General features: G+C 46.6%; 2 protein-coding genes and 1 pseudogene across 5 annotated transcripts; 1 reads left to right on the top strand and 2 right to left on the bottom strand.

Annotated features, from left to right (window-relative positions):
* Positions 1–17804: 17804 nt before the first annotated feature.
* On the bottom strand, positions 17805–172216 carry LOC135920476 (maternal embryonic leucine zipper kinase-like). 2 transcript variants are annotated; one of them, XM_065454733.2, is made up of 15 exons: positions 171869–172214; positions 171688–171773; positions 171498–171614; positions 169717–169860; positions 165169–165237; positions 158164–158256; positions 141009–141107; positions 130649–130816; positions 124410–124496; positions 118980–119084; positions 115635–115938; positions 99343–99400; positions 66527–66788; positions 61402–61508; positions 17805–19824 (listed from the first exon to the last, which is right to left on the bottom strand). In XM_065454733.2, the coding sequence occupies exons 1-15, from the start codon at positions 171933–171935 to the stop codon at positions 19647–19649; spliced, it is 1944 nt and encodes a 647-aa protein (XP_065310805.1). In that variant the 5' UTR covers positions 171936–172214; the 3' UTR covers positions 17805–19646. The 2 variants fall into 2 exon arrangements, with proteins under 2 accessions (XP_065310805.1, XP_065310808.1); XM_065454736.1 differs by lacking the exon at positions 158164–158256 and having other exon boundaries at positions 171869–172216.
* Positions 172217–172399: 183 nt separating this feature from the next.
* LOC135920477 (uncharacterized) lies at positions 172400–206044 on the top strand. 3 transcript variants are annotated; one of them, XM_065454738.2, is made up of 7 exons: positions 172400–172517; positions 172916–173047; positions 173125–173220; positions 173976–174189; positions 191733–192788; positions 202037–202338; positions 203199–206044. In XM_065454738.2, the coding sequence occupies exons 1-6, from the start codon at positions 172500–172502 to the stop codon at positions 202309–202311; spliced, it is 1791 nt and encodes a 596-aa protein (XP_065310810.1). In that variant the 5' UTR covers positions 172400–172499; the 3' UTR covers positions 202312–202338; positions 203199–206044. The 3 variants fall into 3 exon arrangements, with proteins under 3 accessions (XP_065310810.1, XP_065310809.1, XP_065310811.1); XM_065454737.2 differs by having other exon boundaries at positions 203196–206044; XM_065454739.1 differs by lacking the exon at positions 172400–172517 and adding an exon at positions 172651–172729 and having other exon boundaries at positions 203196–206044.
* On the bottom strand, positions 174200–184025 carry LOC139054799 (uncharacterized; annotated as a pseudogene).
* Positions 206045–248525: the final 42481 nt, after the last annotated feature.

Genomic DNA, 248525 nt, shown 5'->3' with positions numbered 1-248525 from the left:
AGTAAATGGGATATCATAGGGCTCAGGGAAGTTAGGAGGACAAAAGAAGCATATACAGTGCTAAAAAGCGGGCACGTCCTGTGCTACCGGGGCTTAGCGGAGAGAAGAGAACTAGGCGTCGGATTCCTGATTAATAAGAATATAGCTGGTAACACACAGAAATTCTATAGCATTAACGAGAGGGTGGCAGGTCTTGTTGTGAAACTTAATAAGAGGTACAAAATGAAGATTGTACAGGCCTACGCCCCTACATCCAGTCATGATGACCAGGAAGTCGAAAGCTTCTATGAAGACGTGGAATCGGCGATGGGTAGAGTGAAAACTAAATACACAATACTAATGGGCGACTTTAATGCCAAGGTAGGCAAGAAGCAGGCTGGAGACAAGGCCGTGGGGGAATATGGCATAGGCAGTAGGAATATCAGGGGAGAGTTATTAGTAGAGTTTGCGGAACAGAATAATATGAGGATAATGAATACCTTCTTCCGCAAGCGGGATAGCCGAAAGTGGACGTGGAGGAGCCCGAACGGCGAGACTAGAAATGAAATAGACTTCATACTCTGCGCAAACCCTGGCATCATACGAGATGTGGACGTGCTCGGCAAGGTGCGCTGCAATGACCACAGGATGGTAAGAACTCGAATTAGCCTAGACCTGAGAAGGGAACGGAAGAAACTGGTACATAAGAAGCCGATCAATGAGTTAGCGGTAAGAGGGAAAATAGAGGAATTCCAGATCAAGCTACAGAACAGGTATTCGGCTTTAACTCAAGAAGAGGACCGTAGTGTTGAAGCAATGAACGACTATCTTGTGGGCATCATTAAGGAGTGTGCAATGGAAGTCGGTGGTAACTCCGTTAGGCAGGATACCAGTAAACTATCGCAGGAGACGAAAGATCTGATCAACAAACGCCAATGTATGAAAGCCTCTAACCCTACAGCTAGAATAGAACTGGCAGAACTTTCGAAGTTAATCAACAAGCGTAAGACAGCTGACATAAGGAAGTATAATATGGATAGAATTGAACATGCTCTCAGTAACGGAGGAAGCCTAAAAACAGTGAAGAAGAAACTGGGAATTGGCAAGAATCAGATGTATGCGTTAAGAGACAAAGCCGGCAATATCATTACTAATATGGATGAGATAGTTCAAGTGGCTGAGGAGTTCTATAGAGGTTTATACAGTACCAGTGGCACGCACTACGATAATGGAAGAGAAAATAGTCTAGACGAATTCGAAATCCCACAGGTAACACCGGAAGAAGTAAAGAAAGCATTGGGGGATATGCAAAGGGGGAAGGCAGCTGGGGAGGATCAGGTAACAGCAGATTTGTTGAAGGATGGTGGGCAGATTGTTCTACAGAAACTGGCCACCCTGTATACGCAATGCCTCATAACGTCGAGCGTACCGGAATCTTGGAAAAACGCTAACATAATCCTAGTCCATAAGAAAGGGGACGCCAAAGACTTGAAAAATTATAGACCGATAAGCTTGCTGTCTGTTGCCTACAAAGTATTTACTAAGGTAATCGCAAATAGAATCAGGAACACCTTAGACTTCTGTCAACCAAAGGACCAGGCAGGATTCCGTAAAGGCTACTCAACAATAGACCATATTCACACTATCAATCAGGTTATAGAGAAATGTGCGGAATATAACCAACCCTTATATATAGCTTTCATTGATTACGAGAAAGCGTTTGATTCAGTCGAGACCTCAGCAGTCATGGAGGCATTACGGAATCAGGGTGTAGATGAGCCATATGTAAAAATACTGGAAGATATCTATAGCGCCTCGACAGCCACCGTAGTCTTCCACAAAGAAAGCAACAAAATCCCAATAAAGAAAGGCGTCAGACAGGGAGATACGATCTCTCCAATGCTATTCACCGCATGTTTACAGGAGGTATTCAGAGACCTGGAGTGGGAAGAATGGGGGATAAAAGTTGATGGAGAATACCTTAAGCAACTTGCGATTCGCTGATGATATTGCCTTGCTTAGTAACTCAGGGGACCAACTGCAATGCATGCTCACTGACCTCGAGAGGCAAAGCAGAAGAGTGGGTCTAAAATTAATCTGCAGAAAACTAAAGTAATGTTTAACAGTCTCGGTAGATAACAGCAATTTACAATAGGCAGCGAGGCACTGGAAGTCGTAAGGGAATACATCTACTTATTGCAGGTAGTGACTGCGGATCCTCATCATGAGACGGAAATAATCAGAAGAATAAGAGTGGGCTGGCGTGCGTTTGGCAGGCATTCTCAGATCATGAACAGCAGGTTGCCATTATCCCTCAAGAGAAAAGTGTATAATAGCTGTGTCTTACCAGTACTCACCTATGGGGCAGAAACCTGGGGGCTTACGAAAAGGGTTCTGCTCAAATTGAGGACGACGCGACAAGCTATGGAAAGAAGAATGATAGGTGTAACGTTAAGGGATAAGAAAGGAGCAGATTGGGTGAGGGAACAAACGCGAGTTAATGACATCTTAGTTGAAATCAAGAAAAAGAAATGGGCATGGGCAGGACATGTAATGAGGAGGGAAGATAACCGATGGTCATTAAGGGTTACGGACTGGATTCCAAGGGAAAGGAAGCGTAGCAGGGGGCGGCAGAAAGTTAGGTGGGCGGATGAGATTAAGAAGTTTGCAGGGACGGCATGGCCACAATTAGTACATGACCGGGGTTGTTGGAGAAATATGGGAGAGGCCTTTGCCCTGCAGTGGGCGTGACCAGGCTGATGATGATGATGATGACTTCAGTGTCGGTACAGCCCCGTCACGGCTGCCTAAAGCGCAGAAGAAGCATTACAGCCTCCGAGACTCTTGCGCAGGGATGGCCGATTAATTTCTTTATTCGATTAAAGATTACCCTTCATCATTTTAGCCTTTAATCGATTAATCGCTTTCGATGCAGGGTTTTTGATCGATTAATTGATTAATCAAAATTTTTGTCGGGCACTTTCAAAAAGCTTGAAACACGGTGATCAACATTTAGAGGCCCCTAATTTACTGTTGGAAAGATGGAACTAAGTTTAAAACAAAAGTATATAAACGTTTGATAAAGGATAATCTTTAACTTGTTAAAGTCTAAATGTAGGTGACACTAGTCGCTATTGAAAAGGTAAACAATATATGTTATAAAATGGCATTTAGTGACGAATTAAATAAGACACATTACGTTAGCAAGTCCCTGTACAGTACAGTCAAACAAGAAATAAGAAAAATGGCAAAAGTGAAAGGTGAAGTGAAACTGAGATATGCGAGAAATTACAATATGCACAGGGGAAAAGAAAATTACTGGTTCAGGAGTTTAAGCCACATGCTCTTTTCTACAGAGCGAAGGAATGTCAATTGGCTGGGATGTTTGGGTGAAACCGACACTTTCTTTCAATGGCCACACAACCAGCATGGGAAAATCAGACGCTCGGAGGCTATATAGATTTGCTGGAATCGACATGAACTCCATCCCTATGTCAACGACATGCTCCAAACCGGCGCGCATGCTCTGCCACGTCTTTAGTGGACTGCGAGGGGCACGACGATCAACGACTGGGTTTGCTATAGTTTGCCTTGAATTGCGAGGATATTTCAAGCCTCCTGCTTCGGGCGGCGTCTGGCGGAAGAGAGGGGAAGCCCTCAGCTCGGCATCACTAGAAAAAAATACAGCCGCACAGTCACTGCTCGTGTGCCGCCATTCCAGTACAACTTCAAAATTTTCGCGCCACTCCTATCAAACTCTCGAAAACGATTAATCGAACAGGCCTAATCGTTTAAGTCGACTAAACTAAAGATGGACATCGCTGAAGATTAAGCGTGTTGCGGGATACATTTAATCCATTAATCGTTCGTCGATATTACCAACCCTATGGCGGCGCAAGCTGAAATGATGCAGTTAGTTCTGGGCATCCACTACCAGGCGGACAGGGGATGCCCCATAAGGTTTCATACAATTACTAGAGGGAACTGTGGCACTAGTGCGTAGAGGAGCTGTATACGTTCAGCCACCATGGGAGCAATGGGCAGTACATGGATTTGTCTAAACTTCGCGCTTCTGGCTATAAATGGCTTCGTGACTTTGCAAAGTGAACGATTCGTGCTTCTGGCTTTAAATGGCTTCATGACTTTCCAAAGTGAACGATTTTTAAGAAAGTACTACATTATACATAATGGAATAAACATTAAAATTGTCCGACGGCAGGATTCGAGCTCAGGACCTGTAGCACCGAGGCCCGATATAGAAACCATTACGTCACGGACGCATGGACAAGCAGAACCACTGCAATTAGCAATAATCATGCGTGCTTGCAGTCTTATTGTCGCTTTGTTACGTCTCAACACCGCAAAGGCGTTAATTAGACGTTTGCAACGTGGCGAACACCCACCCATCCATCAGCGCCTATCCAGACGTCAACGCAGCGTGGACACCGACTGTTCATGGGTCCATAAAAGGCCCCACCCCCACCATTACCGGACAGCCTGAACTAAAGATAAGGGGGGGGGGGGAGGGGCGGGCAACATCAAATGCTACCGAACGACGGCGATCTTAAATTCGCAGGTTGCCATCCTGCCGCATATTCCATACCATCGGGCTTCGAAGGCGGGGTTACTGCGGAACGTTGCGATAGCAGGGGCGTGGTATCGCAACGGATTCAACGATTGTGATTTGCTGCTAGGTGGTCTTCAGATTCCATAGTCGACTCGGCTAGGGAAGACGACGGTATTAAAAGCGGAGACTTTCCGTGCAGAGGACAGAGGGCCCTGATGTGAACTCGGACGTTTAACTTGCCCCTGCATGGAGTGGGCTTCCGTAGCTGGAGCCGTGTAGCTATAAAGCCAATAAACGCCTTTTCCTTCATTCCTACTACCTGATGTACTCGTCGATGGGCTTGGTGGATTCCTTGCCCTAACGCCACCCTAAGCCACAATACGCTGAATTAAAACAAGTAGAATATGCTTTGAAATTAAGGCCAACTTAGCGCCAGATAAAGCGTAATAAACGAAGCCACAATAACGTCTGGGGCTCAAAGCACGAAGATCAGACAAATTCATACCCATCGTTCCCATGGTGGCTAAACGATCTCAGCGCCACAGTTCCCTCTCGTACACTCAGTGGGATTCGCCACCAACGGTCGTATCCATATCCCTTGAGCAGCTTCCCATTTCTGACGATTTTGCCCGAAGACATGATTCACATGAAACATGAGCGCGCGAATCGGGTCGCGTGATTAGCTGTTACTTTATCGTGTCACTACGGGCGCTAATAAAGAAACGTTTCTACCTCTTGGCGAACCTCTCGGCTCCCACTCTGATCAGGCAAAATCATTAGAAAGGGGGAGCTGCACAAGGTACATGTATACAGAGAGTTTCCTACAATTACTAGGGGGGGCTCTGACGCTGTGATCGCTCAGCCACCATGGAAATGATGGGTACTACCTGGATTTGTTTAATCTTCGTGCTTGTAGTTTCAGACGTTATTGTAGCTTCGTTTATTACGCTTTATCTGGTCTTAAATTGGTCTAGATTTCAAAGCAATCTATACGATTTTTTTAAATGCAGAATGTGAAAAGTATCTGCAAACACGAATAATCGCTGCTGATTGGAGTGGTTCCGCTTGGACATGTGTCCCTGCGTACAATAAAAAATGAAAAAAAAATTGTTGGCTCTCCCGTAATCGAGCGTAGATGTAAGCATCAAATGGCTACCGTCAAAGCAGATTGGTTGGATATTATACTTACCCCAACCTCAAAATCGGTGTGGTGCATGTTCGCAACAACACACCCCACCATATACTGTGGTGACCACGCCATACTGCAGTGGTCCATTTGGACGCACCACGCCACGCCACGCCATGAGCACCACGCCATACTGTGCAGTGGTCCATATGAACGCAATAGTTTCCTGTCAAATACAGAACCTCATTGCAATATTTTCTCGGTCAAACGGCCCTTTGCGGCACGCCGGACGCGCCACGGAACTCGCGGACCGCTGGCGTTGAAAAGAGCACTCAGCGCCAAAAGATGACAATCAAGGGCACAGTGCCCTGTATGTGCCTCCTCAACGTCGCCTATTGGAAATGACAAATAAAACTTCAGCGTACTAGAAGTTACAGCGTGAGTGATATTGTGAACAAACATTAAGAAGAGCTCGGAAGCAATATTTTTTGTAAGTTATTTGGGAAGTAACTAGCGTTTGTAATGCGCTCTTGGATGGTTGCCCAGATCTCGTTTCGTTCCCGCAACTTGCCCGGATGTTCTCGTTAGCGTGCCCGGATAACGGCTCTGGCTTTTGCTTCAAGGTCACTTGAAGATCGCCTACAACGGGAGCTGAAAGCAGTTCATGCTTAGAAACGACGACAACAACAACAACAAAAAAAAACCCGTGTCCGTGGGGCGTATGGGTTTCAGTATCAGGCTTCTGTGCTAGAATTCCTGTGTTCGAATCCTGCCGACGCACAATTTTAATATTTATTTAATCATTTATAACGCAGTACGTTTTTAAATATGATTACTTTGCAATGTAACCAAGCCGTTCAAAGCCACAAGAACTAAGTTTAGGCAAAATATACGCATTGCCCATAATTCCCATGCTGGCTGAGCCACACTGCTTGTAGCTCCCAGACAGTAAGCACCTCGGTTCCCTCTAGTAATTGCATGAAACTCTGTGCATGGATATGACAGTGCGCGGCAAAGCCCTGTCCGCCTGGCAGCGCATGCTCAGAAGCAACTATCCCTTTATAATTTCCTCCCGTAGACGGCACTGAGGGTCGCCGAAGTTTACGGAAATTTAAGGCACCCAAGTGCACCACTCTCGCGCTCTACACAGCCGTGAAGGGGGATGTACGTCACTGAGACGCCATAAATCTTAAGAACGTTTTTGCTTGTTCTGGCTAAATTTGTGCAGAAAAAGTTCTGAAAATTCCCAGGGCACATTATTTGGTTCCTTGAGAATGCTATCCCTCGTTCATTTATAACCTGCTATCGCCTGGAGCAGTGAATCTATGACGTCACGCGGACCCTTACGGGAACTTAGAGGACGCGCCACCACATATATATATATATATATATATATATATATATATATATATATATATATATATATATATATATATATATATATATATATGAGAATTGTTCACTGATGTCACGGCCTTACGTGATAATTTACAAGACCTCATAGTAGGACACAGTTCAATTTCACAGCCTGAGTCCTCTCCACCACCAAGAATCTAGCGTCCCTCGGTGGTGTAATTTTCCTTCGTATAATTGTCGTATACTTCGCTACCACTAATACTGCTTCGCCTTTCCGGCGAAACTGCAGCCTCTCTCTGCCTTTTTTTTTTTAGTCCTTGTCGGTATTTTTTAGTGGCTTCTTCTGTGAGTCCGAGTATAAGCACTCCTGCGCATGACTGCTGTTGATTCTGATTTCGAGTGAATCCGGCTTTACCTCATTTCGGTTACTGAGTGAATTATACAGGGTGCCCCAAGTATCATGCACGAAGACTTAAAGAGCCAGTTACTGCAGGGGAGTGGCCGCCAGTAATTCTTTCCCTCCTGAAATTTATTTCCACAATTGCAATTAATTATCTAATTCGAGAAGTACTGTCCTAATTATCAAAGTGTCAATTAGGCATTTGTAAGCACCCCCAGGCACCCCCAAATGACATCTAACTGCTGTGTTTCAGCGACATACTAATTGCGCGCGATCTTTTGAGACTGGCAAACACACCTCACGAAATATAAAAAATACCACGTGACTGCGCCCCCACCCGCATCCATAAAGCAACGCCCTTAAATAAGCTGATTGAAAGCAACTGCATTGCCTGTCGCAAACCCGAAGAGACAGCGCATCACCTTGATAATGGAACGGAAGGAGCACCAGCAGCAGGTTTCGCGGCTTTGCAGCTATTCCTTCCTCTCCACGTGACACTTATTATCCGTCTCTCAAGGCCGTCTGATCACATTGATAACAAAAGCCCCTTGATAATGCGGCCCAAGCGCCGCTCTGACCACACACGAAACGCGAAAAGCAATGTAATAGGCATAGCGTGTTTCAAAATCCGGGCTTTGCTCGCACTGCATCGACAGAATGCGCGCGCAGTTATTTTTCGTGCCAGAAACTTGCTTCGGACCAAAGCCAAATAAAAGTGACGGTTTTAGTTTTCATGAGTGTGTATACGTGCTGCAATAACAGGTTAATGGCATAAAATAAAAGCGAAATAAATCGATCGGAAAGCGACCAACGCGTAGAGAAAAGGGAAAACCGATGCATTCAATAATGTCAGTCATCATCATCAGCCTAGTTACGCCCCCTGCAGGGCAAAGGCCTCTCACATACTTCTCCAACTACCCCGGTCATGTACTAATTGTGGCCATGTTGTCCCTGCAAACGTCTTAATGTCATCCGCCCACCTAACTTTCTGCCGCCCCCTGCTACGCTTCCCTTCCCTTGGAATCCAGTTCGTAACCCTTAATGACCATCGGTTATCTTCCCTCCTCATTACATGTCCGGCCCATGCTCATTTCTTTTTCTTGATTTCAACTAAGATGTCATTTACCCGCGTTTGTTGCCTCACCCAATCTGCTCTTTTCTTATCCCTCAACGTTACACCGATCATTCTTCTTTCCATAGCTCGTTGCGTCGTCCTCAATTTCAGCAGAACCCTTTTCGTAAGCCTCCAGGTTTCTGCCCCATATGTGAGTACTGGTAACACACAGCTGTTATACACTTTCCTTTTGAGGGATAGTGGCAACCTGCTGTTCATGATTTGAGAATGCCTGCCAAACGCACCCCAGCCCATTCTTATTCTTCTGGTTATTTCAGTCTCATGATCCGGATCCGTGGTCACTATCTGCCCTAAGTAGATGTATTCCCTTACCACTTCCAGTGCCTCGCTACCTATCGTAAACTGCTGTTCTCTTCCGAGACTGTTAAACATTACTTTAGTTTTCTGCAGATTAATTTTCAGGCCCACCCTTCTGCTTTGCCTCTCCAGGTCAGTGAGCATGCATTGCAATTGGTCTCCTGAGTTACAAAGCAAGGCATCAGCGAATCGCAAGTTGCTAAGGTATTCTCCATCAACTTTTATCCCCCATTCTTCCCACTCCAGGTCTCTGAATACCTCCTGTAAACATGCGGTGAATAGCATTGGAGAGATCGTATCTCCCTGTCTGACGCCTTTCTTTATTGGGATTTTGTTGCTTTCTTTGTGGAGGACTACGGTGGCTGTCGAGCCGCTATAGATATCTTCCAGTATTTTTACATATGGCTCATCTACACCCTGATTCCGTAATGCCTCCATGACTGCTGAGGTCTCGACTGAATCAAACGCTTTCTCGTAATCAATGAAAGCTATATATAAGGGTTGGTTATATTCTGCGCATTTTTCTATCACCTGATTGATAGTGTGAATATGGTCTATTGTTGAGTAGCCTTTACGGAATCCTGCCTGGTCCTTTGGTTGACAGAAGTCTAAGGTGTTCCTGATTCTATTTGCGATTACCTTAGTAAATACTTTGTAGGCAACGGACAGTAAGCTGATCGGTCCATAATTTTTCAAGTCTTTGGCGTCCCCTTTCTTATGGATTAGGATTATGTTGGCGTTCTTCCAAGATTCCGGTACGCTCGAGGTTATGAGGCATTGCGTATACAGGGGGGCCAGTTTCTCTAGAACAATCTGACCACCATCCTTCAACAAATCTGCTGTTACCTGATCCTCCCCAGCTGCCTTCCCCCTTTGCATAGCTCCTAAGTCTTTCTTTACTTCTTTTGGCGTTACCTGCGGGATTTCGAATTCCTCTAGGCTATTCTCCCTACCACGATCGTCATGGGTGCCACTGGTACTATATAAATCTCTGTAGAACTCCTCAGCCACTTGAACTATCTCATCCATATTAGTAACGATATTGCCGGCTTTGTCTCTCAACGCACACATCTGATTCTTGCCTATTCCTAGTTTCTTCTTCACTGTTTTTAGGCTTCCTCCGTTCCTGAGAGCCTGTTCAATTCTATCCATATTATAGTTCCTGATGTCCGCTGTCTTACGCTTGTTGATTAACTTAGAAAGTTCTGCCAGTTCTATTCTAGCTGTAGGGTTAGAGGCTTTCACACATTGGCGTTTCTTGATCAGATCTTTTGTCTCCTGCGATAGCTTACTGGTTTCCTGTCTAACGGCGTTACCACCGACTTCTATTGCGCACTCCTTAATGATGCCCATGAGATTGTCGTTCATTGCTTCAACACTAAGGTCCTCTTCCTGAGTTAAAGACGAATACCTGTTCTGTAGCTTGATCCGGAATTCCTCTAATTTCCCTCTTACCGCCAACTCATAGATTGGCTTCTTGTGTACCAGTTTCTTCCGTTCCCTCCTCAAGTCTAGGCTAATTCGAGTTCTTACCATCCTATGGTCACTGCAGCGTACCTTGCCGAGCACGTCTACATCTTGTATGATGCCAGGGTTCGCGCAGAGTATGAAGTCGATTTCATTTCTAGTCTCACCATTCGGGCGCCTCCACGTCCACTTTCGGCTAACCCGCTTGCGGAAAAAGGTATTCATTATCCGCATATTATTCTGTTCTGCAAACTCTACTAATAACTCTCCTCTGCTACTCCTAGAGCCTATGCCATATTCCCCCACTGACTTGTCTCCAGCCTGCTTCTTGCCTACCCTGGCATTGAAGTCGCCCATCAGTATAGTGTATTTTGTTTTGACTTTACCCATCGCCGATTCCACGTCTTCATAAAAGCTTTCGACTTCCTGGTCATCATGACTGCATGTAGGGGCATAGACTTGTACCACCTTCAATTTGTACCTCTTATTAAGTTTCACAACAAGACCTGCCACCCTCTCGTTAATGCTATAGAATTCCTGTATGTTACCAGCTATTTCCTTATTAATCAGGAATCCGACTCCTAGTTCTCGTCTCTCCGCTAAGCCCCGGTAGCACAGTACGTGCCCGCTTTTTAGCACTGTATATGCTTCTTTTGTCCTCCTAACCTCACTGAGCCCTATTATATCCCATTTACTACCCTCTAATTCCTCCAATAACACTGCTAGACTCGCCTCACTAGATAACGTTCTAACGCTAAACGTTGCCAGGTTCAGATTCCAATGGCGGCCTGTCCGGAGCCACGTATTCTTAGCACCCTCTGCAGCATCACAGTTCTGATCGCCGCCGTGGTCAGTTGCTTCGCGGCTGCTGGGGACTGAGGGCCGGGGTTTGATTGTTGTATTCATATGGGAGGTTGTGGCCAAGTACTGCACCAGGGTGGCCAATCCTGCTCTGGTGAGAGAGTGCGTTACCGGTTCTGGTCGCCGGGATCAGGCCGCACTCCAGGCCTGTTTGTGCAATTTTCTCAACACACGGTTTTTTTTTTGTATTTTCCGGTGGGGAATTGCGCGGCACCGGGATTTGAACCACGGTCCTCTTGCACGGGAGACGGATACTCTACCGTCCCCGCAGTAGTTAAATAAAAAAATAATAAATTATGGGGTTTTACGTGACAAAACCACTTTCTGATTATGAGGCATGCCGTAGTGGGGGACTCCGGAAATTTCGACCACCTGGGATTCTTTAACGTGCACCTAATTCTAAGTACACGGGTGTTTTCGCATTTCGCCCCCATCGAAATGCGGCCGCCATGGTCGGGATCCGATCCCGCAGCCCTCGTGCTCAGCAGTCTAACACCATAGCCACTGAGCAACCACGGCGGGTCCCGCAATAACCACTTCTAAATGAGCCGAATTGGCAGTCGGGCGCCTGCAAAAAAAAGAAAAAAAAAGAAAAGAAGAACCTCCACATTTCAGTGTGCCCTTCTCTATGAATTCGTAAGCGCAAATGAACACCAGCTGCTACCTAGAGGACGAGTTCGAAAAGGTCTCCTTCTGCAGCTACGCGGTACTGAGTCCGCTTTATCACACCTTCAGTGGCTTTCTTGATGGCCCGCGCTCGAGCTCTACGGCAGGCATTCGTTATCCTTGTCTTGAGCTAGTCAGACGTCCGTCTCTATCATGTAAGCACGATCTTTCACATAACCCCAAAGAAAGCAATCGAGTGGCCAGCTAGGTCCCGTTACCTAGCTGGCCAATTTACAGGTCCATGCCTTCCAATCTCTTGTGCACGAAAAGTCGCATCCAGCTAGTTTCGCGCTCGGCTGCTGCTGTGTGCTGGTGCTCCACTTTGTTGATACCACAGAAGTGGAAGACGTGACAGCGGGACTTCGCTGAGAAACTCAACAACCACTCCTTCAAGGATTTAGACCATGTAACGCTGTGCAGTCAGTGTGCGATCGAAGATGGGACTCATTATAGCACCGGCGTAAATTCCGCACAGTACATTGAACGACCCTATAGTACTGGTGCCGATTGCGCTTTACCCAGCGTGCATTGTAGTCACTCCAATAATGTGCATTATGTATAGACGATTTTATATTCGATTCATGTCATGGGCGCCGCCATCTTGAGCTTTAACACAAACAATTTCTATACTTTATTAGAAATAAAGTGACATAACATGGTCATGAAAGGCCAAACGCATTTATACAACTATTTTCATGCCAGTGAATCGACTGTAGTAACGTGCAGTTCGTCCTTAAAGACACAAAACAGCAGCGTTAACAGCCCAAGATGGTGGCACCTAAACCCTTTCGTAACATCGTCGATAATTCACCTGGGCGTTTCTGTGAAAATTGGTTTATCTGCACGCATGATGTTGCTCAACAAGTACGGTGACTCATCGGCTTTTGTGAGGACCCAATTCGAAAAATCTAGACGATTCCGCAGGTCCATGTCTTTCTTCTAAGCGGTGGTGCAGGCTAAGCTGGTACGGCTGAAAGGCCGAGTCATTTAGAATCCTTCAAAGTGATGATTACGCTAGCATGGTGGTTTGAGGTCATAAATGTTAGAACATCCGTGCGTAGGCTAGGACTCACAAAGGTGGAGTCCCACGCCACTGTTTCTTGAAGCTACCGGTTTTTCTCTGGTTTTCATCAATTCTGATGATAGTCGACGCATTTGGACTACCACCACACTTCCATGACCAATATATATTTGCGGCCTTCCTCTTGTTGCCATTTGCAGCCCCCAAGGCAAGGATCATTTTTACATTCTACCCATTAGAGAAACATACGGTGACTAGGACGAAACAAAATGCACCTTTAAACATTTGCACTGTCATCGTCAATTCGCTTTTCTGGTGGTAGGTGTTTTGGCAAAAAAAAAAGAACCATCCGTGCTTTTTATCTACGCTTAGCGTACAGCTATCACAGCTTGTTTCCAACTAACAGCAAACGCGACGTGTTACTTCAGCCGAGGCGCAGCAGATAAGGCACTAGCCTTATAGCGGAGCTGTATGTGGCTAGCCGATTCGTCCGTCCGTCCGTCTGTCGCCTGGACACCGAAAACTCCTCCGGCGCAACCTCATGCGAATGCGCGAAAAAAAAAAGCGAAAGAGGCGCGCGATTGACTGCGCCAGTAGTGACGTCGTTGCTCTCTGTTGCAGCCGAGCGGTCACGCAGCAGTTTGACCCCGGCTCCGAAATGGGTAGGTCACGCGTCATACGTACTCCTGAGGAGCAGGCAGCCTTCGATTAGCAACACCGCGAGTAGAACCGGGAACGAACTCGTCTACGCCGTCCCGATGCTGCAGCTGGGGCACAAAAACGGGCTCGTGCAGCCGAGCGCAAGCAGCAACTATCCGGCAGCCTACCAAGCCATCGTTTAATGAACCGTCGGGATAGACACACTGATAAAGGCCGGGGCAGCACGTTTCAGCTTCGCTGGTTAACCATCTGTACGGAGTGCTTGGGCGGTTATTTTTTCTTAATTTCCTTCATTTCCTTTTGGCTAACTTAGAAGGAGCCTGTTCGAGGGCGCTGCCTTATGATGCGGGTGGGAGCGCAGTCACGTGATATTCGCCATATTTCGCAGGGTTTATTTATCAATCAGAAAAAGAATGAGTGCGCAATTAATACGTCGCTGAAAATACCGCATTTAGATGTTCCTTGGCTGTGCCTACAAATGCCTCACTAACACTTCGATTATGATAGTACGTCTCGAGTCAGATAATTAATTACAGTTAGGTAATTAAATCTCAGTAACAAAAAAGTTACTGACAGCTACTCCACTGTACTGGAAACAATATGCACTAGGCTTTCTTCGAGTAACGCATTGCTTTTTTTAATATTGGTGCATGATAGTTAATTGGGATACCCTTATATATTATGACCTCTGCATGCAAGTGACGATGTTTCCAACCCTAATAAATCGTGTAAATTCTCAGAAGTGTTTCCTTTTTAGTGAGTCGTTAGCTTTGCTTACTGGAAAGAGAAGCGATACTGAGACCCATATCATTCGTGTTCATTTCACACGCCTCTGCCGAAGGGGTCATTAAAGTCTACATGTATTTTTCAGGGTCTAAAAATCACGATAAGCATTTTGAAGCGAGGTGAACATACAGCAACATATTCGTTCTCTAGGCACAAGCTATCCATACCTTTAATAGTAATAATCAATTGGCTACCTCCTCCTCTTTAAATATATAATAAACTTTGTCCTGTGTGCATATTTAGATAGTATATGTGCATGGTGTTAACAGGGGGAATTTAAAACAATGTTGAAGGGAGAAAATACGGATGAGGCAGCCACCGCTGGTACTTCTAATACGCTTGTTCTCCTATTGTCAGGATTTGCAGAAATAAAGCAAAGTACAAATTAAAATTCGTGTACTTCTGCGCCAACACTGATGCAGTAAGCTAGTAGTCACAACAAAAATTTTAAGTCAAAAGGTAGAGGCAAGTAAAAAAGAACCTCAAATAATGTGGGTGACAAAATTCTGGCAATGAGACGTTAGGCGGGTGGGGGGGGGGGGGGGGGGGGTGCTGAGCCACACCCCCCTCCGGAAAACTACGGAGGGAGCTCGGGCCCCGGAGCCCCTCGCGTAGTTGGCGCCTCTGGACTGTAGCGTTGTTTTGCATTTCGAAACCTTTAATGCCGACATGATTTTGGCACATAAAACCTCACTTGTATACATCTAGATATTGTATACATACATAAATACTCAAGAGTGCATGGACGTGGCAACTGCCGTCGTCGCCATAGCACAATTTGTAGTGCAACGCGCGTGTAAATGCAGAGGTTATGGATTCGGCTCTCAGCCCCCCCCCCCCCCCCAAGTTGCATTTTCCTGCATTTCCCATTACCTTCTCATTTTTGCACTTCAACTATAAACTACAAATAATTTATCCTATGCTTTCCGTTTGTTAATTATCAGTTTTCATATGGTTCTGACTAACAAATACGCGAGAGCGTTTACAAAACCGGGCTCTTCGGTTCCCCTTCTTTTCGTCCAATACTTAATCGGCTATATTGTACTTATAGCCTATCAATCAGTCTTTCTCGCAGCCCAGTCATTCTATCTCTTACGTTACAACCAGCGATGTTTTTTTTTTTTTGTAAAAGGCTCTGTATTCTTTCTAGGGCACGCAAATACCTCTTCAGCGTTTTATTTTCCTTTTTTATAACTTCTGATATTTTCTCAACAACTATTTATTACGCGTTTTTGAAAAGTTGGTCAGTTTCACATGCCTGTCATTCTTGGAAGGCTTGTATGCCACCAGGCTTAAAGGTGTCAAGCGGCTATTCGTGTAGTTCTTTTCATGACTTGTGATCTTGTGTTTAAAACGGTCATAATTGTGCGTGATAGTTAACTGTCCATTCAGCGCAAGCGTGTTCCTAATTCTTAGCATGAAAATGCATTTAGTCTGCATATTATCCCGAATTTTTTTTTTTGCGCTTGTCGACATTTGTGGTAGCAAAACTAGATTTTGTGGAACACGCTTGGCCGCATGCTGTTAACATGGCAACGACAATTATCGGAGCTTTGTACAGGTTACATACCATATTTTTGCCCTTGATCTAGCTGAAAGCCGCCGTGAAGTAGATTCGTCCGAAAGGCGTGAGGAACGGAAGCGATTTGTTCAGTCGCGCGTGAAGGAGCTAAGCCGTTCCTATATTTACGTTTTTACGCAGTCGATATGTCTTATTCAGCTGCTGTGTTCCAATTCTGAACAGAAAAGTTATTCCACTTGGTCTTGGTAAATTAGTTCTCCGACACGCTTGCCAAGCGTCTACCAATCGAATGGATTTAGCGACATCGCTGAACCCGCAGCGTTTAAACGCTGCGGGTTCACATGGGTTTTGTAATATTCAATTATATGTACAATCGCAATCAAAAATACGCAGCCCACGGCTCCGGGCGCAGGAGCGTCTGCGCGACCACACCGCGGCGCTGCTATCTCCATCGGACGCCTGCTTTGAGGGTGCCATCGAGTGACGCCAATCTTCGCCCTCACTCTCGTGCGGCCAAGTCACGCGCTTGATAAATGTCAAGTGCCACGCTTGGACCACTTGGATGTGGCTTTTGAATATAAAAGCGCATTCTTGAAGGCCATTTTCTAAGCTATCTTTCTGACTTATAAGTCGATAAAATATCGCCAACTGTTCATTCGTCACTAATGAAGTCACTGGTTGCTAGAGAGCAAAGTTTGCCGCAAACAGACAAAAAAGTAACATAATTAGCGTCCATATCGCTAATACTGATAAAATACGCCGAAATTATAAACGCAAATCTGATTTGCGTTTTCATAGATGGTTAGGTTAAACGGCCCAAACAAACGCGGGATGGTGGATTAAACTTGTTTTGGGCAGCCTAGCGATATCTTTCTCAGCAATGCAGGGTTGCAAGGCACGTCCCGCAGACGTCTCGCACCGCAAAGTACGGTGTAACGCGTCATCTGCTACAGCACGTGGAAGCAAGGCCCTAAAGCATGGGGTACGTAATAAATAAATCGTGCCTATGTGAGCACACATTTGAGAGAAAACATGGCCTCAGTTGTTGTTTTGTTGTATGCGTGCAGCCGACAGTGCCCACCTTCACGTAAGTGTGTGCGCGTACTTTTCCTTTTCAATTCTGAATGCGGGGGAAGGGGCACACCTCCCCCCGAACCGGTAGGTACACCTATGACAAGCATGGTGTCACGCACGTACAGGCAAATGTAAACACATCTCACTCGATGACCAGGAGCACTCGCTGTCACAACGCTGACGTGAAGATCGCTGGCAGCGAGAAGCGAACGCTTCGTGCTGCCTCAGTTTCACCGCGAGAACACCTTTCACGACCAAATAAGTAAAAGCAGTCTTTGAAGTTCCGGAAACCTCAATTGCACTATTGAGGTTCAATTGCACTATTGACAGACCAAGTAGCCCAAAACAATGCCTAGATCAAGACTTGAAAGGCTACTGCAGACTTGCAAAGGTGGGGAAATTTACGAAGTATTACCGTGCAGACGCTGTGTGCTATATAAATACCAGTGATGAGTGCGCTGAAGAACCAATGTGGCCGTGACTCCGAGTGCAGCTGGTGGAGAGGCCAGATCTCTATTATCAGTGCTTCAAGCCGTTTTCTGTAGACCCGAGTGATCTTGGTTGGGACTCTAGGCGCATATATTCCCGGGTTTCAAAAGTGGCGGGTTAATGACCTACATTTCCCCCCCAGCCCTGAGAGTGGAGGGGCAAGGACCGCCCTTGGCCCCCCTCCCCAGTATATACGCCTATGCCCCAGTATATACGCCTATGTTGCCGTATGGAGAGCTGCTCCAGACTGCAACATCACCAGTCGTCGCAAATTTCAAAGCGTTTGCTTCATGGCTACCCATAAATACAAGACTGAGTACGCACTTGGGAAATCAAGAAAATTGATTTCTCCCAAGAAGTCGGACTTCATATCTTTCATGAAGAGGCATGAAACCGACGAGATTACACAAAAGGTTTATTCACACAAAAGATAAAACATAAGGTTCGTACGACAGGACTTTCGGGATTGAAGAAAGTGATAATGTGGCTGTAATCCTTTAAGACTAGGACTATTACTCGCTCAGTGGCGAAAAGGTTAAAACTTCAAAAAATAGATTGGAGTTTAGTGGTCCAAGGCGGCAGGAGGGGAGGCTCCCGAAAACCAGCTTCAATGTCCACCGCAACTTTTCTCAATGCCGTGGCACACAAGTAGATGGCAGTAGAGTTAACGATTAGGCAACGAGCGACATGGTTCGCCCTCATGAGCAACTATTTCGCCCTGTCCGCATACGCTGTAACGTAACCGCGGAACAAGGCACCATCACGACGCAAAGCGACAAAACAACTGTTTATATATTACACCAACGCGCTTCTTGCTTAGTAAACCTGCGTACATACACGCAAGCGCAGACATACGTACACACACTAACGCAAAACATAAATGATATAAAAGCCCGTGAAACGCCCGTCATCTGCAACTGCAGGCAGACAGCGCGGATTCACGTAAAAAGCATGAACACACTGGCGGGAGATTAATACTAGAAAAATCGACGCACACTCAGTTTGTACGAAAATACAAATGCCGTTTTTTAATTACAGGTAAAAGTGCAAACGGCTCTAAAAAATGGTATACATGAGAATTAATAAGGTCCTCCCAATTTTTTTTTTCACGCGAAATACAAATAATAAGAAAGAACAAAAACTTGCGTCATGTTAAAGGACATGCCATGTCGGAGGCACATTGTTAAAGCAATAGAAAAGCCCCAAAAAGTAAATTTCAGCTTGAAAGGACGCGCAAGTGCGAATAAAAATATGAGCTCTAATGCAGAGTGTTTAACGAACGCTTGAAATACCCAACACTACAATGCGGTATCTCAAATTTGCGCAAAAGTGTACGACGCTAAATAGGAAACTAGGCAGTTTTGTTAGCCGCACTAGCTGTATTATATATGGTGTAGCCCATTCGTTACGTGGTACCATTTCACCACCTTGAGCTGCAGGAGAAACTCGGTGCCAACGTTAACCTCACACCTGGCCGCCGATGAACGTAATCGTGCATGCACCAAAAGTGGCTACCTGTATGTGCAGTGGACAATCATTGAGCAGATGTTTCATAATATTACATCTGCGGCTAAAACCTGCCACTACAAAATGACATGGCATTGAAAAGAAACAGGCTGGACGCATATTACGCGTCCTTTAACTTTAACGAATTCGCAAGAAAGTTGCCATAGCAACCAACCCAAATGGAAGCTGAAAACGTCAGACGCGACCAATAGAGCAGGAATATTCTCATTATAGCGCGTTAAATAATGGGACGGTAGCTCTTTTTTACTAACTAGGAGCGGTCATAGCACGCCAGAGTTCAAAGCAACTACGCACGTGCATTCGTAGTGACTTTTGTTTTCAAGTTGTGCGATCACGTTTGAACCACTTTGTTTGTGTGTCGTTTGCCTACCATATAGAGCACTGGTCCCTTCAGGGAAGGAAGGCAACAATGGCGGCGAGTCTGTGTCCTGCCTGCACGACAAAGTTGCGGCCCGCCACGCCAGCTGTTGTACTATACAGAAAGCTCCCGCTGCGCAGAAACAGCGACGATGATGTGGCTCGGCACGCCCGTTTTCAGCTTTATTTACTCACAGGCCGCGCAGGTATGCCAGCTCGACATCTGCCCTGACATCCGAGTACGGACAACGTGCGAGCGGCAAAGCGCAACACGAGTTTGACTAAGGAAACGAGTGGACGACGCTGCGGCATGGCATCACCCGACGGTGGCCGGCAACACAGCAGACGGGGTTCGCTCAAGCCGCCCTGATCTTCAGCACTTCCTCGCAGACCCGCTTGTAGTGCCAAGCGTCACCGGTGAGGCGCTTTCGGCGAATTCCCAGCAGCTCGGGCTGCTGCACTTGGACCACCTCCAGCTCGAACGTCAGCTGCACCTTGCCCCACTCGTCGCGAACCTTGCCGCGGAGGGTGTACCTGTAACGGCGAGAAACAAAACACTGGTCAGCGTCAGCATTCTAACTATAGCGCACATTGGCCAAAACATGCTGCAACAGAGAAGCATGAATGCTACACTATGAACGGTTTAATAACGGGAGACCCGCCCGGCGACACACACGTACGCTGTTTCGGAAAATGCGTTGGAAATTCCTTAATGATAAGCAGTGAAGATGCGATAATTGAGCGATTTCCAACCTTTTACAGCGGAGGTATACATATTAAAATGACTCCAGTTAGTAATTAAATAATCATGCAAATTACACTCATTATGATTTTAATTGAGTGCACCAAACAGCTGATAATAACGAACGACTTGAAGCCCGTGATCTGACAAGTTCATTACGTTCTTAGACATCCAAAACGGCAAAGCTGCCAATTTTTGCAGAGAGAAAAATTCCAGCCCATTTCACTAGGGAAAACGAAACTGTGGCCATATTCACAAAGCTTCTTGTTCGTAAGTGCTCTCTGTCATTGTTTGTGCGCTTTCGCTAACATGTCTATATTCAAGATTAGCTAGAACTCTCTCTTACGATCAATTCTAGTGCAAGAGCTTTTATTTATTTATTTTGTAAAGGCGTTTAATAGTCACCGGCGTTTGGGACCAACCGTTAGAGCAGGGCACGCGGACTCCCAGCACGAGCAGCGTTTCCCGAGCAAGAGCGCTGGAGAGGACAACCCGCTATACCGTTCCAATCCTCCTCTACAATTTATTTACATTGTGAATAAGGGCCCTAAACTGCCGAAGGGCGCAGCTGTCACTTCAGCAGACGCTCATGAGTGATGTGCCTCACCGTCGGGCGATCATGAAGCGAGAGAAGTCAGGAATGAGGGCGCTTGCTATTTCATGCTCACCCGACGGTGTCTCCTCACTCACGACCGTCTGCTAAAAACATGACGGTTGCACATCCGAGGCAGGTAGCTAACGTCCACTCTGCATAAAGCTCAGGAATATTGTTTTACGATACCGAACCACTTTATGAATTTCAGTTTTATCTCTTTGCATGAGGGCATGATTTAGTGGATGTTTCTCATGTGTTAAAATGCGGTAAGAGCATCGACAGGTTTCAATGAATGGGAAAGGCGGATGACGTGCCTCAGTAACGGCCAGAGGACTCGCGGTTGCTCGGGACGACAAAAACATCGAGCCGTCTAAATGATAATAGCTGGAGTAGCCCCTTAAAAGTTTACGAATGGCTGTGAGGAAGGAATGTCGAATAAGCTTTTTTTTTCTTCTTTATTCATTTTTTTGCTTTATGAGTGCATTTTAAGTTTGTTGTAATGATGCGACTAATCCCCTGGGATAACGTTACACTCTAACGAAGAAGCGTTAGCGTTACAAAGAAAAAAAAAAGGAATGTCGAATGAATCCGTTCAGCAATCATGAGCAGTACACAAGGATTCTAAGAAACAGCCTTACACCGCACATGGAATTGACAGGGAAGAAAAATACAGAAACACTAAAATTATATTTCACGAAAACTAAACAATTCTCCGTTTCAGACCTTGCACTCTAACGTTTAGCTCATACCCGGCAAATTGTTACCCTTAACGGTGCAAGTAGCGCTAAAGTACGCTCAAAAAGCAGGTTGATGACCAGTGACGTTTAGAAATTTATCGCTCCCGGTGTTTGCAAAGAGCGTAACCGGAAGCCAGCAAGCAGTACAGACAACACACATCTTATTCAGTCCTACACACAAAACGAAAAAAAAAGAAAGAAACGGTGCGGGGGCAACATGAGAACGCGAGCGTAACGGCAAAACAAAAAAAAACAAATGACGCAAGGAGAGGAACTGCTGCTCACGCGAAGGAAAACAGGGGACCAAACCGCAAGCAGGTGCGCGCGGGCGCCAATCCCATTTTCCCGCTGGCCAGCCCCTAATCACAGCGACAGGCGGCAAGCCTCGGCAGCTCGCGCGAAATCGGGCAAGACAGGTTCGCTCCCTTCTACGAACAGGTAAAAAGAGAACCGGGGTCCGCATTTAACAAAAGGTCCGCGTAACAGGAGAATGTGCGGCCAGAAAAGCAGATTCCGTTGAGAGAGAGAGAGGAAGAAGAAAACGCGCTTCATCAAATTCCTCTCAAATTCAAGCACCAAGGGATGAAGGGGGCGCGCGGAGGAGGGTTGGGGAACGCGCATTAGCGAATCGACTTCATCCCGTGTGGCGGCAGATGGAGTCGCACGCAGAAGCCACGCGGCGGCCGTGCGCGCGCCATTATCAAGGCGACACGCTCCAAGAAATACGCCCGCGCCGAGCGCCCAAACCCCCCAGCATCCTTGCATCGCAGAAGGCCGCCAGCCATGCGGCGGCGAAGATTTGCTCCAAGAGGGAAACAAGGGCTCCACGTTATCAGCCGCTGCCGCGGGAGGTTTGTTTGGAGCCGCGGTATCTCGGCGCACTGCTGCTGGGCGGGCGTATATACGCGCGCTCTAAAGCGGGCCGGCCCAGTTCGTGCGCAGATTGGCCTTCGCACGGCTCCGTGGTTTCTGCCTCTCTGATGTTTGCCCTTCCGTTAGGGCCTCCCGAGCAGCGATGGTTCGTGTGTGTGCCGGAACAATCGGGCCACAATCGGGAGCCCAGCCATTCCTTCGCTGCTCCGCAGCGCGAAATTAGCTCTTCGGGATCTGGTGAATCGAGCAACTCTACAAGGCTTACTCCCCACCATTGTGTCCTTGTTCGCGCATTCCCTTCTCTCTCGCTCGCTAGGCCCCCAAGTCACAACTATATGACAAAGATGCTGCCACATTTTGGCGTACACCAATCGATTTTATGCGATTCAAACGCCGGGAGCTTGCCTCAATTCTTTGAACAAGCAGCAAACCGTGGATTTCCGAGGGCATGACGCAAGCTTCGCTTACGATCGAACTGAAGGTCCCAAATGCAGGGTATCCAGCTCCCTCCTCGACCGCGCCATTTTTCAAAGGGCCGCTCCGCAGTTCACGCAATAATGGGGGGGGGGGGGGGGGGGGCAGAGAGAAGAGCCACAACGTGCTGCAGGCAAAAGCCCGCGCGGCGATTGTCAACAGGCCACCAACTGGAGGTGGATGAAGTAGCCCCAACCATCGGGTGGTCGTCCCTAGATGGGGACGCCAAACAGCACGGCGCTACCGCAGAAAGATCCCGGGGTGTCCGACCCATAGACGCCATTTGCATTTGGACGCGCTCCGCTAGACAAGGCTGCGTACTGCCACTACCTCCCCATTCCCCCTCCGCGCGCACCAGTCACATCAGTCGCGCATCACGTGACGCCCCTGCCCACCGTTAGGTCTCAAAGAGCGCTCGTTCATCACTGGCACAAGGGCACAGCGACAATTATGACCCCTAAGGCGAGCACTTTGCAAACGCTTCCTCGACGCTGGATGATGACATCACTAGACGCAAATGCGAAAGTGTTGCGCATTTCGCAACATGTGGGCAAAGGTGAACGCTGTGAATGCACCTTTACGGCGTAGCCACGGCTCGCAGACATTTTTCTTTCCAGTTAATTTACTAGAATGAAAACGGCCCCGTAATCTAGCTGCGTTGAGGCTATGAGGGTAATACGTACGAAAATTACTGTCTATCCCATCTAGCCTGAAAAATACGTGTTAAGGGGGAAGTGCACCACACGAACAAAACGGCGGAAAAGAATAAGGCTAAAGCGTTTAAGGGCCCCTTGCCAGGCCCCATAGAAAATTTCGGTTATACACTGGAAGTTGTTCTGCCATAAATTTTTCAAACCGGCTCATTAATAGCCGAGATAGAAATATTTCAGTGCCGCGAACCTATGATTTCATGCGGCGAGCTCCACTGCAAAGCGAGACACTCTCTCCACTTGACCCGTCTAGCTTCCGCAAGCGAAATTCCTTCCCTGCGTTCTCCCATACCGGACCTCGAAGATCGCGTGACGCATGTCACGGGCCCCACCTTCATTTTTTTTTTCTCCTCACTTTTTTTCTTTTCTTTGCGGCGCTGCGCACTTTCGCTGAAAGGGGTTGGGACACCAAATTTTGGGGCTATAAAAAGTATGTTGTAGGCTGCTTCCGTATGCGAGGACACCCACAACGAGGTATTGGACGCTGCAAACATTTCAAAATAATTTTAATTCAGTTCCAAAAAGTCATTAAAAACTCCTTCTCGTGGTCGAGACCCATTGCTAGCGCGGCAGTTATGACGTCACAGTGGAGGAACGAAAATATTGACGTCATAGCACACTAGCACAAAAACGTGACGTATGACGAGTAGCGATGAAATGCCGATTACGGAGCCTGCTGAGGCCAGCGACCGAGCATAGCCTCCACTATGACCGAGCTACAGGCATATAGAAATCCCTTTTAATGCAAAGAAGGGGTAAGGCCTGCAGACACGGACACAGGAGGAGAGAAGTGGACAACACGAACGCCGCACGGCGGCCCGCGAACGGCAAACAGCGTGTAGCGAGTTGCCGTGCCGGTAACGTGGCGGGCCTTTACACGTTGAATGTAACACTAGCCGGCCGACTCCGAAAGGGACCAGGATATGCGGCGTTCGTGTTGTCCGCTTCTCTCCTCTTGTGTCCGTGTCTGAACGCAACTGCCCCTTCTTAGCATTATGAATCCTAACCAACTAGCTCAGCTTCCTGTCATTCTAAAAATCCTTTCTCTATGCTACAGGCTTCTAGAACACTGTAACCGAGCTAACCCTAGCCCCTGGCCAACCGAGAGAGAGAGAAAACATTTATTCGGACCATCGAGGTGGTTGCTCTTGAGGTCGAGTGGGTGGTGTCCTCATTCCAGGACTCCACTGGCCATGGCTGCTCGACGTACTTGCTGGACGAGAGCTTCTTGACCCGCCGAGACATGCACAGCGCTGTCGCGGAGAGCAGTTGACGTAGCATGTGCCAGTCGCATAGTTCGGCAGCTCGGAGCGGTCTCTCGTTCGCTTGGCGTTTCTCAATGTGTAAAGGCCCGTCCACGTTACCGGCACGGAAACTCGCCGCACGCCGTTTGCCGTGCGCGGGCCCCCGTACGACGGCGGTTTTGTTCGCGAACGGCCAGATTTCCTTGCCGTAGAGAGCACGGGCCCGGGACCCATTTGTGTGGCAGCCGTACGGCGAAGCGGCCAATCAGCGACCGAAGTGTGGTCACTCTGGCACCGACGGCAGCCTCACCGCCGCTGATCGTTCGGCGCCACTGATATCGTCGCTAGGCCTTTTCCGGTTCACTTTAAAGCTAAAGCTTACGGCGCTTCGGAATGAATCACCGACTCTCACAAGCCGCAATATTTCCTTACCGTTGTTGTCGCTCTTCGCAATAATTATAATAATCACGACATGCACTTTGAATCACCAGTTGTTTACCTCTGCTGGCAGAGCACGCGTATGCGCGAGCAGACGACGCAGCATAGTTTTACGTCACTACTTTTTGTGACCCACGTGACCAAGCCGTGTTGCGTTTCCTCTCCTACGACGTCATAGCATCACCTGGAGTCCAGAAACCGAAACCGCTTGGTATTAATAATGCTATTAAATTATTTATCGGGTATATATGAATCCCGCAGTGTGTATCGTGCTTCCTGAAGCAGTACGCAACGCTTGAATTGAAGAACGCATGAAAAAAAAATTTTTTTCATGTCTCCACGCCTTGAAGGCGTTGCGCGCGAGCTGTCGTGATTATCTCGTTTTGCAAAGCGCACGATTTTGCGCGCTGTGCACAAGGACACATGACTAGCGGTATAATTCAGTGTGACACGAATACTGAGGCAGAACAAATGGATCGCAGAGCATGATCACGCGCTGGAACACGGTACAAAATGGCATAGTTTCGGCAGCTGCACACGTGACTGCAGGACCATGGGAACAAGCAGACGAAGCGGAAGTACATCTCTCTTGCGTCGGTGGGAAGTAAAACAAAAAACAGGTAGACATTTCGTTTGTGTGTTTTATTATTTCTCTAAACTTCAATTCGTCAATTCAAGCCAGCAGATATTGCCTTGAATAATTATTGAAGCCACGTGTCACCACGAACGACGTCACACTGCGGACACGAGTACGTAGGCGCAGGGACACGAGTACGTCACGGTCCGGCTTGGAGCGCGGCTCCCGCGAGGGAAATGGAGAACGGCATTCGGATTGAAATTTCAAAACTTCCCGCGGTGCGTAGCGGTGTATTCTTTCCAAGCACGATCGTTAGCGCACATTGTAAGCTCTGCGCTTGTCAGCTCAATATAGCCAGACCTGGTGAGGGGCCCTTTAAGTGGCTCATACCTCCAATGGCCTTGAAAAAAAGCGTCGTACGGTCCAATGGCACAAGAACTATCATCATCAGTAATAACTCATATCCCCCTAAGCAAGCCTAAAATGCAATGATTCATCCCTCTCGTAATCCAGAGGCTACAAGCACTAAGCAAAATGAAGCGTAGAGTACATACATTCATTGGAATCACGCATACAGCGTACAAAAACGCTGCGTCTAGTCGAGTGGTACAAAAAAACCACGCGACCTTCTCAATGGCTCATACACCCGTAAGGCGGAGGCTACAAGCGCTAATCAAAGTGAAGCGAACAGTGCATACATTCATTGAAATCACCCATACAACACACAGAACAGCATACGTTTCAAGCCCCTGCTGAGAGGATACATCGTTAAGTCGAAGAGAAACGTCGTTGGCGCGAGTCTGACTCCGCTATACGAGCGAAGGCAGCCGCAGCTAAGCGTCGAAAATGAGCCGAGGAAGCCGAACTGCGAAAGCAGCAACGCGACGATGCGAGACGGCGCATCAGGAAGTGTGCAGCAGACTTTCGCCTTCACGTGTTACAGGAGTGTAACAAGCGGTCGAGCCTTTTCTGTGACAATAGCAGCGTTTCAAGGTGTGCTTGCGTTTTTGGGTGCGCTGGTTGCCTCAGTGCAAATTCATATTCGCGTTCATGACACTAGTTTTAGCTGATATCAACCACATTCGCCGTCCGCACAACGGTGCCGTCTATCACTTTTCCTTGGCGTCTGCATAGATCACATAGCACTGCAGGCCAGGACAAGAATGAGAGAGAGAGAGAGAGAGAGAGAGAGAGAGAGAGAGCGATGGCCAGTTCCAAATTGAATGCTATCCGTATTCCAGGGATGTATACGAAAGGATAACGCCGACTAAGGCCAAACCACTTACAAGCAATGACTATCTTCATCGATACTTTTTGGGCGAGTTGGTTCATCGTGAAACATGGGTAATAGCGCGAACAGACGACCACAAGAAGGGAGACACGTACACACAAGCGCTGTGTGTGTATGTGCTTGTGTGTACGTGCCTCCCTTCTTGTGGTCATCTGCGCTGTTACCCATATGTTTCAATGGCCACCTTGGCGGCGATACAGTATTTCGTCAGTCACGGAATAAGCCGCACGAGGAAGCTTTCCGGAAAAATGGCGCGCTGACGTCAAAAACATGCCGTAAGACTTCTGGTTAAAAGAGAAAAGGGGACCTACGTTACATCACTCGACTAGCCTACAAATGATACAAACTAGAATGACAACACGGAAATCAAGCAATACAATCGAAGACACCAGCCTCGACTATCTTCCAGACTAACGTAAAGAAAGCACTGCTCAGCTCCTTTCGCCTATCGGTACCAGAGACTCGTGCCGCTGAAAGTGACAGCGCAGCGTGTCACGGGTGAGTCGCCACCGAGAGCGAGCGACAGCCGAAGAGTGCGTGCTCCTCAAGGCGGCAGAGTGAATGTTGGTCGCGTGCCTATATACCCGAACACAACAAGCTCCCGTAGAAACGTGGTACATGCAGGCACGAGAACTTATCGCACACGTCCCGAGCACGCGCACGAAACGCCCCAGGAGCGGCGCGCGCACGCGCACACACATAGCTTGGCCTCTCGACATAAGGCCGTGCCGCGATTGCTGAGACAATGGGCGCGCGCAAGCGCGCCGGCGCTTTTTTTCTCACGCACGGCGCGCGCGGCGGCGCTCCCGAAAAGCCAGGGGGCGGAAATCATTTGCCTCGGAGCCCGGGTGTCGGGATCCAGGTAACGCTACATCCGTCAGGCGCGACTCTGATCGATGCAGCGTCGCGCTCAGAGACAGCTCCTCCGAAGCGGGACGCGGGCACCGCCGTCGTTACGGGGGAAGGGGGGTCGGCAGCTACTTTCCCCACCGTCTCCCTTCTTCTTTGACTCCCATTTGCGGAAAAAAAAAAGTTTCATTTAAAGCACCTGCGGCAAGGGTTCCTATACTTTTGTTCCTTCGCTCCGGCATCGTCGTCGTGAAAGGCTGCGCTCCCATCTTATGCAGCCACCGCTGCCGGGGGAGCTCGTATAGCGGGTGCGTGTCGCGCGACCTGTGGAAATCATTCCAGAGAAGAGGACTCGAGGAACGCAGGTAAACAGCAGGGGGGCGACGCTTCGGAGGCGACACGGGGCCAGAAACGGCGGATACTCCGAACTCCGCAGCTGTCCGGGGCCTTTGTTTCGCATTTTAGACTCGACTGAAACATTACTCGTCGTACCCATCTACTTACAGGGATGCGCGAGACTTTTCGAAAACACTGGAATAGTGTCATCCGTTGTAACGGAGGCAAATAAAACAAATGTGAAAAAATATAAATGAGGAAATTCAAATCCAGAGTGCGACGTATACACTGAAGTGCGGGCAAGAAACGCAACATAGACGCACAATAACAGGTAATAAAAGTACAACAGACTAATATAACAAAGATAAATGGTATTCGTCCGCGATGTCGTACTATGAAAAAAATAATATGGTATAGGCTGTTCCTGATACATATCAGGGACGCAGCCGCAGCGGGGTACGTACGCGAGTCGTCTTGTGCGTGTTGCAGAGGTTGTAATACAGGCGATATGGGGTACATAAATGACTTAACCAAACACACAAGTTCGCGCATTCACGCATTAGAAAGCTTACACGCTTAACTTATGATAATGCTAGTGGAGGTCTTACGGTATAATTTTACAATCGAACTCATGCCCTATTCGTATAGTGGGCCCGTTTGCTGTTTGCTTTGCAGAGGGTTGTTTGGGCGCTAAGGTACAGAAATGACCCGCCTATATACTGGTGGCACCCGAGACCGCGCCGCACCCGTAGATGGTTGGGGTTCCTGCATGCACTGGCCTCAATCTACTGCGCTTGCGCTCCCTGTGGAAACGGACATGTTCCGCCGTGGTCAAAGCGGGTACGGTATCCCCCTGTCTTGCTGCCCGAGTCTCTTCACGCCATTTCTGGATCGCATACGTGTCGAACGCGGAGGCGCCCTAGCCTTGCAAGCATGGAATTTCTGCAAAATACTGCACACTTGCAGGCCTTATGATTCCTGATGAGTGCAAGTTTAAGTTTCATGGATTATGCCTATACTAGTGCCGAATGAGCTCTCTCAAACGCGGCCACTCCCGCTCGGCTTAACAAACGTATACGGCCGAGCTATGCCTCTCTGTGAAAGCCGAGCGAAATTCTAAGTTTAGCTCCGATTGCGTCATGCGTGCACGCGACCCATGTATGATCGACTAATGTCTTATTTTCTCTCCACAACGATACCAAGGTACACAGCGCATGGGTAGTACGGTTGCAAAGGTGTAGGCGACAATAGTTCTAAATGTTTTCGTTACATGCGGTTTTAGCAAGCGACCCCATATGCCAACCGAACTAAAAGACGTTTCATGTCAGAAAAAAGGGCAAAGACAACGCTGCGCCGACGTCGATACCCCACCGTAGCACCTGACATAAATGTACCAGAGGAAATTTCGACGAGTTACATAATAAGGGTGTCGCGAATTTCAACGCCTTGACCTGCATATACATGCGATGTGTGCATTTGTGTGTATTTGTGCATTTTCCTCTTCATCAAATTGTGATCGCAGATACTTCGTGCAGTCACCTTCAGTGCACGCAATGCCACCCAATCCGTAATCTCTCGATAATTTTTTTTTTAGAACCGTAACCACGGTACTTTTCTTTTGGGAGCTAACCGAAATACGAACGCGACGTAATCCGCAGGACTGCGCCTCCTGGCTCAGAGGACAGTTCCGCAATATTCTCAGCGAACGGTAACCTTTCTTTCTTTTGTTGTAATACTAAGACCGATTTTCTTGCCGAGGCAGTCTGCCCAAAAAACAAAATTTTCTCATTAAAATTAAAAACGACCATGACATACGCTCGGTCTACTTTCTTAACACACCTGGCAAAATAGACGAAGAAACAACAGCAAAAAAGAATCAGCAGCAATAGGAGTAAAAAAAAAAAAGGGAACGAAAAACTGGGCCAGAACTTAGCCCCGGCAACTCTCTAAATAAGCGATGGCACACTTTTAATGTGGTGATTGTGACGCCTCGACAGCTGCGCGCGCGTGCATCACGGGCGACCATGCACACTCATTTATCAATGCGACGGTTATTTACGCAGTATATCTCACAAACTTGGGATTTCGTGAACAGTGCGACGCGCACCGAAGTGGGTGAACTGTCAAGATAATGCGAAAGCATAGAGAGAGAGAGAGAGAGAGAATCAGGAGAATAGAAGAAGAAATTAATTTATAGCAGAAGAACCGAGCTCGAGGTCGCGGGTTCGATCCTGGCCGCGGCAGTCGCGCATTTCGATGAGGGCGAAATAAAAAAATGCCATAGCATTATTCTCCTATCCGCTTTTTGCGACGCCGAACTGCGCATGCGCAGCGCCCTAGCGGCTGAGGAACGAATCGATTTGGCAGGCGTTCGGTTGGATTCGACTCTCTCCTCCGAGTGAGTCGAGGCCGGTCGTGGCGGGCGCTGTACTTGTCGCAAGCCGTTCCTCTTACACTTAGAGACCGGCACATATCCGTGTCTGGGCGTTCTACATGGAGTTTACTCTGACGAATATCGCGGCGACGCCTGCCCGTCCTGCGGGCAGACCTCCACCACTATAGCACACATGCTCTGGAAGGGGGGTCGAGGTACCCGAAGTTCACCAAGGAGGAGTGAGACTCGCTTCTGCGTAGCTCCTCTCTAGACAAGCAAATCATGGGTGTCCGGCCTGCCGCGACCGGGCCGGTGGGCTAGACCTGCCGGTTCCGACGTGGGACTAGCCGGGTGCGCGACGAGTTCGCGTCCTCACCGGACCTCCAATAAAGTTATTTCACCCACTTGTCAGCCTCGCCATTCTCGCTGCCGCGCGCACGCAACACCTTTCGAACATTATTGCCACCGAAATTTGGCACGATACCAATGTCGTGTGCCGCTTACGGCTGCACCTCCCGTGACCATCCCAACAGTGCGGTTTTTCCGATTTCCGTCGGTAAAACAAGATCGACAGCGCCGTGAAGCCTGGATTAGGGCTGTAAAGCGGCAGGATGCGCAAGGGCGTCCATATGGCAGCCGTCAGACAAATCTCGACTGTGCGGGAAGCACTTTGTAACAGGTATGTATTGGCATATGTAGTTTACCTCTCTGTTGTTGTCGTTACTGACTCATACCAATAACCTCGACAAAGATGAAAATGTATGTTTGAGATAGCGAAACAAACGATCTCTGAGCTCGCGCGAGCCGGCTGCGCGAAACGCGAAGTGTGCGTGTGTGTTCTGGGGGGGGGTCCCTATCATCTCTGTGCGGCCGCCGCTAGAACGCCGTCATTTCACAATTTTACACCGTGCATACTTAGAGCTTTGTAAACGCTCAGTGAACGCTCGTGGTGCCGGCGTAGTCATATGTCGGAGCCAAGCGCGCCTGCACTGCCGAGCTGACGTGCATGTGAAACAGTGTGCACTATGGAAGTAGCTGATGGTGCTAGTTAGCAATCATTTCTAGTTGCTGTTTCGTCAACCTTGCCGGCACTAATATTTACTTGCAGAAGTTTTATGTTCGTTTAGCGAATCGTGATGCCGGTATGTACAAGGCTCATTTTCCCGTGCGGCGTCTGTCGAGTGGCGAGTCTTATTGTGTAACTAACACATGTCTGGGGCACCTTCGCTGTCGCCCAGAGATTAGGATTTCATACCGACGCTATTTGTGCACACGGACCAGATAACAAAAAAAAAGGGGGGGGGGGGGAGAGACGCGGTCGACCGCTTTTTGATCGTAATGCCTGTTTCACATGCTGCGACTGGAACGACGAAAATCGGTGCTGTCGCACGCGTCGCAGAGCGATTTTTAGAGGGCCCATTTCACATGATTGCGATTTTAACAATGCGACTGGTGCGATTCCCAGGGTTGCTTACTGCCAGGTTTCATGGCACACGTTGCACAATTATTTTATTGTAATGAATAAAACGTTTAACTTATAATATTGTTGACTTTTCTTTATTAGGAGCAAATAATATGCTTGTTTTGTAATTTAAAAACGTGTTGAAGTTAACATTTGTTTCGGAGTGCGCGACGGCGGTTTCTGTAGTTCAGTGCGACATCGCGCACGTAAACAATGGTAAACAGCTGTTCGCAGGTGGTTCAGCGATTCTTTATTCTATGGTTCAGCGCTGTGTGTTATTTTATCTACCTTCTATGACCGTTTCGTTCTGCCTGCGCTACAACAATATACAAGATGACCTATCGACAAGTTCATATAGCTACCCTCACCGTATATGCAGTATTCGGAATTCGGCTGCCACGAAGTTGTCGTGTCAGCCCAACAAGATCCTCGCGCTACCCGTGCTCGGCGTCAGCTTCTGGAGAAATGATGCGTGTATATTGCCCGTCATTGCGCATATGTGGTGCCTGCTCCTAGCCATATTCTTACGCCAAACGCAACAAGAAGCACCAACCCGAACGCCCGCGTGTGCCCCTGAACGAAGCCTCAAACGATCTGTGTGATTACGACGTGGAATGAAAATTGTGTTGTGAAATTCAACCTTAGCGCTAGCCTGGTTCGTCCATCGCCGCGCTCGCGCTGCGAATGTATATATGGGAGCCCTCTCTAAATATTTCTAAAGGCGCAAAAGCCGACGCATCAAATGTTTCGAGCAGTTACCGTCACTTTTGTAAAAACCTGTACGTTGTAACATAGCATTCTAAAAGACACGCTTCTCGTCCACTTTGTTGTCCCGTGTCTCGCGCTGGTAGTATACTAGGAACTTCTAACAAGAAGACCATATCAATACGCGCTATTCATAACGCAGGATCGTAGGCCCACGGCAGGCGGACTTGCCGTAGAATTTTTCAGCTTTCTGCTCAGCCTCGCACGCCTCTCAAGGTTAGCCTGTTTTGTGGAAATAAATATTATTATTATATTATTAATGTTATTAGATATTATAGCTTCTTCACTGTAATTTATAGCAATCATCCGGATTTCTTAAGCTAGTCATGCATTTAACCTGTATTAGATCAACATTGTTACGACGTGTTTACGGGAGTCATTTAAAACTAGATTGCTCAGCCAGAGAAAGAACAAATGCAAGCCTCAGTGTTTATTCCAATTTGGTATTCCTAAACAGATTGTATTGGCAGAATTTTATGCCTGCTTGCATTTCCTGCAATTCAATGTTCAGAGCTGGAGAAACTTATTCCTTTTCTTGCTGTCGAAAGGCTGCTTCAATGTCGATAGCAAGCTATAATTATTCATTTCGAAAGTGTTAAGCAATGACTATATGTCTAAGCTTATCAATGCATTTTTGTTCTACGAACACAATTAAGTTTTCTCTCTCCCTCTCATTGACAGCCATGGAGTGAAACTGTTCACTTTCATAAGTATCCGGATGCAAACATTCTGGAGTTTGTCCTGAGCATTTATCTGCATCCTATAGTGTGCATGTATGTATCAAGTTTTTGTGTTACAATCGCAGTGATCTACACATATTGTTATATTGCAACAAACAAATTTATTTCACTTTGTTTTCAAATCTACAATGTGGCCATGCAGTAACGACTGCATTAATAAGCAAAGAAGAAAACTGCAGATTCAGTGTACGTGTTGGAATCTATGCGAAGTGAAGTTTTTGTCAAGTGGTCAATTAAATACTGTTAAAGTAACTGCGATATATACAATTTGTCTTATTTTCAACAATCCAACATGTCATCTTTTGCAAGGTTTGCTTATGCACCGCATAGGTCACAACCTTAATGTAATGTAATTTTTATGCATTACCATACCGAAACGCAAACCATACAAACCATACAAACCATACCGAAACGCAAATGGCAGTTAATGTAGATGCACGCTGCGAGACATCAATGCAGTGACGTTTGTTGAGCAAGAAATGATGCGAGGTATATGCAGATAAATGAATGACATGTGCTTATATACATATTTATTTATATACCTCGCAGGCTGCAAGGTTGGAGTATTATGCGAGGGGGAATAGAAAAGTAGCTACAGAAGGAAGAAGGGCACAACATAAAAAAAAAACATCAAAAAAAGCAGTGCCAATACATTGCACCAACTAGTCCGTGTTTTACTGGCACAACATTATACAATACTTAACAAACAATAACAGAAAAAGTTACTGCCCGTGCACCCTGTACAGACAGTAAACCAGCAAAGCTGAAATGTGCAGCCCCGGTGTTTATCACTGGGTTAATTTCAATGGTTTATTCAAGTCTTTCTATATTATTGGTTATGTCTGTGTTTCTTAATGAGGTTATGCACATGTTTGGCTTGGGTTTATCACATTGTTTATTTGGAATGCCACACATTGCACTTTGCAAGATCACTATCATGGAAAGTGCAATGAGTGGTTCATTGTGGTATTCCAGCGGGTCCATCAAAGTCTTTCTGAATTATGTTACACACTTGTGTTTTTTAATGCATTAATCATAATGTTTATGACTCAGTTATGCACTGCAGTTACGAAGTGACACACCGGGGCTGCACATTTCATTTAATTAAATACAGGGACACATTTTCGAACCTATTGGGAAGTCGGAGAGAGACTGCTGCACGCGTGCTCTGCTGCTAGAGAGAAACGACGTCACTATCGGTCTAGCCAATGGCCCACCACACCTTTGCTGTGAGATAATAATGACATCATGATCTTGTCTTAACCCCGTCCCCCTCTGTGTCCCTTCCCTGCAATAATACGCAGATAAATGTATGTTTGAAATGCATAAGCATTTCTGTCTACCCAAAAAGAAATGTCGCCGTCCATCATGCAAGACGAATGCAATGGCTCACACCCCCTTAAACAATGGCTCATACCCCTACACTAGGGTTTTTGGGATCGGACCATGAGTGTTTCGCCTAGGCATATACAGCTTCACTGTAAAAAGAATGAACACCTTTCTGCTAGAAACCAAGGCAATCATGAGGTGTATTAATATATGAAAGTTTATTGAACATGCCGAGTAAATGCTGTTCGACAAGCAATAAACCGAATTTACACAAAAAGCAGAAGCAAGATCCGATGTGTGTCCATACAGATTCCAACAGGAAACGCATCCATCTCTGAAAGTGTAACAGTGGCCATGCTGACACAAGATTCTCCCAGTGTGTTTGCATCTACAACATCCATAATTTCTCTAGGCAGCCGATCTCCACAGAATGCTAGCTTCTTCCTCTACAATGCACTCTCCACATCTGAGCGTGCATTGTAGAGGAAGAAGCTAGCATTCTGTGCAGATCAGCTGCCTGGAGAAATTACGCAAGCTGTAGATCTAAAAATGCTGGGTTAATCCTGTCAGCACGGCCTCCGTTAGAAATGGATGCATTTCCTCTCGGGAAACACACATGAATTTTTGATTCTCCTTTTTGTGCATGTTCAGTCTATTGCTTGTCAGCGAGCATTTACTCGGTGTGTACATTAAACTTTTGGTTGTTAGATCATCTCGGTTTTCTTGTTTGTCCTATGTGTTCTCTGGTGCCATCTGCAGCCAGGCTATTCGTTTTTTTTTTTTTTTAGACTGCAACAAGTCACTTTAATGGCCCTCATGATACCTTATAAAATCTTTTATTTGGCCAATGTAGCAAGAATGTACAGTGTGAAGCAGTAAGAACAGGGTATGCTAACTTCTGATTAAAAGGTTTATTGTGAAAATGCAGTGATCTATAAAGGTTACCACAAAGTAGTACAGCAATAAAACCTGATAAAGACTAGTGCTTGATGAAACCAAACATAAAAGCAGGAAAGGGAGATAATACATATAGATATACAAGTCCAGGGAAAAAAAAACATTGTGATCATCAAGTGTGCATGTGGCTACCTTCCAGGAAACTCATTTTTTTCCCAGTGGCATGGAACTGGAAGTATGTGCTTGCATAAACAAGCTGTCAGTCCGTCTATTGGAATAACAACAAAGTTTCTTGAAAGGTGCTGGCATGCAGGATTGGCAATTGTAATGATTTTTTTTTTCTTGCACTTGGAATTTTTCTATATTTTCTTTCTGTAGCATCTTTATTTATGTTTGCCTGTATCAAGCACCAATTTTTATCTATCCTTCAAAGATGTCTTTCTTTTTCTGGGGAAAACTCGGGGAAGGCAGGAGATGGAAATTCAAGACGATGAGCATCATGAGAACAAGGTGAAAGTAGGAGCCAACGTTTTCACACGTGGACCTTGAAGAAGACAAGTCCACTTGTCGAAACGTTGGCTCCTGCTTTCACCTTGTTCTCGTTTTGCTCATCGTCCTTTTTTTTTGTGCTAATTTATATAACTCGCCACATTTTTACAAATGAACCTCAGTTGAAAGTTCGTCCTCATCCATATCTAGTGTCATCCTGTTGATACTGCTTCATGCTATCCACTCTTGCAACATTTGTGCCCTTTGCTTTCTATTGGTGTTAGATTTTGCATAAGCATGCCCCCCTATGTAATAGTATTTTGAAGTGTAAGGGTTCAATAAAAGGTGATGAACTAAATCTAAGTGCAAGAGCCTTTTTTCTCACCTACAACTCCCATCGAAATGCGACTTCCATGGCTGGCAAATCAACCCCTCGCCTTGTGTTGGCAGCAGAATGCTATAGCCACAGTGGCAGGTGAACAAATTGAAGAACAATATTTCTGTCTATAATTTTTTTTCTTGCCTGTATGTAAGTAAAGTTTGGAATAAATTTGTCATGGCAAAAAAGCCCAGTTTATGGTCTTTTATTGAATAAGCCACATATTGTGTATAGTTGAAATGCAGAAATTTGTTCTGAAATCCTTGGGTGATATATGTTCTTGCAAGTAGCATGGTATTTCATTACTTATAAAAATAATAATCGCAGCGGATATCGTTATATGGATTTACACACTAATATATGTGATCACAAACTTATTAGAAACTTACTAGAAACATGGAAGGCATGTTTCTGCACACTTGATCCGCTGTGAATGTGCAAGAACTGCTTGTACTGGCTGACTTCACTGCACAGTTTTGATTTACTTTTCTTCAGCGTGTCGTTTTATACTGTTTTATCCCCACAAGAACAGGCCGTTTGCCTGCTTTTCGCATTGTTGCACGAGTTCTACATAATTGTGCTGGAGGGTACGTTGTCACTTTGCCTCTATAGCAAGCAATTTAATTAATCTGCTAGCTGTACAGTTGATTACCTTGCAGAGCAAGTGTTCATACAGATGCAGTAAGGATACAAAGTCCGCAACATAGCCTATGTTTATTGGTTTCTGTGCAAGAAAAAAAAAATCTCCAGAGAAGAGGTGCAACTTAGCGTGCATGTAATATTTTATTCAAGCCACGGATTTAATACTACCGTAGCAAATTCATTACGATAGCCTACACTTTTGCTCTGTCAAATTTAATAAGAGGCAAGATAAGCTTTCAAGATGAATCGGGAAATTCATGCTTGAAAGAAAATGCAACTGAACGAAACAAGAAAATGCAACTGAACGGTACCGCGTTCAGCGCAACGTAGAAACTTCGGGTACTTTGCTGTCTTGTCATTTGCCCTTGCCGAGGTTGAAATAATTCAAGCTGCTCCGTAAGCGCGATTTTTGCATTCTACTCAACAAAAGAAAATTGTGACGACCTCGTCGTCTGCTGGGGATCGAACACCTCCTAGGACTGACAACTCGCAAAGGCGCACGAAGCAAAGGTGAAAATGCACTTCATTTGCTGTGTAGCGTGTCAACAAACGCATAGCAATAGGAGAATGCAATCTGTACAAGTTTTTCATTCTCCCTTAATTCGCGCACGTACCTAATTCGACGATCCACGTCTCCGCGATTGCACTGCTCGTGCGAGACGCCATCAAAACAAACCGGCGAAATAGCTCCGTTGACAGCTCTCCGCGCAATTTCGACGGAAAATCGCAGCGATCGGTGCGACTGTGCGACCAACCGGTTGGTCGCAGCCGAAAATCGGGGGGTCGGCACTGCGACTGCGATTTTCATCGCAAACGACGGAAATCGCACTTCCGGTGCGACGAAAATCGCATCATGTGAAACAGGCTTAACGCGGCGCGTTCTAAGAGGAAGACAGGTGCTTGTGGGACACCTGTCTTCCACAGGAGGTATCACCGATTCTGGGCATTCTGATCATTTTTTGGCATTTTTGTAGATGTACACACACTTTATGTGGCTACATAACGTATGCCAATTGGCACTCTGTTGGCCTCCCCACTGCCTATGTATGTACGCCTAGTACTATGGCACACCATAAAGCAAGACATGCAGTGGTGAAACGTGCTATTTGTCCTAAGAAATCAAAAATTTAATTATGGAGTTTTACGCGCCAAAACCACTTTCTGACTATGGGGCATGCCTTAGTGGAGGACTCCGGAAATTTCGACCACCTGGGGTTCTTTAACGTGCACCTAAATCTAAGTACACGGGTGTTTTCGCATTTCACCCCCATCGAAATGCGGCCGCCGTGGCCGGGATTCGATGCCGAGACCTCGAGCTCAGCAGCCCAACACCATAGCCACTGAGAAACCTCGGCAGGTCCTTAAGAACTACACCTCATGCCCTTCGAGACATGCGTTTTTGTGCGTACTCATACTGTTTTATTACTTATTCATTTTAGGCCACATGTGCAACGGTTTCAGGTCAAGGAGGAGCTTGTAAAGCGTTGCCGAAGCTCTTCTTCCAGCCGTTCGTCACACTGAAGAAACCTCCGGTACAAAGCATTCACCAGCGGGCTCGATGGCTAGCTGACGATGACAAAATATGACCGCGCGTGCATGTTATTTCGGTCCTGTCTCACACGCTGCCTGTTAGGTCACGAGTCTCGCGTGGGGCGGCCGTCGCGGCGCGCAGAGGCACCTGCCAAATTGTTTTTCGTGGCCACCGCAATATGGCGCCACAATGCGGATTGAACGCCGCTGAGCGGCCCTTCGAGTTATGAACTCCTCGCGGGCAAGTGAGCGCGTCGAGACGCTTGGCGCGTTTTGATTTGGCCTTACCGAGGCGCAGTTAGAACGCAGGGTTGCCCGGGCAAGGAACGCGCGGATAACATAGGGCGAGGCTGACGTGCCGTCATGGCGATGCCCTCTCCCCTCACGCAACACCTGGCGCGCTAATGGTGCAGGAGGCGCACCCTTTCGCTCGCTCTGCTCTGGCGAGGCGCGCTCGTGACGTGGCGTCGCAGCCGATGGGAATTTAGGTGCCGTTTCGCTGCTACAGACGCCGGCTTTTTTTTCGCCCCATGAGGCATTTGACGCTTTCGCATCAAAATAAGAGATTGATGGATTGACAGACAGACAGACAGACAGACAGACAGACAGACAGACAGACAGACAGACAGACAGACAGACAGACAGACAGACAGACAGACAGACAGACAGATAGATAGATAGATAGATAGATAGATAGATAGATAGATAGATAGATAGATAGATAGATAGATAGATAGATAGATAGATAGCACGTGTAGTAGTATTTGGGGGCACGTTAAGAGAACCCCAAGGTCCCCATTACGGCGTGCCTCAATCAGATCGTGGTTTTGGCACCTGAAATCCCAGAATTTAATTTTAAATTTAACAGCAGAAGCAATACGAATAGCAGGTGAAAATGAAATAGGAGCCTAAAAAGTAGTGTAGCAGAAGGAAAAGAAGTAAAAATATAGTAGCGACAGTGGGGCTAGTAATTGTATAACAGCAGCAGCGGTATAGCGATAGTAGTAGAAGACGTAATAGTGATAGAAGAAAAGGGGGGACATAAAAATAAAAGCGAGAACGCTGAGTCGTCAAAGCTTGGGTTGCTTCTTTCTTGTTCTCCCTATCGTGGCCTAATACAATGACCAAGGCGTACACAACGTTTTTATTGTCGCCGCAATCGCGCAGGAGAAACAGGACAGACGGCGAACTGCAATACTGTCGCAACACTAAACTGAGTTGTAAGAGCTCAACGGTTCACGCAATCAATACGAGTAAAAGAACACTGCTGATTCCCGACATAAACCATCGTGTCTATAAACGTGGCACCGAGCGTAAATTTCGATTGGAAGCGTTATCAAGCCGAAATGAGAAGAAGAGAGAGACTGCAAGAAAATGAAACTCCAGAGTTATATATATACCTGCGATTTCGGGAGACTCGGCGGTGGAGAAACTTCAGCGCGTTGCCAAGTGGTTCCTTGCACACGGCCAGTGTGCGGCGTTTACGACCCAGTTGGCACGACGGCGTCAACGAAAATTTCGCGAGACCCCGCGCGAGAGGCGCAAAAAGGAAACGAGCAAAAAAAAAAAAAAGATTGACCGGAAACTCGATTCCCAATTGTTGCCATGTTCGACGCTTTTACGACCGAGCGAAGAGAACGGCGCAGGGGCAACCGTACAAACGAGCCCTCCAACTATTAAAAAAAGAAAAAAAAGAAAGGAAGAATAAAAAAAACAGAAGAAAGAAAGAAGAAAAAGAAAAGGGGGGGGGGGGGAGATATGGGAGTGCTGCGGCTACAATCCCATCGTCGCACATCCATGCACTGCTACACGTACACCGTCCGTGATTCCTCGCTCCGGTCACAGCCTCAAGAGTGGCGCGCCTTAAACTCCGGTGACAGAAGGCACTCCGCAAGCACGGCTCAATGTAACCTAGTACGAGCGTCCTGTATTGCGCGCTGGTATTTCACCGAACAAGTGCAAAGAAAGCTCCCAGAAAGATTGCCGCTACAAAACGGTAACCCAGACGAGCGCAGTAATAGTGAAGTTTCGCCGCACGCACGTCCTTATATCGCCGCCGGAATACCGGAGAAGTATACAAGGGAACAGGGGCTCTGGTGGGGGCAGCATTCTTCCCGCTGGCTTAAACCATGAAGAAAAAGAAAAGATGCGCGGCCATGCCACTGGCGTATGTTTTATGCCAGGCAGCTAAGTAAAATATAGTCGTTCGTTCCGGAGAATTTAGAGTATTTTGTTTGAACACGAGGTCACACGATGTCGCCCTCAACACTGGCGCTTCAATATACAAAGGTGTCGTATAGAATCGACCGCGCACATTGACAAAAGATGGGACGCAACATTTATTTAAGCGACCAAGCATGCGTAAAAGCCGGTCCAAGAAAAGTTCACGCCGACATTGTGGCCACTTCATTTCATCGAATCATGCGGCCAGCTTCGGGCATTCTCTACGTTTAGAGCTTTTAATTGGAAATTTTGGATATGCCTATTTCTTGGCCGGGGAGGGGGGGGGGAGCGGAGGTTGTTACTGATTTCTAAGATAACTACAGAACGAGAGAAAAAGAAAACAATGTAAGTGGTGTTCAACTAGAATTAGCAGCACATACGTTGTTACTGCAAATTCGAACCGGAAGGAATTACCATACGTATAAAGCGATATTCTGCAATAAGTGATTTCGTAATGACTACGGTGACCCGCCGTGGTTGCTCAGTGGCTATGGTGTTAGGCTGCTGAGCACGAGGTCGCGGGATCGAATCCCGGCCACGGCGGCCGCATTTCGATGGGGGCGAAATGCGAAAACACCCGTGTACTTAGATTTAGGTGCACGTTAAAGAACCCCAGGTGGTCAAAATTTCCGGAGTCCCCCACTACGGCGTGCCTCATAATCAGAAAGTGGTTTTGGCACGTAAAACCCCATATATCATCATCAATGACTACGGTCTGCTGCTGTTGCTCCCTAGCCGTCTGCAAAGCTCGTCCGAGTCCCTCGACATCCATGTGACATTCAACACATCTGATCTGATGGGTATTACCTTACGCAAGTCTGTCAAAAGAGCTCAATAAGAATTAAGCTGTTTCGAGACATGTTCCGTGGCACGACCGATTTACGGTTTTCAGACAATGCTTTCAATGCCACGCTACGTTATCGTGCTAAAATTCCGCGCTAGATGGGGATTTATAAATAACACGATGAGCTATTCCAAGTTAGAGAGATGTTGAATCGGAACTTGTTCTTCAACTAAACGATGACGACCCACACACACACATGTGCCTCGAGCGGCGATTTTGCATGAGTTTGCGGACTTCTTTCACGCTCGGAAAAACATTTATGTAGCACGTATCGAGCAACAGAAAGTTGTATCGGGAGTTTTTCATGTTGCTCTACAATTTTCTCATTGGCACTTTTCATCGGATTATAATATTTGAGCTGATTAATTAATTAAGACTAATTACGTAATTAGGCGGGATGCAAAAAATATCGCATCTCCGAGCGACGGCAAACAATATTACCTTATTTCTGTGCAGCTACGTGCATTTGCCTATTTTTTTAACTCTGGCTAAAGTTAGCTGGGACAGCCTGTAAATGTCTGATAAGTTGCAGGAACAGCAGTGTTTTACCGCTGACGCTGTGTCAGTATAGTCGCTCTCTCGACTATATGTAAAGAAGTCCCTCCCAGAGAGCAATATACACAATCGACACAAACACCCTTCAGTCTGTGTTATAAAACGGGGATGCTTGTCGCCTGGTTCCAATATGGAGACAACGTCGAAACTTGGTGCCTCAGACTTTCAACGTGCACGTTGGCTTATTCATGTTGATTGCGCGTCAAGACTGTATCATGTACTCCACCTAAAGAGAACGTACGTACATAGAACATGTAAAAAAAAAAAGGAAACGAGAAAGAAAATAAATTGCTGATGCAGGGGGTTGCAAACACGAAGCTTATCACCGAGCGAAAATAAAAGAATTGCCTGACCGAAGCGAATAGGACTACGCATTACTTTACGAAGCCATTTAAGCTTAAATATTAGTCTCCAGGTCTTGCACATCCCGACTTTGCAATGTACCGCTAATCAGGAATTTTATCTGAAAGCGACACGCCGCCGCACACATCGCGAAAATTAGCTGTGCGTGCATTTTACATTCGCAAGCGAAAGGCACGATACAGCGCATCGTTTTTTTTTTTTGTTAAGCGTCACCCTTTGCATGCAGCAACAAACTATGCCGCGGGCACGAAATAGCTTTCCTCGCAAAATCGAAAGACGCACAGAACGGAACATAGGCACTTGCACGTGGAATGTCGAATGGCGTGTCAATATATGACGAGCGCGCATATGTCTACTACAGGCTCGCATAGCGGGAACACCGCTGTTCTTTCTATACAGCTGCTTTCGCGCCACAGAAATAAAGACGTGTGGAGACATAAAGTGGAAAACGAAAGGAAAAGCGCCCTCTCAGCTCGTCAGATGAGCGCGCATATCTACCAATGGCGCGCGTCGGGACGGACGCGGTGGAGGAGGAGGCTAGGCCGCCGATTGGCTGCACGCGCACAGTTTCCTCAGGGCAGCTGCAACAAAGACTCGCAGAAGCTGCACGCGCCCCAGAAAAAAGAAAAAAAAAGGGGGGGGGGAGGGGAACAACGGGCTGATATTGATTGCGACCCGCCGCCAACGTGCGCATACCCCACGTTGCTTCCACACTCTTCACCCCTTTGCCCGCATTCGCGCCGGCCGCGCGCGAAGCCAGAATCCATAAATCACAACGTTTGCGGAGATGAGCGCCACCAAGCCGGTCCAGTGACGAGGGAGAAAGAAGGCGATTGCTGAAATTAAAGAGGGAGGAGGGGTTGGACTAGATGAACAACAAGAGCGCAGAACCTAAAAAGAAAGAAAGACACGCCCGGTCAGGTCAATCTACCTTACACACACACCTCTCACTTGTGTCCGTGTACGTATACGGCTTCCTGGCGGGGAACACAACCTTACAAGCACGTGTTTAATGACGGGATGAATCGGAGAAGTTGCTGCCACATATGGAGGCGACACGATACTTGCGCAGGCGCTTAACGACCGCACACGTATGATCAGCTATAATGATAATTAAGTAGCAGAGTTAATCGAGAGCCACTGCGTCGAGGCTACTAGTGGAGGCTGCAGCTTTTTGTATACATTTTTTCCCCACAGAGACTGACGAAATGAAGGCTACAAAATTACTGTGCGGTGGTTACACGGACACTGCGCAGTTATAGGAAGCATCAAGTCAGACGCCATTGCCAAGAACGCCCATTCTTTCCCAATATATAATGCCTCCTTTTCTCGCTGAATGCCTAACCACCCGAGTCATGCAGAAAGCTCAGTCATTAAGGCTTCCGCCATTACGCCCTCAGACAAGAGTTCAATCCAGTCTTGAATGAATGAAAGAATGTGTGATGTTTAGTGGCGCAAGGGTCGGGTATGACCAAAGAACGCCATGCCAGTGTTAGAGTTTGCAGTGGAGTTATGATTTCTATGAAGTTGATGTGGGGTGGCTGTAAAGGGGCCTTAAAAATAGCCGCTATAAAGAGCGTAAAATCTATGTGTAATAAGATTATGGCGATAACAAATGACGGGAACTATGAGCATTAAGATGCATTGCGAGAGAATGATACGATATATAAGATATGTCTGATGCTAAAATTGGCTAGAGCACTACTCTCTCATTAGAGCCCTTGATACACAAAGGCCTGGGGGCATGTGCTATACAAAACTATCACAGCAGCATCCTCTGGGAAGAGGATTCGCTACGAATTTAATGGGCTTATAACATGCAGGACAACATTATTCAAGAAATCGAGGACTGCTTTGGTGTTAAAAAGCAGTTCCTTACCAAGAAACATAGCCGGGTGAAGAGGGATGAAATAACAGTATGCAAGAGGAAAATGTTTCTTTCAGCTTCGGCTTCTCGACACTCCAGGAGGCCATGGAGGACGGTCAGCCTCTCAGCACATCTACCACAGGTTGGAGCTTCATGTCCAGAAAGAAGAAAATTATGGGTCCCAAATGTGTGTCCTATTCTGAGACGACAGAATAGGACATCTGTTCGCCGTGATTTTGTTGCGGAGGGCCAAAAACCCAACTGTGGCTTTATCACGTGCAGTTTATTATTTATTTCTGTGTCCCACATCCATTGCCAGTGGTCTCGGAGTTTCTTGCGTAAGAAAGGTTTCAGATCTGTGACAGGGACAGCAGGGGTAGGATTAGCAGCAAGCGATGCAATTGACGTGGCCATCTCGTCCGCCAGAACCTTACCCTCAATGCCGCTGTGGCCAGGCATCCAGCACATAATGATGTGCCGATTAGATAGATACGCTTTACACAGGTAGGAATAGAGTTCATCAAGTACTGAATTTTTGTGCTCACAGAGTGACATCACGGCTTTCAGGACGTTTAGGCAGTCTGTATATATAATTGCTTTTTGCAGTTGATTTCCTAATATGCTTCATATCCGACAATAGAGCATGGGCCTCAGACGTAAGGATACTTGTTTCCGGATGCAGTGCATCTGATTCCGAAAAAAAGATGGACCGACAGCTGCATAGGACACCCCGGCATTTTACTTCGAAGCGTCTGTGTAGAACTCTGTGCAGGAGTGCTTGTGCTGGAGTCCTAGGTCATGCATTCGGATTTCGACCTCTGGAGCGTGCTTTGTAACTTCTAGAAAGGATATGTCACATTCTACCACCTGCCGCTCCCATGGCGGTAACAGCTTGGTTGGATGCATTAAAGCGATGCTCGAGGAGTGGGACACGCATCCAGTCTTGCACGCATACATATGTACGCGTCTATACTCTGTCGTCACATTCAAACGAAAAGGCAGGCTGCGATACTCTTTGGGAGCTTGAGAAGCGCAGTAATGCCCGGGTGCGTTCCACATGGGAGAGATCATGGAAACGCAGCGTGGTCTAGAATCGCACTACTCCGTACACGAATACGGACAGTACCTGCAGCCAAATGATGTAATTCTGCGTAATTTTTACGCATGCTATGAGCGCTGCAATAAGCCACAGCCACACGGTCGTGCAAACTCGTGCGATTTAAATAATATTACTAAAAATTATAAATGCCGCTGCACGTGCGCATGTAAACACTAGCTATAATGACTTGCACGTTTCCTCAACCTCCAACTTGCACTTCTTCGCGTCAGTAAAGCCAGCGCAGACATATGTAGAACAATGAGAAAAGCCACGTACACCCAGTAGAGTATTTTTTACACGTGTACACCCCGGCCCAAGCACGAGCTCGCGTTCACTGCGCGGCACAGCGCACGGCGGAAAACGACGAGGCACAAGAGGGCAGCAGGCGCGAAGGCGAACCGCGGCTCTGAACATATGTCCAAATATTTCGATCCGGGCTGCTGGTCACTAGATTCCTTGATGCCACATTACCGCCTCCTTCATTCTACGAGGAAAGCGAGGAGGACAGAAAGTTCCAAGAAAGGATATGGAGCGCGCTGCATTCCGATATGAACGCATTTGAGAAGTAATTTTGCAGAAACGCGAACAGAGGGCAAGACGAGAATACCGAAGCAAGCACCGAGGTACCGAAAAGAATAGGGAGAAGGCACCGAAAAATATTCTTTAAAACAAGCAGAGAAGAGCACACGGGACAGGCGAACAGGAAGCGCCGAGGAATCTCGGCGACAACAACCAAACCGACAATTGTCTAGCTGGGAGTCCGCGGATCAAAAGCTTCCGACACGCGCATTCCGAAGCAGCTGGCACACGCTCCACGCGGGGACAAGCCTTAGTAAGGAGGAGGTGGGGAAAGCAGCCGTGATGGGGGGGGCGGAAAATGTCGCGCGCAGGCCCCCCGAAAGCTCGTCAACGAGACGGACGAAGGGAATACGCACAGACCGGGCCTCCAAAGCTCGTCGCCACCGCCTCTGGCGAGGCTATGCATTGCCGCTAAGACAACGGCACGCCATTGGCCGACGAACGAGGTGCCCAATAAAAACGGCGAACGAAAGGAAGCGACAGCCCAAGGGTGGTGGTATATAGCAGCGGCACAGTAGGCCCCGGCTCCCGAATAATAGGCATTCGCGCGGTCCAGACCGCCGAGTAGCGCCTGCCGCACCCCACACGCACGCACGCGGCAGGACTGGTAAGTACCTGGCTGAACGCAATGTCATGTGGGCCGCCGCCGTGCGCGCACGCGCTGGAGGAGCCGTGTTCGTGGGGCCGTGTTTCCGGTGGCTTCGTGGCTCGGGGCTTGCCGTCGGTGCAAAAACAAAAACAAAGCGGCGGGCAAAAGGAAGAGATGGGCCTTGTTTGCGTTGTCGGGGCGCCGCTCCTCAGTCCTCATTTTCGTTTTCCTCCCAGAGCGGCGCGAAGAGAGAACTCCGCCAAGGGAAGCCGGCGTTCTCGACGAAAAAGAAAAAAAAAAGGAAGAAAAAATGGAAGAAAAAGGAAGAAAAAGAAAAGGCGGGCGGCCCCGGGGTTTTCTTCTTCCAGGAGTGGGGGTGGCAAAAGAAGCCGAGGACGCGGGAACGAAATATAAAGAAACGCGCGCCCACCCGCGAGCGCGCGCGTGCGAGCGCGAGTTTGCGATCATTCGCCGTCGGCGCGCACGAGAAACGACGCGCCGCCGAGAGAAATGACAGTGGCGCGCCGACGGACGAGCGCTCGTTGTGGAGCAGGTCTCTTCCATACCCCCCTCCCCTCCCTCGCCAAACACCGGTGATGATTCTCTGCCCCCTCGACGCTTTATTGGGTTGCCCGTGCCAAGCAACGACAGGGAAAGTATGGAAAAACAAAAAGAAGTGCTCGCGGTTTTCGTCTCTTAATGTCAGCCTCACTCCGATATAGTAGTAAGTATCCCCTGTACGACAACAATATCAGCGAAGGGGAAAAACGTGGAGTCATTGTCAAGGCACTGATACATGTGAATGTCTCCGGATTATTTTCCATCGGTAAGGTCCTTTACGTGCACATATCAGTGCACGAGTGTTCCAGCCGTCCGCCGCCACCAGAGCGCAACCAGGACAAACGAAGCGGCGACCTTGCGCTGAGGTCGCCACAGACGCGGAACTGGCTGGCTAAGCCGGAAGTATTCTTTTGATAGTCCAGTCAAATCCAAATATAAGGAACCCGAGGAAAGCGAATTATGTTATAGATCGAGCACGTGCGTAAAACCTACTTGGCGATATTCGTGCAAAATAAACCTCTTAAAACAAACTGGGCATTGCATATATCGAGCGCCGAGCGCCTACAACGTCCGATAGAAAAACGCCTGCTGCGTATGTTTTCTCCACGATTTGTGTGCTTTTCTTTCAATTTATTTATTATAAACCGACATCGAGCTAGGCCATGTCCGGTTGCTGCGTTACTTAGACGTGCATGCTGCTGCAAGAGTCAGGTCACCATGAGGTGTTTCAGCACTGCCACACAGCTTCGTTCTACCAGCGCATAACGTACTCAGCATAAACGTTCGTTATACCCAAGTTTAAAAAAAGTAAATTATGGGGCTTTACGTGCCATAACCACTTTCTGATCATCAGGCACGCCGTAGTGGAGGACTCCGGAAATTTCGACCACCTGGGGTTCTTTAACGTGCACCTAAATCTAAGTACACGGGTGTTTTCGAATTTCGCCCCCAACGAAATGCGGCCGCCGTGGCCGGAATTCGATCCCGTGACCTTGTGCTCAGCAGCCCAACACCATAGCTTGGATACATATGAAAATGCTTCATATGGCAACCTATATTTAGCGCACGACTCAATTCGTTACAGCCGAGTTTGACTGTATACATTGACAGCTGCCTAAACAGGGCTTTTTCGATTAAGAGTGATGTTCGAGAAAGGAGTTTAACATTCCTGGCATTATGGGCCGTCGTTGCGTTGTGCGGCATATGAAACGGCGCAGGTTACCTCGTCCTCCAAATGTGCACCAGCAGACGACGCTGTATTATGCGCAACAGCGTCTGCGAACAAACACATTCCGACTCAGTGACGCCTGCCAAACGTTCCCGACCTAGCTCAGCGGCTGCACCTAGACAGGCTTGGTTCCGCGAGACGTCGATGCCCCAAATTTTCGATCCTCGACATACTTTGCCGCTAATAACGTGAGCTTCAGAATACTGATTAGCAAAACATTCATTAATTGACTTTTTTACTAGCGTCTTGGAGACAGTTATTTAAATTGCACATTCGAATGCCGTCACATTTTAATGCACCATCATGTTTTTTCTTTTATTCTTGAAAGTCGCACCTAATTCAACATACTTATCATCCAATTTCAACGGTAAATTCAGGCAATATCGAAACCTAGCGCGCGGGAAGCGCAGACAAGCCGGTCCCGCTATCATATCAGACTGAAACCTCCCATGACGACAAGCACGAGGAAGATTGAAACTGAAGGTCTCGGCCAGTCAAGGCAGCTAGCTACTGATATGGCACGCTTTGCCTGGCAAGCATGTGCGGCTGTCTGCCGGGTCAAGATTTGCCGAAATGTCCCCTAGGAAGTAATAAAAATTTAATGAATAAATTTCTGTTGATTTGTCTTCTCAAGCTCGTGATATTAGCTGCAAAGTATGTCCACCTGGCCTGATAACTCTCCTGCAAGAACGTCACGTTCGCTGTGCTCACTACTTTTTTTATACATAAAATAATCTGTAGGCTTTGCATAACGGTTTCGAAGGAGTGCAGAGAAAAAAAAAAGAAGAAAAGAAAAGCGGGAGCACCACTACCAGAAGACACGTAGAGAACAAAAAACAAATGCTTTCCTGCGCCATCTTTGCAGCGTACAGGTCATATTCTCCTTTACAAAATGACCGATTCTCCACATGGCAGAGGCTAAATTCCTACAGCCAGCAAAAACACTACCAGAAAACAGGTGGAACTGCTGAACAGCTTTTGGAGCGGTTCTGGAAAAAGAAAAAAAAAATCTTCGTTTTAGAGAAAAATTTTATGTGGAGCAGGCTAAGTCAATTTAGGAACAGCAACTCCTATATTTGAAGCAGCTTAGCATGAGGAAAAAAACTTGTCTTTATTGCTGAACACTCTGAAATCTAGAGCAGCTAAATGAAATAAGTGACGCAATTCCAATTCGATTGCACGCGGTAGCCTTCGGTTCCTTACAGCCGGTACACAAAACCACAGCGTGTATATGGTAGAGTTGGTTGCAGCGACCGCAACCGTAATCCACGAGCTTGACTAAAGCAGCAGGGCGTCTCTAATAATCCATGTTCCGTCACAGCAGGCTGTGACTGTCGGTTCTTGCTGGAGGTGGTTTACGGAGCTGCTTCGGGTACTCGAGTACGACGGATCAGAGAACAAGAACAATTCAAGCTCTCAGGTTCCAGATTTCAAGGAGAAACAATAAAGACGATCACATTACGGTGACATGTGCTACTCAGAAGCATCTTGATTAAAGATCTAACAAACAGTTAACCAAAACCATGCTTGTTTCGTTTTCTTAAGGGAGGCGCAGGTTTACAAAAAAGCTCGAACGTGCTACAATTGAACGAGAGAGGAGGAAGAGAGGGGCGGCAACGTGAACCGCGTAGACATTGGCTCACGGTGGTCAGATTCGTGAGCATCCCGTTTATAATGACAGAGCATGACTACGTCAAACAATACCCCCCAAGACAAGGCGGCCAAGGACGCCACAGAACGCCCCGTGCGACTAAGAGACCGCACTAGGTGATCCAGAATAACTCGTGCTTCCTGGCAATTGCTTCCTTCCAACGTGCACCGCGCGATGATCGGCAATTTGAGTACACGACTGCTGTTTCCATGTCGTTTCCCACCAAACCAGGGCCTCGCCCTCTCCCGCCGGGGAGTCGACGACAGAGGAGGAAAACGCCCGTCATCATCCGCACAAAGGGTCGCGCACGCTGCCAATCACAGCAGAAGCGGCTGCACTCGTCGCAGCGCGAACGATACTCAACACAAACGGGGGCGGGCGGTCAGGCGAGCAAGGTCGGTTGAGTGCAGTCCAGGGAATCGCTGGGGGACCCCGCAAGAGGCCCTGATTAGAGGCAGAAACAGCCCCCGCGGGGAGGCAGGACTAACGGCGACCCCTTTCCGGCCGGGAACGGTGCGAGCGCGCGCACACACAACGGCGCCCATCTGGCCCAGCCGGATAACGCTTACGACACTTCATCTCTCGGCCAGCAGTGGCGGCACAGTAGACAAGACTCGCCATCGCTCCACGCTCCCGCGGGGGCACTTGCGAGGGCCACCGCACGATGCGCGCGGAAGCCAATATCGGCAACAACCGAGGAAGAGCCCCGCGGCCGCCTTGGGATCTCGGCGCACCCGGCGAGAACGGTCCGCCGCCGTCAGACTCGCGGGAGGCCGCGGCAGCTGACAGGGTTGTGACCAGAGGCCGCGGGTCGACGCCAGCACAGTGGATTCAGTGACAAAACGAAAGGGCGCGCTTCGTAACGCGGCTCCTCAAGCGCCGCTCAAGCGGCTGCCCAAAGGCGTTGTATACTACAGAAAACAGGTACAAAACTGTGTAGGCCGGCTAGCGTGCTGAGCCAAACTCTGCAGTGGTGTTACTCTTACAGATATAGACGCACGGATATGCTAGCACTTCTGGCCCACTTTCCCTTGCATTACTACCGTGATACGTTTCTTCGCAAGCTCAATGGTTCCAGAGGAGGTTTACATACAACTTGGCCCATCTGAAGTGAAATAACTTTTAGGAGAGCAGGAGCAATAAAAAGACCTTTTCGCTAACTTTCTTGGATACTATACTCTACCAGAAGCGGCGGATTTCGAGAAGTATGTGTTTCGCAAAATTGGCGGGATATTTAGCAACACCTTACTTATTAACTTTTAAATCAAGAACACTAAGGCACGTAACTGCAATTGAGAAACTTAGGTTGGTGAGTGCTCAAGCCATGTCCGCTTACTACAAATCCTGATCTTTGCACTATAGTTTCGATATACTAATCTTTACATGGCACAAATTACAGGGGTGCACTACGCAATTTTATTCCGCAGTGCATAACGAAAATGACGACTTTAGCGAAAATTATACACCGGACTTCGATGATTTCCGCAGTACATTTTAGGCGGGTGGGGGGTACACATTTCTCGAAGCAAGATCTTAGTCTCCAGATTTACGGTAAGTGGAAGTGGCTTCAGCACTGTAATATACCGGCCTTAAGTCAGCTATAGCAATATGATTCGCAAACCGATTGATTGAACAGGTAATTGGCGAATTAACTAATTTGCTCGTATTACTCAAATTTTATTAGCCACGAATGATGGTTTCGAATACCTAATTAAATGATATTCTGAGATTTTCCGAGATAAATTACACAACAATCTGATTATGAGGCACGCCGCAGTGGGGGGGGGGGGGGGGGGCGATTCCGGATTAATTTTGACTACCTGGGGCTCCTTAAAGGCACACTAAACGTTACTATGAAGTCAAGTTGAAGTGATAAAGCAATGCTCTAGAACGTCTAAGGCGTCAATATAATCGCGAACAGAGCTTTAGTTACTGAGAAATTGAGGTAAATGCATGACACGATTTGAGCGACACCGACATTCCGGTACTAGCCCGATGACGAAGGCACTCCTCATTATAAATTATGTCACTAGTACTCAACAACTCGTACTAAAAAGATCATTTCATTAGGTTATAAGCCGGAATAAAATGCTACTTGTCTACTTCTCTTCATTTCTAAGAAAAAATAACATTTTGACGTTACCCTTGAGTAGTATGGGCAGTCGAAAGGTTTCGTTTTCGCTCGACTCTGCGCGCACGACTCTGCGCCGCGCGCGCTTTGGAGTTTCAGTTGTTTCGTTAACGCGTCGTGCTGCGCTGGTTCTGCTGGCTCGCGAAACTTGCATTTGGAACAAGCAACGAGAATGCCACGTCCATGTGATGTCGTGGGATGCGCGAACGGTCCGCGGAACTTGGCCAAGGGCTGTGTGCCAACGAGTGAACCTCTCCGTTCGAAGTGGTTAAGTGCCGTACCTTTGCCACAGCTCGTTGGCGAAGAGCCGAAAAATCGCATAGTGTGCTCGCTGCACTTTCGTCCAGAGGATGACGAGTTCAACACCGACTTACTGAAGTCGTGTGGAGTGCCTTTCAAAGCAATGCTTTCCCGTAGCGCTGTTCCGTCGGTCTTGCCTGCATTCTCCGAAGCGCAAGAACAACTGCAGGTCGAAGACGAGGCGGTGAGTGCGGCATTTGGTTTCCACGAAGGAAAAGCTACAAATGTACAGCCATGACATTCAGTTGCCGTCGTAGTAGTAGGCGACGCCGCCGGCAGCGCGAGCCCTCAGCAGCAGGTCACGTTTATCAGAGCTTAAATCACTGAAGTCGAGCCCAGCATCGCGAGCCAATGTGTCGCTGTCTGGGTCGTCCATTGCAACAAGCGTCAAAGTTGGAGTCATAAAATGAAGAACCTGCTTATCGTAGCGCGCTTTTTCTTCCGCTAGCCACCATAGTCCCGCTTTCGCGCTGCTGTCGGCTTTGTCTTGGCTCTGTTTCTGGCCGCGCGTTTGCGTTTTGCGCAGAAAAGCCGTAGCGCCGTCTGCGGGCGTCGTTTTACTCACCGACGGCGCAACGCCACTGTGAGACCATGACGTCAATACTCCTCGATCGGAGGGCGGGCGACTTGAACTGCGCTAGAGGTACGCGGCCGCTTCAGAGCGCATTTTCTCTTAAAATAAGTCTCTTCTTCGCATGAAACAAGCGTTTCGAGGTTTCTGTGATGGTATTCCAACAGTTCACGTTGACTTAATATTAACCTTTAGTGTCCCTTTAACGGGCACTCAATGCACGGGCGTTTTTGTATTCTGCCCCTGCCGGAATGCGGCCACCGTGACCGGGAATCCCACCCACAACCTCGAGCTTATAGCAGCACAAATCCATAACCGCTAAGCCACCGCGGCGAATGAAACAGACAACTGAAGGCAGTTAAAAAAAAAAAAGTGCGGTAAGTTAACTGCTACGTACAATCGAAATATAGAATAACGAAAAACGAAAGTGGACGAAAAGAACTTGTCGCAGGTGCGAGTCGCGATGCCCTACCAATGAGCTACAGCAGCCGGCTATATACATACCACTTTTTTGAGTATTCGTGTATGCGTAGAAAAAATCAGGTCCTGCGAGAAAGCCAGCGTCGCAGCCGCGGCCGCGGATGCGCAGCATCCTTTCAACCGCAGGTGCCTAGCAGTAAGTGAGCTTCGGAGCAGGCAACTGGCTAATAAGTTCTCGTATGCTACCTCGTGGCACCAAAGCTGCCAAATTCGAGGCCCTCGCTTATGGAACGAGCGGCAGAAATCCCTTACTCTTTTCGCTCACGAAGAGGCAAGCCGCAGGGCAGTGCGGCGATGCAATAGCAAATTAAGACGAGATACCCAGCACATCCGCCCTGCAGTCAGCTGCTATAGAGGATGCGCCACGTATACATTCCTTGCTTGAGCAGCGGCGGGCTTGCAATACTGCCGCGCCGACGATTTCGTGGTGTGGAGCAGCAGTCATTGCGCTCCAACACGACCAAGATGCCGAATGCCCATTCGCTTTCATAACGCGAGAACGGCTCTCGCACGGAGCGCTGATGAGCAGGCGCTTAATCGTGTGCACACGGTTGCGTGCTGTCCGTATACGACGACTCTGACTTTGGCTCTTGCGAGCATGCGCACGGATGCTATAGGAAAACAACGGAAAAAATGTAAGCGCGGAAACGTGACAAGACCGGAGGGACACACATGTGCGCTATCTTCATCAATTGTCCAGTTTTTCCTCCAAGCTCTAAATTTTATCGTATCATCACCGATAAGCATGCGCCTGGCTGTTGTAAACTCTCGTGCTCTGAGCTGGTCATGTACAATTCTTTTAATAGATTTTTTTAACACCTGAGCCATATAGCACGAATCGGCGTCTTCGGATGGATCACCCATGGAAGCAAAAGTTACTTCGCAACGAACCGCAATGTTCTGATAGCAAATAAACAACCTTACACTCATTATTTTTTTTAATTGTTTGCTTAAGAGCACACGCTAGCTGCAATTGCCGAAATGAAGCCCGGTAATAATGAAGTCGTATCCAATTGGCAGAAATGTCGTGACCAGCACCAATTTCGAGATACCAATCCCCAGAGTGTGCTAAGAATGTGCATTGGCGCTCCAGTTTCGTCACAAAGTGCACAGGGAGGGCTTTTGCACTAACATGAATAAGAACAATGGATCGCGTAGCACGTTCTTGGGGCCTGATATCTCGCAGCTGGCGGTGGTTTCAGGATTCCTGCTAAGCAGTGCCGCATGAACTACTTGACCAGCTTCAATTTTGCAATTACATCACATGCCCTAAAGTTCACAATTATAAAGTTAATTAGTGAAGCCTTCTTAATCAGCCACAAGACCATCTTTATTCGTCATGCAAGTAATGCTCGTCTCTTTCTTTCACACAAAGAGTCCAAATTCCACGATATGCCCCAATTTTTGAAAAAAATCTGAAAAAAAATAAATTTATATACATAGATATGCAAGTCACTTAAACACACGGTAATCGTTGCTAGAAGTTGCCAGAAACTTAAGAAATTAAGAAAACACACTCTAGCGTTAGTTTCTGGCCACTGAGGATCTCATGCTAGCACGATGTCACTAATAAGGGCGCAACTAAAGGAGGGGACATTTCGCAGTCAAATATGAGCAAAACTAAGATGTTTTCAGGGAGAATACGTCAAGCTAAAAAGGCAATGCCCGTCGCCCTTGACGCCACCTTATAATTCCTGAGGCATTTCGATCGATAACCGGAAGCGCGACGTACGTTCTGTATCCCACGCTGCATATACACCACGCGCTACAATATACAACATAACTGTGTTTAAATCGTACAGCCTATCTATATCTGCAATCATGTACGAGGAAAGGAAAAGAAAGCACACGCCGTAAACATGCGCATGGGCGGTCCGGTTCAGTTCCCCTCATTGTCCTCAAGATACGTTTCATCATGGCTGAAGGGATGTGAATGTTCGCGCCACGAATGCGCTCCCGAACCGCTTCCCACAGTCATGCACGATTAGAGGCGACAGATCTGAGCTTAATAACGTGTAATTGATAACTGGTGAATGCACCGCTGTAACTCCGCTCGCTTAGCACATGCGGAGGAAAAAAAAATCGAGGCAGACAATAAAAGACCAGACATAACATACGGTTTCGTTTCTTACTCTCTTTGCGTCCCCCGCAACCAAGTAACACCCTAACATAAGCGACGACTGGACCGCAAGTGCCGGACATCAGATAGCGGCAAGATAAAAAAATATAAAAAAAATACCGAAGCACGCGGCATTTCCAACGCCGGCTCAATGTCCATGCAGAGGCAACAAAGCGCGCGCCAAACCGACTGGCATCTGACACGCGGCCAAACCAGGCGATAGACTGCTCGAACGAGAATGAAATCGGCAGGCAGCATAGGGCGAGGCGCGCCACGAGCGACAAACAAACGCTCGGCCCGACACACCGGGTGACACGCACGCGGAACAAAACAACAGGCAAGCGGAGACCGGACGCGCGCGTCATAATAAAGAAACGAAAGGAGATGAGAAGAAGACGCGTCGGGCGACCAGCAAAACGGAAAGGACTTGACCCATCGCGAGCGGCGAGCCGTACACGGGCGACCGCAACTGTTCTTTCACAGGCGCCACACTCCCTCGACTCGGGCCAAACCGGCCCACAATGGGCGGCCGGGAGGCGCCAGTCGACAGCCCCATAAAGGCGCGCAATCAAACAAACATTCGGCAATGGTGTCGGCGGCGGCCAGTAAACAAGCGGGCCGGTCACTGCAGCCACGAGTGGAGAAAACCGAGGAGAAAAAGAAAAGTTGACAGACACACCAGCGCGCGTAGTGAGGACTTCCACCCACCCCACGAGCCGCGCCAGCGTGCGTCCAGAAAGAGGCCGGGATGAATCTGTCTTCCGACGGCCAAGAGGCGAACACTGCGCGAACACGGCACACAAGAGCGGGGGCCCCGCTACCCCGCCACCACGAGCGACCAACCGACCGACAGCGGCGATGAAGTCGTCACCCCCGCACCAGCGGCGGCCGCTGCTCGGCGCAGCCTTTTGTGGGCCCGCGCAGTCACAATGGAGACTTCGGAAGTGTCCCTCCCCCTCTTTGCGTCGCCCCGGAGTCGTTCTCGCGCGCGCGCCTGTATGAGCGGCAAGCAGCCCGCCGTTTCGCATGCGGAAACACGCGGCCGGATGCATGCGCGCGCGCTAGAGACTCGCCCGAAAACAGGCAGCCACGTGTCGCAGCAGAGAAAAGTCGGGCGAGTCACTGCGCGGTCGTCCCCCTTCGAGCACATGCAGTGCCAACTGTGGCGGCCTGCCATCGTGTCCTCGCGGCCTTAATAAGTAGACGTGCGAACGTGGCACTGCTGATGCCTTCCAACGTGTGCTCGCTTGGGAGACGGTGAGGGGAGGGGGGAGGCCGAGTCCATAATACACAGCGGCCACGAAAGAAATAAATTCTCTCTCAGTGTAGGACTGCTGGACCTTTCCCACGAGACCACTGCGACGTGCTCAAGGCTTTTCACGGCTGTGGTGGTCCACAAGCTAAGAAAAATTTTTTTTTTCGCTAAACTCCCGATCAAAACGCCGCGCTAACTACTCGGGGTCGTCAGCCACTGCCAAGCTGTGGGGTATCAGCTCGGAACTTGGCTTTTTCTCGGAAGTAGCATCGACGCCGCCGAAGTGCGCAGTCCTCTGCGAGTCGCGCGCGGCATCCCGCCACCTCTGCGGAGGATACCACGCCCCTCCGCTGCGCGGCATTTGCCGCCAAGCTGGCTACGCTCGTGCAGAAGGAGGCCTGCATGCGGCCGTAGCGGGTCCCAAACCGCATGCGATGACCGGTCAGTGGCAACGAACACGCCGGTGGGCTCGCGGGCGGCGCTCATCGGTTCCCACCTAACGGAACAGCACTGGAGCGCGAAGACACGTCATTCACGGACTCATCGTTCGCCGTCACCTAGCTGCCCAAACACCCCCATCTCGTACAGCGCGCGGGGAACCGCTGCCGTCCATCGGTGCGTGCTTTCTGACGCGACGGCAGAGCGCGGCGCTGCTACGAGTGCACGTTGGTTGTGCATGTGGCCGAAAGAGCAAATGGCACCTCGCACGTTTAAGAACGATAACTACTGTGGAGATTGTGCAGAGAAAGACTCCAGGGCACTAGCTCTTAAGGTGCACGACCTTGGCCTCGCAACGCGTCAGTGCGCCGAGTTGCTATACCGCGAGCGCGGGCTGTCCGCTGCAGACGGCGCTGAAGCGCTACACTGGCCCCGCGCTTACGTGGGGCTCATATGCACCGGAGCCTGTGCACCTCTCCGGAGCAGTCGGGGTTTCATACCCCGCTGCACAGGCAACAAACGAGGCGCCGACAGCGCGCAAATTTCCGTCGATTTTGTAAGTATTGTAAACAACCTTTCCACGATTCTCTTCGCCATTCTCTCTCTCTCTCTACTTTCTCCTATGCTGTCTACTTTATACCCTATGACCTCTACTCCTTTTTTTTTGCCCATGTACAGAAGTCAGTCGCTCCTTAGTCACGCGTTGCAACCAGTAGATTCCCGTTCCTTTCCTTCTCCTCACACCCACAAATGAAAATATATATCGCGGAGCTTTTTGACGAGTTAATGTTTAGAGATGGCCACAAACTGAACACTTTGCAAGCTTACTCCGTTGTGGGACTAAAGGGGCTAATGGACTAATAAAAACATGACGCATGAGCATTATCTTTAGTTTGAATTTGCTTTGTATTACAAGCGGCTGAACCCAATTTTATAGGGCACGAAGTAATTGCGACTATATGGCAGATTTCGAACAACACTAAGAGCATTTGGCCGCCTAACAATGTTTTCCTTTTCAGTTGCGCGACACGTAAGCAAAGCTTTCTTATTATCTCGTGACTGACATTCGCCTCCCCGGAGTGCAACATAGAAGCACGCACCCACAAAAGGACGTTACTTCTAGAAATAAAGTGGTATATACGCAACATGCTCCTCAATTCCCGGCACTGTTCTTCAAGTAAATCGAAAAAAAAAAGAAGACGACGAGCATTGAAATTAGCGTGTCGTACGATTCTCTTGACATGCTGACAGCACTGGCACACGTAATGCCACAATTGCAAAATAAAGCGGCCGAGTGGACATTCACGCAAAACCTACTTCGTCAAAAGCCCACGGAGGCTTAATGTAACGAATTCAGCCGCGTTTCCCTGTCCGTACAGTTATTACTCCCGATATCTTGGAAGAAATTCGACTGCGGCCGCCAACGGGAGAAGGTGATGCGGGAGCGGCGTCCCGGCGCGGCTCGGGTCGATGTGGAACCATTAGGCCGGGGTCCGGCCCGCCGTCCGGCCGCTGTCCCTCCGTTTCCGATGCGTCCATATCCGGACAGCCGTGCTATTTCCGCTTCCGCTTCGGGCCTCCTCCCGCACAGGGACACTGCACGCCCCCCTCCCCCATCCCCCGCATTTCTTCTTCGGGATCGCTCCTCTTGGCCTGGAAGAAGGGGGCCACACCCGCTGCCACTCGCGCAGCCGACGTGGGTGCCGTTCGTCGATCGGACTACACTACAGCTAACACGGCGAGCAGCGCCGTGTCTCGTGCACCAGCCAATGAGAATGTCTACAGCACGCATCTATCGGCTCATGGCCTTGCTGGGAGATATCATTTATTATTACGCCTTCGTCTTCTGTTGTTAGATCGAGACTTGCAATAATAATAATTTTTTAAAAATGCCCATTAGAACATACTGGAGCGAACGGTTCAATCCATACTCAAAAGCACGGCATACTCCCAAGAGTCTAAAGGGCAGGAGAGTAATATCCGATGGTGTACAGTTTAACTCCATGCAATAAATAAATAAATACATAAAAAAACGGACTGAGCGCACACGCCTGTTTTTTTTTTTTCTTTTTGCACAAGAACAAAATCGCGCACTAACGCAAGCCATTATTGAACAGTGCAGCAGCCACAGTTCTGCACAAGGTCGTTAACTGAGTACACGTTATACAGGGTATTTCACTTAAATTGAGCCAAACATTAAAAACATTTAAATGATACGTAGCCTGACAGAACAGAGGTAATGTTGTTTGCCATCGCTTGGAGATACCTAGATTCATTTTTGCATTCCGCCTACTTATTATATGAGTAGGCGGAATAATAATATATAATATAATTAATAATAATAATAATATAATATTATATAATAATAATTATTATTATTATATAAGTATTATATAAGTATTATATAAGATGAAAAGCGTCAATTTGAACATTGTAGAGCAACATGCGAAACTCCCGATACAGCTTTCGGTTGCTCAATACGTGCTACAGAAAAGTGTTTTTCCGAGCGTGAAAGAAGCCCGCGAATACACGCAAAGTGCCTCGAACGGCCAGTCGCGCGGCAATGTTGAGTGTATCTGCGGGCTTCATTCACGCTCCGAAAAACACTTTTATTTGGCCCGTATTGGGCAACAGTTAGCTGTATCGGGAGTTTTCCGTGTTGCTCTATAATTTTCTCATTGACGCTTTTCGGCTAATTACAGTATTCGAGAAGTAGATTGACGTATTAAGACTAATTATGTAATTAGGCAGAATGCAAAAATAATTCGAGTATCTCCAATTGACGGCAAACATTACCTCTGCTCTGTCCAGCTTCGTAGTACTTGAACATCTTTAAAGTGTCGCTCAAGTTGTATGAAACAACCTGTATACTGAAAACTTTCTTCACACCGACAAAGCTATACACCATGTCGACGTGCAGCAAGTGCTGGGGACGCACGACAGCTTCAGTGTTACTTTTATTGCACGACTTTTAGACGTCCCGATGACGGTCCAGACGCGTGTAGCGTCTTTTTTCTTTCCTTTTTTTTCAAAATTTATTAGTGATCAAAAGAAAGCAGACTCCCGCGCACAAAAAAAATGAAGACTAGCATTTACAGTTACAAAACGAGAGGTTCGAAAGAATAAGAGTCAGATATTCTTGATACAGGTAAACCACGATGCGATGGCTCTATACCCAAGTGTCCATTTGCAACCAAACAAGCTTCTGAGCGACATTCACTGGCTGCTGAAAGCTACGTTGAGCATCTTGTCCGGCACTTACGAAGGCAAAGTAGCGGGAGAAAATATTATGACGACGGCGAAGTAAAGCCTCCGCAAACTACCAACCACATTGTTAGTATTTTGAATTTGTTATCAAATTACTTGACAATGCTTATATTTTTTCCTTCCTTAATTGGCATGCTGCAAGGCACCGCCGTAAACAGGAAACCATGCGCGTACAACGTAGGACGTACAGTGCGATCGGAAAACATTTTTTTCGTATCGAAACGGCATAACGTTCGTCTGAAAATCGAGCCGCGGAGTGTTAGGCGTCATCAAGATTTTTCCAATCCGTTCCGGGACTATTGGCTATATTATACTACATATAGGAGGCGGCCAAACCTCAAGGTAAGCCCAAGGCCGAAAGTACAAGTGTCAAAAGCGTCACGTTGCGACGGGCAGCAAGGAAGCGACGAAGTCTTCACTCGGTCTTGCGCCAAAACTAAAGACCGCGTTTGTAGTGCATTGCGCAATCGCCGAAGTGCGTCTTCAGAGAGCCGAAAAACACATAAATGTGCGCGTACCTGTTCTGCTTGCAGATGATGCCTTTGCAGAGCAGAGCTGTGCGCAGGGAATCCAGCACCTGTTCTGGGGTCAGCACCGCCGGCATGGTAGAGACGTTTTGCATCACCTAGAGAGAGAGAGAGAGAAAAAAGAAAGGTCCAGGCAGTACAAGTGTTGGGGGATATCGATTAATAAAATGGTGGTTGAAGCGGCAAGCTTGTGCCATGCGCAACTAAATGATGGAACATTAAAATAACAAAGGAGTACCGAAGAAAACCGTATAGCCGCGTGGTATAGTAGTTCCCCGACAGGCTTTTGCTGTGCCAAAGCATTGCAGGAGCTCAGCATCACAGCATTGTTACAATTCAGTCAACCCGACAGTCAAGAAAAAAATGTACGAAAGCCGGTTTACATATACGGGCCGGTGACCGAGTGGTCTACCTAGTCGACGAGGCAATCATTTGAAAGAAGTCGTCTAGCTACGAACTCTGCCGAATGCGGGCCCATAAAGTTGCTCTGAAGCTACTGACGGTAAGAGAGGTTTCACAGAAATGCTGCAGCGGCGGGCACTCTGAAGGTTTTACAAAAAGCTGCACGACGCTTAAGCTTCGCCTTTAAAAAATTATGCGGTTTTACGTGTCAAAACTCCGACCTGATTATGAGGCACGCCGTAGTGGGGGAATCCGGTATAATTTGGGGCACCTGGGGTTCTTTAACATGGACCTAAATCTAAGTATACGGGTGTTTTCGCACTTCGCCCCCAACGAAATGCGGCGGCCGCGGTCGGGATTTGATCCCGCGATCTCGTGCTTAGCAGCCCAACACCATAGTCACTAAGCAACCACGGCGGGTAAGCTCAGCCTTTAAAAGTTAAGAAATAACCCCTGTGCCGATTTTAATGAAATCTGTTGGCAGCGGAATTTCTATTTACGTGTTGCATTTTGTTAAACAAATTTTCGAAAATTCGGAAGTTCGAAAAAAATACAAGCACCAAGTTTACAAATTAACAGGTACGTCTGCATCAAAAACAGATATCGCGGTTCTGTAAACGGCATCCATTAGATCATTCAAAGCGGACAAATTCGATATGTCAATTTATATCTTACGTGAATTCGTTACGTTTTACCCAAGGGTTCTGCAAAAGCTGCATTTTCTTATTACGAAATTTCTTTATTCATGTGTGACATACCAATTTTGTCCGCTTTAGATGTACTATTAGATGCAGTTCACAGAATTGTGATAACAATTTTCATTGCCGAGTTACAGAGTTGTAAACATTATAGCTTCGTTTTCTGAAAATTTGCGATTTTTGATATTTATTAAAAGATTGACGACGTAAATGAAAAATTCGCGACCAACAGTTACTAGATTTTAAGTTTTTCCTTTAAATACAATAGACCTCGTCAAATTTCGTCCAGTGTCTGCCGAGGAAAACGAACTCTGCCTTTACATTAGATAGGAGCACCCGAGCCAAAGCTTCCTCTTAAAGCTAACCCGTTAATAGTCGATACGTTTATTCAGTCCCTTTAGTTTTCTTTCATTAAACTCTCGACGCGCGCATCCCTGCTTAACTCAGCGAACGCAGCAGGTGACGCACAGGCGAACACATACTCCGTCGTTCACTAAAAAAGAATTCTGGGCCGTTGTACCTTCACCAGCAGAGAGAACTATTCATTACCTGCTTAACTCGCACGCGCCACTACTGCACCACATATGATTAACATAACCCGCCTCGGCGCCAGGCCATACTCAGTTACGCCAATTCCGCCCTTATGCCACTTGGCGAATACGTAAACAGGGCAGATATATATGTTTTCAACCTTGTCCTAATGGGCGTTCACCAGAGCGCCCAGCGAAATACTGATATCCGTACCGCTTGAGATGCTACTCGCTTCGATCTTTCCTGGACACCAAATTTGTTAGGCGCACGCGAGAAAGTCGTATTTCTGGCTGTTAAACGCTGCCCGAGTGACATATTCCACCTCGGTTCTCACTTTGTTACAAATGGAAAGATCAGACGTCTCGGGCACACGTTCGCAGGGACACGCGCCGGGAAAGCTTGCTTCGCCGCAGCGCGACGAAGCTCGACGGGGATGCCGGCTCGGGAAGAAACAGCGTTTCGCCGCCGTGGCCTGCCCCGGACACGGAGATTGGAGGGGAGGCTCGCGCGGAACACAAAGGCCTTCGGCAGGGGGACACGGGGGGAGAGGGGGTGGCACCGTCCATTGTCACACACACACACACACCGCACGAAGGCGTCACTTAGTTTTCATTACACGGCGCAAAAGCGGCGCAAGGAGGCGGAGATGGCCCCGACGATGAGAGAATTCCGGCGGCTCGCAGTCGCGCTCTTTTACAAAAAGGCGGGCGCTCCCTGACGCAATTAGGGAACAATTACACCGGCACATGCGCAATGCGACCCGCGCCGGGCGCTCAATCGGCGCACAGCATAATCGGGTTAGCGTTTAACTAGCTGCCTCGCCGCGAGACGAGCTCTTTATTTACCCCGGGGAAGGGATAGTGCGGCGCGCACTGTTTTGTTCGCGCATTTTGTCGAACAACCCACCACCCACTTTTCCCTCCACTCGAGTAAAGAAGGAAGAAAGCGCTGCCACAGGGATTCGCGGGGGGGGGGGGAGGGGGGGCAGTGAAAAAAAAAAATCGTCGTCGTCTTTGAAACGCTAATCGGATTTGGGACGCCGACGCGGGAGCGCGCACACGCGCGAGAGAAGAGCTTCCAGCGCGAACAATGGCTCTTGGTGTGGTGGACGAACCGCGCTTGTGGACAGGCGAGAGGTTGGGCCTTGCTCCGCCGGAATTGTCATTTCATTATTATTATGGTTATCTTGTCGTTCTTCCTTTCTTTTACAGTCGATGATGACCCTGGAAGACCACCGAAGTCCGTACGACATCCCGAGTTGCCGCGTAGACGCACGCGCCGGTCGTTCGCCGGTGAACACCAACTCGCCGGCTGCTTCGCAGAAATACGCAGAATGCCTGCAATGCACTTGTCGGCACGCAAAGGAATTCGCTCCGCACCAACACGTCAGACAAACCGGCGTACAACACATGGCGCATTGAGCTTTGAACTGGCAACTCGGATCGCTTTGCGTGCAGATTGTGTCAGGCGGCAGGAGATTTTAAAAAAAGGGGGGGGGGGGGGAGGAAAAACAATATTCCGGTCACAATATCTTCAATGAACATATGAAATCAGCAAGTTTTATTAGCTCACTTCCGAGAGTGCACGCAATAGTCAATAAGGCTCGCGGATTTCTATGAAACTTGGTTCCGACGGTCATTGAAAGTGCGCGTGTGAAACCAGCACATAAGTAGCTTCCCGCTGAAGCACTTTCTATTATCAAGCCCATTCGCAATTATTAGGTCTATTCGCAAGTTTTCCGACAAAGCGGACTGACCTCACTGTTCTTTAGACATTTATGTAGGGCTCAGCGCTGGGGCTGGCCCATAACAATGGAGAACACAGTTGCTCGAATAAAGGCTTTCTTCATTGTATACATCTTCATTGTCATCTTGAGCAGCTCCGCGTATTTATTTTTTATTAAAAGCTTACGTCAGCAGTAATTAACCACCTTTTAACATAGTTCTTTACAAACGACATCTTCAACGGAGAGGTTGTAGAGCCCCCCTATTGATAAATATCCAAATAATTTCGTTCTGTGATGATAGCGGCAGTGGTTTTAATTTTTCCATGCAAAAAGAAAAAGTGCTAGAGAATCTCAAGCGTACCAGGTGACGGGACTCACGCGCAGCGATATTAGTGCGCTCAAACATGCTAAAAACAAATGATCAATGCTATAAGCAGACCGAAGGCACGAACAGGCCTTGAGCCACGGAGATGGATCGAGTACAATGGTTTTGGCTTCCGCTTTTGCCGAGATATCGCGCCTGTTGAGACAATGAAGCAAATGGAGTCAAAGGATGTGCGATAAATTACACGCGATAATTCTGGAATCTCCGTAAGCGTTTTCGCTGTAAACAGACAGCGTAAAGGGCGAGAAAGTTTTGGCGGCGAATGGCGATGTACCGGAAACGACGGACGTCGCCATCGCGCGTAAATTTTGCATTGCGGCCTAGTCCTGCCTTCGGTCCACGTGCAGCGTCGATAATTCATAGTTGGTAGCATGTCTGAGGGCCCTAAAGTGGAGGAAAAAACTGTATTCGAAAAAAGAAGAACACAGTCATGCGTCTTCCTGCTTCAGCCATCGGATTGGGCGCAGGGGCGCGGGTGCTAAGTACTGGACTCCTGCGGCCTGGGCGGTCTGCCGGGCCCGCCACACCAGTCTGACCTGGTCATGAGAGTCCGAGCTGAACGGCACGGCATGTGTGGAGTTGGTAATGAGAGGCGTGTTCGGTGTGTGGACGTATTCCCAAGTGGTGCGGTATAATTAGGCACATTTTCAGCAATCTTAACAATTGTAACAGTAAAGTGTAAGGTGTATGTCGTGGAAAAGACTGAGGTTGGGAAACGAGTTTGTTGTATTGCAGTAGTATGAATTCCGCCTTGGTTGTAACGTCGCCTTCTTCATGTGGTGCCAAGGAGGCATGCGCTCGGGCTACAGCGTGGGCACGCTGGTTTCCGCGAGGGGACTCGTGTCTAAGGATCACACTATGCGGACGTCTGGAAGGGGCATGTCGGGAGGGTGGACATGGGGGACACGGTAAGCTGTGGCAGATATATGCCCGTGAGCGTAGGTTTTGCAGTCGGCCTGAGAGCCTGTTGTGAGTGTGACTAAGGTCGCTGCGCGCAAGTGCCTAGTCCCGTGGTACTTATTCAAATCTCGCGCGCTTGATGTGCAGCCCGGAAAGTACAGCATGATACAGCAGGTATCACGACGGAAAGAAATCATCTGAATATTTGTCAATACGGCTCTAAAACTTCACTGAAATTATGGTTAATTAATTAGCCAAGCGCATAGTTAAAATATACTCCGAGTTGCTCAAGCGAACAATACAAGTTTACTGCATTCTCGTAACGCGCACGTGGATTTTTAAGACTTGAAACGAGTTAGCTGAAGCACCCTAAAGGCGTCAGCTTATTCCCCCTTGACCACCCTCATCCTTCTAAATGCATCTTGAAATATGCGAAAAGCCTCAAAGTACCCATCAGCGAAGAATCCCTCTCACCTTGACCTTCCTGGGTGCATCCTGCACGACGGCGGCTGCGCCCAGCCTCCGGCGAGGCGTCAGCATCAGGCGCATCCTGTCCAGGCCTTTCTCGATGGAGCCGAACACGCGCTTGGCCGAGCTGCTACGGCACGAGAAGGAGGGCCCCTCGGCTAGCTTGTACACTTCCGGCGTTCGGACCATCGATCCCGCCGCCAACCGGCTGCCGTCGGGAGTTCGCAGAGGGCTTTGCCGGAATTCCGCGTCAGCCGAGGGAGGACGACTGAAAACGGTAACACGTGATGGCTACTGAGGACCGCTCACCGTCTGCAGACCATGCCATAACCTTAGATTGTCACACAGCCGAGACAACGCGCACGGTAGAAGCCATGCTGGCGGCAACATCTCGAGAGGGTGTGTGCAACCGGACTGTGTCGGAAGCTTAGAAGCAGAAGCGCGCGCACGCATGCACGCCGCCCACAAACGCACGCGCACACATACAATTTTTGTGAATGAGGCTTAATGTATTAGATGTGCACCTGTGTGGCACTATTCTTCTCTTTGAAAAAGAACTGCTATAAAAAACATTTTCATGGTGATTATGTCACCGCAGACATGTTTACGTTAGCTAGCAAGGGCTGAAGTTATTGTAATTAAAAATAGTGCTGATACCTTTGGTTGAAAACAGCGTAAAATAAATGTAGTTTCAACGATGTTGCTTTCATTATTTCCTTTAGGCATTTCTCATTATATTTACGTTAGTACGACGAAACTATAAAATAAAAAGCAATAAATAAATAAATAAATAAATAAAACGAAAGGACTGCGCTAAGAAATTAAAGTTCATGCGCAAACTTTGCGCCAGCAGATAAGTTGAACAGAGTCACTCGTGGCAGTACAGTAAAATTCGGCACACTTTGTTCAGAAACTTCCCAAGATGTCCACACTACCGCGCCTACATTATCAAGTAGTGTGGCAAGCACACATTCTTCTCTTCGAGGGCACGGATAGGCATAGTGTGCACGCATTGGCCAAGAGAACTATATACAACGCTCCGTCGCGTCGCTTGACGCACGGGAACACAGCGCCCTACATAACGTACGTATTTCGTTGAGACCTCTAAACCTCAGAGACGCCGGAACTGCCCTATATGAGCCACTGCGGCTGGTGATGACGAAGAAAACTAGCCAAATAGCTTCAACAATGGGCACGCAAAATTTAAACCTCGACAAACAAAAAATGGTTGGTGCCTCTTTCAGAGGTATAGGTCATAACACGTAAATTAAACGTGTATTTTAAGGAGCAGTCGCAACTTCGTTGCACATTCACAAATACAAGCTCATAAATGCGCGTACTCCTTTATTCATAACACTTTCGCTCGAAGGGCGAAGCAGTGACGGCAACATGGAAAATGTGGGCGCATTGCGACGCGACAGTGAGTCCTTTTAAGGCGAAAACTGCATCGTTGCGGTATGGAGCGTCTTTTGAGAGCGAAGATGCAATGCGCGCAAAAAGCACGCGCCAAAAGCCCGCGCCAACACGAATGCACCCGCACGGAGCAAATGCAAACGCACCGCGGGCTAGCCGTGCATCTCCATGCCTGATCGCGCTCATCGTACGGGACAAAGTGCTGCTGAAGTTTACACTCGCGGACAACTTTCTGTGGCAATGAAGGGAAAGCTACGCGGGCGGAGCTTCTGCAAATGTGTTACCGCGTCAAGTAGTCCGGCAGCGTTTGACAGAGCTTTTGGCTGCTCGCAACAGACGCTGGATCGACGCAGCTTCCACGTGCGACGGTTTCGCGTTGGCCCAGACGCGGAAGGGAAAAGCCGCAAAATAAGTAAACCCTTACATTCAGTGGTGTGTCTTGTCCTATTTGACCACTGCTAATAAGGTGTTTATGTTTTCTCTTCCCAAGCTTAAACTAACGTAGATGAAAACGCGGGACTCTTTTCAGAAGTGCTCTCTCTTGTGCGCGCTTTGCCTCCGTAGCCTACCCTTCATTGCCAGAGAAAGTTGTCCGCGAGTATAGTGATGAGGGTCTTGTGAAATGCGACTGTCTACCATAAATCTTGGATCGCGACAGTGGAAAACAAAACGTTCGCACGATGCGCGTGTATCCAGACCAGAAAACACGCACCGGCCACCGTCCCGACCGCTGAGGTGTTCCGCAGAGCGTCCGCGGACGGTAACACCATCTGGTGGCGTTCTCCGACAATCCCTTACTCAGCTCTCACCGTCCCACATAACTAAACCTCACAAAATATATATATACATATAGTGTATATGATTTGCTCGTATATACCATGACTCTACACGATGACGACGATGATTTATTGACATGCCCTTTGAAACGGAGCAATAACGAATAGTCACCTATAGACTTCTTTGAGTTACTCAGGTATGCTATACATGCTTCTCATTCTAATATTTTTGTATATTTCTCTTTACCTTTTTTTTTCTCTTCCTCAAAGCTTGTACCGCTACCTATACCTGTAACGGATTCTGTCGTGTCCATTATCCGGACGCATGCATGTGTCCGGATGAATGCATGACAAATCAAACCCGAATTAACTGTTTTCCAGTGGTCTTTCGATACTTTAGAAGAGTGAACTGCTGGGCTAGTTGGTTATCCGACATAATAAACGAGTTTTGCGCCAAGAGCACACACACAAGAAAGGAGACAACACGGCCGCTTACTTCAACGGTTTAATGAGCGTAAAAACATCCTACAGGGTTTCGCACTGCCTGAAAAAAGTGGCTAACCGGTACAACATACCGGTAGTGTTTTCCGCTCCCAAAAAGCTAGCCCAGCTTAGCCGACGCGTAACTTGCGAAGACCAAAAGGTTGGCTGTCAGAAAAGGCATGCCCAGCGTTTCATAAAGTATGCCGCAAACGTCGTTTATGAAATTCCCCTGCCCTGCGGGAAAACTTATATTGCACAGACGGGGCGTTGCGAGAATGACCGACTTAGGGAACATGCAAAATATTTGTCTTTTTATACACTTCACATAAAGAATGAACAGAGAACATTCTTGCTTCAGTCCTTGGTGAATTCCCACCACTTCATTACATTTTCGGCATTCCTATACAATTTGTACTCGGTTGTCCCCATATATATCTCTCAGCAGCTCCACGAAAACGTCACCTATGCCTTCATGCTTAATAATATCCCATAACAATTCCCGGTATACGCTGTCGTACGCTCCCTTAATATGTAGAAATGCTATCCATAAAGGTCTATTCTGAGCTGCTGAAATATGTATGCACTGAGTTACTACAAACATATTCTCTAAGCCTCTGCCTGGTCTGAACCCATTCTGTAGTTCCCCCAGTACATCATTTTTTCTCCACCCCACTTCGACATTTTTTTTTATTTTATGGCTTGCATTGCTTCTCTATATATCACCGACGTTACTGGAACTGGCCTGTACAAGCTCGCCTTGTCCTTATCATCTTTGCCTTTGTAGATGAAGTTCATCTTGGTTTCAAGTCAAGCAACCAAAATTTTCTTGGTTTTAATCACTTGCTCATGGTATTAGTCAGCAGTGTCTTGCTCTTTGGACCGAGGTTTTTGAGTAGCCGTACTGGAATTTCATCGGGTGCTGCGGCCGTGTTATTGGGGACACTTCTGCTTTTTTTTTTCAGTAAACGTTTTCTATGCTAAATTTTGATGTGAGGCTTCGCTGTTGTTGCTAAATCTGCGAGTCTGGAGTACGTTTTCTTTTTTGCCGAAGTTATCCCTAATAACGTCTCTGATGTACCGCAGCGCATCGTCTCCTTCGAAGACGTTACCGTCTTCCTCACTTATAGCCGTTTGCGAATTTTTAGTTGGAGCTCCGAGTGCTCTTACATGTTCCAGAATCTTTTTGGCGAGCCTTCGTTTCTTTTACGAATGTTATGTATCCAACGTTCACTTGTGCGTTTAATTTTCTCTTGCACGAGCTCACTAGCCACCCTATTCTTATCTCGGTATTTGTCCCATCTAAGGTAAACCTCTTGTGTAATCCCAACTTTTTGGATTCTCGATGATTCCTAGACGCCTGCTTACGCTTTTCTATAGCATGCTTTATTTCCTCGTTCCCCCACTTACGTGGTTTCCTCTTTCTAATCCAACGATTATTTTTGTCGTGCCTGTCTTATCCCGTTGCATTACCTCTTCACAAAACGGCAAAGCAACGCCATCTTGAGGGGACGCCAGGAAATTAGCGTGATTATTATTGCGTGACGCGCGTACATGGAAAAAAATTTCGGTGCAGCCCGGCATGACACTTTCATTTAAAGATACGAAGGCGAATATGAAAGCAAAAGCCAGACACACATCGAAAGTCGTAGATGTTCGCTCGGTATCTATAATTTCAGGTCAGAGGAAGATGGAGGTTTGAAGTGACCAACAATGGTTGTACAAGTAATGTCGCTGTAGAAGTTTCGGAAGGAGGACTTGTCTGAGCTGTAGCCAACGTTTCGACAAGGGGATTTCTCTGAAGACAAGTCCCCTTGCCGAAACGTTGGCTACAGCGAAGTTCCTTGTTCAACCCCTGTTGATTATAACATATCAGTGACACCGACCGGGGTGCAGAGGGCGAAGCGCACGAACAATCAAGAACAGCGCGCTTTGACTGAAACGGTAGCAAAATGCACGGGACATGAGCAGCAGTGAGTTATTAGCCCCAGGCAAGAAAATTTTCGCGCCATTTCAGTCATAAGCACGCTACGTTTCTTCGACGTGTCTAAATATTGAGGCGAACACTCGCAAGGCATACCCTGAAAAAAAAAAAAAGAAGGAAAATAGTGCCGACATCATGCACTGCCGGAAAAGTTCCGCTGGTGAAAACTATTTGCGGCGCCACCTATTATTAATGGCAGATCAGTTCTGCCGCAAGGTGGAGGAAACCCGTATATTGGTTTCCTTCGTAGCTTCGTGCCACAGTAGGGTTGATGGTAGTTTCCCTTTCATTAATGCACCACGCCTGACAACGCCCGCACTTGAGAATCGCAGACGTGTATATAACAAGCCAGCGGGCCCGCGCTCGGACCCGTTTCTTTCTATACCGGGGAGGCACCGAGCGGGCTTTCCTGCGGCCGCGACTTCTCCGCGCCCGATCGGCGCGGCCCTGTTGTTTCAAGGCGCGGCGGCAGCGAGAGCGAGAGAAGTGGCCACAACAATGGCGACCCGTGGGTGCACGGCCACCAGCGCAGTGCCGATCAGTTCTTTCCAGGGAGCCGGCGGACCGTGAAATGAGATCGCGAGCCACCTCTTGACCCCCGCCGGGGCGACAGGAGTAAGTGATCCTGGGCACGCGGGAGGGCGAGTGGGGGGGGAGGCTTCTTTCCGCGTAGTCGTCGCCGTCGCCACCGCCGACACCACCGAGGTAGCTTGTCTTCGAGGGCGATATGAAAGCCGGCGCATATTGCGGCCCTGATGCAAGCCGCCGCGCAAGGCACGGCGACTCCTCTCTATCTGGCCGCGCCCAAAGAAACGAGGTGCTTACGCGGTCTTCCCAGTCGCTGGCAAATGGAGATAGATCACCGCGAGGATAGGCCGGATTAATTGCCAACAGGCGTACGCGTGCCGTATGCGCTCGCACCTGCGAACTGGGCGCATGCATCAGGACTTCGCTTGTGCCACCGACCGCCGGACGAATCAAAGTTCAGAAAACCAACCAGTGGACGCCGCGGAGTTACCCGAAAAGCCATGTGTACAATGTATAATGTCGACTCGCGAGACTCGCTTTCCTCCAGAACTTGATTCTGCTCGAGTTGAGGCACACAGTTACGCTAAACCCCACACGCCCAACCCCGTTATCCAGCGGACTTCGGTACACGACCGTACGTGCGTCCACAGGTTACTACGCGGAGATATGGGTACGCAAAATCGCCATGAGAAATGACTAGCGTTAGTTCTCGGGGCTTCACATAAGCCACATTCATTAGAGGCGTAGGACCAAACAAACGAGCTACATAAACCACTTGCAAAAAATGTCTGCACGATACTTCGCGTAAAGTGTGCTAACCCCAACACGATCATCAGCTCAACCGTGGCCTACTGAATTTTCACCAGAGCTTGAGAACGCCTACAACTACGAGGGCGAATCAGAAAGTTTTTGCCCCTATATTTTATTAGCCAAAATAAAGTACATACAGGTAATTACAAATATACGTACTATTCTACGTACCCTAAAGAATTTTTGCACATAGTCCCCACCCCGGTTCAGACTGGGTTACGATTTAGTGCTGCGATGGAACATTTGTTTCATCGCAGCACTAAACTAAGATGGCTTTGTGGTAGAATTCACCTCCCTGAACGCTCATGGTCGTGCAGGTCTTCAGGGCCTTTTGCAAACTCGCCACAACACCACTTTCTCAAAGCGATCGAGACACCTTTCGCCATACGTGGGCTGCATTTCTCTTTGGATTTCGATAGGCGTTCGTCCCTTGCTACATAGAAAACTAATCACACTTCGTAGCCCGTACGCCGTGGACGTGTGGAGCATAACCGCCATCTTCAACAACTGACAACAGCGCCGTACCGCGGAGCTACCGGCAGACAAGGCCGGGCCGGTCCAAGAAAGGTCCACCGCTGGGAACGGATATGTTGACTGCGCATTTACAGCCTTAATTTGGCTAAAGAAATAGGGGCAAATACTTTCTGATTCAACACACACACACGCGCGCGCACACACACACACACACACACACACACACACACACACACACACACACACACACACCTATCTATCTATCTATCTATCTATCTATCTATCTATCTATCTATCTATCTATCTATCTATCTATCTATCTATCTATCTATCTATCTATCTGTCTGTCTGTCTGTCTGTCTGTCTGTGTCTGTCTGTCTGTCTGTCTGTCTGTCTGTGTGTCTGTCTGTCTGTCTGTCTATCATATAAGTAAACAAAAAGGTCCCGCGCGCGACATGCAGAACCCAATTACAATAAACACCAATTTCACACAATTCACATTGTGTTGTGGCCGGAAGTCCACAGACGTGGTCGTACTGTTAATATTACAAAAATAGCCTCTGCTTTTAAAATTCCCCTTTTATCACCTGCCAAACAAACAGTGCAACGACAGCGACGCTTATAACGCCTGAGTGGTATGAGGGAAAAGCTGTCCCAAGTTGCTTGTTTCACGCGGTGTGCGTTTGCCAATCCATCCCCGATTTACTGACGATAACAGTAAAGGCTCATTCACACTAGGCCAACACGACACCGATTTCGGTCTGCCGACTGTTGGCGACAGCGTTTTGTCCTTCGTGTCGGCGCCTGTCACACTGTACCAACGCCGAGCTCGTCGCCGACCGTCGGCAGATTGTCGGCGTCGGTACAGTGCGACAGAGGCGCCGACACGGACAAAACGCTGTCGCCAACAGTCGGCAGACCGAAATCGGTGTCGTGTTGGCCTAGTGTGAATGAGCCTTCAGAGCACGCACAAAGCACGTAAACGCGAATACATTCGGTTTTCGCTGAAATCAAAGCTTTCGGTACTCTTCGCCACTCCAAACATTGTCCACGGTTGCTTTTGCCAAGGCAGCTCAATAGTCCAGCCACGATGGTTCATGCCGGAAAGCGTGTGTAGGCAGTATACTGCATTCCGTTCAGTGTTTTACATGCCAAGCACACAATGCAACAAAAGAGGTTATCCGAACTGACGCTGCGTTTTTCTTTTTCTTTTTTTTTTTCAGTGTCGCACAAAAGTGGGGTAAAGTTGGAATAAGTAAAAGTGACACCTTAACATATCTGACGTTCTCAATCCTTGGTTTTACTTAAGAGCATCGCGACGCTGAATGACACGCATACTACACATTTGGAGACTTACACCAGAACCCACGCATGCACACACAAACACACACAAAAAAACAGACAGAATGCTAAAAACCGCTGTAATTCTTTAGACGCTGCTTCGATGGAAACCAAGCCCCGCGGACCACATCAATATAAACCAGCGGCGTCGTACACTGCCTACACTCGTGCTGCACGAGTCAGGATTTCAAGTTATACTCGGGCGCATAACTACGGCGAACCGGACGTGAGGGGGGCCCCGCCGGTCGATCGTACATGCATCATACACGCGTCCGTCGCGAGAAGAGCGGTTATAGGGCCCGCTCTGAGAGAGTGCGCGCACCACGGAGCGCGACGACGGGGCTGCGCACAGTCGCGCAGGCGACTTCCTCGTGTAGCTTGCGGGACGCGTGTCACAGCGGCCCTCGAGGGCGACAGTCAGGCCGCCGGCGTCCGCGCAACTGTAGGCGCCGCATTTGCATGCCAAAGCGCGCTTTGCCGGCCGGCCATGCAAATGGACGCTCGAGAGGAGCGCTGCAGAGTCAGCGCGCGCGCCTACATGCACGCGGCACGCGTCGGCGCGCGGACGTGCGCTCGATTTGCATCGCGAGGTCGCGGCACAACGAAACCGACCCCCCCCCCCACCCCTCCCACCGCCGTCGCCGCCGCCAACATGCGACATTCTTTTCCACATGCAGTGCGGAGACACGCGTTCGTCCTGAAACACAATATCACGAAAAGAGAGAAAAAGAAGAAGTCCGAATCATGTCGAACTGCGTGCGACGCGCGTGAACCATGTAGGTATAGAATACATTACAGTAACGCTCTTGATCCCTTCGCTCGTTATCGAATATACAGGGCGGAGAGCTATGTCTCGTGCATTTCGATTGCGTCATAAGTGTGGCCTTCAGTGTCGCGCACGGTAATTTTAATTACTTATGCACAGCGTTTCCTTTTTTTTTCTCGCAATATGTATACGCAGACGAAAGATAAGAAGAATTGATATAGCAATGAATGTTGCCGCATGCCAACGGTTGCCAAGTGGAAGCGTGCTTGAAAGAAGTATTTAACCTATTAAACTGCGAAGGCTTAGGAGTAAGGATCGACGGCGAATATCTCAGCAACCTTCTGTTTGCAGATGACATTGTTCTGTTCAGCAAAACTGGAGACGAGTTACAACAAATTATTGAGGACCTTAACAGAGAAACTTAACAGTGGGGTTGAAGATTATATGCAGAAGGCAAATACAATGCTCAATAGCCTGGCAAGGAAACAGGAGTTCAGGGTCGCCAGTCAGCTTCTAGAGTCTGTGAAGGAGTACGTTTACCTAGGTCAATTAGACACAGGGGACCCTGATCATGAGAAGGAAATTTACAGAAGAATAAAAATGGGTTGGAGCGCACTCGGCACACATGTCAGATCCTGGCTGAAAGCTTACCATTATCATTGAAAAGAAAGGTGTACAGTCAATGCATTTTACCAGTGCTAACATACAGGGCAGGAATTCGGAGAGTTAGAAGCTCGAAAACAAGTTAAGGACGTACGCGCAAGGAGAGATGGAACGAAGAATGTTAGGCGTAACGTCAGGAGTCAGGAAGATAGCGGTGTTGATCAGAGAGAAAGCGGGTATAGACGATATCCTAATTGACATTAAGAGAAAGAAAATGGAGCTGGGGAGGTCATGTAATGCGCAGGGTAGATAGCCGCGCTGGACGATTAGGATTACAAAATGGGTGCCAAGAGAAGGGAAGCGCAGTCGAGGACGGCAGAAGACTAGGTGGGGCGATGAAATTAGGAAATTCTCGGGAGCTAGTTGGAATCGATTCGTGCAGGACAGGGGTAATTGGAGATCGCCGGCCTTCGTCCTTGCAGTGGACAGTGGACATAAAATAGGCTGATGACGATGATGAGCACATAGATACACTATAAGGTTCTTTGTGTTCGTGATCTCTAGATCTGGCAAAAATGAACGCGGCGTTTCTAATTAGAGCCCTTGAAAATGTTTTTTTTTCATACTTGACGTCCTTTTCGGAGATGATAAAACCACTTGATTGTCCCCCTTATCCCCCCCCCCCCCTCTTTTAGTCTTTCTTTCCTCAAGACGGTATTAGACTAGATCTCAAGATTTGTTGGCGACGCTTTCAGCGCGAACTGCATAAATGCATAGGCTAAACTGGATGAACTTTATATCGCAGACATGTCAAACGTATACTGAGCGTGCCCATTTCTTCGCAACTTAATTATGAGAGCGCAATGATTTGACTTGAAAACTGAATGTGAAGATTTGTAAATTGTGCTTCGTGAAAAAAAAAATGCATCACAAGAAAAAAGAAAAAGAAACAGTCAACTAGACGAGCAGCCTGGCATTCACATGCGCACTGATGGAGTCCAACACATAACGGTAAGTGTCAGCTGCATGGCAAACGTATGTAGGCTGAGAGGAAATTCAGATGGAATAAGGCAGCGAACTTCGAAACGACGTACCACAGAATGAGCAAACACGAGCGCTGTTGGTGTTCGTTCAGCGCTATAGCGCTTGTTCATTCTGTGTTACGTCGTTGTTTCGAAGTGCGTTGCCTCATTCCATGAAGACTATAACCAAATAGCCCACAATTATGTCTTATGGAAATTCTGCGCTTCTGCGATTCGCACTGTAGCCATGAATACACCAAAAATCGTTGTTTTGCTAACCAGAAGCCTTCCTCCAACATTACTCCCATACAAACCACTATCTGCATGTGACTGTCAGCGCACGTGAATGTATGTGTGAGCATACCGCGCGCTACTGCCAAAGCCATCGCCACGAAAAGCAAATTGACTTCCAAGTGAAAACATACGTATACGGGGATGCCGCAAGCAGAAGGAACGCGCGCATAATACACGCCTGAGCAGATGGATGAGTCATGCTGGGCATGTCGCACTTCACGTACTACAGCTGTTCGCTACAACAGATGCATATGACTCTGCTTTTTTTTTTTTACTTCTTTGGCCGCACTCGCCGAACACTATAACCTCAGCTATATACAAGCCGACACCACGACGATTCAAATATCATATCCGCGCCTTCCTTCCTCTTGTGCCACCCCACCCTCCCTTGCCCATCCAGCAAGAACAAACTCACGTACCTAAAGTTCAGAAACCAGAACGGCAATGCAGGGTGGCGCGTGTGATCGGCTATGTACAACTCCAGCGCGAAACCAAGACTCAACCGCGTAGAAGTGCGCAGACGCTGACGGTCATCGAACGAGAAACTGCATGGGCCACGTACCTCGAAAAAAAAAAGAAGAAAAGAAACGACGCAAGGAAACGGGACGGAAAAGATAAAATAAAATTTAAAAAAAACTGGGTAAAGGGGCTGACGCATAGCCGTATCTTCGCGAACCGCAGACACCGTGACACGGACGATCACCACTCCGCTTTGCCATTTCATTCGGCGGTATATGGCATCTTCGCCGAACCACGGTGTGCACACACACATAAATGCGAGTAGTGCGCGTACGAAGAGGACACGGCAGCCAAGTTGCGAAAGCGGCGTGCAGGCGCCGCCACGCACTGTCGGATGCGGCTCGCTATAAGCATCCACCAAATACCCCCCCCCCCCTTCGGCACCTCATCGCCACATCTATATATTTATTTTCACCCCTTCTCGCATTCTTTCTGTCGTTCTTTACCCTTGCATTTTCTTATGGATTCCGCGTAATAATGTATGGGTCGAAGCCACGTAAACGCGTGTGCTACGAGCCCGACGCGACGGTCTTCGAACGGCAGTCGCAAGCTCGCGCACGCTGCCCGACACGCTTGCGGTCGGTCCGCGCTTCACTAAACATGCCCAAGAGGAACGACCGTGCCTACTAGTGCAGAGAGAAAAAACTAATGGGAAAAAAAAAAGCATACCGCAGAGAGCACGGGCCACGGATATGTTCGGACTTCCCGAGTCTTATATATACCCCGTTCGTTGAAAACTACGCAACCACGCCACGCGCATCTCACGGCAACACGCTTGCCGCGAAAACTCCGTATATGGGCGTTTCTGTTTTGCACTGGATACGCCATAACGCACAAGAAAAAGAAAACGAAAAAGAAAGGGAACTAAAATAGGGTTTGAGAAGACGCATAAGACCGACGCCAAATACCAACACCGGCAAGAACTAGGGGCCATGGTCTCTGCACCAGAAATCGACAACGCACTGCACGGCGCCACAGCCAGTGCATTAGGCGGGTGTCTTCGCGATATCAAGACGGAAACCACCGGCGTTCTTACGTGTGCACGGCTGATGTGCACTATATATGTATCGAACGAAATCTCGTACTAGGGGATCACAAACAAACAAATAAAAACAAGGTTATAGCGCAAGAAAGGAATCCAAAATCAAGCAGCTCAGTGAAAGTGACAAGTGGAAAAATGAAAATGGGTTCTGCAAGAGCACACAAGGGTTATGAGGTATGCCATGGTGAAGGGCTCCAAATTAATTTTCAACGCCTCGGCTTCCAAAGCGAAATGCGGCTGCTCCAGCTGGGTATCGAACCCGTGTCCTCGCACTTAGCAGCAGAATGTCATTAGCCACTGAGTCATCGTGGCTGGTAAGTGACGGCAAGTATACGTGCACGAAAAGTTACGATGCGCGCGCGTCGACATCTGAGAGATCTGGCACAACGCTTACTCATTAGAACGTTTTCAACATGGAGTTACCAACTTCCTGTTAGAGTTACTCCGTCGTTGAAATGCAACTTAGGCGGGCGATAACGGTAAGCGACAAGAGTATGCCAGAGCCTTCGGCTGCTGGTACCACCAAGGTTCGGACAGAACATCTGACTCAAAATTCGAGGGGGGAACAAACCTTATTTGTACACATACACTTTTCCCACGTTAATCCCTTTTTGGCATGATAGTAGTTTCCAAGTTCAGCCCCAAATACTTGTGTTAATGCCAAATGGCTGAAACTTACTTTCCGCCAAGTACGTACTCCTGAGCATAGCGCTCGAAAATGGAGTCATAATGGCAGCGGTGTGAAGCAACTAGCAAAACAACGAAATGGTGGCACTGCCTGGGCACTTGATCTAATTTTGCCTAGCTCCACGATGGCAACGGCGATTTGGAGGGCATGTTAAAGGGACCCTGAAACGATTTTGGCGATTTTCTACAAACGTACTGAGTCGTTAGAGTAGGTCTTTCTGATCATTAATTGACACATCTAAGTGCTCTCCGTAAAGCGTGTAATTTATTATAAGGTTTTAAAAATGCACATCGCTGTCGATCGCAGCGCACTGCTCGGCGGAATTTTAAGCCGCCCCTACCCATATGATGCAAATAACCCATATGACGTCACATGGGCGAGCTATCTGACTGGCTGACCAGGGCGCGTGGTCGACAATTTTTCCAACTTTATGGTGAACAAATGATGCTCGTAATAGTTGGAATGTTAGTTACTTTGTTTTTGTAAAAAGAAAATAACTTAAAGAGAATACACAAGAATAGTTTTTTAGTACACTTGAGCACTTCCGGCACACAGCAAGTGTCGTCTGCTTGTGTTACAACGTGCGCAGTCTTTGACGAGAGCTGCGCCGTCAGTGTCGATCAGTCTTTTCGTGAGCACGATGAATCACCCTTGTTGCGTTGTGGGCTGCAGACGTAGCGACTGGAAAGATGTGAAGTTGCGAAATCGTGTCTCTCTGCAAGGCAGCATACGAGCGAACTGGCTGCTGCGCATCGGACTGCGGCTATCCGATAGGCGCCAGGATTTACGCGTTTGTGGCCGTCACTTTACAGCGGAAGATTACTAACGCAATAGCGTTTCGCAAGTCCGGTATTAGGGCAAACACAAGCGCAAGGGGACAGGGTCTGGCCGCTTGACTGCGCCGGGATGAGCCATGAGATGAGCAGAAAGGTAAATGTGAATGGTCTGCACGGTGCAGCCACCTGGTGGCACAGAGCTCAACCATACACAGTAGGAGCAACGAAGTGCATTCTTCTTTGTTGCTGTTGTGTATTTTTCGCAGGAGTGTAATCATCAACACGTTGTTCTTATAAATGTTTAAAATGTTTTACACTTGGTTAGAGCAATTTTAGCGCTTCGTTTGACTGGTTAAGCGCTGCGCCAACAGTAGTCTGGACAGTGCAGACCGATCAGGCTGCTCACGTACGTCTACTCTGAAGTTCCTTCATCAGCTTGAGTTTATGCCTCCAGTCATTTGCCGAAATGACCAGCTTGCCTGTGGTTACCGGAATACCGGCCACCTTCGGCGCTACGACAGAATGCTCGCAACGCACGCTGCTTCGATGGCTCTCGGTCGACGGCCAAGCGGCCAGCGGAGAGGTCTCGCGCGGGAGGAGGCGTGCTCCAACAACCGGAAGTGGACGATGTGACGTCGCATCGTGACGCAAGACCAGTGAAGGCGGAGCTTAGCGCCGCTCGCTCGGCGAGCGAGTTGAGGAGGAAAGGCATGGCTAGGGAGGAGGGTAACTTCTAATCGCTTGTAACTCCATTAATACGTAACGCTTCACTTAAATTGTGGTGCGAATGTTCTACTTAAGCTGTACCCTATGCGCCTACAAAATTTGTCCGAACCGTTTCAGGGGCCCTTTAAGAACGGCTAGTTGAAGTGCAAGTTTTGCCAGCCAGTTGCCACAGCGGAGGCAACTTTCCTGGAACGCCACCGCAAACCTCTAGCCACGGCGTCACAAAGTCGACTGTGTGTGAAGAACAATACGCGCGTCCTCAACTCTCCGTCGCTGGAGCCAAGATGAGTGCGACGAAGCAGGCTTTGTGCCTGAACACGCCACCGCCAACCTGGTCTGCTGTGAACGAGGGAGTCCCCGAGGGAACGTAGTTCGATACCCTTTCCCACGCGCCGTCCAAGACGCAAGACAATGGGCACCCGGCCGCGCTGCGGGGGTCAGCTCGGGGAATAAAAGGCACCTTTCCTGACACAAGCCCCGAGCTCTGCGAAGTCCGTCTGACCTCGGTTGGGGACCGTGAACCTCGCGCAAGGAAGTGTGTGTGTAAGCCGTCCCGCAGAAAGGCGACTCCTTTACGATGACTGGTCGGCCCTCCCCTTGGGATCGAGGGAGGACCGAGTGTTTATAAACCGCTGTTGTGCGGCGGCTCAGTGCACTTTCTCTCGCAGTCATGCTAGACTGATGAACTGCAACATCCTTATGTAGATGCTGTAAATAAACCCATATTCTTCGTTCTCAATGAGAAGCTGTCCATCCCTTCATCAACGTCCTCAGCGTGGATAAGTTGGACGACGGCATGGTGCAGCTACCTTCTATTCATGCCCGACTCCAATCTTGACAACTGATTACGAGCGATGGGATTGAGCCCCCAATTCTGACAGGCCCCTGAAACGATTTTGTACAAAGTACTGAATCGTTAGGGTAGGTCCTTCTGATCATTTAGTGACATTTAAGCACTCCGCGTAAAGCGCGTAATTTATTATAAGGTTTTAAAAATGTGCATCACTACCAATCACAGCGACGCAACTCGCCCGAATTTTCAGCCGTCCCGTCACCATCAACGTAGCAGGCGCACATGACGTCAGTCGGGCGAGCTATGCGATTGGTTGCCTACGTTGCGTTATCGATAATTTTTCCAACTTTATGGTAAACAAGCGTTCATAACAGTTGTAAACTTCATTGATTTGTTTCTATATAAAAAAAAAATCCATTGACGATTACGATACTCCCTAACCCAAAATTTGAGCGCAGCTCTATACCTGTTTTCATTTCGCGACATATTGAGGTAAAAAATTTGAGAGACATGTAGCAGAGTCGCCAATCGTCGAAAATCTGATCTGCAGGTCAAGCGCGTCGGCCTCTTTACATGACTCGTCGAAGGTTCCATGTAATCACTGGAACCGCGTGGCTTCCAGAAAGTACAAAACTATTCGCGTCGCGTATACAATCATATTACAAAACAATCACAAACCATGACAAACGAAATAAGCGCGAACAAGACCAACCGAAGCAAACCAAACAAGCACGAGCAGATGATAGTACGAAACCAACGGTCCGGCCGAGACCAGATACGAGTATGCATCGAGCGGTCGGGCGGGTCCGCGTGACACCAGTTTCCTGCGCGGACGCCACTAAAGGGCCGCTCGCATTGGTCACCGCCGTTGGCGGCTCGCGTCTTTCATCTCCCGCTCCGCGTTCGCTTTTTCATCTTTCGCTGTGCTCGTTCGCTCGGTGACGCTGCCGACGCCACTGCCGCTCGCCGCAGGAACGGGCGCGTAAGAGCTGCGCTTTAAAAGTAACAAACAGACAACACACAACAATTTAGCACTACACTCGAGCACTTCCGGCACAGAGCAAGTGTCGTCTGCTTGTGTTACACCGTGCTCCATGTTGACGCGAGCTACGCAGTCAGTGTTGGTCTCAAGGTTCTTTTTCGCGAAGACCATGAATCACCCTTGCTGAGTTGTGGGCTGCAAATCTAGCGATTGGCGACATGTCAAGATGCGACGTCGCGTCCCTATGCGAGGCAACTGCGAGCAGAGTGGCTGCAGCGCATGGGACTGTCGCTATCTGATCGGCGCCAGGATCTATCTACATGTTTGCGGCTGTCACTTCACGCCGGAGGATTACTACCGCAATTGAAAGTTTTAGCATGTCTGGTAGTCCAGTAAATGCAGGTGGACTGGGCGTTTTGCCGGATGGGCGGGGGCGCCAACGTGAGCGTCCTGCACGGCTCAGCCACCTTGTGGCGCAGAGCTCAAAGAGATAAACACAGAGTTAATATAGCAATAAACAAGTGTATTCTACTTTGCTGCCGATGTAAATTTTAGGTGGCAGCGTAATCATGAACACGTTGGCTTTAAAAATAATGTTTCAGATGTTTTACACTTGGTTACAGCAATACTAGCCCTGTGTTTTGCTGGTTGAGCTCTGTGCCACCAGGTGGCTGCAACGCGCACGCCGCTCACGTTTACGCCTTCATCCATCCGTCAAAACGTCCAGCTCGCCTGCGTTTACAGGAATACCGGACATGCTCGTCGCTGCAACTGAACGCTAGCAACACACGCTGCTTGGATAGCGCTCGCTGAGGGTCGTCGGCCAGGCGGCTGGCGGAGAGGTTGGAGAGGTTTCGCGCGCTGGCTCCAAGACACCGGAAGTAGACGACACGACGTCACATATCATGACGCAGAGCCAGTGAAGGCGGAGCTTAGCCCCGATCGCTCGGCGAACCAGTAGATGAAAAGCATGGCTAGGAAGCAGGGTAAGTTGTAATCGTCCATAGCTCTCTAATCTTACACGCTTCACTTAAATTGCGGCGCGAATGTTTTACTGTAGTTGTACCTATACGCGTCTACAAAATTTGTCCCAATCGTTTCATGGACTCTTTAAACAAACCTGTCGTTGGTGTATGTGGACACGCCATATTGGAATCGTATAGTGACACTCGCAAAAAAAAAATGCAGTCGACTTCCGTTAATTCGACCCTGACGGGACCAACGAAAGTGGTCGAATTATCCAGCAGGTGAAATTACGCAAGAGGCAAAAAAAAAAAAAAAACACCGCTCATTCATTTGGCAGTATTTACCCCTTTCTAACAGCTCCGTGAATCAAACGCGCACCCATTTTATATCAGTTCAATGTAGAACGTAAAAATGACAACACAGCTCCTAAACAAAGCAAAAATCGGACGGACACCGGATCGTTTTAGCAAAGAGCACGCAGCACGCCTCCGAAAGTCGCAATAATGATAAAACAAATCGAAACCAGCAATCTTTACCTTCACATCATAATGACCAGCCAAGTTCGAATGATTCGGCGATGGCTACGTTCACGATCGAAATAAATAAAGTTCGTTCGCACAGAAATGTATGGCCGCCGGCCGGAACCTTCAGTTCAAATCAAATTAACCGGAGTCTAATTAACAGAAGTCTACTTATCTAGGGTCGTTTTCCAATAGACAGTGTCCATACCATAGCCCCGTTGCGGAGTATGCATACTCCGCAATGGGGCTCTTGACCATTCAAAGCAGCATGTTGCTTTGAATAGGTAAAAGTCGCCCCCGACCCCAGTTTTCATGAAATTTAAGGAGGACATTTATTTTAAAGGAGCTTTCAGGGTTCTTGAATCTTTTTTTTTTTCAAAATAAAAGGATTTCAAGGAGGTGTACGAATCCTGGACACCACGCTACTGTGCCGCCAAAACGTAAAGCCTAAACGTGCAACGAAAGTGACGGCATCATGTAGGTAAATGCTGTGCTTAACTAAAGCGTATTGCAAGCTCACTAACTTGTACGATGTTTCTTGGCGGAGGCACTCCAAAGGAGCTTTCATTAGCATTATGTCGCAGTGGGAGCCTTTACACAAGCAGATAAACGGAACATAAATGCGCCCACTAGAATAAAAGCCTTACCTACTAACAAAAAAAAAAGTTTGCTGGCGTTTCTAGACATTACATAAATAACGTACACGGTTAACTGGGCCCTCCTTAGGCACAGTGCATATGTCTTCAAACCCTTCATACCTGACCGCATATATTCTATGTCTCTCGACCGAGCTTAAAAAAATAAAACACCTTCCCCGGGTGTCGCACTGTGAACTTACGCTCTTACTTGGCTTGACCATGAGACGGCAGGAGAGACAGATGAAAGCGGAAAGGCAGAGAGGTTAACCAGAAGGGAATGTCCTTCTGGTTAACCTCCCTGCCTTTCCTCTTTCTTCTGTCCCTACCACCATGTCATCGTCATGAGATGCTAAGGGCCTAATACCTGAACAACACGCTAAAGTGCTCGCTAGAAGAAGTACGCGCAGCACATAACACGATCGATTAAGGAGCCGCCGGCGCACGGTGCGGCTCGACGAGCGGATTCCGCAAATATGCGTGCACGTACTGGCTGCATGAGCGATATAGAGGAGCAGTGGCTGCGGGCGCTTTCGATGCCACTTGCCTCGAAACAAGCCAGACAAGCCAGGACAGAAATTGGTACTCAGCATTCGATCGGACAGGAGCAGGCAAACATCGCCACCGTTCTTCGATTCCCCCTCTTGCCGAGGCGCACGTTTGAGGACGCAATGGAGTGGCGGTGGGCAGGTGGAGCCTCCGTCCGCAAACTGGGCTGGCCCAGCATGCGAGCATACAAAAGTGCTCGGAGATGACTCAAAGAAAGAATGTATAGCTGACTTACGTATAGCGAGTGGAGCGGCTGAGCAACGCACGCAGACGCCGTTTACAACACGCACGCGAGCTCTGAGAGGACTTGGGGCTCATATTTAAAGGGACACTGAAGGAAAGTATTGAGTCGAGCTAGATCGACACAGCATTCGTGTACAAGTCTATCATCGCTTTCTGCATGACAATATATGAATTTTTCAACTACGACACTGCCGTCGAAGGTACCGCTACTGCTTCTCAATTTTAACCGCCTGCGCCAAAGCGGATGACCTGACGTCATCTCCACATGACCGGTCGTTATGTCTTTTGTAGGCTTTATTTAGCTCTATATACGAAGCGTATTGCTTGGCGGGTGTAGGTGGTCAGCTCGTGTGAGCTACTCTGTGGCTCTACTTGGGTTCAAGTTGCAAGTTACGGTCACTTGAGCCTCCGCTGCCTGAGGCGGCAGTGTGGTGAAGTGCCTCACGTTGCCACCTCGGCCGTTGTAAGCAGAGAAAAGCGATACCGTTCCCACTGACCGGTGGCCGCCACTCTGTGAATCAGAGGTGCTGACGCCATGCATAAGAGATACCATAGTCGACAACAAATGGCGCCACTCCGATTTCTTATTGTCGTCATTTTCTCGCTTACAAAAATTGTTTTAATTACGAATGAAGAATTTGTTACTACGGAAGCATATTCTTTCAATGTAGCTCGACTTGAAGGAATCCTGAAATGATTTTGACGATTTTATACAAACGTACTGAGTCGTTGTTAGGGTAGATCCTTCTGGTAATTAATTGACGCATGTAAGTTTTCCACGCGAAGCGCGTAATTTATTACAAGGTTTTAAAAATGTGCATCGCTACCGATTCGGAGCATGCCTTGGCTGAGTTTTCAGGCGCCCCTGATCAGGTGACGCGAAGTGGCCTTATGACGCCAGTAGGGCGAGCTATTCAATTGGCTGCCCAGGCCTCGTAATCCATAATTTTTCTAGCTTTATGGCGAAGAAATATAGTTCGTAATAGTTGGAATGTTAGTTAATTTCTTTCTATAAAAAAGAAAGTAACAGAAAAAAAATGCACAAGGACAATTTATCACTACACTCAAGACTTCCGGCACATAGCAAGTGTAGTCTGCTTGTGTTACAACGTGCTCCGTGTTGACGAAAGCTCCGCGTAGTGTTGGTCTCAATCTTTTCGCCAGCACCATGGTTCGCCCTTGTTACGTTGTGGGCTGCAAACGTAGCGACTAGCAATATGTCAAGCTGCGACATCGCGTCCCTCTGCAAGGCAAGCAGACGAGCATGCCGGCATGGCTGCCGCGCATCGGGCTGTTGGTATCCGATCGACGCCAGGATTTGCGCGTTTGCGGCCGTCACTTTACGCCGGAGGATTACTAAAACAATAGTGCCTCGCGTGACCGGTAATCGGGTAAGCGCAAGCGGACTGGGCCTGTGCGTTTAACGGCATGAGTGGAGGCGCAAACGTGAACTGTCTGCACGTTGCAGCCACCTTGTGGCAAAGAGCTCAACCAAACACAGAAATAATATAGGAGTAACCAAGTGTATTCTGCTTTCCTGCTCGTGTAAATTTTTGGCAGGAGCGTAATCTTGAACGCGTTGTTTTTCTAGATTGAGTATTTTAGCGTGTCCGCTATTCCGTCAAACGGGGGTGATTCGGGCGGATTGCCGGATGGTCGGTGGCGTAAACGTGAGCGGTGCAGCCGCCTGATGGCGTAGAGCTTTGCCAGATAAAGAGAGCTGAAATTGCAGTAACCTAATATATGCTGCTTCGCTGCTGGTGCAAATTTTCGACAGCGGCGTAATTGTGAACACGATTACGCTGCTGTCGAAAATTTACACCAGCAGCTAAGAAAAAATATAGTAATTGGTTCTGTGCTTATGTGGTTGAGCTTTGCACCATCAGCTGGCACCACCAATCTGGCCGCTGCCGTTTACGCCCCCACTCATCCGGAAAATCTGCCCGCGCTTGCCGGAATACCGGACGCACTAAAATTCTCTAGTGTTTAAAACGTTTTACACTTGGTTAGAGAAATATTAGCTCTTTGTTTGGACGTTTAAGATCTGTCTGCGCCACCAGGTGGCTGGACCGTGCAGACTGACCAGCCCGCTCATGTACGCCGACGCCAAAGCTCCATCACAGCAATAGCAATAGGGCTATAGTTTACGCCTCCACCCAACCGTCACAAAGTCCAGCTCGCCGCGGTTACCGGAATACTGGACTCGCTCGCGCTACGACAGAATGCTCGCAACGCACGCTGCCTCGATAGCTCTCGCTTGGGATCGACGGCCAGGCGGCTGGCGGAGAGGCTGGAGAGGTTTCGCGCACTGGCTCAAAGACAACCGGAAGTAATCGACACGACATCCCATCTTGACGCAGAGCCAGTGAAGGCGAAGCTTAGCCCCAATCACACGGCGAAGCAGTTGAGGATAAAATGCATGGCTATGGAGGAGGGTAACTTGTAATCGTCTGTAGCATCTCAGCATGAGACGGTTCACACAAATTGTGGTGCGAATGATTTACTGCGGCTTTATAGACCTTCGCACTGAGGCTTCCACGGGCGCCGTCATATTTGGACTACCGGCGCCGCTTACCGTCTGCTTGGCGGCGATGCCATACTGGACTGTCGTTGCTCAGCCTCAGCCGGCTCAGCGCTGCTGTTGCTATCAACAAACAGATTAAAAACGTTGGTTGCTATCTACATCTGTTTTTCTCCGTATCTTCGGCCTTCACAGAGTCGTCTTGCCCCTTTCGTGCTATTCTCACCAGTGTCGAGAAGCATCGGCTACGCATCGAGACGGAAACTGTCCTGCTGGCAGCGGCCGTACGACTGCGCGCGACTGCCGGATAGCGCCGGCAAGCGTCAACTCAGCGGTGCAGCTGCTTTGACCTATGATTCTCCGTGTCTTAAGCCTCCTCAGCGTCGTTTTGGACCTTTAGTGCAAGTATCACCGGTGTTGAGAGGTGTCGCTTTACTCATTAGGGCGCGAACTTTCCTGTTTTGAGCGCCCGTGGCTGCGAATCAGTCCGTGCTATTGTGGAACGGCGTCGATTTGACGATGAACATAAACAGGGATTAAACGCGCTTCGGCGCGTTTCGAAAAATCAGTCTGACAGTCGTCCATACATTCGTCAGAGGAGGACTGGGAGATGGGGCCGCCTGTGGCACAAGGTTTTCTTCTGCCCTCTACATATGAAAGGGGAGCGCTTATTACCGATGCTATCGCCAACACAACGTGTGAGCCTACCTTCTTCGGCACTTGGATGTCGTGTTTAGTGATGCGCCGCCGCTCCTTCACGACCTATACTATTAATACGGAAACGACCACTGTCATCACGCTTGCCAAAACTTGACCTTGTTGGCTCATATTTGCATATTTATAGCCCATTTAAACATTAGGGGCTGATGATGGAGACACACACAGCGCATCTTACCTTCTTCGCGTATCCGAGTTGAAGCATCGGCTCTGGATTCTCAAATTTCCGCTTCATGTCGATAAAATGAATCGAGCAGACGCGCGACGACTCCGTAGGGACGAATCCCTTACGATTTACAGCGCTAATCCAGCGATGTTTCAGTACCGCGTCGGCAGGAAACCGATACAACTGTTAGATGTTGCAGCCGAGTCCTCTTGCAGAACATTGTGCGTGCTGCACTGCACTTTTCTTGCTGCATTGCGCTTCTGGTTGTTAGAACCGCACACAGCGCAGTGCTGCCCGGACGTTCGCATATCGTGTGCGGATAACCTTAACATCGCGAAAACGTCGTGCAGTCAATGCAAGAACTGCGCGCGTGACAGTCCAACAAGAGAGGGCAACCGTGAGACGCTAGCCACTCTCGCTACCGGGGGCCTGGTATCCGTTTCCGACTCTCTGGTTCGAGGCTTCCGGTGCAAAGGTCTATAGCCTATGCGTCTGCAAAATTTGTCCGAGCCGTTTCAGGACCCTTTAATATTTGCCTTTAGTGTCCCTTTCAAGGGACACTAAAGGTTACTATGAAGTCAAGTTAAAGTGACAAAGCAATGCTCTAAAACGTCTAAGGCGTCAATATAATCGCGAACAGAGCTTTAGTAACCGAGAAATTGAGGTAAATGCATGACACAATTTGAGACCCCCCAGCAACATTCCGGTACTAGCCCGATGACGGAGGCACTCCTCATCATAATTTATGTCACTATAGTGCTCGACTACTCGTATTAAAAAGATCATTTCACTAGGTTATAAGACGGAAGAAAATGCTACTTGTCTACTTCTGTTCGATTCTAAGAAAAAATAACATTCTGACGTTACCCTTCAGTAGTATGGGTGGTCGAAAGGTTTCGTTTTAGCACGACTCTGCGCAGCATGCGCTCTGGAGTTTCAATTGTTTCGTTATCGCGCCGTGCTGCGCTGGCTCTGCTGACTCGCGATATTTGCATTTGGAACAAGGAAGCGAGAATGCCACGTTCATGTGATGTCGTGGGATGCGCGAACGGTCCGCGGAACTTGGCCAAGGGCAGTTGCAGCGGCGAATCCAACGTTACTTATCACTGTGTGCCAACGAGTGAACCTCTCCGATCGAAGTGGTTAAGTGCCGTACCTCAGTCACAGCGCGTTGGCAAAGAGCCGAAAAATCTCATAGTGTGTTCGCTGCACTTTCGTCCAGAAGATTACGAGTTCAACGCCGACTTATTGAAGTCGTGTGGAGTGCCTTTCAAAGCGATGCTTTCCCGTAGCGCTGTTCCGTCGGTCTTGCCTGCATTCTCCGAAGCGCAAGAACAACTGCAGGTCGAAGACGGGGCGGTGAGTGCGGCATCTGGTTTTCACGAAGGAAAAGCTACAAATGTAAAGCTATGACATACAGTTGCCGTCGTAGTAGTACGTGACGACACCGGCAGCGCGAGCCCTCAGCAGCAGGTCACGTTTATCAGTGCTTAAATCGCTGAAGTCGAGTCCAGCATCGCGAGCCAATGTGTCGTTGTCAGGGTCGCCCATTGCAACGAGCGTCAAAGTTGGAGTCATAAAATAAGGAACCAGCTTATCGTCGCGCGCTTTCCCTTCCGCTAGCCACCACAGTTCCGCTTTCGCGCTGCTGTCGGCTCTGTCTTGGTTCTCTTTCTGGCCACGCGTTTGCGTTTTGAGCAGGAAAGCCGTAGCGCCGTCTGCGGGAGCCTTTTTACTCACCAACGGCGCAACGTCACTGTGAGACCATGACGTCACCACTCCTCGATCGGAGGGCGGGCCATTTGAACTGCGCTAGAGGTACGCGGACGCTTCAGAGCGCATTTTCTCTTAAAATAAGTCTTCTTCGCAAGAAACAAGCGTTTCGAGGTTTCTGGGATGGTATTTCAACAGTCAACGCTGTCTTAATATTCACCTTCAATGTTCCTTTAAGAACAAAATGAAGCTTGCGCGAAGATTCGCGAAGGCAGAACCATTGTATCCGGTTTAAACGCTACCAATGCCGCTGAAACACCCTTTCACATCATTTCAGCTATGTTTAGCATCTGCGTGGGAAACATAATGTTCAGATACTAAACTTCAGCTCCACGTGACTGAGAAGAGGTCAAATTAAATAACTTTCGGATAGGACAGTACACACTCAGTTACTTGGCATCCCCTCCGCCCACCCCCCATACCTCAACTAATACACAGAAATTCTAACGCTTATCTGCCCTTTATGTGAAACTACTTACTTTGATTTACGAAAGATACAAGCACAAAAGCTGAGGAGGCTGATGAATCTTCGAGAACATTTGTCCTATTTTTTTCAGCGGCACACACTACTTTCCTAGCAGTTGCACGACTTTTGCGCACAAGAGATACGCGGTAAAATAAAAAGAAAGAAACGAAATACGCATTATTCAGCAGATTGGCAATGCCGCAACAATAGCAAGCGCACGCCACGATTTCCACACGCAAAGTCCGACAAATGCAGAAAGAACAGCGGCGTGGAAAAGCCGCGCAACACACACACAGCACACGAAATAACACGCACTCTTTCGCCACCCAGCGGGTTGTCTTTTCGGGGGGTAGAACCCTCCCCAGCTTATTACGCCCCATGAAAAAACGCCACAGCACTCAACCATTTGGAGCCGGCTTTAAACAAGGTGCATCGCGCGCATTTGGCTCAGGATCGCGCGGAGCCTTACAGTGAGGGCGAAAAGTTGCGACCCAGGCATGAGCATACGTAGCAAACGTACACTCGCGCAAAGAATTAAAAGAGCGAAAAAAAAAACACTGGGTGAAAGAGCGTATAGGAGCGCCGCGGATTCCAGAAACTCTCCCGATGGGAGCGCATTTATTCAGGCGGGTCAGGAAACAAAATTTGAAGCAGAGCCCTAACCGCGACCAGAGAGGCGTTAAAGCTGCACACCGCCGAGCCTCCGAGACACACCGCGAGAGGTTTTTTTGCGGCGGCGACTCCCGAATGCGCATACACCCTGCACGAGAGCGGTAAGGCGACGACGTTGACCAATCGGAAAAAACCGGAGCCGACGAAGCGGCAGCCTCAATCTGCGCGACCACCCGCCTGAGAAATTAAACGCACCCGAGGGGAAGAAATTTCCTCCAAGCTCGGCACACGGAGGGCGGTCGTCGAAAAGCCGCCCGGGATAAGAAAGGTGGGAAAAAAAAAAAAAGAAGGCTCAGCCTGCAAAGCGCATGAGCTCCCACAAACGAAGGCGGGAGGAGAAGAACGGTGGCGGCTATAGGAGGTTAGCAACCGCGCTAGAGCCTGCGGCTAGCACGCCCGAAAAAGCCCGAGCGGATGTGACACCAGAGCGGTGTGATCCGCTTCCAGAACGCCCCAGAGACGAATTCCGTGCAGCAGAGACGGAAAGTATATGATGCAGACACTAAAGGTGGGAAGTCTCTCGCCGCCAATCCTCTTATCGTCGCGGTCGGGAGGGATTGTTTGTGGTCGTTTTTTAACAGCGATGATAGAGAATTGTCAGCCCCCCACCACGGCTTGTATGCTTTGTTTGTTGCACACATTGCTTTGGTATACCGGCCACCGCACCTTATTGCTTTCGGGTCACCCCATTCTATAGGCTCGTGTAACTACCGCCTCCAATGTGTAAAATACCTGAGTGCATGTTCAGCAAGATCTCAGCACGAAAAAAAAAAAGGAAAAGAAAAGGAAATAAAGAACATTTCAGTTCCAGCAGCGACAGATCTCGACAGCCATCGGTAAAACAACAGCGCGAAATAAACACGGACAAGGGACGAACACAAGTCGAGCGCTGCTGTGTTCTTCCCTTGGCTGCTATCCGGTTTTTCAAGAGACGCGGGTTCTGCGAAGGTACAGCGCGCCAAGTTTTTGAAGCATTTCTGTCCGCTATATGTAACAGTGACGCATGCGTCAGCTCTCTTCCTATCGTTGTAACTGACAAAGAGCTTAGGTATCTCCGCCACTATTCTGATAGCACATTTTAGTTTCATTATTACGAGTTCACGTTTAATCACTTGACGCATGCGCGGTTGGAAGAGCACGATAATGTTCCCTCCCCACAAACCTCTTTTCAAACGTATATTTGTGTATAAGCACAATAAACCCAAGCAGTTGGTCAGCGCTTGTGCTGCGTTCCTCCTTTGTCAGTGTTTATTTCGCGCTCTTTTTTCACCTATGGATTCGTACCAACTAGCTCGCATTTATACAATTTGAAGTTTTCCTGACAGGATCAGAGCCGTGCAAATTACTTCGTGCTCCGTGACTAGCCGTGCAAATTACTTCGTGCTCCGTGACTTCCTGCATGCAAGTTGGAACATAAAGATCCAGGTGACGCACGATAACAGCTACGTGGGAAGACTCCCACATAAAAAAGGGGAAAAAAACGGACCGGCTGTTCGTAATTGTATTGCTGTGTTCTTCTGCAAGGTGGGAGGGAGTAGCTGGACACTTTGAGAGTCAGTAGCCAGACGGACGCCACTACAGAATGTCTTACGGGCTTGTCGTGACACTTGTCCCAACTCTTGTAACGCTACTCTTGCGGAATCGTGCAACGGACAGCTAATCTCCTAGAGATTTTGATTATTCCTTGGAAAAACGACAAAAGCACGCGAAATGCTCCAAACGACGTTTACCGAGGGCGTACTCAGCCGTAAACGAGTCCTTGAGCAGATTCGGCGGTTCCAAGAGTAGAAATAATCATTAAATACGTCTTCATTTCGGTCGACCTTCAATCAGTCATACGAGATTGTCGAAAAGGTTTGACAAAAAATTAACGGGAGTCGTCGCTACACAATTGGCAAGGCTTCATAAGCTGCTGGCGTGAGCTGGGAGCTCTTGTGAGTGGATATTGAGTGTGTGCTTGGGCATCAGACGCGTTGCCGCGAAGTGTGTTCCCTGCCGGCTCCCAGAGGACAAAAAACAAGACAAAGAACATTTGTTTGATTTTGTGCCAGGGTCTGAAAAATCGCATTGAAACTGACACCAACCTTCTTTCTAAGATTAGTCCGGGCGACGAAAGTTAGTGCTGTGGGGTATGACCCTGAAACTGAGCATGTTTCTAGCCATTTGAAGACGCCTTCAAATGGCCAGAAACGTTCTGGCTACGAAAACGACTTCAAAAAGAAAGAAAGAACGCGACAAGTGTGCGCGCGTGAAGATGATGATTATAGTCCCTTTTTCTATTCTTCTTCGGCGTTTCTGGAATTGAGCAGCGGGAATTTGTTCCTCCAGGGCAGAATGTAAATCAGCGATTTTACTTGGTATTGAGGCGATTAAGCGAGAATGTACGATGAAAACGCGCCACATTGTGGAATGCTGGCGATTCCTTTCTCCTTCACGTCAGCGCCCTAGCTCACACTGCTTTGTCTCTGACGTGGTATATAGCCTTGCAGACATGGGCCGGCGTTTCCAAGCCACCCTATTCATCGTGCCGAGCTCGCTGCGATTTTTCCCTTCATTTTTAAAGAGAAAATTAAACGAAGGTAGACTTTCCATTGTGCGCAAAGTAAAGACAGCTTCACGCGGGCCACTCAATAGCATTAAGCTTGAGGAGCTCCAGAGTTAAGGATGATAAAATCGATAAACGATTAATCAATTATTCGATTAAAAGTATCCAGCGAAACGATTAATCTTCATCGATGTCAACCTTTCATATAATCGACCGCTTGATTAATCGTTTTCGAGAGTTTGACAGGAGTGGCGCGAAAATTTTCAAATCGCACTGGAACGGCGTCGCACGAGCTGTGACTGTGCGGCTGTGGTAAACGACTGTCGACTGTTTTTCCAAGTCCCGAATGATGCCGAGCCTCGCGCTTCCCCTCTCTTCCCCCAACACCGCACACGACACCCAGCCCTCCGAAGCCAGAAACTTGAAATGCCCTCTCAATTCAAGGCATAAAATATTGACAACTCAGTCATTGATCGTCGTGACACTCGTTGTCCACTAAAAACGTGGCACAGCATGCGCACCAGCTGGAAGCATGTATGCTGACATAGCAATGGAGTTCATGTCAATTCCAGCAAATCTATAGCTTCCGAGCGTCTATTCTCGCACGCTGGTTGTGTGGCCATTCAAAGAAGGTGTCGGTTTCACCCAAACATCCCAGGCAGTTAACATGCCTTCGCTCTGTAGAAAAGAGCATGTGGCTTAAAATCCTAAACCAGTAATTTTCTTTTCCTCTGTGCATACTGCAATTGCTTGCATAGTTTAGTTGGACTTCACCCTTTACTTTTTCCATTTTTCTTATTTCTTGTTTAAGCGAATTCTATAAAGATTCACTGGTGCCATGTATCTTGTTTAAGTCTGCTCTAAGTGCCATTCTATAACATCTACCGTTGATCTTTACGAAGGCCACTAGTGCCAACTCTAGTTAGTTTTTAACAATTTAAAGATTATTCTTGATAAAACTTTACACACTCGTATTTCTAACTTGCTTCCACCTCTCAAATATTAAAATGAGGTCCTACAAAAGTAGAGTGTGTTTCAACCTTTTTGAAGGACCCGGCTTCGTATAGTGGTCATCGGAATAAACGCGCAAATACTGTCAACTTTGCATAAGCAACGGCTACACAAAAAAATAATATAGCTTTCAGTATAGCACTAGCACAGCGTGGTCCAACGTTCGCATGTGCAGAACGCAATTAAGAGCTCGGCGGGTTACACGCAGTTTGCACCAATATGGAAAGGCACCCTTAATCTCTATGTTTAAACAGCGATTCTTGCAAGTGCGCCATTCTCTCACTCAGTGCTACTTGCTGCACAGCTCTCATGTTTAAAAAAAAAAAAAGAAGCACCATCGGAGGGACTTCATTTCACTGCAGAAACAAACAAAGAAGCGAAAACATCCGACTTTAAAACGAAAACCTGGTGTTCGCTTTCACGTGCACCACGTGTACGTACGCTAACTTTTTGGATTTGGCGTTGCGAGCCCGCGCCGCTCGCTTCGATTCGAATTCGCCTTCACAATATACTTGCCCTCGCGACAGCAAGAGATAAATGCTTAAATCAGCTTTAATTTGGCTCGCATCTCACTTTGATGACGAGGTCGTAGGAAAATTTTCGCCGTTGTTGAGATCAGCTGTCCCTTTCGATGTTCCTACGCCTAACAAAATACGCCATCATTGCTGCGAAAGTGCTTTGATTTCTGTCGACCAGTTGGCGCCCCAGCATTCAGCGTTGGCCGTGCGTTGGCCATGTGGAGCACTCTGAAGAAATCTTACGTGTGCGTAGCGGGGCCGTGAAGCTTTTGCGTGTGCGTCGTATTCTGCCTACGCTGCACCGTCAGAGGGGGAAAAAACGTGCAGAGCAACGAGACTCGGTTCTCTTTGAGCGAACAGATCTTACGTTGGTGCAGAACAGAATCCCGCCGCTAGAGCTAAAGCTAAATTGTACAGAGGCAAGGTCAGCGTGGAGGCTTCTTTCTGAATTTTCCTAAGTTGAAAATTAGGCGAGCCGATATGGCATACTTGCTAGCGGTAAGCGCAATAATCACGTAACAAAATAAGATGAACACACACAAACACAGTGCATGTTCTTTCTTTCACAGTCAAACGTTCTTTCAGAACATTTGACTGAGAACTTAAGGACCCCAATGGTTACGTGAAGGTTAAGACAAAATGTAAGGAGGGTAAATAAGACTATTTACGCGTTTATTATTATTAAATACGTAAGCATTTTTATGCCTACCCAACGAAGAAAACCGTCCGCCCGCCCCGTAAGACGATAGCTTTCGAGATACGGCCCGCAGCAGCGAGCGAATGCGCCTTCGTGCTGCCTCTCGCTCCAACGCGAACTAAGCGACAAGAACACAGCGCACACGAAGCTATCAGGACTCTGCGCACTCTGCAACATCGCAGATCGCGTTCAAGATGGAGCCCGCGCGGCTGCACCATACGCAGCCGCCGCCGGAGTACTGTTGATCACGGTTCCTAATGGTTCGACGTGGATGGATAAGGCGCTCAAGAGCGATAACGGTTTATAATGATCGGAACGTCATCAGCGCACCTGGCCCCGCCACCTGCAGTAGTTTGCTCGCGTCATCAAGGCACCTTGCGCCACCGTTCGCAGCAGTTCGTGTCGCCGCAGCGCTGTCGCTTATACTAGTCGGACCAAGTTTCATAAAATTGATAATGACACCGGGCTGCGCGGAGATGAGCAAGAGGCACAACGTTTACGCATACTTAGACAACTCCTAGAGGAGTTTCGGCGTTAATTTTATTTAGCCGCAATTAACAGTGACTAGCTCTGCTGTTTGCCAGAAGCTACCTGGTTTGGTTATTATAGCTTCAAGGCTTTACTGCAAAAGCTATCCGCATAATTCGATACGGCAGCCGTGGAGTGATACGCCCGAAACTTTTTTTGAACGGGCAACTGCTGCAGGGTCAGAATACCGCATATATATCGCAAAGTTGTTTTGGGTACTAACGAAAAACGTAAACGCGGCCGCGTGTAGTACATAAACAAATAATAAAACGAAAAACATATTACACAGGTCGCCACAGCTTCCAAATCCAGACTTTCGAAAAGCTTTTGAAAGGAAACTCGGTAGCGCGCACGCGAAAATAACGCATGCGCCAGCACAGCCCAAAACCAAAGCATTGACCGCAATATACTGCACCACCGTCGACAGTGTCGTGCGCACTAAAAGTGAACACAAATGGTCGCGCAGGAGACCAGGCACCGCAACCACGGTGCGAGGTGCTGACTGCATGGCACGGCCATGCAAGAGCAGAATGCTTAAAGGGTCACTGATGGGGCGACACTGAATCAGTTCACACATGGCAAAGCATTAGTTCAAAACTATTTTCATTCACTTGGCAGAAAATGGTTGATTAGTATATTTTACTTACATATTTATAAAATTACTAATTTAACACACACATGGCTCAAAATGTCGATGTACTATGCTCTTGTTTATTCAAAAATATATTTTATTGCGTGGGGAACCACTTCATCTAGAAACTTAAATAGGTTGCTTGTTCTGCAAAAAAAAAGCCATTAGAGCCAGTGACGGTTATTATGGCACATCACGGGATTTGCCTAGAAACTTTATTCAGGAAATATACTATTCTACCTGCACACCAAATTTATTATTATCGTTTACTGCAATATATTAGCCAAAAGAAACTTTATGCCCGACGGGCCTGCCGTAATGTACCATCTGAGAACACGTGGATAATTAGTACCTATCACACAAACTAACTACAGGAAACAGAGATTAATCTTTCAGGTACTATTTGTCATCAACCAAACTCCACTAGATGTGGAATTCTCGACTTCAGCAAAGGTGTTTAAAAAGAATGTCAAGCACTACTTGAATGAATATCTTATATAGTTGTACTCGCTGTAGGACAAGTTATTGTTTTGTGATCCTTCCTATGTATAAATATTCAGTTACTGTATTGATGTATCATCATAGTTGTTTTCTATGTACATAACCAATGCATCTTCTGTTATTTCATATGAAGTTGTATTTGATATTCCCGCGTATTTTGTTGTTTTGCATGCGCTGGATGTGTGTTCTGCTGCCTGTAACAGGGAACAAAGGCCCAGTCAGGCCTACCGCCCTGGCTTACCGCTTCGTTTGAAAGAAATAAACACCAAGTCAAATGAAACCAAATTGTGAAGGAAACAAACACCAAATTTTCGTTTCTTGGACTCCGCAGCGAAGCCTCTGTGCCACACAGTGTGACGCCGCGAATTTCAAATTTCCTTATTTGGGTCACTTTTCGCCGACAACGTTCCCAAAATTTGGTAGCTTGAGCTCTTTGTTCATTTGAAATCCAGCGTAGTCTTCCGTCTTTACCAGTATTCAAATAACCACAACCGAGCCGACGCCGTCAAAATCCATGAAGCCACACTGAGCCGGTGCGGGAACCTCAGAACTCCAACAGTTTTACGTTTTGGCGTCTTTTCTGGCTTAATCCTCTAACGGTAACAGCGGACGCTTTGCTGTATCAGACGCGCAATTTACTAATACAACATAACTTGATTATCTTCAGCGTCATCCAAGTTCTGCAAGACTGCGTCGAAGTACATACTTCGACCTCACAGTCATGTTCTATTTGCTGTTACGAACACACTAGGCTGATTCGATTCGTCCTGCATTTTGTTAACTAGTTTACTGATGTTCAGTGCCAGTTCCGTGCTCGTGCAGAATAGGCCCGGCACTACCTGCACAACATGCAGGAAATGCTGCGAGCTCGTTCTGCCCCAAAGCCTGCACCAAGTGAAACGAATGGCGACGTGCAGACGACGCCATGTTACACTGGTGAAACGAATAGCGAGGTGCAGCACCCCCTGAACTAGTTCACGAAGTGCAGGCGAATCGAATAGACCAAATACTACTTGTACGTGCTGCGGTCGGCAGCCTATGCTGTAACGCACGACTTCGACGGTGCAGGAGATGGCGTGCGCGGAGGGAGCGGCGCGCAGCGCCGAAAGTTCTCGAGTGAGGGCTTTTCTCGAGTGAAGACTTACCTTTTGACGACCGGCGTGCTCGATCCGGTAACGTTGGCGCCATTGTGCGGTACCAGCACTGCAAGGACAAGAAAGGCACCCAGGTCAGTTTCATGAGAGCTGTGAACACCTTGCTACGTTTTTTTTTTACCTCCTCGTTCCACTGTAAAACGCAGTAGAGATGTTGTCAAAAAGACTTTTAGGAACATTTTGCGAATCCATAATCGTCATCATCATCACCAGCCTATATTTATGCGCACTGCAGGATGAAGGACTCTCAGCGATATCCAGTTCTGCCAGTCTTGCATCAGCCATTCTCACACGAATACTTCCCACGCATGTTTATCGCAATATTTCATTGAAAATCTCGCAAAATTTGCTCATGAATCGATATAGTCAGACGCAATTCGTGCGTGAGGCAATCGCTTTTGTCTTTTTTTTTCAGCGGAAAGCTTGCGTAACAGTCAAAAATTTTCTTTTCTCGAACGTGCTGGGCTCGCATCCATAAATATCTCACAAACACGAACCCCGCCCCCCTCCCCGCCATATACATTCAACTTCATCGTAACATACCTAACACAAACTCTTCGCTTGCGTAGCGCGGCGAGGCTGCATATTCAGCTCATACAACTGAATTCGGCACTAGCAGAGAACGCCTCGAATACCGCTCGCGTTATAGCGAAGCAAAGCAAACACCGTAACATCTCTGCACAGCTCGTGACGGACTTGTTTGTGTGGCCGCACGATGACAGCACAGATGAGAATTCACAAAGCGAGCCACTTTGGGCGAAAACTGCCGGTTGAGAAAGTTGGAGAAAGCGAGCCCGCCCTCCCCCTTCACCCTCTGCGTCAGATACCCAACGGGCTTATTCACGACGAGCGTTCCAAACCAATGACTTTCAAGATGCACACACGCGCACGCACCGAAAGACAACTTATCAGGCTGCCCGAAGTGAACAGCATTCACGACTAAACAATGACTGGAGACCGATGATAAAAATTTGCAGGGTAAAGACAACAACAGCAATGGGGAAAAAAGAAAATGCGATTCCCCCCCTCCCCTCATGAAGTAGAAGAAAAGTATTGTTTCATCGGTATACAAAAAAGAAAGGAAGACGTCTTAAAATCCCACCGTACCTTTTTTGGCTTGCATTTTCTTCTCGGACAAAATAACAATCCTGATCGCTTCAATCACTCGCGAGACAATGAAGGGAGAAAAACAAGGACCTCGCGGCGGGAGAGGAAGGTCCTGGCGCCGCGAGGTTCCAGCGGCTGCGCCGAGAGAAAAACCAAGAGGGGGAAAAAAAAAATCCTCGAAAGGCAGTAAACTGAAGAGGAAGAAGAAACGAGACGAGACGGGGGCATCCGTACACGGGCAGCCGCGCGTATACACAGGTTATTAATAGCGCCCGAATTACGCGTGACTCCAAGGAACCATTTCTCAACGAGTTCAGGCGCGCGCAATCCACAGCGCCAGGCCAACAACCCACGACCAGCGCAAACAAGCCCTTCTTTTCGCTGGAGGCCTGCGATTTTTTTTTTTTCTTTTCCACTCTCGTTTTCCTCTTCTCCCAGCAGTTGTGTCGCTGTTTTTCGCCCAAGAAGTTGGACGCGCGTCGCGGAATCCGCAGCTAACGGTCATCAAAGGAGGCCCGCCGTGAGCCAAGCTGCGCGCGGCGAGCGACGTCGCCACCACCGCGTGCAGTGCACAAGAACAGCACGACGCGCGGTGATCGCACAGTATGCGAAGGTAAAGACGAGCATCGGCGCCTATGCGTGAATGTCGTATCGCCCGGCAGCCACATTAAGCGATGACCGCGCGCGCGTTTGGACTATCTAGTATGGCCCGCAAAGTGGAGAGACATGTCGTGACGTTCACACACGGCTGTCACAACTACCGCCGGACGGTCCTCACTGTTGATCCTGACTGCACGGCATGCGCTATCTGCGCAAAGAACCACAGGACGACTAACTATTGCTATAGGTGGCAGCTGCGACATTCAGTAAGCCCTGGCTCTTCTCGAAAATTGTTCCGACGACTGCGCCGCGTAGTGCGGGCACTCGAAAGTGATGTAAGCGCGAGACGCCACATGCTAATGCGAGTGAAGGACGTCGCAGAAAAATGAAGCGCAGCGCGTCTTTGTGTACAACCCACCGACAGTGATAAAACGCAGCAGATGCAACTTGGCTAAGCACCAGAAACCAAAGCGGGGACTCGGGAAAGGACGTCTTCAAACAAAAACATTCGTTCACACGACACACACTAAATTTATACGAACGCAGTGAGTCCTAAAGTTATACATCCAAGCTATGAAGGACTCTGCTGCGCGAGGTGAAATGTCAAGTGTGCAGTCAGTCCCGTATAGAAATTACTTTTCACGGGCCAATCACCTAGTTTACTACAACATATACATTTCAGCTACTGCGCTAAAAATCCACGTGGCACCCAAATTATTTAAAATGAGAAAAGTTACCCACCTCCTCTACCCACCATAGCTCAGTTCGCTGATCAGCGAGACACACTAGCAACAGGTGACAGCGTATAATTTCAATATTCAAAAGCTACACCAACTGGAATGCAGGAGCCCTCTTTCCACACGGGACGCCATGCTTTTATTTTAGCTTTCCATTAATTTCTCTCTCTCTCTCTTTGCGACAGCGCGTTGGGTGAAGAAACCGTCGGTGACAAAAGCAAGCTCGGCTTAAACCTACGCCAGTGATTGATTGCCAAGATCAAGAGTAAGCTAATCGTGAGATCGACCAGTGTCGGGCTTTCGTATCACGGGTGCCATTTGCCTTCTCCGTTTAGTCGAATGTAAAGATTTACCTCCGCACGTCATCACTAAAACTAACATATCTGTCGGTGTATGCTGCATTAAGTGTCAAATTGAGACACTCGATTTAAACACAGCGCGTTTAACTGACGGAAACGAATGAGACACGACCAAATCAGTGACCGAAAATTGCTCCACACTGCGTCAGGCACCGAACTGCAGCGGCTGGCTCGCGAAATAACGAGGCGGCTCCTATGGTTCAACGTAAAGAGAAGTAACGTCGTGCGATACTAGCAGACGACCACGGAATGGGTGTAATGAAGACGGCACCTCGAAGGAAATTTATGTCGGACCAACAGGAGGAGTGGTATTATTCAGTGACGCAAGACAAACAATGACCGCTGTAGTGCCCCTATATATTTTAGGAGCATTTCGTAGAAGCTGCGCTCGGTACCTTAAGTAAATAAATAGATAATTAAAAATTAAAGAAAAAAGAATCCCAAGACCGCTCCTTAACATTATCTGGTTTACCGTCGCGTGTGCTGAGCCTGAGACCGCAAGGCATGGACCGTAATCATTAGGTGCGCACGGCGTTAGTATAAAATCGCGGCCACTGCTGCGTACAAGAATAGACACAGCCTGTCCCATCGACAGCTTGCTTCTTGCACAATGCGCGAGCTAAAAATGCTACAAAAAACGACGGTGCGATGAGAGAAGAAGCAAGCAAAGGAGGCATTACACAACGCTGTTCTCCAAAGCAAATGGATGGCGTGGGCGCGATATGCTCGCCTGGCCGTTCGTCTTCGCAAGAGCACCGAGGAGAAGAAGAGGGGCGGCCGCAGCGAGTCTCTCTCTGCTCGGAACCTCGCGAAGCAAACAATGCGTCGGAACCCGGCCACAACTCGTGTTTGTTGCGGCGCGTCCAGCACGACTCCTTGAAGGAGAGAGACCCATGGCTCGTTAGCTCGGCAGCCACTTAGCCAAACAACGGAGGCAGCCCCTCTTCTCCGCGGGATAGGGAAATCACTCGCGGCGTGTACGCCCTGCATTGCTGGATGCTCGCCCTTTTCCGCTATTGCACTGTGCTGTTCGTGCGTCGGCCTCCGAAGCGCGCTTTGCCCTTTAACGCCGGGCCGCTTTCTCTCGAGAGTTTGTTCAATTAGCATCGGCTGTGGTCCCTCGACTGCACACTAACGACCGCGGTTGGGAAAAAGAGAGCATTAAAAGCGACAGAGAGAAAGGAAATCAAGAGCAGCAGCTGGACAGAAGATTCGGAACAAGGGAGGGAAGAAGCGGGAGACTACAAGCGCGCAGTCAAGCGGAAAGTGAACTGACAAGTGCTGCGTGCGGTGGCGCATCTATGCTCGCTGCAAAACACGGCAGCGAGCAACAAAGCGGCGCACACCAAAAGGTGACAGGCGCCGGAGCACAACTTCGGTGCATCAACTTTAAAGGGCCCCTGAAACGGTTCAGACAAATTTTGTAGACGCGTAGGGCACAGCTAAAGTTAATCATTCGCATCACAATTTGTGTGAAACGTCTCATATTAAGAGAGATACGGACGATTACAAGTTACCCGCCTCCACAGACATGCATTTTCTCAATTCGTTCGCCGAGTCATCGGGGCTAAGCTCCGCCTTCCCTGGCTCTGCGTCATGATGGCACGTCGTGTCGTCGACTTCCGGTTATCTAGGAGCGAGCGCGCGAACCCTCTCCAAGCTCTCCGCCAGCTGCTCGGCAGTCGACCCCAAGCGAGAGCTATCGAAGCAGCGTGATTCTGTCGACGTGTCTGGTATTCCGGTAATCACAGGCGTGCTGGGCGTTTCGACGGATGGCTGGAGGCATAACCTGAAGTTGATGAAGGAACTTTGGCGTAGACGTACGTGAGTGGCCTGATCGGTCTGCGCGGTCCAGCCACCCGTTGGCCCAGAGCATAGCCAGCCAAACAAAGAGCTAATATTGCTCTAACCAAGTGTAAAACATTTTAAACATTTGCAAAAACAACGTGTTAACCATTACACTCCTGCGAAAAATTACACTAGCAGCAAAGAATACATTTCGTTACTGCTACTGTGTGTGGTTGAGCTCTGTGCCACCAGGTGGCTGCACCGTACAGACCATTCACATTTGCGCTTCTGCTCATCCCGTGAAACGACACAGTCAAACGGCCAGGCCTTGTCTTCTTGCACTTGCGTTTACCCTAATCCCGGACTCGCGAAACGCTACTGCGTTAGTAATCTTCCCGTGTAAGGTGACGGCCGCAAACACGCAAATTCTGGCGCCGATCGGATAGCGGCAGCTCGATGCGCTGCAGCCAGTCCGCTCGTCTGCTGCCTTGCAGGGAGACACGATGCCGCAGCTTGACATATTGCCAGTCGCTACGTTTGCAGTCCACAACGAACCAAGTCGAATCATAGTGCTCGCGAAAAGACTGAGACCGGCTCTGACCGCGGAGCTCTCGTCAAAATGGAGCACATTGTAACACAAGCAGACGACGCTTGCAGTGTGCCGGAAGTGCTTAAGTGTAGTGCGAAATTGTTCTTGTGCATGGTCTTTCTGTTACTTTCTTTCTATAGAAACAAATTAACTAACATTCCAACTATTACGAACATCATTTGTTCCCCATAAAGGTGGAAAAATTGTCGATAACGCACCCTGGGCAGCCAGTCGTACAGCTCGCCCTACTGACGTCAATAGGGTGATTTACGTCATATGGGCAAGGGCGCCTGAAAATTCCGCCGAGCAGAGTGCTGCGATCGGCAGCAATGTACATTTTTGAAGCTTTATAATAAATTACATGCTTTACGCGGAGCACTTAGATGCGTCAATTAATGATCAGAAGGGCCTACTCTAACGATTCACTATACGTTTATACAAAATCGTCAAAATCGTTTCAGGGTCCCTTTAAGCGACGCAAATGCGTGGCGCCGCGTCCCATTGCGGTTCTATTGGGGGCGAGGACTCACCGTCTATCGGAACTGCCTCGCTTGCATAGTGTGAGGGATAACGCGACGCGCTCCTCATAGGTTTGGGTGTCGGGGCTCAATAATAACGCCACGCGGGAGCCCTCCTGGACATTTCTGTCAGTACTCTAGAAACAATGGAAGTTTTCTACTGTCAAAATAATAATAATCTTCGGCAAACAGAAAGCACCGAATCGTTTACAGACGCTATCTCTTTACTGAATGCGTACAGTAAACGCCCACTGCGCGCGGTTGCCACGATGGAGTCCCCCGAACCGGTTTCTTGCGTGAGATAGGCAGTCGCTGAGAGCAAACTATGTAGGATATGTTCTTGTAGAGGGCTGTCTGTATAACCAAATGGAGCATAACAGACACGCCTTACTGCGGCAGCGATGGCAGAGGTTCGCAGCGACCGGCTGCGCGTCAGCATGGGTGTCCGAACACAATATGTTCCGCTTTCGCTGCGGGCCCGTTTTCGCACCATGAAGCGAGCTCTAGGCAGCAGTATATCAGCATTTGACAGTACACAAGCAACCATTGTTGCATGGAGGCTATCAGAGCTGTTCAAGAATAATTTCGTTACAACTAGGGACTTCGATGCCTACGGCGACTCGTATGTGCCATCGCGACGATTCAGTCTTTTTTTTTCTAAATTCTTGGACGTTTTAATATCATTTCTCAACTTGCATCGCACTGTATGTTTATTGGTTGTCTCAGCGAGCAGTTTCCCGCTACTTCCTTTTCTTAATCCAGTACATTCATCGTTTGGCGCTAAAACAAACATCAACATATGCCATGCCTTTTTTATATGCTTCTTACCGTTCTCTTTCAATTCCACTGAACTTGGCAGTATCTAGCATCAGCAAGTTCATAGACAAAAGCTTCATGACATTAGCCGCGCAGCGCGCGGGCGAGCGTCTCAGTGCCAGCTCTGCTCCTCACAGCCCCGATGCCGTATCAGAAATCTTCCTCGCGAAAGTGCTTACTGCACACCCGAGTTGTAGCCGATGGCTGATGGCCGGTTCTAAATTTCACAATCCAAGTTTCACGCAGCGTCTTGTCCTGCGGGTGCGTGTGAAGACTGACACCGGGCTCCATTGCGTACGTCCGGCACTGCGGCACCGAGCAGTAGCCTACCATGGTGGACGCCTTCAAGGCAGCCACTACCTTTCATGGTGCTTTCAAGTGTCAAGCATACACCCGAAGCGGCAAAACCTCCCCATTTAATCAGAACCGCAGCGCAGGTGGATTCGTTTTCAGCTTGCTTCGGCGATTCCGAAGCAGTTGACGGGGCCGCTTTGTCCACGTGATCCCTCATGCCACGTCACGCCGACGGCGGCGCCAGCTTTTCCAGTGGTGAAACTCGCCCCCAGTAACGAAGAGATATCGCGATAAGATGGTGCGATTGATCTACCGCGTATATGCTATATGCCACACGTCGTGCGAAACGCAGTATAAACGGCGTGTCTTCGTATCAGTTTTGACAGTCATGGGCTTTTTATAAAGTGCATCGAGGTCTCGAAACGTGGCTTCTTTTGCATTTCACCCTATCGGAACGCCCGGCCGTCGAAACCAGGATTATAACTCGCGCTCTTGTGTTCAGTAGAAAAAAAAAAAAGAAACGTCGTTGAGCCACCACAGCGTGATTGCAATGGAGTACATTGAGCGATCTACTTATAACGACAGTCTTAAAACCGCAGAACATGACCGTTGCTACCGCGGTTATGTTTGTACCAATACCACAGGTCGGTAAAGTAATTAGATCTCGCTCAAATATATTTTTAGCTTAGGGCTCACTCAGGCTCACCACGATGAGACAAGCCTCACTCACTAGAGATGCAAACGCACCAGAAGTCAGGCCCAGAATCGTAACTTGGGCTAGTTGGTAGCGATTTATCATTGACGTGAGCAGCGCATTGAAGACGAACAGAAAGAGCAGGGCCGGCACAGGTGTGTCGTTCGCTCTGTTTCTTTCTCTGTGAGCCACTAATGTCGCATATAAATGAGACCCGGCCTGGCTGACTCATACTCATACTCGACAAGGTCACACTTAGGCAGGCTTTCGTATCTCACGGAATCATGGCTAGTCTCAAAATTTTCGACTCAGTCAGCCTCGCAGGTTCAGAACCAATGAGAATCACAAGCTCAAGGTAAGGTGCTTTGCTCGAACAAGAGTCCGATCTATCTGTAATGACGTCACAAACGGCATGATGCGCGAACTTGGTGCAAGTGCTGCAGATCATTCAGTACACTTTTGAATGCATGGGAATGAAGGTCGGGATGTCGCATATGCTGTTAAGCTCAGCAAAAATCACGCATAGCTTCAATAACGTTTCCTAAAAGGCACGGCGAAGTAGAACACCGAAACAGGAACACTCACACACATAATGTGGCAATGCACCTCGCTCCCGTTCTCTCATCCCCCCGTCAGCAGCGAGACTGACTGGACAGCCTGGCTCAGTTCCGGGGACGTCGACCGACAACTTGAACTGGTGGACTGGGCGGAAGAGGCCAAGCAGGCCCAGGGCCTTACTTGAGCCCTAACCCTCAGCCACGTCCCTCTTTACCCTTCCCCCTTTCAATAAAGTTTATCACCACCACCACCACCACCGAAGTCCTTTATTCATGTCCTCGGTTAGGCTAAGTGGTTCCAGTGGAACACGCTCGTGCCAGCGTAATTAAGATAACGTGGATTCAACCTCACATATACCTTTCCAATCAAATCTAATACGGGGACATTTTTTTTCTACATCTAAATAGGTGAAGACTCATAGCTAAATCGCTAAGAAACTGACTCGTGCTCTTCCGCACAGGCCATGCAAAGTCTTTCCAAACTCGTTAATGGTCAACATGTTAATGTTAATGGTCAACATGCCTTATGTGGTGACGGCAGCAATAGCAGAAAAGAGCACCCCAATAATCACACGACTTGATATACGAAAACGCTGGGCTGGTTAAGCGCTAATTAACAGTAAAATTGACTGCATCGTGCAGGAAAGGAACTGTATGTGCTACATACAAGACCGTTTTAAGAATCATTCAAACTCCTTCAACACAAGGAAGATGAAATAATTACGCGATGTCGTCGGGATTGATTTTGCCACAGCGGAATATAAAATGACCCAAGGTGGCAATTAGACAAGAAGTTATAAAAATTGGACTAATTAAATTTTAACCGGTGGAGTCAGACGATCTAACCTAATGCGGAGACTCGCGGCTCCGTGTGGCCCGTCGTTCATAACCGCTTCCAGACCTGCCACAAGCTGACGCAGCTAATTTCTGAGGAGTAATGAATTCCGGCCAGTTTCACCCAGAAAACCGGCAATGAACTGCCGAAGAGCGCAACTGCCACGCCCCTAGCAGACGCCCACGAGTGGCGTGACTGTTCCCGCCTCAGCGCCGGACGAGCAGGAAGCGCGAGCCAGATCGCGGCTTGATGAAGACGCTCGCTCCACGAACAATCCGTCATCCCGCCGGCGCAGAAAGCAAACTTAAATCGATTATTAGGGCTGGAACGCTCGGCTTCTTTAGTTACACTCGCTCAAGGTGGGAGGAGATAACATGCGCGTTATTTTCAGAACGACTGGTCACGTTTTTTCGGTCAGCGCGTAGACGGGTAGCAGTGCAAGGATTTTATAAACGTGAGGGGGCAATAAACAACAAATTCGCGCAACGTTTAGAAAGTCACGCGCATATCTAGCAAAAGATATCACTTCATCTCCATGTCACTTTTGAAGCTCCATCGGTTATGTAGTAAAGACAGAAGTCATTTAAATGGGCGGCCTGTTTTAAAACACAAGACGTAAAATAGGCACAAAACGCAAAATAAAAAACGCTAAAAAGGCACAAAAGACGCAAAATAGGCACAAAAACAGTTCGGTCCCATGTTGGTGGCCATAGCAGTTCGTAGCACAATTACAAAGGCTAGTAGTAGTCACATTAGCACAACATCTCGAATAGTCAGTCATACTGTGGAAGACCTAGGAAACGCCATTTAAGCCTTTAAGGACGACACATAAAATTCATCTAAATGTCCTACATACACCGAGAATAAGCATATTCAACGAAAAGAAAAAAATATTTTGCAGAAACTTTTTTTCAGCAATAGGGGGTAACATCAGGTAGAACACTGAACACTGAAGCTCACTCGCTCCCAAGTCACCTATGGTTTTGTTTGGAACTTGTACAGACAGTTCTCGTCATATGCGAATCACAGGTGTACATTGCATTTGCTTTGTATTACCTGCATGATGCCGCTGCAGCAAGGGAGCTTGCATCGGTCTGTCTGCTTTGACCATGTTTTCGAAGGAGCGCATGCCAAACTTCTTCCTTACCCTATGTTCCTCCTCCAATCCAACAAATGATACCTGCTACCTGTCATTCAGCGTTGGCCAAAGACATTTAGCCAGAAACTTCACACGAAATAACATAACTAGGCAAGAAAAAAAAAACCTTTTTTGAGTGTGTTCCCCGTAGGCAAGAGTCATCCATGAAATGGTTAACATACCAATGCTTGCAGCGTATGATTGTTTTTCCCTTTTCGTAAACTACATAGCGCTTGAAGTCAGGATGTCTCAAGATGTGCCACAGGAGAACTTGCACAGCAAGACGCTGCTGTAAATGCAAGCTGGCACTTTAAAAATGAAGCAGAGTCTGTTGTTAGCTGGTCGAGATCATGCTGAGTGTTATGCAACAGCATAATTCCATGCCTTAGCAAAAGTCGCAGGAATGTGCATCAACAAATGTTGAAAAATGCAACTGTGCCTATGTGCCTTTTCCTGCTTAAACTTTGATCATTTCTCCACAGTGGAATCGCTGCAAGCACCCAAAGGGCTATGTGGTACACAGAGTCGATCCCTAGAAGGAACTAGTGCTGCGACCGTTCAGCTAGCATGGGAATCATGGCTACTACATAGATTTGTTTGATCTTCAATGAAATGAAATGAATGTGATGTTTAGTGGTGCAAGGGCCAGGTATGGCCAAAGAGCACCATGCTAGTGCAGGGTGTCTACCAAGTTGACATTTCCAAATTCCCTGAGTGATGAAGAACTATGTTTTATGTCAAGACGGGCTGAAACCATATCGCCTGATGCTGTCACTCTCTAGTAATCATACAAAAGGGAAAAAAGACGACAATGTAATTGGAATACTAAGGAGTAGTGCTTATGTTATTCAAAAAGAGAATAGAAGGGAGGGGTTAGTAAAATGCACAGCAAATAAAATGTATTAAAAAAATTGCACATCGAGTCGGACATTCTCAAATACAAATAAAAAGGAGATGCATACAGAAGCAAATATTTTCGAATATGAGATATTTCTATCAATTGATAGCAAGCTCATTGGTATGAGGCCCAAAATTTATCACAATTGAGATTCTCTCTCAACAGCTCGTAAGTCAACCTCAACTGGCCTAACATACTCTCAGCCTGTGCACGACGCCTCACTGTTGTGTTTCACTGCTTTAAAGAGATTATTTTGGCTTGGATGAGGGACACCTCCATCTCGGTATCAGCCAACACTGTTTTTTGAGCTCAGCTCCTTCAAAACGGTGCAGCATGCTGCCTTTCCCGTTCATTCCTCAATGCATAGGTCCTTTCTGCTCTTGTCCTTCCGCCACTCGTCCGCCCCACGGACCATTTGAAGCATCTTCTTGGTGAGTTGCACAGTCCACGGCCGATTTTGCTAACTCCCTGGGGGCCGCGAAAGCGTCAGAAAAATCGGCCAGTTGGAAAAAATAAATGCATGTTATTTACTGCCCTTAAGGGCTCAAACCGCCACAGACACATTCGGAAACGCTCTGAAGGCCTGCCGGTACACGTATTAGGCATATCGGTTCTCGTACTGCGACAGGCAATACCGGGTACACGCGTGTATAATTAAGGAATACATACTGTGTCCCATGGCAATAGACCCTTCCCACGCTTGTTATGCTTCACTGCAATAATTTTGCATATGCTTCACCAAGTAACACTTGTGTACGGAGGCGAAGCTGACTTTCCGGAACCGGCATTATTCAACGCACCGTGCTTTCCAAGCCTCTAAAGCAATCGCGAGGACCACAAAGGCGGAGTCCGTGCCATTGCTGACAGCAGCGAATTCTTTCAATAAGAAACACGGCATCCAACGGCAAGAAGCTTCATAGCAAACGTCGAAGCAGCTAGGCCTAGCTTGCCGCATTGGTGGCTACTGCTGCCAGTGAATCTGCGTGCGAGAGCGCCGGTTCGAGGCAGCAAGGTAATCAAAATGGCAGCGGTGGTGGCTTTGATTAATGCCGTTTCGGACCTGCGGTCACGGCAAAACTTCCGGAAAATCGGACGGCGAAGAGTTCTTACGTCCGAAATTTCAGACGTTCTGATACATTGACTCTATGGGGTACGTGGTGGTGCCGCGAAGCCGCCCAATTTATCGAGAATGCGGAAAGTCGGTCATTGACTGTGCATGGCAACTCCTCCAGCCGACGACAGGGCGTCAAAGACGATTCATTACGATTCCTGTCTGTTACTCGAGTCAGCATTACCGCGGCTTTCGACCCTTTCAATAAAATTACAGCTAATTTTCCCTGACAGAGGCACAAATTCTCCGAGTTTTCCCAGAGTTTATCCAGACTACTTAAAATCCCTAAGAATTTCCGGTTTTCCCGGTTGGTAGACACGCTGCTAGTGTTAATGATTTCGCAGTGGACTGATGAGATCTGTGAAGTTGATGTGACGTGGCTGTAAAGGGGCCTATAATAGTTGCTGTAAATTGCATAAAATCTACATGTAATAAAGTTATGGCAACAACTAATGACGCGTACTATGAGTATTAAAATGTACATATTGCAAAAGAATGATGCAATATACCAAACATATCAGATGATAAAATTTGCTAGAGCACTACTGCCTCACCAAAGCCCTTGAAACAAGAGCTTAGAGGCATATTACACAAAACAACTATCATAGCGACATCCTCTGGAAAAAGGATGCGCTATGAATTTATTGGCCTATAACATGTAGGACAACACCATTCAAGAAAGCTAGGGCTGCTTTGGTCTTAAAAAGCAGTTTTTCCCCAAGAAACATAGCCGGTTGAGAAGGGACCCAATAGCGGTATGCAAGAGAAAAATGCTTCTTCCTCTCTCTTTTTGCTTCCCGACACTCCAAGAAGACATGGAGGACGGTCAAGTGTCACCACATCTACGACAGGTTGGAGGCTTGTTACCAGTCAGGAGAAAGTTATGAATGCCAAATGTGTGTCCAATTCTAAGTCTAGTGAATGGGACATCTGTGCTTAGTATTTTCGTAGTTGGGGTCCAGAAACCTAGCTTCGGCTTAATCACGTGAAGCTTATTGCTCGTTGCAGCATCCCACAAGCATTGCCATTGGCTTCGCAGTTTGGTTCGTAGGAAAGGCTTCATGTCTGGGACAGGGACAGCAGCAGAATGAATACCTTGCAATTCTACTGTTTGGCGATTTCGTCGACAAGCACATTGCCTTCGATTCCTCTATGGCCAGGAACCCAGCATATCGCTACATGTCTACGACATAAATAAATGTTGCACAAGATTGAGTAAAGTTCAATAGAAACAGGGTTTGCATGCTTTTGTAAAGACATTAATGCTTTTACAAGACTTAAAGGGATACTAAAGTGAAGAATGATTTCTTCTGCATCAGTAAATTACCATTCTACAACACCAAAAACACTACTCTTACAACGATAAGATGTTTGGTAAGCCAGAAAAAGCACAAGAACGAAATACGGGTGGCGACGCCTACTTAATTTCCCGCACCTGGGGGCTGTGACGTCTTGGATTTTGATGGCATCTTCTAGGGCCTACTAATTATATACAGCGGTACAGATTGACTACACTGTGTTCTAAAGGAACCAAACATTAAACATGGCAAGTTTCGGGAACCTTTATTCAGCCAACGCAGCCCAAATGCGAAAACATACTTTAGAATTCCTGACGTCACGCTGACGTACTGGCGCTGGGGTTTCGGCGAGAAATTCAAATACTGCTACTTGGACCTTCATTTTCTCATCTAATAATCAAACTATTCTTTTTAAATGACTGCCTGCAGGGTTCTCAAACAATGCTTCATTAGTCTAAACTGATTTATTATTTCGCTTTAGTGTCCTTTTAACGAGTCTGTGAATATTATTGCTCAGTCAAGTTTTAATTTCTTTATATATTTTACTGCAGACAGTACTGCACAAGCTTCTGAAGTGAAGATACTTGTCAGGGGGTTCAATACGGCAGATTTAGAAAAAGAGGGACCAACAGCAGCATAAGATACACCAGCATGTGACTTTGACGCGTATGTGTAGAATTCGGAGCAGGAGTACTCCGATTGAAGTTAATGGAAATGCATAGCAATTTTGAGCTCAGGAGCGTGCTTTGTGACCTCTCCAAAGGATACATCCCATTCTATCACCTGCCACTCCTAGGGCGGTAATAGCTTAGCTGGAAGCATTAGGCGATGTTCGAGAATTAGGACATCCATTTCTTCGCTAAGTTCTCTCACACGCAGTGAGAAAGGTAGTCTCACAGAGGGTCTATTACGAAAAAGTGTTGCACACGTCAAGTCGTTAACAGTTGTGGAACACGGACATTCCTGATAAGAGTGCACTTTGAGAGTATTTTAACTTAAACACCGAAGGGACACTAAAATACTACAAATGTACATGGTGAACTATAGGGTGCAAGAAATTAAATGGAAAACATTTCCTTGGTGTATGCTACACTTTATGTCCTTTTCCGAAAATAAGCCACTCTACATTCAAAAATTCGCAAGACTACTCTTTTTATGAGACGCTCGTTCAAGTTTCCTTTGTAGCTTCATGCTACTCTTAGGTGGATGACAACTTTTGTTTTCATGGAACTTATTCCACATTGCAGATTTAAGCAGAACTGCTTTGCCATATTCAGTACTAGCTGGGCCTAGCAGCAGTCTACCAGCATGGTGGCAGGCAACAAGCAGTCATGGAAAGCTTGCCATTAATATATTTATACCAGTAGTCCCTCAACAGCGATCAAGCCATGATATACTGCATGTGGGCTAGACTGACAAGAAGTAGCAGCCTGGTCTGTGGGCAACCGACCATCAACTGCCACTACCACATTCCTCCCTGCACTCACTGTATCGAACAGGGAAAGCTCACATGAAGGCAAAAAGCATGCCAAAACTCCGACCTGACTAAGAGGCACACCGTTTCACCTGGGGTTCATTAAAGTGCACCCAATGCATGGTACACAGGCATTTGTCAAGGTCAAGGTCGCATGCGATACCTGCATGTTATGATGACGCACAACACCAATTGGGCTGCGCAACAGGTGGAAGCTAAACACACCTATAACCTCATCTGTCATAAAATTTGAAGTGCGAATTTCGCTGAAATACAACGCTCAGCAAACGTCTCCTAAAGTTTGTGTACTGCTGACAAAGATTTTTTTATTTTTTGACTGCCTGATTATTCAGACACTTATGAAGCCCCCTACGAAGGGGGCTTCCCAAGTGTCCAAGAGATCGGTGTGTGACTATAAATGCCATTAAGTACTGAGGCCTTGAACACTAAAAATTGAGTTGGTCCTGATTAGTGAAACTGCCGAGGGCTGCAAGTTAATCTGGGTAACAGAGTGCTACGGTCAGCTCACTCTTTAGGTATAAACTTAATTTAGTGACAGTGGCTGACACTATGATGAATACAGTATTAACTGGCATGTACTGCAATGGTTTTATGCAGCTTGTTGTGCAATCTTCATCCTGCCTCGGGAAGTAAACTTAATTTTGTTACAAGTCTTATGTAACAATATACACCCCAAGCCAGCTAAATAGGCTAGATCAAGCCCCATTATCAGCCCACACTTACTACACTCAAACCTAGATATCACGAAACAGGACATAATGAAATAATGAGTATAGCAAAGTAAATGGAATCCCCTTGTAATCAACATGGAGATCCATGTATTTAAAACTTCATTTTAACGACGTAAAACTGTCCTGCCAATGGACCTAATGAAATAGATTAGTTTCCGAAACCAAAAAATACCCGAACACTGCATGCCAAGCACATAGTTTTCTGCGAGATTCAGCACTCATTCAGTACAGCAGTTCAAAACTCCTGTGTTGAATATGCTATCGAGGAGAACTGGTCTTTTCCACCGCCACATGTAGCCGGTTTCACAGCATATGGACGAGCCAAGTGGAAAGCAGGAGCGAAAGACAATCATATTGGAACAGAAAGAAGCTATCATAACGGCTGTTGCGTCAGGTGATATGAAGTCACATGGTGCACACATTTTCTTTTACGGCTTTTTCATTAAAATTTCATCGCATACATGGCCGCGTAGATGTTCAGTAGGCCTTCTTCGTATCTCTAAAGTTGTGCACTATATTGGGCATATAGCAGTGCAGTAAAGGGTATTAAATAGATATAACAAAGTGATACATATTATTATTAACAAAGTAATTTCGGCTCCCCCTTCAATTCCATTATAACGAGGTTTGAGTGCATTATAAGAAGTGAAACTTGGAACAAACACTAATCTGGAACAGTTGAAACTTTTACAAACAGTAAAAAGAGGGCATCTCATACCTGATGTCTCTTGTAAAGCCTTGTAAGTCCTTCGCTTCGGGGTGGGGACACGCGGCTGGGCAAAGTTCTCCTTGTCACTGCTGTCCACATCCATTGGCTCGTCAGACTGTGCGATATTCTCTTTCTTGGCTGATAATGCTAAGTCCTGAGTGCAGGCACCATTGGCAACACCTCTCAGTGGAGGGCTGCCCAGTGTCAACAGTTGAGCATTGTCCAAGCCTTTCTCCAGAGAGTTGCGGAGAGGCGACACGGGAGGTGCGATTTTGATGGGCTCATCCAGGGCCAGCTTGCGCGAGCATGACATCTGTGGCATGAAGATGCATGTTCGTCCACAGCCAAGACATGCTTTTCTCTGGTTTCATTCCCAGCAAACAATCAAAAACACAGTTTTCCAAGTATGAAATCATGCCCCACAAAGCACTTGAATACATGATAAAAGCTATGCCACAACATGAATCAAACCTGGATATTGGAGACAACCTCACATGCCTTCAAATTTCAAGTGGCAAGCATTTTATACAACACTCAGTCCCCACTACATTTTCAATGCTGAGAAATTGGTACCACGAAATCACAGTCACTAATTTGCCAAGGCAGGTATACATCAGCCTGGTGTAGGACAGCATGTGTCATGTTTGACAGATGCACCACCTATGATAGCTACATAAGAAAATTTTAGCATATATCTGAAGCACTGACCAACAAGCAGTGAAAATGTCAGGCCGGTGTGCCAAAGGGAATCTCGGCACTGTCCCCTCCATAAACCCCTCCATGGACCTGGTACAGGAGTTTCTGTTGCTCCTCCAGGTCCGAGCTGGACAGTTGTGCTTCTCAAAGCGTGTGTTGTTACCCATAAGTGTTATATCTTGCATTTCCTGTGGTTTTTTGGTGCATCCCCACGATATATGATATAGAGTGGGGCTGTCCCCACACCAAGGACAAGTATCCTGCTTATACTGGTTGGGAAACATGGCGTTAAATCTTTTGACGTGGATATACACCTGTCTGTATCTTTCTCCAACTCGCTACCTCAGTTGCACTAAGTTTGTGGTGGTGAGGTGGGGCATATCTTTGTCTTTCGAGATGCTGATGAGACACTGTTGCAAGCTCTGTGTAAATTTCTGATCGAGAATGAGGGGCAAAGCTAAAAGGCAGTTATCGTTCTCCCCTGCTTGGTTTGCCAATTCTTGAGCTAGGGACCCACCTGTTCGTTCTCTCCGATTCCCTCAAGACTCACGACTCAATCCCCCATGACTGGGGCACCAAATAATTTTGTGGTTGTTTGTTATCTCCATTTTCCCCATAATGTTAAGGTAGATTTTGAGATTTACAGACTCTGCATCTAAGAACTTTTTTTTTTAATTTCAGGGTAGATTTTGATTAAACATGCGGGGTTTATGTATTTCCATGCGCTAATTTAATATATACACTCAGTTTTATCGCATAGTGATTATCTTTCTAGAAATTAAAAAAAAATTTCGTAACTTGCTCGGAGGTGGGCTATTTACTAAATGATATATGGTGTAGTGACTAGTGACATACAAAAATTATCACGAGTAACTGGAGTATGCAGTGGTACAAGAATGAATGCTCTAGACTGATTTGAACCAAAGTTACGTCATGTCAAACTTTTTAATGTATGCACCCATAGTAACATCCAGGACAAATTATTTTGAAAATTTCTGTCATAATATTTACCTACATTATATGCCTACTGCAATCTCTATTTGTCTACCTTTCTAACAAAAAAATAATTATTGCAATAGCATAAGTAGAACCAGAGATATTATCACTCTAAAACAGTGACACCGCCAGAAATGCTGTTTTGAGAAAAGGAAAAATATTTCACAAGATGTTTATGGCGATTATGGCAAAAGCTAAATCAATCAAAGGTGACAGGGATCCAATCAAGCAAGAATAAATGCTCTATACCAATCTAGAGCAATGGGACGCGAGAAGATTTTGGGACCCATATTCAGCTCCTCTTAAACGGGTATCAAAGGGACGAAAACATGTGTTATGTTTATCCGAAGTTTCATTTAGGCATAGGACACAAAAATCATCAACAATCTTTTTAACTGTAAAGCGCAACTGGCTTTAATTTTATTGTGGAGAAAAAAAATGTGCTCTACTTCAAATATCACAGCTACGTTGGCACAAAGTGTGCGAAAGCTTTAACAATAATTTTGTGCAGCCCCTTGCATTTATTACAGTGATGCAGACTTTCAGCTTTCTTTTCATACGGACCGAAACTGTAAAACTCACTAGAACAGTGACACCTGTCATCACCACTAGAATCATGGTCTCCGCCAATAATTTATATTTTTAATGGTCTCCCCACAGCAGGCGGCAAGCAGTGCTCTTGTTCCTCACATTCGAGCAAGGGTACCACACTTATTCATGTGGCGTGAAGGAAGCAGTAGTGGCACTCTGACTGCAAAATCCTTCCATTTCAGCAATGCTGTCTGCCCTTTCAGGAATCACGTCTTGCCTAGGCCCAAAGAAATGCGAGCACTAGACAATGCAAATGCCGCAGGGCAGCTGCTGATGCCCTAGCAGCACAAATGGCCGACGGATTCGATTTACCCGACTGCTCAGCATCATCAATAAACATGGTTGTTAGACTGCTTCTGTTTCACACAGGGTATATGAGCTGACAATGTTGGTAGTTTTGGTTCCAGTTTCATGGAACTGGAATTTTCAAGAAGTTTTATGTTTTACTAAAGTTTGTTAAGATTGGTGCCTGTGGGCAGCCAGTCAAAGTTGGCACGCTCATTTTATTTTTACGTAGTAGCGACGGTGAAGAAAGCAGCAAAACTGTAAATGATGAAACTAGCATTTTATTGGGCAAACCTGTGCCCTCAAAAACAGGCTACGCTCAAAGAACAACGATAGCAGCAAACACAGTCGGCGATCGTCGAAAATCTGATCAGCAGATCAAGTGCGTCAGCTTTTACACAGGTCATTGAAGGCTCCAGTGTAATCGCTGGTGCCCGCATACCTTTCAGAAAGTACTACATAATTCGCGTTGCGCATACGTTCATTCAGATTACACAAGGTTCGGTGACAACGGAGAGTGGATAGAACCATCGATAACATTCGAGAAATTCCCACTACATGCAGGCGCGCCCTGCACTGAGCGATAGCATCTGTTAGACGGTGAACACACAGTCACCCAATAAACAAGTGCATGTGTCACCATTTATCCGGCATTGCCATTTAAGCAAGTTTCATTTGTGAAGAGTCCATTGCGCTTCATAACATCAAGGTTTGACTGTATACTACCCGAATTTCATAGTACAGGCTAGCATGCTCAGCAGAGCAATGGCAGTAGCACTATCATACCCTTTGCTTGGGGTAGGAGTCTGGAAACGTAAGCCTCAAAACCTTGCCCTGACTTTTCTTCAGGACGAGCAGCAGGTAAGTGGCAGTCATGAAGTCATACCTCCACTGAAAAAAATCAAGAAGCTTTTCATTGGAACATGCAAACAGGCTTGGCAACACTGCATGCAATGTAACTAGAATTTCTAGGCTCAACAATGCATTCATATCACTACAGTAGAAAGTACACACAGTATATTCAGCAACTAAATCTAGTTTTGACACTTCTGACAAAGGTAAATTTACTTTATGAAAATCTGCTCCTGTTTAATAGTCTGTACAGTAACATATGAAACAAAACAGTTGCTAACACCACCTCGAATTGCAAAATGTTAATTTAAACAAGTTAGAGTTCAAAGCTAGTAGCTTATACTAATTATATTGGCTGTGTCAAACAGTCAAGCTTTCTTGGAGCCTATGAAGTGAGAATTTATGAACAAGGATGTAAAACAGAACCCGAACAAAAATTTTGGCTGGAAATGAACATTAATCCAAATTGATATTCCTGAAACACGTCTGAACACAAACCAAACTTGAACTAGGGGATAAAGAAATTAATGGCTACCAGTTCCGAAAACAGTGATTCTAGCATATAAGCCAGCACAGGATGTGCGGCTATTCTTATGCATAATAACCTACACAAAATAACTATTTTCTCAGTTGTAACAAGCTGCTAGTAGGGTAAACCAACTGAGTATGTGTGCAAAGGAAGGGTCAATGGCACAGTATGTACTGCTAACTATGGGCACCTCAGCTGAGGTGCTTGCAGTTTTCATACAGAGCTTTGCTTATATTTATACAGAGTTTTGCTCATAAGCAAAACAGTTTTGCTTATGAGCAATGGAGGCTGCCTCATAAGCAAAACATAGTTTTGCTTATGAGGCAGCCTCCATGTGCCTGTTGTAGAGTGTCAGCAAGGAATGGTATTTGGTGGATGGAATGGAGCAGGCAAAGGCTAAAATTTGGCATGGAGTTATTTTTTTCACATCCTTCTATGAAATTTTTTTCTTCAAGCAAAATACTTTGTACTATGCCCAGAGTGATTGTGTTGTATGCTTATTCATTGGTTTCTTGACATTGTAATGCACTGGTTCGAGATTACACTCCACCTCAGTAATTGTCCACAGCACTATGGATGCTAGGAGATGATCCAAGGCTGCATTGTTGCGCGCCACCTCTGAAGCTCGTAACAAACGCTTATTGCTCATATACATGGCAACAATACATGCATTGGCATACATAGTCACACAGGAATAAGAAGTAGTGAGCTCAGTGGCGTAGCTAGGTCGCGTGGCACCCGGGGCCCTTAGGTCTTCTGTCACCCCCCACTCGCTAGGTGTAGCCGGCGGAAAGAGGGGTGTCTTCAGACGTATATGACACCCCCCCGCCCCCCCTCACTGGCCCCTAACACCCAGGGCCCACGGCCCCCCGGCTCCCCCGGTTGCTACGCCACTGAGTGAGCTATGGAAATAATGCTTCGATCTATTCGTGTTTTTCTTTCTTTTGGGTGCTAAGACGCAAGAAAGATTTCTTTCTTTTGCGTGCTAAGACGCAAAAACGCTGACAAAATAATTCCGTTTTTCTATCCATAATTGACAAATCACTGGGGAAACCGTCAACTACCCAATGTATTTTATTATAAAACTTGAGGAACAGTTGAATGTGCGACTGGGACAATAAATAGTCAATATAGTGCCTAGTACACAGAACATAACCACAGCTGCATAGAACATACATGTCGAGAGGAGAGGCTGCTGACTGAAATAAGGGTAACATTTATATTGTTTATTTATTGACTGACTGAATATCTGACGACAAACTGCTTAGTGCCTTTAATGTTGTGCATTAGAGCACAAATTGAAAGACAATGACAGCATTTTAATGGCACTGGCCTATACACATAAACTATACATATATACATACAGACATACACATACATATAAACTGAAGAGAAGTAAATGAAAGGATGGATAAAAGAATGGTAGAAAAAATATAGAGGCCGCACGTGGTCGCACAGCTCAACTGTATATCCCAGCATAGGAATAAGCCACGCTGTTCATAACATTCTCAGCGAAGTTTTTCAATGGCATGAATATATCTACATTGCTCATGTCAAGGAGGTTGTGCATGGTTTGCCTACTACACCTCTTTTGATATAGCGTGTTGAAATCAAATTTTCTGATAAATATTTATTTCAAAGAACCCTTCCATGTCTAAGATATTCTGTGAGGCTTGATTAAAATTGTTTGACAGACTTTTAAAGATTCATTATGCAAAAAAGGTGAGGCGTGCAGACAGGACACAAGAGAAGAGAAGTGGTAAACACGATATCCACTTCTCTTGTGTCCTGTCTGCATGCCTCACCTTTTCGCATAATGAATGCTTACCAACTAGCTCAGCTTTCTGTCGTTCTCAGACATTTAAAGATAATTATTCTTTAAAACTTGAAACTAATTTGTTACCAGGACAGATGCAATGCAGCTTCTACACGAAATTTGTACAGACTGTGTCTTTTGTACCATGAAGGCAATCACTGATACCACAAACTAATCAGCATGTTTGAAACTCAGGATGAGATTCTAGATAAGCATACATTAGCATTTAATAGAATGCTCCTACATGCAATGAAGAGCATAACAGTGTTTGACGCAGTCATAAAATAAATATTGGTTTTGAGTATTGGGAGCGAGGACTTACGGAGTCGCCATCTGTCGGAAGCGCCTCCCTTGCGTAGTATGAGGGATAACGTGGCGCGCTGCTCATAGGTTTGGCTTACGGTGCTTAATAAAAACACCACGCGGCAGCCTTCCTGTACATTTCTGTAAGTACTCTCAAAACGAGGGAACTTTATTACTCTCCAAATAATAATCTTGGGCACACTGAAAGCACAGAATCGTTTACAGACGCTATCTCTTTAATGAATATGTACAGTGAAAGCCACTGCGCGCAGTCGCCGCAATGCAGTCTCCTGAACCGGCTTCTTGCGTGAAAGGTCAGCAATCGCCGAGCGCAAACTATGTGAAATATGTTCTTATAGTGGGCGGTCTGTATAAAGAAATGGCGCATAACAGAACGAAACCTCAATGTATGCAGCGATCGCACAGGTTCGCGGCGACCGACTGCGCGTCTGCATGCATGTCCGCAAACAATGTTTCGCTTTCACTGAGAGCGTTTTCGCACCGTGCTGTGAGCTTTAGGCCGCAGCATATGAGCATCTGACAGTCCACAAGCAACCATTGTTGCGCGGACGTTATCAGAGCTGTTCAAAGACAATTTCATTTTAACAAGGGACTTCGACGCATACGGCGACTGTGATGTGCCGTCGCAACGATTCAATATTTTTTTCTCTTCTAAATTCTTGGACGTTTCAATATTATTTCTAAAGTTGCGTCGCACTGTATGCAGTCAGCGGGCGATTTCACGCTGCTTCTTTTTCGTAATCCAGTGCATTAATTCATAACACAAACATGACCACATGCCACGCCTTTATTTAAGGTGCTTCTTACCACTCCCTTTCCATTCCAGTGAACTTGCCAGTGTCTAGCATTAACAAGCTAGACTAAACAGTTGCGACATTAGCCGGGCAGGGAGCGCGGCCGAACGTCTCAGTGCGTGTTTTCTGCTACTCACTAAACATCGCAGTCCCGGCGTCATAGCAGAAATATTCCTCGCGTCTGTGTTTGCTGCATACCCGAGTAGTAGCCGATAGCTGCTTGCTGGTTCTAAGTTTCACGAGCCAAGCTTCAAGCAGCTCCTTGTCCTGCGGCTACGTGTGAATAAGGCTGACACCGGGCTTCGTTGTGTACATCCGGCACTGCAGCACTAAGCAGTAGCCTACAATGCTGCATGCCTCCAGAGGCAGCTCCTGCCTATTATAGTGATTTCAAATGTTGTCAAGCAGACACCCAAGGCGGGAAAGCCTCACCACTTAATCAGAACCGCAGGGCAGGTGGGATTTTAAGCTTTCATTTTCAGCTTGATTCGGCGCTTTTGAAGCAGCCGACGCGGCCACTGTGTCCACGTGATCCCTCATGACACGTCATGCCGACGATGGCGCCAGCTTTTCTGGTGGTGGAGCTCGCCCCCAATACCATAGTTCACAGGCCACTATTAAGGGACAGTAAAGAAAAATATTAAGTTGAGTTAGACTGATAATTTACCTGTCTAGAAGTCTATCATCATTTTCTGCATACCAATATAGATAGGACTTTGGTGCGTTGAAAATTGCCACTAGAAGTCATGATGTCACTCCTCAATTTGAATCAGCTGCACCAAAACTGAGGATATGACATAATCTCCATGTGAACTTCTTGCTTTCTGTGAATCAGCCATTGCTCTCTCAGCTCGCATCAGTGGCATTCCTCAAACTGCCCATCCCGGCTGGCTCTAGACAAACATTTCACCTCCCGCTTGCCTCCTCCATTCTGTCACTCTCGCTGTGCACAGTGTGGGCATTTTTGTTTTCTGCTGCTCGCTCTCTGCTTGTACACACCTCGTCTCAGTATCCTGGCTTGCCAGTGGCACCAGCCACCCAGATTTCTGACATCATTAAGACGTCAAGTGAGAAAGGTACCATAGTACACAACATCTGGCACCACTTAGATTTTCCATTTTTATCATTTTCTCACTTGTGAGGGCTGTTCTTGCTAGGATATGACGAATTTGTTATTAAAAATATGACAACCATTCCACTCTGTGAAGATGGAATGGCAGCGAAAGCTGACGACAGTCAAAGCTCTCAAACAAAAAGCAAAGTGCTTTCGGCTCGTGTCTGGCGTCGTTGCTCGTTCGGAGGTGCCCAGGCTCGCGATTGTCATTTTCATTCAGCATTGCAGGAACGTTCTTCGTCGGTGGTCGTTTCACGCTGACGCCGTTTACATTCGCGTTGCTGTTCCCTTCGGCGCTCCTCGTACGCATGTTGTTCTTTGGGTGAACGAACTATATATGTACACCCCATCGATAATGCAGCTGTTTTTAGTGCCGATGCCTCTCCTGCTTATGTACTACGATAACCTTGATGTCACTCTATTGTTCACGGCGAGCGTTCTTATCTGTTCCGCATTTTGACATCTGCGTCGACGCACTGCACCCGTATGGGTTTGTTGGAAATCGCTAAGTCCGTTTCTGTTGCTGGATGTCGAAAAAACTACATAAGTCTAGTCCCTGTAGTTACTGTTAGTTTCACTGTAAAAGCATAACTTTTCAATCTAGGTCAACTGAATATATTTCTTTAGTGTCCCTTTAAGACGAAGGCTGGCTATGTGTCAGAACAGCAGCCCCATGAAGACCACTTGCAACCAATATATGTAATGCATTAAAATATTTCATTTTCCTTGGTTGCATGTTCAGCAACATTGCATACTCCTCCAACATGTGAGGTGAAGGGCGACAAACCTGAGAAAGCTCCATAGCAACAGAACTCTTGGAGCGACCACAGCTGACAGCCAGCTCTGTAACCACTTCTTCATCAAGAACAGACAACTGGAAACAAGAAAGAAAACAATAGAAAACATCGGCACTGACATTGGCACCCTTAAGAATGAGAAAGGGTAACTTGGGACGAAGTTTTGCAAATACTTGTGTAATTTACATGTGTGAAATGGTTGCAACTTTGTCTACTACAGTCAGTTTTTGCATTCCACAGCATAATTTACACATAAACTAATAAATTAAGTACCCATATTTACTAGGAAACCATTTTAAGGCCTATGCTAATCCTTGTGACTAATTCTGTCACAGTTGCAGAGTGGCATAAAAAAATCTCAAATGGTCACTGCTATCCTTGCATGATGGGCTCTGTGTTTGAAAACTTACAGTGCCTTACTACCAGGTGCTATGTGGGAGTTCCAGCCACAAAAGCTTTTCATTTTGTGCTTCCATTTCCTGGCACATGAACTGATTTGCATCTTTTTTTGTGCTCGGCACTTTTCCTACCCTAAGTGTGGCCACATGCACATCATTGTTTCGATGCAATAGGTCAAAGTCAACTGGAGCCCTTTCCAACAACATTTCTCATAGCAGTGACGTAGGCTTGTGGCATTAAATCTTATCGATCAATAAAGTCACAGCGCTGAATTTTTTTGTCTTGATCAAAGTGGCAGACTAGCTAAAGTCAAGCTTGCTTTGAAGGGCCTCTACACCGCTCTGAAGTAGAAAATATTTTTATATAAGTCTAACCCATTTACAATGATACCGGTTTTAACAATATATTTGTTATAACAATGAGAAGCTGCTGCATCCATCGATGAGAAAAAAAGAAAACGAGAAATTCGAGCTGCTGCACGATGGGCCACTGCTCCAACAGCAGCCACGCGCTCATTTTCCAGCCATCTTCGCACGCCTCTCTACCATTGCCCTTCCACCCCTCCGAACACGAATGGACCGTGCCAACTGCACCACAAGTAGATTGCTCGCATGTTGCTCGCTGGCTCCTCATTCAGCACAGTTATGCGAGACGCTTGTGGCGATCTCTCCTCAGCGTTTCTTCTGGATTACTCAAGCTGACAGGCTGCCGTAACAGTCTTCGCGCAATTTTTAAAAGGCCCCTTCTAGGGCCACCAAAGTGATGCCTCGGCGGTGCTCGCATATCGCTTGCCACCTGTGACACCTCTTTGCAGTTGTTATAGCAGTGCCATTCTTTAACGCTGACAGCCAAGGCTTGTTACACGCAATCGGAACGTCCAGGAAGCAGTTAAATGAGTGAACACAATCGGCAGGAGGACGGAGGAAGGTGGTGGGGAAAGAGACTGGCCTCCCTGCCTATGTAGTTTTCTCAGATCAGCTCTGCCATCGGCCTATTTTGATTTTTTCATGCAACCCAGTTATAACAATTATCGATTATAACAAGGGAATTTTCATGGCACTTGAATATTGTTACAAGTGGGTTCGACTGTAGTAGCAGTTGTGTAAAGTCTACAAAGGACATGCAGCCACAAGAATTGTTGAAGATTATGGTGCAATAACAATACGGGTCACTTCAGGGTATCCCTACCGTTAGTGAAAACAATCACTTTGACCCCTGGTACTATTTACTTGCACACATGCATGCCCACACTGAGACCTCCCTTTTCCGCTACCCTCTTCAAATTCAAACCTCCCTGTCCCCCAAAGGAATTCTTGTCTATGCCATTGATGTAGATCAAATGTTCCTTTTCATAGTGGCGTGGAGGGTACCTAAAAGACAGTTCCCTATGTCAATGTTATTCGATTGACTGGTTTTAAAACATGGGCTAAGAGGGATGATGCAGTTGCTGGATGATTTCTGCCCACCTTGGTTAACTGATTCAAATGTAGAGAACTCTGTACCCAGGCATTTTTACATTTAACTGCACAGAAGTGCAGCCACCACAGCCAGTAGAGACCACTTTTCATGGTTGTTATGCAAGTTTCCTTGAAAGACATAGCATAACAGCTGACAGAGGTCTGTCCGTTTAATTTTTTAACCACGAAGTAACAGTGTCATCTAAATTTACATAACACTATTGCCACTTTAACCCTGACAAAGAAAGACCAGTCACCATGCCAAAGCGTTGGGTCTAGCCCAAGACATTTCTTGTTCGACCACTGTTGATCTTGCCACTGTAGGTACACTAGGCATTTTGCTTATGGCAACAGCCTTTCTAAAATATTGGGAATTGATTGATTCCACCTGTTAGATACACTTCCTAAATGCTGTTCCCTTTTGGTGAGCTTCCATCTGCTCCTAACTGCAGATCACCTCAGACAAGAAGCAAACAAGTAGCAACAGCCTCTTTTAGAGGGGCCATGAACCACCCGTCAGGCTTGGTGAAAAAACACAGTCAGTAGATAGCAGACGCTGTTGTGAACATCTCAGTCAAATTTTGCACTCGTGCACGGCACATGGATCTCGCAAGTGGAGTGTGAAGTTACCTTTCTCTAAAACACTCCCATTTCAACAGAAGCCTGCTCCTCACTCTTTTCTGAGCGCTTTAGTTCGTAATATAGCAAATTCCCATGTGTGGCTGCTACTGGACTATAGCCGACATCAATCAAGAAGGGTGTTTGGATCAGTGTGCTTCTTCCTACTGCTACTGTGTATATTTATTCACTAAGTTTAATAAACAGGCTGAAGTAAGCAAAGATGTGCTTTTCAATTTCAATAATAATTACATACTTCCGGAAGAAGCTGACTATTGTCTGCTCACGCTTGGCCATGGCTGTTCGTGTAAGAACTTTGGTTACCCTGCTTCTCGATGTTATAGCTGTCAGGTCTCGCTGATTTCGACTATTTTTGAACAATCAACTAGCCTCGATCCACATGAAACTTAAGGTTAGACCACACACACGCTTGGCAGCACGTGCTTACTCCTGGCCGCTCCTGGTTAGATGCCTTGGCAGATTTCGCTTCATTACTGTTACTGTGTATATTTGGGGACACAGTTTAATAAACAGGCTGAATTAAGCAAGAATCTGTTCTGAATTTTGGATAATTACATACTTCCAGAAGAAGCCGACTATTGTCTCCTCAAGCTTGGCTGGGGCCACTCGCACAGGAATTAAACTTTGGCCACCCTGCATATCAGAGTCGTAGTCATCGGTTTCCACTAATTTCGACTAGTTTTGAACATTCAACTACCTCGAACCATGCGAAACTTTATATCAGACCATACATACACATTTGCGAGTGCGCACTCACTCCTGGGCACTCTTGGTAAAGGTCTCGCCAGACTTTGCTTCGTAATGAGCTTCAACATGTGCAAGTTGGAAGTGGCTACTATTCATCGGTCAAGCTGGTGTAGGACAAAGCCGGTTCACACCACACGGCGCAGCCAGACAGGAGCATATGAGTGCGAGCGCACACTCTAGCCCTGTCATGCATAAAGCAAATGCTGCAGTTGCACGTAGCTGCCGTTTGCTATGTAGCATAGATACCGTGGCCACCGCAACGAGTCCACTGGCTGAGTGCACTGTGGCTCGCTGAGGAAGACTGTGTTTGGCTATGTTTTGTGTGTCGTAGGTGCCAAAATAAGAATCAGTGGCGTCTATGTGAACATCCAAAATTAAATTTTAACTGCAAGTCAGTGACATTCAGTAAACGGAGCATTGTGGGAACACCCCACTCTGCCCTAGCTTTCGTAGTGCAAATCATTGGAGCGGAAGCACCGCAATCGGTGTGTTTGATTGCCAATAACTCCACTTCTGTTGAACCCATTTAACAACTTCTTGCAGCAAAGTACTTCTGAAATAGTTTAATTAAACTTCAAATACATTTCTCAACTTTGATCAAAAGTGTTTCGAGGCCTCTTGAGACACCAATATCTCCCAACCTGTATTCCATGGATCCCCAAACGAAACTCGAGAGAGCTCAGGAGGATCTGAGGGGAGAACTCTACAGATGTGCCAATGAAAAGTCTGTTAATGGAGCAAGCAAGATATCTAACTACCGTACCCACACCGAAAATTCAAAAAATGTAACAGTAAAGTCGGGGTGTAAGTTATATGCGAATTTCACCTTCAGGTGTGGCTTCACGGCCGTGTGGCGCACGCCGTGAAGTGCGCTGCATGTTGGAGCTCCCTTCTCCCTTCCTGCATTGTTGCCCATTCAACTCTTCTTTACGGGTCACCACTTTGTGTTTAATAGTTAGCGAATAGTGCACTTGGCATTGGCAAACTAGAACTCGAATCACGATGCGCTGCTCCACCATTTGCTCCACCGCCGTTGCCCATGCGAAGGCTGCTCTGTCCACGCTGTCATCCTCTGTCATGTAAATGCTAGCTGCGAAGTGGTCCGATCCAGATCACATGGCACGTGACTGAATCGTCCGCTATCACGTCCGTCAGGTGAATTCAGTGGGCAGCATCACCGAAAAGGGGGGAGGGGGGACAGAGCAGCTGCCCAAAAATGCAACGTGGATGAGTCGTGCATCCATAAATGGAGACTGTTTTGCAAATAACTGAGCGTTATTGTATGCAGTTATTTCTGCAAATTATACGCGGATTTTTTTTTTCTTTCTGGCATGTTCTAATTCGGTATGCAGGTTATATGCAGAAAAAACATGGTACATAACTATGCCATGACGAAACAGTACGGCCCTAATGGAAGAAGTCCTTTCCCTGTCCATGCTTGCACAGTGCAAGTGAAAGCATGTAGTGCAAAGAAATGCAGCCCATACAGCTTCAATAACAAGTGCTCTCCCAAATGCTAATCGCCGATTCTTGGGCGAGGATTAAAAAAATAATGGGGTTTTACATGCCAAAACCACCATCTGATTATGAGGCACGCCGTAGTGGGGAACTCTGGAAATTCAGACCAACTGGGGTTCTTTAACGTGCACGTAAATCTAAGTAGAACACAGGTGTTTTCGCATTTCACTCCCATCAAAATGCTGCTGCCGTGGCTGGGATTCAATCCTGTGGCCTCGAGCTTAGCAGCCCAACACCATAGCCACTAAGCAACCATGGCAGGTTTGGCGAGGATATGTTCGGAGCAAGCTACACTGTATGAAAGAGCACTCCAACTCCTGTCCCCACACTGACTGAGACCATATCAAAAACCAGATATTGTGCTGACATTGAACAAAGTTTGTAACTTGGCTGCCTCTAAGACTGATGAGAACATTCTTGTTTTTGACATTCAACACCTTTCTAATGTATAACAGACTGCAAATGATGTGCAGTCGAATGTCTCTACAGCAAAATTACCTGTATAACGAAGGAATGATTTGAGTACTGGCCGAATTTCCATCTTCCATATGTATTGTGAACACCTCTATAACGAAGACCACTACAACGAATTTACCTGTAGAATAAAGAAATTTAGGCACCCAAAATGGATAGTTTATTGCTTAGAGAGAGCGCCACATAGCGGTGCCACCACTGCCCTCCACAGATGTCACCAAGGTGTGCTCTGTGCTAGAGCTAATGGCGGCACTAGTGCCACAATTGAAAAGCGTGCCGATTTTAGAAGTAGTCCTGCTGTACTGTTGAAGGAATTGCTGAACACATACACTTCTTTCAGCGCATCAGCAGGTGTGATGGCTGATGAATACATCACAGCTGATGACAATGTGATGATGTGATTGTAACCGACCATCACTGATGTCTTCAAAGCCAGCTAGTGTGAAAAGGATGCAAATGTCAATGAACGCAACAGTGATGAAGATACAGTAAACGAACCAGGGATTTTAATGGCAAGGAATGTGATAGCGGGATTTAACGCTCTGCAGCTTTACTTTCCATAGCTCCTGCATTTTGCCACAGGACATACTGTGAACCTCAGTGCAGTGAGGTCAGCTGCTGTTGCACGTTCTGTCAAAGTTAACACAAAAAATTCAAGACGTATCTCACTAAGACTCCCTTAAATTCATGCTAAAAAAAGGTTTTCTTTTGTTGAACATACTTAGCCTGCTCATATGTGAGCATTACAGTGCACAACCTTTACCACGCAGTAACCTGCATAACGAAGGATGTTTAGAGGTCCCAAACACTTCATTATAAAAGCATTCGACTGCATAAAAAGCACCAAAACCTGAACTAGGTAATTGAAACTACTATATAGGATGTTTGAAAAACCACTTGTTTAGACTACTGTTTGCTTCCAGTGAATATCAGTGCCCTCACTTCAATGGAAAACACACAACAAAAGTGGAGGAGAAAGCAAATTTAATCCTTACCAGGTACGTGCTCTTGGGACTAACTGGGCATCCATACCCTTTGACTAGCCATGGATGATTGAGCAGCTGAGTGATGGAAATGCGCTTCTCAGGGACCACGGTCATCATTTCAGACAGTAGCTCTACACTGCTACTAGACAGCCACAAGGGACAGTCATATTCGCCCAGCTGAAAATACACAGTGCAACTCATTGCAACAGCAAGAAAACAGCAATAAAACGTGACTTAGCAAAATTTATATACAAAAAAGCACTTTTGCTTTAAACTTTTTGCGTCCCATCTGAGCAACTATCTTTTTTAAGAGACACACCTTCAAAAGTTTAAATACGCATCTCAAACTTCACAATAGAGTCTAATCTCGATCATTCGAGCTCGAAGGGGTCCAGAAATTTGTTCGAATTAAAAGCAGTTCATATTAAAGGAAGCTCATTGAATGGAGGACCTACTTGCAGTTGCACATGTGCACTGCGCTAACAAATGAGTGGGAAGTCCCAGAGGATTTATTCACGCGCATTTACAAATTACTGTCAGTGTTGATTTTTCGGACTCCCTGGGGGCCGCGTAAACATCCGAAAAATCGGACGGCCTTAAAAAAATGAATGCATGCCTTTTACTGCTTCCAAGGTCTCAAACCGTCACAGGCACGTCCGAAATAGCCCTAAAGGCCTGCCAGTGCACTTATTAGGTGTAGCGATGCTCGTGCTATGATAGGAGACGGTGGGTGCACGCGTGTATAATTAAAGGCCCCCAAACGGTTTGAACAAATTTTGAATGAATGTGTGGTGTTTAGTGACGCAAGGGCCAGGTATGGCCAAAGAGCGCCATGCCAGTGTTAATGAGTTTAGAGTGGAGTTATGATTTCTATGAAGTTGATGTGACGTGGCTGCACAGGGGCCTTAAAAATAGTCACTATAAATTAAGTAAAATCTAGGTGTAATAAGATTATGGCCATGAAAAATAACGGGTACTATGAGCATTAAGATGCATTGAGAGAGAATGATAACTATATACAAAATATGTCTGATGCTAAAATTGGCTAGAGCACTACTGCCTCATAACAGCCTTTGAAACACAAGGGTCTAGAGGCATGTGCTATACAACACAATTATCACAGCGGCACCCTCAGAGTAGAGGATGCACTATGAATTTAATGACCTGTAGAACAACATCATTCAAGAAATCGACGACTGCTTTGGTGTTAAAAAGCAGTTCCTTACCAAGAAACATAGCCGGGTGAAGAGGGATGCAATAACGGTATGCAAGAGGAAAATCTTCCTTTCTTTCAGCTTCGGCTTCCCGACACTCCAGGAGGTCATGGAGGACGGTCAGCCTCTCACCACATCTACCACAGGTTGGAGGTTCATGACCAGAAAGTATAAAATTATGGGTCCCAAATGTTTGTGCTATTCTGAGACGACAGAATAGGACATCTGTTCCCCGTGATTTTGTTGCAGAGGGCCAAAAACCTATTTGTGGCTTTATCACGTGCAGTTTATTATTTGTTTTTGCGTCCCACATGCGTTGCCGGTGGTCTCGGAGTTTCTTGCGTAAGAAAGGCCCGAGATCTGTGGCAGGGACAGCACCAGTAGGATTAATAGCTTGCGATGCAATTGGCGTGGCCATCTCGTCCGCCAGGACATTACCCTCGATGCCACTACAGCCAGGCACCCAGCATATGATGACATGCTGGTTAGATATACGCTTTACACAGGACGGAGTAAAGTTAATTAGGTACGGGATTTTTGTGCTTGCAGAGTGACATCAAGGCCTTCACAACACTTAGGGAGTCTGTATATATAAGTGCTTTCTGGAGTTTTGATTTCCTAATATGCTTCATAGCCGACAATAGAGCACGGGCCTCAGCCATAAGGATGCTTGCTTCCAGATGCAGTACATCGGATTCCGAGAAGGATGGACCAACAGCTGCATAGGACACACCGGCATGTGACTTCAATGCATATCCGTAGAACTCCGTGCAGAAACACTTCTACTGCAGTTCTAGATGCATTTGGATTTCGACCTCTGGTGCGTGCTTTGTGACTTCTGGAAAGGATATGTCACATTTTACCACCTGCCGCTCCCAAGGAGGTAACAGCTTGGTTGGATGCATTAGGCGATGCTTGAGGAGTGGGACATGCATTTCATCGCTAGGCTCCCTTACACGCAGCAAAAAAGGCTGTCTTACAAAGGGGCGATTATGGAAAAGTGTAGCACACGCGTGATGAAACATAAAGACGGCGACAGTGACTACCTGTGCGGCGCATTGCAGACAAAAGAGAGCACACGGTGGCGGCAGCAGGAAAAGAAAAGAAAGAGAGTAGGTGGCAGTCTTGAGTGCAGCGGATGCAGGGAAGAGAAAAAGACTGGTTTGACATGGCGTTTGAGCAGCCGGGGTTCAAGAGGGTTACCCGGGGGACCACCTGCCCGCAACTGTTTCCGGCCAGTACTGTTCTTGGTTGACTTGATCTATTGCCATTTCTGAACATTCGGGCCACTGCCACCGCTCATCCAGCACTTCGGCAAGTCGACGTGCTACATCCTGCTCAGCGACCAAATCGTCCCGCCACGGACACAACCTGCTGAAGACAACGAGGACGTGAGCGCGAGCAGGGACTTGTAGTGTAGGGACAGCCTGAATGTGTAACATGTATTTCAGTTAATTTGTGACGTGAGCATCGTTCTGTTTGTACAATGTATGATATAGTACTTAGTCATAGTATATGCTATTTATCAACCTAAATGTCCACTGCTCCATCCTTCATCGCACCGCACGTCAACAAAAGTGACGGACTTCTATCTCTACACTACAACACGTCATATCATTAACGGTATTAAAACACTGATGTTCATGATTGGAGTGTATTTTTAAAAATATGTGAGGCTTATGTAAGTTCTCTGCAGATGGAGTGACCATGCATTTGATTCTGCGTATAAGCTTTCAATAGGGCTTGCTATGAAAGCGCCAGTGGCTAAGCGGATACCTAGATGGTGGACAGGATCTAGCACCTTTAGCGCGCTCGGAGAGGCATAGTTATATATGACGGCACCATAGTCTAGTTGTTATCAAATCAGGCTCTAATAAAGATTAATCAAAATCTTCCTGTTGCTACCGCATGTTGTGTGGGACATAATTTTACGCAAATTCATTGTTTTTAGACATTTTTCTTCAACATATTTAATGTGTGGAATGAAAGTAAGCCTAGAGTCAAGTATAATACCTAGAAATTTATGCTCTTTGTTGACAGGTATTTGTTGTCCAAACAGTTCTACACAAGGATCTGGAACTAGGCCTCTCTTTGTTGTGAAAAGAACTTAAGAACTTTTGTAGAGGTTGATTTTAAATCCGTTTTTGTCTGTCCACCTGGATATCTTGTTCAAGCCCTGCTGTACCTGTCTTTTGCATACTGCGAGGTTACAGGATTTGAAGCCTATTTGAATGACGTCCACTTAGACGGAATAAAAAATGGCCGGTGGTAATGAAGCACGAAGCGCGTTCATCCTCACAATAAAGAGAGCACAGCTAAGCACGCCTCCTCGAGGCACACCAGTTTCTTGTATAAAAGGTTATGACAATATGTTGCCAATTTTCACACAGAAGGTATGATTTGACAAACAGCTTTTTATTATGTTTAGCATATTGCTATGGATGCCCATTCCTGACCAGTCTCGCAATATCTCGTAGCAGTACGTTGTGTCATATGCCTTTTCCATATCGAGGAATATCTACAAGAAAAATTGTTTATGTACAAATGCATCACAAATATATTCTTCAATGCATACAAGATGATCAGTTGTGGACCGCCCTTCTCTGAAGCCACACTAACAGGGATCAAGTATATATTGTTGAGTTCAAGTAAGTATATGAGTCTACGATTAATCATTTTTTCAAAAGGCTTACACAGGCAACTTGCAAGAGCTATCGGGCAATAACTTTCTGCCAAGGAACGGTCTTTACTCTCGTCAATACAGGGATCAGAATCGCTTCTTTCCATGTGGATGGAAGGTATCCGGCAGCCCAAATAGTGTAGAAAAGTGCAAGTAGTGTAACTTGTGTATCAATGTGTAAGTTTTTGATCATGTCATACATGACTCTGTCAGGTCCCGGTGCAGAGTTCTCGCATGCGATCAACACAGCTCTCAACTCGGCAATACTGAAAGGCCGGTTATATGGTTCATTCTGTCTGCATTTACGTAAGACTGGCTTAAGTTCTTCTATTTGTTTGTATTTAAGGAAGAATTGAGATAATGGATTCAGCTCGACACGCTCAATGTGCTTCCCAAGAGAGTCTGCCTGGTCTTGCAAGGTATTCCCTTGGTCGTTCATCAGAGGCAATGGATGGATTTGTGGCCCTTTTAGCTTTCTTAAGCCATTCCACACTTTCGCCTCCTGGGTGTATGAATTAATACCCGAAAGGAACCTCACCCAACTTTCTCTCATTGCTTTACATTGTGTCTGCCTTCCATGTGATTTAATTTGTTTAAATTGAATTAGATTTTCGGCATTTGGCGATCTGCGCAATATGCCTCATGCCTTGTTCTGCCTCTTTCGCACCTCTCTATAGTCTTCGTTCCACTAGGGAACACGTCTTGTAAGTGAACCACCATTCGTATGTGGGATAAACTTTTCGGCTGCATCGATTAATAAAAGTGGTAAAATATGCAACAGCATCATCTATAGTAAAATCATTTATAAAATCTCATGGTAGATAAGATCATTCTTTAAAATGCTCCCAGTTGGCCGACGCTAATATTCAAATAGGAACACGGGGAGGCTTGATGTATTGCGTTATTAAGTTCAAAGTTACTGGGAAGTGGTCACTTCAAAAGGATTATAGATGACATTCCATTCCAGACGAGGCAGAAGAGAAGCAGAGCCCATTGCTAAATCTATCGATGAATATGAGTTGTGTTGGATGCTATAATAGGTTGCTTCCTTCTTATTAAACAGGCAGGCACCAAACGTAAGAACACGATTTTCAACGAGTCGGCCTCTTGCATCGCATCGCACATTTCCCCATAACATGTTGTGGGCGTTAAAATCAACCACAAGTATGTAGGGTTCCGGAAGTTGATTTATGAGATTATAGAAATCTGTTTTTTGGAGATGATAGTATGGGGGTATATATATATGGAACAAACACTTACCAACTTACTGAAAAGAATCCCCCTAACTAACACTGCCTCAAGGGGTGTCTGTAAGGCTATGTGGCTACAAGCTACAGACTTGTCTGCAAGGATTGCTACACCGCCGCACGAGGCGTTGGCCTATCACGGTCCTTTCGGAAGATGGCGTACTGACGGAGAAAGTTTGTTTGCGTGCGTTTTAGATGCGCCTCATGAACACACAGTAACTTTGGATTTTGTTTATATAGGAGCTCTCTAATATCGTCAAGGTTATGAATGAGTCTTAACATTCCACTGTCGTATTTGTGCCTCCATTATGATAAATGTGTTGAGTGCGGAGTGTTTAAGAGACGAAGACTAGTTCACGGGCCCTTTCCATGCGCCGTGACGCGAGCTTTGTCTTTTTTGAAGCGATTGCCAAAGTCTCACTGCTCCTTAGGCGCTGGTGGCGCTGTCTGGCTGGTGGTTGTGTCCATCGCCTGTTGTGAGGCGCTGGACAAGTGCTCTTCCGAGTGCGGCGCTTGACCTGAAGGCCTCGACACTTTGGAAGAGACCTTTGGGGCCACCAGCCCAGAGGTCGATGGCCCCTTCTGCTGGGGCAGCGGAGCAGCGCTAGCTGCAGCCACCAAGGAGGCAGATGGTGTCACCGCCAGCTCACCGCATGTGGGCCGGAAAGCCGCCGAGAGCCGTTGTGGCACCGCCCCTTGGCGCACCACTTCGGCAAAGATGTTTGCTGGCAGGTATGACACGCGCCTTGCAAACCTCGTGAAACGTTATATTTTCCTTTACTTTGATTGTGACGGTTTAATTAATTTTTTTCCAGGACGAGCAGGACCGCGAGTAAGCAGCATGCTCGCCATCACAGTTGACACAGTGGGCTTCTTCGCTTTTCCATTTCCAGCTACCCGGGGGCTGCCAGAGCCAGCCAGAGCGTCTGTTTTTCTCAGGTTGCTCCGCCCACCGAGCCACGCACTTCCGCTGGGCGGTCGTTTTGTTAGGGCTGGACGGCTCTGGCTACCCGCGGGCTGGGAGAGCCTGCCAGGACGATTTTGGTCTGGCTGCTCTCTGGAAGTTTTCTGGCTAGCAGACGACTAAAAGAGGCGATGGACGCTCACCGTCATCTTTGCGGGGACTTCATGGATTGCAACACAGGCGCTTCAGGACTTAAATTTACCACGCTCAGCCAACTGTCTACAGTCATCTTCGGATTTCCTTACTTCTAGCATTATCTATTTAGGTGCTAATGCTCCATTCTGCATTGTGAAGCAGTGTGATACGAGCAGTAGTGAACCATTTGAAACTTTTGTGTGTGTATGTGTGTGTGTCCCCTGAAGGCTTCTTCGCGGCGGTGATCAGCGCGCCGCGCTCTCATGCGTGCATATTATCTGCATCGTGTTCCACGCAAATTGCTGACACACTTTCACACATTGTGGTACATTTTGGGTTCGTCTTTCTCTGGTGGTGTTCCTTTTCACATATTTTGCGTATGTATGCGGAGATATCTCCTTTTTCTGCAGTTAGCGAAGGCTTTGCAGCTAGCCCATGTTCACTCCGTTTCTCCGTCGTATGCTTGGGTGGCAGCTCGAAACCGATATGTGTTCGAACCACAGGCCGTTGATCTAAGAATGCACTGATTGAGCAATAGGCACACGTACATGAGACACAGGTACATTGGCTTATTGCTCTCATGATCGCGATCAATGTTGTTTTTCGTGTGAAACGTTTCGCTGGTCACAGGCGGCATGCATTTTCATGCGCCAGCTGCATCACCAGTTCCTTAGGGACAAAATGAGAAGCACCATCAGCCACAACAAACTTTTTGAAATCGAAGCCCAAGCAGGTCAGCACGAAATTTTATGCGTATGAGACGTACCCGATAACCTGCTTTTTCATGTCTTGTGAAGTGATGACACAACGCCAACTCATCAACGTCGCCGGTGGGCGACGTGATCGCTGCTCGCAGCGATCCTCGAGCCATCGCTTTTGAGCATACAATCATGCACGATTTCGCGTCTTGTCATTGCAGGCGTCGGAGGCCATCTGTAGCGCTGCGAAAGGTGAGGTTGGCCCAGTGCGCGTCCTGCGCACTGCGAGATCATTCTCACCGTCTTTCCAACTTGATCAGTGTGGATGACGTAAAAGCAGGGAAAGTTGTTTGTTTGGTCGCCCAAAAATTTATAAACTTCGGTGCACCCTCGTTTACGAGGGCGATCAGGAAGCAGGGGAAAAGGAGTTTCCATGAATAAACAAAAAAATTCTGCAACAGTGCTGACCACCCACCACGGAGCTCAACGGGGGGGACGTGGCAAAGCTTGCATCGAAGTCTGCACGAGGCCAGTCGTACGCCGACACTATAACCAAATATGGTGTACCCAAGGTTGGATAGCCACACAAGGTTAACCCTTGCTGCCAAGGAGAAAGGAAGTAAATGGAAGAGAGAAGAAGACAGGAAAGACCAAGAAGTGGGAGAAAGAGACAATATTTCAGGAAAGAGAGACAGGAAAAGGCGACGGCCAGTTTCGTCCAGGTGGGCCAGTCTGGAGGTGTCCCCTATGTGAAGCAGAGGCCAAAGAGGTGTGTTGCCTTCACTAGGGGGCCTTAAAGGTCAGAACAGCCGGCATTGGCTCAACCCCTAGGATCCCCCTTTCCCAGAGGACTAAGCCGCACACAGCTACACATGGGAGGGTCCAACACTCATGTGCTCGCATACGTGGTGTCGCAAGGCACTAAACAGCTGCTGTCGCAGATGGCCCTGCAGGGGGGTTCAGACAAATTGTGTAGTCAAATAGGGTACAGCTAACGTTAATCATGCACACCACAATTTGTGTCAAGTCTCATATGAAGAGAGCTACAGATGATTACAAGTTACCCTTTTCCATAGCCATGCATTTTCTCCTGAACTCGTTCGCCGAGTGATCGGAGCTAAGCTCCGCCTTCACTGGCTTTGCATCATGATGGCACGTCGTGTCATCTACTTCTGGTTCTCTAGATGCGAGTGCGCAAAGCCTCTCTAACTTCTCCGCCAGCTCCTTGGCAGTAGACTACAAGTGAGAGCTATCGAAGAAGTGTGCATTGCAAGAATTCTGTAGCAGCGCCGAACGTGACATGTTATTCGGGCAACCACAGGCAAGCTGGGCGTTTTGATGGATGGGTGGAGGCATAAACTCGAGCTGATGAAGGAACATTAGTGTAGACATATGTGAGCGGCCCGATTAGCCTGCTTGGTCCAGCCACTTGTTGGCACAGAGCTTAACCAGCCAAACAAAGAGCTAATTTTGCTCTAACCAAGTGTAAAATATTTTAAACATTTACAAAAACATGTTAACGATTAGGCTCCTGTGAAAAATTTGCACCAGCAGCAAAGAAGAATACACTTCATTCCTGCTACTATGTTTGGTTGAGCTCAGTGCCACCAGGCGACTGTACCGTGCAGACCATTCACGTCTGCGCTTCTTTTCATACCATGAAACGGCACGGTCAAATGGCCAAGCCCTGTCCCCTTGCGTTTGTGTTTACCCAAATACCGGACTCGCGAAACGCTATTGCATTGGTAATCTTTCGGTGTAAAGTGACGGCCACAAACACGCAAATCGTGGCGCTGGTCAGATAGCGGCAGCCCGATGCGCTGCAGCCAGTCCGCTCGTCTGCTGCCTTGCAGGGGGACACGATGCCGCAGCTTGACATATTGCCAGTCGCTACATTTGCAGTCCACAACGAACCAAGGCGAATCATAGTGCTCGCGAAAAGACTGAGACCGGCTCTGACCACGGAGCTCTCGTCAAAATGGAGCACGTTGTAACACAAGCAGACGATGCTTGCTGTGTGCCGGAAGTGCTTAAGTGTAGTGTGAAATTGTTCTTGTGCATGGTCTTTCTGTTACTTTCTTTTTATGCAAACGAATTAACTAGCATTCCAACTATTACAAACATTTTTTCACCATAAAAGTGGAAAAATTATCGATGACGCACCCTGGGCAGCCAATCGTATAGCTCGCCCTACTGACGTCAATAGGGTGATTTATGTCATATGGGTAGGGGCGGCTGAAAATTCCGCCGAGGAGAGTGTTGCGATCGGCAGCGATGTACATTTTTAAAACCTTATATTAAATTACACGCTTTACACGGAGCACTTACATGAGTCAAGTAATGATCAGAAGGACCTAATCTAAGTACTCAGTACGTGTGAACAAAATCGTCAAAATCGTTTCAGGGTTTTAAAGGAAACATTCCATGTCCCGTGACAATTTCCCCTTCTAACTTTTGGTATGCTTAACCGCGTTGCACTGCTGTATTGGGGCGAAGCTGACGCTCGGGAACCAACATACAGGCACCATGCTTTCCGCGCTCCAAAGCCATTGGCGAGGATTACAAAGGCGGAGCCGGCTCCATTGCTTACAGCGGCGAATTGCTTCAATTAAAAACACGGCACCGAACAGCAAGAAGCTTAGTAGCGAACGTCAAAGTAGCTAGGCCTAGCGTTGCCGCGGTGTGGTTACGACTGCCAGTGGATCTGCGTGTGAGAGCGCCGGCTCGAGGCGGCAAGATAATCAAAATGGCGGCGGTGGTGGCTTCGATTAATAGCTTCAGACCTGCGGTCATGGCAAAAAGTCCGGAAACCCGGACGGCGAAGGTGTTTTGCGTCGGAAATTTCATAAGTTTTTATACATTAACTCTATGGGGCACACGACGGTGCCGCGAAGGCATCTGAATTATCGGGCATGTCCGAAAAATTGGGGTTCGGAAAATGGGTCGTTGACTTTCAGGACACCCGTCACTAACAGAAGTAATCGGTGATGCGCGCCTACACATGCCTGCGCACAAATTTTCGCCACAGCTATTTTTTTTTTTTCTTGGCGCGCGGCGTTCAAGCGTCTCTCTCTATGGCGGGGTCAGAGGAATGCTGGTCGGATGCACCACCGCGTGATTTGGTGCGCTGCTGAGAGCATTGTTGGAGCGCAGTATGTTCGAATTAACCGTCGCAAATGCTTGCGCGTTCGAATTACCGGGCGTTTTCGCCCATTGGAATGAACATAACTTTGATGGGACCACAGCGTCAGTTTGAATAAACAGAAAGTTCGAATTAAGCGTGTTCGAATTATCGAGATTCGATTGTAATGCAATAATCAAACTTTGTCAGAGTAGAACAACTTTAAATACTGACTTCACTGTTGTATGAACAGATACATGTCACACACTATCAAAATGAAAAGGGAAATGTCAAGCAAACTGTAGTTTACCTGAATTTTCCTGTACAGGACAGCTACATTCTCATCATCAAAGGGAAGGCATCCACATAGCAGTGCATACAGCAGCACTCCCATGCTCCAAATATCCACCTTTAATGAAGGATCAAAGCGACACAAAGAAGCAAATCAGAAACCAATAGCACAAAGTGAGGATAAAGAAGTATTCTCTTTAGCACAATAACACTTCTGTGTGATCAATCAAAAGGCAAAATAGAAGAGGAATAAGCTGCTACAGCTTCCCACATGCAATGGAATTTAAATGTACAGGCATGGTTACCAGTTTGGTCAAGCAGGAAAGACAGTGGTTTAGATAAAAGGTTTTGGGACATTCACGTGAAGGACAGAGCAGAAGGAGCATAGTCACAAGGTATACTGCATGGCACGGTGACCCATCATGAGATGTGTACCTTGGAATTCTCAATGATGCCTGCATATGGTCCATGTATTAAATGCTTCATTGCGAGGCTACTACATGAAACCTAATGTATTTATTTAACGGACTACTAAATTTCATGAGAAATTTCACTGCAGATATTTATGACACAAATCAAAATTGGTCTCATGCAAGAAATAAAATAAATTGTAATTTTATTTGCCCGAACTGCACAGCATGTAAAGAGGGACACCATAGTGGAGAGCTCCAAATTAATTTTGACCATCAGGAGCTCTTTAATGTGTACCCAAAGCATGGTACATGAGCATTTTGGCATTACGTCCCCATCAGAATTCAGCCACCGCAGCTGGGAATAGAACCCACGGCCCCAAAAAGCACAATGCCATAGCCACTGAGACAACAAAGCAGAGGTCCTAAAAGAAATGAAGTCAAAATTAGTTTTAGGTAGGGTGACGCAGTAACAAAGTTCATCCATTTTAGCACTGACCAGTACACCTGATGGCAAGCAGTGATGATGTCAAGCCTACAGAGACTGCCCAGAGACAAGGCCCATCAGGCTACCCATTGCCATTGGCAGGCATCAGCTGTTTTAACAACTTGCTCATATTTTTTTTCTTCCTTCTGCGCCTTCTGTGTTCCATCCACTCACATTACCTTTGTAACATAGCATGCCAAACACTGAACGCAGCATGGAATGCCGAGAAAGTAATGCGAGAATGTCAAGAATGTGGCACAGCACCATCAGACAAAAAACACCGTGCCATTCCTCTGAGGGCAAGAAACTGTACAATAAAGGAATTCGAGCTGTACGGCAATCGCATCCAAAATGGTTGCCTTCAAAGCGAGATTTCTTTTGTGTATTTGTACTTGTTTGGTTAGTTCAAGAAAGATGTATTCCAATATTCTTTAAGGGTGCATCAAAGTGACCGTCAGTGCAAATAGATTCAGGCTACTTTCATAGCAGTTGAGAGCGGCACGACAGGCACTGGCCATCACTGCATAGGTGGCTTGGTTAAGGATAAATGCTAAAGTTATTTTCAGCAGCAAAGGCTAGATACTATACTTCTAATTTCATGAGACAAGTGTGATGTGAAAGTGGCATTTGCAAGCAGACACTGCTTGTTCACATGCCTTCCAGGTTTACACAATGTAATGTCCACTGCTCGACCACAGTAATGCATACTGAACAAAGTTAAAAAGCAAAAACAAAAAAACAGCAATCCACTCAAAAATAAGCAAAATGGTGACTACATCATTAGTTATTCTCAATCTTCTTTTGAAGATGTAATGTCAGTGGGTCATTCAGCATTGAGATTGTTATTGTGTTCTTCCTTAGGTAAACTGCCATAGCAATGTTCATTTCAAGCTTAACAATGCTCATAGTTTCCTCAAGCAGCCATTAATTTCCAAGTTTCACAGGCAAGGTGAGATTACTCAACCTGGTCTTGCTAACCTGGCTTTGTTTACACTAGTACAAGTGCTGTAGCATGCATTCAATTCACCTATGGCCACGTTCAACTGATTCCCAGCAATCGCCGACAGTGAAATCAACGACACAGACTACTTAAGATCGGACGCAGAGGAAGCCTGCCCGTGTAACATTTGGCCACTCGCCAGAGCAATATTGTAGGCTGTAACAAGAAACATGCAAGTGAAGCGTCTGTCACAAACTGCAAACCAACATGAATGATGCACAAGGCTTGCCCATGTAAATGCCACAAAGTGACAACAGTTGTAGCGGCCACAAAATTATAACTAGAGCACTGCACGGGCCCGATTTTTCGGCCTGGACCTGCTTTATGAAGCCCAATCCCAGCCCGGGCACGGCTCGGGCGTACATTTATTTATTTATTTATTTACAATACCTTAAATACCCCTGCTGGAGGGATTTCACATGAGGGGTGAGCGAGCATACGAATTAGCAGAAACAAGATACTTCTGCAGTAAGCAGTGAAATGAGTTAGGAGAGAAATAGCCAGCGTAGAAAAACGTCAAGAGTACAACACTTTGCACATCCACAGGCTAAGAAACAGGAATACACAAAAAAATATGAAAACTTGTCAAATATGACAATCGACAAGTGTTGAACGAAATTTGTAAAAAAGTGGTAGTAACATTTTTCTAGGTAGGAACCACGTAAGTAAAAACAGGCAGAAATCTCGATAAACATATTAAGATGTCAACAAAAACACGTTTAAAAGGACACTACAGATAATATGAGCAGATGATGCAATCAAGCAATTCAATGGCGACCTAAAATGCGCAGGATCATCCTGAATAATGACGCTGACTGGAAGACTTTTTCCCATCGATGGCTGTTTGAAAAAAGAAGGAATGAAGATGAGCAGTTGTCTGAGCATGTGGCGGGTAAACTGCTTTATGGTGGCTGATACGGCTTGGAAGCCTGTATGCTGGTTTCATAAGGGTGTTGTCAGGGGGGAGGGTATGGTAGAGCTTATGATAAAACCAAAGTCTGAATATTTTGCTGTGCCTATCTAGTTTGGGAAGATTAGCCTTTAATTTTAACTGTGCGACACTTGTATGATATGAGTAGTCAGGAAACAAGAATCTGGCTGCACGATTTTGCACCAACTCGAGTGTCTTGCTAAGGTTGTGTTTATGAGGGTCGCAGATAGTGCATGCACATTCCAACTTAGGTCTTACAAGAGATTGATAGGCTAATAACTTAACGGAGTGCGGGGAAAGTGCGATGTTACATCGTAGATAGCCAAGGGTGCGCTTAGCTTTGTTTGTGATGTGCCTGACATGGCCTAGCCCAGCCGGGGCCTGTGGTTCAAAACCCGGGCCCAGACGTTCATTACTAAGATTAGCCAGGGCTGGTGTGTGCATGACTAGGCCCGGCCCAGGCATGGGCACGCTGGAGGAAATTTGTTGATGATCATCATTATTATTGGTGCCTTGCCCTTTGTAGTGGGTGATCAGATGGAAAATCTGGTGTGTACATGCACTAAAATTTTGCTTTACCCAGGGTGGTAGATTAGCCGTTAAGCTGTTGTGCTGCTAAGCTATAAGACGCGGGTTTAACTTCAGGCAGCTGCATTTCGAAGGGGGAGAAATGCAAAAACACCTGCACACTTAGACTTAGGTGCACGTTACAGAACTCCAGGTGGTCGAAATTTGGTCCCCACTATGGTGCGCCTCATAAACACATCGTGGTTTTGGCACATAATACGCCAGAATATAAATGAAATATTTGCTTATGTGATGCATATAAAGTCAGTAGTTCAATAAAAGTATAGTGACAATAAAACATTAAAAAACATGACAACAAAACTAACATGAAAAAGCGGATAGAAACAAATCCAGGGCATTCTCTTTAATGCTCTTGTTTACACTTCAAGTTGGAAACAAGAATGATTACAAAAATTCTTAAAAGAGGCTCTTGATTAATAATTGGTTGCAGCAAGCAAAAGCAGATGAGATGCAAATCATTCGTATTCTAGCTTCGACATGAAAACGTAATCATGACGTACAATATAAATTATATAATCAAGCTGTCACACATTACGCTTCAGGCTATCCCAGATAAAAGGTTGCTCCCTTTCTTATGAAATAAAGATAGAAAATACACCTAAAATAACATGCAGTGATACAAAAAGACTGCATCTGAAAACAATGCCCCAAGAATAGGACAGTACAAAGGCCAGCAAAAGGCAACAATCTATATATTGTGCAAAAACAGCAGGTTGTCCAGGCTCTATGGCTTCAAGCAGGTCTTCCTTTCTTGGAGTATGTAGCCAGCTGCACTAAAATTGCGTTTGCTTAGAGATAGTAAAACCTCGTTAAACCGTACAGACTTAAACAGTAGTTTCGTTTTAAAAATAGTAAAGTCAATTCCCTGACTCAGTGGCCATTGAACATAATACGTATTGTATCCGCATAAACTGTACCAGCTTATTGCGTACGTATCGGTTAACACATAGTGTTTCCACTTTTCGTCGCACAATCACAGTGGTGCGTCGTCCACATCAGGCGAGCGGCCCGTCAGAACAACAAGCCTCAGAGATCAGAACAATGGCCTCCAAGCACCCTGTGCGTTTGCGCGTGAAAACATTTCGACATCGTGCAAGCAAGGACTAGCGTCATGTCAAAGCTCGGAAAAAAAGCACCGGGTGCTCAGCATAGAAGAAAAATTGGACATCGTTCGTGCTATCAAATGTGGCACAAAGAAGTCGGCGCTGGCACATGACAGGCATCTACTGTTGACTACGGTGCGTGGAATTTGGAATGTGAAGCAGTTGTTTGGCAGCGCTGCTGCGACTCTGGAAAGATGTCGGCTACGAGGTTCGGCTTTTTATCATCGTTGCCTCTGTTGTTGCCGAAGTGTTGCCTAACGACAGTGATGAGGACAACATGGAAAGCGACAGCACGAGCGATGCAGGCCCGACAGTAGCAGAAGATACGCGTTACCTCAGCATCTTGAATGCAATCATCCTGACAAGAACAGCACCATGAAATGAAAAAGGTGCCCCGCGACTTCTGCAGAGCTGTCGCGCCCATGCACGGAGAATATGCAAAGCCAACGCGGAATCTGCCATGCGAGTGTTTGCCGAGAAGAAGGGGCTGGCTGAAAAGGTGGCTAGCAGCTTCAGCAAGTTTGAGGCCGCTGTCGTCGCTGCTAGGCTGCCACGGCATCAAACAAAAATGAAACTAGCAGACTTTTGTCGGGCGAAGTGTATAAATACTGCAGGCTTTTGCCCTCTCATCACACTCTCCGACTTCCGTTTTTGACAGTGGGCGATCTCATGCTATTTCGATTAAGCAGTACTACCGTTTAGTACGTACTTTTTCCAAGCTCCGACCAACTACGGTTTAACGAGGTTTCACCGCATGTGTCAGCCTCACCTTCTCGGGGTCTAATCAGCGACAGTGTACAAGCAATAAAAGACTGAAATCTTCGTTTTCTCTCATGTGAACATCAGTGAACTGGCCCATTGCCTGAGGCGTGATTGTTCCGATGGTGCGCATGCATTTATGTTGATCGTACGATTTGGTTCTATGAGGTCACTGAGCATACGAATTCACAAATTCAGACAAACACTTCTTGCGTTAGCGCTAGAATAATATAATAGTATCAAGACTGGTAATCGTGCAATCGCAAAAGCAGTAGCAGGGAAATGATTTGAAGATATTTTTTTTATATAATTTATTTTTCCTTAATAACGCAGAAACAATGTTCATTTTTGTGGGAAAAGAAAGAGAACATCGGTTTTTCCATTTTCTTTGCTAAGGTATACTAAGAGCCAGCTCTTTGCACATGTCATTTCAGCTTGGCACAGAATGTCTTTGACCATGCAATGTACAACGTTCACGTGTGCTCGAAGGCCAGGGCTCGTGCCTTCAAGCCCGGGTTCGGTCCAAGCTTTGGGTCGGCCTGGGCTTCTATCTGATCTCAGCTCCACTACTGGCACAAAGGCGAGAGCACCTCCAAGTACTCTGAGCAGGAACACAACTCTCTACATGGAGTTGGTGAATGTCTACTGAGGGCTTGATTGCATGGGGTGCAGATGCACTTATTTATTCCAGCATACAGAATCATCATGCAATCACACAACGTGTCTCATGCCTGAAGCTGGCAGGCAGCGTGAGGAGGGTGCATCAACAACTTCATCACCATTATTTGATCATTTAAAGAAAGGAGTGCACATCCCTCCACCTAGGGCTTAATAATAATCCTAGCGCCTAATCCTAGTGCTTAGCAGTAATAGTAAATATTGGTTGAGTGTACACTGCTGTTTTGCCTTAATCGTCTGAACCCAATTTACTTGCATGTTAGTTGAGGACACGTTAATGAGCAAATCAATGTGGCACAATCTTAAGATTGCCTTCCACCCTAGCTGCAAGCAGTGGCATAGCCATAATTTTATTTCAGGGAGGGGGGGGGGGGGGGAAGGATTTTTTCACTGACCACTACCGCTCCTCCTTCCTCTTTCTCTCTCTCCTATGTACAGGGTGTTTCAGCGAACACTTTCAAAAATCTTTAAAAGTTGCCTGTGACAGATATCACAATTCTAGTTCATGAGCTGGTCTACTTGAAGCGGTGAACAATACTGGCACACAAAATTGAGATGCAAAATTGGCTAATTAATAAAAGTTCACCAATCAAGTAGTTAACTAATTACACTATGGCCCATATTGCAATTTACAAATTCTAGCGGTGGAGTTCGCAAGGCGGATTGACTTGGAATGAATTTTGAAGATGACCACCAGTTTCCAGACATAAATTTCCGAACTTTGCAGAGAAATGCATTGGCATTCCAGTTAATTTGTTAACAAAACGTTTCATGCACTGAAGCAGACGTGTAACTGGAACGCCAATGCATTTCTGGGAAACACGAACAGCGCTAAACACGGGGCCAAGCAAAAACAAAACAGTGCGCTATTGCGTCGTGTTTGCAGGCCAGACTTGTTACAGCCTAGGTAACAGTGGAGATAACCGTTGTTTTCCAGCCAGATCTTCTAGTGCGTGCTACGGCCCCAGCTATGTACGAAAGAAGGCGGGCACTACTGTTTTGATGTCAATTATATGGACACTCCAAGCACATTTCTGCCGTCGCCGTGAAGTTCCATATACAGTCCAAGGGCCGTGCACCCTACGCTGTATGTGTGAGAGGAACAGACGATCGCAGCTCAATCTCACCCGGGCGAAAGGACCGAATGCGAAGAGGAAGCGCACCGTCTTCTCTCGCACACAAGGCACCCAACGTTTCGAGGTGCCGGAGAGAGGGAAGGGAGGGGGATGGCAGTACCTCCAACTGCAACTGCGCATGTGGCGACTGCGCGTGACCGTATCTTGAGAGCGATCTGCGTTGGAGGCGGAGTCTAGGTACGTCAAAGGCTTGTAGCTTTGTGCATGCTGTGTGTCCTCGGCACTCACTTTGCGTTGAAGCGATAAACAGCCCGAATGTCACTTCACTTACTGTTGCTGCCCTGTGGCCTCATGCCAGCGTTTTGACAGCGAGTGTCTGAAGTCATCAAGTGTGATGGTTGTTCGTGTGTGCGTGACAATATGTTTGTTAATGTTCGTTGTGCGTGCTGACACCACACTTATTTAGTTAGCAAGCGACTGTTTACAAGTTGAACCGGCCAATAAAAGTACTATCCTTACTTCATATGGCTCTCTGCTAATTTTCTATCGCAATCAATGCTTCACCTTTCAGGTGGAACTGCATCTTTATTTGCAACTCCCCTATAACTCAATCGCACTTTTGGCCTTGTGGGCATGCTATATTATTCTACATTTAAACATTCAAGAACGAAGCTTTGCACTAGAACTTCGATATTATCATATGATCTAAGTTTCACTCACTTTCGATGACCTGCTGTCCGACTTATTTGAAGAGATGTTTGGAAGTAACTTGCGATCATGGTACTGTAGTCATCATGCGACACCAGGGGCGGGGGCTTATGGGGCTTCAGCCTCCCCCTCCACCAAATTTCCTCGTGCCGGCATGCACCACCGACCAAAAGAAACCCCCAGTGTCTGAAATCATTCCGGATTTGGTCTAGAATGTATTTTGTACGCTCGAAAACGCGTTTCGGTGCGAAGATTGTGAACTCTGCCTGTATTCCGTGGCAGTGCCCATGCACCTGGAGTCACCTAACGTAAAGATTCCCATCAGAGCACAAAGTTTCAAGGACATTTCGATGGCGAGCGGGCTCTTCGCGGCACCTCGCAGAATCTACGGAGCGCATGGATTTCAATTCCGAAACTTTAAGGGTATTAAAGGGCCCCTGAAACGGTTCGGACAAATTTTGTAGGCGCATAGGGTACAGTAAAGTTAATCATTCGCACCACAATTTCTGTGAAATGTCTCGTATTAAGAGAGTTACGGATGATTACAAGTTACCCTCCTCCATTGTCATGCATTTTCTCCTCAACTCGTTCACCGAGTTATCAGGGCTAAGCTCCGCCTTCACTGGCTCTGCGACTTGGCGGCACGTCGTGTCGTCGACTTCCGGTTCTCTAAGAGCGAGCGCTCAAAGCCTCTCCAAACTCTCTGCCAGCTGCTTGGCAGTCGACCCAAAGTGAGAGCTATCGAAGCAGCCTGCATTGCGAGCACTCTGTCGCAGCACCGAACGTGTCTGGTATTCCAGTAACCACAGGCTAGCGGGGCACTTCGACAGAACGGTGAAGGCATAAATTCAAGCTGATGAAGGAACCTTAGCATAGACGTATGTGAGCTGCCTGACCGGTCTCCACGACCCAGCCACCCGTGGCACAGAGCTTGACCAGCCAAACAAAGAGCTAATATTGCTCTAACCAAGTGCAAAACATTTTAAACATTTACAAAAACTATGTGTTAAAGATTACACTCCTGCAAAAACTTTACACCAGCAGCAAAGAATACATTTTGTTACTGCTACTGTGTGTGGTTGAGCTCTGTGCCACCAGGTGACTGCACTGTGCAGACAATTCACATTCGCGCTTCTGCTCATCCCATGAAACGACACAGTCAAACGGCCAGGCTCTGTCCCCTTGCGCTTGCGTTTACCCTAATACCAGACTCACGAAACGCTATTGCGTTAGTAATCTTCTGGTGTAAAGTGACAGCCGCAAACACGCAAATCCTGGCGCCGATTGGGTAGCGGCAGCCCGATGCGCTGCAGTCAGTCCACTCGTCTGCTGCCTTGCAGGGGGACACGATGCCGCAGCTTGACATATTGCCAGTCGCTACGTTTGCAGTCCACAACAAACCAAGTCGAATCATAGTGCTCGTGAAAAGACTGAGACCAGCTCTGGCCGCGGAGCTCTCGTCAAAATGGAGCACGTTGTAACACAAGCAGACGACACTTGCTGTGTGCCAGAAGTGCTTAAGCGTAGTGTGAAATTGTTCTTGTGCATGGTCTTTCTGTTACTTTCTTTTTATAGAAACAAATTAACTAACATTCTAACTATTACAAACATCATTTGTTCACCATAAAGGTGGAAAAATTATCGATGACACACCCTGGGCAGCCAATCGGGTAGCTCGCCCACATGACGTCAATTGGGTGATTTACGTCACATGGGTAGGAGCAGCTGAAAATTCCGCTGAGCAGTGTGCTGCGATCCATAGCGATGTACATTTTTAAAACCTTATAATAAATTACACACTTTACGCGGAGCACTTAGAGGCAGGAATTAATGATCAGAAGGACCTACTCTAACAACTCTGTGGATTCTGTGGTCTGTCAATCTGTGATTAAGCAACATGTATGTTAATAGAAAATCGTCAAAATCGTTTCAGGGTCCCTCTAAGATCACAAACTTTTGATACGAAAGGTGCATTGACATTTACAAAGTCGGGCTTTAGATTTTCATTTCGGGAACTTTGTGGGTTTACTGTTGTTATAAACATTTGACGCCAAAGATGCACTGACTTTTCTGAAGTCGTAAATCGGAACATACAAGACAAGCCAATCAATGCACTATCAGGCAAGTTATCAGGTCCGTTGAGACGAAGCGTTGTGGTGTTTCATTTGTGCCGTCATGTCACAGAAAAGAATATAAAAATTCTTTTTAACCTGCACCAAAGCATCCATGTCAAGACACTAAAGCCAGCAAAGGTAATTACGTTCTTATTTATATTTTTCTACTTGGACTTTTATTCGCGAGGACACACTGAGCCTCTTCAATTTTCTTGTTCTCGCTACCCGCAGGCTGCCAGAGCCAGCCAGAGGTCATGTGTTTTTCATGTGTTGCCCTGACAACCCCATGGCGCACTTTGGTGTGCGTTCATTTTTCTCTGGCCGAGTGGATTTTGGCCTCACAGAGTTTTGGACGCTTTCTGGCTAGCAGACAATAAAATGAAACAATGGTCATTTGTTGCCACCACTGTGGGGACTCGATGAATTGCAATGTGTTCGCTTGAGGGCATCACCTTCATTTCGATGTTATCACAACCTCTCCGAAAAGACTTTTGTCACACCAGTGTAGGATAACGAGCAACATGTGTATTGTTCTCTGTAGACCAAGTGTCTCACGTTTTCTTCGATATTCCTACGGTAGCCGCATTACGTGCCCAAAGCAGGCTTTCGATTGTGGCCAACATGCTTTCCTTTGTATTTTTTCATTTCCATTCCCCCACCCCACAAAAGAAAAGAAAGAAAGACATTGATGCGGCGCAGTGAACTGTCGCACTTTTACGGAAAGTAATGGGCTACGGGAATCTTCAGTTGCCGGATACTACTATTGTATTATTGGGATAGCAATTACATGGACACTCAAGGTGCATTCCTGTCGTCACTATCGTGTTCTGTATGAAGTTTAAAGGCGATAACATCTCGTCACCGTTCGCCGCACACTGTATGTGCAAGTGAAAGCATAGCAAGGGGGGGGGGGGAGATGACGTGAGCCGACGATGGTGAATCAGTCTTGTGTGTGCAACGGAGAAAAGCAGGGAGGAACCGCGCCGCCTTCAATCACACACTATGCATCAGGGGTAGTGGAGGGAGGGAACGTGGGCCTTAGGATTCTGTGGTCTGTCAATCTGTGATTAAGCAACATGTTTATTTGCCTTGTTTGATGCATTATACAGGGTGTTTCAGCTAACTTTAGCCACAGTTTCAAAATATGCCGCTGCACTCCAAGACGACGCGGCCAAATGCATGTTGCTCACTTATGTATGCAGTGCGTCACGCTGTTTTTCGTATTTTGTTTAATTAGATACATAGTGAAGATTAATTGACCAACTTCTGAAGAAACGAAGCTAGTAAAAAAATTCCAATTAGAAAGTTGCAGAGTGGTGAGCAAGACGTCCGAATAAACAGTTTCTGTCTTGCTATCTATTAAGTATTAGTGTTTGTCAGCTTACTGCAGATTCCCACGAAATACAAAAAAAAAACGCAATAGGACATGCCCGCTTGCGCGTCGCAATTGCACTGCTCCCAAGCATTCTGCGCACAAACAGCCATACGTGTACTGCCGCTTAAAAAGCGACAGGGCAGCGACGCAAACGTTGGCTGTTCGATTTAAGCTAGCAATCGTTATCGTTTGTGCTGCTCAAAGCGACTGACGGGCGTGGTCATGGTAGTTCCAGACAGCGATAAACAGACTATCGTGCATCGGCTGCTAAAGCGCAAGCAATTTCGTGATGCCTTTTTCCAACGAGAAAAAAGCAGACATGATCCTTGCCCTAGTAGCTGCAGGCAGACAGTGATGGCAGGCTACAAGATTATTTCGAAGCTGGTACCCCGGCACGCGACCTAGCCCAATGACAATATTCAACACCTACGAGTCGCTGAAGCAAACCGGCAGCTTCAGAAGAAAGAGGCAGAGAGCTTCAGTCATAAATAATGAGGTTCGCACCAACATTTTGTCTTTCAAGGCAGCTAATCCACACGCAGCGTGAGCGCACAGCTCGGTGTATCCAACTCAAGTGCCTGTAGGAGAGTCTCCAAAAGAAACTTGACTTTGCGAATTGCATTTTGATTCAGGAGGAGCAGGATTCTGACTTCTCATCAAGGTCCTCTGGACTGACGAGGCGAACTTTTCCCGAAATTGCCAAGTAAATATCCACAACGCACACTATTGGAGTGAGCAAAATCCCCGCTGGCTAGGAAGATCCCGCCACCAATATAAGTGGACTTTTAACATTTGGGGCGGAACATATGACAGCACAGTCATTGACCCAGTGTTCTTTAACATCACTCTGACTGGTAAGAGGCATGCAAGTGAGTTCCTCTGAGTGCCGGTTGAAGACTTCTGCTGCAACATGCCACTAGCCCGGCTCGACGCAATGTGGTAGTATCAACACAATGGGGCCGCAAGCCACAGCTGCAGTCAAGCACAAGCATGGCTTGCTGTTACCTTCCCAGGGCAATGGATAGGGACAATGGATAGGGCCTGTTCTGTGGTTTGCAAGGTCGCCCGACCTCAACCCTCTTGACTTTTCCTTGTGGGGTTATATTAAGGAAGACATATATGGATGACGACTACTCCAGAAGCCTTACAGAAGACAACTAAAGTCTGCCACAGCATTTCACCGATGGTGCTCAAGGCAGCGACAGCAAGCCTTCTCAGAAGACTTGTGTTGCATCACTGCAGAAGATTACCTCTTCGAGCACTTGCTGTGAAAGCGCATGAAAAATAAACGTACCTAAATTCAGTGAAAGACTGCATCTGGCCATTTAGGATACTCTTGTTCTACTATTTTCAGCCTTCTGAAAACTGAGGTTTTTTAGGGATGTTCAATTTCCTTACAGCTATCGCGATATGACGGAGGTGTTGCTTTCGGCAGCACAAGCAATAACCGCTGCGTCTGCTTATCGCTATAATGAACTTTTGCGAGTGGAGCACATCACTGACGTAAATGGCACAGACAATGCCTACGTCGCTGCACTGTCACCTTTTAAGCGGCAACGTGCCTATGGCTGTTTGTTTGCGGAACGTTTGGGTGCAGTGCAACCACGTCGCGCAAGCGGGCATGTCACGTGCCATTTTGTATTTCGCGGGCATCAGCAGTAAGCTGAAAAACACTAATAGAAATAGAAATAGAGAAACTGTTTATTCGGATGTTTTGCAAACCGCTCTGTAAATTTCTAAGTGGAATTTCTTTCTTAGCTTCGTTACTTCAGAAGTTGGTTATTTCATCTTGACTAAAAATCTCATTAAGCAAAATACAAAAAATAGCTTGACACACTATATACAAAAGTGAGCAATATGCATGTATTTGCTCGCGTCGTCTTAGAGTGCATTGGCATATTTTTAAACTCTGGCTAAAGTTAGCTGAAAGAGCCTGAATACAGTGACTTTTGTTTAGATACGTAGATTTATTGGAGACTTATACGCACATATTTAAATATCTTGTTGCAAGGTATTGTGGATACATGCAGTGAACTTTGTTTCCTGTGACACTTTTTCGCTCTTTATCAAGCTTTATCTTCGCATTTGTGCATTCCATTGTATCTTCGCATTTCTAATGTATGTTTCGCAGAACTCCTGCTTTTTATATGTGATCTCTGTTGCAACTATAACTTTGGTGCAATTACAACACACAACCGGTGAAAGCTGCTCCTGCGCAATGCATTGGAACGAAGGGCGGCATCATTGAGATTTTCCCTTGGCCATTGCATATGTACAAAAATGTAAACAAAGTCCTGGAAAAATATTTGTCCTCAGTTTGTTCATTTCACGGCCTTTACATTTACCATATCAGCGGTATGCACTGCTTTGTTGGTTTTGAACTGATATAGTTCTAAAGTTCGTGTGATATTTTCTTTAGAAGCACTCACCACTTCTCTTATCATCATCATCCATCCCAATACTTTCACTCCCCTTCCCTCTTCCCCAGTGCAGAGTAGCAGACTAGAGCGCACTAGCTCAGGTCGACCTCTCTGTCTTTCCTATCAATAAATTCTATTCATTCATTCAAATAGACAAAAATTATGGAAGCATTGATATCAGTTACTTCTGGCACAATTTTTGGGACATGCAAATACATTCCTTTATGAAAAAACACATTTTACTTGTCTTGAAAGAGCGTAGCGTACAAGAATTCGTTAGTAATGCAGTAATGTAATAAGTAATAGTAATGCAGTTATTATACATGCATTTGATCGCTCGACAAATTCTGTAATGAGGAGGCCGAGCTCTAACGTGAGCCCCCTCCCAAACGAAATTTCTGGCTACGCCACTGTGCGACGCATATTGTTACAGAAAAACCTTGTTAAGCCGTACCCACTCAAACAGTAGTTTCGTTTTAAAAGTATAAAGTCAATCTCCGAATCAGCAGCCGTCGAACGTAATGCGTTCCGCATCTGCATAAACTATACCAGCTGCACGCATCGGGTTAGCACGTAGCGTTTAGACTTTTTGTCGTGCAATCACGGCGGAGCGTCGTCCTCTTTGGGCGGCTTAGCAGAACAACAAGCGTCAGAGATCAGAATACCATCATTTCGGCGCTGTTCCAGAGAGCGTTGTGGCCGTGGTTGTGGTGTTGGCAAGCTAGGAGTTGGGTCATGCCGAAGCTCGGATAAAACACCGAGTGCTCAGCAGAGAAGAAAAATTGGACATCGTTCGTGCTACTGAATGTGGCACAAAGAAATCAGCAGTGGCACGTGACAGGGATGTACCGTTGACTACGGTGTGTGGCATTCGGAATGCAAAGAAGTTGCTTGGCAGCGCTGCTGTGACCACGAGAAGATGTCGGCTACGAGGTTCGACTTTCCGCCATCACTGACTCTGTTGTTGCCGCAGTGTCACCTAACGACAGTGATGAGGATGACATGGAAAGCGACAGCACAGGCCATCCAGGACCGACAGTGGCAGAAACTGTGCATTACGTGAGCGTCATGAATGCAATTGTCGTGACAAGAACAGCACCCCCGAATGAAAAAGGTGACCGCAACTTCTGCAGTGCTACCACGCCCATGCACGGAGGATATGCAACACAAACAAGGAATCTGCCATGCGAGTGTTTGGCGAGAAGAGGGGGCTGGCTAAAAAGCTGGCTCGCAGCTTTGAGTTTGAGGTCGCTGTCATCGCTGCTAGGCCACCGCGGCATGAAACGAAAATAAGACTTTTTGTTCCACGAAGTTAATTATTACTGCATGTTTTTGCCCTTTCATCGCACTCTCTCCGAGTTCCGTTTTTGACAGGTAAGTGGGCGATCTCGTGCTGTTTCGGTTAACAGTACTAGCGTTTAATATGTACTTCTCCGAGCTCCGGCCAACTACAGTTTAACAATGTTTCATTGTATTTGACTACACTTGGGAATTGATTAGGCAGACAGTCCAAAGCAAGGCATCCGTAGTTCTCAGTAAAATAAGTAATAATAATAATATATGGGGTTTTACGTGCCAAAACCACTTTCTGATTATGAGGCACGCCGTAGTGGGGGACTCCTGAAATTTTGACCACCTGGGGTTCTTTAACGTGCACCTAAATCTAAGTACACGGGTGTTTTCGCATTTCGCCCCCATCGAAATGCGGCCGCCGTGGCCGGAATTCGATCCCGCGACCTCGTGCTCAGCAGCCTAACACCATAGCCACTGAGCAACTGTGGCGGGTTCAGTAAAATAAGTAAAATTATGGCATCTGCCCTTCACAGTACAATAAAGGCCAATAGCTCAAAGAGATTTGAAAGTGTCGTGTCTCCTAACAAAGTGCAGAGACACGACACTTTCTGAATTCTGAAACACGACACTTTCGACAGATTCTGAAAATTGCAGAGACATTTAGTTAGGATGGGCTCTATGCAGCAAGCAGTATGTGTTACGACAGAGTAGGTGAGCCTCAGCTGGGTGACTGGCCACAGCCGTCTGGTGTTGAGCGATCGGGTAGTGAAGAGACACTCACCCTATGTCCATAATTATCCGCCAACTTCGTTCTTGAAGCCTTTCATGTGCGTCACTTCACCCCCGTCCTCGTATCCATAACCTCACTCCCCTTCTTAAAATTATTTTCTTTTAGTTACTGTTGCGCTCAACATTCACCAGATTGTTGAAAGGTATGGTGGCCCCTAACATTCCTATATTTCTGTTTCTGCATGGACTTCGAGGCCATCCACCAACCTGCCCTCCCACCTGTTTGTTGGGGCAGTTTCTTAGCTTTCCTGGCCCAGCACCCCCATCCTGGATATATTTTGCTGTGCATAAATCAGTGTTCTGTAGGTCTTTCTTTCTTGCCCTGTTTTCATTCGTAACAGCTGCTCAAGCTCTTCTCAAGTTTATTAACCTAATAGAAGTCAGATACAAGGGAAAGAAAAAGAAGGGGGGGGGGGGAGGATGCTTAGTATGCGTTTACTAGACAAGCAAGTCGCAATATTTTCTAAATGCTTTTCTTCCGCGCAGCGTGGTGGACAATTTGGTCAAGTACCAGAAACGAGAAACTTTTCAAAGACACGAAGGCCTGGTGGGGAGCGACAATGCCCCCGAATTCTATGCACACACTCATCCTATCTATAACTGTGTGCGAAATTTTTAGCGCTGACCCCCCCCCCCCCCCCCCTCTCAACAGTCACAGTTAACACGATCTGGAATGAGGTAGAGGCATGCCATGAATGAGGCCTCAATGTTCTGTGCATGGGAGAGTATCACCACCATGATACCTCCCCCCCCCCCCACCTCCACTAACCCTCGCCTTGCTTTTACATTGAACGTTTCCCTTTCATCCATGTCGCTCTTTCAGAGTCCACCTCCTGAAACTTTCCGTTCTGCGGAAAAGTTTCGATTTTCCCCCTCCTGGTTGCAAGTCATAAAAAATGCCCACCTTCATAATATAACAAAGCTCAACTTGATATTTTTCTTACTAAGTTTGACAACCTATAACTTCGGTTCAAAATGGCCTAAAGCAACAATTTATAGCTTACAACACACTATGAACATTCAGAATTGATTTCGTGAGCTGAATGTTGCCGTCCAAGTTGCTGTTAATTAGCTAATTAGGCACTAAACGAAGACTATCCTGTTTTGGACATCATAAAAAGTATTCATCATAGAAAAAAATTTCATTTTTTAAATCAGCTGGTAAAAATACATGAACCATGCTAATTTCATTCAATTTGTTTAAAAAATGAAAATGTGTTTTGAAGTGCCTCATCTCTTTTTAACATGCACCCAATGCACAGTACACGGGCATTCTTGTATCCCCCCATCGAAATGCGGCCGCCGTGGCCAGGATTTGATCCCATGCCTTTGGACTTAGCCGCACAATGCCAAAGCCACTATGCCACCACCACAATAAAGCACAGGGAAAAAAAAATGAAGGGTAAACTGCGTAAAGCCAAAATGCCATTGATGGGCTCTCACCATGGACCCAATATACTCTTGGCCCATGACTAACTCAGGTGCAGCATATGCAGGGCTCCCACAGCATGTCTCCAAGTTTGTAGTCATTCCCCCCTGTGATGATAAAGAAGCAAAATGTGTTCTTTTCAGGAAGCCCACAAAATTCAGGAGCAGCTAAGTACAACCAGTATCATAACAGTTATAAATAAGCATGCACTGGTCTTGAGACACCTTTTTCCCTATGTAAATTGTTCAGGCTAGGAGTGTGCAAATATATTTAAACCTTGATATAACAAACTTCAATATAATGAAATTCTCGATATAACAGTTTTTTCAAACTTGTCCATAGAATACAATGCATTTTGATTCCAATATGACTAAGTGCATTTATATACAATTTCAAAATAATTAATTCCCCCCCCACAGGAATAACACTGAGGCAATAAATGAAAACTGGTGTGGGTGCAGATGGTCAAATGGTTGAATAATATGTGGTTGCTGAACTCAAGAATTTACCTTGCGAATCGTGCACCACGTGACAGAGAGCTGCCGCCGAAGCGGAGCAGCATCTGATAAATGCAAGTAACAGTACTAGCACTAAACACAAGACTCTCTCGCTATGACGTTCCATATAATGTCCAAGTATGATAAGACCCTCTCATGTCCCACACAATGTGCACTGTAGGTGCGAGGAAACGTGTGAGGGAGAGCCAAGGAGAATGGTGGCTTGATGGGTGCCTTCTTCTAGTGCATTCTCAAGACGAGGGGATTAGGTGAGCATGTATCTCTTCCTCTAGCTTGGATGTGCATGGCTGTCGGCACAGCTCAGCGCGTACGAGAACCGCACATCCTATCTTGGAGGTAATCTGCAGCAGGTGCAAAGACTAACTGGGTGAGCCTAGATAGCTGGTGGATTCACGTATGCAGTCTTATTGTGCACATAGTGCTGGAAATTGCGTAAGGTTTAAGGATGCATATTTTCCCACTCTCGCCATGTTTGTATCTTTTAAAAAGAATGTACAGTACCATGGGGCAATGCACTTCTCGTCCACAACAAACACAACAATCTAAATGCATGTGGTCATGTGCTGTTCCCTTGTTTTATTACTATCATTGTCATGGCACACTAGACAACTGAAACCACTTGTCATTTACAAGCACCTCAGTTGGCTGGATGTCTAGTTGCGAACAGATCTCAGCCTGCATGTACCAAATATAGAAAATAAGCATTCTTTTTTATCAACCACACTCCATGCAAACTTTATACCGTTTAACCAGTTAAAGCTCGATGTAGCAAAGTCTGTAAAATCGGTAATTTGCATCGTTATATCGAAATTTCTTTCTATTGAAATTTGGCCTTTTATGCAAATAAGTACAGGTGCCGACCGATTTTCCTTACACGGAAAGGGGCCACAGAATTTTCCAAATTATCGGGCAATCGAAAAAAGCAAACTTGAATGAGAAAAACATTCATTTGGATACATTTGGGAGTCGGCGAAAAATGATACGGTTTCATGCCACGTACGTCGACAATATCTTCTCAGTGGTATGAATTAAACGAAGCCAGCCATACTTTCGCATGCACTCTGCCTCTGCGGCTGATAGCGTCGCCTGCACTGGGAGAAGCGATCAGGAAAAGCGCCAGCAGCATTGAGCGAATGCTTCGTCTGCCTCTCGCTCCAATGGGTCACCGAAACTTGAGATTATGCAACCTCTAATACTAAATGCGTGGTAAGACAGCTTACATGATGCCACGCCATCTCGGCACACCCACTCTTTGCACACGCAGCAGATTACCTCTAAAGCAGGGTGCGCAGATGCATTTGCGCTCAGTCGCGCTTGCACCCATGCGCGCCAACTCCCGCCCCACCTCATGCGCGCGCTCGATCACGTTACCGCGAGCTCGCTCCGTTCCCCTTCTTTCCCTTTCCTGGCGTGGGGAGGCGGCACTCGTCAAGCCATCATCTTTCTTTTGTCTCACCCTCTCAAACTTTCACTCGCACCTAAAGCACAAAGTGTGCAGGACGCGATACAATCTTATTGTACTTGGAATTTATACAGAACATGATGCGGTGCCATTTCGGCGGTCGCTTTTGTTCCGCACTGCGCGATTTGAGAGGTGCGTTTGCAAGTAGCCGCTTGTAATTTAATCATTCGACCATCTGCATCTGTGGAAGTTTCCAGTTACTGTCTCGGCGTTCCTTTGAAACAGCAGTGAAATTTCAGTATATTGAAATCGCCCACAAACACACTTCGTTATATTGAAGTTCTAAATACACGGTGTTCTATAGACAAGAGGTTATGGAATGTTAAAACTTCGTTATATCAAGAATTTCATTAACTTGAAGTTTGTTATACCAAAGTTTAATATTCAGAGGTCATTTTTCTCATATTTACATGCTATCAGGAAATTTCACTATTCAAACCTCCCCCCCTAGTTCAGACCAACTAGCACACATTTTCAAAGCCACAACAGCTAACATGTTCAAAATGCTAGTTTGTCATAAGGCTGAATGGGGTGGACCTTTTTATGCCATGTTAGTCGAAACAATGCAAGCTTTGCCACCTATCCCCTATGTATTTTGCACCTAGGGCCAACTATGACCCAAATGAAATGGGCTGTAGTCATACCACACGACCACCAGTGATACTACACATTGCGTGTGCACCAGCATGGCTGCTCCCATACAATAGGCATACAAACTTCTGTACTGAGGTGCCTTAACAGAGGCACAATACGAATGGAGAGTGGTTCAGGTCATAGACTGCTCAGTCAGCTAGAGGAGCTTGACATGTACACACCAACAATGAAAACACAGACTTCAGTTATTAAGCCTCTGCCGTCTGCGTCAAAAAAACCTTATCGCCAAAATCAGACCTCAATATATAGAATATAGGTTCTTTACAGTGCCACCTAGTGAGTTTTGATATCTTTGAACACAAGAACATGCTGTCATTTTTTACCTTCTGTTCTCATTTATTGCCCTTTTTCTTGATAGTACATGACATGCTGCATTTCTTTTGAAAAGTATTTGTGTTTTTTTACAAGCCAATAAGAGCTCAGTAGAGAGAGTGGTACGTATACAGAAATGTTTTAGCACTTGATAATAAATTTAGTGTCATTTTTCTGAACATAGTACTCCCCCCACTGCCATAGTACACTCAAACACTGTACATTCCACTTTAGAACCAAAAAACTTTGTGTCAAAAAACTTTGTGTTAATATGCAAACAATGCTTTGCTTTCAGCCCTATTCTAGCTGATATAATGAACCATTTGCAACACAAGGGACCTTTATAACCTGCGAACATTTTCAGCAGCAAGTATCACATTATAAATCCATATGCACATGCTGGCGCAATTGCAAAGTTATGTTTTGGTAAAATTCATTTGTTATTCACCGGCATCTCCAATCCAGTGAAAAGCAAATGCTACTAAGAATTCTTAAGGTATACTCAGTGTTGAAGCGAATATTACAAACAAAATTATTGTTAGCAAAAAAATAGTGCTGCCATATGGAAAGCATAAAGAAAGCCACTTCGTTCACAATTATGCACAATGCACATCAAAAATGCAGAACCCATTACTCCTGTTGCTACGGTAAAACATCTGTAAGTGCTAGAACTTTTTCATCAGAAGGGAATAGGTTTGGGTGTGTTGGTTATTCATCGTAATACAGAAAACATTGCGCAGTAAAGACAAAGGACAAGTTGAGACAGGAAAAGCGCCTTCAGCACTACCAGTGCTTGTCCTGTCTCAATCTTTCCTCTGTCCTTACTGGGCCATGTTTCTTGTATCACAACTTTTTCATACTTGCCAACCCATGAAATTAATACATTCTATGCTCGTTACAACGGACTCGCGTACAACAAACTTTCGGATATAACGCACCATAGTTCAACCTTAGTTTGCTCTTTGTATTTTATTAATCCAACGAAGTCCACTTTTAAAGGGCCCCTCATCAGGCCCCATAGCAAATTTTGGCTATGCGCTGAAAATTACGTGTCCCCCAGGAAGCGTTCTGCCGCGAAACATTTTCAAATTGGCTCATTAATAGCAGAGATAGAAATGTTTCAGTGTTGTGAACGCATGATTTCAGGAGCCGAGCTCCACTGCCAAGTGAGGTACTCTCTCCACATCCCCCGTCTAGCCATAGCAAGCGAAATTCCTTCCCTGCGTTCTCCCATACCAGAACGTTTAGATTGCGTGACACATACGCCCCGGGCCCCGCCTTAGTTTGTTTTTTTCTCTCGCTTTTTGCGCCACGACACACTTCCGCCGACAGCATTGTGCGCATGCTGTTGTGATTGTCTTTCCCACAGCGCACAAGGACACCCGACTAGCGATAAGTATAATTCAGTGCTACAGAAATACTGAGGCAGACACAAGTGGATCACAGAGCATGATCCCGTGCTGGAACACAGTAGAAAATGAGTTTCGGTGTCTGCGCATGGGACTGCACGATGTGGGAACAAGCAGACGAAACGGAAGTAAATCTCTCTTGCTGCAGTGCAAAGTAAAACAAGAACGCGCAGACATTCTGTTTGTGTGTTATTAATTTTCTAAGCTTTAATTCGTCGATTCAAGCAACATATTACACAAATAACAGATGTTGCCTTGAATAATTTTCGAAGTCACACGTCACCTCAAGCGACGTCACAGTGCAAACACGTGTATGTAGGCACACTAGCACGTATACGTCATCCTCCGGCTTGGAGCGTGACAGCCGCAAGAAGGGAAAACAACGCTCGGTTTGAAATTTCGGATCTTTCCGTAGCACGTAGTGATGCAATACTTTGCAGACACAATCATTATCATGCATTTTATGCTCTGCGCTTGTCAGCTCAATAGGGCCAAAGCTGATTGGGGGCCCTTTACCGGCGTGGGCGCCGAATCTTGAAAGCGATCTGCAATGTGAAGAAAGTGTGCGCCCACGTGGGTGCCATATCTCGAAAGCAATCCGAGATGTGGACAAAGTGCGCGCCCGCGCGGGCCTCATCTTCAAGGGGATCTGTGATATTGCTACGGGATAGTATTCCCAATGATGAAGAGCCGAGCAGTAGGAAGACGACGACGACGACGATTGGAAGCTAGTGCGGGCTGTTGCCTCTTGGCCAACTGCGCCATATGGCCTTGTAAATATACTTGTAAATAGCTTTTCATCGGTGTCTTCCTACGTAACAATATGAACAAAGTGAGCCCAGTGCCAGTAGCTTCATATGCGCTGTGCTTTCGACATTTAGTTCGTATTGAAGCGAGAGACAGCATAAAGGTAAATTCGATCGCTGTTGCTGCCGCACTTCGTCACTCCAACGTTTTGACAGAGACTTTCCGCTGTCATCGAGCGAGATGTGTTCATGTTTACCTGTGCATGCGTGACACGCTGCTTGTTAATATAGTTAGTAAGCTAATGTTTAAAACTTTATACGGCCGATAAAACTATTATCTTTACTTCGCATAGCCATCTACTAATTTGCTATCGCAATCGATGCTTCGCCTTTCGGGCGAAACTGACTTTTTCCTTTCTTTTTTTTTTAAATATACTTTGGACGTTCACCACTCACTTTGTAATGATGTTGTTACATATCATGACCAAAGCTTCTAAAGTGAGACGTTTCGGATATTACGGACTTCAGGTAAAACAGACAATTTTTTGCAGATTATCAGGGTCCGTTGTAATGAGAATCAACTGTATTGGTAAAACTCTGCAGACAGAACACCAAAGGAGGGGGGGGGGGTGAATAGCATGCAATTTTTTTCAAGCTTACCCTGAGCACACATCTTGTCAGAGGTACATATGCACTTTATTAAATATTTTTCTTTAGATGCAGCACAAAGCAGGAACAATCTTGGCACAGCAAATAGTGGAAAGCAGCACGTTAGTTTTAGATCACAGTGACTTCAGTTATCTTGGTGTTGCCAATGTCACCTGCTTTGAGAATGTGTACGTATAAACTTGCTCAAAGTAAGCACCCTCGCACCTCTTGCATATTTTCACCACGGTCAATGGAACGTGTGGAGACCAACAAGAGAAACTTCTCACAAACAGCACTTGTTTTTTTAAACTTGACACAAGATCACCATATCACAGTATCATAAAGCAAGCCCAAATTCATTAACTTTATGGCAAATTTGAGAGAGTTGGCAAGTATGCTCAAAGATGCCCAACAGTTAGTACTTTGAAATTGGAAAGTATGCTTTTTTAAATAAAAGACAGGTCTAAGTGGGGACAAAGATTAACCTGTGTCTCACTTTGCACAAATGTCACTGAATGGGATGTCAATGCACGAGAGCTGGCTCACTCAGGCAATGAAAGTGATGGCCTTTCTACTTTATCAGATTGTATGTGGTTGCTCATTCACACTAGAATTAAAATTTTACTTCAAAATGTTGAGCTACTACCAGCCTTTCCTCTACAGCCATGACAGGAAGCATAGTGCTTTTTTGCTTACAAGATGACCACCTAGGAGGGCTTGAGGTAGCTGCCTGTGGCAACGTGGGAACACAAAAGTGGCAAACATAAGATGCCACGTAGTGCTGGCTACTCAAACAACTCGTTCCGCTGGTTGTACTTAGGCATTACTAGAAGAGTACCATAGGGGCACCGAACCTAAGAAGCAATTATGTGAAACCAACGCAAGGTAGGTGAAGTACATGTCAAATTAGAGCAGACCCAAGTGACGCAATGCGAAATTTAGCATGTGTCTAGCCTCACTAAGATTAGGCTAGAACTTCGCCTTGCAATGGGCAAAAAAAAGCTAGAGACAAAGGCAGACTTCACCGTAATTGTCTACAAGTAAAACAAGTAAAGGAAATGATGCGGCAGTGCAGGCAGATGTAATCTCAACGTAGCGGAAATCTGACGGTGAGATGTGCTGACATAAAAGTGCTAGACAATCGAAGTTGTATCCGCAGCCCTACCTTTACTTGTTTCATGTTCTACTTGTATCCAGCATGCAGAAAAATATTGTGAAAGATAATGAACTTGACTGCTCAAAATGCCATGCACAGGTGGGGGCTTTGTACCTTAGGTCTTGCACAAAGTCCAAAATCAATAAGCTTCAGGTTGTGGTTCTCATCCAGGAGGAGGTTTTCCTATATGCAAAAGAACAATTAAGCCGGCATAGCACTATGCTGACATACATAAGCACACATGATGCACACTTATAAACTACACTAGTCAACCACACAAAGTGACGGACAGTGAAGCCAGAGAAGGCATACTAGAAGTCAATTGTTGTTTAATTGAATTGTAGAAATAATCCATCTGATGACAGTCGAGTGGAATTAAAGTGCATTTCTGTTTGCGAGCCCCGGTCCGTGTTTCACATATTAACAGTCACAGCATGGTATAACTGCTAAAACCTCAAACATATTAAATTATGCTCCATGATCAGAAAGGGCAGCACTGTTATCTTGGATGACAAAAACACCAGCTAAAAAATTTCAAGACATATTGTTATAAAATTTTTGTCACTTTATTTTTTTGCTAAATAACTAGCTGTCAACACAGTGACCATGACATGAAACATCAATTAATGCAATGCACAAGAATTTAACACCCTTCAAATTGTCCAATTCAAAATGTGCGACAACACCAGCATGGCACTGTCCAAAAAGATGCATCACAGGAATCAGCAGGACAAAGTTTTCTACAACTAAGAAGCTTTCTTTGTGAGGAACTCATATTTCTTTACAGTGCAGAGTTGTGTTATATTTCGATGCATGATAAGGTTTCTCTTTGAATAACATGGCTGAAAAGAGATTAGGAGAGGAATCTTTCTGACCTCTGCCCCAAAGAGCAGGTGCATAGTAAATGGCCAAGGTGATCCCTTCACAGACCCAAGCATCACTTGCACACCACAAAAAACTCGCCTACCAAAGCAAGAAGGTTCCCAACATGGAAGCATTTGAGTAAGGCAAGAGCAGGTATATGGGTACCAAGAAGGAAGGAAAGGTACAATCAGACGAGGTGATTTGCTGGTGCATGTAGACATGTTCCCTATGAGGAGTATTTGCCACTGTATTTTTCGTCTATTGTAGACTGTAGTGCTGTGCAAGATCCTAGCAGCCCTTGAGATCAGCGCCTTTGAGGCTTTTCAGAATGCTGCCATCCAGTTTAGTCACTACGCTTTTTCATACGACATCAGCGTAAGTTCATTAAAAGCAGAGCCTGGCATACAAACCCTTTCCCAACACCGTTTAATTGCCAGCCTATTCATAAATTTTACCACAGCATACTGAATCGTGCACCATATATCTTTCCACCATCACACGTATCCCATAGCAAAAGACATTACTTAAACGTAGCTCGTTCACATGTGCATACTATCACCTTTTCATCTCTTTTTTTTCTCGAACAGTCAAAGACTGGAATGACATTACGCACAGCATCGTTTTTATGCCCAGCCGATCTACCTTCACAGAAGCACTTGCCTCACATTACGCCTAATAATAGTTGTTCATTTGATATTCTTTGTAGTTCATATTATTTGTAACGCCCCTTTATGTAATACTCCCAAGTGGGCTCTTTAAGAAAATAAAGTGAAAGTGAAATGCACAGCAGCAAGAAGCCAAAGTACATCTGTGGCAGCAGCAAACAAAAATAATTAGCGATTGCAATGCCCAGCAAATGACTGACATCTCAAGTAATTATGGCTACACGGCCAATTAAATTTATGAAGTGTGTGCAATTCATGAAAGTGGATATACCCGCACAAGCATGCCAGCTCCTGCACTGCATTACAAAAATGAAAAGGAAAAAAAGTGTGAGCCTACAACTTTTAATTTAGCCATTGGTCGATTGTTATATCCTGTTTTCCTTTTTTTTGAATTTTTTTCTCCACCTTCCTGTTTGTTACACAGGTGTGCCAACTCAAAATCATCTCTGTGCCATGTATCTTCCCCTCTCAGAACGCCAGAAAGCTGAGCTAGTTGGTAAGGATTCATTATGCAAAAAAGGTGAGGCCAGCAGACAGGACACAACAGAAGTGGACAACACGAACGCCGACTATCAACTGAAGGGAGCACTGAGTCGAAAAAAGAAAGAAGACACAAAACTCATCTGCGCATGCTCTGGAATGGTATCACCACGCGTCAGTCGGGTACATGTGCCCGTCTACGTGAGAGATAGCTGTTAAGGCACTTAATCTCTTCCTTATGTAAAGTAATCGAAGGCTGACTCATGCACGTACTTCCACCATTATAGATATGCCATGCCTCTACCACAAGACATGCATCTTCATTCTTGTGCCTGTACAATATCGCGCATTCATCTAACTCAGGCGTGCAGTTACAATCTTGGCAATGCAGGGAAAGATTAGAAGGCGATCCACCAGTTAACGACCTTTTATGTTCCATTAGCCTCTGATTGATACACCACCCCGTTTGCCCTACGTAGAACTGGCCACAGCTAAAGGGAACTTTATAAACCACACCCATACGACAGTCGGTAAAACTGTTGTTCTTACTGTGCTTCACTGGACAAATATCTGTTCTATTTCTGCCGTTTACCTGCTCCTTTTTCTTCTGCATAGCAGCACATATCTTACCTAGCTTATAGGGAGCAGTGAAAACAACATTAACATCTACTTGCAACTTTTTAAAACCTGTGCGATACTGAATGAATGTACGGAATAGCAACTACTCTTTTTTTGCTATTACTACTTTCTGTAATCACGTCCGTTCCCCTCAAAACCGACTTCTTTAGGCGTTCAGCCACAGTAGCCACTGTTACGCTAAGATAACCTGCTTCTAATGGGCGTTGGACCTGTGCATCAAAACTGGCACTCATTTTGTGCATGCAGGATCTGGTGAGAGAAGACTTAAGGCACGACATGGCAATTCCGTTTTTTACTACTTTGGAATGCTTGGATTGAAAGTTTAACAACGGCTTCAAAGATCTTGGGGAGTACTGCCAACAAACGTGTTTTTGTTTGAAGACCAAGGAAATGTCTAGGAACTGAATTACGGGTCGCTGAGGAAATTCCTTGGTAAACTTTAATCCTCCTCCATAAAGTTTAAATTGCTCACTTACTAAGGTAGCAGCGAAATCGAATTCTTTCCTATTGCAGAAAATCAGGTAATCGTCAATGTAACAAAATATTTTGATAACGCAATCATCTAAAGCTTTCTCTAAGCAGCTGTCAACCTTACTCAGGTAAATATAGCTAAGAATAGCAGCAACTTTTGAGCCAATACAAATGCCCGATTTCTGCAGAAACACGTCATCTCTCCATGCAACCAGCATCAACATTAAGTACATTGAAAGAATCTCTAGAAAAGCTCCCGTGGAAACACCGCATCTGTCAATAAAAGCCGACTCTTGCACTTGTTCTTTAATGCACTCATTTACGGAATTTAGCAACTTGTCATGCGGCAAGGAGTAACACAGGTCTTCGATATCCATACTAAAAGCTGTACAATCACCAGGATTTTCCTCTCTCAAATACTGAACTAGTGCCCGAGAATTACACAAGCAAAAGCAGGTCTGAAAAAACTAGTAAAGCTAAGCAGTTCTGTAGGTAACTAATGACACAGACCTGCCACGTCCCTTTCTCTGACACTATAGCACGAAAAGGAATTTCTTGCTTATGGGTCTTCGCCGAGAAAAATAGTTTCTCGGCGAAGACCCATAAGCAGGTAAATGGCAAAAAAAAAAAAAACGAATATTTGTCCTGTGAAGCACAATAAGAACAACAGTTTTACCGACTGTCGTGTGGGTGCGGTTTATAAAGTTCCCTTTAGCTGTGGCCAGTTCTATGTAGGGCAAACGGGGCGGTGTATCAATCAGAGGCTAATGGAACATAAAAGGTCGTTAACCAGTGGATCGCCTTCTAATCTTTCCCTGCATTGCCAAGATTGCAACTGCACGCCTGAGTTAGATGAATGCGCTATATTGTACAGGCACAAAAATGAAGATACGTGTCTTGTGGTAGAGGCATGGCATATCTATAATGGTGGAAGTGCGTGCATGAGTCAGCCTTCTATTACTTTACATAAGGAAGAGATTAAGTGCCTTAACAGCTATCTCTCACGTAGAGTGGCAAACAGCTATCTCTCACGTAGATCGGCACATGTGCCCGACTGACACGTGGTGATACCATTCCAGAGCATGCACAGATGAGTTTTGTGTCTTCTTTCTTTTTTCGCCTCAGTGCTCCCCTCAGTTGATAGTCGGCGTTCGTGTCGTCCACTTCTCTTCTCTGATGTCCTGTCTGCACACCACACCTTTTTTTTCCCCTCTCACTCACATATTTTTTTTTGCATGTGTGTCGAAGTTCATCTATTTATCTGTTCATGCATAGTTCTCGTGTGTACATGCACACACCAGCAATCCTTGCTTGGTACATGCATGGACAATACCATGCTAAGGCTAACTATGGTTGCCTAACCACAGCACAGTACTGTATCTTCTCTGGTAGCAAGTGCAGTCCATGACAGCAATGCTGTCAGGTTTGTTTTCAGGCAAAAAGGAAAGTGTCATTCGAAGTAGCAAGAGTTTAAATAAAAAAAGATAGCAACTTGTCTGCTATTATTTGAGAGCAACCTGTCAAGACACAACAGAACACTTACCGGTTTAAGATCTCGGTGTGCGTATCCCTGGGAATGAATGTATGCCACAGCTGAGACTATCTGCCTGAAGAAGTGTCTTGCCTCCCCTTCACTTAGCCGTTCCTTTTCAACAATGTAGTCAAACAGTTCGCCTCCAGGGCAATACTTGGAGAAAAATATGAACTCTGTGTCAGGTGAATAATTCAGTAATTCAAGTTATCAGCTAAGTCATATGTATCTATTTGATTGTAACAAAATGTACCTATATCTTAAAATGCAATACATTTTCAAGGCTCCAGATCAATTTCCACTGCCTGAGGTTCCCCCCCCCCCCTTTTTTTTTTACTGAGTGCAAGAATCTCAACACATGCACACTTATGCGCTTTAACACTTATGAATAAGAACACTTCATGCTAGCGTTGAAATGCTGACACTAGTGACAGGTAGTGGAACATCTCCGCTGTTAACCACAATGGGAATGTTACAGAATCGAAATGTGTTTGAAGAGGAAGTCTTCACACATTCCTGCAAATACACAGTTGATTAACACAGTATCCAAAAAAGACCTTGTTTTCGTCTCAGGTGAAAAAAAAAAAAAAGAAGCTGCATGGAAAAAGTTTTGCAAAACATTTTCTGGCAAGTTTAGATTATACAAGATTTAAAGTAAAGCTTCATATACGTTGAAGTAATCCATATCCTTTCCATGAAAGCTTGTGATTGCACAACACAGCTACACTTGCACACTGTTGAACTAAACAGTACCTTAAGAGTCCAAAATACCTTATAATGCTCTAAACAAAGTTAAATGTATAGCATGCCACATTTATCACTCTTTTTGATGGCATTAAAAAAATTCAATTATAGGGTTTTGTATGCTAAAATCATGATCTGAACATGAGGCACACAGTATTAATTTTGATCACCTGAGCTTCTTTAATGTGCACCTAAAACTAAGTATATGGATGCTTTTGCATTTCGCCCCCATCAGTTCATCTCCACCATGGCCGGGATTCGATCCCTTGATCGCATTAGCAAGCACACCCATGCTCAGCCGAGTGACAAAAATAAGTATCTTACAGGTGCACGTACAAACACACACACACACACATGCAAATGTTTACACATGAAAATTACATAGTGAATTAAGCATTAAACAGGCACAAGTTCAGCCTGCAAGAATATTACAAGAACGTCATTTTAGCAAAAGCAAGAAATTTCAGAAACGTCATACTGAGCTGGAAAGCATACGACAGCCAAAAAATAGTTTTAAAGCTGGCAGCACATTCATCCTTTGGATACGAGGGGTGACCTTAATGCAATTGGCATTACGATGGCATTAAATTATCTTACGATGGGTGTGTAATTTTACATGGCATGATGATCAATATGACAAGCACCAGACACCCAGTGACACGTTGAAGAGCAGCACATACCCAAGTTGGCGTGAAAGAGGTTAATTGAAGAGTGGCACATACCCAATGACCCATGTTGACCGGACAGTGGATCTCAAACTCAGTTCTTTTAGCGCAGCAGCCTGATGCCCTGCCCATAGACCAGGAATTACACTGACTCAATTAGGTATGAAAGAGGTTAGCCGACGATAGACAGCAAACTGGGTTAGGTTGTCAAAAATGCTAATCGCATTTTTAAAGAACACGACACTGCTGTAGAATCAATGCGAGTGAAAAAGAGGGCAACACTCAGATTGAACTGGGAACCAAATTACCCGCATCGGATCTATAATCTGTCCTCAGTGACTTTCCTCTAGATTTCACCCATAAGGTTTTTCCAGAAAGGCTCACCTCTAGAACAAGGTATATTTTGGTGCTTGTTTCAATCACTTGGTAGAGTTTGCAGATGTTCTGATGACTGAGATCCTTCAGCGCTGTTATCTCCAGCTTCACTCGTGGCAAGTCCTCCTACATCATGACGTTGTAAATCGCATGTTACAGAGTAATGTCGAAACATTACAGCCCTTTAAAGGATACTTACGCCAAGAGAACGTTTGTCCATTATCTTTATAGCAACTTTTTCGCCTGTCAGGATGTGGAGGCCAAGCTTTACCTTTGCGAAACCGCCTGCAAAGAAAAAGCGTCGTGCACACCCTGTGAGAATGCCCAGACGAGCGCGCGCAACACATCAAAATCCATGAATATTTGGTTGAGCCACCTACCTGAACCTATAGTCTCGAGTAGAATATACTGCTCGTCTAAATCCTCCATCGTCGGTTTTTCTGGCATAGTTTTGGGGATCCCTGAACGTCAAAAACGAACCGCCAGTGCGCGCGCGCCAACAGCCTTTTCTTCGAGATGCACTGAAGTGGGGTAAGCCTCGCTTAACTAAAACGTGTACACCAACAAGCTATTGGGGTTACAACGAGCTTGAATTGTCCAGCACAAGCAGCAGGAAAATATATATATTCTTAAGCTGTTACAGTCATGGTCACAGGGTTATAGTAGCTCACGCACATATTTTAAACCATTCGAAAAAATACGCCTTTACAAAGCGGAAATGACGCCATAGCCAATGAAAACGAAGTGATATTCACCTGGCGGCAAACAACAAACTTCCGTCTTTTTTCTCTCTCTCTCTTTTTTTTTTCTCTCTGAAAAGTCATAGCAGAAAATAGTCTTTGATACACCAATCAATGTATAAATCTATAAATTAGTATTAAGGCACTTTGAGTAGTTTAGTTTACCATTGAACCAGCAATAAAATGAAGCACATGGGTGCGCGTCACAACGACCTTGTTTCGTCATTGGTTTTCTTCAACTCGCACAGGATTCTGGGTCACTGTGAATCTAATGGCGGCGGTAGCTGAGGTATGTCGTCGTCGTCTTTTTCACTCTGCGTTGTGGTCATGGGGCGCCGTTTGTACTGCTAGTATTATTGGTGACGTCATTTTTAGAACACCGTGTTCCAGTGTTAGTAGATCTTCTACGGATATTTCTTAATGTGACTTTTATGATTGACTTGGGCAACGTGCGGGAAGTGCTACATCGCCATTTTGTCCTTTCGGCCTGTTGAAAACAACGTACTGTTTGTTTGTGTACGGCTTTAGATTGTAGTCTCGGACCATTTTGTGTGTGAATATGTTTGTGAGGATTTGAAATTAATTGTATGGGCTAGGCGTGAAAGTAACCGCAGTAGTGGTCCGACAATTGCGTGGTAGTTTGTATTAAGGGATTTCCTGCTTTAATACTTTTTTTCCCTCGATTAGACGTCGGGGCTCAAGTCACTGGAGTCCGACAGTTCCGCTCCAAAATCGGCTGTGGATGACGACGACGATGAATTGGAGGCGCTGCGCACGGCGGCATTGTTGTCTATGAAAGCCAGAGGAAAGCGAAAATCGGTGAGTCTTTGGGCACACTTAAGGCATATTGGATGTCATCTTTACGTGACACGCGCCATTCGTTTTTCAAATTTCAGAGCACTGTTAATTCTGAGGCGCGCGAGCGACCTGGTTCATATTCCAACTATAGTCGCTTCCACCATTCCAACCAGAGAGCCACCACCCCTGGAAAGGTAAGCTATGTATTTCCGAAGTCCAAACCCCATGCGAGCTATTTTGTGCGCGACAAGTGACGGCTTTGAGCGACGAAACGGGCCGTCGCGCAAACAGATAGCTCGTTCTTGTCGCTCGATCTTAATTCTGGAAATCTAGAATTCGTCTACCGGCAGTGCTATGAGCGGCTAGCCAATAGCGCGAAGCCGGAACTGTATGTATTACATCAGTCAAGCACTACCGATTGTCGCATGGAACGAGCAAATGACTAAATTTTGATACGTGCAAGGATAAGAACCTACTGTAAGACCTTGAGAAATATGCTGATCATTGCAGTAAAGCACATCGACTTTCTTATTACTAGTTTCTTTAACGTAAACCGAGTAGGTCGGTGCTCAGGGATGTGCATCACGGCCACTTTTCATATGCAACTTGCCAGCAGCATATCCAGAAATGGTCCCTATTGTAAGCATCAACTAGTATGCAACTAATTACGATGTTCATTTGCTGGCTTACAATAATTTCGCCCTTGAGTTATCTGGCTGTGGGAAACTTTAGCCCTCGTACAGAAGACTGAACTTGCACCTCACAATGCTCTCCTTCTTACTGCAAAATGCAAATTTGAGTCACTATCATTTGTGTAAGGAAGCTGTGATAGATTGTAGAAAAATATCGGTGCTTTAATGAAGAAAAAGAAAAAAAAACTTTTGAGTATGACATTCAATTTGGTATGCCTTACTGTGATTCTATATTGTGATTTCCATTCAAATTGCAGCCGCTGTTCAGCTGGAACCAGCACACACGACCCAACCTTATCGTAATACAGCCTGTGCCACTGGAAGGAAGTGAAGCTGCATCACCATGCAATGTGACTTCCATCCAGACCATACAGCCCTCAACAAAGTTGGTGTTGCCCCAGGACCGGTGGTGCCCAAAGCGGGACCAAGAGAGTCCAACTTCAAGTGCCATTGGCCAGTCCAAACGCAGGGGTATGCTGCCCAATGGTTTCACAGTTCTCTTGATTGCTTCGTTACTTTGCTTACTGCTTGGTGCAGTTAGTGTTTTGTCATAAAAATGGTGTCAGGGAAACAAGGGAAAGAAAAAGTTGGCAGCTTATTGAGATGTCTAACATGTTTCATGGTAATGTAGTTGCAGTGAATCTGAAGGGTAGGTACATTTTATCCCCTCTCATCAGAAAACAGAAAAGTTGCTTTTGATTAGCAGCCTTTCTGTTTTGTTTGTAAGTCCCTTAGTCATGAAACAAATACTGACTTTTAGCATCATAGAAATTGAAATGTTTGTGCCAAGCTACAAAATAATTCAGTTTATGGGTGGCAGGCTGAATAAACACTGCTTGACACCAGAATGTACTGAAAATTGCTTAATTTTCATGGGAAACTTGTTTGAAACCTTCACAAATTGTGTGCTTTGCATAAAAGAAAAAGTTGCCTGAAGCACATTAGGTGGGCGTATATGATGAAGCATTTTTTATGTAGTCGTAATATGACATTCGGTACGGTGTTTTATGCTCTTGTACATTGTAGAGCAGAATGGTTTCCCTACTCAGCAATCATTCTGTTTTATTGTAAGGTTCAGTCTTGGAGCATGTGCCTGGTTTTCCCTTTTAATGCCTACTTTACCAAAGGGGACTGCAAAGTTATCAAAAAATTTCTTCCTGTGAGCAGTGGGGGAACTGTTGATACATTGCTCCAAACTGCTGCCATTGCAATGTCTGCTATGTGCTGCTACAAAAGCCAAATTTTTGCTAATATTGCAACTTGTCTGCTCCAAAAGGGGTTCCGGAGGGTTCTGTATATGTCTGGCAGTAGCAATTGTGAAAATGAAACCACAACTTTTTTGTTACTGCGGGAAAAAGGCACTTTTTACTAGGTAAAAGGAAATATTTTTTGGCAGCTAGACACTAATGCCTTATTTACATAGCTTGGTATCAAAATTTAGCTAAAAGAATTTTCTGTTCAATAACATAAATGCTGCATATATATTTATTACATAAATTACTGAAAGAAATGTTTATAATGTAAGCATTTATATATTGAGGATATCATTCTGCTTGAAAAAGGAGCACAACTTTAAAAATATTGAGGGTGAAAAAATTTGAAAATAAACATTTTGTAGCTTATAATGTCGTAAAAAGATGACACAAGTTTCAAAAATTATTGCCGAGAACTGTTTTCTCTGAAAAAAAAAAAAGTTACTGTGGGTGTGTGGCGTGCCATTCTCCAAAGGAGTCCCTCGTCAGGATGGTACACACCGCATGGCTTGCAAAAAACTGCTGTCTTCATTTCTACTTTGTTTTTCTTGTAGCAGAGCTTGCAGTTATGGCGCTTTTCTTGCACCTGGGGCTTGTGCTCCGACTTTGGAGGAGGTGGAGGGTGAACATATCTGTCATCCATCCCAAAAATCTGGTTGACCAGCTCAATTCAGAATGCAAGCTGGTCAAAGCCAGTCTTTCTAGAGAGCTCCTCTATCTCAGGGTGACGTTCCGCGATGATGAAGCTGTCGATGACAGCAGTGTCAATGCAGTAGATGAACAGTGTCTTCCACCACCTGACACACTTCAAAGACATTATAAGAAGCTGTAAGTTGATAGGACTTGTCAACACCAAGCATGCCCTTATAGTCATCATCATCAGCCTAGTTACACCCACTGCAGTGCAAAGGCCTCTCCCGTATTTCTCCAACTACCCCGGTCATGTACTAATTGTGGCCATGTTGTCCCTGCAAACGTCTTAATGTCATCCGCCCACCTAACTTTCTGCCACCCCCTGCTACGCTGCCCTTCCCTTGGAATCCAGTCCGTAACCCTTAATGACCATCGGTTATCTTCCCTCCTCATTAGATGTCCGGCCCATGCCCATTTCTTTTTCTTGATTTCAACTAAGATGTCATTTACCCGCGTTTGTTGCCTCACCCAATCTTATCCCAATATCCCTTAACGTTACACCCATCATTCTTCTTTCCATAGCTCATTGCGTCGTCCTCAGTTTAAGTAGAACCCTTTTCGTAAGCCTCCAGGTTTCTGCCCCATATGCAAGTACTGGTAACACACGGCTGTTATACACTTTCCTTTTGAGGGATAGTGGCAACCTGCTGTTCATGATTTGAGAATGCCTGCCAAACGCACCCCAGCCCATTCTTATTCTTCTGGCTATTTCAGTCTCATGATCCGGATTCCTGGTCACTACCTGCCCTAAGTAGATGTATTCCCTTACCACTTCCAGTGCCTCACTACCTATCGTAAACTGCTGTTCTCTTCCGAGACTGTTAAACATTACTTTAGTTTTCTGCAGATTAATTTTCAGACCCACCCTTCTGCTTTGCCTATCCAGGTCAGTGAGCATGCATTGCAATTGGTCTCCTGAGTTACTAAGCAAGGCAATATCATCAGCGAATCGCAAGTTGCTAAGGTATTCTCCATCAACTTTTATCCCCAATTCTTCCCACTCCAGGTCTCTGAATACCTCCTGTAAACATGCTGTGAATAGCATTGGAGAGATCGTATCTCCCTGTCTGACGCCTTTCTTTATTGGGATTTTGTTGCTTTCTTTGTGGAGGGCTACGGTGGCTGTGGAGCCACTGTAGATATCCTCCAGTATTTTTACATATGGCTCATCCACACCCTGATTCCGTAATGCCTCCATGACTGCTGAGGTTTCGACTGAATCAAACGCTTTCTCGTAATCAATGAAAGCTATATAGAAGGGTTGGTTATATTCTGCACATTCCTCTATCACTTGATTGATAGTGTGAATATGGTCTATTGTTGAGTAGCCCTTACGGAATCCTGCCTGGTCCTTTGGTTGACAGAAGTCTAAGGTGTTCCTGATTCTATTTGCGATTACCTTAGTGAATACTTTGTAGGCAACGGACAGTAAGCTGATCGGTCTATAATTTTTCAAGTCTTTGGCGTCCCCTTTCTTATGGATTTGGATTATGTTAGCGTTCTTCCAAGATTCCGGTACGCTCGAGGTTATGAGGCATTGCGTATAGAGGGTGGCCCCAGTTCTTCTAGAACAATCTGCGCACCATTCTTCAACAATCTGCTGTTACCTGATCCTCCCCGGCTGCTTCCCCCTTTGCATAGCTCCCAAGGCTTTCTTTACTTCTTCCAGCATTACTTGTGGGATTTCAAATTCCTCTAGGCTATTCTCTCTTCCACTATCGTCGTGGGTGCCACTGGTACTGTATAGATCTTTATAGAACTCCTCAGCCACTTGAACTATCTCATCCATATTAGTAACGATATTGCCGGCTTTGTCTCTTAACGCACACATCTGATTCTTGCCTATTCCTAATTTCTTCTTCGTTTTTAGGCTTCCTCTGTTCCTGAGAACCTGTTCAATTCTATCCATATTATAGTTCCTGATGTCCGCAGTCTTACGCTTGTTGATTAGCTTAGAAAATTCTGCCAGTTCTATTCTAGCTGTAGGGTTAGAGGCTTTCATACATTGGCGTTTCTTGATCAGATCTTTCGTCTCCTGCGAAAGCTTACTGGTTTCCTGTCTAACGGCGTTACCACCGACTTCTATTGCGCACTCCTTAATGATGCCCATGAGATTGTCGTTCATTGCTTCGACACTAAGGTCCTCTTCCTGAGTTAAAGACGAATACCTGTTCTGTAGCTTGATCCGGAATTCCTCTAGTTTCCCTCTTACCACCAACTCATTGATTGGCTTCTTGTGTACCAGTTTCTTCCGTTCCCTCCTCAAGTCTAGGCTAATTCGAGTTCTTGCCATCCTATGGTCACTGCAGCGTACCTTGCCGAGCACGTCTACATCTTGTATGATGCCAGGGTTCGCGCAGAGTATGAAGTCGATTTCATTTCTAGTCTCACCATTCGGGTGCCTCCACGTCCACTTTCGGCTAACCCGCTTGCGGAAAAAGGTATTCATTATCTGCATATTATTCTGTTCTGCAAACTCTACTAATAACTCTCCTCTGCTACTCCTAGAGCCTATGCCATATTCCCCCACTGACTTGTCTCCAGCCTGCTTCTTGCGTACCCTGGCATTGAAGTTGCCCATCAGTATAGTGTATTTTGTTTTGACTTTACCCATCGCCGATTCCACGTCTTCATAAAAGCTTTCGACTTCCTGGTCATCATGACTGCATGTAGGGGCATAGACTTGTACCACCTTCAATTTGTACCTCTTATTAAGTTTCACAACAAGACCTGCCACCCTCTCGTTAATGCTATAGAATTCCTGTATGTTACCAGCTATTTCCTTATTAATCAGGAATCCGACTCCTAGTTCTCGTCTCTCCGCTAAGCCCCGGTAGCACAGTACGTGCCCGCTTTTTAGCACTGTATATGCTTCTTTTGTCCTCCTAACCTCACTGAGCCCTATTATATCCCATTTACTACCCTCTAATTCTTCCAACAACACTGCTAGACTCGCCTCACTAGATAACGTTCTAATGTTAAACGTTGCCAGGTTCAGATTCCAATATGCGGCCTGTCCGGAGCCAGGTAGTAGTCTTCTATTAAGAGCGGCTTCCTGATGGGAATCTTTGTCCATCGGTTTCCTCTCTTCACTTTTTGCATTGCTGTCATGTGATTGTTGGCAGTTTGTGCTGTGCTCATGTTTACAGCGCGCTTGTCTTTCTACTGCAAGTAGAGCACATCGCGGCACTGCAGCCAGCGAATGTCTTCTCGAGTTGCTCTTTTCTCTCAAATGATGTCTTTCAGCTGGGAGGGAAATCCGCAACGATTTTTGCATTGTTCTGCAAGAGAGAGTTTTCTGCTCAAGATGGGATGTTCAAAGAGGGAGGTGGACGTGTAGATGATGTTGCCTTGATCCAAATATGCAGTAGACAGGCGGGTTACGTCATAAGCTCGTCCCTTTGAGCTGGGTGTTTCTCACTTCCCGGTGTAAACAGAATTGGACAGGGTTGCCTGTGCTTCATTCCCTTTGTCACTGTGCTTAACCCCTTTGTCACACATATACTGCCAAATTCCTGATCGTCCTTTTGATTTAACCATTCGTTCATCCACGCACAAATTTTGGTATGGCTGAAGAAGCTGACATGACACGTCATTCATATGCTGCAGTAGATGTGCGATCCTGTGCAGCTTGCCATCACGGACGGGGTCACTCTTCCCCGGGTCCATGACACTGAGAAAAGCAAGGAACGAAAAAAATCTGCCCCTGGGCATAATCTTTGGAGGAATTCGGCCTGAATAACTCCGAGGTATGCCAGTACAGATGGAGGCGAGGCAGTTTCACAATTCCCATGTAGATTAAGACTCCTGTGCACTCCATCACTTCACTGGGACCGAAATTTTTCCATGAGCCGACCTTTTCTGCCTATGTCTGCCTCTTTAAGATATGCGTCCACGCATATTTGTTTGTGTTGTCGCAGATCACGTTCATCAGCTCTGCTGTGAAAAAGAGTTGGAAGACATAGGGCCATATTCTCAAACGTTCGCCTTCCGTGATAGTTTCACCGGCGCGATAGTCTCGTTCAATAAGTCTAGTGACTGCTTACCCATGATGTCAGTGTGCACTACCAATACGCGCTGTCAAACACTTCACATCGCATGAGAGAGTGCAGAACGGCTCGGTGTGTGTTGTTTTCGAGTGTAATGGCCGCAGTACGTGTTCTGCGCACTGACTACGGTTGGTTATGGCTGCTTTAGGTAAAATGAATAAAGAAAGGTGAAATGTTTTATTTTATATAAATCGACAAATATCGCCGTGAAACAATGCGTGTAAAGCGCCACCAATAAGGCTACTATAAACTACCACCTACCTTATCTCTACTACACTCCCACTACTAACCAAATGCCAAAAGACATGTTCGATAATTCAATATATGTCAAGAGCGCCCATCGACACCATGATATTAAAATGACATAGGCCGGAACTACTAGATGGCGCTGTTTATTTTCCGGTTTTGCTAAACCTACCAATCGGCGCACGCCGTTGGCAGAGGCGTGTCCAAGGCGATAGTTTCAGAATATGGGCCGTAGATGGCCCACACGAAGTGCATGCGTTACTCCGTAGCGCACCGCCAACTTTGACCCCCGTGTTTCTTCTAGGAAAAAGCTGTACGCACTTTACAACTGCTGGCAAGGAATCATGTCCGTGTGATGTTGAGACCGTGAAAATAAATAATATAGCGGTGAGTGCATGCCCTGCCGCACATAGTCGATGTTCACCCGCTGGATGTTCCAGCTTGACTTGACACATCCTTGTCATCGGTGCTAAAATCTGATGTGTCCACACCTTCAGGCTCACTACTGCTGATTTCATCTGCAAAATCGGCTGCGGAAACACTCGATTGGCCAGAAACGGGATGTCTTCTAGGTGCATCTGCGCGCGATGACGATGCCATGATCAACACGCTCACCTGACAATCCGAAACTTTTGGTGGTGCGGGTCGATGCGCCACAAAGCAAAAAACCAACAACACGTAGCGGATCATGTTGTGTGTTTCCCACTTCCTAACGTAGATGGCGCTAGGTGCCCACAAACCGCGTCAGAGCTTGAATTTGAAATGTGTTGATCAAATTAATTGATTTGAATAGGTGCATGTATGGCGACGCATGATTATATCTGGTTACGAATGAGCGTCCGTAATGTTTGCTCGGCCTGGGTCAGCAAAACGAACAAATCGGTCTGTTGCTTTGTTTATTTGAGAAAAAATTCCCAACTTTGTGCAAAAAGTTCTAATCTATCTGCTTTTCAGTAAGTGCTTACCTCTGGATAGCACTGTACTCAAAGACCTTTGGTGTCTACTCCAAAATTCTTAAAGACATTAGGCAAGATCTTTGACAAGTTCAGGTCACTTAGGGGTTTGTGGGATCTGGGCGCCTCATCACTTTTGTTTCATCAAATTACATGACTTGAAGCCTTCTAGTGCATGTAAGACAATGAAAAGGCTTTAAAATGAAGCTTGGGACGAAGCTGACTTGCCAAGTTAGCATAAGTTATGTACGTAGCAGCAATAATGTGTAATTAGTGAACAAGGCCAAAGGTAACCCAGATGTGCTTATCTAGAACTATACCAGGACGTGTGGATTTACTCAACAAAATATGTGGCCCCATCCCGAAGGTAGTGCACTCTAAAAAGAACCACAGTGAAGTAAAGAAATTTAATGGTTAATTTAATTGTTCTTTGTAACAATAAGATGATACTGTAAAGCAGGGCAAGGTGGCGTAGGTGTAGTCACTCAGCAGCATTTGACATTGGAAAAAAAAAATCTCGCTGCCCTTCCACTCTGAAGAAGGATGACCAGCGAAGCTGTGTATGTGGGCCCCTTAATGCTGAACTGCACCTCCGCCGCGGGTTGGCCTGGCATTGCACTATCTTCGGTATCGGAGCACATGTGGGGAGTGCTTAACGTCTGCTTCACCTCCACCATGGGTCGGCCCGGCATTGCACTATCTTCGGGATCAGCCCATGCATGGGGAGTGCTTAACGGCTGCTTCACCTCTGCCATGGGTCGAGCCGGTACTGCACTATCTTCAGGATCAACCCACGTATGGAGAGCGCTTAATGCCTGCTTCACCTCCGCCGCTGGTCAGCCCGGCATTGCACTATCTCCAGGATCGGCCCATGTATGGGGAATTTTTTCACTTGCCAAAACGGCGCAAAAATTTCTTTAGATGGTTGAGTTATACAGCTTCCCTGTAAAAGGAAAGGCCATCTGGGGGAGCCTCTCGTCCCCCTTCCCCCCAAATAACAAACATGGAACAATAAACCACATGGTACAGTAATGTGCCCTGACGACCTTGTCTTTCTTTGATGGCAGCTGCTGTTGTCGCCTGTTCTGGGTTTTTTTTTTTTTTTGTAATGAAAGTTTAGTAGTGTCTCTGAGAAATTTGCCCAAAGAAATGCCTGTAGTCATTCTACCTCACAAAGTGTCCTCCCTGATAGAACTAGGCACTTCAGAAGAGAGACTGCAAAAGGAAATTCATTCGGCCAGAAGATACTGAGCCATTCCCAACCACACCTGACAAAGTAGATGAAGGCGAAGTGTTTTTTGGCATTTGTAAACCAGAATCAAATGTATGCGTTAAGAGATAAAGCCAGCAATATCATTACCAATATGGATGAGGTAGTTCAAGTAGCTGAGGAGCTCTATAGAAGTTTGTACAGTACCAGTGGCACCCACGACGATAACGGAAGAGAGAATAGTCTAGAGGAATTTGAAATCCCACAAGTAATGCTGGAAGAAGTTAAGAAAGCCTTGGGAGCTATGCAAAGGGGGAAGCAGCCGGGGAGGATCAGGTAACAGCAGATTGTTGAAGAATGGTGCGCAGATTGTTCTAGAAGAACTGGGGCAACCCTCTATACGCAATGCCTCATGACTTCGAGCGTACCGGAATCTTGTAAGAACGCTTACATAATTCTAATCCATAAGAAAGGAGACGCCAAGGACTTGAGAAATTATAGACCGATCAGCTTACTGTCCATTGCCTACAAAGTATTTACTAAGGTAATCGCAAATAGAATCGGGAACACCTTGGACTTCTGTCAACCAAAGGACCAGGCAGGATTCCGTAAAGGCTCCTCAACAATAGACCATATTTATGCTATCAATCAGGAGATAGAGAAATGTGCGGAATATAACCAACTCTTATGTATAGCTTTCATTGATTATGAGAAAGCGTTTGATTCAGTCGAAACCTCAGCAGTCATGGAGGCATTACGGAATCAGGGTGTAGACGAGCCATATGTAAAAATACTGAAAGATGTCTATAGTGGCTCCACAGCCACCGTACTTCTACATAAAGAAAGCAACAAAATCCCAATAAAGAAAGGCGTCAGGCAGGGAGATACAATCTCTCCAATGCTATTCACAGCGTGTTTACAGGAGGTATTCAGAGACCTGGATTGGGAAGAATTTGGGATAAGAGTTAATGGAGAATACCTTAGTAACTTGCGATTCGCTCATGATATTGCATGCTCACTGATCTGGAGAGGCAAAGCAGAAGGGTGGGTCTAAAAATTAATCCGCAGAAAACTAATGTAATGTTTAACAGTCTCGGAAGAGAACAGCAGTTTACGATAGGTAGCGAGGCACTGGAAGTGGTAAAGGAATACATCTACTTAAGACAGGTAGTGACCGCAGATCTGGATCATGAAACTGAAATAATCGGAAGAGTAAGAATGGGCTGGGGCGCGTTTGGCAGGCATTCTCGGACCATGAACAGCAGGTTGCCATTATCCCTCAAGAGAAAAGTGTATAACAGCTGCGTCTTACCAGTACTCACGTACGGGGGCAGAAACCTGGAGGCTTACGAAAAGGGTTCTACTTAAATTTGGGATGACGCAACAAGCTATGGAAAGAAGAGTGATAGGTGTAATGTTAAGGGATAAGAAAAGAGCAGATTGGGTGAGGGAACAAACGAGAGTTAATGACATCCTAGTTGAAATCAAGAAAAAGAAATGGGCATGGGCAAGACATGTAATAAGGAGGGAAGATAACCGATGGTCATTAAGGGTTACGGATTGGATTCCAAGGGAAGGGAAGTGTATCAGGGGGCGGCAGAAATTTAGGTGGGCGGATGAGAAGTAAGAAGTTTGCAGGGACGACATGGCCACAATTAGTACATGACCGGGGTAGTTGGAGAAGTATGGGAGAGGCCTTTGCCCTGCAGTGGGCATAACCATGCTGATGGTGATAATGAGATGGTGAAAAAACTATTTATCCCTCATTCAAGGGAAGGGTGCAACGGAATGGAGGGTGGGGAAGAAACTACTTGGAGTAGGCCTCCCCTATCCTCTCAGCCCACTCCAGGATGGCCTCCTGAAGGTCGGGCCTCAAGCTGTGCAAGGCAGCCTCTAAGAGCATTGTAGGAGCGCGGCATGCTCGAGTTAACCGGGCGTTTTCGCCCATTGGAATACACACAGCTTTGACGGGAACTCGGCGTCAATTCGGTTAAACCGGAAGTTCGAATTGACGAGATTTTACTATAGAGGAATAGCACGTGCTCTCGAAATTGTTAGCAATGGGGAACATGATGGCATCCATTCTGCTAGCTTCACTATGATGCCATCATTACCACATAATGAGTGGCATTGAGATCAAATGAATGGTGCAGTATACTCCCTCTGTCTCAACTGCGGCATTTGAGTGATGAATTTTACCTGCTTTCATGGGGCTTTTCACCAGGTTTGGGCATAGCAAACAGAGAAGCTTGGTGTATAAATTGTAGTCATTATCATTTCTGCCCTATACAGGCTGTAAAACTTGCAGACACTCAAAACAATCTCCTGTATTTACTTTGTTATGGCACACAGTCGGTTTCCTTTCATTGAAGGATAGTCGCAGGTTCCAAGTTCCTAACACGCAGCTGCAACAAGTGGCCCATTATGTACATGCATGCAGGGGAATGGGGGATAGGGGATATGCATTAACAAAAAATAAGCATAGTTACCATTTATTGCAGCAAGCTGTTTTCTTTTTTTTTTTGAGAAGCTTGCGCAATAGTCACCTGTTTGTCTGCTTTGCCAGTACTTTACATGCTTGTCAGCTTTCTAGCTTGTGCTGCTCCCCGTCACTAAAACCCTTTTGTCAGCTCACCACTGCATGGTGGAAATCTGTATAGAGCGACCCTAGGCTAGCACTTGTGAACTGCATAAGAAAAAAGAAAACCCATGATCAGATAGTGACACGCATAGAGTTTCTAAATAAATGCCTTGAGGGAAATGCGCTAGTGTCTATGGGGGTTCTCATGAGCGCTGCCTCAACCTACATGGGAATGATGGGAAGTACAGGCTTCGGATTGACTTCGATCTTTAGACTAGTGGCGTTTGCTTGCGGCGCAGTAAACAAAGCTATACTCAAATATTGTCGCGTGAAATCTAATTTTATTTCTGTAGTATGTTATATAATGTACAAGACACTCCATAAACTTTGTATGACTTTGAGATGGAAGCATGGCTTACTATGGTTTGTCACCAGGACACACCAGGGTGTGCATACTTGTGCGATTCTGTTCCCGATTTAACCCCAAAAAATAATTATTTATTTATTTTTGCAACAGCAATAACAACCGTGCATGTACATATATAAAATGCTCGTCAAGTATTTATGGAAATAAAAAGGTTGTATTGTAAGAAAGTGTTGCGTCCTTGAGTGGAATGCTATAAGTGTCGTTTGCTACGACGCCTGCCGTTTGCTACGACGCCTGCTCGCTGCAAACGCGAGTCTTTTCTCGCAGACGACAGGCACTTGCTAACTCTCTCTCGCTCTTTCGAAAGGCTGCGTCGACTGTCACGATTGCTGAACGCCTTCACATACTTTTAAGCACATCTGCTGCAGTGCTAGCTAGGACGCTAGTAGCCTCCTATGAATATGCTTCATCATATTTTATATTGACGTACCGCTTGCGAAGCGTTATGGCGTGGCTTTGCACTTACCCATTTTGCGACACTAGACTACAGCCAGGAAGCAGCAACCTTTCCTACCACAAGTAAGTCTGTGTTCTCAAAGACCTAAAACACACATTTCAATGAGCCCATAAACGAGCAATGCATAATGAAGTCCTCAATAAAATTTGATTGTCAAGTCACTAGAAGTACAACTGTATATGTCTTGTATCAGTAGTGCCTTCTTTTTCCTATTCTGAAGCTTCATGAAGCACGTAACGGTACAGTGCCAACCTAACACACTTAACAAAGGTCCAAACGATCTAAACATGTTCTTTCAACGTTTACGATGCCGTCGCTTTGTCGTCAGGGCTTCGACGCCACACGGCGACACAAACATCGTCCCAGTCGCTGGCCCAGCGCGCTATCGCCACTTTGAGCAACATAACAAAGGCAGAGAACTTTGCGTTGCACTGTCCCACTGCAGGTTATAGCAATCGCGCTTGGAGCGAAACCAAAACTGCCAAAAAAATACTTGTAGACTAGTTCGCTAGGCAATAGAATGCCAAACCGAAGCCTGTACTTCCCATCATTCCCATGATGGTTGAGCAATCGCAGCGCCAGATTTGCCTCTAGGTATACTAATATGAAACTCTATGGTGACACGTAACTTCTTGTCTAGGCTAAATAATAGAGAAGGGAGGTGAGGAACATTAAAGGAGCAATGCCACAATTTTGGATCTTGTCTTTTCTTTTTTAAGAAGTAGCCAATGACCTGGTTATCTCATCGGAAAACCTTGTTTGCTTCAGCGTGCAACTGTCAATTATTTATAAAGTCTTGTATATAGCAAGTAGCCCAAGTTTTGATTTCAGAGAGCACCGAGAGGGCAGTGGGTTTGTAAACAAAACTGGCCACGTGATTGCACAAAACTGTGACACAAACACCAGCAAGTAAGATTCATTGTTTCTTTTGTTTTTCTCCATCTACATACACGTGTGCCTCGGGATCTTCTTGCCATCGTCCTCTGGGGCGACAGTTTTCTTAAGGCAGGAGTTGCCACCAAACTAGACATGACCATCGTTTTTAGGCATAGGCATCTTCTAACCAACCACTTTTCCGACGTGGCAACCCCGCTGGAACGACTGCTTTGCTGTTAGCAGCTGCCTATAGGCAGCGACTCAGGTTCGTGCTAGCATCATCTTGGCAGTAGCTGGCTTCCCCATAGATCAAGGCAAATGTGTTTTTTTCCTTTAAAAACGAAGCGAGAGTGTCATGTGTTAAAATGGAACTACATGGACAATAAAATACAATCTGCAAATTTTCAGTAAAGCAGAGCTGAGGTAAGCATAAAATGAAATTTTTTTATACATTCAAAATGAGGTGAGCAAGTGCAGCTGCTCTTCAGTGGGTTCCACTCCTGGGGTCCAGTAGCGCACACAAACTTCATCCATTTTTGCTGCTGAGGGCCATCATGGGGAAACCTATGCATGACCATACCCACCCCCGAATGTGTTCGGCAGAATTAAGTATCGCACTATGCACCTGACATTGTGAACAACCGAGGAAGGTAGCGAGTGCGTCAGTGAAGGGCTAGGTCGTGGAATGAGCAAGAGCACATACAAGGAGAATGGTAGCCAATACAAACTTGTAACATAGCGTTGTTGATGTCAACGTCGTGAGGTGCTGCGCTTTGCGGTTTCGCGCACAAATACTTAAATTTTATTTTACATGTTTTAAGCTACATTCACCACAGATATATTTTAGATGCGTGTGTGTGTCCAGAGAAATCTATCTTGCAAGTTACCTCGACTTCGAAATTTTGTGTCGGTGCACCTGTAATTCCAGATGCTTAGTTGATGCAATGGGAGAGGATTTCTGTGCTGAGAGGGTTCCTTGCTTTTCTCTGTAACGCATTGACTTCTCTCTTTTATTACTGAACCAATTCCGAAAAAATTCTTGCCAGAGAATCTTTCTTGGACGCCACCTTACATCTGTTAATGACATTTGACAGGGCCTGGAGAGGAGGAACCCTATAGAGGGACACTCATTTGAATGTCACATTTGGATGTATGTTGTAGACATTGTTTGCTGGGGTCCAGAGATGGCCGACAACAATTGATTTGACATATAGTGCTCAAAGTTAAGGGGACCCTGAAACAATTTGACGATTTTGTACAAATGCACGAAGTAAGTAGGGTAGGTCCTATTAATAATGGAAGAAATTTAGCCGCACTGCTTAATGTGTGTAATTTATTATTTGGCTTTAAACGTCTGCATGGTTACAAATCGCAGTAGCACCACTTACCACATTTTCAGCCACGCCGCCCGTTCTGCATAGAATAGGCGAGTCATGTCACTCAGCTGAGCAATCTGATCGATTCCCACATGACGTCATTAGGAGTACTTGCACCATGTTATGCCATTAAGCTTATATTTAATAGTATATGTATACTTAAATTTGTGTACCTGTAGAAATATATACACAGATGCATTAAATGTATATGTTTCTTCAATGATGCATTTTCACCTGATTCAGCTACAGCTATTGTCTGTACACATGCATTTGCATGTTCAGGCAAGAGTTTCTTCTGAAAAGCTGGGCTTTGTGGAAGTCTTGCGAGGCTGTACAGAGGAAGGCAGAAGGTCAGAAAGAGTGACAGGGTTAAAATTAGTAGTTCAGCGGCAACGGCAGCCAATAAATAATATGCAGAGGGATTGGCGTGTTCTAGTGGAGCGTTTACTGTCTGCTCCACTCTGACCAGCATATGCTAGCAAATTTCACACAACTGCTTAGCAGGAACGTTAGTGCACTTGCATACAACATTCTTGCCGGCAGCTGTGTGAAGATCGGTGTCCTCCGCTTACAAAGGCGATAGAGCGGAGCATGAGAACACGTCTAGTTGGATTCTCAGTCATTTTGTAGCCAAGCTGATGGTGCGTTGCTCGCGTCTCAGCAAGACGCGCTTATCAAATACAAAACTTATGCAGTTCCCTGCAGTGTCTGAGCGCTGGAAATATGAGCAGAATGTAAGCAGTGCTTTGCTAAAACTGTCCACAATTTCATAGGACAATAAGTTTAGTGCTGTCTCCTGGTGGCAGAAATGTGAATGGTGCCAGTAAAGTAACCAATGTAGTTCTACTGCAGTCATCGCCTTGACGAGCACTGCACGTACACCATATTGAGGTCACCGTTACGACGGTAAGGAGAAAAACTGCACCAGAAAGAGATGTGGGAACATTCTTTGTTCAAATCGGAGAAATGGACAGTGCTTGCCCCATCGCATGACATTGTAGCCAAAATAGGCGCTGCACAGCCATGGCCGGACGGAATAAATATTGAGGGTGAAGGCCACGGGTTAGGTGAAAGGTAATGTTTAACCACTTTCAGTGTGCTGACATGATAATTTTGTGCGAAAGTATTCCATGAGACATACTGTCTAGGTGGTACTCTTACGTATGACAATCATTTCAAGGTCAAGACATAAATACCTGAAAAAAAAAGTTTATTTTCTATCTAAATGTTCAAAACCAATTGAGAATAAGCAAAATCAGCGAAAAGATAAATATTTTGCGAAAACTTTTTTAGCATTAAGGAGGCAGAAAACTAAATGGAAGTGGGCTTCGCCCCAAGCCACCTATGGCTTTGTTAGAAATATTTAAGGACAGCTCTCGTCATATCTGAACCATGGTTGTACATTTTATTTGCTTAACATCATGTGTGTGATACCACTGCAGGTGGAGGTCTTGCATTCCTCTGATCATGCTTTCAAAAGAAAGCAAGTCGCGTGCCAAACTTCTTCCTCATCCTGCGTTTCAGCTCTAAGCGTACATATGACACTTGGATGCCTGTCATTCAGTGCTGTCCGAAAACATTTAGCCACAAATACTTCATGCTCATTACTGAAACTTGGCAAGAAAAATTTCTTCTGGTATGTTGCCTAATGGAAACACTCATCCATAAAGGGCGTAAGAGTCGGTAATACATATGTGAGTGGTTTATGCCATATTTCTATTTTTGAGGTTTGAAAAATAAATGCAAGAATATAATCCAGTAGCACGCTTCATGTGAAGATCACTGGCTTGTGAAACGCTGTCTAGGCTCCTTTCATTATGGCTCATCGCAGTGTACAGTGTTGACTATAGGTGCCTTGACTCTGTTGGGAATTTAATTTAAAACCGTGTGACAAGCTACAGCACCGAGGGATGCGGAGAAGAATTTGCATTCATGCGAGCTAGAATGGGTGTAATTTGTAAGCTGGCAAGAAACAACACAAGTGTACATTCAGGTACAGCATACATAAAAAGAAAAACATTTACAAGAAATTTTTACCGCTCCACAAGGCAGTGTAGTTATCATATGTGAAATTGAACCAAAAAACAACGTACATAAACACGTGAGGAGCAAACAGCAATTCGCAAAGCATAAAAAATATCAACAAAACATACTTAATTAGAAAACACAGCATTTTTAACAGCACATCACACTAGTCCGAATTATTTCCTTAAATTTGGCTATGTCAGTTTCCATGGCTATGTATGAGGGTAAATCGTTCCAATCGATGATAGTGCATGGTATGAAGGATTGAGCGAATGTTGATGACCGACACAAAATATGTTTCACTTGGTTAGGATGATCGCGGCGAGGAAAGGTAATCGGCGGTAACTGAAAAAAATCACGAAGTGAAGAGCGGTGGAAACATTTATAAAATAGTGATAAGCAAGAGTGTTTGCGATGAAGGCTCAAGGATTGCAAATTGGTATATTTCTTTAATAATGTAACACTGTTGAATGTTGAATAATCTGAAAAAAAATAAATAAATCTAGCAGCACGGTTTTGCGGGCTTCAAGGTTGGAAGCTAGGTATACCTGATGGGGATCCCAAATTGCCGCAACATATTCAATTTTTGGGCATATGATTGTGATATATGCCTGTTTTGGTACGAGTGGTGGCGCTTGCTTGAGGGTTCCTTAAGTATTCCTAGAGTGCGGTTAGCAGCTGCCACGGTTAAATTAATATGGTGATACCACGTTAGGTCAGACTGGAAATGAAGGCCAAGATATTTGTAGGAAGTGGAAGACTCAATCGTGCTGTTATTGATGAAGTAAGTGTTTTCAATTCGAGACTTTCGGCCATTAAATGTCATTAACTTGGTTTTAGAGATATTAAGTGACATTAGCCATTTGGAGCAGCATAAGGTAATTGCATCAAGGTCGGGTTGCAAGCATTGGCAATTGATATCAGAGGAAATTGTTCGGTAAATTACGGCATAATCGGCAAAGAGACGAACCCGGGACGTTAACACATCTGGGTATCGTGCTTGTGTGACACTTGGGAGGAAGTCCTGGTCGAAGTAAGGTTTTGGGCTAAGAAAATAACCTGTAAGCTTTATTTCTGTCACTTAAATGCAAAATATAAGTAGGTGGAGGATTAGTTTACAGCACAGAGGTTGGCATATCCTGACATAACTGTCAAATCCAAACTAATTGAAATTATTGGGATGGTTGCAAAACTAATAAGTGTTTGAGACGGTAGCATAAAGCACATTCTGGTGCTCTCTGTAATTGGTATGATCTTTTTGTACTAATACGAGAGCCTAGTTCCCATATCTGCGTAATGCTGCAGACTTGAATTTTCAATAAAGTTTATGTATTAAGGCTTGTTCTACAATTTTACGAATATTGCATGAAGTTTTAGGAAAAATTCATTCTGTTCGTTAAGAAAGTTTCACTTTCGATCTCTGATGAAACCCTTGGAAGTCTTGATTGTGGAAGGACATCAGGGGGGCACTTGAAGCAAGTTTATACAAACAAGTTCCTGAAGCAGGCAAACTTTACAGGACCATATTACCAAAAAATGAGACTGTGATCTAAGAACAGTGTGTTGCTTGTCAGTCTCTGCTGTTCCCAGTTTTTTGCTACTTGCGCGCTGCGTCTAAATGTAATCATCATTAATAAAGCCCATCATATCGCACAAAAGGTATATGCTTGGGGCAAGCTTTTAAAAATAAACACGTGCTTTTCCCTCAGTATCATATCCAGGAGATTTTTACATATGTAACAGTTCTCAGGTTGGTAGGTACGGTAATGATGAATTTTTCTCTCCTGCAGTTAACAGAATATTGATCATTGTTGCTGTTAAAGGTGCCATAAGAATAGCTATTTAGTTGCTCATCTCTTCTTTTCCAGCATCAGGCAAGTTCAGTCACTTCGAGTCCAGCTCTGAAAGTGAGGAAAGTGACGATGATGACCTGCTGCGCTCTGGTTCCGCGTCATCCCATAGTGGTGCAAGTACTGACGGGCGCAGTTCAGACGATGAGCAAAACTCTACACGTGAATCACCACCGTGTAGATTTGCCCAAGATTGTCTAGACAGCTGTCTAAGTGAGTCTACATCTGATTTGCCAGCATTCTCCTCCCCCCGGCATGACGTGACTTCAGAAGCGAGTGCTACTGACTGTGTGCATAAGTCCAGTGATGAACGCAGCCCTGGGCATGCTATACAACATGGTTGCAATGTTGACTTTGATAATACAGCTGCCTGTGCTCAGCTCCAGGCAGGTGGTGACAGTTCGGGTACATGTGCCGTAAAAGATCGTTTGGGGCTGATAAGCAGAACGGAAGCAAGTGTCTATGGTGGACATGAAAAGATTAGTGTAGTGCCAAATGAAAATTCTCCAGAGGTGTCCATTGATTGTTCAGGCTTGCAGTCACAAAGTGGCAATGCCAGTCCTGTGAGGCACACAAGGAAAAGTCCAGCCATGGAAGAGTGCCAACAGAAATATGAGGGAAGGCTCACAAATGGTCTCTCTACTGATAGTCGAAGAGCTGTTCACCTTTCTCCAGACCTTGCAAGAGAAGATCGACTAGCACGAGAAAGGCACAGCTCCCGGGAGGGCACACCAGGCAGCACAAGAAGTGTCGACAGCCAAGACCGCTCTACAAGTAGCGTTTTTGAAGCTAGACGCCGAAAGTTTGAGTCTACTGTGCCAGTGAAGCCTGTGGGAGGCAAGATACTGCTGCTCAGACAGGGCAGGACTGAGGACCAAAGCCCACACCGTGAAAGCTCCCCTCTATCATCCCCATGTGCTCGGACGAGATCGCGCAGCAGAAGTGCAAGTCCACCCCTCTTACGTTCCGTGCTGAGTGTCGTGAAGCGAGGTGCATCTGAACTCTTACCAGGAGGTGTTGAGTCCAAGAAGCATAGATCTGGAAGGACAGTGGAAGTCTTAGTGCACAGTGTTGGTAAGTTGGTCCCCTTTTTCGGGCACAGTTCTTGTATAAAGCTCTCAGAGCTCCATAATGGTCCTGCAATCTCTCGGAATTTATTATTATTTATTTATTTATCATTTATTTATTAATTTATTTAATCATTTATTAATCAGCTAGCTCATTAGGCAAGTTAACCAAAACAAAAATCCATGGACTTGCATTAATTCGAACATGACGAGAGTGGCAAAATTACATTGTCCAGCGGGTCAAATTAAACAAGAGGCAGAAAAAAAACACCAAGACACACCACTGACAGACACATTTTGCAGTATTTGCCCAATGAATAATGCCCTTAAGTTATGGTATCTTGCATCATGGGAAAACTGCCTTGCAAAATTTTTTTGATGATAAATAGTGGCATACCTCTTTGCAGCACTAATATTTAAATGTAATGCAGATCAGTTCAATGAAATCGTTCATTTGCCATACAAGTATTAAAACTTCAAGCTATATAAATATTTCTGGAAATGAGATACTGCACTAGGTGTAATGCTACCCTGCCACATGCATGACATGGTATTCGCCGGGAAATGTGCTTTAATATAATTTAATATAATAATATCATATATATATAATATAATAAATTTAGATGCATGCTTTTGTGTTATGTGCGTGTGTCAAGCTGAGCCATAAAATGTTAAAAAGACCAACAACCGCTCAGAATGTGTCATGACATGTTGGTGGATATGAAAACACTGATTTATAGTGATACAATCGAGCATGCTGTTCACAATTTAAGCAGTAATTATAATTTTAAATTGGCAGTCACAAAAAATTGTAAGTGGTGCGAACTGATGACGAAACTTTGGTGCTTGGAATGTAGTCAGTGAGCTTACTGTACACAAGGCGGCTGTTATCGAGAGCACCATACTTATTGTTTAATATCAGTCTTAATACTACATATGTGCTTGCACTTTATTTTATGCATATTACAAAGTAAACAAATTCACGCTAACAAGCGGTGCTACCTTCACAAGTGGCGCTGTAGAGGCGTGGTATACCTAATTGCATGGCGGCGCACCTTAGTGCTTTCGTATGCACGCAAGTTTGCGAATGCGAGTTCTGTGGTCTTCCTGTGAGATACAAAATGCCATTGACTAACTGTGCTGTAGATGAGTGCCAGCACCCCTATAGCTTTGTTAGATTCAGAAAAGGTGCAGGCGATACCAGAGTGGGCTGCACCCACTCACTGCAAGATTCAAGCATGCACTGCACTAAGGTGGTGCATTGCCTTGCATCCCTTGCAATTGAGGACGGTGGTGGAAACTTCACTTGTATATAACTAAAGCATTTGGACAGGAAACCACGAAAGCACGTAGCGATTATTGTAGAAATAATTCAATACTTCAGAAAACAAATGGCAGGAACGTCGACTTGATAAACAAAATATTACTTTCTTGCATCTAGAGCTGCACTAATCCCTCGTATAATCGCTATCGTGCTCACCTATTACTGTTTCCAGCACACCACAATATCCTCACCGCAGATAAAACAATTCTGGTATATATTTTCTTCAGCATTCTTCGCATTACCGCTATATTGTTGGACACTCTGAGCAATAAGCTTTCCATTGCACTAAAAAGAAAAACAGGTACCATAAAAATTGGTTATCAGTCCCTTTAAGATTGCATAAGAAGGGCTTTAAAAACCAATAAATGTACACTACAGAGCAGTGGAAACTGACCCTGGCAAACTTTAACACCCAAACTCTGTTGAATGAGGCTAGCTTAGCAGGACTCTTTAAAGAACCATCAGTCAGTGTTTGGGATATTATTTGCCTTGGTGAGATGACAACTGGTCAGGCTTATACAGTGCTGACTAATGGCCATGTCCTCTGCTATAGAGGTCTCCCAGATAAGAAACAATACGGGGTAGGATTCCTAATCCATAAGGACTTAGCAGGCAACATCGACAAATTCTACAGCATAAATGGGAGGGTAGCAGTAGTCGTAATGAGACTTAATAAGAGGCATTGTTTAAGGCTGTACAAGCCTACGGTCCAATATCCAGTCATGATGATGATGAAGTAGGTTAGTTTTATGAAGATGCTGAATTAGCGATGAGAACAGTGTAAACTCAGTATGCTGTAGTAATGGGCGACTTCAGTGAAAAAGCGGGGACAAAGGCTGGTGAACAAGCAATTGGCAACTACGGCATCGATTTTAGGAATGCTAGAGGAAAGATGCTGGTAGAATTTGCGGAAAGGAATAAGCTGTGAATAATGAACATTTCTTCAGGAAGCGTAGCAACAAAAAGTGGAACTGAAAAAGCCCTAATGGGGAAACGAGAAATCAAATAGATTTCATACTTTCTGCTGATCCCAGCATAGTGAAGGATGTTGAAGTGTTGTGTAAAGTGCAGTGACCATAGGTTGGTGAGGTCTAGGATACATACACCTCAATTTGAAGAGAGGAGTAAAATTGGTCAGGAAGAAATGAGCCAACCTACATGCAGTAAGGCCAAAAGTAGACCAATTCAGACTGCTACTTGCAAATAAATATGCAGCCTTATATAAACAGAGAGATGAAGATGACATACAAGTAATGAATAAAACTGTAACTAGGCTGTCTTCAGAGGCAGCAATTGAAGTGGGAGGTAAGGCACCAAGGCAACCAGTAGACAAGCTCTCCCAGTAACAAAGGACCTAATAAAGAAACAAAAAAGAATGAAAGTGTCTAACTCAACAGATAAAATAGAATTCGCAGAACTCTCAAAAACTGATCAACAAGGAGAAAATAAAGGATATTTGAAAATTATAGCATGAAAAAGACTGAGAAAGCAGTAAAAAAATGGACGCAGCATGAAATTAGTGAGAAGGAAACTTGCCATTGGATAAACCAAAATGCATGCACTGAAAGACAAGCAGGGTAGTATCAGCAATCTCGAAGGTATAGTAAAAGCAGCGGGAGAATCCTATACTGACCTGTACAGTACGCAGAGGAGCCACAATACTTCCATTCAAAGCAGTAATGAACAGGTTGCAGAGACCACTTCTATAATTAGCGATGAGGTTAGAAGGGCCTTGCAAGACATGAAACAAGGAGAAGCGGCAGGAGAAGATGGAATATAATGGTCGATTTTATCAAAGATGGAGGAGACATAATGCTTGAAAAACTGGCAGCTCTCTACGAAGAGACTATCGACTTCAAGGGTTCCAGAGAACAGGAAGAATGCAAACATTATACTAGTCCACAACGAGGGAAACGTTAAAGAATTGAAAGGTTATAGGCCCTTTAGCTTACCGCCAGTATTATATAAAATGTTCACTAAGATATTTTCCAATAGAATAAGGACAACATTGGACTTTAGTCAACCAAGGGAACAGGCTGGCTTAAGGAAGGAGTACTGTCCCGATTAATGATATGGATGTGATACATTGTAACCGAGAAATCCGCAGAGTACAATCAGCTTCTTTATATGGTTTTCATAGATTATGAAAAGGCATTTGATTGAGTAGATACCAGCAGTCATAGAGGCTTTAAGTAATCAAGGAGTACAGGCCGCTTACTTAAATATCTGGGGAAATATCTACAGAGACTCCACAGCTACCTTAATACTACACAAGTAGGAAGATACCCATAAAGAAAGGGGTCAGACAGGGAGACACAATCTCTCCAATGCTATTCACTGCATGCTTGGAAGAAGTATACAAGCTATTAAACTGGGAAGGATTAGGAGTAAGGATCAACGGCAAATATCTCGGCAACCTTCGGTTTGAAGATGACATTGTCCCTTTCAGCAACATTGGAGACAAATTGCAAGAAATGATTCAGTACCTTAACGAAGAAACTTAACAGTGGGGATGAAGATTATATGCAGAAGACAAAAATAATGCTCAATAGGCTGGCAAGAGAACAGGAGTTCAGGGTCGCCAGTCAGCCTCTAGAGTCTGTGAAGGAGTATGTTTACCTATAGTCGGATACAACTTTAGAAAAAAGTGGGCGTTTACTTCTCCGAGGCGGAGGCACATGAGCACCCACCAATGAGCACGCACTAACGTCATCAGCCGGACGGCCGGTGAGCCCGCCGACGGAGCAGATGGCCACCCGCGCTTCGAACTGGGCGAGGTCGCATCAGCTGTGTGCTTCAGCCCCTCGTAAAAGTGAATTCCAGAACTGTTTGTGATTGTCTATCATGCCTGAAATATTACTGCGAGCTTATGATGCCGCATTTGTGCCACGAGCGTTTATTCTGATACGTGATCCGGCGAAGGAACATTGCAGCGAGCATCGCTGGTGCTGCACTACGCGTTGCCTGAAAACAGGATTCCGCGGCGGCCGCTACGAACACACATCCTGCGTGTTTGTTCCATGTTGTTTTATTTTGCACCCGAGTGGTGTTACGATGAGAAAAGTTTTCCAAAGACTGGTGCCTACTGTTAGTGGCGGACGTGTTTGTGTACTGTGTCGCTGAGTTTTTCGTTGGACAGGGTGAAGTGATGGAGCAAAACCATTCTCGGGAGAAATCAGAAAAGTGTGCGCTCATGAAACAAACCTACGAGTGTCTCAACACAAAATATTTGCAGAAGAAGCCTTCAACGCAAAGATTTGCCGCCGTCAACTTAGTGGGAACGAGCATTGTCAGCAGTGAGATAGCCGAGCGTCTAGCGACGGTGTTCGAGCGTTGTGTAGCACCGTCGATTGATTGCTGTCTACCAGTGCTCACTGCGCGCACAAGCTGTAGAATGCGTGCTGTGAAATTGTGAAAGCACAAAACCAAAAAATATAAATTTTATGCTATTTAAAACCTAGAGTATTTATTTAAAACGATGAAAGAAGCATTTTTGTACCTTAATTCCTGCCTCGACCGTATTCTCGCCCCAGGTTTGTAATGGCTGCAATAAATGGATTGTTTTATATAAGTACTTTTTCAATAGCAACTGATTCATTTTAAGCTTGGAAAACGAGTTGTAGATACGCCGTGTACATGTAAACAAGCGCAAAAGCCATGCAGCTCTGCTCTTTCTACTTTTGTCAATAGCAATGAAGCTGAAGAGCAGACGACAGGCAGCGTTGTAGAAGGCACTGGGTTATTTTTCTGTCGCTATCCGGCATGTGCTGTAGCACATGAGAGCTCTACTAAACCAGTCATCAAAATACAAAAGTCTTTATTTATACCGAGAATTACGCATTTCAGGAGCATGATTTTTTGAGCAGGATTATTTTAGTCGCGGAGACAATCGGCTGTCTCGCTTCGGTCATCTGGGTGGGGCCTCCCCTTTTTTCTAAAGTTGTATACGACTATAGGTCAATTACTCACAGGGGACTCAGATCATGAGAAGGAAATTTACAGAATAAAAATGGGTTTGGAGTGCATTCGGCAAACATTGTCAGATCCTGGCAGAAAGGTGTACAATCAATGCATTCTATCGGTGCTAACATACGAGGCAGAATCTTTGGAGTTAACAACGAAGATCGAGTACAATTTAAGGACCGCGCAAAGAGCGATGGAACGAAGAATGTTAGGCGTAACGTTAAGGGGGAGACAGGAAGAGAGCGGTGTGGATCAGAGAGCAAACGGGGATAGCTGATATGCTAATTGACATTGAAAGGGGGAAAAATGGAGCTGGGCATGTCATGTACTGCATAGGTTGGATAACTGGTGGACCATTAGGGTTGCATAATGGGTGCCAAGAGAAGGGAAGTGCAGTCGAGAACGGCAGCAGACTAGGTTGGGCGATGAAATTAGAAAATTAGCTGGTGCTAGTTGGAATCTGTTGACGCAGGACAGGGGTAATGGAGATTGCAGGGAGAGGCCTTCATCCTTCAGTGGACATAAAATAGGCTGCTGATGAGGATGAGAACAAAGTAAGTTTAGCTGTGTTAGTAAATTGCCCTTCTATGCAATGCTATGCAAAGAAAAATGCTCTTATTGTGAGAAGACTCAGTAAGCCAGGAAAGATACAAAAACAAAGGACTGGTAGCAACACCACTTGGAAATGGGGGGGGGGGGGATTACACTTGCTTGCTTTGACATCGTGGATTTGGCTCTGCTTGGACCTAGTTAATTTATTAGTAAAAAAGTACATTGTGTTTAAAAGGAGCCAAAGATTTGACTTGAAAATTGGTGGCATCACACTGCCTTACTGGCACTGCCATTCTGAAACAAAATTTAAACATGCCCTATGCTCTGGAAATTGATGAACTATGCACCAATAGGAAAGGGAACATTTAGTTTGGGATCTAATAATGGTTCCTGCAGACATGTAATTTAGGACCTCACTTTCTACTACCTGCAGCATAGTGCTTGCAACGAACCGGTCTTTGGGCACTTTCAGATTTCAGTGAAAGAATGCACATTCAATGCAGCTATGGTACCCGGGGCTGCTGCTGCTGCTGCTGCTTTTTTTTTTTTTTTAAGTGCAACAGAAAGCTAACGGTCTGAGTTTCCAATTACACGATGGTAACGCAACGAAATATGTTGTGAAGCATTTTTTATCACAATTTTCCAATCTGCATTGAGGATGTGTGCTCAAGAAACATGCAGTTCATTCCACGCCAAATCATTTCACGCCGAACATGACAGATATCTTTAAAAAAATGCGCATGTGTTTGTTGGAGTTCAAAACGTTCTCCGCCTTTTTAAGGTTTGTAACATTTTGCCGACAATTTATTTTTCCTGCCCAGGTGTGAGCTAGAAGGCATCAATCAATGCCAAAATAACAAATTTTTCCAATATATGAACACTTCGAGTGCTTTTGACCTCCAAAACGAGTAAAATTGCAGAGTTTTAATTGTTTTTTTCTCTCTCATTGTGCAATTGAATTCTTCCCTATCTTTTGCGGCATAGAAGTGCAATGCCCACGTCCAATGCTGGCCTTGCCGCCAGTGCTCATCTACTTGGCCGGCACTGTTTTGCCTTTAAATATATCATGTGGCTTCTTTTCTCAGTAACATTCGGATAAAAAAAATATACTCAAAAGTTAGTAAGACTTGTACGTACTTGGCTTTGTATGTTTCCAAGCGGCAGGTCACTTAGGAAATTTCAGATTGCAGAAGCTGCAGCAGTAAGGCCAGTTTGTCGACATATGCAGTGGAATTTCATCAGGAGTGCAGCACTAACTTGCACTACAAAACTTGGCCAACCTTGGTTGGTTAACCTTTGGTTGTTTACTCTTTGTTGACAAGTGTTGCTTACAGGCAACATACCAGAAAAAAAAATTTTCTTCCCGAGTTTCTGTATTGAGTATGAAGTTTATGGCTAAATATTTTTAGCCAACACTGACTGAAAGGCAGCAGGCGTCATTTGTCGGTTTAGAGCAGGAACACAGTATGAGGAAGAAGCTTAGCACATGACTCGCTTTATTTTTAAAGCGTGGGCAGAGGAGACAGATCAATGCAAGATCTACTGCAGTGTCATCCACATGCAGTATGTAAAGCAAATAAAATGTACACCTATGGTTCACGTGCTAGAGCTGTCTGTAAAAATTCTTAACGAAGGCATGGGGGCTTAGGCTAAAGCCCATTTCCACTTTTCTGCTGTGGGTTTTCCCCCTATTTGTCCAAAAGCTTCTGCAAATATTTTTGCTTTTCATTGATTATGCTTATTGTCAGGTATATTTTGCGCATTTAGATAGAAAATTTTAAAAATTTGTGGGGGACACATATGTGCTGTCTAATAGTAAAGGGTTAAGACCTCAGATTCCTAGAGGTGAGATGACCTGATGTTAGAATGTGTTTGACAGCGTCCCCGCCTTTCAACAAGGAGAAATGCATTAGCTGGGTAGGCGTGGTGGTGTAGGATGAATTTCAACAGTAAAAAAACGCCACAGATTCTGAAAAAAAAAATGACAAGTTTGACAAATGACAACACCATTTCAAGTGATAGAAGGCTCGCTGATCAACTTTTGCTATGGTATCTAGAGTTGCCAAATGTATTCTTTGTATAGCAGCCACAAGTACAGGCAGTGAATATTTCAGTGCAGCTGGTGACATTCTTCAAGAGCAGAATATATGTCTAAAGGCTGAGTCGTTGCACCAGCTTTTGTTTCTGCAGAAAAGTATGTAGACTTTGGCAGCAGTTGGTGATGTGCGGCTTTGCATTGCCTTGTCTATCATTTTAATGTAAGAATAAAAGGAAACAAGTCCCAAGCATGTCCTTATAGTCATAAAATAATTCAGTAATGTGCCAGCTCAGTAATTGTGGAATAATCATTCAGAAGTTGTGTGCTGCAACAGTGCAACTCGCTACTAGTTCTCGTTTAGTTTTTAATTTCTTGTTCAGTCAAATTCAATTGTCTGCCATAGTTTATTGCATAATTATCCAACATAATTGAATTTAGACTTTCAAGTGTCTGTGGTTATAAGTATTTCGAGCCAATGAAGATGCTGGAAATTATTGCAACATAAGTGAAGGGGATGTCCAAAAATAGAAACAAATGCGGAAAATTTTTATCTAGAGAGTATCAACACAGGCTAGCTGGTACATAACTTTAGCCTCTCAATGGAGACTGATGTTGCTGCAGTAGAAATTATAGCAATATATAAAATAAATTATGGCTATGATTAGTGAGACATGTTTGAAAGATGTAAGGTGCGCTGCAAAGAGATGACAGATGACATTAAATGTGTCAGCGCCAGTAGCATAACTGCCTCGTCAAGGACCTTGAGCCACTTGCTTTAAATGCTACAGCCGCAGCATCAGCTCCATTGAGAGACTAATGTTTTGTACCAGCTAGCCTGTGTCAATACTCTATGTATATAGAGGGCGTTTCAGCAAATACTTTTAAAAATTCTTAAAGGTTGCCTGTGGCAGATTGCACAATTTTAGTTCATGAGGGGGTCTACTCGAAGCGGCAGACACTGCTTGCACAAAAAATTGGAATCCATAATTGACTAAATAATAAAGGTTTACTAATTAACTTTTAAACTAATTACCTTATGGCCCATATTGCAATTTACAATTTCTAGCCATGGAGTTCGCAAGGTGGTTCCACTTGGAAATGGTCAGGATGACACCACTTTAGCTCAACTTAATATTTGCCTTTAGTGTCCCTTTAATCTCTGAATTTTTTTTTTTGACATTTTGTCATGTTAAATGATGCAGCCTTCATGTCATTGCTTTGTGTCCAACGCAATCCCTTGAATATGCATTGAAGGTGATATCCTTAAAAGTAATTGTTTGAGAATACATCCCTGGCTAATACCTCACTATTCCTGTGTGTTAGTCTAGAAGAATCCTTGAGTTTCTTTTGGCATTCACAGCAGTCTTGTTTTCAATAGGCGAAGAGTCCACAGATGCAAGTGAGCGTATTGGCAACAGCAGCAGCAAGCTGCCCGTCCACCTAAGGCTTGGCGATGCCAGCACAGCTTCCTCAACAAGAAAGAAAAAAAGCAAACGGAAACGGTCTTCACATGACTCGGCAGCATACAGTGTCAAGCGGAAGCATGCCAAGGCAAGAGGCCTCGACTCAGACGTGCGACGTGCCTGGCTGGGCCCTGACCAGCGCTGTCGTCGTAAGCGCGTGCCATCAGCCCTCAGTGATGGTGCTCCCTGACACCCCTAGGAAGAGGTGTCCACGCAGGTAAAGTGCCCTCTCCGTGCATTGCTTGCTTTCTGCACGAGTTGTTTCTAGTTGATTGCACGTGTGGCATAGTGTTTAGGGGGAACACCAGACATATTGTATGTTTTTCCCTTCATGGTAATCCTATCCTCCCCACTCCCTCTACACCCCAGCTGCATATTTTTTTTTTTTTGGTGGAATGCGACTGTTGTGCACTAAAATTGCTAGTGCCAATAAAAAGCGTTGATAGCAGCCTTGGTGCCCCTATACAGCGCCAAGTATTTTGTGGTGTCAGACTCACCAAATTGGCCATAGTCTAATTGTTAAAAAACAGGCCAGAGTGCAAATAATGTGCCTAGACAATTGATTGCAATGAAGCATATGCATAGTGTAAACTTAAGAATTTTATGTGGTTTATGTACACGTGCGGTGCAGCCAAGCTGCCCTCATAACGACCCTGCATTGTTGCTCCATGTTTTGCAGTGAGGATTAACGTTTGAGGGTCGTCACAGAAGTGGCAGAAGTGCTGTGTAGTTACATGGTGCATTGGTGCACCTGTGTTGTATATAGTTGTAATCATGAACCATCAAATACCTATCTGAAAAAAGTTCAGTCTTTTGGGACAATATAGTTTATATTCTTTCAAGAGTAAGGCATGAGAGTTATTTACCATGCTGGCCACTTCTTTACAAAGTGCACCATCTTTACTTTTGTGATCTGTACACAAATTTGGCATGCCATTTTACAGTGTGCCTTTTGTGAGTATGTGTTCACTTTTTCCACTTTTGTTTCGTGTTGCTGCTATGTTTAGTGCATCAAAAGGGAAAGCGTCAGTGCATATTGGAAGTAGCATTCTTGATGACATCTTTTTCTCACAGCAGGTTGTGTGTCGCCGATTAAAGTACTTAAGAGGTCTGGCTCATCCCCACAATGACTCGTCTTGCACTGTTGTGTGATGAAAAAAACTATTCCTGAGCTGAAACTGACTCTGACGAACACACACTGTGGCTGCCTGCTTGGACTCTGTTTTTGATCTTGTTATGCTGTACAAAGCTGTTAGTGTTTGGTGTGACATGGCAATGTAATTTCATCTTGTGTAACTTTTGGAAGCATTGATTCATTGTATGCGCAGTATGGGAGAAATATCTAGCAAAGAGCATTTCAAAGCACTTTTTTTTTTCTTCTCTTGCATGAGTCTTTGTATAGTGCACAATGTGCAAAAGGTGTTAGTCTTTGCTGATTTTCTGTATAAGAAAACTTACCTGGCTGTCTTATTTTCATACTGGGCAAACTGCTTCATGCTGCTGTTTCTTACTAAATCAGTTCCGTTGCTTGAAATTAATTGTGACAACCATCTGGGTGTCAGGTGGCAGTGCTACTTAACCATATCAAGTTATAGCTCAGTGAAATTCTTCGTGGCATGGCTGTATGTTGGGCTATTTTGTGTTGATCACTGCCTAACTAGTTCAGCTTTTGATTTTCTGTGTTGAGCCAAAATGTGTACATAGTAGTTTTCAGACGTACCAGAAAGACTGTCACAAGAGTAATTTAGACACTGATTTGCAGTGTAGTCTATATTTACTTCTGTGTATGATTTTAGGTGACTTGTTCACTTGTTTCTCACACTCAAGGAAGGATTTCTTATCTTGTGCTCATGTAATAGTCTAAACTGTTTTTTTATGCTGTTACAGATTTGCATAATGCATGAACCACACTGTTAAGCATTTGCATGGATAGGTTGCGCTGTGTTTTTACATGTTGCTCCAGTTGCCAAGCTTTCACTTTTTTGTTTGCCCTATTGCTCTATTTTATTCTCATCTTTTCTTTATTTTCTGTTATAGGCCCCTTTACAAGCTGCTGTTTTAGTTTTTTGACATTTTTACTTTGCTTGTACACAATTATGCATTCTTTAGCCTTGTCTAATGTACTTAGTGGACTCGTGCTGTGATTAACTTTCAGAATGGTTGGTTGGCTTTGTTATCCAGACAGTTGCAGCAAAATTGTTATTTCTCTGGTTATGGTCTCTGTAAGCACCATTTAAGAAACTGCACTGTGAAGCTGCTGTATTTTGCTTTTTGCACCAAACTTCGTTTGTCTTGGGTAGGATTTTTGTAACTATTGTTTAAGTAGCATTGACTGGTGCATGCTTTTCTTTTGGATAAATGTGCCTGCCATGTTTTCCTTGCATTTATATACTGCACAGGTGCCACTCTCCTTGGAAGTTGTCAGTGATGTTTGTTTTCTCTCTCTCTCCTTCCCCCCCCCCCCTAATGGCATTGTGTTAGTGCTTGGTGCCTTTGTATTTTATTGCAGGCAGAGAGAACTCGGTACTAATAGGCAAGGGGCTTTTTAACATAGCCTTTTTTTTTTTTGAATGGTGGTCATTTACATTTATAGTCCGTATATTTACCAGGTTTCATTGCATGCGTAAGACTAGTGTTTTGGTATTATCTTGTTTGTCCTGGATATGTGCTGTTTTGTTATTCTTTTGCTTTTGTTTCATATGTACAAGTGGAAAGCACTAAAGCAAATGTGAAGCAGGGCTGTTAGAATCAAATGCTTTATAAATCTACCAAAATTTTTCCAAAACTTTCAGATTATTCATCCAATGCTTTGCAGTCTAATTGGCATTAACTTTATGCATTCATCCTTAAAGACAACCAGCAGCCCTCTTTAAAAGCATACTGCCTATTTCTTCAGCAACATTGTTTCCACATTACTTTGGCAAACTTAGCATATACATATACCCAGTGTCTTTAGTAAAGGTGTGGTGTTTGTGACGGAAAATGCATGCTTTTGCATGTTTTGTTTGTAATATTTTTGGCGGTGTAATGTAGCTTTTTTTTTCCAAGTTGTTACTGCTCAAATTATAATGGGGCAGTATACTTTTATCTTGTACAGTTTGTTTGAAACATCCCTCTTGCATCTATTTCTCCTGTTGTGCTGCTGAACGGGCGTGACAGTTCTCTAGTCAGCAAGTTCTAAACTCACCTTTTCTGCATTGTTTTTCCATGTCTCTGAGTGCGTGCGTATGCCTGTGTGTGTTTGCGTGCTTCTGTGTGTGTGTGTGTAAAGCACACTTACTCATGGCTATTCAGCTGGTGCTGAACTCTTGTCATGTGCTGCACACTTTTGGACAGTTCATGATTTACATTGCAGTTTGCTGCAGTGTTTCTTGCTACCATTTTGGTCATACTCGTATGCACCTTTGGACAATTCCATGTTTTCCTTTGTGTTGCAGCCGGCTGCGATGGTGTTTATTGCCACCTTTATTTGGTCATGCTTGTATTTGTATATTGTCAGCGTTCTCACTAGGCCAGGTACACGTTGCCACGAGGCCCGGGAACAGCACAAGATGCCACTGTTACCTGGCAACTGCAAGCCATCGGGAAGCTGGATGATTGAGCTGCATGTCTGCTGCACTGTTCTCATTATGAGAAACCTCATGTGCTTCATAATGAGCTACCTTCAACTGAAAGCCCTAATGTAAAGTCAAGAAATAAAAAAAAAGCCTTCCCACCAGACTACCTCCTCCAAGCCCACCTGCCTTTCCCTCTCCCCCTCTGAAAAGAATAGTGGAGAGTATCATAAATTCACACAAAATAACTTCTCCTGTGTTAAACAGAGCTTTCAGGTCATCCTCTGTGAATAATTTCCTGTAAATAGCCATGTACAGAAAATGGGGAGAAAAAAAGTGAATAAACACTATTTTTTATTGCTTTGACAACTTCTGCCTTTTCTCTCTCTTTTTTTCAATTGACACAGATGCACAATTGACAATTGGCGCAAGAATTAGCAAGGTAGGATATGTGATATTACATTTCTTGAGGTTCCTGCAAGTGAGCTCGAGTATGCTTCTGCGCATTATTCAAAGGTAGGTGCTACAGCAAGAAGTGTCTGTGCTAGCAGTTGACAAGCTTCCTTTGACACTGAACAGAAAGACACTGACTGAAGAGTGACCGGTAAATCGGAGAACTGCATGCAAATTTATTGTGCTTGTGCCAGCTATACGATTAAAAACCTCAGGTAAACAAAACTAATGCAGAGCCCACCACTACCTTGTGCCCTGTGGCCATGGTGTTACTTTTGGACGTGAAAGCCCATGGATCGATGGTAATTATAATGCTAAAATGCAATGAGGTTATCAGTTCTACTTTCAAGAGTAGCGTTTGCTTCTGGCAAGTGCACACGTTTTTGGATCAAAAATGAAGCAGCTTTCGGCATCTATAAATTCAAAGGGGTGCTGTAACACTTGAAGGGGCACTAAACGTTACTATGAAGTCCAGTTAAAGTGATAAAGCAATGCTCTAGAACGTGTCGATATAATTGCGAAGAGAGCTTTAGCAACCGAGAAATTGAGGTAAGTACATGACACGATTTGAGACCCCCAAGCGACATTCCGGTACTAGCCCGATGACGAAGGCACTCCTTATCATAATTTATCACTAGTACTCAACCACTCGTATTAAAAAGATAATTTCATTAGGTTATAAGACTGAAGAAAATGCTACTTGTATACTTTATTCAATTCTAAGAAAAAAACTGGCTGTGGCTTAGCTAAGGTTAAGCCCAGGATGCGAAGCATACTAGCCTTTATTTTAACGTGACAGCGTTAAGGAGCTCGTGTCGCAGAAAAGCCGGTGTCGTCGGCGTCGGCTCAGGCGTGCGGCGCTTGCTCAGGCGCACATTTCGTTGTCGCGCCGAACGCTGCGTTGCTCGACGCTCACCGCGTCCAATGCGGGGCGCGTAGTCGCTGCGCCGTAGCAAAGCCACCTAGAAACAGTCTCTGTAGCACGCCGCAACCTTCGCTTCTCATTCCAACGAGCAGCTCTGTCCCCAGGAGGCATCTCACCTCGTGAGTGTCTAGCAGAGGCAAGCGCAGCTGCTTATATTATATACCGCCGCGACGGCGCGAGTTGGAGCCCCGTTTCTCCTCTGTCGTGACGTCACGGTGTCACGTGGTATTGAAGGTGACACCGCCGCGCCTGAGGAGCTGGGTTGAGCTCTAGTAATATGCTTCGCATAAAACATTTTGACGTTACCCTTCAGTGGTATGGGTGGTCGAAAGGTTTCGTTTTCGCTCGACTCGGCGCCTCGCGCGCTTTGGAGTTTCAGTTGTTTCGTTATCGCGTCGTGCTGCGCTGGTTCTGCTGGCTCGCGATACTTGCATTTGGGACGAGCAGCGAGAATGCCACGTCCATGTGATGTCGTGTGATGCGCGAGCGGTCCGCGGAACTTCGCCAAGGTCAGTTGCTGCGGCGAATCCAACGTTACTTACCAATGTGTAGCAACGAGTGAACCTCTCCGTTCGAAGTGGTTAAGTGCCGTACCTCTGCCACAGCACGTTGGCAAAGAGTCGAAAATCGCATAGTGTGCTCGCTGCACTTTCGTCCGGAGGATTACGAGTTCAACGCCGACTTACTACTTTCAAAGCAATGCTTTCCCGTAGCGCTGTTCCGTCAGTCTTGCCTGCAATTTCCGAAGCGCAAGAACAACTGCAGGTCGAAGACGCGGGGCGTTGAGTGTGGCATTTTGTTTTCACGAAGGAAAAGCTACAAATGTCAGAATATGTACAGCCATGGCATACAGTTGCCGTCGTAGTAGTACGCAACCACGCCGGCGGCGCGAGCCCTCAGCAGCAGGTCACGTTCATCAGTGCTTAATCGCTGAAGTCGAGCCCAGCATCGCGAGCCAATGTGTCGTCATGGTGTCTTCGTCAGGGTCGTCCATTGCAACGAGCGTCAAAGTTGGCGTCATAAAATAAAGAACCAGCTTATCGTCGCGCGCTTTTTCTTACTCTAGCGACCATAGTTCCGCTTTCACGCTGCTGTCGGCTGTTTCTGGCCACGCGTTTGCGTTTTGTGCAGAAAAGCCGTAGCGCCGTCTGCGGGCGACATTTTACTCACCGACGGCACAACGTCACTATGAGACCATGACGTCACCACTCCTCGATAGGAGGGTGGGCGATTTGAACTGCGCTAGAGGTACGCGGACGCTTCAGAACGCATTTTCTCTTAAAATAAGTCTCTTCGCATGAAACTAGCGTTTAGAGATTTCTGGGATGGTATTTCAACAGTCCATGTTGACTTAATATTAACCTTTAGTGTCCCTTTAAGTGTTGTATATATCTATTGCATATTTATAGAGTAACGTGTGTAACGATTACTGCAGTCTGATGCTTAAATTTTAATAAAGAATGTTTTGGATACAACCATGCGTCTCTTCATTGGATTAAACTTGGTGATGCAAACAAAGCCCAGCTTCAGAAGAATCGACATCTGAGCTGTGTTGTCTTTTCTACGTTCTTGTTCGTCTTGTGTTCACTAAACTTTTCCTTAAAGCCTTGCTTTTGCTGAAAACAGAATGCAGATTAATCACAAAGTGAACATATGTGTTGGTGTTTACAACAGCACGCGTTTCAAGCAAGTTTTGTTGTTTTCCTTATAATAATAACAATAATAATAATCCCGTTGATCGCACTTCGTTCTTTTTAATTTGGTGGCATTAAAATGAAACATGGCATATATTTCCAGTAGCGTAGCAGGTGACGGGGGGGGGGGGTGGCAGTATAGGGAAAGGGGGCTTGTATGCGCATTAGCCCAGGCCCCCATTTTTCTTAATCCGGCCCTGGACTAGACAGACGTGTCGACTGAAAGGCATCATTGAACTAAGAAAACGTTGCATATCCCTCGCTTGAAGAACAAGAAACGGCTATCGAAATCGGCAGTAACCGCCCATACAGTGTCCCGGGTCGGTGGTTCATTTAGTAGTTTTTTCGAAGTTAAAATACCAATCGCAAGTGAAAATGATGTTTTGGCACTTCCGAGCATGCTACTGCAGTACGGACAGCAAATTTTTCTTTGTGGTACAGGCGTAAGTTTTATTTGCTGGGCGATAGCGCATCTACCATGTCTGTGCAAGACGTATGTACACCTGTGAAACTAAAACTGCTTCTCGATCTTGACATGTCAAATTATCCGTTCTTGTTCATCTGTTGGCGTGGCGTAGGCCTCTGGACACGGACGCGTTCGGACACAAGATGTCAAGCTCTGCAAGAGCGGTTTCAGCGGCCGCGTCTGGCCGTGGTAACAGGTCTTCTGTCGCCCCACCGGGATATCGGTATGTACTACCGACTATGCCATCAGGCGAAACTATGAAGGAGTGTTTGTTCTTACACAGTGACGTTGCCAGGAAACCATACCGCCTCGAAGATTTCCGTGACCCGCTGCAAGAACTCGGTGCACTGAAAGACGTGACCGGTATTTGACCCTTCCAAATGACGCATGTGTGGCTCATCAAACTACGAACTCCAGAGGTGAAGGAAATGCTGGTTAAAGCGGGTGGCCTGGAAGTAAAAGGGCGCTTTTTGCGCCGTCATTGACCTAGTGCAGCAAGACATCACACTCAAAGTGCACTGGGTTCCATTCCACGTTACCGGGTAAGCATTGAAGAGGGCTTTCGACCACTATGGCGAAGTGAAGGAAGTACGACAAGAGGACTGGAAGGTGAGGGGCTTCGAGCAAGCTGAGTCTACCACGCGTATTGTGCGGATGACGCTACGAGATAACACCGGACGCTCTGTCCCATTTGTTCAAGATCTTTGATGGCTCAGAGCTGGTCGTCGTTCCTGCATGGGAGAGCTCCAATTCGCCTTCGATGTCGACGCAAAGGACACATTAGAAGAGTCTGCAGAGTGCCAAGGTGTTCTGAGTGCCGGGAATTCGGCCATGAAGCACATGATTCCGTGCGTACGTATGCAAGAGTTACTGGCAGCGCGCAACCTGACGACGAAGGTCTCGAATTGACGGAGGAGGATGTAACGGAGAAACTGACGGCTTCCTTGGAAACGCCGGTCGAACAGGTGGCAAGTGTCGCGAAAAAGGTGGCAACGCCATCCGCGTCGACACAGGACGCCACAGCATGAAGAAAGCAGAGAGAAAGAAGAATGAACGAGGAGGACACCGCCTGCACCCGAAGAAACTGACCATGGGTGTGACGCGCTTAATGTAGAGATGGACGCGGAGCCAGAGACGCCATATGAGACGCTGGATGAGACGGCCACTGAGGAGCCGGCCATACCTACCAAGCGGCACCGAAGTGATGCTCCAGATGAGGAGACGCCGGCGGACAATGTTCAACACCTGGAGCCGCAGTGGACGGTTGTCCGGTCGACCTGGGCCAAGAAAGGGAAGTACGCCCCAGCGCAAAGGTCAGCGTCGCTCACCCGAGAAGGGCAGGCGACGCAGTGACCAACGCGACTGGCGTCGCGGGTGCCCGTTGAAGCTGTCGTGCCGACAGAGACGCTCGGTTTGTGAACGTTGCTATTTGCTGAAGGCCTTACCGTTGTTTTACTCTTGCTGTTTGAAATGGTTATGTCGTTAGCTCCATTGCGCGTCGTAACGCTCAACGTTAGAGGTCTCATGGCGAGACGGCGGCAGCGCCAGCTCCGACGCGTAATGTTGGAAGAAGATTTAGATATATTGGCGATTCAAGAAACTAAACTAGAGAGTGAGAGTCAGGCTGATGGTATGGTTGCACAGTTTAGTGACCGCTACACTGTATGCGTTAGCCATGCTGTTGGCACAACGGCCGGTTGCTGTATGTTCATTAAGAAAGGTTTGGGAATAGTTGAAGAAACAGTTATAAGTTGCCAGAGTGGACGATTCGTGTTGTGCAATTTTGTATAATGCAACATAAAATTCCGAATATTATGTGTGTACGCACCAACGAAAGTGAATGACCGGCTAAGTTTCTTTCAAGCAATATCGCAGTATCGGAAGACAGACAGATGCTTGATAGTGTTAGAAGATTTCAATTGCGTTTTGAGCTCAGACGATCGTTCGAGTGATGGATACTGGGTTGATAAGAGCGTTGTCTTTCGGAGGGGGGCCATTGGAAGAGCTCTGTTGGGGGACATTGCACATTACGCGAATGGAGGAAATAATCGGCATTATACTAATTTTCAAGGCAATAGCCATGCAAGGTTAGACAGAGCTTATCTTTCGCAAGAAATCGCCACGCTGTGTGATGATTAAAAAGTGCTGAACATAGCATTTAGCGACTATTGTTTAGTAGCCTTCACGATAGGAAAAAAGATCGCGAAAAGCCTAGAATGAAATAGGAAACATGGAAATGAAACGCGAAACTCTTAAAGGACGACCAATTTCTAGAAAATGTACGCCCAGAAACTGGTAAAGCAAATAATGACCGTGAAAAAGGGTGGGGTGAGCGATGGGAGCGATTTAAAGAAGTCGTAAAAATGAACGCCATATATAGAGCGAGCACTACAAATACATCAAGAGGAAAATAACCTTTAAAAATGCTTCAGGAATTGGTGGATGCTGAAACTGCAACGCCAGGCACCTTTACAGAATAAATATGGGAAACAAAGAATAAAATTGAGGCTATCAACAGAGAAAAATACCGTGGCGCACTTATTTGCGCACGAATGGGAGATATCTTGGCTGATGAAATGCCAACAAAGCGCGCTTTGGGAACTGAGAAAAAGTATATCGAGGAGAAACGAAACAGTTGAGATTGAATACAAAGGGAAAATATCTAGAGATGCTGAAGAAATCAATTATGCGTTTACGGAATATTACAGGGAGCTCTTCAAGTGTAGAATACCGAGCAAGACTGGGTATGAAAGCCATTTTCTATCCACTCTACCTAGGTTAGACGCCAAAGAAACAGACATATTATCAGAAGATATCACAGCAAAGGAGATCGAAATGGCCATTGAAGACCTTAACCCTGGAAAATCGCCAGGACCTGACGGCTTAACAGTAGTTTTTTACAAAGCCTTTTGCTCGAAGATAGCTATGGTATTAGGAGGTGGTTTTATGGAGGCGTATGGAGAAGGTCGTATACAGCCTTGATACCAAAAAGCTATGACGTGAATAAACTTAACAAACAGGCTACAGGCAAATTGCGCTGACAAACGTATGCTATTTGCGCGGAGACTACAAGGGGTTATTGGTGCTTTAGTAGGACCACATCAGACCTGCGGGATAATAGGGAGGTCTATATTTACATCCCATGTGGCTCGTAACATTCTTGAAACTTGTGATGCAGATTTTAGGAAAGTCGCTATGTTACAAATTGATCTAGAAAAGGCATTCGACAGAGTATGTCACAATCTCCTGTTTACAATTCTTGGTTATGTCGGTGTTGGATCACGTATAACAGAGGGATCTAAAATGGCATACAATAATTGTACAACTAACCTCATTATCAACCATACACTAACTGAAAAGATTGAAGTGCCTCTTCGTCAGAGTTGCCCCCTGTCACCTCTTTTGTTCGCAATATATCTAGAGGCTCTCTGTAAAAGAATTGTTGATAATCCGGATGTGCGTGGATTCAGCCTAGAAGGGTGTGAGGTGCGTTTATTAGCTTACGCTAGCTGATGATGTTGTTTTTTTCTGCGCTGATAAGGAGAGTGTTCGAGCGGCCATGACAATTATGCGTGGGTTTTGTGACATGACGGACAGCAATATAAACCTGAATAAGTGTGTCGGCTTGTGGCATGCATGGCCGGTGGCCAACAACGCAACGTGTTTTTGAAGGTATGCAGTGGCAGCTCACGCCTCGGATTTATCTTGGTGTACCGTTAGGCACACATCGAGACCCCAAAGATTGATGGAACGGCAAAGTGCAGGAATTAAAAGCTCAAACTGATAAGTGGACCGGGCGTGACCTCTCCATATTCGCACGTGCGGCTATCTGCAGAATCTTCTTGGTGGGCAAGCTGTGGTATCTCATGCAAGTCCTGAGCTGTTCCCGATTCAATTTAAAAAAATTCCATAGAGTATTTGCTGTGTTTGTATGGCAGTATGAATATGAAAGAACAAGCAGGAACAACTTGTTTCGCAAGTTGGGTCAGGAAGGCTTGTCATTACCGAATTTATACTTAAAGCAACTGGTTTCTAGATTTTTCTTTTTACGATGACGCGACAAATCCTCTCTTGCGAACAGTTATTCAAGTCCGATTGAGCAATGTCTTACCTAACTTTGTTGTCTGAATGAGGGAGGGTGGGTGTTACGCAATGAGTAAATTTTTACGTGAGGTGGTCGTAACATTTAGATTTTTAAACCACCACTTTTCCTTCGAATATTTGGATACAGTGAGATGTAAGCGGATAAGCTCGGAGTTAATATACATTATGTTCCCAGAATCATTATATTGAATAATGTACCGTAAATACCAGGGGAAAGATGTGCTAAAACGTGTGAAACGAATGATTGTACCAGGGGGAGTGAAAACTTTATTTTTTTATACTACATACTAATACCTTTCCTGTGAAAAGATGGCTAGAAGAATGAGGGGACTATTTACCATGGGGGACTAACTGTTTGATTTGCAAGAAACCTGAAACTATAGAACACGTTTTTTCTATACTGTTGGAGTGCAGTCTTCTTTTGGACCCGCCGTGGTTGCTCGGTGGCTAGGGTGTTAGGCTGCTGAGCACGAGGTCGCGGGATCGAATCCCGGCCACGGCGGCCGCGTTGCGATGGGAGCGAAATGCGAAAACACCCGTGTACTTATATTTAGGTGCACGTTAAAGAACTCCAGGTTGTCGAAATTTCCGGAGTCCTCCACTACGGCGTGCCTCATAATCAGAAAGTGGTTTTGGCACGTAAAAACCCATAATTTAATTTTCTTAGTCTTCTTTTGGGATATTATGCAAAGAACTTTTAAAAAGAATTGCCGTTAACACCGCATGGTATTCGTTACCTAGCCACAGTGCAAGACAGTATACCTTATGACATGTTCTTTTTTCTCAGCCTTCACAGTATCTGGAGAAACCGCATGGCTGTAAATTATATAAATGTGAGAAGAGTAAACTCCTATTTTGCTGAAAATATGAGTAAACTACGGGAAATGTTTCAGAAATTAGCGTATGACGATGAACTGTTGTTATTGATGGATGCCCTTGCCAGAATGAAAGTTTTGTAATCTCAACCGCAAGCTCCAAGCGCAGCGGTGGGAAAGTGAATATTGTCAGATGGTGGCAGCAGTGTGTATATGTATTTGTCGATTGTCTGGAACTAAAGGAAGAAAAAGTTGGCGTGGCGTGGTGGTAAAGTAGCGGGTTTGTCATCTCTAGGTCCGTCGTTCGAATCCTGTGCGCAGCATTTTTATTACGTTTCTTTTTTTATTGCACTAAAACGCTCTCTGTTGCTTTCTGTATTCAAAAAATATATATACAGTGTCCAGGCACCGCGTATTTAACGCGCTAGAGCTCTTCTCACCAGTAGCCAGCGCCTCCCAGTACGCCGCGCCTGCCCAGCATCCAGCGCACGGCACTGCGCCCATAATCCGGTGCTGCACTGGACACTGGGTACTGGGTTTTGCAATAGGGATTGGAGGACTCCTAGTGGTTCAGTCGGCTCAACTGCGACTTCGTACCCAGTATTGCGAACCCGGTGAAACCTGCTGCAGCATCGGCATAGCATCACTCGCGTGCTCTGTGCCTTACGTGTGGTGCGCGCTGTGTCAGGTCCCGAACTTCGGCGATGAACATTTCGTTAATAATCCACCCGTTACGGCTGAAGACTTCAGCGGCTGCCACCATAAAATACCAAAACCCGCGCGGCACTCCGATCACAACGCATGCAGCTTGCCCGGGCCATATGCCCGGGCTTGACTACACGCTGCGCGAAGAATCGTTCCGGAAGTCACGTTAGTTTGCCGTGGTCACGTGAGGTGCGTCTGGCGGGTGACGGAGCGGCAGCTTCCGGCGCGGGCGCAAAGATCCTAGCCGACCTAACAGAGCAAAGTGCAAGGTATTCGCGCCGCCGCGCGTCGACATGCGATGCAGCCTCCACGCCTGACGCCATAAGCGCTCAGATGCGGTGCGGCGCGTGCGGCCGCGTACCAGCGCGTACGTCTGGTTGGGGCAGTTATATAGAGCAGTGAAAATAAATATAAGGCCTCAATCTCATAGGATTTCTGTGCAAAAACCAAATCGTGGGATTATTTACAAGAGTGTGTTAGCTACCTAATCAATCAATCAATCAATCAATCAGCCAATTTCCCCAGTCGGGCGTTTTCTCTAACGTGTCATGCGCCTGCGTGGCTATATAGTTTGGCTCAAACGCATACAGGCGTTGCTAATATTCTCCTTTCATTTGCCCCTTTTGCAAACGTCCTTTCCGCAACTACCTCCTCTGCAGCGAGCTCACGAGCTTTCGACCTGGTTAACTCATGCACGCTGACCCTGCCAAACAAGAGCCCTCTATTGCACTGAAATTGATCTGACACATTAACAGTGAGTTTCGTGGCACTTACAACTTGTAACACACCAAACGGCTTCCTCGCCTCAATTTCTTTTCGTCGCCCTACCATAGATTCAGGATTGTTTTCCGCATCGAAAGTGCTGCTTTTGGACGCATACACAATTTGAGCCTCCTCCTTTTCTCTTATCGGCACCTTCAACTTCTCCAACTAACAGTCACCCTTCTGACCGTTATTAGATTCGTCGGACGATCCTACGGCTGTCAAGCAGATGTAGGAGTCGTCGGACTACCTCGCCGCTGCCACCATTTGAAGGAGTCGAAGGTCGTAGAGATGAATTCGGTGAACAGGATTTATTTACAGATTAACATATTTTAAGACAAGACATACATCGGCAGTCTAGTGCGACTCCCATATGGAGCCCGCAAGATTAACATTCAGCAAACAGCATTCGAGCACACAGCTCACTACTACATTTTGAGCATAACAACGAGCACTCAGCTCCCAACGACGAGCACGACATGAGCACACTCTAGCAGCCGGCAAACGCTGCTTATAAGCTCTCCGCTTGACGTCATAGTTCGACGTCATCGTTCGGCGTGGACGGAGCACGAATGGTCGGGAATGTTCGTCCAATCAGTGTAAACTTGCCGCCGCCCCGCAGCATGGCTCACACTCACTAATGCACACAAGTTCGAGCGCCCACACACAAAGGCTCCGGAGTCGACGACCGAGGGCTTCGTAGAACTGTTCTCCGTCCCGGGTGGCGCGGCGGAGTACCACATTCCTGAGCTGACCGCGCGCCACGTGGCTGCCGGTCATCCGCAGTTCTCGGAAGGCGCCTCGTCTGGGGGGCTTGGAACACGTGCAGTGGGCTGAAAGCTGGCACGTTGCCACCCCGTACGGCCACTCCTAACACCGTCTCTTGCTCCGCGAGCCCGACGCGTCATAAACCGATCTGCTAGCTCGGCGGCTCTGGATACCATGATAACTTCTGTCTTATCTTACACCAGGTACCTAGCGTTCTCAAGTAACCGTCTAAAAATCTTTTTTAGTTCAAAAACCTGGATAACTGCCTCGTGCACCGAACGATTTCTATTATTTGATTCACTCTCCTTGCTTGGCAATAGAGTGCATGCGAGCTTTGAGTGTGAATCGTTTCTAGCCATATCATTTTGGCGAAACTTCCGGCGGAACGTTTCCGCTGCCATCCTGCACTTTCTTGGCAGACTCGACTTCACCTTATCGAATCCCTCGGCCTCCTCTTTAGTCACGTGGGCGATCGCGTCTGCCGTCTCACCAAGTAACAATGCCAACAGGCGCTGTGTCCACGATTCCCGGGAGAACTTTCTCATTTAGGCTTGAAGTTCACTTGGAACAGCAAATGTTCTTTCCCAGCCGTACGTCCGTCATGATGCACGTAGAATGGTCGTGGGGTCTTGTCTCTGCTCGGGAAAATATTGAATATTAATAAAATCTGGCGAGAAGTATTTCACAGTGTTGATGCGATGAGAACACCAAGCAGTATACATATTCGTTCACGAAAACCAATATAAAGGGAAAAGACCGGAAAAGACCAATTATTTCCCTTTATAATAAAACGCGTCATAACTGTAAGAATACGCAGATACAACGCAATGTTGGAATAACGAGGAGTTCCTTTGAGGTAGACAGATGTCAGCAGTAGCGAATATGACACGCGTAAAGCTTCGTCACATATGGCTGTTAGCTTCATTAGGATTGAAAACAGAGAAAGTTGGTACGTATTCTTCTGGAGATTTGTGCAGCGCTCGCACTGGTGTCACAAGGACGAAGGCAATATATGATACTTGTTGAGGGCAGAATGTTGATGAAAGGTGCAGGCACAGAGAACTACAACACATATCTAAATACATATAAGCCCTAATTCTGGATCACTTGTCTCAAAGCAGCCCATACACATTCTGGGAGATTGTCCAAGTATGCACACTGTTACGTTTCGCCTACGACGCGCGATATGGCCGGCGCGGATGCAACGGACGTCGGGGCTTCGTTCAAAACGGCGGACATTTTGGCCCGTTCGGAGCGGCCGCGACGCATCCCCGCCGAGCGCGTCCCTAGAGGGTGTTGCGCCGGCCCGGCTGATGCGTCACCTCCTTGTCCCAACGTGTCTCTCAGTCCGTCCGTCGCCGCTGTCACGTGGTGTCGTCCCGTGACCTTCCTTCTTGCCCGCGACGCCAAGAGTATAAGAGCAGCTGCCCCCGGACGCCAGGAGAGAGGCTCCGATTTCTTCTGTTGAGTAACGTGCTCTCCCGTCTCTCTACTTCGGTCAACCTGACCGCCCGCTCTTTGCGATGCTAGAATAAACAAGTTGTTCTGTTAGCAGTCGCTTCATGCTTTGCTGGGACCTTCGGATGCTTCCAATGTGCCCCAGGCCGCCAGGCCAACGCTACCCTTGGGGCTTGCGACCCATTTGCAACAACGGGCGCCAACGGTCCGGGTGCAACAACAGGTGTCAGCACTGAGGTTCCAACAGCTGGTGGCAGCGCTGAGATTCCAGCAGCCGGTGCCATCGGTGCGGATCAAATAGCTGGTTGCCAGCGGTGAGATCGCGACAACGGAGGCCAGCAGCGAAGATATGCGGTTGACTGTATGCTGAGCAGCACAACGACCATCCGGGAGCAGTGCAACGAGCCCTGTGTGATGACTGGTTGCCTGCAGCGGAACGACTGCGCTGAATTCTTGGCTGCGAGGTTTGGTGAGTGCGGGACTTTCTTCTTCTGAGTTTTGCCAGGCTTTTGTTAGTGTCAGAAACAGAGCTGGTAATTGTGGTTGTCGTTGCTGCCGGGTTAGTTGCGGCAAGACAATAGTAGGCAGTAGAGAAAGCAGCATTCAGAGCAGCCATGGATTTGAAGTCGTTGCGCAAACCGAAATTGTTGGAGCTTGCAAGAGAGTTGGGTCTGGATGTCTCAGACAAACTCAGAAAACCAGAACTGCTAAGGGCTATTCTTGAGTTAGGAGCTGAGGATGACGAGCTGTCGGAATGCCTTGAGACCATTGAGGAGAGGGAGACGGCAAAAAGACAGGAACGCGAACTTAAAGAACAGCAACAGCAACAGCGAGAGAAACAAGAGAAAGATGAGCGTGAACGTAAAGAACAGATAGAACGAGAGCAACGGGAGAAAAAAGAAGAGCGCGATCATGCTTTGGAAATGAAGCGTCTCGAGTTAGAGATGGAACGCGCTCGTAATGGAAGTCAGGCACACGGTGCAGGAGAACGGGTATTGTTCAAAATGACTGACCTAATGCGGCCGTTTAAGCTTGGAGAGGACATTGGTTTGTTCCTGGTTAACTTTGAGCGAACGTGCGAGAAGCAGGGGTTCTCTCGGGAAACGTGGCCACAGCGCTTGCTCACTTTGTTACCCGGCGAGGCGGCCGACGTAGTCGCTCGCTTGGAGAGAGAGGAGGCAGAGGATTTCGACAAAGTGAAATCGAGTCTGCTAAAAAAGTACAGGCTGTCAGCGGAGGCGTTCCGTCGGAAGTTTCGAGAAAATGAGAAAGGCAAAAGTGAGTCGTATACAGAGTTTGCCTACAGGCTTATGTCAAACATGCAGGAGTGGCTCAAAGAAGAGAAAGCGTTTGGTGACCACGAGAAAGTTCTGCAGTGTTTCGGGCTGGAACAGTTTTATAGTCGGTTACCTGAGAACGTGCGGTACTGGGTCTTGGACAGGCCAGACGTTAGTACGGTGGCTAGAGCTGCTGAGCTAGCCGAAGAGTTTGTGACGCGTCGGGCTCGCGGAGCTAAGGACGGTCAAAAGGGTGAATTTGGCTCCAAGTTTGAGAGGCCGAAGTTCACGCCCATGAGAGCAAAGGGGGACACACGTAGTGCGGATGCGAGTGAAAGCAGTCCGACCGAACGTAAGGAGACGGCGGCAGCCGAAGCCGAACGCAGAAAGCGGTTCGAGACGAGGCAAGCGCGCGTGTGTTATACGTGCCAGAAGCCGGGTCACTTTTCGGCGCAGTGTCCAGAAACAAAAACAAAAGTCGTGTTTTTGTCATTATGCAGCACTGACGAGAACATGAAGCTTCTCGAGCCTTACATGCGCGACCTCCTCGTGAACGGGAAAGAGTGCCGAGTGCTTCGCGATTCCGCAGCTACAATGGATGTAGTTCACCCCTCTTACGTAGAACCCGATATGTTCACGGGCGAGTGCGCATGGATTAAGCAAGCCGTGGAAGCTCATAGCGTGTGTCTGCCCGTAGCAAAAGTGCTTATTGAAGGTCCTTTCGGAGCACTTGAGACGGAGGCGGCAGTGTCATCTATGCTGCCCGCCCAGTACCCGTACCTATTTTCGAACAGGTCCGATCACCTCCTGCGCGAGAAGGGGCTTTTGTTTGGTGAGGCTAGCGTTCAGGCCTTAACCAGATCGAAGGTTCGGGAGCTCGCTGCAAAGGCGGTAGTTGCGGGGCCGACGTTGTCGAACGATGAGAAAGGGTCAGAGGCGCAGCAAGCTGATATTCAGAGCACGCCCGAACTGAATAAAATTGAGCCTGTAGCGTTAAAGGCACCAGATACTGGAGAGGAAATGCCCGACACGGGAAAGTTAGAAGAGCTATCTGAAGATTTGCTCATCGCGCCTACGTCAGACGGACTTAATAGGTTGCTAAAAGTCAGCCGGTCGGCTTTGATAGCCGAGCAAAAGAAGGATGGCAGCCTAGAAAACATACGCTGCATTGTCAAGGAAGGTATCGCCAAGAAAAATGCTCGCTTTGTGGAAAGAGGTGGGGTCCTGTACCGGAAGTATATAGACCGCAGGGGAGTGGAGTTCGATCAGCTGATCGTGCCTCAGTGCTATCGTCAGGATCTGTTGCGCTTGTCGCATGGGGGTTCGTGGTCCGGACACCTAGGAGTTAAGAAAACTAAGGACCGTCTCTTGCAAGAGTACTATTGGCCAGGGTGTTTTCGGGACGCAGACCACTTTGTGAAGACATGCGACACCTGTCAGCGTGTGGGCAAACCAGGGGACAAATCGAGGGCGCCGTTGAAGTTGGTACCTATCATTACGGAGCCTTTTAGACGGCTCGTTATTGATACAGTGGGACCTCTGCCGGTAACAGCCACGGGGTACAGACACATTTTGACTGTGATCTGCCCAGCGACAAAGTTCCCTGAAGCAGTGCCGCTTAAAGAACTCAGCTCAGTTGAGATAGTCAATGCACTACTGTCCATATTTGCGCGAGTTGGTTTTCCTGTGGAAATCCAATCAGATCAGGGCACAGTGTTTACTAGCGCTTTGACGACAGCCTTTCTCGAAAGGTGCGGGGTAAAGCTGCTACACAGCTCAGTGCACCACCCCCAGTCGAATTCCGTTGAAGCTCCACTCCGTCATGAAGCGCGTGTTGAGAGCATTGTGGTTTGAACAACAAACTGACTGGGAGCTGTTTCTGCCTGAGGTGATGTTTGCATTGAGGACCGCGCCGCATGCGGCTACGGGGTTTTCGCCAGCTGAGGTAGTGTACGTTCGCTCGCTGCGATCTCCGCTTCGCATGCTTCGAAACGGATCACTGCTCTCTCCAATGGCTGCAGACTATCTCTTTCACAAATGGCCGCCTCCTGCGCTGGAGCCTTGCTTTGCAACAATATTCCTTTTAGGTGCGTTACAAAAAGGGGAGTCTCAACGGTAACGCCGATGGCTTAAGTCGAAGCCCCTAACGTGGGAATCAGCCTCAAAATTGTTTGTTATTGATGTTTTTCTTCCTGAGGCAGGATTTTTAACATACTGCTTTTGTGTAGTGTTTCAAAGTGATGATGTGCTTTCTAGTGCAATTTTCCGATTTGTGGACGCGTTCTGAGTGCTGCTATAGACTACTGTAAGGAACTAGGCAGTAGTATAAAAGGGGAAATAGCCTGGCATGGCTTAGTGAGGGTTGTGCCGTGCTTGCTGACTGAGCGGCTGAGTTTCGGCGCAGTTCTAACTCCTGGGAAAGAGAACAAAAATGGCAACTCTCCTGAAGTCACTTTGCAGTGTCCTGTGTGAACCTGAACGTGAGAACGAGGCCTTCTCGGTGCGCTGCGCTCAAGAAACGCCGAGGGACGACCGACTTCGGTTATGAGCATCATCGAGCGACATCCCTCCGGACGGCGGATGCAGTCCCCTGACCATCGGGATCTCCCTCCCCCGGCGGGGCGGTCTGTTACGTTTCGCCTACGACGCGCGATATGGCCGGCGCGGATGCAACGGACGTCGGGGCTTCGTTCAAAACGGCGGACATTTTGGCCCGTTCGGTGCGGCCGCGACGCATCCCCGCCGAGCGCGTCCCGGCCTGTTCAGTGCCACGTGTCTTTGTGTGTGCGTGTGTGTGTGTGTGCCCACGCTTGTCAAAGCGCGGCAGCCGGGGAGAGGAGCTCCCCCAGTGTGAAGCGAGGAGGTCTGACCGGCGCCGGCCCGGCTGATGCGTCACCTCCTTGTCCCAACGTGTCTCTCAGTCCGTCCGTCGCCGCTGTCACGTGGTGTCGTCCCGTGACCTTCCTTATTGCCCGCGACGCCAAGAGTATAAGAGCAGCTGCCCCCGGACGCCAGGAGAGAGGCTCCGATTTCTTCTGTTGAGTAACGTGCTCTCCCGTCTCTCTACTTCGGTCAACCTGACCGCCCGCTCTTTGCGATGCTAGAATAAACAAGTTGTTCTGTTAGCAGTCGCCTCATGCTTTGCTGGGACCTTCGGATGCTTCCAGTGTGCCCCAGGCCGCCAGGCCAACGCTACCCTTGGGGCTTGCGACCCATTTGCAACAACGGGCGCCAACGGTCCGGGTGCAACAACGGGTGTCAGCACTGAGGTTCCAACAGCTGGTGGCAGCGCTGAGATTCCAACAGCCGGTGCCATCGGTGCGGATCAAATAACACATACCCAGTTACAATCACTCAGTGTCGCAACTTGTCTATTCGGTGAGAAACGTTACTTACGTGCACCGAACCCCGGAATGGTAGGCAAAGATGCGTTGCCACCAAACATATTTTTAATAATTTAATTTCACATTCAATTAATTAAATTAAGTTGGTGGTGCTTTTCTTTATATCGCTAACTACCCCAAGTATTAGAATGCTAAAAAACGTAGCTCGGTTCACAAGGAAACAGAATCCCGGGTGTTCCATGCACCATCGCACGGGCCCCGAGAACGCAGTTCGATCGGCCATCATCAGAGCGGCGGTGCCTCGGACATGTTACGATTGGCGTGTACCGCCCCGTGCAAAAGGATGATCGAAAGACCATGCCTTATCGAAACGGAGGATGGTTCCCTAATTTGCTATGGGTGTCTCGAGAGGTTGCCGGTCTGGCGGGCGCCCCGCAGTGATTACGGGCCCCTCTGTGTGTGTGCGTGACAGGAGGGAGGGCTAGCTTCCGCGAACTTTGCGACTCAAGGGGAGACTCCTTTCCGCGAACCAAACTGGACCCACGGGTTGCCGCCAGCGGAGGCAAGCACCTGCAACGTCGCCTAGGGGAGAGGTAGCAGCCGCCCATCAACGACCGGACTCAGTGCATGTCATGTGACATTCACGTGAGCAAAATTCCGCCTACGATTTTAGCGGGCCTAATTAAGCGGCCCCGCAGTGTATTTTGATTATTAGTATCTTCTTTTATACCCCTCACCAACCACGGAATAAACAGTGCAAGTTTCGCACTAAAAATCATCTCGCCCCTGCCTGGTCGCCATGGTCTACCGGACGCCTGCAGCCTGCCGACACCACACTACCCAGTATATAGTAACGCCGGTCGAGGTTCAAATAACCGGCGTCGCAACAACTGGTCGACAGCGATGGGATACGCTACCTCGGATGCCCCAACTTTGGGTGACACCTAAGAAATCGTCTCCTCTTTGTCCTGGTGACAACTTCGGAAGGAAGGTGTCAGGATTCATGACTGCATATGGTGAGTGCACGGCTTTTCTTCACTGACTCGGATGTCACTTGGTTTTACGTATTTTTGGGGAAAGTACAAAGCAGTGATTTTTTCTTTAACCGTTGACGGAAGTTTTGAGTACGTCGCGGTTGTTATAGAGTGAAGAGTTAGCAGCACTAAGGGCAGCCATGAACTTGAAGGCACTAAAGAAGCCGGAATTGTTTAGCTTGGCCAGAGAGTTGGGCCTCCAAATCGCCGAATCAAAGAGAAAGCCGGAGATCATTGAGGCGATCGAAGCGATCAGGGCAGACGACGATGAACTGAAGGATTGCCTAGAGATCATTGCGGATAAGGAGGAAGAGCGTAAGCACTTACAAGAAAAGGAAGAGCGCGAGCGGGCAGCACGTGAGGCCAAATAAGAGCGCGACCATGTTGCACGCGACGCACTCGAAATGAGGCGCCTTGGATATTGAGCTTCTGACAGACAGACAAAGAACTTTAATAACAAGGTCCTGAGAAGCTTTGCCCTAGGGCAGAGCTGCGGGCCGCTCCCACGTGGGGACGGGTAGGCCGAGCCTAACCGCCGCATCGTGGGCTCTCTGGACAGCCCAGGTTTGACGTGAAAGGTCTGAGCTCTGGATGGCAGAGCTCCATTCTTCTGTGATGCGACTGGGTCCCTGTAACGAGGGGCATCGCCAGAGCATGTGTGCGAGATTGCTAACAGCCCCACAGTCGGGGCAAGTAGAGCTAAAAACCGCTGGAGTGATCGTGTGGAAAAGGGCCAGGTTTGGATAGCACTTAGTTTGAAGCATGCGTAAAGTGGACGCCAGAGGTCTAGCCAGTTTGCTGTGAGGGGAAGGATAAGTCCTCCTACCCAGGTGATAGTGCGTAGTAATTTCGCTGAAAGTAGTGAGAGTGTCCCGAAACTCGAGGACCCCGGAGTCTGAGCTCGATCCTGCTCCCGCGCGGTGGGTTAGTGCGCGCGCTTGGGAGTGGGCAATGTCATTAAGATTGGGAAACGAGTCAAGCTGGGGTTCGAGGTGAGCCGGAAACCACGTGATGGTGTGCGGAGAGATGATCTTGTTCTTGAGAATCTTGTGAGCCTCCTCAGCGATGGATCCTGAAGCGAAAGCCCTGACCGCCGATCTCGAATCAGTGAAGATTTGTGATCTTCTGTTGTCTAGGAGTGCTATAGCAACTGCGACCTGCTCCGCTCTTGTTGGTGTTGAGCACTTCAGGGAAGCCGCATTCACTATCTGTCCGTTGTGGTCAACGAGGGCAATAGCGAGGTTAGACGACTGTCCATATTGGGCGGCGTCGACAAAACATGCCGAGTAGGGATCGTCCTTGGTACGCTTGAGGAGGGCGAGGGCTCTTGCCCTGCGTCTGCCTACGTTGTGTTGAGGATTAACGTTACGAGGAAACGGTGCAACTCGTATGTTGTTCCTTTGATCTTCTGAAATTTCATATTTACGCTCTTCCAGGAGGATATGGTTGATCCCAAGAACCGCCAGGATTTTCTTTCCAGCCGGGGTACAGGATAGACGGGCCAGTTGGGCTAACTCCTGGGCCTCAATTATCTCGTCCAATGTGTTGTGTGTGTTGTGCACTCCTAGTTGCATAAGGAGATCCGTACTCGCCCGTAACGGAATGCCTAGTACTTTTTTAATACTTTTTCTGATGAGCGTGTTTAATCGTTTCTTCTCGGAGTTATACCAGTTGTGCATGGCTGCCACATAAACTATATGACTCATGAGGAAGGCGTGGAACAACCTGAGGAGGTTGTCTTCCTTTAAGCCTCCACGCCTATTCGAGACTCTGTTGATAAGTCTGATCATGTTCTCAGTCTTGGCTGTGAGCTTGTTGAGTGTCGTATTGTTACTGCCATTGGATTCGATGAACATGCCAAGTACCCGAATGGTGTCTACTCTGGGGATGGTACAGCCGCTTTTAGTGTGGAGCTTGATGTTTATTTCTGACAATGGTTTCCAGCCTCTAGGTTTGGGACCTCTCCTGACTGGCCTGTAGAGGAGGAGCTCAGACTTGCTCGGGGAGCATCTAAGCCCCGTATTTTCCAGGTACATCTCTGTTTGATCTACGGCCTCCTGTAAGCCTGATTCAATAGCTCCTTCGCTTCCTCCGGTGCACCAGATTGTGATATCATCAGCGTAGAGCGTATGATTGATCCCTTCTATGTTGGAGAGCCTTTCCGATAGTTTCTTCATGGCGATGTTAAAAAGCAGTGGTGAGACTACCGCTCCTTGTGGCGTGCCTCTGGGGCCCAAAATGAAATTGTCGGACTTGAGGTCACCGATTTTGAGCGTGGCCTTGCGATCCCGTAGGAACGAGCTAATGTATCTGTGAAAGGCGTCTCCCAAATTGAGCTCGGAGATGGAGTTAAGAATGTGAGCATGGGATACATTGCCAAAGGCCTTCTCCAGGTCTAAGCCTAAGATGCCTCTTACATCTCTTGTGGTGTTGTCAATGATTTGACACTTGATAAGCTTCATCACGTCTTGCGTTGACAGGGCCGGACGAAAGCCAATCATGTTGTACGGAAACAATCCTTGTTTCTCGATGTGCTTGGAAATTCGATCGTGTATAACATGTTCCGCTACTTTCCCCACGCAGGACGTGAGTGAAATGGGCCTGAGGTTTGAGAGACTCGGCGGCCTTCCAGGCTTTGGAATGAGGATGACCGAGGCCATTTTCCAGGACTCCGGAACAAGCCCTCGTTCCCATATTCCATTAATCTCCTCTGTCAAAAATTCTATAGAGCAGTCGTCCAGGTTTCTGAGGGCCCGGTTGGGGATGCCATCAGGACCAGGGGCCGACCTGCCATTTAGATTCTGGAGAGCTTCCCTTACTTCGCATGCCGTGAAAGGGTTATCTAGCTCGGGGCAAGAGGAACCTTTGTAGGGGGGATAGTCTTCGTCACTCGAGTTTCCCAGTGGCAGATACATGCGAGCGAGTCTGTCGAGTACGGTCTGCAATGTCTCTGATTGTGATGCCTGGTGTAGAACCTTCGCTATCACTTGTCTTTGGTTTGACTTGGTGTTGGTATCATCGAGCAGATGCTTGAGGAGGTTCCATTTAGCTCCAACTCGCATCTGGCCATCCACGGAATTGCAGACCTCATCCCACTGTTGTCTGCTCAAGGTTTGGCAGTGATCTTCTATAGTTTTGTTGAGCTCCGCGATCTTTTTTCGGAGCCTTCGGTTGAGTTTCTGCCCTTTCCATCTGTTCAGCAGTGACGTTTTAGCTTCTAGAAGATGAGCGAGGCGGCTATCCATCCTGTCTACCTCCAATTCAGTCTGGATTTTCTTTGTCGCCGCGCTGATATCTTCCTTTAACTGTTCAGCCCACTGCTCTAGGCTAAGTGCTGAGTCATGTGTTTGTGCTCGCTCTTCCCTAACCTTGCGAAAGTAATCCCAATCTGTAATAGTGAACTCTTTGAGGTCCCCGCTTCTCACGTTGACGGAGGTGGCCAGGATGTTGTGATCACTGCCAAGGTCCACTTGGAGGTTGGACCAAGATGCCGATTCCACATTCCGTATGAAAAATAGGTCAGGTGTGGTATCCCTGGAGCAGGAGTTGCCGATCCTGGTCGGAAAAGCCGGATCTGTTATAAGCGTGAGGTTATTATTGACTGTAGTTTGCCATAGGTCAACGCCCTTGCGGTTAGCTTGTTGGTACCCCCATGCTTGATGCGGAGCATTAAAGTCTCCGGCCACCAGTAGTGGGAATGTCTTGGCCTTGCTTGTAGCCTTGTTGATAATTGCCGCGAATCTTTGCCTGAGGTCTTTGGGTCTACTATATATGTTAAGTATAAATATACTTGTCTTGAACTGTCCGCTGGGGATGATTTCAACGAGCGAGTGCTCAACCTTATTGGATTCAAGATTCAAATCGTGGGCTATGAACGCACATTTGTTGGTAACTAATGTGCTGATTCCCCTCTTCCCATCACCATATTGGGTATGCGATTTATAGCCCGGTAGGCTGACCGTATCCGTGAGCGTTTCTTGTAATAGGATTACATGTGGCTTTTCCTGGTGGGTCCGAATGAACTGTTGGAGGACATTCCTTTTACGATGGAATCCCCTACAGTTCCATTGCCAGATATTAATTACCCTGTAATGTGCCGCCATGGTGGGACGTAGCAGTTAGCTTGTGTTATAAAATGCTGCGAAGCGCAGCCGCTGCCGACCTTTCAGTGTCGGTGTTATTTACTTTGTCCAACGATGTAGCTGTAGCCATTGTAGAAACGTGGCGCTCCAGATTGTCGCATCTGATTCCTAGTGATCTGACCGCCTCAGCGAGTTTGTCAATCACAATTTGAACTTTTTCGAGGGATTCATCAATTTTATCTATCGTTTTTTCCAATTTACGAACACTGCATGGTGCTCTTGTCTGAGGCATGAACTGCCAGCGCCCTCTTTTTGGGTAGACCATTGGCCGTCGGTTCCGCTACGGGGATCTCCATGGGCGTTTCTACTGCAGGGGCCTGAGTGGGTTGGACTGTCTCTCGCGGGCTGGGTTTTTTGAGTTCTGCAATTTCTGCTGTGAGCGGTTCCGCTACGGGGATCTCCATGGGCGTTTCTACTACAGGGGCCTGAGTGGGTTGAACTGTATCTCGCTTGCTGGCTTTTTTGAGTTCTGCAATTTCTGCTGCGAGCTGCTCCATCGCGTATTTTAACGAAGCATTTTCTCTTTCCAATTGTGCAATATCCTGTTGTGATCTGGCGATTGACCCCCCGTTACCTTTTTCGGTGATTCTTTGACCCGGTCAGCCCATGTGGTACCACGATCAGCAGGATCCTGGATCTGAACTGCAGGTCCCCTGGAACGAGAGTGGCCCCTGGAGCGGGAACGGGTCCTGAGGGCGTTGCGGCCCCTGGAAGACGAACGTTCCGTCGAGCGATCCCTAGAAGGGGCACGGTCCTGGTAGCTGCCATCCTCGCCGCCGGGGTCTCGGGATCGGCTCCTGGATCTGCGCGAGCTGCTGAGGGCCGGCTTGATAGGGGTTGGCGACCCAGTTGGTTGTTTGGATTGTTCGCGGTTGCGCCGTTCTCTTCTCCGTTGTCGAACTACAAACGGAATTTGGAACCTTTGCTTGCAGGTTCTGTCAGCCGTGGGATGAGGGCCACCGCAGAGGGTGCACTTCGGTGTACATTCGTGTTTATCGTCCGGGTTGCTCGCACCACAGCCGCGGCAGATTGCATTTTCAGGGGCTGGGCAAACGTCAGCTCTGTGGCCAAGCTTTCCACATGCATAGCAAACGTCAGTTTGTCTGCGATAGAGAGAGCATTTGACCAAACTGGGACCGCATTTTACATAGTCCGGGACTTTGAGTCCATCAAACAGGATGACTACCGTGCTTGTGTTCTTGATTCGTCTCACCTCGAGGGCGCTTGGATTCTTGGATTGAATGATGAGGCGTTTGAGCTCCTCTCGATCGATGGTGGGATCAATGTCACGAATAACTCCCTTGCATGTGTTTTCGGGGGCTGCGATATATGCACTAACTTCGTAGCTGGCTTGTCCAATATGTATAGCTTCCACTTCGGCGTAGGCCATGGTGTTACGCTTTGATGGTGTGCTTGCTACCAATATGTTTTGCACCATGTTCGGACATATGATATCCTCCACCGTATCCGCCTCCGTAAGCCTAGCAGCGGTAGTGAGGGCTTGGGCAACTCTGAAGTGGCCCATCTTCTTGATGTCCAGTCTTCCACGGGGACGGATTATGATTCGAACATGCTCTTTCGGTAGCCGAGGCAATCTCGAAGCAGTCGTTAGCCGTGCCTTGACACTCGGCGGAGCCTGGCTTTTATTCCCGCCACGTCGCATGTCGGTGACTCGGGCGCCCTGCCCTAGCGGGTCCTGGATGATGGGTTTTCGCTTGTGTAAGGCTGTGGTCCACCCAGCGCTTTCACTGACTTCGTCGGGAGAAATATCCTCGCCATCAACGGTGATTTGCATAGCCGTAGGCATCGTGGCTTGAGCGTGCGGAGCCGCGCTGAGCTCGCCCACCGAGCCTCGGCCGGGCAGAGGTCGCACAGAAAAGTCCTCGAATGACTGGGAAAATGTCCACCCACCGTTGAAAACTTGGTATCGGCGGAATCCTTGCACCTTTAGCCGTCGATTGGTGCCAACATCTTCAAGAATGAAGCAAGTACTCGACCTTAATCATGTAGAAAAGCAGGAGAAGCAGATATTGACGCACGCTATCGTTTCTTCTTCTTCTTCCTTCTATTGAGCTTCTGAAGGCTCAAAATACTGAAAGACCTAGCACAGAGGCACGAGAAAGCGAGCGCAGAATGACAGACTTGTCTGATGCAAACTACGTAATCACGGTAACGAGAAAACGAAGGACACCACAAGTGTACCACAGCAATCTACTTAAACCCTACCAGCAGAGGGAGGCCATTGTGATCATGTCGCTTAACCAACCTGAGGAGATGGCTGTCGACTTTTCGGAGTTAACATCAATAACGGGGGCAAAAGACATTCACGAGGCCACTGCAAGCTAGCAGAGCAGGCGGAGTCGAATCCCAATCAAAGGATCGAACTGAGGGAACTCGTGTTTGAATTTAAAGACATATTTTAGGACACACCAGGCAGGACCACTGCGATGGTTCACGATATCGATTTAACCTCACTGGACCCAGTTCGTTCGAAACCTTTCGCGTTATACCTCGTCAACGTCAAGTCATGGCCACTGCCTTGCATGTTACTGCCACTGCCTTGCATGTTTTGCATGTTGCAAAATGTTAGAGCTAGGTTTAATCGAGCCAGGATATAGTGATTATACCTCGCCTCTTATCTTGGTTGAAGTCCCAGGAAAGGAGCCGCGACCGGGTATCGAATACCACCAGCTCAACTTAATCACGAAGGACCAGACCTACCCAATACCGCACTGCATCGAGGAAAGGCTTGAAAGAGTGAGCAGTGCTAATTTCGTCTCTACACTCGATTTAGTCAGAGAGTACTGGCAGGTTCCGTTGACCGAGAGGGCAAGCAGGCTTGCGGCGTTTCTTTCCCCGGTGGGAACCTTTCGGCCGAAAGCCCTGAGCTTTGGATTGAAGAATGCTCCTTATTGTTTCTCTAGCCTTATGGACCAGGTGCTACGGGGAGTGGAGGACTTTGCACTTCCGTAGCTCGATGACATAGCAATCTTTTCTTCACCATGGGCGGACCATATGCAACACTTGCGAGCCGTGTTGTGCCGTCTACGAGAGGCTAACTTAACTGTCAAGGCTCCCAAATGCCAAATGGGGCGCGCGGAGGTAGCTTATCTAGGTCATGTAATAGGGCAAGGCCATCGTCGGCCTTCAGAGCTTAAACTGGCCGCAATAGACAACTTCGCCCAACCACGCACCAAGCGGGACATCAGATCATTCCTTGGTTTGGCAGGTTATTACCAAAGATATATCCCGTGTTATTCAGAGATTGCAAGTTCTTTAACAGATGCTCTCAGAAAAACAGAACCGCCAACGGTAAAGTGGGATGACGCAAAAGAAAAGGCTTTTAGTATGCTGAAGAAATCACTAACGAGTCAGCCAGTGTTGAATGCGCCCGACTACTCTAAGCGTGTGATGCCAGCGACCGGCGTATGGGGGTGGTGCTTTGTCAAAAGAGAGATGACGAAAATGAACACCCCGTACTGTACGCCAGTAGAAAGCTTTCAGTTCGTGAGGAAGCATACAGTGCACCAGAAAAGGAATGCGCCTGCGTGGTATGGGCGGCGCAGAAGCTAGCTTGCTATATCGCTGGTTCAAGGTTCACCATAGAGACTGAACACTGTCCCCTCACATGGCTGCAGTCCATGTCTACAAAAAACGGCCGTCTTTTGCGCTGGAGCTTGGCTCTTCAACAGTACACCTTCGATATTCGCTATAAGAAGGGTAAACTTAACGGCAATGCCGACGGTCTGAGTCGGTGCTCCTAGAGTAGCGAAAGCCTCATGCTCACTCTGGTTTCCGTGTCATTTTTCCGTTGGTATTTTTTTTTCATGCGTTTTTTTATTATCGCGAAGTTGTAGTTGATTGTTAGCTGATTTCGGTAACCACGTCTTAACGCTTTCAAGAAATGGCTGTTTTATTGTGTTTAGGGGGGGGGGGGGGCGGAAGCAGTGGGAAAGCATAGGATGTTTTCTTTTTTTTTTTGTAAAGTCTGCTGTGTCTTGGGGGAGGGTGGCCTTGGGCTCACTTGCTTTGTGGTTGTGGGTCCAACACTATTCTGGGGTGATTGCTTGCCCAAACAGGAGACGAAAAGTTGCGAGACCGGTTTGCAAGTCCAGTTTCACCGGACCGGACCGGGGAGAAAAGGCATACAAGAGCGGCACGAGGATTGATGAACGACTCCAGGGAATCTACAAGCTACGAACCAAGGGTTCGTCACCCCGGAGGGAAATTCTGCTGCTGAAACGCCGATCCCTCGCCCAGTGGCTGCTGGCCCCTACGCGTCGGGATCTTCCTCCCCCGCCTGAGATGCTGCTACGATTACTTTTATAACTTGTTTAATCACAAAGTATCTAGAAAACCGGAACCTGTCTAAAAAAGGCTAAATTCCTTCTTGGAATGTTATCCTAAAGAAAACACTGGTCCCACTGAGATCAAATTAGATAACGATACTTTCACTGGCTGTAAGCAAGCCGACCTTTTTAACAATCTTTTTGCCTCTGTCGCAAGCAGTGTTCATAATACGCCCTGCATGGAATCTATGCCTTCGAGAACACGTGACTCTGCGTATTTGTTTCCCGTCTCCCAGCCAGAAGTTGTAGCAGTGTTCTCGTCCCTCAAAAATATGTACTGCGCCGACCCGATGATCTACAAATTCGACCGGTCAAGTACGTGCTTGGCATCATTGCCCCAGTCCTAATACATGTGATCAATCTAATCTTTTCTTATGGCGATTTCCCTAGACAGCTACAAGTTGCTAAAGTCACCGTTATTTTCGAAGGCGGTGACAAAAATAATGTATCAAACTACAGGCCTATTTCCATAGTGCTCATTTTTTCCAAAGCTATTGAAAAGTTGCTTCACATAAGAATGAATAGTTTTTTGAGTCACCATAACATCATAACGCCGTTTCAATTTGGTTTTAGTAAAAAACGTTCCACGGAATCCGCGTCACTTCTTCAAAAAGAAATCATATTAGATGGTTTCGAGCGTCAACTTTACATACTTGGAATATTTATAGACTATTCGAAAGCCTTTGATCGGATTAATCATACCACACTTTTAAAAAAGCTAGAGCATTACGGATTCCGTGGGGCATTTTACACACTTATGCAAAGCTACTTGAGTGATCGCCAGCAGCAGGTGCAACTTAATAACTATAAATCAAGCTTTCGATCCCTAAACAGCGGTGTACCGCAGGGAAGCATCCTAGGGCCTCTACTTTTTGATGTATATATTAATGACGTAGTAAGAATAGATGAAAATACCCATTTCATAGTTCATGCTGACGATACTAGCTTATTTTTTTTAGGATCAGATTTATTGGAAATTCAATCCAGAGCAAATAACGTACTTGCGAAACTGCACACCTGGAGTGTGAACAACTCGCTAACCATAAATACGTCAAAAACAAAAGCGATTTTATTGAGAACTAAAACCAAGAAAGTCAACTTTAATTTAGCGCTTTCTTTTGGTACATCAAAAATTGGGGTGGTTCCTGCTGTGAAATGTCTTGGCGTGCTCTTTAATGAAAACATGTCCTGGGATTCGCAGTCTGATTCTGTTTGTTCCAGCCTTCCTCGCTAGGTTGGTATATTATCGCGCACACGTTTTCTGTTGCCTGAGAAAGTAAAAGTGTTGTATAATTCACTTTTCATTTCAAAACTGTGCTATTGCTACCTTGTCTGGGAAACCACCACAATTTCCAACATTCTGAGGCTTTGTATATTACAGAAAAAGGCTGTCCGTTTGATCTGTAAACCAAAACCCATCTGTAAAACCCATCTGTAAAAACCAAAACGTAATACCTGTTGTCGACTTGTACGATTCTTTACTAATGACACGCTACAAACAAGGCATTAAAACACACAATCTGTGCTTGAAAGAACTTGCTAATTTGACTGAAAGAATGCATGTTTATGACACGCGCGAAATTAATTATTTGTTTACACCACGGACCCGTACTAATTATGGCCAACAAATGATCGCATATACATTGCCTACTTTTTTAAACAACCAGTACTGTTTTCTGTAATGCTGCTGCTGTTAAGTTTTGATTTTGTGCTGAAAAGTTTCTCAAAATTTTCATAAATTTTGATGTCGTGCATAAAAGTAAAGTATTTCCGTTTTAATGTTAATTTGAACACTTTTATTTTTATTTTTCAAACATCTAGTTTTGGCATTGTAAGCTTGTCGCTTACGAACATTTGCTGTTGGCCCTGTGAAAGTGCAACTATTGGGCACAGACCCCGTCAAGCCGAGCCCTTCTGCCGTCACACGGGCCCTCTGGACAGCCATGAGTTGGTCCGCCAGCACTTCACTGTGCAGCATCCGCTGCCACCACTGTTCACCTCGAGAACCATCACCGGCCAACGCCAAGCAGCGCCAAAGCATGTGTTCTAAATCGAGCACCCCCCCCCCCCCACTTACTACAATAGACTGAAACCCCGCAGTCCGGATTAATTTTATTCATGATGACCGGGTTAGGGTACGTTCGATCGTGTCTGCAGAAGCCTTAATGTAACCGCCTGTGGCCTATTTAATTTAGAATGTGGCAGGGGGAATGCACTGCGCCCTAAGTAATAGTGCTTGGTGATTTCGTTGTAGGTTAACAGTTGGGCCCTGTACTCAGGAGCGGGAGATCAAGCCCCTTCAGGGAGTACACGGCACACTAATCCTCGTGCCTCCCTGTGCGCCACCTCGTTGAGGTTACGCGGGGCTCCCTCCACTGTCCCCATATGCGCCGGGAACCAAGTAACTGTATGCGAAGTGATGTCCCTACCCTGCAGCAGTCCGTTAGTCGGTTCCGCAACAAGTCCCCTCGAGAAGGCTTTAATCGAAGATCGCGAGTCACCAAACACCAAAACTCTTCTCAAATGAATTAGCGCTAGAGCAATAGCCACCTGTTCGGCAACCCCTGGATCTTTGGTATAAATAGAAGCGGCATTTCTAACGCTACCTTTTCCATCTACCACCACCACCGAATAGGCATTTTTACCATTAATCCATGCGGCGTCAACAAACGCAGACTCCTCCTCCTAATCCTTTGCCTCTCGCAACAAAGCCCTAGCTCTCGCGACCCGCCTCTCTACATTGTGTACGAAGTGCACATTCCGCGGAAACAGACGAACCATGATATTTGCCCTAAGGTTCATGTTCAACTCGTGTAGAGGCGACCTATCGTGCGACACAGCCACCGATTCTTCAACTGACTCTAAAATATACCTACCCGCTGGTGTACCTCGCAAGCGCTCCCTCTGTGCAGTACGCTGAGCCTCGGCAATTTCATCTAAAGTATTATGCAAACCCAGTCGTAACAACATATCGTTTGACGTAGTCATAGGCAGACCAAGCGCAGCCTTGACGGCTTTTCTGATTAATGCTTCCAATTTATTTTTCTCCCCCCTATTCCAATGTAGCATAGCTGCCACATACGAGAAATGACACATAATAAATGCGGGAACTAAGCGCATCGCACCTCATTCTCCTAAACCCCTATGCCTATTAGAGATCCTTCTAATAAGTCTTATGGCCTCCTCCGTCTTCTTGGTAATAAGCTGAATGGTCCTAATGTTCCATCCGTTTGCTTCAAGAACAAAACCCAGGACTCTGATTGCTTCAACTTTGGGTATCACCGACCCTTCCCTAGTATGAATTCTAATGCAAGGCTCAACTTCCGGTGCCCAACCCTTCGGCCTACGACCTAGCTTCTTAGATTTGAAGATCAACAACTCCGACTTTTTAGTGGAGCACTTGAGCCCTACGAGACCCAGATACTCCTCCGTAAGCGTTACCACCTCCTGCAGCCTAGCCTCAAGCTCTCCGTCACTACCACCAACACTCCATATAGTGACGTCATCCGCGTAGATAGAATAGCCAATATCCTGGACAGGGTCCAGTGTGTTAGCCAACTTCGACATCGCCAGATTGAATAACATAGGCGAGAGTACGGATCCCTGCGGATTATCACAGCAACCCAATTTAAAGACTTCCGACTTTATCTCCCCAAACCTGAGACATGTCCTTCTATCCATAAGGAAAGCCTTGACAAAATGGAAAAGCTGTTGCCCCATATTCAAGTCCGATAGCACCCGTAGAATGAAAGAATGTCGGATTTTATCGAAAGCTTTTTCCGCATCAAGTCCAATTAGTGCCTTAGTATCCCTTGTCCGCCGGTCAAGGAGCTGATGCTTAATCCTGATCATAGCATCCTGAGTCGAGAGGCCGGGCCGAAATCCTATCATCGAGTGCGGAAAGACCCCATTGCCCTCAGCATAACGCGTTAGCCTATTTAAAATGACATGCTCAGCGACTTTCCCCAAACATGATGTTAGGGAAATGGGTCTGAGATTTTCAAGCCCTATGACCTTCCCCGGTTTGGGTATCAGAACAGTAGTTGCAAGTTTCCACTCTTCCGGGAAAGAGCCTTCATTCCATGAGCAATTGATCTCCCGCGTAAGGAACTCAATTGACCCGTCGTCTAAATTCCGTAACATTTTATTCGTAATGCCATCCGGCCTTGATGCCGATCGACCATTAAGATTCTGCAGCGCCATCCTTATATCACTTTTAGTGAATTCCTCATCCATAGCTGCATTTTCGCCCCCACTATATTCCAAAATCACGTCAGGTGTATCGTGCCACGTCTTCAACGGAAGGTATCTCTCAGCCAAATCCTTCAGTAACTCCTGCTCCGTGGAGTCCCGACACGCCTGATGGACCAGCTTACCTATCACAGTCCTCTGATTAGATTTAGTGTTTGTCTCATCTAGTAAATGTCTCAGAAAACTCCAGGCGCCTCCCCTCTTAATGCGACCATCAATAAAACTGCATACTTCATCCCATTGCTGCTTGCACAGTACCCGACAATGGTCTTCAATTTCCTGATTAACCACTGCTATACGCTTTCTAAGCCTTCTACTCAATCTCTGACCCTTCCACCTCGCTAACATCGACTGCTTCGCTTCCAACAAATGCGCCAGGCGACTATCCATGTGTTCCGTGTCAATATCGGTCTGAACCTCTTTAGTGGACGCCTCAACGTCACTTTTAAGCTGACTAGTCCACTGTTCCAAGGTCAACTCATTTCACTTATCTTCGATTCTCTGCGCTCTTCGTTTCCTAAATGCATCCCAGTCAACCATCCTGAATGTGCGCTCCTTTTTGTTAGCCACTACCAAAGTAATCATAAGTATGTAATGATCGCTACCAACATCTATATTAGAATTGGACCAGGACGAATCCACCACCCCCCGAACAAAAGTGAGATCAGGTGTCGAATCTCTACATGTCGATGTGCCACATCTGGTGGGATACGAAGGGTCTGCAATCAGAGTTAAATTCAAGTCTAGTGCCTGCTGCGATAGTCTCTCCCCCTTAATGGTGCTATAAACATACTTAGTTCCACAGATGATATGGTACATTAAAGTCCCCTCCAATAAGCAACGGTGCATCCTTAGCCAGATTGGCTGCCTTGGTCAAGAGAGATTTAAAACTATGCTTCGTGTTCCGGGGGCTACTGTACAGGTTAAGGAGGTAAACGCTCCTCTGACATGACCTTTGCCGACCTAAAATTACCTCCACCATAATATATTCAATCTTGCAATCCGCCATGTGAAGATCATGTCTAATATACGCCAACCTCCTATTAATGAGAGTAGCGAGTCCTCTGCCCTGTTCATTATCCTTAACTTCCGCTTTGAAATCTGTTAAGGTCACGTTAAACGTCAGTGTTTCCTGTAACATGATAACTTGAGGTTTCACACCATGCGTTCTAACAAAGTGCTGCAGAGACGCCTTCTTATGATTGAACCCCCTACTATTCCACTGCCAAAAACTGCTAGAAATGGCCTGTTGAGGTGGCAACGTGCAAGTTATTTCAGCCCGCTGCACGTCTTTCGATCCACCCGCGGTGGTGGCGCCCTTCAAAGAACCAGCGAGGACAGCGGTAACCAACCCTGAACTTACTTCAGAGAACTGCGGACAACCGGCAGCCACGCGGCGGGGGTCAGCTCAGGGGAGTTCTCGAGGGGAGGTAATTGGCGGAACCTCCCCATGCGCTTTTCGAGACACCAGACAATGGACCGCGGCGGAGGCCACTGTGCGAGGTCCGCTCTGGAATTGAGAGGCGCCGGCTGGGGTCGGGCGTGACCACCTGGCTACGGGGACGCAAGACAATGGACACCACGACGACCGCCCTGCGAAGGTCAGCTCTCAGTGCTGCAAAGTTCGTCGGCCCTCAGAGGGGGCACTGAAACCTGTGTGTGAGTGTGTGTGTGTGTGTGTGCAAAACGTCCCGCAGAGAGGAGGCTTGTTTACGATGACGTCGAACGTTTTGCCTCACCTGGGGATCTAGGGAAGTGTTTTAAAAACGGCTGGTTGTCGGCTGCTAGGTGCGCTCGTCGTCGTGCTCTGTGCTCGTCAATGTACTCGTGAGCTGTGTGCTCGTTTGCTGTATGTTTCGTCTTGCGGGCTCTATTTGGGAGCCACGCTAGACTGTGTAAATGTATCCCATGTTAAAATGTAAATACTGTAAATAAACCCTGTTCGCATAGTCCTGTCGCCCCAAGTTCCTCCGATCGTCCTACAAGCCCGACTCAAAATCTTACATATGGTGGCACCGGCGAGATCGTCCGACAACTACAACTGTATGCCAGCGGTGGGATCGTCCGATAAATCTTACAATATATACTAAATGAACTATTTAGTAGAGCCATCTTGACCACGGAAGTTTGGTGAACTAGTTTTAAGCTCAAGTACACTCGGTGACTTACCCTGCTGGGCTAACGGCCGAGCGCACTCCCGCTCCATAACAGGGACCACCGTCTAGTTTAGATATATTTCAATTTTGCCTAATCTCTGATCCGTGATATTTTCCCGTTCTTCTATCCGCTCCAGTCTACTAATGATCTGATTTACACTTTCTTGCAATGTCGCCATCATTGCTTTAAGCTCAGAACCGACTTTGCCCTGAATCCGCACGATCGAGGATAGGGCCCTCTTTTTCGGAGCAGGCGTCTCCTCTTCCGACATGTTCTCTTCTGCGACCTCCATAGACCTTGGTACCTCAACCGAATCATCATGTTTCCTAGCCTGTCCTAAGCTATTGCTGTTACCGGAAGGTAAGCCGTTCCTAAGTTCAGCTATCTCTTTGATAAGTCCGTCAATGGCTGATTTTAAGAGGAAGCTTTAGCTCGAGTGCTCCTATCTGAATACATGTAAAAGGAAGGAAGGAAGGAAGGAAGGAAGGAAGGAAGGAAAACTTTATTTGGTCCTGCAAGTAGTGATAGTTCATCACTAAGCGGGCCGCTCCCACGTCGGGACCGGAAGGCCACGCCTCACGGCCACATCGTGAGCCTGCTGGACAGCCCAGAATTGTTCATCCAGGTCCGGGCTGCGAAGTGCAGCCTCCCACCTGGATGCATCCTTGATCGCCGAGTCTTCAATTCTTTCGCAAGACCAGAGCATGTGTTCGAGCGTGGCTAAAGCACCACAATCTTGGCAATAAGGCTCTGTATACGTCTCTGGATAAAACATGTTCAGTCTCCGTGGGCAAGGATAAGTACCACTCTGTAGTAAGCGTAATGTAAGTGCCTGAGCCCTGTTTAGTTTAGGATGCGGCAAACTGTAAACCCTGCGATTAAGAAGGTAATACTTCGTGATTTCATTGTATGTGGAAGGGGAGTCTCTATTCTCGGGGAGTACCGCCACGCCATTGCGCGGGGCAGAGCGGAGGGTAAGATCTCGCGCTGCCTCATGAGCGGACTCATTGAGATTCGGAGGGGCTCCCTCGATCATCCCAAGGTGAGCAGGGAACTAACATAAGTAGTGTTGAGAGATCTCACATGTCTGCATAATTTTAAAAGCAACCTTAGCCACCGAGCCCTTCTCAAAGGCCCTAACGGCCGACTTTGAATCGCTATATACAAAAGGCCTGCGCCTGTCAACCAAGGCGAGCGCAATAGCCGCTTGCTCTGCGACCTCTGGCCTATCAGTCCGAACGGTAGCAGCGTTAACGAGACTGCCCTCATTGTCCACGACAACTATGGTAAACACCTTTCTCTCCTCGTTGAAAGAAGCATCGACGAAGCCAACCTTCTGATTCTCATCACGAATGAGTCTCAGCAGGCAAGCTCCCCTTGCCTTTCTTCTACCAACATTTCGCTCCGGATGCATGTTCCTGGGAACAGGCTTGACATGATACCGATTACGGACCTTCACGGGAATACCGACATGAAGCTGCGAAATCTTCTCCTGAGGAACCCCTAACTCTCTCAGAATCTGCCGACCCGTGCTAGTCGTAGAGAGACGCGCCATCTGCGTCCTCTCCTGAGCCTCAGCTATCTCATCCAAGGTATTATGAATTCCCAGCTGGAGAAGTTGGTCGGTGCTGGTGCACATTGGCACACCCAACACTTTCTTCGTGATCTTCCTATGCTGGGTCGGCGGTGATCACAGAGGCCGCGGCCCCGTGCGGAGGCCACTCCATCACATGTAAAAGGAGAATTCGTTTTTCTCGGCAACCACTGCAGCAAATTTGACGAGGTTTGTTGCATTTAAAAGACGAACTTAAAATCTAGTGATTGTTGGTTTCGAATTTTTGAGTTAGGTCGTCAATTTTTGTTAAAAATTGGCAAAAATCAAAAATTTTCAAAAAACGAAACTATGAAGTTTACAACTCTGTAACTCAACCACTAAAAATGATGATACAAGTCTGTGAATTGCATCTAATAGTATATCTAAAGCGGACAAAATTGATATGTTACACATCAATATAAAAAAAATTAATCATAGGGAAATGCAACTTTTGCAAAACCGTTGTAAACAACGTAACAAATTCACATAAGATGTAAAATGACATATTGAATTTGTCCGCGTTGAATGTTCTAATGGATGCCGTTTACAGAACCGCGATATCAGTTCTTGATGCAGAGCTATGAATTTGTAAACTTCGTGCTTCTATTTTTTTCATACGGTCAAATATTTGAAAACCGATTTAAGAAAATTCAAGCCCTAAATCGAAATTCCGCTTCCAACAATCACTAGAATTTAACTTTCCCTTTCAGATGCAACAAATTTCATCAAAATCAGTCCAGGGGATATCTCATAAAAACGTTTTTGCGTTTTACGTGTATTTGAATAGGCCGCGTCGGAGTTGGGCCCGAGCTAAAGCTTCCTCTTAAGCTATGATTCTCTCTCTCCAATTGCGCAATCCTATCTCTATTACCATCCACATGTTCATGGCGCTGCTCGCGCGCTCGGGCGGCGCTGATGCCGCCCTTGACCTTGTCAGCCCAGGTGGTCTGGCTTCCAGCTGCGCCGCCGCCTTCAGCAGTTGCAGGAAAGCGCACCCGTGCCTCCCTAGAAACGGATCGGCTCCTGGTCGTTGGAGTCCCAGACGATGGCCGCTGCCTCTACCTGGAGCGGCTCCTAGAGCGCGAGCGTCCCTTAGAGCGTTGGCGGGCGCTCACCAGCTGCACTATTTCGGCTGCCTCCTGTTCTGCCGTTAGCTCCGCCCTGGCTCTCTCCTGTCGTCGAACACGCACGACGTAGGGAAGCTGGTATCGTTGTCTGCATTGTTTATCCGCGGTCAGGTGTCGTCCACCACAAAGCTTGCAACAAGGCACACAGTTGTGATCCTCTTCAGGGTTCCGAGCCCCGCATCCTCGGCATTCAAAACAATCGGGCGCCGAACAAACATCTACCGGATGTCCAAGCTTGCCGCACACATAACATGCATCCAACTGCTTTCGATACAGGAAGCACCGGACTAGAGTTGGCCCATATTTGACGAAATTGGGCACTTTTAACCCATCGAAAACAATGATAACTGATCCTGGGTTTTTTATTCGTTTGACTGCCATAGCCAACGGATTGCGATCGTTACCAATGTTCCGCTCAAGTGTCGCGGGGCCATCCATAATGTCTACATTGCGAATGACCTCCTTACACGTAGTGTGTGGGGCCGTCTCGTACGCACTGACTTCAAAATCCTTGTCTGCCACTCTGATTGACCTGAGTCTCATATATCGTTCAGCGTTGCTCCTTTCCGGCGTACTAGCCACCAAGATATTTTGCATAAAATTAGGGCAAATAACATCTTCCCTAATCTGCTCCATACTGAGGCCTGCCCCCTCTACGATTGTCTTACCCACCGCTGTAGAGCTAACTTTCTCCAAATTCAGTCCACCCCGTGGGCGAATGACTATTTTGATGTGTTCTTGTGGCATCGGTGGCATGCGCGACGCCTTCACAATGCGATTCTTGATTGCCGAGCCTCCGCTCCGCTCACCTGCGCCCCATCGTTCAGGCATCTCGCTTGGCGAACCGCCATCACCCAATCCAGGCCTCGTCGTAGCTCTAGATTTCCGGCTGGACACTGTCCGCCATGCCAGGTCTTCAGTAAAGTCCTCCGCCGGGAGCACTTCCCCTTCAACGTGCATTGCTGCCATGCCGCGCTAGGTCTACCAGACGCTAGCTCTCGGCCGGTGTGGCGTGAGCACAAAAGTTCCAATAAAGTCCAAAAAAAGGGGTGGCCCACCTCAAAATGAGGTATCCGCTGAATCTTCTCGTCTTCACGTATCCGATGATAGCTGATCGATGATAGTTTTTAGTCTGTGTCCCCAGCAATTTTGTACATGCTATAATGTGCCGTAATGCTGAAATAAATTGAATGAATGAATGAATGAATTAGCGTGTAACGCCCCGTGCAGAAAGGATGATCGAAATACCATGCCTAATCGAAACGGAGGATGGATATCTTATTTGCTATGGGTGTCTCAAGAGGTTGCAGATCTGGTGGGCACCCCGCAGTGACTACAGGCCCCTTTGTGTGTGTGCGTGACAGGAGGGAGGGCCGCCTTCTGCGAACTGTGCGACTCAAGGGGACACTCCTTTCCGCGAACCAAACTGGACCCACGGGTTGTCGCCAGCGGAGGCAAGCACCTGCAACGTCGCCTAGGAGAGAGGGAGCAGCCGCTCATCACCGACCGGACTCAGTACATGTCACGTGACGTTCACGTGAGCAAAATCCCGCCTACGATTTTAGCGGGACTATTTAAGCGGCCCCCGCCAATGTACTTTTACTTCATTCATTCTCTTCTTTATATCCTTCGCCAACCATTGAATAAACAGTGCAAGTTTCGCACTAGAAATCGTCTCGTCCCTGCCTGGTCGCCATGGTCTACCGAACGCCTGCCGACAACACCACGCTACCCAGTAGTAACGCCGATCGAGGTTCGAGTAACCGGCGTCGCAACATACGCCTGCAGGTGGCCGTCCTCGCACCGCTGGCGCAGCTCCTCCAGAAGGCGGGCCCGGGACACGGCTTGCGTTTCTGCGCTTATGCAGGAGACAGCGACAGGCTGCTCGGCAGCGAGCGCGCACGGAGGCCCGAGAACCGACCGTGCACCGCGATGGATGAGGAGCCAGCCAATAAGGAAGCGGCCACGCCCAAGACCAGAGCCAGGACGTCGAAGCAGCAACCGCCTGCTGCCGACTGTGGCGGCAGTCCTTAAGAGGCTCCCACTGCCAAGCGAGCGCGTGGAAGGCCTCGTGTGGAAGGTGGGCTTGGTGGCTGTGCCACAACACACACCAGTAACCCACTTCTGTTCATCATGCAGGTTTGGGAACCAGACTGCTTTTATAGTAAGAGAACTAGCAATTACGTTTTGGTGCAGCTTCCGAGCCCGCAGTGCTGCTTTGATATTGTTTGTGAGGGTCTTAGTGTGATTAGATCTATTTTGTTACAATAAGGGGATATTGAAATGAACCCTGGTCCTGATACTGATGATATGCTTGCCGAACTGAAAAAACTGTCCGCTGGAAAATAATAGCCGACATGCAGGGCCTTAAAAGCCAATGCACGGCTACAAGTGCTGCACTCGCCAACTTAAGCAAGGGGTTAGCGGCTCTAGAGGGTGATTATCAGAAACTACTACCAATGCAAATCGAGATACAGACTATTCGGGCGGATACCGAGCAAATAGCAAGGCTTGTTCACTCTCTGAATGCCCGCGTTGACGATTGTTAAGAACGGCCAGCTGCAGTGCAAGTTTGCCAGCCATTTACGCCAGCGGTGGCAACCTCATCTTAGAATGCCACCGCCAACCTCTAGCCACGGCGTGGCTAAGTCGACTTTGTGTCGAGAACAATACACACGTCCTCCACTCTCCGTCGCTTCAGCTAGGATGCGCTCGAGCCGCCCATCACCGCAAGCCGCACCGCACGCGTGCGGTCGCGCGAAATATTGCACGTATCAAACACTTGTGCACAAATTTCGGTTTACAATGTGTAAGGTATACACTGTGCACACAGTGTAAATAATAATTTGTGCACAAGTGCTGGATACGTGCAATTTTTCGAACGACCGCAAGTGTGCGGTGTGGCCTGCGGCGATGGGCGGCTCGAGCGTAAATCGGCCCTTAACGAAGCAGGCTTTGTGCTGAAACCGCCACCGTTACGCTCTAGCCTCGTCGCCGTTGTGACGGAATGAGTTCGGTGGGCCAACTATTGTTACCGAACTCCCCAACGCGGATCTGATCTGCTACGGGTGGGGGAGTAGCCGCGGGAACGTCGTCGTAGCCTCCTTCCCATGCGCCGACCAAGACGCAAGACAATGCGCTACCCGCGCGCTACCCGGGTCGGCTCCGAGTTCTACGAAGCCCCTCTGACGTCGGCTCCGGGCCATGCACGTGTGTGTGTGTGTGTGTGTGTGTGTGTGTGTGTGTGTGTGTGTGTGTGTGTGTGTGCGTGTGTGTGTGTGTGTGTGTGTGTGTGTAAGCCGTCCCCCGGAGAGGCGGCGTGTTTACAATGACTGGACAAACGTTTCCGTCCCCTTGGAATCAAGGGGGGACCAATTAAGTGCTTACAAGCAGCGATTGTCGGCTGCTAGAGGGTGCTCGTCGTCGTGCTCTGTGCTCGATATGTACTCGTGAGCTGTGTGCTCGTTTGCTGTATGCTTTGTCTTGCGGGCTCCATTTGGGAGCCACGCTAGACTGTGTAAATGTATCCCATGTTCAACTGTAAATAATGTAAATAAATCCTGCTCGCCTAAGTCCCGACGAAGAGTCAAGTTCATCCCTACGACTACGACTGCAGAGAATCGCTCAAGGCGAAACAATCGTGTGTTTTACGGCCTTCCTGACACAGCAGCATCAAAAACGTTGGCCGCGTCTGAAGAAAAATTTTTACGTGTATGCTCAGACCACGTGAATGTGCCACTTGAACCTCAAGACATAGAGCGAGCTCATCGTGTTGGTCGCTGTTCTGCTAATCGCCCACGCCCGGGTGTTAGGTTTAATCATTATGAGAAAAAAGAAATGGTGCTCTCAAATGGGTGCAAACTTAAGGGCACTGATCTCAGCATGGGTGAGGATTTTTCCCCAGCAGTTAGGGACGCCCGCAAGCAACTTGTTTCCTTTGTGAAAGCCAAATCTGTGCCATTTTCTTTGCGCTTTAAGACTCTTTTCATTGGTTCTAAGCGCTACGTGTTCGATGACGCATCGCAAACAGTGAAAAAAATAAAGCAGTCATCACATCATCAAAAAACCAGCCACCCCCCTCGAACGAAACCTATATCGCACGTTTCCCTTTCAATAATTTATACTAATATACGAAGCTTCATTCCAAAACGAGAACACGTGTCTAACCTCGTGCTGTCGCCCAACAGCAACGTTCTTGTACTCACGGAAACGTGGCTTTGTAACGACATCTATGACTCGGAAGTGTTGGCTGATTTGCCAAACTTCAGCGTCTTTCGAAAAGGTCGTACCGGGACTAGAGGAGGAGGTGTGCTTATTGCCGTTAGTCAACAGTTGTCGTGCTCTGCTATAAACATCACATCAGAATTAAAAATACTGTTTATTCAATGCCATGCCGTCCCAAAGCCTGTAATTTTAGGTGTATGTTACAGGCCTCCTCGCAATAGCGCCGACTTCGCTCGTAATCTAAACAATGCACTAAATGTGGTTTGCTCTCGCTATCCTAATGCCGACCTTCTTCTTTTTGATACCGGACATTGATTGGCGCAACACAGTGCCCTCTCTAGTAAACCAAACCGAAGCGAGAGATTTCCTGGACGTTTGCCTCAACTTTAATCTAACACAACTCATATTAGAGCCAACGCGCGTCACCCAAGACACTGCAAACATTTTAGATTTAGTACTGGTCAACCGTCCAGACAGTTTTTCGTCCATCACCTTTCTTAGAGAAATGAGCGATTACAAGGTCGTCCATGCTTCTTTTCGCTTTGCTCCAGCTCTGCGGCAGAAGCGCGAGAAAACTATACACTTGTATGACAAAGGTAATTATGATGCAATATGTGAACATTTACAGAATTATCTACCTTCCTTCTAAGATACGTTTCATAACCGCAGCATTCGTGAAATTCGGCTGATATTCAAACAAAAAATAAACAACTTAGCGAACCGGTTCATACCGAAAATCACCTTTCGAACACATGAACAAAAACCATGGTTTAACATATCGTTAAAAAAACTCCAAAACAAAAGGAAACGCATGTATCGTGCCGCAAAATGCAGGACGAACACGTGTGCATGGGGAAAGTACTACGCTGCTGAACGCGCATACCTATCAGCAATTCGCAAGGCGAAAGGCGCATTCTTTGGGGATGACCTTCGGAAGATAGATAGAATAAACTTTATTGTCCAACGGAAAAAGGTGATCTATCCACCCCCCGACGCACAGGTCAGGGGGCGAGTGCCGCCGCCTCAGATGCAGGCTGGGAGGTCTTGGGTCCCAGCAGCCTCTTCGGCCAGTTGGACGAGCCGGAGCTGGAGCTCAGGGTGCGAGCTGCGCAGCAGGGTCTCCCAGGTGTCTCTACTATCTATTTTGTGCGTTCCCCCGGGAGAGTACGGACATTCCCATATTATGTGGTCGAGGGTCCCTCTCGCCCCACAAAGATTACATTTATCGCTCCTGGCCTCGGGGAACATGTGGTTCGCCATAACCGGGTGCGGATATGTATAAGTTTGTAGTCGTCTCCACGCGACTGCTTGTCTGTTGTTTAATTTTGGGTCTGGCGGGGATACCAGTCTACGAGCCAATCTATAATGCTGCGTGATCTCCCCATATTTTAGCATGCGCTCTCCGCTCCCTCGGTCATCGAGGGGCCCCGTAGCGGCTCGGCGGTAGAGATCTCGAGCCAGCTCGTGGGCCGCCTCGTTGCCGGGGACGGCTTCATGCGCCGGAGTCCAAATTATTTGAATTTTTCTATCTAGCTTTCTCTGGCCTAGGATTCTGGCCGCTAAGGGCGAGATCCTTCCCTTGCTAAAATTTTGTATGGCAGTTTTGCTGTCACTGATCACAAATTTCGCGTCCGTTCCAGCGCAAGCTAATGCGATCGCAATTTCCTCGGCAACTTCTATGTTGCGCCCGCGCAGAGTGACAGCAGTCACGGGAATACCCCGGCCGCTGACGGCCGTTGCCACCGTAAAACTGCCGCTACCTCCCGCCGCGTCTACATAGGCCACCTCATGCTCCGAGATATTACCGAATCTAATTTTTAATGCTTCGGCTCGTTTATGCCTCCTGTCTTTGTTATGTTCCGGGTGCATGTTTTTTGGCAGAGGGGGGATAATCAGATTTTTTCTAATTTCCCTATCTACTTCCACCTTTTGGGTGGGGCCTCTGTCCGGGTTTATTCCAACTTTGGCCAATATGGCTCTTCCTGTCTTCGTGGTGCTAAGTCTCTCAATTTGAGAGGTTCGCACCGCTTCCGCCAGTTCTGCCCATGTGTTGTGCACTCCTAGAGCCATCAGTCTCTCTGTTGATGTACACATGGGCAGTCCCAGCGCTCGTTTTACGCATTTTCTCATTAGAGAATCAATCTTTTCTCTTTCCACCACTTTCAAATCGAGATATGGCGTTGCATAGCTCACCCGGCTGAATATGTACGCCTGTAGTAGCTTAAATAAATTTTTTTCCTTTAGCCCTCGACCTTTGCTGGCCACCCGCCTAATTAGGCTCAGGGTCTGTAATGCGTGATTCTGCAGCCTCTTGAGGGTCTCGCCATTGTAGCCGTGTGACTGGAGAATCAGGCCCAAGATTCTAATTTGCTCTACTATTGGTACCTCTTTACCCGCCACCTTAATTTTGATCTCCGACGGTGCCTTGCACCTTAAGTGTTTCGGATTGTATATAAACAATTCTGATTTCTGCGGCGAGCATGCTAGGCCTCTCTCGGCCGCGTAATCGACTATGATGTCGGTGGCGGCCTGGAGCAGGCTTTCGACGGCTGAATCACTTCCCCGGTTGACCCAGAGGGTGATATCATCCGCATATATACTAAATTTTAATCCCTCGAGCTTTGCCAATTGCTCGGGGAGTTCTCGCATAGCCACGTTGAAGAGTAGGGGAGACAGCACTGATCCTTGGGGCGTACCCTTACTCCCTAGCTCAATTGTGGGGGATTCCAGCGTTTGGAACCTCATGCAAGCAGTTCTTCCCGTCAGGAAGTCCCTGATGTATCGATATGTCCTGGTACCTACATTAATCTTGTTCAGCCCTTCCAGGACCGCCTCATGCTTTACGTTGTCAAAAGCCTTCGTGAGGTCCAGTCCCAGAATTGCTTTTGCATCTTTAGACCTTGAGTCTATTATATCATGTTTGATTTGGAGCATGACGTCTTGCGTACACAATTGAGGTCGGAACCCGACCATCTCATGTGGCCACAGATCGCCCTGCTCCATGAAGCCCATCAGTCTGGTCTGGACGACGTGCTCCATCAATTTCCCCACGCATGAAGTTAAGGAAATTGGCCGTAAGTTTTCCAATTGCGGAGGCTTCCCGGGTTTTGGTATTAAAGTAATGCTTGCCGTCTTCCACTGTTGTGGGAGCTCGCCTTTTTCCCAACATTCCTGCATGTACTTCGTTAGATAGCTAATGGA

The sequence above is a fragment of the Dermacentor albipictus genome, chromosome 1, assembly GCF_038994185.2.
Source record: "Dermacentor albipictus isolate Rhodes 1998 colony chromosome 1, USDA_Dalb.pri_finalv2, whole genome shotgun sequence".
NCBI lineage: Eukaryota > Metazoa > Arthropoda > Arachnida > Ixodida > Ixodidae > Dermacentor > Dermacentor albipictus.
This window is presented reverse-complemented; position numbering and strand designations above follow the sequence as displayed.

What these genes read in the sequence shown, in the direction of transcription:
- LOC135920477 (XM_065454738.2), top strand. An exon ending in CCAGAGGAAAGCGAAAATCG is followed by an intron (nt 173,048 to 173,124) that starts GTGAGTCTTTGG and finishes TTCAAATTTCAG; the next exon opens with AGCACTGTTAATTCTGAGGC. An exon ending in GAGCCACCACCCCTGGAAAG is followed by an intron (nt 173,221 to 173,975) that starts GTAAGCTATGTA and finishes TTCAAATTGCAG; the next exon opens with CCGCTGTTCAGCTGGAACCA.
- LOC135920476 (XM_065454733.2), bottom strand. Translation starts at nt 171,935, where the DNA reads ATGCCAGAAAAACCGACGATGGAGGATTTAGACGAGCAGTATATTCTA. An exon ending in TCCTGTACAGGAAAATTCAG is followed by an intron (nt 130,817 to 141,008) that starts GTAAACTACAGT and finishes GTGTATTTTCAG; the next exon opens with CTGGGCGAATATGACTGTCC. An exon ending in ATCATCTGCAAGCAGAACAG is followed by an intron (nt 19,825 to 61,401) that starts GTACGCGCACAT and finishes TCGCCGTTACAG; the next exon opens with GTACACCCTCCGCGGCAAGG.